General features: G+C 43.1%; 3 protein-coding genes, 4 long non-coding RNA genes and 1 other non-coding gene across 18 annotated transcripts; 2 read left to right on the top strand and 6 right to left on the bottom strand.

Moving 5' to 3' along the window:
- Positions 1-970: 970 nt before the first annotated feature.
- Positions 971-91044, bottom strand: LUZP1 (leucine zipper protein 1). Of its 8 annotated transcripts, none has more exons than XM_072750816.1 (5): positions 90954-91044; positions 33785-33890; positions 13623-13681; positions 6451-9632; positions 971-4881 (listed from the first exon to the last, which is right to left on the bottom strand). In XM_072750816.1, exons 4-5 carry the CDS (start codon positions 9511-9513, stop codon positions 4726-4728), a joined length of 3219 nt encoding a protein of 1072 aa, XP_072606917.1. In that variant the 5' UTR covers positions 9514-9632; positions 13623-13681; positions 33785-33890; positions 90954-91044; the 3' UTR covers positions 971-4725. The 8 variants fall into 8 exon arrangements, with proteins under 8 accessions (XP_072606917.1, XP_072606914.1, XP_072606913.1 ...); XM_072750813.1 differs by lacking the exon at positions 13623-13681 and adding an exon at positions 70971-71061 and having other exon boundaries at positions 90954-91010; XM_072750812.1 differs by lacking the exons at positions 13623-13681; positions 90954-91044 and adding exons at positions 70971-71061; positions 71264-71481.
- Positions 77997-78074, bottom strand: LOC112930213 (small Cajal body-specific RNA 20). Its single transcript, XR_003237069.2, has one exon.
- A 14128-nt stretch (positions 91045-105172) lies between the features above and the next one.
- On the top strand, positions 105173-122665 carry LOC140597991 (uncharacterized). 2 transcript variants are annotated; one of them, XR_012000111.1, is made up of 4 exons: positions 105173-105311; positions 105412-105527; positions 108189-108287; positions 122409-122665. It is a non-coding gene; the product is annotated as an uncharacterized lncRNA (long non-coding RNA). The 2 variants fall into 2 exon arrangements; XR_012000112.1 differs by having other exon boundaries at positions 105173-105321.
- HTR1D (5-hydroxytryptamine receptor 1D) lies at positions 112980-131966 on the bottom strand. Its single transcript, XM_072750809.1, has 2 exons — positions 131822-131966; positions 112980-115619 (listed from the first exon to the last, which is right to left on the bottom strand). Exon 2 carries the CDS (start codon positions 115026-115028, stop codon positions 113895-113897), a length of 1134 nt encoding a protein of 377 aa, XP_072606910.1. The 5' UTR covers positions 115029-115619; positions 131822-131966; the 3' UTR covers positions 112980-113894.
- LOC140597992 (uncharacterized) lies at positions 124470-131513 on the top strand. The gene is made up of 3 exons (XR_012000113.1): positions 124470-124983; positions 126433-126532; positions 127708-131513. It is a non-coding gene; the product is annotated as an uncharacterized lncRNA (long non-coding RNA).
- A 44327-nt stretch (positions 131967-176293) lies between the features above and the next one.
- On the bottom strand, positions 176294-182370 carry LOC140597990 (uncharacterized). The gene is made up of 2 exons (XR_012000110.1): positions 182308-182370; positions 176294-176455 (listed from the first exon to the last, which is right to left on the bottom strand). It is a non-coding gene; the product is annotated as an uncharacterized lncRNA (long non-coding RNA).
- Positions 182371-184008: 1638 nt separating this feature from the next.
- LOC112930138 (uncharacterized) lies at positions 184009-190454 on the bottom strand. The gene is made up of 2 exons (XR_003237058.2): positions 186725-190454; positions 184009-185765 (listed from the first exon to the last, which is right to left on the bottom strand). It is a non-coding gene; the product is annotated as an uncharacterized lncRNA (long non-coding RNA).
- A 17712-nt stretch (positions 190455-208166) lies between these two features.
- Positions 208167-240280, bottom strand: HNRNPR (heterogeneous nuclear ribonucleoprotein R). 3 transcript variants are annotated; one of them, XM_072750808.1, is made up of 11 exons: positions 239789-240280; positions 236289-236454; positions 233898-234016; positions 233152-233259; positions 230062-230175; positions 220835-221011; positions 219111-219246; positions 216422-216627; positions 212018-212167; positions 209591-209712; positions 208167-209450 (listed from the first exon to the last, which is right to left on the bottom strand). In XM_072750808.1, exons 2-11 carry the CDS (start codon positions 236443-236445, stop codon positions 208838-208840), a joined length of 1902 nt encoding a protein of 633 aa, XP_072606909.1. In that variant the 5' UTR covers positions 236446-236454; positions 239789-240280; the 3' UTR covers positions 208167-208837. The 3 variants fall into 3 exon arrangements, with proteins under 3 accessions (XP_072606909.1, XP_025868208.1, XP_025868210.1); XM_026012423.2 differs by having other exon boundaries at positions 236289-236457; positions 239789-240277; XM_026012425.2 differs by lacking the exon at positions 236289-236454 and having other exon boundaries at positions 239789-240271.
- Positions 240281-240881: the final 601 nt, after the last annotated feature.

Genomic DNA, 240881 nt, shown 5'->3' with positions numbered 1-240881 from the left:
GAAGTGTCACAAAAGGATAAGATCCAGGGTTTGGGTGACTTAGTTTCCTGTTGCTGCTATTAACAGATGACCACAGCAGGCTCTGAGGGAAGATTCCATTTCCTTGCCTTTTTAGCTTCTAGTGGCTGTATTTCTTGGCTTGGAGCCCTTCAGAGCACATTACTCCAATCTCTGCTTCTCTTGTTCTATACTCCTGTCTTCCTTGTACAAGGATACTTGTGATTTCATTTAAGGTCCACCCAGATCATCTTCCCATTTCAAAATCCTTACTCATGTCTGCAAAGTCCCTTTTGCCATATAAGGGAAAATGTTTTTATAAGAAGGGAACAGTAACTGTTCCTCAAGGGCTCCTAACAGACGTTACCATAAATGCATGTACATCATGTTTCTGAAAACTGGCTTTTACTGGTGTGTTAGTCAATTCTTCCCTATAATTAGTCTAAACGAGGTTTATACTTAGATTTGAAGGAACATTACATCGGTGGGCTAACAATTAGATGATGAAGATGGAGAAGGCTTTCCTTAGTACTGGACTAACAGCAATGGGGGGAATCTGCACACCAGGATCAGGGCAAGTGGTATAGAGCTAAGAATAGCACGCAGTGGAAAGTACATGGACTTTGGCCTGTGACCTGCATTTGAATCCCAGCTCTGCCATCAATATTGTTGCCTCAGGTGGGTTAGGTGCTTTAAAACCTTGTTTTTAAAATAAATGGCATGTTTTCGTGTGTGACAGCAGACAAGCCTAAAACCAAGAATCCTAGCAGCTGTTTCATTGCTGCATTTAAATCCAGTCATGTGGGTGCTAGGTGTATCCCTTCCCAAGCCCCAGCATGTTTCCAGTCCTTCCAGCGTCACTAATTAGCCAGTTATTTTAAATAAAACACAGTGAGCTATACTAGCTGCACCGGTGCACAGACAGCAGCTGTACTCAGATGACGACAACAAAATGGCATCACTGACTCACACAGCCCATGGAAACTAGGGAGCTTTATTGGTTACATATTGTGCTGCGGAGCCAACAGACAGCATTCGAGCCAGAGGATACATGCAGACAGGCAGCTTCCACTATACACATGCACCCAAGGAGCCCCGAGTCACTGCTCATGGCTTCGCCCTGGTTTCCAGCCACAGGGTCCGGCCTCCTCGGTCCCATGCTTGGAGTGGGAATGTAGAAGCTGCCACACCTGGACTCCAAGGGGGCAGGGGTGAGACCAGAGCACCTGCCTGAACAAGCAGATGTGGACTGACGGCTACTGACGCCCCCCCACAAAGGGGCCTGTAATGCATTAACAGTTTTTTGAGGGCTACTTCCCCAGCCCTCCCAATCTTTAAAATACAAAAAAATAGACTTTATTCTCTTAAAAATACATTCCATTCAATACATGTTCTGAGCTGTGAAGCAGCAGGAAAATAGGGCTCCTTTCCTATGATCTTGGTTGTGAGGCTTTGAGGAGAACCCTGAGCCCCACCCGGGGTAGTCAAAAGATAATCCCTAAAAGCAGCTCTTCCAAAGCAGTCCTGTCAGAGTGACCACAACAAACCCCACATCAACAGAGGCGGCTAGGGACCCCAAGGCTGGCCCCTGCACTTTTACTGGGAAGTGGTAGCACTTGGCACTAACCCACTAAATGTAAAGCACTAAAACTTCCCCAGGATGACAGGTCCAAGATCAACAGAGCCTCCCCACACCCCATGAGGGGCGCAGGATTTCTGTGCAGACTCGCCCGTGGCTGAGGTTGGAGTCGTTGGCTCTACTGCAGATCCCTTCAACCCAGGCTGTTTTGTTGCCACTCCAATGCAAAAACAGCCATGGCTTCTTTGCCTACCATCCCTGCAGCTTTCTCTCTAGTGGTTTTTCATACCAGAGTGGTGAGAGACCGGCCTCTGGCACTCAGCCACCTCAAACAATTACTCTAACCACGGGCTCATTGGGAAGCCCTCCCACAACTGTCCACCTGCAGGTGAAACCTGGAGTTAGAGCCACACTGCAGCAGAGGTTTGTCAGAAAAGTAGGTTTGTTGGCGGGGACAGTGGGAGTACTTGGTTGAGTGGACAGCTATTTGATTACCAGGTCTCCCCTTCATGTGGAAATTTCCACCAGGACCCCTGACAGTGAGGTCTAGATGGTCACACAGAGGTTGCTTTTCAGAAAGGTGCCTTCCAACTTTGGAATCTGAGAGCCAGCCTTGCCAGCCATTTGAAACCCAGAGGAACGAAGCCTCCAGCCTTCATTTGCTATTAAAATGGTATCTCCTGCAATGCTGAGGACATTTAAAAATAAAATCTATTTTACAATGGTTCTAGAAAGTATGCAGATTAAGGAAACATAATATTTATCCTGAAATAATTGTTACAATCAAACCCTATTGCACTCAGATTTTAAGATAGCAGCCCCTGACCAGAGGGTTCCACAACTGTCCCTCTTCCACAGAGCATTTTGGGTAGTGGCAGGTGTTGGTGCTGCTGCAACATAGAAAGATCCAGACTTTGGCACCAGGAGCTACAGCACCAGAATCCAGGGCTCCAATGCCCAAAGACAAGAATTATTGGCGAAATCTTTGTAGGCATGGCTTGGCACCCTTTTGTTTCCACCAGTAGAGAAGAGCCACAGACTTGGTTTCCTATAACCTCAGATGACCCCTGCAAAGGTCCATCTCCTTTGGACTCTCAAGATTGCCAACCAGTGAAGAATGGCAGGGGAGGCTACACGTGAGGTTGCAGCCTTAGGCAAGTGAGTTTCTGGCCAGTGATCCAGGAGAAGCAGCAAGAAGATATTTTGAAAACAGCGTCTTAAACTGAGCATCTGAGGCAGCATTGTGGAGGAAAGAACAGCTACATGGCAAGGCTCTTAGACTGGCAAAATTCCAGAAAATGGAAGTAGGCACAAAAACATTCCCATCCCTGAAAGGAAGCCAGGTGTGCCCTGGGCCTCCTCCAGGGTCCCAAGTCTGATGGCAGACACGGGCAGATGGCTCATGAAGCACAGCAACACGAGATGGCCAACTTGTGTCCTGAAAGCCAGGGGACACTGTGTGGCAAGTGGGCAAGGCTGGCGCCAAAAGGGCTACAGAAGCCATCTAATCTCTCATCTTACAGACTAGAAGAACAAGCCCAAGGGAGCTTCTCCTGGTTCATCCTCATGTTAAAACGTGGAAAAAATAAGGCCCAGGAAAATGGGGGGGGGGGGGGGGGGCACACCTTCCCCAAACCCATCTGGATGCTACCTTCTAAAAGAATCACCTCCCCACCCACAGGACAGTGTAAACAGAATAATCCCAGAATGCCAAATTTAGGACCCTCAGAGACCATTTCAAAGAATTTGTTTTATAGCTAAGGAAACTAAGGCCCCAAGGGGACAGCGACTTGCCCAGAGCCACACAGCCTTCCTGACTCCTAGTAATGCTCTTTCACTATGAAGGAACAGCATCTAGTCATTGGAGAGGGGTCCCTTCTTTGAACTGAGAGTGGTAGCCAAAAAGCAGTGCCAAGAATAAATGTTTCTTTTTAACCCCCCACCCCCACCCCGACCCCAACCCCTGCCGTGACTGGTATAAGGAAACGAATCAATTTTTGTTTATGTGGCTTCCTGAAAGGTTTGCTGCACTATGCACTGTATAAACCTGGGGCCCTCAGTAGGCATTTACTACCTTTCCACCAGTGAAGTCATCGTAATGACAGTTTGCAGAAACCAAGGCCCACTTCTGTAGGAATGCATCAGCTTGGTAAAGTGCGAGACCTCCTCCACAGGGGATGAAGGAAGAGAGACAAAGTCCATGCCTTTCATGGAAATATTGCTTTGTGGAGTGACGGGAAACACTTCTTCCTGCCCACTTTCCCCCTTGCTGGGCCCTTTCTAGAAGGCAGAGTACGCTGGGTCAGGCCCAGTTCAGTCCAGGAGTATTCTGACGGCGGAAATGACGGAGTTGGCCTGAAGTCTCCCGCCACAGGAGAGGAGCGGGGCAGTGCCAGCAGCATTATTGGTGCCCAGGAAAGGAGATGCGTGAGGCTTATGCGCTTCCAGGTGCCTTTGGAAGGTGAGCAGAGAGCCGGGGGCGGGGGGAATAGGACATCATTCTAATAGGTGGGTACCCGTGTGCTCTGCCCCCAGGAAAGAATCAGCCGGGGGGCTATGTCAGAGAAGCTTCAGCCTACAGCTTGGTCCTATAGTCTCTTAGAGGCAGCACAGACCTCTTCTGCTGTCCCAGGCTGAGGAACTCCAAAGGGGAAAGGAGTGGAAGCCTCCCAGGTGGAGCTGGTGGCTGCTAAGTCTCGCGGGTACTTGGGCCCCTAGAGCAAACAAGGAGTGAACCGATGCGGTGAGGAGACTAAGAAACTAACCACACTGAAGGGGCTGCCCTCCGACCCCCCGAGGAGCAGAGAGGAGCTTTCAGCTGCTGCTGGGTGGTTGAGGATACAAGGGGCTTCTGTATCTTTCCCCACCCGGGGGCCAGAGGGGCCCATCCGACTGGGGACAGGAACAAGGAGAGAGGACTCATGCATCAGGGAAGGCTGGGCCTGGGTGACTTTGTCCAGCTTGTAGTTTCTGATTCCCTCTGGCCAACTGGCAAGACGACCCGAGCCATAGCCTGGTCTGCCGTCGTCTCCCAGCCAAGGCCCGGCCTGGTCTAGCCTGGTTAACTGGGCTCGCATCCTTCATAGGGCAGGAAGGCAGGAGAGCAGAGAAGCAGGAGCACAGGAGACCGCAGACCTCACCCAGCTGGCTCAGTTGTCCTCAGCGCAGGGCCTGGCCGGCCGTAACCGTTCCTCGGCCCGGGCTCGCCCGGGCTCCAGCGGCCCCTGCTTCGCAGGCAGTTCAGATCGCTCCAGGGAGTTGTGCAGTCGCCTGTGGACGCCGAGTGTGCAGTCGTCCCCCTCCTCCTGTGCCAAAAAGGACAGAAGTGAGCTGTGGAGGATAGCAGCGGGTAACAAGACTGCTCGCTCCCTACCCCAGGGGTCCTCTCCAGCCTGGCAGGGAGGTACAGTGTAGGCTGACCATACCCTAACTACAAAGACTTGTTTTGGTCTGAGGACAGGCTGACTTATATGCTCCTTGGAAACTAGGGTAGACGACGCCCTGAAGCTGCTGGGGCTCGTAGGGTAGGACAGGGCATCGGCTGGCCCCATGACTCGGGGCCTGGCAGTCCCTGAGCTCTGCACGTGCAGGCTGCACGCTTCCTGGCGGGAGCCATCTCCCTGGTTGGGGAACAAGGAAGTATACTAAAAAGGAAGCAAGACCATGCTTTTCCTTCTTCCCAACTACCAAAAAGCCAGGTGCCTTCCCCTTCAGGTCCCATACCTAAGCCCTCCCCTTCGCTGACAGCCACAGCCTCAGAGACCTACACACTCCTCTGTCTTCACTCTTCTATCAGAACTCTGCCTTTCCACTGTCCTCTCTGGTCCTTTGAGCAAATGCAGATCAAGAATGTAGAACAGTATGAATGAGAGGGTCAGGGTGCAGGGTAGAAAGCACTGGATTCAGAACTAGGAGGAACCTTGGATTCAAATCTTAGTTCTTCCAGTAATTCACTTGGGCGGTGCTGGGTTCGGTACTTGGTGTCTCTGACCTTCGGTTTCCGTATCTAAGAAATGAGGCTAATACCTGCCTGCGGGGCTCTCGGGAGACTGAGCTGGTGGGCAAGTGCTTGGTCAGACCCTGAGCACCCTGTAAGGACTTACAGAATGGTTCAAGGTAATATACCATCACCTGCCTTTCAAAAAGAAGGAAACCACGTCTAAGTCCAAAACGTCTTACATCCTCATAGGCTCCATATCTAAGACCCTCCCAGAGGCTTCCCCTTCAGGTGCCGTTCTGACCCTCATATGAGGAGGTGGTGGTGGATTTTCTCTCCTGTCATGAGCCGTACTGTATCAGCCCTGCCCTCAGACTTGGACAAGTGTCTGGGGCAGAAGGTGACATGGGCACAAAGCATGTAAAATAGGCCCCGAATGAGCCCTCGCTCCCTGCATCCCCCGTGTCCAGCAGCTGGCAGCGCTCTGCTGTGGGAACCCCTTCCCTGGCTCTCAGCTCTACGCACCACAGAAAGGTCAAGGCTGCCCTCGCTCAGAGCTCCCCAGGGGCTGCAGCTTCCCTCAAGCTTCTAGGCGCTGCTCTGTGGGGCTTCAAGGGGAGGGAGTGCCTTTGGCTCCCCTGGCAAAGCCAGAGAACAGAGGCCAGACCTCCCTTTTTTTGTGTGGCCTTCACAGATGAAAGAGACAAACTGGGAGAGAGGGTTTTGGAAACTCCTGCTGCTTCTCTACCAAAATACCTTCTTCAGTGTACTTCATCCTTCAAGGCTAACCCCACCTTATTTTCCGCAGTTCTCCGAGCAGCCCAGCTCTACCCAGTATTTCCCAGCCCTGGGCCACAGTGGCCAGAGGAAGGGACAGCAGGAGGAGGGGAGGGAGAGAGGATGGGCCCAGGGAGAGAGGGGGAGCAGTGGGGCTCACCGCGCCTGCCGAGTGGTTCCAGGCTGCAGCCGTGGCGGCGTCTCCCACTCGATTCCGACGAGTGAGCACCTCAGACACGGTGAGACTACTCTGGGTCCTTCTGGAGGCGAGCTCGGGGGCATCCCCTGAATTTCCTGCCCTTTGAGTGCCCTGCTCACCAAGGTGCAACCTGGACTGTCCAAGGTCTGAACAGTCTGTGGCGGCCCTCTGGGTGTAAGCATTGGTAGCTTCCACATTTCTACCTATTCGAGTTGGGGGGTCTTCTAAAGAGTTCAAGTCTCGCCTACTCTTCCAGGTGTTCCGCACAGTAACATGTCTAGCATCTGAAGAGCCCACTTCTGAAGGGGCACTATGGCTTTTCCACCTGATTGTCTCCGCTGGGGGTGCATGGCTATTTCTCTCCACAGGATCTGATGGCTTGATGATAATGCTGCTCCGAGAGACCACTGTTTCTGGCCTGTTCTTCAGGGGCCCATCTCCCATTCTTTCAGCTTCTGTGAACTGTAGGGCGATGTCATGTTTGTGAATGGAGAGCTCAAAGGGGGAGCTGACGTGGTTGCTAACTGACGTGAGCTCTGCTGGCCCCACCTGGATGTTGCTGGTGGATGTGTGCCTCTCCCGCGGGGCCTCACTTGGGGTGGATCTAGGGTTGCTGCTGTCAGAGGGGTAGATAGTTATGCTGCTTGTCACCTTGTTTGGCCCTGGTTTGGAGGTGGATTTCTGCTTCTCCGTTGTGGCCTCAGTTCCAGATCCTCCCATGATTTTTTTCACATCCTTATCAATGATGACAGGTTTGATGATGGCTCTAGACCGCAAGGCCTCTCTGGGGCTGAAGGGCCGTTGGCTTTTTACCCCAGCACCATTGGCATCTGGGAACTCTGTGGCATTGGTGGAGGCTCTGACAGTTTTCACAGATTCATTTTCTGTCCCAACATCTTTATCATTCTCAAACAGGGAGGTTTTAAGTCCTCCTCGGGATTTGGCTTTTTCCCTAGAGTTGGGTTGGTGTTTGGGTTCTGGCTCCGGAGTAATGGTTGTGTTTACCAGCTTGGCAGTGACAAGAGATGTCACATCCACATCATCATCTGAGTCTGGCTTCTCTCTGCCACTGGACTTGATGACTCGGCACCGCAGGGCCTCATGCTGACTGCTGTCTTCCATCACAACTGCTACGGGTTGGTCTTCTTTATTTGGGGTTGAAAAGCCCTGAAGGATGTTCTCTTGGCTTCTGGAGCTATAAGGATACTTTGATAAAAGTGGAGGCTTGGCATTTGGGAAACTGGTATCAGCCTCTGGGCCACTAGCAGCCTTTTTGCCCTTGCAGAGCCCTTCTGAGGAAGATCTTCGAGATGAGGCCAGAGCTCCAACTGCCTTAGGACTGCCACAATCTGAGGCCTGAGTTAACGGACTTCCATTGCCAGGTACCTGCCCCCTCTTGCCAAAGGGGGCCTCAGTGGAGGTGTCAGAAGCCTTGTCAGCTCTACCCAGTATGTCATTGGGAACAGATCCCTGGGTGCTATGGTCACTAAATGTTCGTGTTGTCTTCTCCACTTTTCCCTTCAACCCACTGTCAGTACCTGGCTTGGGAGTACCCTTCCAAACTTTATTGTGCTCCTGAGCAGCTGGCGGGTAGCGGCTAAGCACTGATGGCTGTTCCCTGGACTTCTTCCCTTCACTCTGAGAAGAGCCAGGTGCAAATCGATCCTCAGTTCTCCTTGTCTCCTGAGTCCCACTGTCCGCTGCTGCCCCTATGTTGGAAGCTTTGGCTGCCCTCCTATTGGTGAAACTGGGAGAGGAAACCTGCCTGTTGCCCAGAGAATAGTTTTCATTGTTGAGAGCGAACTCCCTGTTGCGATGCCTCTCCCGCTTATGCAGAGGGGACAGTTCCCGGGGCGTGTGTTTGGATGCAGGTGCCTCACTCCCGTGGCCTCTCACCTTAGTCCTCTCGTGCCTGCCTTTGCTGGACAGGAAAGCCTCGTCTCCTTCTACCTCCCCATTCTCTAACTCTTTCTGCTTCTTGATTTGTAGCTTGATCTCCTCCAGCTGGCTGGCTAGAAGTTTGTTTTTATTTTGTTCACTTAGGTAATTATCCTGAAGATCATTATTTTTGGCCCTCATTTTCTTAAGCTCCTCTTCCAAAAATTCAAAATGTTTGATTTGTGTCTTAAGTTTCTCAATCTCTTGGTTAAGATCTTTAACTTTGTTGTCTTCCTGATTTCGGTTCTTTTCGTTTTCTGATTTGTTTCTTGTTTCATTCTCTACCTGCTTTAAATAGTCCAGCGTGCCCTTCCTTCTTGATTCTTTGCATGGCAGTGTGGAGGAGATCCCATCCTCAATCCGTAGGTCATTTCTTTCCAGAAGATTAGAAGCATTCCTTGTATAATCTCGGTTCATTTTTTTGTTCTGCTCCAGTTTCTGAGTGAGCTCTTTTATCAGTTTCTCATTTTCTTTCTCCTTTTCATTCAAGTATTTTCTCTCACTTACAAAGCTCAGAGTTAACGACTTCAGCTTTTCTAACTCTGACACTAAACTCTGTTCAGTTTTATCTAGGCGGTCCTCGGAAGATTCCAGTTCTTTCACTTTGACCCTGAGCATCTCCAGCTCAGAGGAGATCTTCTTTGTCAGGTTTCTCTCCTCATTCAGACTCAGACACAGTTGAGTACAGTCATTCTTACTCCTGCCAAAGGCCTCCTCCAGCTTCTCCAGTTCAGCCATTCGTTTCTGAAGCCGCTCGATCTCAGATTTCAGCTCCCGGGTGAGGTTTTCCTCCTCTTCCAGCTTCTCCTTCATCAGTTGACACAGGTCCTCTGCTCTCTTAATTTCCTCATCTTTGCCTTCAATTCTCAGCACTCGCTGGCGCAGCACTTCAATCTCTGCCAACATGCTGGAGTTGCTGCCTTCTGCCTGAATCACCTTGTCCTGGAGATCCAAGAGCTCATCCTCTGCTTTCTGGAGGTTTTTTGTGGCTTCCTCTAGCTCATCGAGGCGGCGGCTTAGACTCTGTAACTTAAACCGCAGGTGGCGGCTGGAGGCGGTCTCCTTGTAGCTTGTAAACTCAGCCATGTCTACTGCCAGCCGGCACGGGCTCCTAGAAGCATCCAGTTCCACTCGAGGGGATGAGAAATGGTTACCTTTCTCTTGGCATCCACAACCTTCTTGGGCAGCCGGAGACCATTATCAGTCTATAGAAGGAAAGCAGAAAGCATGTCAGGGGGCAAATCTCAAACCTGTACTTCAGCTCCCAGTTGTAGTAATTCTTGTGCCTGGAACACAGGCGCTCAAATTTGTTAAATGAATGAATTTCAGTAATCCCGCAGGAACACCCTGGTGCTTTAAGGTGGATACTTAGGTGATTACCTAGTTTTATCCTAATGAAGAATGTCACCAGAGGCCACATGGCAAAAAGGCGTAAAAGAATGCCTCATTTCTCATGGCAGGCTCTAAGAAAAATCACCTCTTGACATTAGGGAGATAATAGGACCTAGGCTCCATGAGAGGAGAAAGAAAGGGTTAGACCCCTAGAGAGTCTATAATTTTGGGTGTGCCTTCACCCGAGTTCTGAGTTCAAATTTACCCTGCCTTGAGTGATATGGTATCAACTTGTCCTCACTGAGAATCTAACCTAAAATGGTCTCAGCCTGGCAAAATCCCTGGGAAACCTAGCAGAGGTCAACAAAATACTCCTGAGAGACACTCTCTCTACTCAGGTCACACAAGAGTCCCACAGATAAAGTCCTGCTGAACCTTGGGTTTACTATTCTAAGTTACAAAACACATAAGGACCAATCTTTTACTATTTATATCAATAAGAACCAAGGTTTGTAAGATAGATTAAAGACCAGAAATTAAGCACATTCCAATGTTTAAAGTTGACAAACCAGGAGACAAGAAAAAGATGGTGTCAACAAAGATCAGAAGATTTTAAAATTAACCAAACTTCGGGATCCCTGGGTGGCGCAGCGGTTTGGCGCCTGCCTTTGGCCCAGGGCGCGATCCTGGAGACCCGGGATCGAATCCCACGTCGGGCTCCCGGTGCATGGAGCCTGCTTCTCCCTCTGCCTGTGTCTCTGCCTCTCTCTCTCTCTCTGTGACTATCATAAATAAATAAAAATTTAAAAAAAATTAAAAAAAAAATTAACCAAACTTCTTCACTAGAAATGGAAAGAAAAATGGCAAATTAGATGCAAGTGAAGAGTACAGTGGCTGAGAAGAGATATACGGAGATTACAAAGGGCAGCACAAACTTAAAAGATTTTGTGAAAGAAAAGCTAATTAGTGGCTCAGTCAGTTAACTGTTGATTTCAGCTCAGGTCTTGATCTCAGAGTCATGAGTTCAAGACCTACCCTGGGCCCCATAAAGGGCATTAGGCCTACTTTTTAAAAAGGGGCAAGGGGGACCTGGGTGACTCAGTTGGTTAAATAGCTGCCTTTGGCTCAGGTCATGATCTCAGGGTCGTGGGATCGAGCCCCACATGGGGCTCCCTGCTCAGTGGGGAAGGCTACTTCTCCCTCTTTCTCTGCTCATGCTCTCTTTCACCATCTCTCTCAAATAAATAAAATCTTCAAAAGAAAGAAAGGTTAATGGATGGGGAATAAAATTAACACATTTAACAAAAGGAAGGAATAGAGAGAATGGGGGGACGCAATATTTGAAGAGCTACTAGTATTTTCAAGAGTTGATGAAAGATAGGGAGCTTCATATTTAGGAAGCAAGGTCCCAATCAAGCAGGGACAAAGTTAAATCTGCACCTAGACACATAGTAAGGATACAGAAGAATACCACTAAGAGAAGCACCAAGAAGGAAAAATATATATGTACTCTATGAAGTAAAATGAAGTAGATTCTCAGAAACTTGTGTCAAATAAAAGACATGGTAAGACTTTTAAAGTTCTAAGAGAAAATAATAACCTAGAAGAAGATACCCTGTGAAACTATGAAAGAAGGTACAATTAGAAACTCTTTCAGAACAAAAAAAGAGAAATAAAAACCTAAGTATTCATTATTAACACACCTTCACTGAAAAAGCTATTTATGGATTTATGATAATTGAGAATATAGAAACTGGGGCACATGGGTGGACCAGTCGGTCGAGCATCGGACTCTTGATTTTGGCTCAGGACATGATCTCAGGGTTGTGGGATCGAGCCTCATTTTGGGCATCACGCTCAACAAGGAATCTGCTTTCCCTTTCCATCTACCCCTTTCCCTACTCATGCACACACACACTCTCAGAAAAATAAATCTTTCACTTAAGACAGGCATGATACGCAAGAAGGAATGGAAAGCAAAGAAATTAACCCAAACAAGCACTGGTTCAGTTAAACAATAAACAAAAGTTAATTGGGGACAGGAGGGGGTAGGGCAGGATAAAACCAAAGTGGAACTAAACCTAAATGCTGGGTAATAATATGTAAGTCATAAAGAAATCAGAATTCAAGTGTTCGTAAGAAGCTGTAGTTTGGGGGAAGAAGACAGTTAATTATAACTAACCTTAGACCTTATTAAGAGTAACTGCTAATTATATATCTAGTAAGACATTAATAAGCAGAATATATATAAAAGAACTCCTACAACTTAACAAATAACATGATTTAAAAATGGGCAAGTGGGGCAGCCTGGTGGCTCAGCGGTTTAGTGCCACCGTCAGCCCAGGGCATGACCCTGGGGACCTGGGATCGAGTCCCACATCGGGCTCCCTGTGAGGAGCCTGCTTCTCCCTCTGCCTGTGTCTCTGCCTTTCTCTCTGTGTATACACTCTCATGAATAAATAAATAAAATCTTTAAAAAAAAATAAAAATTAAAAAAATAAAAAAAGGGCAAGCGACTTGAACAGACATTGCTCCAAAGATAATATCCAAGTGGCCTAGAAGCATATGAAAAGATACCTGATATCATTAATCATTGGGGAAATGCAAATCAAAATCACAATGAGAGAGATCACTTCATACACATCAGGATGGCTACTATCAAAAAAACAAGTGTTGGTGAGAATATGGAGAAACTGGAATGCTCATGATTGTTGGTGGGAAAATAAAATGGAAAAGCTGCTATGGAAAACAGTATGGCAGCTCCTCAAAAAATTAAAGATAGAATTACCATATGACCCAGCAGTCTTCACTCCTGGGTATAAGCACAAAAATTCAAAACAATCTTGAAGAGATATTTGCATACCTATCTATATTCACAACAGCGCTATTTGCAACGACCAAGAAGTGGAAACAACCCAAGTGTCCATCAATGGATGAATGGAAACACAAAATGTAGTATATGTTAAAGTGAAATATTAGTCTTTAAAAAGGAGACTCTTACATGCAGTACAACCCGGGTGAAGCTTGAGGACACTGTGCTAATTGAAACAATCCAGTCACAAAAGACAAATACTTTATGATTTTACTCATATGAAGTACCTAGAATATTCAAATCCATAGAAACAGAGCGGAATGGTAAATGCCACAGGGTTGGGGAGGGGAAGTGGGAACTGTTGTTTAATGGGTATGGAATTTCAGTGATGCTAGATAAAAAATGTTCCAGAGATTGGTTTGTACAACAATGTGAATATATTTTAGGTTATGCATTTTTACCACAATAAAAAAAAATCTTAAGGCAGGAGAGAAGTAAAAAGCATACAGAAGGTAGGGCTGACTTCCAGTTTCTGGTCTAGTACGTTAGGAAGTCATCACTGTGTCTTAACATATAAAAAGCTGAACAGTTTGAAAATCCAGGAGAGAAATGAGGCCACAAAATCCACTTCTCGAAAAATTAGACAAGTGGATGCAGGGAATCATAATCTAACAGAACAGAAACTCACAAGTATCTGTGGAAATCGGCACCAGGGTAGGAAAACCTATAACTACAATTGACAAATTGCTAGAGGCCCAGTGTGGACAACTCTGCAAATTAAGAACATGAGGCAGTCTCAATCTTAGGGGGATGCACTGCATTTTGTGGACTTTACCTCCAGGAGCTGTACAAGGTTCTCACAGTGAAGATGAGAGAAAACTCCCTTGAGCACCCAGCAGGGGGAGGGTTAAAGCAAGCATTTTCAAACCAAGCCTGCAAGAAGGGAAATACCCAACTCCAGCTCCCTTTAGCCATCCTGTATCACCTAAGGGGCATGGGAGTTTGGGGGAGCATGAGAGTCTGAGAGAAGAAGGGGAGAAGGCCTACTTACCTCAGTTCTTTCTATCCAGGACATCATGTCCTGCTTTCATCAAAAAATTACCAGGCATACTAAAAGGCAAAAAAGGCAGTTTGAAGAAACAGAGCAAGCATCAGAACCAGACTCAGATATGGCAGAGATGCTGGAATTACCAAAAATTTAAAACTATGATTAATATGCTACGGGCTCTAATGGAAAAAGTAGACATCATACAAGAACAGAAATGGAAATTCTAGGAATCAAAAAAAAAAGTTAAAATCAGAAACATTGTAACAAATAAATAATGCCTTTAAATATCTCATTAATAGACTAACAGAGCTGGGTAAAAAAACCTCTGAGCTTGAGGGTATGTCATCAATAGAAACTTCCAAACCTCAAAAGTAAAGAGACTTTAAAAAAAAGAAAGACAACTACAAAAGGTTATAACATGTAACAGGAATCATGGAAGAAGAAAAAAATTTGAAGCGATGACTGAGAATTTCCAAAAATTAGTGTCAGATACCAAATAACACCAAGCAGGATAAATGCCAAAAAGATAAAAGAAAAAACAAAAACCCAACGCTAGACATATCAAATTCACACTGCAGAAAATCAAAGATATGGAAAAAACCTTGAAAGACCCACAGGGAAAAAACCACCTTACCAATAGAGGAACAAAGACAAGAATTACATCTGTCTTCTCAGAAGTTATGCAAGCCAGAAGTCAGTGGAGTGAAATATTTAAAATGTTGGGAGGGAGGTGGGGGGGAAGCCACCAATCTACAATTCTGTACCCTGCAAACACAAAAAAACTTACATACCACTTCAGAAATAAAGGAAAAATAAACACTTTCTCAGACAAATAAAAATTGAGATCCACTGCCAATAAACATAGCTTGCCAGAAATGTTAAAAGAGTTCATCAGTGAGCAGAAAAATAATATAGGCACCAGGGCAGCCCTGGTGGCGCAGCGGTTTAGCGCCGCCTGCAGCCCGGGGTGTGATCCTGGAGATCGGGGATCGAGTCCCACGTCGGACTCCCTGCATGGAGCCTGCTTCCCCCTCTGCCTGTGTCTCTGCCTCTCTCTCTCTCTCTCACTCTCTGTGTATCTCATGAATAAATAAATAAAATCTTTAATAAAAAAAAATTCAGACTACATAAAGGGAGAGCATTAAGATAAAAGTAAAATGGCATTTTTCATTTTTATTACTCTCAATTGATCTAACAGATAATAGTTTGTTCAAAATCATAACAATGAAAAAAAAATCATAACAATGTATTCAATGGCTGTAGCTTAAATATAAATAAAATTAATGACCGCAATGGTACAAGGGACACATGAGAACTAGAAACACTTTATTATAAGGTACATGTACTACCTATAAATCTACACTGCAACTCTAGGTCAAACACTAAAAAAAAAAAAAAAAAAAGTTTTAATCGATATGCTTAGGACAGAAACTGGATCCATATAAAATGCTCAGTTAAAACCACAAAAGGCAGAAAAAAAAGACAAAAAGGAACAAAAACGGGCAGCCCTGGTGGCGCAGTGGTTTAGTGCTGTCTGCAGCCTAGGGTGATCTTGGAGACCGGGGATCGAGTGCCACGTCAGACTCCCTGCATGGAGCCTGCTTCTCCCTCTGCCTGCGTCTCTGCCTCTCTATGTGTCTCTCATGAATTTAAAAAAAAATTAAGGGGATCCCTGGGTGGCGCAGCGGTTTGGCGCCTGCCTTTGGCCCAGGGCGCGATCCTGTAGACCAGGGATCGAGTCCCACGTCGGGCTCCCGGTGCATGGAGCCTGCTTCTCCCTCTGCCTGTGTCTCTGCCTCTCTCTCTCTCACTGTGTGCCTATCATAAATAAAATAAAATAAAATAAAATAAATTTATTTAAAAAAATAAATAAATAAATAAAAAATAAAAAAAAATTAAAAAATTTTTTAAAATCTTAAGAAAAACAAAAGTATAGATGTTTAAAAAAAAAAAAAGGAACAAAAACACAAGAGCATATAATCACTTTAAATATCAACTGTCTAGGGGATCCCTGGGTGGCTCAGCGATTTAGCACCTGCCTTTGGCCCAGAGTGCAATCCTGGAGTCCCGGGATCAAGTCCTGTATCGGGCTCCTGGCATGGAGCCTGCTTCTCCCTCCTCTCTCTCTTTCTATCATAAATGAATGAATGAATGAATGAATGAATGAATGAATGAATGAATGAATCTTTTAAGATAAATAAATAAATATCAACAGTCTAAATATACCAAGTGAGAGAGACTGGTCTGAGTAAATAAAAAATCAAGACCCAAATATACATTTACAAAAACCCACTTAAAATATATATATTTTTTTAAGATTTTAAGTAATCTCAACACCCAAGGTGGGGCTCTAACTCCCAACCCCAAGATCAATAGTCATGCATGCCCTCCACCAACTGAGCCACCCAGGGGACCCAACTTTAAATTTAATTCCAATATAATTAATGTACAACATTATATTAGTTTCAGACGTACAACATAGGGATTCAACAATACAATGTATTACTCAGTGCACCCACTCTAAAATTTTAATAAAGTACATAATGACTAGGGGCGCCTGGGTTGCTCAGTAGGTTAAGTGTCTGACTCTTGATTTCAGTTCAGGTCATGATCTCAGGGTCATGAAATCAAGCCCCATACTGGGTTCCATGCTCAGGAGGTAGTCTGCTTGAGATTCTCTCTCTCCCTCTGCCCCTCCCTTGCCCTTTCTCTAAAATTAATAAATCTTAAAAAAAAAAAAAGATTAAAAGTTAAGGGACAGAGAAAGATATGTCATGCTAACTAATCAAAAGGAAGTTGGAGGGGTGCCTGGGTGGCTCAGTTGGTTAAGTGTCTGCCTTTGGCTCAGATCATGATCCCAGGGTCTGGGATGGAGCCTGCTCAGTGGGGAGCCTGCTTGTGCTTCTCCTCCCCACTCATGCTCTCTCTTGCTATCTCTGTCTCTCTCTCTCTCTCTCAAAATCTTTAAGAAAAAAAAATACACATACACACAGCAAAAGGAAGTTGAAGTAGCTACGTTAATTTCAGACAGATTTCAGAGCAAGTGAAATGAGGGGAAAAGATAGACATTACATAATGATATAGGAGTCTCAATTTTCCAAGAAGATATAACAATCCTTAATATGTATATGTACCTAACAATGGAGCATCAAAATGTGTGAGGCAAAAAAAATGTGAGGCACAAACTTACAGAATTGCAAAGAGAAATAGATGAATCCACTATTATAGCTAGGAGACTTCAGCACCCCTGTCAGAAATGGACAGATCTAACAGGCAGAAAATCAGAACATAGTTGAAGTCAACAACACCATCAATCAAGTACTACATCCAACAACAGAATATGCATTCTTAAGTTCACATGGAACATTCACCAAGAGAGACCACATTCTGGGCCAGAAAACACAATTAACAATTTGAACAGAACAGAAACCATATACTATCTACTCTCAGGCCACAAAGGAATTACACTAGAAATCAATCCCAGAAAGCTGGAAAGTACTCAAATATCTGGAGATTAAACAACACACTTCTAAATAATACATAGATCAAAGAATAAGAAATCGAAATTTTTGCTTCCATCTTAGGAAACTAGAAAAACAAAAGCAAATTAAAACCAAAGTAAACTGAAGAAAAGAAAAACTGAAGGAGTAATCAACTTGTTCTTTGAAAAGATCGACAAGGGATGCCTGGGTATTCAGTGGTTGAGTACCTGCCTTCGGCCCAGGGCGTGAACCTGGAATCCCCGGATCGAGTCCCACATCAGGCTCCCTGCATGGAGCCTGCTTTTCCCTTTGCCTATATCTCTGCCTCTCTCTGTGTCTCTCATGGGTAAATAAATAAAATCTTAAAAAAAAAAAAAAAGATCGACAGAATCAATAAGCCTCTAGCCAGGCTAACAAAGAAAAAAGAAGACACACATTATTTTTTTTTTAATTTTATTTATTTATGATAGTCACACAGAAAGAGAGAGAGAGGCAGAGACACAGGCAGAGGGAGAAGCAGGCTCCATGCACCAGGAGCCCGACGTGGGATTCAATCCCGGGTCTCCAGGATCGCACCCTGGGCCAAAGGCAGGCGCTAAACCGCTGCGCCACCCAGGGATCCCAAGACACACATTATTAATACCAGCAGTTAAAGAGAGGATGGCACTACAGATCCCATGGACATTAAAAGCATAATAAAGGATTATCAAAAATTCTATACCTACAAATTTGATAACCTAGATGAAATGGACCAACTGCCTAAAAGATACAATCTGCCAAAATGCACACAAGAAGGAAATAGATCATCTGAATAGGACTGTATATATTTAAGAAATTAATAATTAATAACCTTCAAAAACAGGAAACACATCAGGCCTGGATGGTAATTATTAAAGATAGAATTACCATATGGTAATCACAGGTAATTGTAAAATACACTTAAGAATAACTATAATTATACCAATTATACAATTTTCTACAAACTTCCAGAAGTTAGAAGCAGAGGGAGTACTCCCCTCTAGAGCATTCTATGAGGCCTGCATTACCCTAACACCAAAACTAGACAAAGATCTTACAAGAAAAAGAAAACTACAGACTAATCACTCATGAACACAGATGAAAAATCTGCAACAAAATGTTAGCAGATCTAATCCAACAATGTATAAATAGAATTTTAGACCATGACTACATGGGATTTATCCCAAGTATATACAAAACTGGCTCAACATTCAAAAATAATTAATATAATCCAGAATATCAACAGACTAAAGAAGAAAAATCACATAATCTTATTAAAAACTACAAAGTATTGACAAAATCCAATACCCATTCATGATAAAACTCCCAGCAAACTAGGAATAGAGGGAACTTGCTCAATTTGATAAAAATCTACAGTTAGCATCATACTTAATCGGTGGAAAACTCAAAACTTTCCTGCTATGACCAAGAACAAGGCAAGATGTCCCCTCTTACCACAGCTTCTCAAAATTGTACTAGAAGTCCTAGCTAATGCAATAAGACAAGAAAATAAGAAAGGAAAAGAAGAAACAAAACTGTCTTTGTCTGCATACGACATGACTAGAAAATCGAAATGAATCAACGAAAAAAAATTCCGGGAACTAGTAAGCATTATAGTAAGGCTGCAAAATACAAAGTTAACCTACAAGTCAGTCACTTTCCCACATACCAGCAATGAACAAGTGGAATTTGATGTTAAAAACACAATATCATTTTAAAACACACACACACATTTACATTAGCACCTCCCAAGAAAGAATTACATTAAGTATAAATGTAACAAAATATATACACGATCTATATAAGGAAACTATAAAACTGATGCATCAAAGAAGTATTAAGTCAATGAAGAGATAGTCCATATTCATGAATAGGAAGACTCAATATTGTCCAAATGTTAATTCTTTCCAACTTGAGATATACGTTCAATGTAATCCCAATCAAAATCTCAGCAAGTTATTTTGTGGATATCAACACACTGATTGGGAAGATCCAAAGAGCCAAATCATACTGAAGAACAAAGCTGGAAGACTGACACTCCTTGACCTCACAACTTACTATAATACTCCAGTATTCGAGAGAGTGTGGTATTGGTAAAGAACACACAAAGCAACAGAACAAAAAACAGAGCCCACAAATAGATCCACATTAGCATAGTCAGTTGAACTTTGACCAAGAACCAAAGGCAATAACAATGAAGCAAAGACAGCCTTGTCTTTTCTGGTGCTGGAAAAATGAACATCCACATGCAAATCAATGAATCTAGACACAGATCTTACACTCTTCAAAAATATTAACTCAAAATGGAGCACAGACCTAAAAATAAAACATAAAACTTATAAAATGCCAAGAAGGTAACATAGGAGAAAACTTAGATGACCTCAGGTATGATATAATGATGACTTTTTAGATACAACACCAAAGGTGTGATCCATGAAAGAAATAACTGGTAAGCTACACTTCACTAAAATTTCATTCTTTAAAAGACAATGTCAAAAGAATGAAAGACAAACTACACACTGGGAAAAAAATATCTACAAAAGACCCATTTGATAAAGGAGTGTAAACATAAAATGCCAAGAACTCTTAAAACTCTGGATGCCTGGGTGGCTTAGTGGTTGAGCATCTGCCTTCAGCTAAGGGCGTGATCCCGGGGTCCTGGAATCAAGTCCCATTTCAGGTTCCCTGCAGGGAGCCTGCTTCTCCCCCTCTGCCTATGTCTCTGCCTCTGTGTGTGTGTCTCTCATAAATAAATAAACAAATAAATAAAATCTTTAAAAAAAAAAGTCAACAATAAGAAAACAGTCTGATTTAAAAATGGGCATTAACAAAGATTTCACCGGAGAATATGTATATTGGAATATACATATTCCAATAAGCATATGTAAAGATGTTGCACATCATATGTCATCAGAGGAACACAAAGCAATAAGAAGATACACTACACACCTATTAGAATGGCCAAAATCTGGAACACTGACACCACCAAATGCTAGTGAGGATGTGGAACAAAAGGAATGCCCACTGCTAGTGGACATACAAAATGAGACAGCTCACTTTGGAAAACAGTTCGGTGATCTCTTACAAGTAAATGCACTCTTGCCATACACAATGCAGCGACAGCATTCCTTGGTATTTACCCAAAGGAGTGAAACCTGCATGCGAAGATTTCTAGCAGCTCTATTCACAAATGCCAACACTTGAAAGCAACCAAGATGCCCTTCAGTAGGTGAATGGATAAACTGCGGTATATACAGATAATGGAATATTATTTAGCTAAAAAGAAATGAGCTGTCAAGCCATGAAAAGACAAGGAGGAAGCTTAAAAGTAAAATAACCCAATATGAAAAGGCTATGTGACCCCAACTATATGACTTTTTTTTTTTAAGATTTTATTTATTTATTCATGAGAGGCACAGAGAGAGAGAGGCAGAGACACAGGCAGAGGGAGAAGCAGGCTCCATGCAGGGAGCCCGACGTGGGACTGGATCCTCGGACCCCAGGATCAGGCCCTGGGCTGAAGGCAGAGCTAAACTGCTGAGCCATCCAGGCTGCCCTATGACGTTCTTTAAAGGGCAAAATTATGTAAACTATGGAGACAATAAAAAGATCAGGGGGTAGAAAGGAGGAAGGGATAAAGAGAGTGAATTTTTAGGGCAAGAAGGCTACTCTGCATAATACTATAATGGTGAATACATCTCATTATAAATTTGTGCAGATTCAGAAACTGTGTAACACCAAGAATGAACCATAATGTATACTGTGGACTCTGGTGATAATGACATGTCAATGTGGGTTCACCAGTTGTAACAAATGTTCCCCTCTGGTCAGGTATATAAATAATGAGGCAAGCTGTGCATGTGTGGAGGCAGGAGGTATATGGGAAATCTACCTTCTGCTCAATTTTGCTGTGAATCTAAAAGTGCTCTTTAAAAAAATTTAGTTTAACAGACAAACAAGCTGGCTAGGGGTGGGGGGAGATGCTGAGAGGAGGTTGCAATTTTAAACAGGGTAATCAGGGTAGGCCTCAAGGTAACACCTGAGTAGAGACTTGAAAGAAGCAAAGAATATCTAGAGAAGAACATTCTAGGCAAAGAGAAGACTGAAAACAAAGACTTAAAAAAGCATACTTTGGACAGCATGGCTGGACATGAGGGAACAAAAGGAGAGTAGTGAGAGATGGAATCAGAATAGGAAGTGGGAGCATCTTGGAGACCCCAGGGAAGACTCTGATTTCTTATCTAGACCCATCCAAAGGTTCTGAATAACACATTCTGACTTGATTTAAAGGGATCAATCTGGACTATATTGTTTCACTTAAACATAGTTGAGAAACAGGCAAAAATTCATCCGTGGTGATCATGGCTACCCTCTAGGGAGACCATGACCAGAAGGAGGCTCCTGGGGATGTTCTATGGATGGCAGATTCCTGCCATCAAGCTACATAACTTAAGGTTTGTACACTACATGTTATATAGCTAACAAAAAATAGAGACGGATGACCTATAAAATAAGATACAGATCAACATGACTGCTGTGCTCAAAACAGACCACAGAGGGTAAGGGTGAGAGCAGTAATCCGGGCAAAGGCACTTATGGTCCAGCCCAGGACACTGGCCACACATGGTAAGAAGTGGTCCAGCTCTGGCCACTTGAAAGTAGAATCACAGCATTTGCTCTTGGATTGCCTGTGAGGTGTGAGACAAAGGGATTAAGAATGGCTCCCGGGGGTTGGGTGGAGGCAGGGGGGTGGCACCTGGGTGGCCCAGTCAGCTGAACATCCAACTCTTGGTTTCGGCTCAGGTCATGATTTCAGGGTTGTGAGATCAAACCCCACATCAGGCTCTGTGCTCAGCAAGGAGTCTATTCCCTCTCCCTCTGCCCCTCCCACTGGTTTTCTAAAATAAATAAACAAATCTTAAAGAACTCTTTAAAAAAAATGACTCTGAGGGTTTTGCTCTGAATCTATAGAAGGATTGAGATGTTATCAATTTAAACAGGGATGACTGGATGGAGCAGTCTGAAAAGAAAGATCAGGAGTTGAGTTAGACACATATTATTTATGAAATATGAATCAGTCATCCAAATGGAGACATTCAAGAGGCTGCCTGAATACACAAAGCTGGACTTCAGGAGAGAATGGGCTGAATGTATAAATCTGTGCTATAATCAACAATGAATGGATGGCTTAGAAAGCCAGGATTCGGATGAGACTGTCCATGAACTGCGCGACTACAGAAAAATCAAGAAGTCAACGGTCTTAGCCCCAAGGTGGCCATATTTTTTACTAGTGGAAATGTAGAGTAAGCAGCAAAGGACACAAAGACAAAGTCAGCAAGGTAAAGGAAAACTGGGAGATTGTATCCTAGAAGCCCAGCCAAGAAAGCCTTTCAAGGAGAAAGGGTACTAAGTCCTGTCACAGGAAGCTGATGGCTCAAGTAAAATGAAGGCTAAGAACAGACCATTATATTTCACCACGTGGAAGTCACCCTGGGAAGAGCAGCACTGTTAAGTGATGGAAGTGAAAGTTTTATCAGGTGAGCTTAAGAGAGAAAATAAGGTGATGAATTGGGAGATAACAAATATTAAATGATTTTTCAATTCTGTTAAAAAGCAGAAAATACAAAATGTATAAAATTTAAGTAAAATACAAAAATAGAGTGGAATATAAATAAATAGAGCAAATGGGGGGCTTGACAGAAAAAGTGGAATCAAGCGGTTTCTTTTCTAAGATAGAAGAAAAAGTATGTTGGCATATTGATAAGAGTATGCTCCAGGAAAAACGGGAAAATTTGACAAGTTATGAAAGACAGGCAGAAACATTCTAGAGCAATGTTCTTGGATAAGAGAGAGAAAATGGGGCTCCAGGATAAAGTACAGCAGCTGCGCTGGAGAACAGGGGATGCACGGTGACGGGCAGGCAGGCAGAGGATGCAGGTGCATGGGCAGGTGGGAAGGCAGGTACGGTGGGAGGAGTTCTCTTCAGGCAGTTTCGTGTAGTCACTGAAATAGCAAGCAAGGTCACCATCTTAAAGTGGCAACAGGGGATCAAGGATTAAGTTTGAGATCTGGTGAGCGAGGCGAGGGCAAATAGGCAACATTAAGGGCCCACTTAAATTTCATGGTTACAGTGAAACCAGTCGGCAAGGTCGTATTTCTCTATCCAGTCTTGTTCAGCTGACCAGATGAAGGCACAGAGGAGACAGGGTCTGAATGACCCGGATGGAGCTCTAGGACTAGAACAAAGCAAGAGAGGCCACGGGAATCACAGGCACGGCCAAGGGAACTTAAGCTTGTCCAGTAAAGATGGACAAGAACATGTGAGAACAGTGAAAATGTAATAGGACCAAATGAACTGATGGGACCAACAAAGGACAGAAGGACCATTGGGGTCAGGGTACCAGCAAGAGTGAGCTTGCCAGACAGGAGATGGTAATTCCAGAGGGACCTATCTCCAGGAACTGGAGAATGTCAAAAACTAAGGTATGAATAGGTGGAGCACAGGATGTGTAGGGCAGTGAAACTACTCTATATGACACTGCAATGGCGGATGTATGTCATCATACATTTAGCCAAACCCACTGAATGTACACCAGCAAGAGTGACCCATGACATGAACACAGAGCCTGGGCGACTATAGCGTGTGAATGTAGGTTCGCCAGTATGTGCCCCTCTGGCGAGGGATGCTGACAATGGGGAAGGCAGGTGGGCAGGGAATATATGGGAAATCTCTTCCCCTCAATTCCATGAACTGAAAGATTCTCTCAAATATAGTCTTTTTCCTTTTTATTTTTTTTAAGATTTTATTTATTTATTCATGAGAGACACACAGAGAGGCAGAGACACAGGCAGAGGGAGAAGCAGGCTCCACGCAGGGAGCCCGAAGTGGGGCTCAACCCCGGGTCTCCAGGATCTCACTCTGGGCTGAAGGCTGCGCTAAGCTGAAGGCTGCCCATCTTTTTCCTTTTTAAAAATATTTTTTTAAGTAATCTCTACACGCACATGGGGCTCGAACTTGCAACCTCAAGATCAAGAATTGCATGTTCCTCCAAATGAGCCAGCCAGGTGACCCCAAGATGGTCCCATTAAAAAAAAAAAATCCTGAAGTTTTTCTACACAGATGATCATGTTCATGGGGCTGCTGGGAGCAGGGATGAAAGAGGAAGACCCCTGGTATAGAGAGAAATAATGGGAGGCAAAGGTGCTGCAAGGACCACAGAATCATACCTTGAAAGCACCACTTATTAACAGGATGAGAGATGACAAGAGTGACATTAGATAAGAAGCTAAAGTCACTGAGAACTTAGAGGCACTCTGGGGGGTTGGGGGCATGAGAGATGACAGCAGCACCAAGGGTGCAGGGTAATACAGTCTGATGTGATTAGATTTAAAATTGGGGGAAGGAGTGAGGAAACGTGGTCTGAGCCATAACAAAAAAATAGCCACCATTCGGAAGAGAAGAACTGATTCAATAATGATCCCAACAAGAAAACCCAGGGCAAAAAGATTTGAGGAAATGCCAGAAGCCACTGTCTCCAACCCGGAGATCCTTTCTCCAGGTCGCACTGGAAGCTTCCAGCCGGCAGATGGAGCCCACGCACCGGCCCTAAAACACCAAGGCCTTGGAGGTGCTGGAGCTACAGAGCCTGCCTGCCTGCCTCCCTCCCCCAGCCTCGAGGATCCTGCCTTCTACCAAGCTGGTTCTCCCTCTCCGCCTGCCCCTCTGCTTCCCTGGTCCATCTCTCTCTCTCTCTGTTCTCTTTGCTTCTTTTGGTCTCCCTTCTTTCTCTTTCCAGTTTATATGCTTCCTCATTCTCAAAAATGGAAGGGGAAAAAGAAACTGTACGTTTATATATATATATTTTTAAGATTTATTTATTTATTAATGGGGGGGGGGGGCAGAGACACAGGCAGAGGGAGAAGGAGGCTCCATGCAGGGAGCCTGACGTGGGACTCGATCCCTGGTCTCCAGGATCACGCCCTGGGTTGAAGGCGGCGCCAAACCGCTGAGCCACCCAGGCTGCCTGATTTATATATTTATATAAGAAAAAATCTTTTCTCTTATTCCCATCCACTCCTCCTACTTCGAGTGCCATCTGTTTTTGTCCTTTTGCCTAGTGGTACAGTAAAAACACAAAACACAACACCTGACCAGTTTATACACGGGGTGAAGGAAATGGGGAGCTGAACAGAATATGGGTCATAAAGTGATTTTAAAAGGATCAACATTGGAATAACAATTAGCAGAAAGCAAGTGATATATGATGTTTCTACAAAGTGCTTTGAACCAGCTTATCCTTATAAGTATGCTAGAAAGCCATTAGATTGTACACTTTAAAGAGATCAACTTTGATATATAAATTAGATCACAATAAAGCTGTTTTTTTTTTTTTTAACAACATGTTTATTATCCCAAACTAAAACATTCCCCTCAGCAACTCTCACACTACATTTTCATAAACAAATTCCTTTTTTGGAAGAGAGAAATGTTAAACTTCAGTATAGCCCCATCTACAAATTCTAATTCTGAATTAGTAGAACCCAGGAATCCCTTTGCTCATTTATTCATCTGGCTTTTAGTGCCAATTTTACATGTTCTGTTCAAAACTCTGACACGAACCAGCCAGTACAGCACGACTGAAAAAGCTGAGCCCAGTAACTATCCAGCATACACTTACTGGAGACGTGAAGAGAAGGAGCTCTTACACACCACTCTTCAAAATGCCTTCAAGGTCCTTGCTGCTCTCAGGATAAAGACCAAAGTCCCCAACGAGGCATGTGAAGCCCCAAAAGGCCTGGCCCTGCCGGTCTCGTCAGCCTCCTGTTCAAACCTCACACTCCTGCAGCCCACAAACCCTGCCCTCTCTCACCTCCGGGCCTTTACTGGCTTGGTTGGTAATCCTTCTCACTGCTCCAAATCCCACCTTAGCACCTCCTCCTGGAAGCTCCTGGAGCACCTCTCTCTCAAAATCGCAGGCCAGATGGGGCCTTTCCTTCTTGTTCTTACAGCGAGTGTGCGTACTGGTCCCATCACAGGAGACAACACACGTATTCCAGTGGTATCTACGCACTCTGTCTCTCCAGTTTGTTTTATTCACCACTGTATTCTCGGTACCCAGGTGGAAGCCTAGCACAGAATCAATGCTTAAAATTTGATCAATGAATGGCTGAATGAGCCCCCCAATTATTAAATGACCTATCAGCCCTTTGGCACTAACCATTAGCACAAAGTAATAAAAATGATGTCAACAAGCTACTCGTGGATTACAAAGGTAAAAACAATTGGCAGGAACAGATATGGCCAGCACAGATATATCAGGTCCTGCGGTGAGGCTCCGAATGACCTCATCCCAAGCCCAGTGCCACCTGCAGGGTCCCAGCCCCAGTACTTTTCCCTGTTTGAACTCTGCCCCTTCTGGCTTTCAGGTCAATGCATGGGGCATAAATACAAAAAAAACACATTATTCATAGGCTGTCTAGCTCTAGTAATTGGACCTCATGTTGGGAAAGAAGGGGAAAAAAGAAAATCTGGATCCTTTTCCACTCCTTAGAATGGGATTTCAGAGCCAAAATGTAGCTAAGAGATCACTTAGCCCGCTGGTTTTCAAACTGGGCTCAGCAAATCCCCTCAGGAGTCCCCAGGGCAAAACAGGGGAGAAGGTTGGGGCAGGCTGAGAGTTCAGGCTCCTTCATTCACTTCATCAACCAAAGCAACACCTATTAGCTTCTTAACACATTGGGTTTCCCCCATATGACTGTAAGGAGTTCCACCGATTTTATTTTAAAAATAAAACCACCTGTTTGGCCCAATCCCCTTATTTTACAAATTAAGGAATGGAGACTCAGAGGTAAACACTGTGGTTTCTCTAGCAACTCAGCAGTAAAGGTAAGGACCTTAGTCTCCTGTCTATCCAGGATTCTTCCCATTGTGTAGAACCCCCTTCCCGGAAACTCTGAAGCATTTTTACAAAGTGAGGAGTCCTGACTATACACAGACCAGTAAGAGGAAAGATGCAGAGGACACCCAGCAGTGGAGCACTACTGTGCTGCAGTCAAGATATAAAGTACTTACCATACACACCTTCCCCAGGAATCCCAGATCTACCACTTACTTTTTCTTAAATTACCTCTCAGAGGCTTTCTCATCCACAGAGTAGGGTAATCCCAGGGGATGTAAAGGGTTTAGCAGAAGTCACAGTAGCTACTACCAGTATTCCACTGAGCCTTCCCAGTAATGTCATGGGACAGGGACCTTTGAACTCTCAAGGTCACACAGCAAGGACGACAGCCAGGTGTCTAACGCAAGTCTACTTCCATAGTCCATATTCTTTTGAGAATGTTACCCTGTTGGCCAAATCAATGATCTTCTCTATGCCCCAGCACCTTCCTCTGAGCAAACAAAATACCAACCTGACTTACCTCACAGCCAAAAAAAAAAAAAAAAAAAAAACCAAACAAGCAAACAAAAAACAGTCAGCTAAAGAACTCTGCAAAGTCCCATGCAGACCTGAGGTAAGTTTCACCAGGCAAAATCCTCCTAGAAACAGCCTCCCACTAAAACCAGCCTTTCTACCATCAGGGAAAACAAGAAAACTGATAGAAAATGGGGTCAGAGTGTCACTTTTCTCTGATCTTTTGGCCCTAAGCATAACCAGGGTAGAAATGCTTTGCTACCTCCAAGGCCATCGGAAAAGGAAGGGGCACATGCCTCTCCTCCCAGTGCCCCCCACAGGCCCCAGTAAGTATGTTTATCCAGGGAATATTCATTTCTTTAGTAGACATCTATGAACCCCTATGATGCACCCAGCATTTTGCCAAGTGTCAGGCAAGTTATCAACACCCGTCCCTTGCCTTTAAAGCACAAGAGAACTAATCAGAAAACAATAACGAAGAGGCCTCCCTGACCGTCTTCTACAATACAGCGCCGATCCTTCTGCTTACCACGCTTTTTTCACTTAGCACATCTTACCACTTGATAGATGTTGCAATTAGAAGCTCAGAAGAAGTGACTAATCGTGCCTGAGGGTGGACTCTGGGAAGGAAATTATTGATATTAAACCTCAGGAATCGCAGGAAAGTGATGAGAGGGAAGGGTGGTCCTATACTTTAATGCCAACTTGTCCCCCCCACCAGTGTCTAGCTCGGTTCCATTTCACACTAGAGGGATACAGCACCAATTCTCTCTCATTCGGGGCTCCTTCCGGCCCAAGTTCTTGAACCCAGTTCCAAACAGCCTGATCCAGCACTTTGGAGGTTGGCTTCTTCTCATCCTTCAGACCAGGAAGGTCTGAAATAGAACATAATCAAACCTGCCCTGCCCTTTCCCCCTAACACAGCTACCATGATTCACACTTCCTCTTCCCAACAGTCACTGAAAGCAGGGGGTCGGCAAACTTTTTCTTTAGGGTTTAATAGTATCCATCGTGGAAAGCATGGAGTAAAAATGCTGAATCGATGTTGTATGCCTGAAACTAATACAACACTGTGTGTTAATTATACTTCAGTTTTGAAAAGTCTGAGAGCATACACAGATGTGTACAACTTAGTTTAATAGTAAATAGTCCAGGCTTTGTAAGACCTGAATTGGGGTCTGTCCTGGGTACTCAATTCTGGCCCCATCGCATGGACCAGCCATACACAATGTGTCCGTGAATGACATCGTTGTGTTTCCACCCAACTTTACAACTGCAGGCAGTAGGCCTGTGGACCACTGTCTGCCAACCCCTGTTTTTAAGCAGCTTCCTCCCAACCATTTCTAGGCACCTGTCTTCAACCCCTAGGCCGTCCACATCCCACCACCACTTCTTCCCAAGGGCTTCTCTGTCATTCCTGGGCTTCATATTTTTCCCAGAAGCACGAATTCACGTGTTTGATATACAAACCTCAAGAGTTAGTAGCCCAACAAGCACAGAAAGATTCCCCAGGTGGGAAAAGACTTAGAGACCTGTGACCCAACCTCCCACCCCATGCAGAAGGCACCTCGCAAGTAGCCACTCTACTGTTTAAACACTTCTAATAACCAGCAGGACTCTTCTTCCTTCCGAAGACAACTCATTCCATCTCTGGACAGCTCCTTTTTTTTTTTTTTTTTTTTCTTGTTTAAGCACTCTTAACCACTCGAATACTACCTAATTCTTTTTACTAGAATGTAAGATCCATGACGCCAGAGACAGGCTTTTTCTGTGTCTGTAGCTGTTTTTTTTACTGCTGTCTCTGTTATATAAAGGGTATAAAAGACCTGTTCATAAGAAGGAAAGACAGGAGGAAGGAGGGAGGAAAGAAGAGGGGAGTAGGGAAGGAGGGAGGGAAAATCCATGGCTGCACCTGGGCAACTTTCCTCCCTCAGGACTAAGCAGAGAAGAGTGAGGGGAAGGAGAGAGCAGGTAACTGGTGAGGCTGGAGCACAGACAGGGGTGCAGGGCAGAGACCGTTGCCATCCATCCGCAGGGGGCTGTGGTGGCCGTGGCTGAGGACCAAGCCAACGAGTGCGCTTTCCCCCTCTCCTCTTCCTTCGGGCCTCCTCTGTCCCTGCTCTGCTCCAGGAGACCATCTGTCACTGCAGCACCTGTCCCCTCTCCCCTCGCCTCTTCAAACAGTGCACACCCTGCAACACAAATGTACTGCCTTCCCCCGCTGTACCCACACTGCTTCCTCGCTAGTATTTGTGTTCCTCTCCTGGGCTCTGAGCTCATCGTTATTTTCCCTCCATGGGCGCTGAATACCACGATGGAGTAGGGCAAGAAAACTCACAAATGCTCGGAAAGTCAAGGAAGGTGTTAGTCTGTGTCCTGTAGCCCAGCCTACATCTTGAGGGGCTGTTTTCAGATCTGGGTGCCACCTTCAAGCAGAGATACTTAGCCTTTAGGCCAAAGGCTGCAAATGCAAATGCCAAAGAGATCAGGCCAATAGTGTCTGTGAGTCACAGGGGCCTGGGAGGACACAGGTGAAAAGGGGAGATCACGTTCTACTTTTACATCAATCTCGTGAATGTGGCCAACTCATTCAAAAGGGAAATAAAAAGAACACCAGTGTACAAATCCTCCACAACACATACTACATGTCTACAAGTGAGCATGGGAAGCAAAGGTGCAACCTGCTTTGGACAAAGAGAGTCACACAATCAGAACTACGTTTGTGAGGCATCTGGTGGCACGGTCCCTAAAGTGCCCAAGTCTCAGTTTCAGGTGAGGATTTCACGTACTCAGCAAAAAGTCCACTTGTTTCTCTGGCCCTCTGCCTCTGCCCTTCTCCATACCATGTGCTCATTGTCTCTCTCTCTAATTTTTTAAAAGATTCTACTTATTTATTCATGAGAGACACAGAGAGGGAGGCAGGGACAGAAGCAGAGGGAGAAGCAGGCTCCCTATGGGGAGCCCGATGCAGGATTCGATCCCAGGACCCCAGGATCACACCCTGAGCCAAAGGCAGACACTCAACCACTAAACCACCCAGGTGCCCCAATAAATCAATCTTTAAAAATAAAAAAAAAAAGCTGCATTTGTGAAGGACATTTTGACAGGATAAACTAGGGAGCTATTGTAATAATCAAGGCAAGAGACTGAATAGGACCTGAACTAAGACAGTAGCAATGGAGTAAAGGGGTGGGGGAGGATCTGAAAGATGACCTGGTTAATCCAGTTTTAATAATGAACCTAAGACTTGCAGGAGCTAATCTGGCAGCCGCATTACCAGTTTATAGGTTCATACTGATTTTTTTAAAAATAAACTGCTACTAATTAATTTTAATAACCTAAATATAGGGCTTATTTCTTATATCTTTTGTAGGGAGTATGGTACAAGGGTTAACACTGTCATTACAGACATTGGAGCTAAACAGCTTAAATCAAATCCTGATTTTGCCACTTGCTGGCTGTGTGATCTTGGCTACGTTACATGACTTCTCTATGCTTCAATACCTACTTTTGAGGGTTACTATTAGTGCAAATGAGTTAATACATGAAGTGCTTAGACCAGTACCGGTCCATCTTAAGTGCTACATAAATTTTAAATTATTTACTATTTTTCACATTTCAACAACATGAAAGTTAGTTTCAATAGATAGTTTCAATTGTCTAAATACTTCTACACATTCTGGCTTGCAAACACTCGCTGTAAACATGATAGGCACATCTTTTCTATACCGTCATTGATGCCTATGTTCAAACTGTTAAACAAAATATAACAAAGAACAGCCATCCAGAATGCCTCTGAAAACAGCCCCTCTTGGTAAACCCTGGTCCATTATTAATATTGGATATAATATTTACTATTAATATTATAATTAATATTTTATATTAAGTTATTAATATTAGTAATACAATAATGCTTGTAAGCCAGCCCAAAATCATCTTTGTCTTGAGATCACATGAGAAAATGTTAAATACCTAATTGTAACACACCACATTACCTTTGTAGCAGATTTCAGACCATCCAGCCAAGAATGTTTGCGAAAATGAACTGTCCTGATATACATCAAAATGTTATGTAATCATCAATGGATGGTGTTTCTCTTATCATTTATCTTTATTTTCTGTATTTCTATAATAAACTTGTGCTGATGCTTTAGGTTAAATAAAAGCAAGGCAGAGCTTAAAGAAAACAAAGAATTGTTGTCAGCACAACTCACTTGGTGAACACAAGTGGCTTCTAGGGAAAGCCAGTTTTAGAACTTCTCAGTCAGTTTTAGAATTACACCAGGGATCACTGTCAAGTTTCCAATGATACCCTCAAACCCATGTGACCTAAAGTCCAGAGAAATCAAACATTTCTACAGGGAGACTGAGAATTTGACCCTACCTTCAAAGTATGTCCAGAATCCATTACTTTGTGGCTATGCACCCTATAGGGTCTAGGCCATCATCCCTCCCCTAGACGGTACACTCATCACTGCAATCACTGCAAGAGCTTCCTAACTGGTCTCTCTGGTTCATTTCACACTGCCCACCTTGCCCCATCCTCCCCCACCCTCCAGTCTGGTCTCCCACAGCAACCAGATGAAACCTTTCAAAACATAATTCAGCTCATTCACTCCTCTGCTCTGATTCTCCAGTGCATCCCCTCCCCCATCTCACTTAGAATAAAATGCACTCCAAAGGTCATATGCCCTGGCTCTGAGCGGCTACTTGATCTGGATCGCACTGTCTCCCCCGCTCTTACTCCTACTACTCTTTCCCTACCACTCCACTCCAGCCACACTGGCCTCCTCATCAAGGACAAGTTACACTCATACCTCAGAGCTTTTTACACTTCTTGTTCCCTCTGCCTGGGATGCTTTTCTCCCAGATATCTGGATCCCTCACCTGTTTCAGATCTTGGCTGAAATTATCACCTCATCAGAGGCCTTCCTTGAACTCCTTACATAAAGGAGCAGTCCCCCAGGCTCCCTGTCACTTGACCACCTGACTCTTGTTTTTGTTCTTCTGAGCACAAATCCCCTAGTGGACATTACTGACCTAGTTACCTATTTGTTTATGTCTACTCCTTTTTTGTTTGTTTGTTTCTTTCTTTCTACCCTTTAGTATATAAACCCTGAGAACAAGAGCTTTTCCTGTTTTGTTCAGTGCTGTATTATTGTTTTTGTTTAAAGTTGTTTAGCATCAACAATTATGCTAGGCATGTAGTAAGCGGTCAGTTTGTGTCACCAGAACTTGACAAGTGTGAGCTTCTCTATTTCCTCAGCACAATCCACCTTGGTTAGCAATAACCAATAAAATAACTGGTGCACAGAATCCAGAAGGAGTTAGGAAAAGGAGCTGGCTGTTAACCAAAAGGCATTTATTTGTTCATTCCGCTTTGCTTTTTAAAGATTAAGTCAGTCACTGTCTCAACCAAAAAAAGTAACTTTCTCAAAAGAGAAACATTATGCTACAGTGAAAATGACCCAGAGTTGAAATCCAGTCCTCCCCTTCACTCCCTGTGTGAACTTGAAGTAGTTATTTAATGTCTCCAGGCTCATTTCCTCCAAAAGAAAATAACAGCACTTACCTCCTAGGGTCAGTGTGAAGACTAAGGGAGATAATGAATGTCAAACAGAACCTGCCTGGCAAAAAGTAAGTATTTAGCAAATGCTGGCTAGACCTATCCCTGAAAGTTAACTAAATGCAAGGATTTTCACCCTGGTGTGGTTGGCTGATTGGCTGATTACATTAGAAAACACATATATGGGCGCCTGGGTGGCTCAGTCGGTTAAGCGGCTACGTCCCGCTCGGGTCATGATCTAAGGGTCCCGGGATCGAGCCCCGCTTGAGGCTCCCTGCTCAGTGGGAAGTCTGCTTCTCCCTCTGCCCCTCCCCCTTCTCATGCTCTGTCTTTCTCAAATGAATAAATAAAAGCTTAAAAAAAGGGGGGGGGGGATCCCTGGGTGGCTCAGTGGTTTCGCGTCTGCCAGGGCGCGATCCTGGAGTCCCGGGATCGAGTCCCATGTCGGGCTCCCAGCATGGGCCTGCTTATCCCTCCTCCTGTGTCTCTGCCTCTCTCTCTCTCTATGTCTATCATGAATAAATAAATCTTTAAAAAAAAAAAAAAAAGTTAAGTACTTAGCACAGTGTTTGGTTCATCGATAAATACTAACTTTCCTCCCTCTCCTGCAATGGTGCAAAGATTGCAGACTTCAGAAACTACGCAATTCTATCAGTATGGCTAGGTTTCACTGTACAGCAGACTTACCATTTAGGTAATTTAAGCTTTCCTTTAACACCTCTGGTGGCTCCCCTGGTGCTCGCTGTCTTGGAAACAGGCACTCGCTATCTTTCAATGGCAGCTGCCTCTTGACCTGGACAGAATATAAACAGAAAGTAAGACAGGTAAGGCGGGAATTGCACCAAGACTGAGCTGAAGGGAGAGGAGACTGCCCTTTTCCTCTCAGATGATTTGGTCTCAAGGCAGAGGACACCGTCTTTCTTAAATTAACATGCCTCTGCATTCCCCAGTAGTCTAAAAACTCATGACATCTTACAGCTTGAGAGGGATCTCAGAAATCAACTGGTTAAATGCCCTCGATTTAAGGAAAGAAATTGAAACTTGGAAAGGGTGAGTCACATACATAACTGCTTCAGGCTAAAGCCAGGATTTTACCAAAATAAGATGTCCTAGAAGATGGGTAAGAAAAAAACCCAAACATCTGTGGAGCATCTACCACACCCCAGGCAATATGTTTTATATTTTATACAAGACAATGGTACAATAATATCACCCCCTAATAAAGAATCTAAATTCCGAGAGGTCAAATGATTTGATCAAGGTCTTGCAGTTTGCTAATACATGGCAGACAGGATTTAAACCCTCGCCTATCTGACGAGAGCCCCTTCACCAGGATGACTCTCATTGGGTTGCCTTATAGGTCCTCAAAAGGACCCTGAACCACCCAGTATCAATCAGAACCAAGTAGAGATTCTCTGTCTACATATTTCCCTCTGGTTTAAGGAGCATTTGACCAGAGACCCAAAGGTCTACTAACCCACTGAATGTTACCTTTAGAATTACTGGAGGTGGGAGATCTGAGGCAAACTTCCATCTACCCTCATCTCACCAAAGAATGGAAAGATACCTTCTACACTGGAAGGAAAGCTTCGATGCTTGGTCTTAAACTAACCCCCTTTCTCTCATCACAACTGCCCAACCCTTCCTTACACATCCCACAAACTACCCTGTGACCTCCTTCTGAGGCTATTGATCCCTTTAGTGTGATTTCCACCCCTCCACTACCAACCCCACAACATACACATGGCAGAGTCCACCCCTGCCTCTATGCTCCTAGAGAGTTAGAAGACTTAAAATGGAGAGATACTTGAATGATAGTTTTTTCAAATGGCTTTAAAAGAAAGATGAGGGGGCCGCCTGGGTGGCTCAGTTGGTTGAGCATCTATCTGACTCTTGGTTTAGGCTGAAGTCATGATCTCAGAGTTGTGAGATCAAGCCCCGCATCAGGCTCCACGCTGCACGCAGACTCTACTTGAGATTCTCTCTCTCTCTCTGCCCCTCCCCACCCCACTTGCACATGTGCACTCTAATAAATCAATCTTTAAGAGATTGATTTATTAATTAATCAAGCCAGTAAAACCAGAACAGAAAAGAATTAGTGACAAGTAATAAAAATAGAAAAGTAGGAAAAAGGATCTATACCAGGGTCAGCACCCGAAGGATGGCTTGAGTGCATGTGGGAAGGGTTTTAGCTCTCCCCACATCCCCACCCCCACCACACACTTTTTAAAAAGTCAGTCTAAGTAGCACATGTGTAATTGCTATTTAACCAGCTTCAGAACCAACCCACAGATCTTCTGCCCTTGTCTCTTTTTCCTTCTCTACCCACCTTACACATACCTTCCTCTGCACAGCCTAGAACCTCTCCTACATAAAAATTCTGAATCCCAAAAAATGGCCACATAAATCTGGTCTATCTCCACTCTGCCCTGACAATGACAGAAGCACCCCTGCTGAAAGCTACTGCCCCCACCACCTCCTGCCACATTTCCTGGCATATTACTAAGGCCCAGGGGGCTAGTCCCTTCAAAACAGGATAGAATGCACTGCCCAAAATCAAACAAACAGGAACTCCTGATAATCCGGATTTATTTTCAACTGTCTACATTCTCCTTATTTCTAAGGGATGGAAGCAAGCAACAAATGACTTCTTCCCTTTGCTTCTGAAGGTCACTGACTTCTTGCATCCTTGGCGTACTGGCCTTCTGTCCCCAAAACAAGAGGAAGACTGTAAACACCCACAGACTCTTTAGTGCCGCCCCTTCAAAGAGCTTTCCACCCTGGCAGATCCACACATACCGCTTCCCTCTGGCACCCCTTCTGCTGCTTCTCATTGTTAACTTTTTTGGTGGAGATAGTGGGGATAGTATATTAAGCATATGAGTAGTGTATGTCTGTCTGTCTGTCTAGAAGCAGAGATGAAAGGACGTTACAGATCATGGAGAGTCCAACTGCCTCATGTGCTGGAGGAGAAAGTGCAGCCCACGGAGAAGAGACTTGGGTACCCAAGGTTGCAAAGCAAGTTAAAATGAACATGGTTGAGCGCAGCTGAGGTAATAAGCCACGTAGGAAAAAATGCATCAGTTCATCCTCATTTGATTGCTGAAGATTGAAGCTCTCTTAAATATGCACCACTTTTGTTCCCAAAACACTTTGATAATAGATAAAAATGCTATTAAGTAATTCTGGTTCCAGTATGATCCTCCAACAGGTAACAGGAATAAGCTCTGGACAAAATGTAAAAAACTAACTACAGTGCACAAAGGCTGGCTGAATTTGGAAAGAAGTCAAAAACTGGTAGAAGGGGCTGGGATGGGACAAATTCCCCATTTCTGGAGCTTTCACCCGAGGGCTGTCCAGCTGCAGTGCCAATCATAAAACAAACCCCAGGCTTTCTCTCGGGAGGAACCATGGACAGAGTCCAGAGCAGCCACAAGCGATGAGGATAAGAAGAGGCCAGAGAAGCAAAGTCCCAGGCTCTGGGTGTGAAGTCCGCCCCAACCTCTAGCTGCGCCCTGGATGCGCACACGCAGGGCAGAACCCGAGCTCCTCGGCCAAGGCCAAAAGACTAAGTGTGAACTGCACACACCCCTCCCCACAGGGAAGACAGACTCTGCAATTCTGAGTCTGAGTTAACAGCCTGCTAACATAAAAACATCACCAGAAATCAGTGTCTCCACAGCCTAACATTCACGTGCATTCGTGTTCAGGCTACAATCTCAAATTACATGAAGAACTAGAAAATCTAAACTCGTTTGCAAGGGAAAAGATAATTAGCAGAGGGCAACGCCAAGATGACCCAAATATTGGATTTACCAGACAAGGACATTAAAGCAGTAATTATGGGTAAGCAGAGGAAGTGAAAAAACTTTTTTTTGAAAACTAGAAATTTCAGGCAGCCTGGGTGGCTCAGTGGTTTACCGCCGCCTTTGACCCAGGGTGTGATCCTGGAGACCCGGGATCGAGTCTCGCATCGGGCTCCCTGCATGGAGCCTGCTTCTCCCTCTGCCTGTGTCTCTGCCTCTCTCTGTCTCTCTCTCTCTCTGTGTGTCTCTCATGAATAAAATCTTTAAAAAAAAAGTTTAAAAAAAGAAAAGTGGAAATTTCAGAACAGAAACATAGTATCTGAACAACCACCACAAAATCCTCTGAATGGGCTTAAAAACAGAATGGAGAGGACAGAGAAAAGAGTCCATGAAATGTACAGATCAAGAGAAATTATTCAAACTGAAAAACTCTGGGTCATCTGCAGTCTCTAGAAGAACCACTCTCGGTCCTCCACCTGAGCGTACACAGTGATAACTTGACTTTCTGTTACCAGACAGAACCAGAATAATTAAGGATCATGGAGATACCAGGAACCTGTGATTCTGCTGGAGCAGGCCATATCTACTAATTAACTTTTTGAGACCTTCCAGATACAAGCAAAGAACCAAACTGAAGGTGGATAATGAGAGGGCAGGATAAAAATGTAAACCTGACATAACTGTAACAGGCAAAGTCCTAGGAGTCCAATCTGGTGCCCCGCTGTGTCTACTAGGAAGCGAGGCAACAATCATTCTATCCCCTAGAATTGCTGGGGGAGCATTCTCAGTAGTGTTCAGGAGAAAAGAGAGGAGGGATTTTACGTTTTTTTCTGCCCTTTGCCATCTCTTCACCAAAAAGCCAGCCTTTAAATAGGCTGATGGCAGGATGGAGTAGGAACAATCAATGGGTCTGGGGCTGAAGAGTGGCTGCAGCTTGGGGAGAGCCAACCTAGAACCACCGAGGTTGATAAAAACAGCTCACCTGAATGCCATGCTTGACCAGCCTCCCGCACTCCAGTTACTTCATGCCGGAGTTTAAGACAATCCGGGTAAATGTAGGGGGAAAACAAACCCCCATTTCAGGAGACATGTCTAAAAGCCCTGCTTTTTTTCCTCATCCTCCCTCCACCCCATCCCACCTGCCCACAAGGGAGGATAATCCAGAGCAAGTGGGAAACGGGAAAAGATACTCTCTTAGGGTGAGGAACCTTCGACAGGCAGTTCACAACCACTCTTCTATACTCTCTGGGTCTCCGTTTCATCAGCTAAACAAAAAATTCAGACAAAATGATGTTTAAGGTCCTTTCCAATAACAACATATATGAACCCTTAACATGCTGGCTCCATGTGCCCTTGAACTATAAATAAGGACACCTGGGTGGCTCAGTTAAGTGTCGCCTTAGGCTCATGTCATGATCCCAGTATCCTGGGTTGGGAGTCTGCTTCTCCTTCCCCGTCCGGTCTGCACTCATGCATGCTCTCTCTCTCAAATAAATATTAGATCTTTAAAAAAAAGGGGGGGGGGGGCAGCCCCGGTGGCACAGTGGTTTAGTGCCGCCTGCAGCCTAGGGCATGATCCTGGAGACCCGGGATCGAGTCCCGCGTCGGGCTCCCTGCATGGAGCCTGCTTCTCCCTCTGCCTGTGTCTCTGCCTCTTTCTCTCTCTCTCTCTCTGAATGAATAAATAAATCTTTAAAAAATAAATAAATAAAATAAAATAAAAAATAAAAAAACTATAAATAATAGGTAGGTTCCAAAAGGCAAAAATGGAGACATGCCAATTTATGTGATTTATTCGAATACCTCAGGGTTATGCAATTATTCAAGCTTTTAAAGAATAAACTAATAATCTTGTTATTAATTCTTGAGCTTTATGTTAATAACAGATTTCAATACCTATCTATGATGGGGGGCCGCTAAAACAATGTCCAATTCTGGGGCACCTGGGTGGTCCGGTCGGTTAAGTGCCCAACTCTTGGTTTCGGCTCAGGTCGGGACCTCGGGGCTGTGAGATCAAGCTCTGTGTCAGGTTCTACGCTCAACAGAGCCTGCTTGAGTTTCTCTCTCCATCCCTCTGCCCCTCTCCACCACTCATGCATTCTTTCATTCTCTCTCTCTCACTAAAGAAAAAAACCTTTAATAATAATAGTGTCTGAATCTCCCAGGATAACTCTTTTATCCATGCAGCTCTTGGGATGAGAAGGCAGTTACTCTTATCCCCCGTATGACAGATGAGCAAACAGATTAAGACTTGTGACTCTTTTAGGAAACTCATAACAGAGACAGGACTAGAATCCAGTAATCCCATCTCTGAGCTTCAGGGGTTTTTCCACCTAACCAAACAAACTTTACCTAACAAAGAACCAAGAGTATAAACGAGATTAGAATTAGAAAGGATTTAAGAACTTTCAAACACTTTGGAACCACTTATTAATAAACAATTGATAAGACTAGCTTGTGATTAGGGCATCTATTTAAAAGCAGGCCCTCAAGGACTGCCACCTGTCCGCCGTTTCCTTTTCTAACAAGTAGGCTATAATTGAGACAAGGCTTCCTTGCAATTAGCCCATGTTTGTGAGGTTTAGCAATAGAACCACATGTCTAAAATTGTTGGTTTTAGACCTGCTCTAGAAAGTTGGCTGAATCAGGGGAACATGCTGGCTCCCTTTAACCCCTAGGAGTCTTTAATTAGGATATCAAGGGGCCACCAGGATTAGGGCAGGTAATGGCAAAGGTAAACAGCAAGTCACAACAACCAGCCTAAGGAGAAAGAAACCAAAAGTGCTTTTATTAACCTAATTTAATCTTAACAGTAACCGCCTCCAGCAAATACCATCACGGGTTATTTTATAAATGAGGAAGAAACAAAGGGTCAAAGTCACACAGCTGTTAAGTGGAGTCTCACCCCAGGTATTTCTAACCCACAATCTGCTTTCTCTTCTGTATCATACTACCTCTCCGAGGAATTCCCTCAGCTCCAAACCTCAAGAAAGCCTGTCCTGATCCACATCCCGAATATCACAAATTGACAAGAGGCTGATGGGTAGGTAGCCCGTGCATCCGTCCATCCAATCACATATTCGTGCAAATACTGACTGGCTACCACGCATCAAGCTCTGAGGTAAGCACTGACCAAAGACAGAACGGTCTTCACTTACTGTACAAGCAACAGGGAAACACTGAATAAAGAACCACACTAGCGGATCAGTAGAAGCCGACCTATTCAGAGGTGTAAGCAGGCTGCCACGAGGGGTGAGGACGTTCTTGAGATGACGACGGGAGAACAAGCAGATGCGGACAGGACGTGACCATGGGGCGGTGTGAAGACAGCCACCGCACACACATTATGGATTGGGGCTCCTTATCCAAAGAGTTCCAGAAAGTCACGTAAGTGTTGAGCAGGGGTAAGGTGTGTACATTTCAAAACGACCGCTTCGGCCTCAGAATGGACCACAGACGGAGGGAGGGAGGAATGGTACCAAAGGATGGGGAGGGGGCCAGCTCCGGCCAGGAGGCAGGAGGCAGGACAGCAGGAAAAGCTAACCAGGCCGGCTGCATACACAGCCCCCGCCACGCCCCAGACACGTTCTGGGCGCTCTGTAGGAATTACCTGAATCCTTACAACAACTCTATGAAACATACCATTACGCCCGTCTTAGAAAAGAAAAGTTAAGTAATTTAATGGTAATACATGCCCCCTTCATTTGCTCACTTTCCTCATAATCAGTCCCTTGCAAACACCTTTAATTCACTCCTCACCCCCCACCCTCCATCCCCCACCCCATAGTCAAAGTCAACTAGTAAGACTTCAGTTCTCACTAAACCTATCTAACAACCTCTCCAGGCCTACACCAAAGCAGCTAAGTTCTCAAATAAGCTGTGTCTCTAGAGAAAATGCCACCTACTGCCTGGCATCGTTTTTTTGAAAAATTTTAAGTAAGCTCCGTGCCCAGCCTGGGGGCTTGAATCCACAACTCTGAGATCAAGAGCCACATGCTCTACTGACTGCGCCAGCCAGAAGCCCACATTTTAAATTCATCACCACAAATCTCAAACACATCCCTCACTGCTGCCAGCAATCCTACATTTCCCTTGCTAGACTCACTCTGCGACTCCCCAAAATGACTCCTACGCCTTTTCCTCAATAAACCTCCAGCCCCATCAGCTAAATGACTTTGTCCCCAAGAAGCAACACTCAAACCATCAACTCCTAACTCCAAATCTAACAATATGCCAGCATTCTGCTTTCCCTATTGTTACAATGAAGCTTTGCTGATTCATGAAGTACAACGTTTCATGTACTTCCTACTCCCTCTCACATGCACTTACCTCCGCTCTTACATCATCCTCCTCCCCTACAGACTCAATGAGCACGCAGGCCAGCGCGGGCTCACCAACTCGTACCAGTGTAAGCAAAGAACTGAGAAGAGGCACTCAGGTACCCGGGAAGCAAGCTGACATTGCTACAACATCCGAGCATGGGATCTGAGGAGGGCTTCTCAAACAGGGTCTAAACCAGGGAGGGTGCTGACCAACTCACACAGTGAGTCACGTGTGGAGGGAGTTACAGACAAAATGCACACAGTAGTACCACACGTAGGTCCTGGGCAGATTGGAAAAAATTAATTGGTCCCGCAGCATTGATAACTTGAGAAGCCACACTCTAGAATGGTGCAAATATGTGAATGTGCACACAAACAAGCTGGGGATTTCCCTGGAGTGCAGACACTGCCTCAGTAGATCTGGGGTGGGGCCTGAGAGTCTGTATTTCTAAAAGGTTCCCAGACTGATCCAGAGGCCACATCTGGAAAGCAAGATTCTAGAATTTCTCATCTTAAAAAAAAAACAAAACAAAACAAAAACCAGAAACAACTCGCCCTTGATCGTATCCCTCCTTCCAGCTGGTCCCGCCCCAGCATCTCTGCTGCTCCTCACAGCAAAACCCAGGGTGGCCTCTACTCTACACTTCCGTAGCCCTCGTTCTCAGTTTATGCCCATCACCTTCCATGCTCAACGCTCCACAGAAACTGTTCATCAGGGCCAAAGGCCTCAACACTGCTTATCCTCCAAATGGCATTTAACACAAACAACCATTCTTTCTCTACTGAAACCCTTTCTTCCTTGGGCCCAGGATATCACACTTTCCTGATCTTCCTAGCCACGGGTCATTCTCAGTCTGCTCTGCCTTCTCCTCTACTTGCCCAAAGACAGTCCTGGGACCTCTTTTCTTTATCTGAACCCTCCCATCTTTGGGCTATCTCAACCAGTCCCATGACTTTTAATATCAATGACCTTCAAATTTTTATCTCCAGCAATGACCTCCCTGAATTCCAGAAGCATATCCGACAGCCTACCTGACTTCTCTACCTGGATGTGCAATTATAAAATCTCATATTCGTGATGGTAGTATTTACCTCCTACCCTTCTTTCCCCAAATTCATTCCCCTTCACATCTTCTCCTAATTCACAATACCACCATTCGTCCACGGTGTCTCTTTCCCTCACACCCTACCTGCAAATCCATCAAGCAAGTCCTATCAACTCCATTCCCGAATTTTCTCGAACCTATCCTTCTGCTCTCTACATCTCCTATTAGGTACCCTAGTCCAAGCTACTAGACTCTCACCCTACCTACTACAACAACCTCCTTAAGTCTCCCCGCTACCAACTCTCCCATATATATACTGCTCTTCAGATAGTAGCAAATTAAGTTTCTACAAATTTAATTAGATCAAGACTCTATTCTGCTTAAAAATGACATAACAAAACACCTCTAACAGCTTTTCCTTTCACTTAGAATAATCTGAAGTCCTCATCAGAGTCTACTAGGCCCTGTGTGATCTGGCCCTTACCTACTCCTCTGACCTCATCTCCTACAAGTCCCCTCCCCACATCCCAAGTCTTACACACAGTGTTCATTCTGGCCTTGGGGCCTCTGCACTAGCTACTCCCTCTTTGCTCTGCACAGCTGGCTTCTTTTGGTCACTGAAGGGTCAGCTTAAATTTTACCACCTCTGTGATGACCTGACCAGACAATATAAGGTAGCTCTCAACCTCTAACATATCACCCTGGTTTATGCGTACCTGAGCACTGAACCCTATCTGGCATATTTTGTTTACTACTTTATTATTTGTCTCTTCCTCACCACCCCTACCCCCACCTCCGTCTACCTCATCACTATATCCCCAGGGTATTCTATATCCTAGAACGGGGCCTGGCTGACAATAAATAGATGGGTCTGTAGCACAGGGGAGCAATCCAGGCTGCATATATAAATTTATGAGTCATGTCCATAGAGGTGTGGTTACTAAAGCCAATGGGGTGGATGCATCACCAAGGGAGAATGTCTACTCTGAGCAGAGAGGAGGGCCTGGGAGAGTAGAACATTTAATAGCTGTAGAATGGAGGATAAGCCTGCAAAAACAGCAGAGAAATAGGAGGAAGAACAGGACGTGTTACATCACTGGAGCCAAGACAAGAGAATGTTTCTGGAAGGAAGGAGTGGTCAATAGTGTCAACTTCACTGAGAAAATGACCCAAAAAAATCAGTTTTTTTTTTTTTAAAGACTTTATTTATTCATGAGAGACAGAGAGAGAGAGGCAGAGACACAGGCAGAGGGAGAAGCAGGCTCCATGCAAGAAGCCCGACGTGGGACTCGATCCTGGGTCTCCAGGATCACGCCCTGGGCTGAAGGCAGGCGCTAAACTGCTGAGCCACCCAGGCTGCCCTGAATTCAGCTTCATGGAGGACATAAGTGACCTTTCTGAGAGTGTACGGTGAAATGAAAGGGCAGATGCCAGCCTGGGGCAGGCTAAGTGGAGGGAGGCAGTGAATACAGAGAGCTGTTCAGAAAAGTTTGCTATTTCAAAGTGAAGGTGATGGATTCAAGAGGATGCAGGGGGGAGGACAATCTGTTTCATCTGTTTCTGTTTAAAGGGGACACTATCCTAGCACAGCCTCATGTACGAGCAGCAAGTGTCTGAACCTTTTTCCTCAGACACTCCCCTTGGACTAATCCCCAAATGTCCAGAGTATCAATCTGGAAGTCTTTTTCCATACATACATCTCTTCTTCACTACAACAGAAGATAAAATGCCCTTCTCTACACTTTCCCTTGGTACGTCAGGAACAGAACACGTGGCTGTTTATACTAGAGGGCCTGGGTTTAGAAGGTCTGTCCTGCCATTTTAATTTCAAGGCACATATTGGGGGAGTCATCATTATTTCTACCGCCAGCAAGAAGCTTCTTTCCATTTTGTAGCCTCTAGAGAACTTCCCTTTGTCTCTATTCCACACTCCTCCTCCACCCTGACTGCTGCCCAAACAACATACTATAATGGAAGGAGCCCACATGGTCTCAGAAGCCAGGGAATCTCAGTTCCCCCTATAATCACAGCAGTGATTCCCCTTCACAATCTCAGGTTCTTCAAGTGCACACAGATATTATAATATCTAAACTTTATGGGGCTGATATCAGAATTATATGAAAATATACATTAAGTGTACACACGTAAGGCCTGGCATAAAGTGTATTCTATTAATGTTAATCCAATTTTCTTATCACCATTCTGATAAAGCATTACATCCCTTGCACATTTTTATTTGGCTTCTCTTTCCTTCTAAGTGTACCACAAAGCCCTTGGGAAAGAAAGGAACCTTGAGGAATTCACTTGCTGGGTTCCAGCAGAAATAATTGTAAAGTACTGAGAGAGGTGGGTGGGGCCAGAGGTGTCACCAGGCAATATCTGAAAGGGCAGGGAGGCCGCCCTAGTCAGAAGACCTCAACAGACTCCCTCCCTGGTCTTCTGCATCTCCCCACCACCACCCCTTGTCTAGTTTTTCTTATTGCAGCCCTGGATGGGTCTCTTTATCTCTTAGGAAATCATGCTTGCCAGCAAGTCTCAAATCAGTGTCTTCAGTATTACAAACCATGGAACAGACATGCACTGGGCAGGGCACAGGGCAATGAAATCCTGAGACCCAGTCCTGTCTCTCCAGCTTACTGGTTGTGTGACCCTTGTGAATTATTATAATTCTCTGAGTAGAAGTTTCTTCATCTGTAAAACGGAAATGATAAATATATATGGACTATAAGATCATAAGGACTGAATGAAATAATATATGTGAAAGTACTTTGGCCACTATAAAACATGGTTATTGTTATATTGTAGGTCAGAAGGCAGCTGCAGAGTCTACCTTTGCTCCGTTTAGGTGTGTTACTAAGAAAGTCCCCAGTCCTGGAGTAGTCTGTTCTAAGATCTACGGCTACCCGTTTTCATCTCAAGTCCTCTCATCCCTGGCAGCTGAAAAACTTATATTCTTTCTAATTTCACTTGATTCTCTTTTCTTAGCAAGGATTCTTCAACTTCTCTGAGTAAATGGCTCCATATCCCCAGAATGGTAAAGACCCTTGGCCCTGATACTCTCTAAGGACCCTCTGTGGCTCTAACATTCTAAGCCTCTCCATCCTTTGTTCCCAAAGTACTTGTCCGCATCTCCACTCGCACAATTTCCAATCTACTTTGCGTCGTACCTTTTATCATCTCCTATGGAGAGAGCAGAAGATTGTCTGAGTTTTATGTTCCCCACTGCACTTAAAATGGATCTTTGTACACAGAGCTTTGCGCTCCAAAAATATTGGCTGATGACTCAACGCTAATTTCTAATTTTTTTACACTTATTGTCCATATCACACAATAGTTAGAGACTACCCTCTTATTCTTTTATGCCTTTTTGGTACCTCTACAGGCTGGCACAGGCCTGAGTACTGTGTACTGCGAAACACAGTCAATATTGTTTTTTAAAGACTGCCGACTGATGGATTTCTTGGTCAAGGTGAAAAAGCCGTATCAACCTATCCAACCTATGATTTTTTAACAATTTGCTCCAGACAACTATAAATATGACATTTAGCAGAGTGTCACAGAAGGAAACTGAGTAACAATCATTACACATACAGAGCTCTGCACTGGGCAAATGAAATGCACAGGTTTTGAGGGGCCTTTTTCTCCCCAGTGGCATCAAAAATAAGGCAAAAAGGTAAATATATTGATCGCTGGCGGACCTGGACTCTAGAGTTTATCTCTAGAAGATGGGAAGTTTCCTAAAATAGCTCCCAATGAACACCTGCCAGTGTACATGTCCTACCTGTACTCCTCCCCTTGAGTTTATTCTGGGCCTCAAGACTTACTTCTAACAATGAGAATACAGCAAGAATTAGGAGATATCATTTTTTCAAGGTTTTATTTATTTATTCATGAGAGACACACAGAGAGAGAAGCAGAGACATAGGCAGAGGGAGAAGCAGGTTGCTAGAGGGGAGCCCGATGTGGCACTTGATCCTGGGACTTTGTGATCACACCCTGAGCCGAAGGCAGACGCTTAACTGCTAAACTACCCAGGTGTCCCTCTGAGATGTCATTTCTGAGATTAGGTTAGAAAAGACTGAATTCTTTCTTGCTGGCACTTTCTCTCTTTTGCCATCTCTCTGATGAAGTTAGCTGCCGTGCTGTAGAGGCCCAGATGGCAAGGAGCTGAAGGCGGCCTCCATCTACCAACAAACAAAAAATTAAGGCCCTCAGTCCAACTATTCATGAGGACCTGAATCCTATCAACAGCCTCTGAGTGAACTTGAAGCTGCCCCTTTCTCAGTCATACCTTGATGGTTGACATCTTGAGTATAGCCTGTGTGAGACCTAGAAGCAGGGGATCCAGCTAAAGCCATGCCCAGCTTCCTAACCCATAGAAACTATGATATAATAAAATGTGTATTGTTTTATGCTGCTAAATTTTGTTATGCGGCAATATATAACAAACCCTGTATATTAAAAAAAAAAAAAGTGGGGGGAGCACCTGGGTGGCTCAGTTGATTGAGCACCCAACTCTGGCTTCAGCTCAGGTCGTGATCTCAGGATCAAGTCTCACGATCCTGAGATCAAGTCCTGCATCGGGCTCTGCACTGGGCATGGAGTCTGTCTGAGATTCTTTCTCTTTCCCTCTGCCCCTCTTCCCACTTGCACTGTCTCTAAAATAACTAACTAAAATCTTTAAAAAGATTTTTTTTTTAAACAAAAAAGGGAGGGGACATGGAGAGAGAACCTATGGATTAAAAGATTCTTTAAAAAAGACATTTTGACCAATCACAGTGTATGGATCTTAAATGAGTCCAGATTCAGACTAACTGTAAAAAACAAAACAGAGTCACTGATGAGAAAACAAAAATTTGAATGACTGGATATCTGATGGTATTAAAGAATTCTTAAGTTTTTTATGTGATTATTAAAATTGTAGTGTTTTAATTTTAAGAAGCCCTTAACTTTTAAAGATAATGAAATGCTTACAGATGAGATGATATAATGTCTGGAACTTGCTTCAAATAACACATAATGGGGTTAAGTAGATAAGGATACAGATGAAACAAGATTGGCCATAAGTTCATAACTGTTGAAACTGGGTGTGGGCACATGGAGTCCCGTTATGAAATTTCCTTTGTATAAATTTAAAATTTTCTCTAACAAAAAAACCTATGAATGGGGAGATGGTTTAGGTAGAATCCAAGAGCCCAAGGGCCCTTCCAGTTCTGACAATGTAGGATAAGCTACTAATTCCATAGTACCTGAAAGCCTATATACTACAGCCACTCTGACATTCCATCGGTTTCCTATACTGGATACACCATTTCAGTCCGTGTCAGTAACCAACATTACCAACTTTCCCACAAAAACTCTGTTGAGCACCTAGATCTGATGAATTACTTAAAATAAGATTATCTGCACACTTTGGCCCATATAGGTAAAGAGGATGGAGTGATATGGCGGCTAATTGCTAGAAGATGCTTGGCACAAACCCAGGAATCACCCTGGGTCTTCCCAGTATGGGAAACCAACCTCTGTTGTGCTTTACTGGGGCTGCCTTGGGACACTCCACCATCCCACCTACATGGGTGTTTTAACATTTCCTCCCTGTGCTATATATAGCCTTACTTTTTTAATCCCTTAAAGTTTTCTTTCACTAAGCCTTGAGAATCTCAATTGCTGTGAATGACCTATTTTCCAATTTCCAATTGTGTTCAGCTAATTTAAAAAAAGAAAGAAAAAACCTCATGATCAACAGTTTTACAAGAAAAGAACTTCAACAGGGAAAAAAATGTATCCCCTTTTTCTTGTCAGAGTTTCTGATTCTTAGGTTAGAGAATTAATCTTTGAAGTTCCTACCAGACAAGAAGATTCACACAACAAAGTAAAACTGGGACAAATGAGAACTTCCTAACTATATTCTAGCCCCTACTCTTGACCTTCTCTTTAAAAAGAACAGTCCTGAGATTTCCAAAACCCAGTCCTGGGTTTTCCAATTATTAGAAAAATCTAGGAGCTTTCAAAAATATCATTACTATCTGGTAACTGACTCAATTTCTATAACGAGTCAATTATATGATAAAGGAGGAGCAGAGCTAGGAGGACTTTACGGACAAAGAAACTTAGGAAACATAACATTATACTTAATGTATTATGTGGACTGATCAGATACCCTAACTAACTACAAAGACATTTTTGAGACATTGATTATGATCTTATCTAGATACTACGGATCTGTTAATTTCATTAAATTTGATAATGGCATTATGGTTATGTGAGAAAATGTCCATACTTAAAGATGCATATAAAGTGTGTAGTGGTGGGGCACCTAGATGGCTCGCTCAATCGGTTAAGTATCCAACTCTTGACTTCAGCTCAAGTCATGATATGAGGATTGTTGTGAGATCAAATCCCATGTCTGGCTCCACACGGAGTCCATTTGTCCCTCTCCTTCCCCCTCTGCCCCTTCTAACACATTTATTCTCTCTCTCAAATAAATACATAAAATCTTTAAAAATGTGTATAGAAGTAAAATGACAGGATTTTTGGGATTTGCTTTAAAATTCTTCAACACATTAAAAAGAACAGAAATAGGGGATCCCTGGGTGGCTCAGTGGTGTGGCGCCCGCCTTTGGCCCAGGGCGCAATCCTGGAGTCCCGGGATCGAGTCCCGCGTCAGGCTCCTGGCATGGAGCCTGCTTCTCCCTCTGCCTCTCTATCATAAATAAATAAATAAATAAATAAATAAATAAATAAATAAATAAATAAATAAATAAATAAATAAATAAATAAATCTTTAAAAAATAATAAAATAAAAATAAATAAAAAGAACAGAAATGAACCAAATGTAGCACAATCTTAAAAATTATTAAATATAGATATATGTGGGTTCACTGTACTAGCCTCCCTCCTTTTGTGAACATTTGAAATATTTCATAATGAAAAAACATTTAAGGGTCACCTAACATGGCTCAGTCAATTAAGCATTCGACTCTTGATTTCAGCTCAGGTCTCTTTTTTTTTTTAAACTTTGTTTTGTTTTGTCTTTAAGATTTTACTTATTTGACACAGAGAGAGAGAGAGAGAGAGAGAGTACACAAGCAGGGGGAACAGGAGAGGGAGAAGCAGGCACCCCACTGAGCAAGGAGCCTGAAGTGGGGGGCTTGATCCCAGGACCCTGAGACCATGACCTGAACTGAAGGCAGATATTTAACCCACTGAGCCACTCAGCTGCCACTCGGCTCACAGCTTGACCTCAGGGTCGTGAGTTCAAGTCCTAAACTGTGCTCCATACCGAGCATGAAAGCTAATTAAAAAAAAGAAAAAAAAAGATTGAATGCTAACACCTAATACAACCAAACTCTTTAGCTATATCTACCAGAACTGACATATGACCCAGAATCATATTCCTAGATATACACCCAAGAAAAATGAGTGCATACATTCACCAAAAGACATGCACGGGGCAGCCCGGGTGGCTCAGCGGTTTAGCACTGCCTTCAGCCCGGGACATGATCCTGAAGACCCGGGATCGAGTCCCACATCGGGCTCCCTGCTTGGAGCCTGCTTCTCCCTCTGCCTGTGTCTTTGCCCCTCTCTCTCTGTTCTGTGTCTGTCATGAATAAATAAAATCTTTAAAAAAAAAAAAAAAAAAGACATGCACAGGACTACAAATATCCATGGCAGCTTTATCATTCAGCCCAAACTGATAAGATCCCAAATGTCCATCAACAGTAGAATAAATAATTGTGGTACATCCAGGGGATCCCTGGATGGCTCAGCAGTTTAGCGCCTGCCTTCCACCCAAGGCATGATCCTGGAGTCCCGAGATCGAGTCCCACATCGGGCTCCCTCCCTGGAGGCTGCTTCCCCCTCTGCCTGTGTCTCTGCCTCTCTCTCTCTCTGTCTCTCATGAATAAATAAATAAAATCTTTAAAAAAAAAATTGTGGTCCATCCAAACAATGAAACATTACATACTCCTACATATAACATGGATGAATGTCCAATATACAGACACAATGTTGAGCAAAACCAGCCAGACTCAAAAGAGTGCATACTGTCTGATTCTGTTTATATTCTATTACATGAAACTCAAGAATACAAAAAACTAATCAATGGAGATAGAAGTCAAAATAAACGGTTAGTTGGGCAGCCAGTACTGATGGTGAGGAAGAAGCACAGGGAGCTTTCTGGAGTTGTGGAAATGTTCTCTATCTTGACCTGATGCATACCTTGATGTGAATAGTCTTTACATGAGAACATAAAAATTGAGCACTGGGACACCTGGGTGGTTCAGTTGGTTAAGCAACAGACTCTTGCTTTTGGCTCAGATCATGATCTCAGGGTCTTGAGATCGAGCTGTGTCTAGCTCCATGGTGGGCGTGGAGCCTGCTTAAGATTCTCTCTTTCCTTCTGCCCCTTCCCCTATTCATGCACTCTCTCTCTAAATAAATAAAATCTTTAGAACAAAATTGTTTTACATCGGGCTGCTTCTGGAAGCTTAACAACAGAGATTTCGAACTTTTTCTAAGATAGGCTTGAGCTGACTGGGACAGGTTCAGTGACCTGAGAAATTACGAGAAGAAGAAAACAATCTTATGTCTTCTGAGAAAGAGACAATTTTCTACCTGATATCCTCCCTTTGTGGAATATTAAGCTAAAATAAGTTATCTCAGTAATGTGCAAACAAATATGGGAGTAAAAACCAGAATCCTAGGTATCGGTATTTTATAAAAGCTCTGTAAGCAATTCTAATGTGCAACCAATGCTAAGGATCTTTCTTCTACCTCAGCGAGCTCAAACTTAAGACTCCCAAGCCTTCCTACTTCCATTTCAATAGAATTGTGAGGCAAGGTAATAAGAACCAAAGCTTGAAAAGATGGTGGAGCAGAGAGGAGGGAGAGAGTTACAAGTCGGAATCTAGGGCAAGGGAGGAAAAGTTGAAGTCACTGCTAATGGAACTACGAACAAAGCCGTAAGAGAACGCATATCACAACTCTATTTTAGTTCCAGCTTCACTACCAACTAGCTATGGGTCTGACCTTCGGCAAACAGCTTCATGGCCTCCTTATGATCTCACACAGCTTTTAAACAATCTGGAGAGGAAGGTAGAGGAATCAAGTAGGAACAGGCCCCTTTGAAAGACCCTAGTTTCGCCTCTAACATAGATAGCACTTACCATCCTGTATTGTAATTATCTACTTGTTTATCTCCCCCACCAAACTGTGAGCTCTTCAAAGGCCAAGATTATAGTATTTCATCTTCTAATCCAAGCACATGCATAGAACCTAGCACATAGTAACAGTTCAATAAAGTTCAATAGCTAAATAGCTGAACACTATGAGGAGTGCCTATATATATGTTCTTAAAAATCTAGGTGTACTCACACAAAAAAGAACAATTCATCTCCCATGTGTAACACTGGGTAAGAACACCAAGTAATATTATTTTATTAACACCAACTAAAGGAACTCCAGATTCCAGGATGCCCACATTCATCAGAAAGGCTGCCCAGAGATGTCCTGCCAGAGCCCTCAAAAATCCATGCCATGATCAGTCAGTCCACTAGCTGTTTTGCTTTATTGAGGTAACTACCTCTCTTAAGTTTTCTTTATCCTCACGAGAAACAGTTATACAGATTACTTTTACTTTATTTTTTAAAGAGAGAGGGAGGGGCAAACGAGGGAGAGAGAGAATCTTAAACAGGCTCCACGCCCAGTGCAGAACCCTACACGAGGTTTGATCTCACGACCCTGAGATCATGACCTGAGCAGAAATCCAGAGTCTGATGCTTCACTGACTGAGTCACCCAGGCGCCTCTACAGATTACTTACATGTTTTAAGCAAAAAATAAGGCCAGCCCAGTGAGAAAAATCCCAAGACTACAAAGGGCCACACTGAAAAGCTGCTGGCTTAACTTCCCTGTGTATAAAGCTAAAGAAATAAGAGCAAAATTTGCTCCAACAGGAAGCTCTAAACCCTGCTGACCAGAGGGCCAGGGTATTTGTCAGTGGTGCACAGCCGATTCGATCTCTACTTGCTCCAGTATTTTCTTCACTAACTTGTATTGTTAGCATTTTCTCTGCACCACTCTGAATTCTCACGAGGACAAAGGTCCCACCTTCCAGTTAGGAAAGTCCAGCTCCTCTAAATAAGCATATAGTCCTCAAAATCAGACCACTAAACATGTTTTTCTGTCCTAATAACTGACATAAACTGTCTTTCCCAAAATTAAAAGTAAAAATTAACAGGTTGGCATTCTTCAACAGATTCCACTATGCTGGTGAAACTACTTTTTTTTTCTGCAAACTAAAAATAACTTATTTATCAAACAGGAGCATTCCTCAGGTGTTTTTGCCCTGTCAGCAACCCAAAGCTCCAATTCCTCAAATCCCTCACCTAGAGTGTTTTCTTGGATCCCAGTCTCCCTGCCTCTCCATCTTCCCCACTCCTCCCCCTAATCCCTTACACGTAACAAGAGACCTAAACTCCTTTCCCCTAACTCAAGCTTTATAATTTCTTTCCAGTTATAAACATTTATAAAGCTCAGAGGCTAGATGGGCTGAGCTGCAGCAAATAATGAAAAGCTAAGAAAAAAAAAAACGAAGGACAAGACAGGACATGATCAGGAAGTTAGCTAAATGCTTTTCATTCAGGCAGGAATGGAGGGAACTCCACCCACTGGGAAGAAGAAAACAGGAGGGTGAATGGTTTCCAGTACGGAGCCAGGCGGTATCTGGCCTTAGGTCCTGACAGCACAGACATCAAGCCTGCTCTAGGGACAGACTCACCCCCCCCCAAAAAAAAAAAACTCAAGTATCCACAAGAATCAGTAAACTGTCTCAGGTTGAAGTGACATTTTCAGGAGGGACAGACTCCCATAATTTAAGCCAAACAAGCCAAGCTTAAACTGCAAATTTTCTAGTTATACAGAGCTGAGGAGCTCAAATCATTCCACTAGGAAGTGGGAGTTCAGATGAAGCTAGAAATCCTGTCCCTCAGTGGCCCTCCCTCCCGCTGGGCCCTGTAAGCTGGCACGGATTATCCAAAGGTGGAAACTAACTGTGGACTTTGAACTTCCTTATAGCCCCCTGTTCTTTGCAACAGCATCAGGAGATGCCAAAATACTATGCCACCTATAGACTGAACAAAAAGCATCTGCTATTCTGGAACAGTTACTTGGGATATACTAATATACTCCCCACAGATGCAACTTTGAAGTCTTCTCACTTTTATTTTTAACCTTTTACATTCTCTTTAAAACACAAAACCAAAACTGGCTTATCTATAAAAACCACATTCTCAGAAACATTCCTACTGAAAAAATAATTAGCCTGAGACCACCCAGGGCACAACTGCAGAAGGTTCCCATACATAATCTATGCTGTCTGAGCACACTGCACGCAGTGGCCCTTCATCAAACAGCAAGAGAACCTTCAAAGAATATCAGAGCTAAAAAGGTCTTTGAGGATCAATCATCCAGCCTGCCATCGTAAAGACGGGGGAGATAAGGTCCTAAGAGAGGAGAAGGGAGGCCTGGACCTAAGAGCTGGGTCAAGAATCCCAACCCAAACCCCTGATACCACACCACACCTCCTCATAAGACTGAGTTTATGGGAGTCAAGTGGCTAAGGAAGGGAGCAGGAAGAAAGTCAGTGTATGGTTCCAAAGAGACTAAAACCCTGTGAACTCTCCTTTTCTGCTGCTTTGTGGTGTGACTCAGGTCCAGTGTCTGCTCCTTCATTCATCTTAATTTCAAGAGATTTTCTCTTAAACGTTGCACAATTTTTACTAAGAAGCACGAAATAGGGGCACCTGGGTGGCTCAGTTGGTTAAGTGCCTTCGGCTCAAGTTCTTAGGGTCCTGGGATCTTAGGGCCCAGGATCTTAGGGTCCTGGGATAGAGCCTCGCATAGTATTTGGGCTCCCTGCTCAGCAGAGAACCTGCTTCTCCCTCCCCTGCTGTGTTCACTTTCTCTCTCTCTCTGTCAAATAAGTAAATAAAATATTAAAAAAAAAAAGAGAAGCAAGATATAAATTCCTATCCACACCTCACCTGGGCCCCCCAATCACTGACAAGGCAAAGTCAAAAATAACCAAGTGCTAAATGTAATGACTACAAGAATCCTGAAGCAGAAACGGAACAGCCCTTGGGAAAATGGTCACATCTTAAAAAGACGATTCAACTGGATGACCCTATTGAAGGAAACTACATTACCAGACTTCATATTCTAATATCCAGTCATATTCTAGGCCTTGGAGAAAGATTCAATTCTCTGGATCTTGGTTTAACAGTAAAATAAGAAATACAGACTTTCATTCATTCGAAGGCCCTTTCAAGTTCTAAAAGACTCCACCGCTTTCTAAGAGGGCCCTGCCAAAGACAGTAACCACAATCGTACCCAAGAGGGAAGGCACAGAGTCTTAAGCTGGGCCACCAGCCTGGAGATGGGTGCTGGGAGATAGGCTTTGGAGCTACTGGCCTTCCCACAACCTGACAATGAGCATCAAGGGTACTACTGAAATTCAACATGGGGGAAACAGTGCATACTTTCTTCAACAGAGTGCCCCTAGAATGCTAGCTGGGACGCCTTAAGGATCTGGTTGGACCACCTAGAGATAGTTTAAATTTGCCACAGCTGATTGTTCCCAGCCTCTCCACTGAAATCAAACCAAGTATTTACTGTCTACCACTAAATATATTAAATACTTTCTCAATATCCTCATTCTCTATTTTCTCTTTGATTTAGCATTTTACATGTTAAAGACCCATGGAAAAAAAAGTAAAAATCTCAGTAAGTAACTAGAAGTTTCAAGTAACAGAAAACAAAACAAGACAAAACGACTGAGCATAAGCAAGCTTTTTTCTACAGCATCTAAATCCACACAAGGAATGTAGCATTCTCCTTTCAGAGACTGCTCCTTCCCAAGGGTGTGGCTGATGGTGAAAACACCAAATAATGTAAGCAAAAGAGGACCAGTTTGGTTTTCTGCTGGCTCATCAACAACACATCTTAATACAGAAGCTACAGTATATCAGAGATTAAAGCCAACAACTGAATCAATGCAAAAGGAAATGCAAGCTCTGATGTAAATTATGAAAAGTAATGAATCTTAAATAAGCAAATACTTGCCGGCCCACCCACTAAGCCTGGGATAAAGACAATTTCTATCAACAAGATTACAAACAGTAATTTTCAGGCCTCAGTATGGATATGGAATTACTTGTTAAAACTGCAGATTCCCAGGCACCAGTCTCAGATATTCTCATTAATTGGATCTGTTGTGGCACCCATAGATTTGCATTTGTAGGGCAGCCTGGGTGGCTCAGCGGTTTAACGCCGCCTTCAGCCCAGGGCCTGATCCTAAAGACCTGGGATCTAGTCCCGTGTCAGGCTCCCTGCATGGAGCCTGCTTCTCTCTCTACCTGTGTCTCTGCCACTGTGTGTGTGTCTCTCACGAATAAATAAATAAAATCTTAAAAAAAAAAGATTTGCACTTGTATTCTGATACACAAGGTCCAAAGGCTATGCTTTATATAATACTGGAGGAAAAAGGACAATACTAGCACTCCTGGACACCACAATGTACATTTTCCAGGTGGTGTAACCTCCATGATGTGTTCCAAAGATGCCTGGCTGATTTTCAACAGTACCAGACCTGCTCCCTCCCATACTGAGAATCAATATGGGCTGATTTTAAGCACTTTAAAAAGGAAATCCTCACTTCCATCTCCTAAAGCAACTTCCAAAGTCAGTCCACTCCTCATACCAAAGATCCTTCTAAAGGGTTACTGAAACAACCCATTTGGGGTCCTTTTCTTGGATGGTCACTCACTGGCTTCATGCTGGGCTGTGTGTGCGTTACTTCTCAGAGAGTCTTCCATTCTATCCTATCTGAAGTGAATGAGATGCTTTCTGAAAATAGCACCCCCTTCTCTTAACTTAGTCCTGCTTCTCCTGTTTGATTTCTTTTCATAGTACTTAGCATACCTGAAATTTGTTATATTTTACATATATTTACACTCTCCCTTGCTAGAACATAAGTTCTTGCAGAGGCTTTCCTACCACTACCACTGTACTCCTAGCACCCAGAACGGTATCCGACATATGGTAGATGCTCGATAAATGTTTACCAATGAAAAAAACACCATCGCAGAAAACAAACGAAGTTCTTGGTCTTTCATCCCATTCACTTTGCCTGCCACATGCACTGTCAGCAGCGTCATCCTTTAGATGGCTACATCACTCAGGAAGATGAATCTGGGTGCCAGCCCAGAAAGGCTCCCTGCCACATGACTTTCACTCCCCCTGGTAATGTGAGATTTTTCCCAACTGAACTGCAATAGAGGTTTAAAAGGTCCAGCCTACAAATGTTTCCAAATGACTTATATTCCATAGGAATGACTTGGCTTCTACTATGTGAGAAGTCAAATGCAATGTTGGCAACCACCAGGGTGAGAGCTGCAAGTTTCAACAAAAGCAGAACATAGTATGTTGGCAGCCAAGAGACTTCACTCGATTCTGCATTAGGTCAGCCAAACCCTTTCCGTCAAGACCTAGCTAACTCTCACCACACACATTTGCCTATTCATTTGCTTAGGGGCAATAACGACTTTATAAAAGGCAGATACCAAGTGCTTCATATACATCACCCTAATCCTCAAAACAATCCTACAAAAAAGGTATTATGTATCCCCATTTTATAGATTAGGAATTTGTAAATAATTTACAACTAATAAATAAGTAGCAGGCTGAATTCTAAATTCAAGTCTACTTGACTTTAAAACCTTGCTTTTTTCAGTTTTAACACTTTCATTTCTAAGGCTCTCCATCTCCTGTCTCCTGCAGTAAGGCTGGCACATGGAACACGTTTAATAAATGTTTGCTGAATTCATGAGAGTTAAATAGGATATTTTACCTCAAGCTCAGGAATCTACCTAAGATCAAATTCTTCAGGACAACTTTAGTTAAAAAAAATTAAAAAAAAAAAACAAACCATGTTCATTCAACTCCCTTTGTATAATAAGTCATGGAAAACACAGCTTTTTCAGTTTAAAAAAATACTGAGGTTATTCCAAAATGGAACCTATCACAACATAACTCATTACTATGGAAATCTGGATATAAGGCAAATTAAATCATGAAAGCAGTGTTGTTTAGTACATTAGGAGGCAGACATGAAATAAAATGGGAGGTCAAGTTTCAGCTAAGTTTCAGCTATAAAATAGTGATAAAATGCTCTTGCCTCCCCAACCAACAGTGGTGTCCTAAAATTTAAATGTGATAACGCTTATAAAAACACTTCATAAACTGTAAAGCATTATACAGAGATAATTATTAGTGTGTTTTGAACCTTGAAGGCAGAATAAAAATCTGATAGAAGACTCAACCTATAATAAGGCCGTTATTAAAAGTCCCACTACATTTGAGTGCACTTAAGAGGTAAATGTCCTATAAATTCCCAACTAGTCCTAAACTTTCCTTAAGAAAGGATGTGACCTCGAGAGAACTATGTAAGTGAAATAAGTCAAAGACAAATACCATGTGATTTCACTTATATACATACAGAATCTAAAAAACAAATGAACAGAGAAACAGACTCATAAATACAGGCAATAAAATAGTGGTTGCCAGAGGGGACAGAGGTGGAGAAATAAGTGAAATTATAAAATAAACAAACTTCCAGTTATAAAATAAATAAATCATGGGGATAAAAAGCGTAGCATAGGGAATACAGTAAAAAAAAAAAAAAAAAAGTGCCTTACCCTTTGTGTGTCTTAGGTCCTATTTCTCCAACCATTAGGTCTTTCAATGGCAGAGAAGTGAGATATAAACAATATATTATTTTGTCTTGAGAAGGACCATGAATGATCTCACCACAATGAATAGAGGGGAGGGGGAAGGAGAGCCTGGGTTCCTCTATATCCAGAAAATTCCTTCCTGTCATGCTAAGGCACTTATTCAGATAGATCTACAAACCAGGGTGATTAAAACAAGAGTCCAGAAGATTTCTTCCAGCTTATAAAAGCTATGACTCTTAGGGACAGCCAATAAACACTATCACAGCATAAGCCTATATACTGGTTTAGCCCTCCTTAAGCTAAAGAGAAAATAAGCAGAATACAGAAAAGATTCTCAATAATCTTAAATAAAAGACTATATAGCATTAGTCCTAATAAATGTCATAACATGTATTTATCAATGACATGGCTGAGATTGGTAAGAAATGATAAAATCCTTCTTAAGCCAAAGGGGTTTAGTTAGTTGAGACAGAGTGAGTTAGCTAATTAGTTAAGGAGCTATTGGGATTGTATGTGTAGGTGACTGTATATTTATTTATTTTAGAGGTGGGGGTGGGGGACAGGGAGAGTCTCAAGCAGACTCCACACCCAATGCAGAGCTCTATCTCACAACCCTGAGATCACCACCTGAGCCAAAACCAAGAATCTGAAGCTTGGTTTTAAGCAACTGCACCCACCCCCCTCCAGTGGTTGGATTTTAAGTAATAATCAAGATAAAAATCTCACCATCAGGCTCACATTCTCTTATTCAGCCCTCAAACGTAAGTGACCATTGCCTTACCAAAATCTAAATTATAAAGATGACAATGAGATTTGGAATCTTGCAACACGTTTTAACATCAGCATAGCCTTTCTTATAGTTTCAACATTTCCCCCAAACCATCTCTCAACAATAAAATCCTCCCAACTACTCAGCACTACTGGTGACACAAACCCCACCCCATCAAACTTTCCCAAGGAAGTAAGAATCACTTAATTTTTTTCTCCTGGTTCATTTGTTTTTTTGCATCTGTTTCTATATCTACATACAAACCCTGTGCCAGAATCACAATTTCACATCTGCAAGTGATCCAGGCCATCAGAATTTCAAAGAATACAATGCGCGGGCAGCCCCGGCAGCTCAGCGGTTTAGCGCCCCCTGCAGCCCAGGGCATGATCCTGGGGACCCCGGATAGAGTCCCACATTGGGCACCCTGCAAGGAGCCTGCTTCTCCCTCTGTGTCTCTGCCTCTCTCTCTCTGTGTCTCTCTCATGAATAAATAAAGTCGTTTAAAAAAATACAGTGCACGTCTTACCAATAAGTATTAGTTGATCAACTGGTTCAGAATACAAGATACTAATGCACAGACAGGATTTATTTACATTACAACTGCAAACTGAAGTCTAAATTCCTAGTCTGTCACTCGAGAGGCCCTGGCATGCTAGTCATTATCTTTCTCTTTCCCTGGACAGACTGATCTACTCATTATTTCCTAAGGACAAGTTCCTTCATCTTATACCCTTTGCCTGGACATCTCCCCTGCCCAGAATAGCCATCATGTCCTTCATCTCATCAAATCTATTCAAGAAACAATTCAATGCCATGTCCTCTTCAGTGGAACTCTTCCATACCCACTACTCATTAATTCTTCCCTTCTTGAGCACCTAATGCCATCTACACATAAGCATATACTACCATTGCGGAGCTATTATTCTCTTACACAGTACACTTATTTTTATGTGTTTATATCACATTACTCCAACTATTATGCAAAAGTCCTTAAGGTTAGTAGAGATTTGTCATTCCTTTATATTCCCACCAGTACAATGTTATGAATATAAGTTATTCAATAAAGATCTGTTTAAGGAATAAAAGAATATTTCCTCTCATCTAATACTGTAGTTCTCCACAAGAACATGAATAAAAAAAAAAAAGAGCATGAACACCGTTTTTCTACTTCTTTATCTCTGACAAACACCTAACAGAAACTAAATGCACTGAAATAAATGCTCAATTATAGTCCTCTGGCACATGCTTCCAATTACACCTTTAATTAAGTCAACAAATACTCATTAAATACCTACTCTGAGCCAGGCACTAGGCTAGACATCATTCTCATTTCTTATGTTTTCAATTTATCATGTTCATTGATATTCGGAAAGGTCCAACAGTTGATCATAATAAGCTAACGAAGCCCTGAACCTCATCCCCTGCAATAAGATGACCTCATTTTATTGACCAAAGAAATGCAACTAATTGCAGCTACCTGCAAGGCACCCTACAAACTTGTAGTTATTTTTCTGTCAGAGAACATAGAGCACTTCACTGCTCAATTATATGTCAATCTCTCATTAATTACTGTTCAATAGAATATTTTCTTTTTTTTATATTTTATTGATTTATTCATGAGAGACAGAGAGAGAGAGAGGCAGAGGGAGAAGCAGGCTCCCTGCGGGGAGCCCGATGTAGGACTCAATCCTGGAATCCCAGAATCATGCCCTGAGCCAAAGGCAGATGCTCAACTGCTGAGCCACCCAGGTGTCCCCAATAGAATATTTTCAAAAAAAAAAAAACAACTATGAAAGACAATCTTGAGAACTCTGGAAACATCTGAATATGAACTGATATATATTAGAAACATAATTTTGTCAGGTGTGATAACGGTATAATGGTTATGTTGTCGACTATCCTTATTCTACGAGGTTACACATCTGCAGGTTATCAAATAGTTAAGAAACGGTGGATACACATATACAAACATACTACATAAGTAGAATAAAGCAAACAGTTAATAAGTATTTAATCCAGCTAAAAGACCTAAGTATTTATTAGACTATTAGTTTTTTCTCTAAGTTCAAAATGTTTCGTAAGAAGGTAGTGGGGGGGAAATGTTCCTCTTAAAAATTTTTTTTTCTAAGTTTAACTACTTGGTTTTCAGCACAAGTTTTAACATATAATTAGACAAAAATTGATCAAAAAAGTACTATAGGATCCACAAACCGAACCATTAAAACACGTGAAATATTAACAGAAGGAAGAGGAAAAACTAGGGATGGCAAAGACAACTTCCAGTCCAGCCAAGGCCAGATCCTTCTTCAGCAGCTTTGGGTTTAGAAGATGATACCGGGGATCCCTGGGTGGCGCAGCGGTTTAGCGCCTGCCTTTGGCCCAGGGCGCAATCCTGGAGACCCGGGATAGAATCCCACGTGAGGCTCCCGGTGCATGGAGCCTGCTTCTCCCTCTGCCTATGTCTCTGCCTCTCTCTCTCTCTCTCTCTCTCTCTCTCACTGTGTGCCTATCATAAATAAATTTTTTTTAAAAATGAAAAAAAAAAAAAAAGAAGATGATACCGTATTTTAGAACCCTGCTTCTAGAAAGCAGCTGTTCAGTACAACACATGCAGACCCAATCCTTCAGCCTCACCCTCCCAGGGAGATAGTCTATGATGGGAAACTAAACCACAGTAACAATATATATTAATAGGGCTTTCTACCCTAAGCTCACAAGTACTATTCTGAAAATACAATTTGTTTTTTATTGCTGTTGTTACTTAAGCAGATGTTAAGAACTATAATCACAACTACCAAAGTAATAACTGATTCAGAAAAGTACCATCAGTGGAAGCTAAAGCCATTTGGTAGGAGAATAAGATATTCACAAAGTCCCAAAGTCACCCCATAGATTACAAAGGGGAGTAAGTACTTTCAATGAAGAGGTCAAATTTATCATCAACAATAATGCAGCTAACATTATGTGCCTCCCAATATGACACAAAAGGAACCTCACAGCACTGCCTACGTACTATCTCTTAGCAAAAAGTGTTTACCCTGCATCTCAGCATGAGAAAACAATCAGAAAAATCCAACTTATGGGACATTATAACTGGCCCGAACTCTTCAAAAGAGAAAGTGTTAAGATACACACACAAAAGTTAAGAGTGGAGATTTTTTAGATCACACATCTTCAAACTAAAGTTTTATTGGAGTTCAGACATGCCCATTCATTTACATACAGTCTATGGGTGCTTTTCTCTTCAAGAGATAGTATGGTCAAAATATTTACTATCTGTACTATCTGGTCCTTCACAGAAAAAGTGTGCCAATCCCTGCTCTAGATTAAAAAGGACATGGAGGGATGCCTGGGTGGCTCAGCGGTTGAGTGCCTGCCTTCAGCCCAGGGCGTGATTCTGGAATCCTGGATCGAGTCCCACATCGGGCTCCCTGCATGGAGCCTGTTTCTCTCTCTCTGCCTATGTCTCTGCCTCTCTCTCTCTCTCTCTCTCTCTCTCTCTCTGTGTGTGTGTGTCTCTCATGAATAAATAAATAAAATCTTTAAAAAATAAAAAATAAAAATAAATAAAAAAATAAAAAGGACATGGAGACCAAATGTAATCCTTGAAGTGGATTCTTTTTTTTTTTTTTTTTTTTCTTGAAGTGGATTCTAAAGTGGAGGGGAAATGATAAGATTTATGGAACACCTGGGATATCTGAATATGAACTAACATTACATAATGTTGTATCAATGTTGAATGCAGAATTTAGTGGTTATAGGTTATATGTATGCAACTTGCTTCCAAAGGTTTCAGGAAAAAAATTAGACAAACAGAAAAAGCAAATATGACTATTAACAATTGTGAATCTAGATCAGTAGTTCTCAAACCTTTTGATCTCAGAACTCCTTTGCACTCTTAAAAATTACTGAAGACGCCAATGAGCCTTTGTTTATATGAATCTAGAGTTCGCATATAAGAAATTAGAGAAAAATTTAAAACAAAAAAATTTTTAAAAATTTATTTATTCAGAGAGAGAGAGAGAGAGAGAGAGAGAGAGAAAGGGAGAAGGGGGCTCCATGCAGGAAGCCTGACCTGGGACTCGATCCCAGGTCTCCAGGATCACACCCCGGGCTGCAGGCGGCGCTAAACTGCTGTGCCACCGGGGCTGCCCAAAACAAAATTTTCAAATTACAATAAGCTTATTATATGTTACCAAAAGTAACATTTTTATGAAAAGTAATTTTCCGGGATCCCTGGGTGGCTCAGCGGTTTGGTGCCTGCCTTTGGTCCAGGGCGTGATCCTAGAGTCCCGGGATCGGGTCCCACATCGGGCTCCCCGCATGGAGCCTGCTTCTCCCTCTGCCTGTGTCTCTGCCTCTCTCTGTCTCTCATGAATAAATAAATAAAATCTTAAAAAAAAAAAAAAGTAATTTTCCAAAGCAAAAAAAATTTAATGAGAAGAGTGGCATTAGTTTTACACTTCTGCAAATCCCTTTGCAATATCATATCTGCTTCTGCATCATGCTTACAATATGGCATTTTGTTTGATATATCCAAAGAAAACAGAAACTTCACACATTATATACTTGAAAAGATCACCTTGATAGCCTTTTAAGATGATTAGAGATTCTTCTACGATACTACACCATAACTTGACAAGTAGTAGTTTTTCACAAGTTAGTTGAAACACAGAATCTGGGCACCTGCATGGCTCAGTGGTTGAGTGTCTGCCTTTGGCTCAGGTTGTGATCCCGGGGTGTCCCAGGATTGAGGTCCACATCAGGCTCCCCAGAAAGAGCCTGCTTCTCCCTGTGTCTCTGCCTCTGTCTCTCATGAATAAATAAGTAAAATCTTGAAAGAAAGAAAGAAAGAAAGAAAGAAAGAAAGAAAGAAAGAAAGAAAGAAAGAAAGAAAGAAAGAAAGAAGAAAAGAAGAAAAAAAGAAAAGAAAAGAAAAGAAAAAAGAAAGAAAAGAAAAGAAAAAAGAAAGAAAAGAAAAGAAAAGAAAAGAAAAGAAAAGAAAAGAAAAGAAAAGAAAAGAAAAGAAAAGAAAAGAAAGAGAAAGAAAGACACCTGGGTGGCTCAGGGGTTGAGCATCTGCCTTTGGCCCAGGGCATGATCCTGGAAACCCGGGATCAAGTCTTGCGTCGGGCTCCCTGCATGGAGTCTGCTGCTCCCTCTGCCTGTGTGTATCTCTCTCTCTCTCTGTCTCTGATGAATAAATAAAATGAAAAAAGAAAAGAAAAGAAAAGAAAAGAAAAGAAAAGAAAAGAAAAGAAAAGAAAAGAAAAGAAAAGAAAAGAAAAGAAAAGAAAAGAAAAGAAAAGAAAAGAAAAGAAATGGAATCTGAAGCCATATACGTAAGAACTTTTCATACTCTGTCACATTAAAATCCATTGGTCTATCCTGCACTTCAAATGGATCTTTTACCAAGTATGATTTAATAAAATCATGCTTTGACCATTTGGTAAATACTGGCTCACTAAGTTGACAGATATGCAGATCTCAAATGCTGACACATTGTACAGTATCAAAAAATCACTAGTGTTAACATACTACCAATCCTGTCAAAAAAAGACTGCCTGGGAAGCTAACAAGCTCATAGTAACAGAAAGAAGTTATACAAAATTCTAATCATTGCTTGAAAGTCTGAATTTTATAATTGGCAATAGAGGGGGATCCCTGGGTAGCTCAACAGTTTCACGCCTGCTTTTGGCCCAGGGCACAATCCTGGAGTCCCAGGATCGAGTCCCACATCGGGCTCCCGGCATGGAGCCTGCTTCTCCCTGTGCCTGTGTCTCTGCCTCTCTATGTCTATCATAAATAAATAAATCTTTAAAAAAAAATAATTGGCAATAGATAATTTCAGTTGTTTTCTTTAAAGTGACAAACTTCATTTCACTCATCTCCCAAAAAAGGATCCCAAATACCCAAATCTGAGTTACCAGTTTGTCACTCTTTTTTCTTTTTTTTTTTTTAAAGATTTTATTTATTTATTCATGAGAGACAGAGAGAGAGAGAGAGAGAGAGAGAGAGAGGCAGAGACACAGGCAGAGGGAGAGGGAGAAGCAGGCTCCACACAGGGAGCCCAACATGGGACTTGATCCCAGGTCTCCAGGATCAGGCCCTGGGCTGAAGGCGGTGCTAAACCCTGAGCCACCCGGGCTTCCCTATCACTCTTCTTTAAAGTAAAAATGACATTTCATGAAAGAAGAGGTTTAGCTTGCAACTCGAACCACCAACTCTTCAAATAAAGACTAGACCCTGATATGCAGAGGTATCTCACCCCATTTCAACACACGGAGTATTAAAAAGATGTATATGTGTACTAAAAAATAATTTAATAAAATTAATAATTTTTACTGCTTCATCAAGAACATTCTTAAAAAAATAAATAAATAAATAAAGATTACTTATTTGCCAGAGAGGTAGAGAGAACCAGAGAACACAATCAAGTGGAATGGCAAAGGGAGAGGGAGAAGCAGGCTTCCCAACACCTGAGCCGAATGGGCAGACACTTAACCAACTGAGCCACCCGGGCACCCCCAACAAAAACATTCTTTTTTTTTTTTTAATTTTTATTTATTTATGATAGTCACAGAGAGAGAGAGAGAGAGGCAGAGACACAGGAAGAGGGAGAAGCAGACTCCATGCACCGGGAGCCCGACGTGGGACCCGATCCAGGGTCTCCAGGATCGCGCCCTGGGCCAAAGGCAGGCGCCAAACCGCTGCGCCACCCAGGGATCCCTCAACAAAAACATTCTTAAATGAAACCGGCATTTGTTGTTTTACTCCAAGTATGTCACAAACAGAACTATTACTACTACAATTTGATACCACTATCTTGATTTGTGCTAAGGCACTAACAGCTTTATCCACCACTGATCACTTTTACATCGTCAGTACAAGTATCACCAAAGTGAAAAAGGCAAATGACGTCTTAGTATTATTATGAAAATAGTTCTGACCTTGCAGATTCCCTTAAAGGGTCTTGGGGACCCCCAGAGATATGTAAATAACCCTTGAGAACCACTGATATAGGGAAAGGTACATGAGTATTCATACTACTACTCACTCAGTTGTTTAGTAAGTTTAGAAATTTTCAAAAAAAATCATTGAGGAGATAAAAAAAAAAAGAAACCATAAAGAATTCTCAACTCTCTTTTAAAAAGAGAAAACTCCTTCCCCAATATTAATGAATATTCAGGTGGTACAGCAATGTTCTTTGGAAAAACAAAGAACAGTAGTGGAAATTAGCTGCCCAAGGAAGGCAACCCCTTGGGGTTTATTTCAAGAAGAATCCAGGTGACAAAGAAACTATCAACAACAAATACAGGGCAGCCCCGATGGCCCAGAGGTTTGGCGCCGCCTTCAGCCCAGGGTATGATCCTGGAGACCCAGGATCTCCCACACAGCAGACTCCTGCTTCTCCCCTCTGCCTGTGTCTCTGCCTCTCTCTGTGTGTGTCTCTCATTAATAAATAAAATATTTAAAACAACAACAACAACAAATACAGATCAAGAGTCCCTGTTTTGCCCTAAATATATTTTGGAATTCAGAATTTCTTAGATTTTGGAAAGATAATATAATAGAGATTAGGACAATACCCTGTAGGCAAACACATCAATATTTCCACAACTTAAATATATGAATAATCATGGGATGCCTGGCTGGCTCAGTCAGTAGAGCATAACACTCTTGATCTCAGAGTCATGAGTTTGAGCCCCCATATTGGGGGTAAAGCTTACTTAAATATATATAAAATATGAATACTCATACTAAGTAGAATAAATAATCATAAATAACCTCACTTCAGTTCAGATTTTGCAATGAAGTATACCATGTTTTTCATTTTTTAAAAAGATTTATGTATTCAGAAGAGACACAGAGAGAAAGAGGCAGAGACACAGGGAGAGGGAGAAGCAGGCTTCCCACAGGGAGCCCCATGTGGGACTCGATCCTGGATCCTGTGACCTGAAGGCAGATGCTCAACCGCTGAGCCACCCAGACGTCCCTATGTTTTTCATTTTTAAGTGCTTTTGCATTTTGAAATTACAGATAAACAACTGTGTACTCCTTGGGAATACACTACGCTCCTACTCAAAAAAATTCTAGCAGCCCATGCTAGTACCTATTTATGGGGCGAGATTAGGTTGAGATTTTCAAGAGAATTGTATTTGTGATTCTACTGAAGTTGCATATTCCACTGAAAAATTGGGAAAACCACATTAACAGGAAAAGGTGGTTAGGAATAGGCAGAGTGCCAATATAAATCATTTTCATCAGCAGTCAGTGACCAGAGAAACCATGGGCTGGGAGACTCTAACACCAATGGTGCTGGAATGGAATTATTATAATAAATCACAGGGAGTCGGTCAACTGGAGACCTTAGAGCTGCATATAACTCCCTAAGGCTGAAAACAGGCCATGAACAAGAGAAAGATTTAAAACTAAAACTAACCACCAACTTATACCTAAAATATGTAACAAATATATGTCAATCCCATTTAATACCATATATTAATTAAAAATCAGAATTTGGAGGCAAGTTATTGTATCCCTTAGCTGAAACACTGGCAAATTCCTGATACTACTTCTTAACTAGATTCTAATTTAATAATCCATGGCAAAGTGCTATACTAGAAATAGTGAACTCGAAGTCCAGGCAATCTCAGTTTTCATCAATTCTGCCACAAACTAGTTTATACGGCCTGAGTCAGACACCCAGCAAATGCAACATTAAATCAATAACCCTAACTTTTTTATGCCTCTAACTCCTCACTTGTAATAGAGAACATCAGATTAAAAGAATTATAAAGGTCTCTTTTACCTATAAGTTCTTTAATAAAAACCCAGATTTATTCATATGACTGGAGTTGGTCAGAATTTACTATGACTAGTTTTAAAGAAAGACAGGGTTCTTGATTGAAGACAAAAAAAAAAAGTTTTCTAGCAAAAGTAACAGCATGTACACAAGTTTTATATTAAGAACAAATGACACAGTATAATCTTAACCTATAACATGTGTCCCCAAAGACCTTATCAACTCAAACAGCGTTAGTGGTGACCTTAAAAACTACCTAGTCTAAACTGTTCACTTTATGGGGGAAAAAACTGAGAATTACATTATATGCCCAAGGTCATACTATCTGGTTGTGGCAATGCTAGGACTAAACCCAAATTTCCCTGGTTGACAGGTGAAAGTTCACTATCTTTCTTATAACCCAAGGCCTCAAGAACTGTATAACTTCAGTGCTACCTGTAACATGGCAATCCCTTTAATCAACATATGTTCTTTTAGGGCATTAGGTCTACAATATCATGCAGATTCTAGACTAAAAAAGATCCAAAAATTTGGAGAAAATATCTACAAATCGTATTATCTAACAAGAAACTAGTATCCAAAATATACAGAGAACTCTTATAATTTAACAACAAAAAGATAAACAATTTTAATAATGGCAAAGGAGGGCAGCCCCGGTGGCGCAGTGGTTTAGCGCCGCCTGCAGCCTAGGGTGTGATCTTGGGGACCCGGGATCGAGTCACATCAGGCTCCCTGCATGGAGCCTGCTTCTCCCTCTGCCTGTGACTCTGCCTCTCTCTATGAATGAATGAATGAATGAATGAATGAATGAATGAATGAATGAATGAATATATAAATAAATGCAAAGGATTTGCATAGGAATTTCTCCAAAGAAATATATACCAATGGCCAATAAGCACACGAAAAGATGCTCCATCATCATTAGTCATTGGGGCAGTGCAAATCAAAACCACCACGTGATACCACTTCATACCCACTAGTATAGCTATCATCAAAAAGGACAATACCAAAGGTTGTGAGGATGTGGAGAAATTGGAACCCACATACATTGCTGGTAGGAATGCAAAATGATGCAGACAGATGCTGTGAGAAAAATCTGGTAGTTACTCAAAAAGTTAAAGTTATCATATAACCCAGCAATTCTATTCTAGGAATATCTGAAAATATATCTGAAAGCAATGAAAACTTGACATAAACTTGTACAGCAATCTTTATTCATAATAGCCCCAAAGTGGAAACAACCCAAGTGTCTTTCAACCGATGAATAAGCAAAATGTGGTACATTCATACAATGGGATACTATTCAGCCCTAAAAATGAAGTACTGATACATGCTACAACACAGATGAACCTTGAAGACACTGTGGTAAGTGAAAGAAGCCAGACACAGCAGTCTACATATTGTATGATTTCCATTTACACAAAATGTCCAGAATAGGCAAGTCCACAGAGAGAGACAGAAAATGGATTATGGTTGCTAGGAACTAGAGGTAAAAGAGATTGGAGAATCACTGCTAATGGTATGGAGGTTTTGTTTGGGGTAAACAAACAAACAAAAAAAAGTCTGAAATTAAATAATGGTGATGCTTGTGAATTTTATGGTATGTAAATCATATCAATATATATTTTTGTTCATTTTATTTTAAATATTTATTTATTTATTTTAGAGGGAGAGTGCCAGAAAGCGGGGGGGAGGGGGAGAGGACAGAGGGAGAGAGAATCTGAAGCAGACTGCCACTGAGCACACAGTCCCACACAAGGCTCAATCTTACAACCCTGAGATCATGATCTGAGCTGAAATCAAGAGTTGGTGGCTTAACCGAGCCCCCCAGGTGCCCCTGCTGGTTTTATTTTAAAACACACACAGAGACACCAAAGTGAACTTCTCACTCATGCCTTTTTGGGTAGAAAAATACCAATAGAAAGTCAATGCATCAAAGTCTGGATTCATTACTTACCGAACCAGGCATGTGCTATAAAGAATACAGAGAAAATACTCTGTTCTTATGATATTCATATTATAAGCCGACAAAAGTAAGCAGATAATTACAACAATGTGATAAGGGCACAAGTGTTCCAGAAAATGTACTACAACAAGAACAGAAGCACAGAAGGAGCGGATTTTTAATGAGTTACGAAAAGTTTCATAGATCTACATGAGATCTTAAGAAGGAACAGAACAGCACCTCTCTCCCGGCAGAAAAACTACTATGTATTGGTCCATGCTAAGCAACATAATGGCTTTTAGAGATGGGACAAATCCTGTGATCCAGGGGTCCTGAAATTGAGTCCCACATCAGGCTCCCCAGAGGGAGCCTGCTTCTAACCTCTGCCTGTATCTCTGTCTCTCTCTCGGTCTCTAATCATAAAGAAAAAAAGAAATGGGACAAATCCTTTTTCTGAAGTGAAGCTTCATGGTAAAATTTAAGTTAATCTCAGAATGAGAAGAACATGATTATGTGTTTAAAAATAGGGGCAGTATTGAATCATGGGCAAAATACAATTGGAAACGCACATATTTAGCTCAGCACAGCAAGAGTAACACAGACTGCTGAAACAGCACTGACTGGCTGCAGGAGTTGGTACGACTTGGGTACTATTTTAATTTGTCTCTTCCATAGAAATACTGCCTCCAGCATTTCAGTTGCTCCAGTTCTCTTCTGCATATGTAACATCTATGTGCCAGCTATCTATCTCCTCTCATTTCATCTTTACAACAAACCTGAGCTCAGTACTAATATCCCAATTTTAGCAAGGAACTCAATCAACTGCAGGAAGGTTAGTAACATTTTACAGTACTGTATCATGCATTCTGTTCACTGTCATCAATTTATTCTCTCCATCAATCCTTAAAACAAGCCTAAGAACTAGGTATTATTAGTACTTCTCATCTATACAGGAGAAAACTGAAATTCATGAAAGTTAAATTTGCCCAGAGTCACACTGGGAATAAAAGGCAGAACTGGGAATTAAATCTAGGTCTGCATGATCTCGTCCCCTTGATATACCACTTCATCTATCATTAATCATCATTCAGTCTAGTTCAATATGCTTCAATTTTTATATTCTGCATTTCCAGTAACTAGTCTCTTGCACAGCAGGTACAATATACATTTGCTGAAGACATTGTTCCTATGTGTTAGAGCTAAGGGAAAGCCAACCGTTGTTAGCTGGAGAAATCCTAGCCAAGAGAAAAACCCAACACAAGGTCATTTCTGAAAAACTCTTTTTAGGTTTTTCCAAAGAGTAGGAAGAGCCTCCAGTGCTAAAGCAGACTAGCCCCAGGGAGACATGCAAAGAAATCTTTTCATCAGGAATGGAAAGGCAAGTCTTACCAAGATCTGGTTACAGCAATGCAGAGATTATGCAGTATATACTGCAGCAAAATCAAGTGCTGACAGCTGAGCTAGATCAAGCCGCATGAAGCTGTTTAAAAAAAAAAAAAAACAACAACTAGAAAACTAGAAGCACTTAAATCCTAAAAAATGCCTCTAAACATTAACTGCAGGAAACCAACACACGACTAAAGAGTGGGATTCAGCTGAAGCAGTTCAAGAGTTAAATACATAAAACAACTCACATGACAGCACAGCTCCTACTGGTAGATCACGCCTCCCACTCGGTTTACCTTTTTTTTCCACATAGAAAAGGTAAGCTGTTTTCTCAGTTCCCAGAGAATCCGATACCCTTCGAATGTTGTTTCTCAGCTCGCTAGATGGCTACAACAGGACACAGGAATGACACAGCAACATCCCCCTCTAACAGCAGGAAGGGAATCAGGGACTAGAAAAAAGAAATGAGTATCTGGGAATGATCTTCCCGTTCCAAACACCACAGGCTTGTCCTACTTATATACAAGAGGTGACTATTATATGACACTCATCCCAAACCATGTTTTTTTCCTCTTTCAAACTGGGGTTAGCTAACCTTTTCAATTTAATTCCATGTAACTTTGCTCTCCTGTCTTTAAGACAAGTTGCTTCATGGATGTCCTATTTGTAAAATGGGACTAAATATACTAGATTCTAGACCCTACCTCTTGCATAGGAATGCTATTTGAAGAAAATGGTGTTTAAGGTACTTGGAATAGTTAAAAGCATTACAATAGCCAGCATTTATTATATGTTTAGTTCGTGTTATTCTAAGTCCTTTGCATCAATTCATTTATTTCTCACCACACTAGGAGGCAGATACTAACCCCATTTTTCAGACAAGTAAACTGAGGCACAAAGAGGTAGAGTTCCTTTCCCAAGTTTACCCAAAAATCACATGGTAGAGCTGGAATTCAAACTCCAGACACATCAGTCAGCAAATGTAAGTGATGTTACTAAACTAACATAATTGTAATGTGTAACGAAAATTATGTTAGAATATTATAGCTCATGGCTTAAGGAAGCAAACACAATAACCTAGTTAAACATTCAATATCTGAATTCTACTTTGTCCTCACCACACCATATACCTTCATCTGTATGTACTCTGAAGTTAGCATGCAACAGATAAACATGGTGTGGGACAGACTTTGGAGTCACACAAGACCTAGTCATACATGTGACAATATGTTACTTAATAGCAGTATGGGCAAGTTACTTAACGATGTTTCAGTGTCCTCAAGTGTAGAACAGGGATAGCAGCCACGCAGAATGATTTAAGGAAGGATTAAATGTGTTATAAAATCATCTGAGGATCGTAGCTGGCATATAGAAGTGCTAACCAAATGTCATTAGCTACTAGTGTTAATATTTCACTCTGCCATTTTACCTATTTTCCATAAAAACGCACACTTAAAAATTTTGCTTCAAAGCTGTCACAACATTTGAAATAGGCATACGTATTGGATTTCACATTTCAGCATCTCCATTGTTCAATAATATTTTCTAGTAAATTTATTATCCATGTAACACTGCTGGGGATGTAAGCTTTTACCATTTTGATTTTTTTTAATTTGAGAGAAAAAGTGAGCGAGAGAGAGAGAGAGAGAGAGGGAGAGAGAGCAAGCGAGCACAAGCAGGGGGCAGGGGCAGAGGAAGCAGCAGACTCCCTGCTGAGCAAGGAGCCTAATGCGGGGCTCAATCCCGCATTAGGACCCCAGGATCATGACCCAAGCCAAAGGCAGATGCTTAAACAGACTGCGCCACCCAGGTGCCCTATTCTATATTTTGAAGATACAACTCCACTGTGTTACTTACATGTCAAACAACATACTACAGACTCTCATCTCTTAATATAAATTGTCACAAACTTGCCTCAATACAAATTATCACATTTCTGATTAATTGGTAAACTGAGAGTCACTGTGAATGGCTTTTTATCAAACACCTCAAATTAAAATGGTAGTATCGTCTCAGAAATTTACTTCACCTCATTTGACAAATCTGAAGGCCAAAGAATAAAGTGACTTGCACATGTAGCTAAATAATGACTAAAACTGAACCAGAACCTCCAGACTCACTTAGTCCAAAGCTCTTTATCACCTCTCTGGGCTGAATAATTCCATTTCCTGTACAGGAAGGTGATAAACATCTGAGAACAGAGAATGACTCAAATCTCTAAGGACAAAAAAGTTCTTGGGACATAAGGCTTCCATGACCATTTAACACAGCAAACAACAACAAAAATAGCATTACTCAATACTGTTTCCTTCTCAAAAAATCTTGTCATCTCAAAACTTTGCTCTACTACTATATCTGTATTAGCCTAACCCACATTTGCTCACGCCACTACTTCCCATCTATCTCAGCAACTTTCTGAAACTGTCTTGGCAAATTCAGGTCAAAATCCTAACAACAAACTCCAGGGAACTGTCACAGTACCGTGTTATTATGGCAAATACTCCTGAAAATAAGTGGGGCTTAGAAAATCTATTATACTGAGATTCTCAGTATAATTATTTTTGCTGTGATAGAATCTGATGTGGCTTTTTTTCCCTCCAGAAATAGACTTCCGTGAAAATACTAAAATAAAAGAGAAGACATGAAAATTTTCTTGTTAAGGACACTTAACTAACATTCATTAAACTTTCCCAAATTTTCTGGAACATTTCAAATCTTACATGCATTTACCCAAAGATTTAGTTCATATCACTCTTTCCAAAAGTCTGCTCTAAAAAAGAAAAGTCTGCTTTTATGTAGTATAGTATTTAACCAGAGTCAAGAGCAGAAGTGGGCAATCCAATTTTACAAACAAGCCATAGCAGGATTAGGGAGAGAGGAAGAGAGAGAGAGAACAGGAACACTAGCAAGTCAAATCAATTATTTACTTAAAAGTCCACAGGGTACAGAGCACTATGAGATGCACAGTGCCAACCTACTCCACCCCTTCTCTGCTAGTCAGTACAGGCCCCAAGACGAACACCAGAGTCCAACAACCAGCCAAGTTCCAGGTAAAATGGCCTTACTAGGCTCAATGGGGCCAAACACACATATTTTTAACTCCAAGCCAAAGAACAGAAGTTCAAGGAAGAAGATGATCAATAGTTTAAATACTGACAAGAGATTAAGGAAGACAAAGGCTTTGAAAATGACTGAATATATGGACACTAGGTCTTTTGAAAGGGCATTTACAGTCAAGTGTTAAGAGTCAGAAACAAGACAGGAAAGGGTGTTAAAGAATAAGGAGTATGAAAGGAAAGCCTGCATAGAGAATGCTGTTTTTAGATGTCTGAATAAAAGAAAAATATAGGGCAATAACTCTGATAGAAAGGCAGAGGGATTTCATTTATTTAGGATAGAAAAGACCTCAGTGTATTCCTAATCTCAAAGGAAGGACTCAATAAAGAGTGCATGGGATACAATCTACAGATGCAGGACAGACAGGAATAAGTGTGAGGTACTAGACAAAGTGCATACTAGGGAATGGGATGGTGAAGAAAAGTGATCCATGAGGATCCTGAAAGTCACCAAACACAATGAAAACAGAGAAGCAGGGGATCCCTGGGTGGCGCAGCGGTTTGGCGCCTGCCTTTGGCCCAGGGCACGATCCTGGAGACCCGGGATCAAATCCCACGTCGGGCTCCCGGTGCATGGAGCCTGCTTCTCCCTCTGCCTGTGTCTCTGCCTCTCTCTCTCTCTGTGTGTGACTATCATAAATAAATTAATTAATTAAAAAAAAGAAAAGAAAAAGAAAACAGAGAAGCAAATGGTAGGGGCTCCGAAAAATCAGAAGCCATGCAAAAATGGCAAAAAAATGGTCTAAAAGGGACAGTGTAGGCCTAGAATATATTAACTGCTCCCCTGTCCAAAGAGTAACAAAGTACTCAACCATCAAAAATACAAATATAACAACATTCATTAGAGGAAAAAAACTTGTTTTCAGTTGTGTATTAGGAGATGGAAGAAATGTTGGGAGAAAAAAATGAAGAACCTAGGACTTTGCTCACATTTGTGCACAGGTACTACCAGACCCAATATAAGCAGCTGGTAAAGGAACAAGAGCAATGAGGCTGAGAGCGGTAGGGCTGAGGTGTATAATACTGAAAGAAAACTGAAGAAATTATCAACAGCACACGTGAAGAAAAGCTAAGAACTTTTAAAGTTGTGAATGATGAGGAGAAGAAAGGCACATGCCCAAAAATAAGTGACAGTTACCAACGTCAGCTAGCGTCCAGCACCAACTACATCTTCAAGCAGAATGACCTTCACTCCCACTTTCCCAGAAGCTAGTCCCTAAAATTTCCTTAGATGTCATTTGCCAGACTAGCAATTTGTTGAGCTGCGTGTCACCAGTGTGTTTGTTTTATGAATTGGACATTTATTTTTATGAAGGATATGTTGAGAGCTCTACAAAAAGATGTGAGGGACATTATCCAAAAGATAAGTGTCCTGACTAGACACTAGGACTATCTGTCCCTGACTAGAACTAGGACTAGATCATATTTGGTCTTTGAAGCCCTCCGCCCCACTCCTGCACACAACAGACAGGATGGAAAAGGCTAGATACCAGTTAATACATGGGTAGCACTTTACTGATCTGAATTACCACTTAAGCAATTATCTCTTCCCCTCTCTTTATTCCTATTCTTATAACCTCTAATCCAAGAATAGAGTAGGAGAAAGAACATGGACTTTGTATCATGGTGATAGAGAACCCTAATTCTACTGCTCCCCCTCCCCAGGGACATTTCTTGAACCCTCCTCATGAGCTTCAGTCTCCCCATTACTCCTACTCCCTAAAGTAGGAGTAACAATACCTTTTTCATGAGCCAGTTTTAAATATTAAAGAGTTAGGAGACATCAGGTACCTGCTACATGGTAAACGCTAATGGAATGATAGATAATATGTTCTACCATACATGCTGCAATGACAAAAACTGGGAGACTATTTTAACTCTATCATGATAAATCAAACCATCCAAGGTGAACCAGCATATTACCACACGGTGTTGTTAATGTATACAGGACAAATTCCACTAAATGAAAAAATTCTAAAGTAACCAAAGCATTCCAAAAATTCCTCCACACTTGATAGTTCATCTAACCAACAATATTAATTACGGTAACATTTCTAGAACTAATAATTTATTCAATGTATATATAATGGTTTGAAATGTACTATATGTATATTTTTTCCAAACTAGTGTTTCCAAAATAAAAGAAATCTTCTAACTTCCACTTCAATCCCAAGGCAATTTTAGAGACTCTCAACATATCTCAAGTAAATGGTGTTTTGGGGTGCCTGGGTGGCTCAGTTAAGCACCCAATTCTTGGTTTTGGCTCAGGCCACGATCTCAGGGTCATGAGATAGGGCCCCACATCTGGTTCCAAGCTCAGCTTAGAGTCTGCTTGAGATTCTCTCCCTCTCTCTGCTCGCACTCTCTAAAATAAAATCTTTAATAAATTAGTAAATGGTATCAAAAGTATGTGGATATGGAATATTTAGCAGAGAATTGAGGCAAAAAGGCTATCTCCTCTATCCCCTTCTCCAACTACCATTAATTAGTATCACAAATAGAGGGATCCCTGGGTGGCACAGCAGTTTGGCGCCTGCCTTTGGCCCAGGGCACGATCCTGGAGACCCGGGATCAAATCCCACATCGGGCTCCCGGTGCATGGAGCCTGCTTCTCCCTCTGCCTGTGTCTCTGCCTCTCTCTCTCTGTGACTATCATAAATAAATTAAAAAAAAAAAAAAAAAAGTATCACAAATAGCCCCGTTTTACCAATCTCATAATCTTAGTTACCTTTCTTTCTCCACATCAACTCCTATCTCTTCCTTCTTCAAAACTTCTAATATATTCCTTTTTTTTTTAACTCCCTAAATTCAGATCCTAATAGTATGCACACCTGAGCTTCTACAAAAACCCTTCACTGGCCTGCTTTCCAGTAATCTATATAACACCTCCTGATTAATCAGTCTACAATACTACAGTTAGCCATGACTTACCTCTATAAACCTTCAGTGGTTCCTAAATGGTAGAAAGATCAAGTCCAAATTCCTTAGCATAATGTTCAAGACTGTTCATAATCCAAGCATTACCTCACTAATCTTATCTCCTCCTAGTCCATAATCTAAACTCTATTATTGGAGCAGACGAGCATTCCTCCCCCCCCCCCCACCCCACCCGCCAGTTCCACAGAAAGTGGTTTATTGTTTTTAGAACAAAATAAGATGCTTTCAGAACTCGTTTGTAAAAAACTGTTAGAACTTGAAAATTTTTCTAAACATTATTTTGTCAGTTGACGAAGTAGGCACTTCAACACAGAAAACTTCCCACCTGCAACCGTGTGGAGCATAAGCTGTCCAATTAGATATAGCTAGCGAATTGCTCAGAAGCAGGGCTTGGACTTGGGGCTGGAGTACTAAGTATCAGGTCTAATCTCCTTACCCTGATGCCTGCAGCGCTCCTTCTTCACCACCCACTCATGGCTCCTCACCACCCCATGCTTCACAATCCTGCATGGGACCCTATGCAGGAGACACAGCTCTCAGTGGATGGATAGAGCTGCTAAGCTAATTGAGGCAGGGAAAAATGGTGATCCTCCTTGAGTTAAGTGGCCTCGAACACCCCTTCTACAACAGAAGTCCCCATTTTTGGATACCCTCTCTGCTCCTCAGTGATATCCCCTGGGACCAGAGTAGTTGTTTAGTAGGAGAGTAGGAGGTGAGAGGCCCCACTCACTCACAGGCATCTTTGTGGTAGATGACTACCTGTTTAGGTGTGTTTATTTGTTAGGTGTTGCCTATGGGGCAGGCAGGGGGCCAAGCCACTTTTGAGGCAACACAGGCCAGGATCAGCTCATGAGAGCCTGACACTATCCAAGGAGAGCCAGAGGCCCCACGCACGGTGCTACCACTTCAGATCCTAGTCTGGCTGTGGGGTCGGCATGCCTGGTATCTAGACCAAGTGGAGGCTCCCATCAACTACAGATGTCTGAGGCAGGAAGACAAGGCTGCCAACTCGGGGAAGCCCCAACAATGATCCTCAAGGGTGGAGCAGACAAGTATTCTTAAGCCCAATCAATAATACAAGTTTATTCGAATCTCAGTATCTTTGTTCTTTTGCTGCTCTGGCCTGGAAAACCATCCCTTCCTTCCTGTCTATTCACATCCTATCCATTCATCATTGTAAAACTCTAGTCTACCTGCCTCCATGAAGATCTCACAGATCACTTTAGCCCACACTAACATCAGTATCTGACATAATTTAGTAGCATAACAGACCTCCTAGAGTAACTACCACTGTACCACAGATTCAGTGGCATTTTCCATAAGGCTAAATTATTCAATATAAAGATCTTCATCTAAGATGATACCCTTTCATATTTGTTTTTAAATGTTCCATCTTTTCTGAAACAGTGGTATTAGATGAAAAGTTTTTTTTTCATTTTTGTGTCCTTACTTGAGAAAAAAAAAGTTATTTTGAAATATGAATAGTTTATCAAATCCAAGATATCAAATCCAAGCCCCAGAAATCACCAGTCATATCACCCCTTTTGGCATTTACATATTGTCCAATACTGCCATGGAACCATTTCAAAAACCAGGTACATCAGAATGTTAAATTCCTTGGAACAAGGGCTAAATATGGCACTTCTCTTGTCTTTTTGCTTTGTCTACATTAATTAACCCTGGATTAAATATATAACAGATAGTATAAATTGAATAGAATTGACTAAATTATTGGCTTTCAAATTTGATGCGAAACTGACCAAATACGCAAATGAAGCCAGTGTTCCTTGTTCCTCTCCACCTCTCCTCCCTAAAGATTCTCTGCTCTCTCCTTGACTGTACCCAATTAATGAACAGCCACCTACTTCTATTTCTGCCTTAATCCCACTCCTCTTGCCTTTTATTATCTGAAATTTTATCCCTCCATTGCTTTATTATTTCTCCCTGCTCCATTAACTGCCTCACTACCAAGCCATCTGTTTTTTTATCATACTTCTTTATGATCCTGATAAGTCTCTTTCAAATCACCATGGGATCTAGTTTTAAAACAAGTCTAACATAATCACCAGTCCTCGAGTTCCTACCAAAAAAAAAAAAAAAAATTTAAGCATATGTTGGAATGTATCTAATTTTATCAAATTATATTAAGAATATCTCATACTGTACACCAGCACAGCTGTAGCAGAAAACATAAAAACTGGTATTCCTGGGGTGTCTGGGTGGCTCAGTCAGTTGAGAGCCAACTCTTGGTTTCAGTTCAGATCAAGGTCTCAGGAATCCTGGGATCAAGCCCTGCCTCAGGTTCCGTGCACTCCAAGAGGAGTCCGCTTAAAGATACCCTCCCTCTGCCTCCCGCCCCCTCCCAAATAAATCAAATAAATAACTAAATCTTAAAAAAAAAAAAAAAGCCAACTGGTATTCCTGATAAAAGCCTACTAGCCACCACTACATGTTACACAAACAGCCTAAACCACCTCTGTAGTATGTATCATATTCAATCAGCTTTTGTATTTCTGGAACATGTTGTCTTCCATTTTAAAGATCTTTAATACATATTAAATCTATCAATATTCAAAAATGACATTCTTCCTACCCTAGGGAACATAAGCCAGTGTTGACCTCCCTTACTCAGGGAAGAATGATCTTAAATGCACACAGTTCATAAAGTCATCATGTACTCATCGTAATGTTCAGTAGCAAGCTCTAGAGTCAAATCCTAGCTTGGCATTCACTGGCGGGGTTGACTTTAGGCATACTGATCTCCTATCTTAAGGATTTTTCTTCTATTAATGGGGATAATAATAGTATCTACTCCAAGGGATTGCTGAGAGGAAGATTAAATAAAGATATAAAAAGAACTGAAATACAGCAGCTGGCACATAGTCAATAACATTAGGTTTTATTATTTGTCCTCAATGACTAAGAATCTGTAGAAAATTTTCAATTCTAATTCTGCTTATTCACTGATACTATATACAAATCACCAAGATAGCCTAAATAAGATAAACACCCCCAGGTAATTATGAAGACACACATTTGTGATAAAGCTGTTGCAGGGTTTTAAAGAGCCAAAAATTAACTACATTTATCTTGCTTAGCATTTAACTTAACCAGTTAACTTGAAACTGGATAAAACCAGGGATTTCTTTACTTTTAGAAACAGGATATACTGTCAGACCCAGGTGGATGGTACCATTTTCCTATCTGAACTCTTCGGCCTCCACAGAAAGCCCACACGCATAATGCCTGGGTAAGTGGGTCAGGAAAATACATTTCACCTTTTAATTATAATGAGTTCAAATCTGTTCCTATATATATTTGCCTCTCCAGATTAAAAATGCTCTTTTCCTTTTTAAAAAACTGTCTCTTAAAGGCTATAAATAAGATTGATATTAATACAAAATAATACTTCCATGACAGAGAATTTCAACTCCATCAAGAATACAAGTTAAACAAGTTATATTCAAGCAATGATTTTTATTTATAGAAGCTCAAAATAAGTGTTGTTATTCGAGTCAAGAAGCAAGACTCTCTTCTAGCAATGCCACCAAGGCTCAAAACCTTTTGGGTTTTGTGTGTGTGTGTGTGTGTGTGTGTGTGTGTGTGTGTGTGTTTTTAAGATTTTTATTTATTTATTTATTCGTGAAAGACACAGAGAGAGAGAGAGGCAGAGACACAGGCAGAGGGAGAAGCAGGCTCCATGCAGGGAGCCTGATGTGGGACTCGATCCCGGGACTCCAGGATCATGCCCTGGGCCAAAGGCAGGCGCTAAACTGCTGAGCCACCCAGGGATTCCCTCAAAAACTTTTTGAAACTCTATTTGTAGGTTCCCAAAGACGAGCCTTACACACAAAATTCCTAGTCTCCACCTTAGAATTATCTCATTTGTGACCAAAAACCATACTGATTACTCAATTCATTCACCAGATTTATCTCCAAAAGTTAAATATAACTCCCCCAAAATGAAGACTTACCAGGATTAAGAATGTGCAATATGCTCTAAAGGCAAATTCAAAAGAAGTACGGCAAACATTCTACAGTTTGGAAATCTCATTAAAATAAATATATAATTATTTCCCATTTAGGAAACTTCTGATACTTGTTATTAAAAAGCAGTCACGGGGCACATGGGTGGCTCAGCCGATTAAACATCTGCCTTTGGCTGGGGTCGTGATCTCACAGTCCTGGGGTGGAGCACCATGTCAGGCTCTCTGCTCAGTGGGGAGTCTGCTTCTCCCTCTTTCTCCTTCTGTTCTCTCTCTCTCAAATAAATAAATAATATCTTTATTTAAAAAAAAAAAAAAAGGCAGTCACATTATCCTACGGATACTCCTCAGAGATGACCATAAAACCACAGTTAAGCAAAAGTGGAAGTCTGAAATATCATACCAGATCTATGTAAAAGCAGCAAAATGATACTGTGGATAATAACCGAAGTTGTTTAATTTGAACAATTAAACTAACGTACTTCCATAACATTGGCTCCCCGCGTGCCTCTGAAGGAACAGTGTTTAATACAGTTATTTATATCCATTCTTCTTGAAAATTTACATTTGGTTCACACTGGTTTGGGTAAACTGGAATTCTTCAAAAGAAGGAACTTTCAAGTTGTCTTTTGTTCTTTTGTTGGTTGCTTAAAGAGATGGATTTAGGCTAAGACAGGAAATTATCCCAGCTTAGCTCACCTAAACCTAACACATCCTGCTCCAAGTACCTGCACTGTAACCTATTTAGCACATACTTCAAAATTTGTTAACATCCTTCTCCTAAAGGAAAAAAAAAAATCTGGCACAGAAGTAATTTATGCCAAGATTTCAGCAGCTGTTATTCAAAATTTTTTTTAAATTCCAAATCTAACCCTTGACAGCTTTGTGGCACTGGACAAGATACACAGCTTGTCTATACCCCAGTTCTTAATCTGTGAAATGGGACTAAAATAATAAACAATGTATCTATTTCATGGGTGTGGTGACAATTAAATGAGATTATGTGCTTGACACATGGCAGGCACTCAATAAATATTTGTTAAATGAGCGAGTAAATGAAATAATGAACACAAAATGCTTAAAATAGTACCTGACAAATATTATAACAAATGTTGTAAAATTACTTGAGGTCTTTACCTAGAATAAGCAAAAGTAAATGGCTAACAATATTAATATCACTATCCCAAAATTCTATAACCAGATTTAATATTTTTCAATGATTTTCATATAAATTTCAAAAATTTTAATGGTTTGAAGTATTCTCACATATTACCTTACCAATAGTCTCAATTTCCAGTTGTAGGGTCTCTCTTTAAGTGATGAAGAGCTGGCTAGAACATCCAAAAATTCTCTCTCCCTTGTACCAATTACAACCACATAGCCAACATATGAGCTAAGGATGAGTCATTCAAGAAAAGGAAATTAATAGGGGCCTGTGGGTGTCTCAGTGGTTGAGCGTCTGCCTTTGGCTCAGGTCATGATTCTGGGGTCCTGGGATCGAGTCCCACATTGGGCTCCCTGCAGAGAGCCTGCTTCTCCCTCTGCCTGTGTCTCTGCCTCTCTCTCTGTATCTCTCATGAATAAATAAATAAAATATTTTTAAAAAGAAAAGGAAATTAGTCAATGACTAATTGACTTAGCTTCATCAGAAATCATTAAATTAAAATTAAGCTTTTAAAAATTCTTGAGTTTCTTCCAGTCTGCCCATTATACAAAGACGTTATCTGATTTTAGACTAAATCGCATGAATTTTAAAATAAAAACAGTTGCTCACTTCGGCAGCACATAAAATAAAAACAGGAAATTTTTCTTCTATTCTTTGGGTAAACAAAAATGTAAAACTGAAATAATGACTGAATTTACTATGTACCAGGTATTATGACCTAAATGTTTCTGTACAGTAAATCATTTAATCCTCACAATCACTCTTCCATCAATAAGATGGAAAAATTGAAGCTACAGAACTGGAACTGTATAGTTTTAACCAACCTTATAAGGTAAAGTGATATTTAACCAAGTTAGCCAAAAAATGAGAATATGACACAAATAAACAATTGTCAAAGAATCAGAATAAATCACATTTAATAAAAGTTTACTTGAATAAAACTGAGTGATTCAGAAACATACTCTCAAGATCTCCCAATGCCTAGAAGCCCATGTTATGAACAATTCTTTTGTGAATGTGTAACGTGTAGGAGACTGGGATGAGGACATATTAATAACTTTGTAATCCATTCTGAAAGTCACTTTTTATAATGAATTCCCCATAGTTTATCATTTGTCTCACATTTTAAAAGAAAATTTCATTATTGAAGTCCAGTGCTCGCCTGAAATATAAATGCATTCTATTTATACTTTTTATTTTGACCTAGTTGAGATAAAAAGGGCAAAAAGCTAATAGGCTACTTTCATAAAGTTGTTAAAAGGAAAAATAAAGGAGCAATTATGAACAAAATTACTCCAATGTCTCTCGGAAACTTCCTTAAGTATAATTCCTTTATTTCCATAAAAGCAATTACTAAATCACCCAACAATCTTCTAATATAATCCCGTCAGAAAAGTAAAAATGGGGCACCTGGCTGACTCAGTCATGCAAGAGCATGCAACTCTTTTTTTTTTTTTTTTTTGAAGATTTTATTTATTTATTCACGACAGACATAGAAAGAAAGGCAGACACAGGCAGAGGGAGAAGCAGGCTCCATGCAGGGAGCCCGACATAGGACTCGATCCCGGGACTCCAGGATCACGCCCTGGGCCAAAAGCAGGTATTAAACTGCTGAGCCACCCAGGGATCCCCCAACAGCATGCAATTCTTGATGCCCTGGTCATGAGTTTGAGGCCCATGTTAGGTGCAGTTTACTTAAAAAAACTATTTTTAATTTAAAAAAAGTCAAAATTATCATTGTTTTAAAATACATATTAGGCACCTCTTAAAAAAGGTTTTACATTTATCACTCAATTGTGCCATTTGTATATTAAGTTAAATCATCCCAGCTACAACGAATTTAAATCTGCATTTAAATTGGCTTAAATATATACATTAAAGTAAATATATACGACACTAGTACATATGTTCTTCTGCCTTTAATAAAAAAGGAAGAATCAATACTGAGAGAGCTCACTGGCAAGTCAGAGAAAGTAGTGTTAATTGGCTTGGAATTTTCATTGTTGACATCAAAATAAAATGTTATTCAACAAAATAGTTCAAATGAGGTATCACCTAGTCTCTCATTTCAGTTAATAACTCCAATCTGAGACCATTAGACAAGCACTGAATAAGCACCTAAGAAAGAACTGTGCATAGTTAGTTCTTTGCCAGTAACAAATTCCAAAGGAGTATCTGTTTTGTGGTACCAGGACTGGACTCCTGTACCTTCACACCCTGATAATTGTTGTATCACCTGAAGCAGCTGGGGCACTCCCAACCTTTGGATCAGAGAAAACACCAAGCAGAATTCTAATAAAAAGAGTCCATGTTAATAAGCCTAAGAAATTAAAATTGCGGGGATCCCTGGGTGGCTCAGCGGTTTGGCGCCTGCCTTTGGCACAGGGCGCGATCCTGGAGTCCCGAGATCGAGTCCCACATCGGACTCCCGGCATGCAGCCTGCTTCTCCCTCTGCCTGTGTCTCTGCCTCTCTCTCTCTCTCCCTCTCTCTGTGTCTATCATAAATAAATAAATAAATCTTTAAAAAAAAAAAGAAATTAAAATTGCTACCTATACATAAGTAGCATTATGATTAAGCATCAAAAATTCTACTAACGGCCTACTATGTGCAAAGCTCAGTGAAAGGGATTGAGGGGAGTTATCAGCTAAAACAACTTAGCTTCTGATGAAGAGGCTTCTGATCAAATTAGGTAAAGATATAAACTAGTGTAATTAACCAAGAATATAAGGGGTGCTGGCAAAAAAAAAAAAAAAAAAAGCTTTTGATCCAATGAGGTAGATAAGATACATGCTAGTGTGACTTGCCAAGAACATGAGGAGTATCAGCAATAAATGTCAAAATTTTAGAGAAGAAAGATTTACTACTGCAAAGTCAGCACAGACTTCATAGAGGGGAACTGAGCTGAGCCTTGGAAGACGGAAAAGTTTAAACAGTGTAAGAGAAGAAAAAGACAAAAGATACCAGGAACAAAGGTGCTGAATTGGGAATGTGGTCATTAAATATTTATTAAATACCTACTACATGTCAGTCATTGTGTCAGATACTAGGTAAACAAAACAATGAGTTCCCCACTCTTGTAAAGTCTAGTGGGGAAGGCAGATAATAATCATGCAAGCAGATATATCATTACAAGTTGTAATAGGTGCTATGCAGGGAGGCAACAGATGCCAGAAACAGGGAATAACGGAAAAGGATCAGCAATATAAGATGAGGAGGGAAAGTATCTCTGATACACATGCTGAGGCTTGAAGGAGGCAGCCAGGCAAAGAACAGGGGAAAGCGCATTCAAGGAAGAGAGCCACACGTGAAAAGGCCCTGTGGTAGGAAACAGCTTCTTAAGGATAAATAAGAAGCTGGTATGACTGAAGCATAATGGACAACAAGCTTGGTATAAGGTGAAGCTGGAAAGTAGGTGGGGCCAAGCTTTAGAAGACATCATAGGCCATGATAAAGAGTTTGAATTTGGATTTTATTCCAAGCCCTAAACAAAATCTTTTAAAGTTTTTGCATACTCACAAACATACTGTTGAATAAACAGAACCAGACCCAAAAGAATATCTGCTGTATGATTCCATTTTTACAAAAAAAAAACAAAACAAGAAAAATTAACACCTGCTTTTAGAAATCATCCCAGGGAGGTGGGGAAGGGAGGCAGGAACTGGAAAGTAACTCGGTGGGGGGCTTCTGAGTATGAGTAATATTGTTTCTTGATCTAGTACTGGTTCCACAGATATATTCAGTTTGTGAAAAAAAAAATGATCAAACTACTCTTAATATATTATATATATAATACTTCAATAAAAAGATGTAATTTTTAAAAATTCAATTTTTAATAACATTTTTAAAAGATTACTCTGTACAGATAAAATGGAAATAGAACAGCACACCCAAACGTGTCCTAATTGACAGATTAACTTAATGGAAACTTTTAGATACATGGACAATAGGGGAAGGGGTAAGTCAAAAAGCCAGTGAATATACCATGTACCATGTTCCTAAAGAATGCAAAATCTAGGAAGGGAGTTTTGCAATAAAGAATGAACTATAAATGAATCTCTAGAAATTAAGAAGTCTAAAAGATTTGTAATGCTTTATTAGGTTTTGGCTTATATTTTAATATGGTATTTCCAAGCTCTTCCCTTGCTCCCCCAACCCTAATACACAGAGTGTGATGAAACTGATCCCAAACTTGAGCACCAATCACATCTGAGCTCAAATCAACCGTCTCTGCCCCTCACTGGCTCTGGGAGTAACTGCTCTGAGCTCAGCTTCCTCAAGTATAAAGAGGATAATAACTACTGCACAGAGTTATTATTTTTCTCCCTATCATCACCCAAAATGTTGAGTTGGTAGACCAGTATTTTAATTTAATTATTATTTCCTAATGATATATGAAAGGCCCATGGCTGATGAGTTTCCATTCTCAAGACTGACAGGTGGGAGAGAAGACATATAAAACAGTCAACATGTAGAAACAGAATGTATAATGAGAAATGAAGAGTAAGAGATACAAATGGGGCTGCTTCCAGGGGCATTTGGGTGGCTCAGTGGTTTTAGGCATCCAACTCTTCATTTAGGCTCAGGTCATGACCTCAGGGGTCCTGAGATTAAGCCATACGACTAGCAGAGGAGCCGCCTGAGACTTTCTCTCCCCCTTTCCCTCTGCCCTCTCACCCCCACTCACACTCACTCGCTCTCTAAATAAAATCTTTAAAAAAATAACACAAGACTGGTCTAGAAGTGGCAACAGAGCTTTCAAACTTTTTCAAAGACAGACTTGAGCTATAGCAGATTGGGACAGGTTCAGTGACCTAAGAAATTATAAGAAGGAGGGGCACCTGGGTGGCTCAGTTGGTTAAGCATCTGACTCTATTTTGGCTCAGGTCATGATCTCGGGGTGGTGAGATTTACTCCCATGTAGGGCTCAGCACAGAGTCTTACTTTTCTCCCTTTACCCACCCCCAATCTCTCTCTCTCCCCCTCTCAAATGAATAAATAATTCTAAATAAATAAATAGATAAATAGATAAATAAATAATTCTTTAAAAGAAATTATGAGAAGGAAACAATAATCTTACGTCTTCTGAGAAAGAGACAATTTCTACCTGATGTATTGCCTTTGTAGGATATTAGCTAAAACAAGTTAGAGATAAGCATTAAGGATATTCTGTCCCAGGTGGAAGGGCAAGGCCTTTAGTTATTTTACAGCATCCCCACCCTTAAGCATTATTTGAACTACACTGGGTAAAGCACTTCCCAGGGATAGCCAAAGATGCTGAAGTTTAGTATTTCAGGAGATACCATTTCAAAAAGGAAACAAAAATAAAAGTTCAACTCCTTAATAAATCTTTGGGTAATTCCACCACCACCACCCCCGCAACCCCCCCCCACCCTCCGCCAAAGACAGCCCTGTCCTAAAATGAAAACCTGGTTCCTCATGAATTTCTTTCCCCTGATCTGCCAAGTATATCCCTATCTCTACCTATCTTATTCTTCTCATGCACCTCATCAATAAATACCTAAGGTTTCCCTATTTCCTACAGAGTTAGCGTACTAACTCACTCTGATCTCAACAGTTTGAATTAGGGAACACAGAAACTTCGTAACATTGCCAGGAATTACTTTGCTAACCAATACCTTAAGAAAAAAAAAAAAGTTTAAACAAAAGGTGGCAGTCGTGATTACACAACTGTGTACATCTGTCAAAGCTCATCAAACTGCACACTTAAAATGGATGAATTTTACTGCATGTAAATTATACCTTAATAAAGCTGATTTTTAAAAAAGAGGGCAGCCCGGGTGGCTCAGAGGTTTAGCACTGCCTTCGGCTCAGGGCATAATCCTGGAGACCCAGGATCAAGTCCAGCATCGGACTCCCTGCATGGGGCCTGCTTTTCCCTCTGCCTGTGTCTCTCATGGATAAATAAAATCTTTAAAAAAAACAATAATAAGAAATAATAAAAAAGAGTGTATTTCTTCAGCAAGTATTTACTGAGCATCTATTATGTGCTTCAAAGTTTATACCAAATCTTTCAGCTTGACTGTGTCCTACCTGTAACTAATGTGCTTTACTTATAAACTGACACTATCCCAAAAAGCCAGTATTACATGAAAAATGGTTCAGCTTCTGATTATGAATGTCACCCTAATTATGGCCTCTACAGTGGAAGGACCATTAGCTATCCAAATCTTCCATTATATAAGTGAAATCTATGATCACCCAAGTACTCTGCATTTCAACACAAATGCTTCCATGGGGGGGGGGGGGATATATAGATAAATAAATATATATACACACACACACAATATACACATCTACAGTATATAGGACACACCACTAGCACAAAAACATCTCAATAGCATACTGACAGCATTGCTGGAAGAAAAAGAAGGCAATACTCCTGGGGAAAGGACCTAATTGGCTTATTCTATGGTCCAAGGTGAGCCAGTGGCTGAGTTAAAGGCCTAGAAATTAATGCAGTGTGCATAATGGGAGATAACCAAGGACCTCACAGACTGGGTTTGAATTCCAGCTCCACCTCTTACCATCCTGTATGTGTAAACCTGGGGCAGTCACTTTACCTTCTGACCTTCAGTTTGCCCATATGCGAAGCAGGGATGCCAATTACGACCTCACAGCATTGTTGTGAAAACTCTATGAGATATATACCACCGAGCACAACTACTGGGCACAGAGTAGGCAACTCACCAAAATTAAGCTCCCCTTCTTAGTCTTAAATTATTCAGGAGTGAGAAAATGCCTATTAATCGAGGCTAATTCATAATCCCTGTTAGTAATCACAGTACAACAATGAACCTGTACTTGCTGCCTTGTTCATACTCTACTCAACTCCCTTCCCCAGCCCACTATTTCCAGTTTTTCAAACTTTAGTTACTATGTTTAGAAAAGGGATTTAATTTTAGAAACCTGGAAAATTCTTCTGAGTAAATTGAGCAAAACCTTAATCTGCCCCAAGGGGAATCCTGAGCAAAAATAATTATTTCTGACAGAAGAATTTTTCTATGGGAGTTACTTAATTTAACCACACGAATGCTACCAAAGCTGCACACAAGGTGACAAAACAATCTGGAACATACCGTACAGATTCTCCAAAGGGAGATACCCTCCTAAAATCCAAACCTCTCCCTCCCTTCCTAATCTAATAAAATCTTACTAGGTGATCTGAGTTCCCCCAACACGAGTCCAGCTCCTTATAGGCCAGAACTGCAGCAGTCCTTAAAATGCCCTGAACAAAAAAAAAAAAAAAAAAAAAACCACCTCTGCAAACGTCCCCAAAAGGCAGGGAGGTCCAGAGAATATTTTCTCCCCAATCAACAGATAAGGCAAACCAGGAGCTCCGAAGCACACAATTCTTTTCCCCAAGGTCATTCGAGTCAGCGAAGGGAGGTGTGACTGGAGAATCTGCAAGCAATCCCTGGCTTTCTGGAGATTACACTGCAGGGTTGGTTTTCTGTTGGGCTGTGGATGGGGGGGCTGGAGGGGGGCAGGATGGAAGAGGAGCGGGGGGGGGGGGGGGGGCGCCCGGTCTCTTCCCTTCTTCCCTTCTCCCACCCTCAAGTGTGAGCACTGGTCTCGGCATTTCCGAAACAAGCCACAACAAGCTCTGCAGGGTTAGGAAAGGGGCTGACGCGACGGAGAAACAGATGCTCCAAAGCAAGACGGTCTTTCTGGGCTCGCAGAGCCTCCTCTCCAAGGTCATTAAGAGAAACCGCAGGCACGTCTGCGGGCTCCCCCGCGGGCTCCGAACCCGCAGCCCGGCCGCCCCGGGAGGCCGGCTCCCCCGCAGCAGGCAGCCTCCGCAGCCCGAGGCCACGGCCCCCGCGGCCGCGCTTCACTCCTGCGCTCCGGGCAGCCATGGCTCCTTCCCGGCGCGGGGGGGCGCGGGGAGGGCGCGGGGCGGCGGGCGGCGGGCGGCGGAAAGTTCACCGCGGCGGGGCGGGGGCGGGGGGCGGCCCGGCCCGGCTCGCGCGCGTCCCCCTGCAGATTCCACCATTAATTAGTCCTAAGGACTGTCTACTGGCAACTTAAACAAAGCGAATGCCTCGAATTCCTTCCCGGCCCAGCGGTCTGGCTGCGAGGCCAGCATCGGCCGGGACGCGGGCCGGCGCGGCGGGCCGACAGCTGCGGCGGCGGCGGCGGCGGCGGCGGCGGGACCCCTCCCCCTCCCCCTCCCCCGGCCCGCGCCCCCGCAGCCCGCTCCCGCAGCCCGGCCGACCCTCCCTCCCCCCCCCCCTCCTCCTCCTCCTCCTCCTCCTCGGGAGCTCCCGGGCTCTTCCTGTAAGATCACTTCCTTCCTCCCCGGGTGCCCGCGGGCCCCGCGCAGCCCCCTCCCCGCCCCCCCCCACGCCGGACCCCAAACTCGACCCGAAACTCCCCCCCGCCCTCCCCCTCCCGAAAACGTCCCCTCGGCTCCCTGCCCCGGAGCCTCACTCCCACCAGAACTCTCGCAGAACCTTCCCTCCCCCTCCAAAAGAAGAATTTCCAACTCCAAAAAATTTCTCAAGGTCTCGCCCCAGAAGGTCTCCCCTTCCGAGCCCTTTCCCCGAAATTCCTCTCCAAGGCCGCCCCCCTCCCCCGCCTCAACTCCATACCCGCCCCCCCCAGCCCTCCCCGGGGTGCGCCCGCCGGTCCTGCCCTGGCGCCCCTGGGTGCCCCGACCCCTTGCCCGGGCAGGCTGCCCCTCCGGCCGCCCCTCCGGCCGCCCCAGCCCCCCCAGCCCCCCGCGCCGCGCGCCCGCCGCCTCCCCGCCGACCCCTCACCTCGGCGGCTCCGGCCCGCGCTCCCGCCCGCGGAGGGGTCCAGCGCTCCGCTCCCGGCGGCCGGCGCCTCCTCGGGCTCCCCGGGACTGACAATGAGGGGCGGGGCCAGATGGTGACGTCAGGCCCCGGGGGCGGGGCCTGTCGTGGGGGCGGGGCTGCCGATCAGCCCCGCCCCCTCCGTTCTTTTCCTCCTTCCCTGGACTTGGATTTTGCCAAGTTTTTACTGCTTGCCGAAGTGCCCGGGTCCTGTGCTAGGCGCGGTGTGAAATCGAAATGACAGATAAGAAAGATGTCCTGCTTTCAAAAGGGGCACTCCTGGCGGGGGGCGGGGTAACGGGGTGGGGGGGAGGATTAAATGAGATAATCCACGTAAAGGTGTTTAGCCCAGAGCCTGGTATTGAGTAATCACTCAACGAATACTATTTATAATACTCAGCAATTGTGGAAAAGGCCTTCAATGTGGAGGCATGGGTTCCAGTCCCCAGCTCTGCTATTCATTCATGGTGTGACCTTAGACAAGTCTTTTCCCCTTTATGTTTCTCGCTTTTACCTTCTTTAAGATGGGAAGGAGTGATGACCAGATGATCTCAAAAGTCCCTCCAATAATTCTATGACACAGTTCCCGAGGTACCAACGGCCCAGAGAAGTGGGGAGGGGGGCCTTTGAAGGGACCCCAAAACCCACAGCCAGTATGGTACAGGACACAGCCACAGACACACTCCCCACGGATGCCCTCCCACGTCCTGGCACAGAGCTGCATTCACAAGCCAGGACACAGATGCGCTGAGAGTGGCTACCCCTCAGACTATAGCAGCATAGCTGGTCTCTTGAGACATCTCTTGTGTAAACTCCTTATTGCCTATGGAATAAGGGCCAAAACCCTGGCCTGGTCTGGTCTCTCCCTACCTTTATACACACACACAGACATACACACACTGTAAAGTTTATCCAGACTTCCACCTGCACACCCACTGCTTTCCCACATCTGCCCCATGGCTCATGCTCTTCCTCTGCTGTCTCATCTCAACTTACAACTCCTCCTAGATTCCCCCAACCTGGAGCCGACTCTCCCTGTTCTCAATAATCCAATACCTGTGTGTTGTATTTAACTCTCATGTGCGCATGAACACATTTTAACTAGTATCGCATTGACCTCGTTTGTTTCTTAGCACTTCCTCACTTCCTTGAGGTCAGAAACCATGAATGTTTAGTAGTGCCAGAAAACCCAGGGATTATACACCCATGTCCTGGCCCATGCTAGCTCTCATTCTTCTCATGTGTAAAATGGGGATATTCATATAGTCCCTGCAGTGTTTGTTCTGAAATTACATAGAACACTGTGCGGAAAGCACCGGGCACAGTGCTCCAGAAATGATGTAGTTGTCATTCTTATTTTCATCATTACCATCAGTATTATCTCCAGCTCCTAATACCACATACCACCCCTCGTGATAATTCACCCAATCATTTCATAGAGTTAGACTCTGAGGTCCCGAGAGAGGAAGAGGCCCACTAAAAGTGGCCCTGCAGAACACTGCCCTTGGAAGTGAACCAACACTACAGTTTCTAGACCCCAGGGAGATTCTGTGGAGTCACTTCTGACGCCTCAGGGTGTCTCTGTCGCTCAGCACCTGTCCAAGTGGGGGACAGCTTCGAGTTCTCTCGGCAAGTTATTTGCGGCAGAGCTGACCCATTTCTCCCTCATGCCTTTCTGCTCTCACTTCCCTTACAAAGAGATAGATCTGTGTTAAACTGCCCTTGGCATCTCTGCAGTCCCTGAGGAGAGCTGCAGCAAGGCACTGGGCGTTTCCAGAGTGCTGGCCTGTGGGAAGAGGGAAAGGGCTTTGGGGTTCTGATTAATTTCCTGAGCTGCAGACAGGCAAATGGTTGTCCTGAAATGCCTGGGCTGGTTCTCAAGGGCCCCTAACAAATTGCAGCTTATTTTTAGAAGAGGAGATTCAAAAATGCCACTTCCCATGAAAAGTAGGCATGGCCACAGGATTGCTCCAGGCAAAGAATGGGCCTGTACTGAGTTCCTCCTATGTGGGGACGCCAATTCCAAGCATTGCAAACCATTGGCAGAGAGAACCCAGGATGCACAGCGGAGGTTCTGAAGGCAGAGCATTCTCTCCAAGATCCATGAGCCCATCCATCACATCTTCGTTCATTCACAGCAAAAGGTTTGGCACAGAAAAGCTCAGAATGCAAATCTCAGCTCCATCACTTGCCACTTATGTGACCTTGGGCTTTCAAGTCTCTGCCCCTTAGCCTCTCATCTGAAAAAGTGAAAATAATAATAGTACCTATCTCACACAGTGGCTGTGAGGATTGAATGAAATAACATATGGAATAGCTTTGTTCAGAGCCTAACACTTTTTTCACACCCTGATACAGTCGCTGCTGCTACTACTTCAACACATCCTCCCAATAAGGCCTGTCCTATGCTGGCCTCTGGGCCAGAAGTAGGGCAAACAGGGAGTCCTCACATCAAGAATCTCATCAGTAAAAGGAATGGGGTAGATTTTCGGTTCTTGGTGCTTTCACTGCAAAGCATTTCTGTTGCAAATATTTTTGCCACATAACCCATTGGCCCTCAGGCAACTTTGCCATTAAAGATCAAAATAACTGGTTGACAGTTTGATAGTTTGATAGTTTGGTTTCATCCAACTGGTTTGGTTTCATTTCTCCACTTCTCCATTTCTCCACTTAGTACTCCTATTTTTGTATTATATAGATCATAGTCCTCATAATGGTCTATACAGTGGCACAGAGTTTTGAACCCACATTTCCCAGAGAACATTGGAACAGCTATCAAGGGACATGTGACAAAACCAGACAACAGAGTAGAAGGCTTCCACAGAGCAACAGAAAACTCAGTTACAAACATGCATCCTAGTGTTTGGAGACTGACACCCCTTTTAAGGAAGGAAGAAATTTTAGTGAAAAAAGAAAAAGTCTGGGGGACCTGGCTGGCTCAGTAGGAGGAGCATGTGACTCTTGAGTTTAAGCCCCACATTGGAGGTAGAGATTACTTACATAAATAAACTTTAAAAAATGAAAAAGAGTAAGGTATGGAACTATAGGTATAGTGGGACCTCGTGGTTATAACTTATATGCTCAGTACAAGCATAAAAGTGGAGAATATAGAGAATGAAATAGGATGCTTTCCCCTTTTTTCTTTCTGATTTGCTTTTCTCTGTGGGTGTGTGCATATAGCAAGAACTTCCAAAAAGACTCTACTAGATTCTAATAGAGAAAAGAGGGGATGAAAACACAGGTCATGGTAATCAGCAGTGGGCATCTGAACCAGCTGTGCATACTGCCATAGAAAGTTCCACAGTTTCCATCTCATTCCAGGAGAAGCCCCTGCCCAGACAAGTCTTATCCTCTCCCCATTCTCCAGCCCTTAGCTACACTCAGACTTCAATGCTACAGCCAAAGGCAAGACTCCTAACAAAACTTCCAGAAGCCAAGGCAAGGACAGGAGGAAAGACTTTAAAGTAGGAAGAATTTTTTTTTTTTTTTTTTTTTGCTGCCGGTTCTGTGCCCCTCCCAAAGAATAACAATATGTCAGCATCTTTTGTCTACTGTGCCTAAACTTGCACTTTTGTTTTTCCTCATATCTTTCTGCAATTTAAATTTTTTACAAGGAGCATACATTACATGGTCATCACAAAAAATGCAATAAAGATAGGCATAAAAGGAAAGCTAACCAAGCTGAGGTTGGTCCACTTTTGTTGGTCACAAACAATAAAGCAGACGAATGTGGTTGAGGCCAGTGCTAGGTTTCAGAGGAATCATAGAAAGTGAGAGTAGGAAGGGATAAAATCACCCTCAGTTTCTCCTGCCGTTCCCCGCAATGGCATGATTTCTAGTCCCTTCCCATCACAGGCCACCCACCAATCCGTGTATTTCATTCATTCATTCAACAAACATTTATGGATCCTTTACTGTAAACCAAGCATCATACTAGTCACTTTACAGATACTATCTCACGTGGATTAGAGAGGTCATTATTCCCACCTTGCAGATGAGGAAAACAAGGCTCAAGGGAGGTGAATGACTTGCCCAAAGTCTCACATCTAGTGGGATCTAAACCAAGACCTTCACAACTTCAAAGCCCATTTCCTAAAGGATGTGGGCTGAATTCCAAAGCAAATGACTTATGTCCTTGGGCAGCCATTATTGCATGGGTGGCCTTGGCCGAGTCACTGAACTCTTCTCAGCGGCAGTATCGCCATCGCTGAAAGATAAGGGTTTACCCAGATATTTATCTAAGTTACGTGCTTTGTAAGTTATAACACATACTACAAAGGGAAGTGGTTCTCCATCAACTCTTGAGGGACTGCTCACATCTTTAGATCTCTTGGTGCTCTCCCCATTAGCGTTTATCCCCCATTAGTGCGTTTAGGACAGTGATCCTTGCAGGAACTCCATCATTACCCTCACTAGCCTGGGACCTCCTCCAGGACAGAAATGACACTTAGTCATTTATGATCCCTTTCTGCCCCCAGTGCAGCATCTGGCATTGCAGCCCTCCATTCCCTCCCTCTTTTATTTATTTCACAACAAATGGCCAAGAGCCTAACATGTGCCAGACACGGCACAGACTGTAAGACAGCAAAGGGCTCTGCCTTCTTGGAGCATGGCTGATGGGGTAGAGAGACAAAATAACGTTAAACACAATTAGTTCCTTAAAAACAATCACATTAAGCACCACGGAGCATCAGGCTTGGGGAATGTGGAGTGGGAACTAACTAAATCCAGGACACAGGGAAGGCTTCCTAGAGGAGGTGGCCTTGAGGCTCAGAGAGGCTAAGAAATTTGCTCAAGACCACAAAGCTGCTAAGCACAAAAGCTGAGATTTTAACCTAGGAACACCTGACTCCAAAGCTCAAGCTGTGGCCTTCTAGAGAACACTGCCTTTCAATTCCTTCATCTTATTCTTCCCTGGTTCTTATTGGTGAGAAGGGAGTAAGGTCTGGTTAGCACTGGGTGCTCTAAAGCAATGCCCGTCCCCGCTTTGGGGATATGACTCTCCTTTGAGAATCTGGTGATATCTATGAAACCTCTCCCAGGAATTACATGGATATGACACGCCCACAATACCTTGCCTACAATTTCAAGGTATCCGGAAGCCCACGTTTTGAACTCACGCCACGATAGGACCATAGAGTGAATCTCAGAACCTCTGAAAAGAGACTCCAAGATTTCACAGGGACCTCAAACCCCAGACAGACCTCAGAAACTCTATGGGAAGATTCCCAAGATCCAGGAGAAAGATCCTGCAGAGATATTCTCAAGGTCCTACAGGCTGTTAAGGAATGTCAAATCCCCATAAGGCCGGAGTCTGCACTGAGGAACCCATCAGCCTTGGAAAGCTACGGTTCTTAACCCTTTTGGGGTCACTGACACCTTTAAACCTCTGAGCAAAAATGCAATACGGGGTACACGTAGAATCAAGAGGTGCACAGACTTCTGGGGGCCCCCGCATTCAGACCTCCTGTTCTTGAGCTGAACCTCCTGAACCCCTCAAGGACCCGGACCAGGTCAGCAGACTCAAGGTGCGCGCTGCGGAGGCAAACGGACCCCGCGGGGTCGAATCCGGACCGCGCACTCACCTGCGACACCCTCCGACCTTTCCTCCCCAGCCCAGCCCCAGCGGCGGCGGCTCCTAGTGGGGCGGGGAGGCGGGACTCAGCGTCAGTGCAGCGGCGCCCAGGGGGGAAAGGGAGTCTGCGGGCTGCGGGGCGGGGTGCGGGGCGTGCGGGGTGCGGGCTGCGGGGCGGGCTGCGGGAGGACTGCGGGGCGGGCTGCGGGCTGCGGGGAGGACTGCGGGAGGACTGCGGGGCGGGCTGCGGGAGGACTGCGGGGCGGGCTGCGGGCTGCGGGGCGGGCTGCGGGAGGACTGCGGGGCGGGCTGCGGGCTGCGGGGAGGACTGCGGGAGGACTGCGGGGCGGGCTGCGGGAGGACTGCGGGGCGGGCTGCGGGCTGCGGGGCGGGCTGCGGGAGGACTGCGGGGCGGGCTGCGGGCTGCGGGGAGGACTGCGGGGCGGACTGCGGGAGGACTGCGGGGCGGGCTGCGGGCTGCGGAGAGGACTGCGAGGGACTGCGGGGCGGGCTGCGGGCTGCGGGGAGGACTGCGAGGGACTGCGGTGCGGGCTGCGGGCTGCGGGCTGCGGGCTGCGGGGAGGACTGCGGGGAGGACTGCGGGGCGGGCTGCGGGGTCGGGAGCGGGAGCGGGGAGGCGGCGCGCCCGGGAAGCCTGCGGGGGGGCAGTGCGGGGCGCGCTCGCGCGGTCCCCCCCCCCCCCCCCCCCCCGCCAGGGCGTGCCCGCCACCGGCTTCCTGCGGTGGGGCCGGGAGGAGGGAAGGCGCTGAGGGCGCGGGGCCTGGCAGGCGGGTTCCTGGCTTTCTCTCCGCGTTTCCTGAGCAGGAGCGCGGGGGCTGGGACCCGGCACAGACCTCCTTCCCGGGGAGCGCAGCCAGGAAATCGCGTCCTTGTGAACTCGGGTTCCTCCTCGGGCCGGAAGGTGCCGACTGCCGTCCACGGTCGTCCAGCCCTGCCCCACGGCGTGTGGTGTGACCCACTTACCCGGGGGCGGAAGAAGCCCAGAGCCGAAACGGCAGACGTGGACCCTGCGGTGCGAGTGCGCTGGCTCCATCCCACGGACGAGAAAGCTGAGGCTTGCAAGGTCCCAATGGCCTGCCCAAGGTCATCGTTAACACATTACTAGGAATGAGAGCGCGGTCTACATTTCACTCTCCCGCAAATGCTCTAAGTATAATTGTGCCATCAGGTCCTCAGGAGTTAGGAAGATAACATGGGCCCTATTCTAGAAATGAGAAAACTGAGAATCAGAGAGGTCAAGTGGCTTCTCCAATGTCACACAGCCAAATGCAACCGAGTTAGAAACTAAACTCCAGTCTCCTGTTTCTGGAGCTCAGAATGGTCATTCCACTGTCCTGCTCCCCAGATGTCCTGCTTTAATGCATTACAGCCTAGTAACCTGAGGGCTAGAACCTTATTTGTTTTGGGTCCCCCAAAAACCCCACCTAGACTTGGCCCAACGTAGATGCTCAGGGATGACTATGGAGCCCAGCACAGAAGCTCAAAGTCAGAACGACTGGTAGGAGGCACCTACCTTGACTCCTAAGAAGAACAAACCTTCAACCAAGTGAAAATTCAGCCTCTGCTTGAATACTTCTATCATGGTGAATTCTCTCTCTCCCATAGTAGCCCATTCTCCTGTTGAACAAATATGTTTGGTCCAAATTATAAACACTGCATTTTGCTCCTGGCTCTCCCTATAAATAAAGGAAGACCGTTTCCTTTCTCGTGGCCACAATCTATGTGGCATGGTATTCTTAGCCATTTTGTAAGGATTGATGGTTCAAAAATGTTCAGTTGCCTGTGAACTAGCACAATGTCAGCTGTTCACCAAAGATGTTCACCCTCCGTGAATAGAGTTGTTTCAGAAAAAAGCAGCCCAGACTACATTTTCCACACCCCTTACGTAATTAAGTATGCAACTAGTTTTCACCAACGGGATGTGGGCAGAGACGATGCGGGCCATACCCAGGCCAAATCCGAGTCAAGAAATATGTATGCTTTCTCAGAGCTCTACTTTTCCTCTATCATCTGGATAGAGATATCCAGATGTCATCTGGATGCCAATACTAGAGTGACCTTGGAAGACACACATACCAAATGTTGTCAGCCTGGGTCTCACTCAGCCTGGTCTCACTTGACTGAATGGAGCACACAGTGAACTAACCTCCAACGTGTTTAAGCACTGAAATTTCAGGATTTCTCTATTACAGCAGTTAACATAATTTAACACTGGGACTAACTTGGGTTCATTGGTCTATACATCACGGAGCACCGTGTTGGTCACACAGAAGATGCTCAAAACATAACCATCTAGCACTGACTGTGTCCAGTTGGCTCAGCCGGTCAGAAATTGTGTCTGTTCATATAATTGATGCATATGTCCTGCCTATTCCCCCAAAGGGTTTTGAGGTGGTTTCCATTGCAGCTTCAAGCCTACTTGATGAATAATTAAAGAGCAAGAATCAATGAGTCATGAAAGCCTGGACCAAAGGCCAGAGGGGAAGAAGGGAAAAAGATGAAAAATTGACTAACTAGAGCAGAAATACTAGGCTAAGATTCCTGAGGATAGCATTGTGGCAGAGCAAAAAAATGAAACAAAACAAAACACAAACCACTGCTCTGAGTTTCCTGGCAGTCCGAGCAAAGAGGGAAACAAGATGAGTTACAAATTGTATGGGAAGTAGCAAACATGTGATCAAGCATACAAAACCTGGGGCCAGACTGTTATTTTGAAGTCCACGTCTACCATACCCTAGTCATGTGAACTTAGGCGTTATTTAACTTCTCATGCTTGTGACTCTTCATCTGAAAAATGGGGATGATATAATGAAACCTCTCTCTTTGGGGTCATTGGGAGAATTAAATGAGTTAAAGCATTTTCAGTTCTTATAACAGGTCTGTCGTGTACTAAATTCTATGTAGGAATCAGCTATTACTATAGTCTGATGGGAAGAATTAGTTCAGTGACTTGGGAGAGACGAATCTTTCTCGGGGAATGTATTAAACAAGGGACACCCTCCCCCCAGCTAATAAGGTGGGCTGTTTTTATGACATCCGCTGGGCCATGGGTCACATGGCTATTTCTCTTATTGGCTTTTGGACCAGACAAGCTTTGGCATCCTACTCACTGGGGAACTCGGGGGACAGGTTGCTTGGGGGTAACCTAGGGCCCTGGTCTCTTTCTGCTGACCTCTCCACAGGACAGGTAAGTGTCACAGCAAAAGCAAAGGGTTTGGTGTTAAACAGACCCAGGTAAGGTAAGTGTCACAGCAAAAGCAAAGGGTTTGGTGTTAAACAGACCCAGGTACATTTGTTAACCTCTCTAGGCCAGTTTCTTCATTCACACAGCAGACACAATAGAAACAGGACCTACCTCAGAGAGTTGCCATAAAGATTACATGAAAGAATTCTACAAAGCACTTTGCCCTAATATGTGTGTATATATATATATACATATATATGTATATTATAATATATAATATATAAATATAATATATATTTAAATACAGTTTATTTGGCAGGTGAATTGTTACACACTCCACACTCCTTAGCAGATTCCGACTTCCATGGGCACCATCCTGCTGCCATATTAACTGGTACTATAGGAAGACTGTAGTGCGTGAGCACTCACAAAATAAGGAAGACCCCAAGAAAATAAAACAAGGAATCTTGCCTGAGACCAAGAGAGTCAAGACAGTAACTTTTTTTTAAGGTAATTTCTTTTTATTTTTTAAGACTTTATTTATTTCAGAGAGAGTAAGAGAGAGCACAAGTAGGGGGAGGGGCAGATGGAAAAGGAGAAGCAGGCTCCCTCCTGAGCAGGGAACCCAATGCGGGACACGATCCCAGAACCCCTGGGATCATGACCTGAGCCAACGCTTAACTGACTAAGCTACCCAGGTGCCCCAGGAGAATAACTTTTAGTGCTTCAAAAATTAGAACAGAAATGGTACATTTCTCCCAGAATGTGGCCCCGGCTGATCAAATTATCATTTCTCTGCGTCTGGCTGGAATTCCCTTGGCTCAATGCAGTGTGGTGTGCAGCCCAGGCTGACCCATTTTTGGAGCCACGCTGGCCTGGAAAGGTGCCACAGCACCAGAATGACCACCGTGTCACAGCAACAGACCCTGTTTTTGAGGGGAATTGAGGACTTGAACTTCCCCCTAGGCTTCCCCGTGACGGGTGGCGAGCACTGTGCTGAGCTTCACACACATTACCTTGTCCAGCCCCCATGACAGCTTGATGGGGGGAGCCCTATTCAGAATCACACTTGACATATAAGAAACCTGAGGATCAGAGAAGCAAAATGACCTGCTTATGGTCACACAGCTAAGAAGTGGCAGAGATGTGTCTGACACTATTATGTGTTCTTAACCACTCGTCCACACTGCATCTCCCCTCTAGGAAATACTGCTGGATCTAGGAATCCAGATCCTAGATCTAGGATCTAGGATCTACTGAGGATCTAGGAAATACTGCTGCTAGGACCACCTACTCCTCCTGCCTGGCCTCAGGGCAGCCCCTTACCCTGGGTGAACTAGCTCACGGGCAAGACAGACAAAATTCACTGGGGTGACTCAAGCTGATCAGAAGCTCCGAGTGGACGGAAAATCAGCCCCCACTGTTCCCTGAGTTCAGCCTGCAGCTCTTACTTGCTCAGCCTCATGGTTGGTCCCTCTGCCTCCAGGCTTCCCCACCTCCATTCCTCCCTTCATCCATAGCCAGAGCGATTGCTCTCCACACTTATCTACCCAAGTCATTCCCCTGATGAATAATCTCCAATATTTCCTGCTGTCCCCAGTTTAAGGTTCAAAGTCAATAGCTTGGGTGAGCTCCCAAGGCCCGGCCTACTCTTCCAACCCTCTTTCCTCTCAGGCATCCTTGCCCTGCGCCGCCCCCCCCCCCCCCCCCCCCCCCCCCCCGTGGTTCCAAACATTCATGATTGGCAGCCTCAGAGCCTTCACACATAGTTTCCTATGTGATCGGAGATGAACAAATGTGTGGATGAGCTGCCTGCCAGGCCTAAGCTGGGCTGCAAGGCTGTCAGGTGACTTTAGCCTCACCTCTCCAGGTGGCTTCAAAGGCTTCCTGCCATTTGATGGAGGCTTCCTTACTGAGTTTTGGGGTGGGGTGGGGAGAGTTTACACACCATCCACCTGGGAAAGGACCCCTCAGGAAGAGACCACCAGCACCTTCAGCTCAGTGCAGAGGCTTGGAAATGAGGACCTTATCATGCACCCACTCTATGGTCAGAGGCTAAGGTGTCAGGGAGGTGACATGATAAAGCAGCAAAGAGGATCTAGATTTCCCACCATTCTGTGTGATACCTGTGTCCAAGCTTTTAACAGCTGCCCTAAGCTTGAGACAGAATTCACTTCTGTATGTTTATAATGTATACAATGGCCAGAGTGCCCTCCCAGAGCCAGCACAGGCTTTTCCCACTGCCCACCAGCAAAGGAAAATTTGTTCTGAAAGAGGAAGATACCCACCCACGTTGGATTCCGCGCCTCTCTCTGGGGCCCCTCCGCCACCTGGTGGTCATCTCTGGAATAGACCAGGGTCTCTGAACGCCCCTCTGAGGAAGGAGGTCTCCTGTGGGTCCGCTTAACAGCAGCAACATCCCAAAGGGTGGTATTTTCATCCCAGGCTACATCCTCCTCCGCAGAGCTCACCTGCGCCTCAGGCTCTGAGAAAGGCAGAAGTCGATTCTGTCTCACTGTGGAATCTTGAGTATCATTGCCCCTCTCTGGGCTCAGTTTTCTCATCACTACAAAAGGGACAGGAGGGGCTTGGGCCCTACCAGCTCTGTTATTTTAGGATCTATGCCTAAGGTTCACCAAGCTGGGGCGCCTTGGCTCAGTTGGTTAAGCATCCGACTCTTGGTTTCGTCTATGGTCTTGATCTCAGGGTCATGAGATCAAGCCCCACATATGGCTGGACACTCAGTACAGAATTTGCCTGCCTCTCTCCCTCACCCTCTGCCCTTCCCCCGCCCCCCAAAAAATAAATAAACAAAATCTTTATAAAGTTCACCAGGTGACACATGACTCTGGCTCCTGCCTTAGCTCAGTGGGCAGATATAAATTTCTGGAGATCTGGGAAGTCACTGACTTGTTCACTCTCTATACCAAGTGCTTTGTACATGGAAGATGCTGCATTGGATTTGGAGCTATATTAATAGAAGCACTACATGTTCAGTGAAGGAGGTGATAGTCCTTCTGTCCATGTCGGGAGTCCTGTGTTCCCCCCTCCTTAATCCCTCTAATTGGGATTAGAACTTTGAACCGGACATAGAGAAAATGTAATTTGTCCCTAGGAGAATGAACAAAATAATGGCTGAGGGAGGACCACAAAACCACATTTTATGGGGGACAGTGGAAGAAGTCAGAATATTGACTCTGTTATATAAAAAAAAAAAACACTTAAGGCACCCAAGTGTCTGCCCTCAAACATCTGAAGAGGGCATCAAGGGAAAAGGAGTAGGTGAACTAGGAATCAGGGGCTACTACTTTAAGGGACAAAATTTTCTTCCCCAAAACCAAGAGAGGCTTTCAGTCTGAGATAAGGAACAGAGCTGCATTTGAATCTCAATCTGTCCTTAAGTAATTTTGTAACCTTGGACAAGTTACTTCATCACATTAAAACTGGGTTTTCTCCTATGTAAAATGGGTATTATATGGAGCATGCAGGATCAATGAGAATGGAATGATATAAAACATTTTTTAAAATGCCGAGTGCAGGGGTGCCTGGCTGGTTCAGTTGGTGAAGCATCTGACTCTTGGTTTCAGCTCAGGTCATGATCTCAGGGTCCTGAGACCGAGCCTTGAGTCAGCGGGGAGTCTGCTTCAGATTCTCTTCCTCTCCCTTGGCCCCTCCCCTGCTCACTCTCTCTCTGTCTCTGCCTCTCAAATAAATAAATAAATAAATCTACAAAGATCATTTAAGGGATCCCTGGATGGCTCAGCGGGTTAGAGCCTGCCTTTGGCCCAGGGCGTGATCCTGGAGTCCCGGGATTGAGTCCCACATCAGGCTCCCTGCATGGAGCCTGCTTCTGCACTCTCTCTCTCTCTCTCTGTCTCTCTCTGTGTCTCTCATGAATAAATAAATAAAGTCTTTAAAATAAAATAAAATAATTAAAATAATAAAAAAGAAAAAATAAAAAGCTCATTTAAAAATGCCTAGAGGGATCCCTGGGTGGCGCAGCGGTTTGGCGCCTGCCTTTGGCCCAGGGCGCGATCCTGGAGACCCGGGATCGAATCCCACATCGGGCTCCTGGTGCATGGAGCCTGCTTCTCCCTCTGCCTGTGTCTCTGCCTCTCTCTCTCTCTCTCTCTCTGTGTGTGTGTGACTATCATAAATAAATAAATAATTAATTAAAAAAAATAAAAATAAAAATGCCTAGAGCAGGGTGAGTGAGCTACGGTTAATAAAATAGGAAGGTAGTGAGCCCCCTGTCACTGGACAGGTGAGCAGAGGCTTGAGGATGGTTGGTAGGAGTGGTGAGGATTCAAGCAACTGGTACAATGTGGCTCAGGACGGCAGCGCGGGCTGATAGCTAGCAGTTTTGGCCTTTGGGTCGGTCTCATTGACTAGATGTGAATCTTGACTTTGCTATTTACTTGCTGTGATACCTCGGGACGGCTAATTACTTAGCCCTTCCAAGCCTCCATCTCCCCATCTGCAGAATGAGCATCATAGTAGCTTACACTTTACCTAGCTGTTTGGCCGGGGGGGGGGGGGGGGGTGATGTCAAAGAGGTAAAGCAATCAAAAGGTGTGAGCTACTGCTCTGACATTAGCCGTCTGATTGGGGTTGTCCTGGATGAACTTGAAGGTCCTCTTCCATCTGATAGTCTCCCGGTCTGGAATCCCTGGGGTGCCCTGGAGAAGCAGGTAAATCCATTGTTCTAAGACTCCCAGATGCAAAGGACTACTTGCATCTGCTCCCTGCTGGGCATGGTCCCTTCCCTTGCCCCACAAGCCAGCCCTGCCTGGGACGGAGGTGACTGGAATGGCACCTGAGGAAGCTGTGGGGGCGGGGCACAGGATGGGGCACGGGACAGGCGCAGGGGAGGACAGGCAATCTGGCTTTCTAATCTGCTCGTGCACTTTGGTCTCCAGATAAACTATGAGCTCTGTGAGGGAAGCAACTGCCATATAGGGCATAGAAATTAGCCAATAGTGTGGGAGAGGATCAGAGGTTGCCAACTGGTGGCCCAGGGGCCAAATCCAGCTCACAGGTTTGTTTTCTGGTTGGCATAGTAGCACAGTGGTTTGTTTGTTGGTTAATTAGTTGTCAGCCTTCAAAATGAGGAGACTGCACAGAAAATCCAGATTCCTCACTCTGTTAAAACAGCACTAGCACGTTTCTGCACAACACGAGTCAGTTGGAGATGAGTAGTGGCTCACGTTAAGATAGAGCATGTGAGTTCTGGGTCGCCGGAGTCCCCACATCTCCCTATTGTGTCACAGCCAGTCTGCTTTACTCACTTATGAACAACCCCCACAGTCCCCTGGGTTTATGACTCCTGGGAAAGAGCCAAGAGCACCGGCTTTGCAATGTTTCGGGACAATGGGTTGTCCCAGCCGAGTTATGTGACTCATTAGTGCTCCAAACTTCCCTTGCCCATCTGTAAAAGGGGCATAAGGACCCAGACTCCCCACAGGGCTGATCTGAATATTAAATAAGGCTATGTCTGTAAAGTACCCGGAACGTAGTAGGTGCTCAGCAAAATTCTTCCTGAGTAAGCAGTGGTCCGTCTCACTCAAGAACATCCCCTGGTTTTGTTTTGTTTTGTTTTTAATTTTTTTAAAGATTTATTTATTTATTTTTATTTATGATAGACACACACAGAGAGAGAAAGAGGCAGAGACACAGGAGGAGGGAGAAGCAGGCTCCATGCCGGGAGCCCGACGTGGGACTCGATCCCGGGACTCCAGGATCACGCCCCGGGCCAAAGGTAGGCGCCAAACCACTGAGCCACCCAGGGATCCCCCATCCCCTGGTTTTGAATGCTACAGGGCTGGGCACAGTGCCAAGCTACAACCACCCTGGGAGGCTGACATTACTGTTACCCAAATTGTAGAGAGCACAGAGACAGAAAGGAATTAAATGGAAGAGCTGAGATAGGTAGCCCAGGCTGTCTGATTCCCAAACCTTTCTTTTGTTTACTACCTTATGCTGCCCCTCATAGCCACGTGGTGTTTTAACCCTGGCCTCATCCACCAGTGGATTCTAGGGTATAACTATATGGGAATTTTGGCTCCACTGCTTTCTAGAAGCATGACACTAGGCACGTTATTTACTTTCTTCGGACTTCTGGTTCTTTATCTGGAGGATAATAAAAGTACCAACTTTATGTGAGTTAAATGAGTTAATATTCATAAAATGCTTAGGGCAGGATCTGGGACACAGTAGAAACTCAATAAACGCTAGCTCTTATTATTAATTGAGCACTGGTTGTGTGCCCGGTACTAAAAATACAGAGATCAAGGAGAGTCCCTGTGGAGCTGAGTCTGATAAGAGATCATGGGCCAGAGTGACATGTGCTGGAAGGAGCCTGGCTGTGAGAGCAAGAGAAAGGTGATGGTTAATTTTATGTGACAACTTGTCTGCACCACAATGTCCAGATATTTGGTCAAACATGATTCTGGATGTTTCTGTGAGAGGGTTTTTGGATGAATGTACATTTAAGTCAATGGACTTTGAATAAAGCAGATTGCTCTCCATAACGTGGGTGGGCCTTGTCCAATCAGTTGAAAGCTTGACTAGAACAAAAGGCTGACCTTCCCTAAGCAACAGGAAATTCTCCAGAAGATGGTCTTCGGACTTCATCTGCAATATTGGCTCTTTCTGGTTCGATAGCAGCCTGCCTTTGGATGAGAAGTGCAACTTATTTTCTGAATCTCCCACCTATTGGCTTCTGCAATTATATGAGCCAATTCTTTGAAATAAATATTTTTCTGTACATATGCACATCATATTGGTTCTGTTGCTCTGAAGAACTCTACTACATGGTTGACGGTAGTATCAGTACCTCTGCCAGAGCAGGCATCCTTATCAGGTTTGGTGCTGCTAGCTCAGAGGAGGTGCCAAGGGCTTTGCCCCTGTCCTCAGTGGATGTAACAGTTCTTCAATGATTGGGATGTATTTACTATTAGGATCCCACAAAGCTGGGAGAGACAGCACTTATAGAGGCTTACAGAATCAGGATTCAAAAACTGCCTAATCTGAGGCGCCTGGGTGGCTCAGTCAGTTAGGTGTCTGCCTTCGGCTCAGGTCATGATCTCGGGGTCCTGAGACGGAGCCCCATGTTAGACTTCCATGCTCAGCGGGGAGCCTGCTTCTCCCTCTGCCACTCTCCCTCTCTTGCTCTCATGTTCTCTCTCTGTTGAATAAAAAAAAAAATCATCTTTTAAAAACTGCTTAACCTGCAGAATATGTAGGAACCTATAAGGAGAAATGTAGCATGGATCATTGAAAATTCCTGCCCTTGGTTTCAATTTCACAGGTATAGAAGCAGGGGTCAGGGGCAGAAGAGTGAAGCCAGCTTAAAAGCACTGGGTGGGTACAAAATTTAATGCTTTTAGGGGTGCCTGGCTGGCTCAGTCGGTAGAGCATGGGACATTTTTTTTTTTTAAGATTTTATTTATTTATTTGAGAGAGAGAGAGAGCATGAGCGGGGTGAGGAGCAGAGGAAAAACCAGGTTCCCTGCTCAGCAGGGAGCCTGATGTGGGGCTCCATCCCAGGACTCCAGGATCATGACCTGAGTGGAAGGCAAACATTTAACCAACTGAGGCACCCAGGCTCCCTGAGCATGGGACTCTTGATCTTAGGGGTCTTGAGTTCAAGCCCCAAATTGGGCAAGGAGCTTATAAAAAAAAAAAAAAAAGATTTAGTGCTTTTAGTTTGACCACAAGTACAATATGGGCCAATTCCTTCCTCAGTTATGTTAAAAGAAGAAAGGTTGAGGTGAGGCTGATCGGCCTGGGGAAGCACAGTCCTGGCATCCAGGTTTCAGAAAACAGGATCAAGGGCAGCCGGATGGCTCAGTGGTTTAGCACCACCTTCAGCCTGGGGCCTGATCCTGGAGACCCCGATCAAGTTCCAAGTTAGGCTTCCTGGATGGAGCCTGCTTCTCCCGCTGCCTGTGTCTCTGCCCCCCCCCCCCCCCCGTCTGCCTCTGTCTCTCATTAATAAATAAATAAAAAGTCTTAGAAAAAATAAAACAGGATCAAGCCATATACATAGAAGTTACTAGAAATCAGATTTTGGGGGCGCCTTGGTGGCTGAGTTAGTTAAGCATCCGACTCTTGATTTAGGCTCAGATCATGATCTCAGGGTCTTGAGATGGAGCCTCCCCCCCCAAAAAAATCAGGCTCTGTGTTCAGCAGGGGGTCTGCTTGAGATTGTCTCTCCTTCTCCCTCTGCCCCTCCTTTGCTCCAGTCCATGCAGGCTCTCTCTCTAAAATAAATAAATAAATCTTTAAAAAAAAAAAAAGAAAAGAAAAGAAAGAAGAAAGAATCAATCAATCAGAGTTGGCCCCATTGGGAAGAACAGTCAAGGCTGACCAATGATGGGGCTAGGTGTCTCATGGAAACTGATCTCCCCATTACCAGGAACGTTCCAGAAAGTATCCCTTGTTGGTGGTGTAACCAAGATAGAGCTGGGAAGAGAAAGAGCATGCACTTCGGATGGGACAGAGTGAGATTCAAATGGTGAGTCACCCTCTCTGAGCCTTCATTTCCTCTGCTGCCACATGGTCCCGCAGACCTCACGGAGTGCTTGCACCACACTGGAAATCCCTGGGTCACTACGTCTCACAGCAGCCAACGAACACAAGCTGTTTATCACACTTGCTGGCCCATCCCCCTGCCCAAGGCCCCAGGCCTGCGCCAACCCCAGAGTGCTTCATGCGGCGGCCCAGCCTACGGAAGGGCAAGGTAGCAGGAGAGAGGTGTGCCTTCCCGTGTCTGTCGGGATGTGTTCAGCAGCAGGAAACAGAGAACTCAGCCAACGGGGCTTAAACCATAGGACTGTCACTGTTCGGTTACCAAGAAATCTGAGACGGGTGGTCCCCAGGATGCTCCAGTCCTCAGTGATGCGGTCAAGGAACTGGGGGACTTGCTCTTTCCCCTCCACCATCCTCGGGGCATCCGGGAGGTTTTCCTGCAGAATCACAGTATGGTTACCCAAGCATCCCCTCCTCTGGGGACTTCTCCCAACCAGGAGGATTTTTTTTTTTCCTTCTCTGTCTCTCTTTCCCTGAAGAAGTATCTTTCTTTTTCTTTTTTTTTTTTTTTTTTTTTTTTTTTTTTTATTTATTTATGATAGGCACACAGTGAGAGAGAGAGGCAGAGACACAGGCAGAGGGAGAAGCAGGCTCCATGCACCGGGAGCCCGACGTGGGACTCGATCCCGGGTCTCCAGGATCGCGCCCTGGGCCAAAGGCAGGCGCCAAACCGCTGCGCCACCCAGGGATCCCAGTATCTTTCTTTTTCAAGCTCCCTGCCGGCTTCTCCTAACATCTTGCACGACCCGACTTGGTCTGGTTTGCTTGGTACTTTTTGTGGGTTGTCCTGATGTTTGCAGGTCCTGGGAACCCCCTCAGTCCTGGGCACATCTGTCCAGTTCAGCTCCCTGCTTGCATCCCATTGGCCAGTGCTGGCTCACATGTCTATCTCTTGACCAATCCCCAGCAAGGGGTATGGAAATACCCCAACTGACCTAAATCAATGAGGATCCACCTCCTGGCGGGGGCAGGGTGCTCTGTCCTTGGAACTGATCTGGGGTTCTGTGGGCAAGAAAGCAGGATTGGCTGGTAGGTGGGCACCCTGCCGTGTTTGCCACACTTGCTTCAATCAGAAAGGAGCAGAGCTGTCTCCTAGCCAAGGCTCTGCTCCCTCTCCTTCACCCTGCCCACTATCATGCTGTGTGTGTGTGTGTGTGTGTGTGTGTGTGACTAAGTGTGAAAGAATTAGGAGCATGACAAGGATGTTGGGGGAGAGGGCGTGGAGGAGAAAGACTTCAAATACAGGCTTCCTCTGCGGTCGTGGGAAACAAGTTTATTTTTAATTTCACCTTCATGTGGCCTAATTAGTGTGCGGTTCTCCAGGCATGATACCCCAAAAGGCAGTTTTCAGGTAATAATGACAAAGATCAGAAAACAGCTGATCTTTCTCCTAAGCTGGCCTCTCCTTGGACTGTCAGTGTGTAGAGACTAGGGAGGAGGGAGTCATCTGAACAAAAGGACAGAGGGGCGGGGCTGAGTGCAGGCTGGGAGGTCAGTCCCAGCCCTGGCTCCTTGGAGACCCTGGGGTCACCCAGTGTCCTCACTCACCTCTTGCATCAGCTACACTCAGGACAGAACTGTTCCAAGTCTGACCTAGGTCTATCTGACACTAAATCTCATGATTTGTGAGGTGCCAGCCCCAGGGCCAGTCACGTTCTCTCAAAATTCTAAAGATGAAGACACTGAGAACCAGTCATTTGTAAACCTGGAAATGGTGTTCGATGCATTCATTCAAACAAATATTTATTGAGTAGGTACTATGTGCCAGGCACTATGGTGTACTGGGTATCAAACAGTGAACATGACACTTAAGATCTCCACCCCGAAAAAAAAAAAAAAAGATCACCCCGAAGAAGCTAACATTCTAGAGATGGCAGGCAGACAATAAGCAAAACTAACACATACACATTGTTATTAGCAATAAGTATAATAAAAAAAAATAAAGTCAAGAGAAGGGGATAGAAAATGACTAGGTACATGTGGGCAGAGGTGTTTGCTTTTTTTTTTTTTTAGATCCAGGGTCTACAAACTATAGCCTGTGAGCTGGCACCTATTTCAGTAAATAAAATTTTATTGGAATATAGCCAAGCTTGTTTACTTACATAGTGTCTATGGCTGCCTTCACGCCACAATGGCAGAGATGAGCAATCGGAACAGAGATGATATGATCTACAAAGATGAAAATACTATCTGGCCCTTGAAAAAAGTTTGCCTTCCCAATGAGATACCACCTCACACCCACTAGAGTGGCTATCATCAAAAACCAAATACCCAGTACCAGTGAGGATGTGGACAAACTGGAGCCCTTATGCACTGCTAATAGGAATGTAAAATGGAGCTGCCACTTTGGAGGACAGCCTGGCAGTTCCTTAAAGGATAACCATAGAGGGCAGCCCTGGTGGCTCAGTGGTTTAGCACTGCCTTCAGCCCAGGGTGTGATCCCGGAGACCCAGGATCGAGTCCCACGTCAGGGTCCCTGCATGGAGCTTGCTTCTCCCTCTGCCTGTGTCTCTGTCTCCCTCTCTCTGTGTGTCTCTCATGAATAAATAAGTAAAATCTTTTTTTTTTTTTTTTTAAGGATAACCATAGAGTTACCATATGACCCAGCAATTCCATCCCTGGGTGTGTGCCCAAGAGAAATAAAAACATGTGTCTATGCAAAAATTTGTACAAGAACATGCACAGCAGCATTATTTATCATGGGAAAAAGCGGAAACAACCCCTATGTCCATCAATGGATGAATAAGTAAAATGTGGTATAGCCATACAGTTGAATATGAGCTGGCAATAAAAAGAAATAGTGTACATGCTCTGATATGGATGAGCTGTGAAAACACTATGCTAAACAAAAGAAGCCAGTTACAAAAGAGCACAGATTGTATGATTCCATTTGTGTGAAGTGTCCAGAAGAGGCAATCTATAGAGACACACAATAGATTAATGATTGTCTAGGAGCAGGGAGGCTGAAGAGTGTTGGGTAAGGGTTCAGGGATTTCTTTGCGGTGATGAATTGTTGTGATGGTTTTACAGCTCTGAAATACTAAAAGCCATTGACTTGTAAACTTTCAGTGGGTGAATTGTTTGGTGTATGACTTATGTCTCAATAAAGCCATGTTTTAGAAGGTTTATTAATTTTGTTCTAGATGGTCAAGGAAGGCCTCTGAGGAAGTGGCCTTTGAGCTTCTTCTATAATTGGCTCCAAATTCTCAAACAGTAAAAGATGACATCTTACTGACTACTTATGTACCAGACACTTGCAAAGCATTTTATATTTAATACCTCATTAAATCCCCACAAAAATCCTATGGCTTAGATACTGTCAATCTCATTTAACAGATGAAGAAATTGGAGCACAGAGAGGATAGGCGACTTTTCCTAGGTCACATAGCTGATAAATGGCAGAACAAAGATTCAATTCTGGCTGTTTCTGACCTCAAAGCCTATGTCCACTGAGCTAACCACTGAGCTATGCATCCTTGTCCAATTTCTGAACTCCTAATGCTTCCCAGACCAGGAAGATGGCTCAAAGTAAGAGCAGATGGTAAAGAGAGCACAGCCTTAAAAGAAGGTAAGGAAGGACAAGCCAGGTGCAAAGGAGAGACATGAACAACTGAGAGGTGTCTCTGGGCTCAGAGAGGGAACTCACAGGGGGAGTAAGACACTAACATAGAGGTTCCCAAACTTTAGAGAGCTAGAAATCTGCTACAAGAAGTCAGAGAGAGGCTTATTTAAAATTCAGATTCCTGGGCCTCACTGCCAGAGGTCTGATTTAATGGGTCTGAGTTAGGGACCAGGAATCCAGTGTTAACAAGCTCCCTGGTCCCTGTCTAATGCAGATGGTCCAGGAAGTACACTGTGAGATGTCCAGCAGGAACTTCAAGGTCAACATAAGACTTCTCTGTGTGCCCCTCCCCACCTCCCATTTTGGCATCCCTCTTTTGCCTCCCTTCCTGATATCCCATAGTCCTGGCTCTCATTCTTCTTTCTGTGTCCAGAGACCCACTGAGCATGACAGACCTCCCAGTATTTATTCCTGCGAGGACCACCTGGTGTGTCCTTGCCTACCTTCTTTTGCTCCGCTCCATCTCCCCCAAGAGGCCTCATCCCATCTCCCCCCTTCTCTAGCCTCCCATCCCACAAAGGCTCAGCTTTTGGGAGGCTACTGAAGTGTCTCCTTTTTATGAAATCTTTCCTAACAATCGGAACATTTCATTGCATCTATAAAATGGGGATGAAGAGCAAACAAGAAAACGTGCACGAGGAACATTGTAGGCACTCCACAAATAGTGGCTATTGTTTTTATACAGTAACATACCTACTACTATCCCAATTTTACAGGTGAGGAGAGCGAGGCAAAGAAGCCTTCAAAAAAACTTGCCCAAGGCCCCTAGCCAGAATTCGGTAGTACTTGAATTTGAACTGAGGCATCAGGTGCTCAGCTTTAACCATCATGAGACCAGCTTTCATTGTTATGAGGCTCCAGTGAGAGAAGAGATGCCAGGACTCTAGCACGGGGCCGGGCCTGTGGTGGGTGCTCAGTAAATGCTGGAGACTGAAGTGGATTGAGAGGTTCATCCAGGGAGAGGGGGGGGATATTACTCGAAGACCTCACTGACCATGACGTCTCATGCTTTTTATTTGACAAGACTCAACATCTTAATACCTCTGATGAAAAAAAAAAATCTCTGATGAGAGGGGATTCCCTGGGTGGTTCAGCAGTTTAGTGCCTGCCTTCAGCCCAGGGTGTGATCCTGGAGTCCTGGAATCGGGTCCTGCATTGGGCTCCCTACATGGAGCCTGCTTCTCCCTCTGCCTATGTCTCTGCCTCTCTCTCTATGTCTCTCATGAATAAATAAACAAAATGTTTAAAAAAAAGATCTCTGATGAGAACAGGATATAAAAAAAATAATTCATGAAACAAAATTCAGAACAGCTTGGTGGGTCTAAAGCCTGTCAATCTATATCATTGAGGGTGATTGTAGGTGTTAACTCAGAGCATTAAGGTGATGCGGAGACACTGTGGAAGGAGCAAGGGTACGGGGTAGTTGATCTGCGTGCTATTTTCTAATCAAGGTGCCACATGGAACGGAGAGCCCTCCATCCTGACTGCAAATTCTCTTTCAGCTCAATTCATTAACCTCATAGACCCTCCTCCTCTGAGCTCCATACAAAACCTGGGTAGACCAGAAAGCCTCCCATTTGAACCTAGGGTCTCTGCAGAGTCAGTTTCCCGTCTGAACCAAATCAATGGGGAATCCCATGGATCACGTTTCTCCCAACAGGGATGAGCCGTGAAAATAGTATGCAAAGGGAAATCTTCGATCTTGTTCCCCTTCACAAAGTTGCCCCACTTGGAGGGGGGGGCCCCAGAAGTCAAGAAGACAACAGGAAGAACACTCACTGAACAATTCTATTGATGGAACCAAAACCCAAGACATCATCAGGATTGACCCAAATCTCAGGAAAACGAAACAAGACAATTCCAGCTGGGTTACAGGACACACCGGATGACAAGAGTCACCAGCAACTCAGACTAGGAGGCTTTCCGGACGTGGACAACTCTCTGAAACGCTTGCCGAAACTCTTCGTTAAACACAGTGTATATTATTGGATTGATGAGAGAGTTGAGATAGCCTAGCCAGGTGAAGAAGTCAAAGAGGGCTGGGTGGAGCCAGCAGGAGGCCCGGCAGATGGGGAGGACCAGAGATGCAACAAAGAAGGGCAGCCAGCAGACGATAAAGGCCCCCAGGATGATCCCCAGGGTTTTGGTGGCTTTTCTTTCTCGGGCCGCGGAAATCCTCTTGCGCTCCAGGACACCCTCGGCCAGCTTGACTTGCACGTGGTTGAAAAAGAGAGGGGGGCCGGCCGCATGCGAGCGCCCCTCTTGGAGGCTGGGGCTCAGGGAGCAGAGCGAGGACCCCGCGGAGCCCGTGATGAGCTGTGCTGTGGTGAAGCGCTTCCCGTACAGCGAAGGCGGATTCAGGATGCGGTTCCGGGCAGCCGCGTAGATGCGGCCATAGAGGATGATGAGCAGCACGGACGGGATGTAGAAGGCCCCGCATGTGGAGTAGATGGTGTAGGAGATCTGAGATGTGTTCACCAGGCAGTCCGACATCTCCTCCTGAGCTTTGGCCTGCCGCCAGAAGAGCGGAGGGATGGAGATGCAGATGGAGATGACCCAGACGGTGGCGATCATGACAGCTGCCCGGCCCGCTGTGCGGCGCTTACTATACTCCAGGGCATCGGTGATGGCCCAGTACCTGTCCAGAGCGATGACACAGAGATGCAGGATGGAGGCCGTGCAGCATGTGATGTCAGAAGACAGCCAGATGTCACACAGGATTTGGCCAAAGCTCCAGGTGCGGGTGGTGGTATAGGCGATGCTGATGGGCATGACCAAGATGGACACTAAGAGGTCAGTCATGGCCAGGGAGCCAATGAGATAGTTAGCCGGGGTGTGGAGCTTCCTGGTGAGGAAGATGGTGGTGAGCACAAAGGCATTCGAGAGGGCTGTGGCCATCGTGATGATGGAGAGGAGCAGAGTGAGAGAGATCTTGAGGGCCTGGAGTGTCTCTGGATCCCAGGCCTCTGGGGTTTCCGTAGCATTCAGGGATCTGTTGGAGGCCTCCTGGAGAAGGCCTTCCAGTGACTGGTTCGGTGGGGACATTCTAGGTGGCTCTCTCTTCCCACAGACTTGGACACACGCAGCTCTCTTCGCAGTTGTCCTGCCTACGGGACGAGGTCATCCTTCTGCTTCATGCTGGTGGGGGGCCCTCCCTCAGAACAGCCCACACTGAGAAGACCTCAAGACTTGACTATTTGAAGAACAGTGAGGTGACAGCTGGTAGTTAAAAGTCTTTCCTAAACCAGATGAATCCCAAGATGTCTCACTATTCTGGACCTTTGCCCAGCAAATGTTCAAGCCCAGGGGACACATGCTGAATTTGTTAGACATCTACCAGGATATCACACCAGTGTGGGCAGTGCTTTGGGATTCTCGCTTTTGGCATTTTTTGGCTCTTTCCAAAGCTTGAGGGATAAATGTGTTTAATGAGAACTTTAGAATTCCCCCCCATCCTATTCTGAGAAGAGTCTGGGTTTCAGATTTCCTCTGGGGAACTTTTAAAACTAGGGACAAAAAGAAGTACCGGCAGATTCAGAGAAGCAGTCCAGTCAACAGTTCACCATTTTCCTAGGTTCATCTTGACACATCATGAGGCACTTAATTTTGGTTCCTGTCCCACTGATCATTTCGAGCCTAAACAGACAAAACATTCTGGTTACCAAGACCTGAAGTATGCATGAGCTAGGAGAAGGCAAAACAAACCGATCACTGTGGGTTCATCCAGAAGGGTACATGTTCAGAGCTCTGGGGCTTAAAAAAGAAAAAAGGAAAGAGTTAGGTTCTAGAAGGACAATTTAGATACTCAAGACAAACCGTGAGTTTAAAAGCATACTGCTTAGTGCTGGCAGTGGCGCAGTGAAGCTGGCATGGTCCAAAGTGTCAGGAGAATACAGGGGAGGGCAATGTGTCCCACCCCCACAATTCCCAGAGAGGGCAGAGCTGCTGGAAGCATCACAGGCTTATTATAAATACATGAAATCAGCTTTGTTAATTATGAATCAGAAACCATCATTCTATTTGTTCAGCAACAATGAAAACAAAATAACTCCATGCACAGAAAAAAAGAAAAAAAAAGGGTCACCAGGAAAGATACCAATTTTTTTACAATATATTTCTCTAGGAATTGGGGAGGGGGAGGTGACTTTTCTTTTATTCCTAAAAATTTTCCAGATTTCCTAGAATGAGCATGCATGATTCTTAAACACAAAAGCAAAACCAAAAACACCTTTTGGTTGGCAGAGAAGTTAATTGCAAAAATCAAAACCCCAGACATTTTTCATGATGAAAGTTCAAATCCAGAAAAATATATTCGGTTTTCTAAATGGAAACTGGTAATTTCATCACACACACAAAAAAACCCAAACCCTTGAAGGCTCATTTTCTCCTCTGTATGCCCCTGACCTTGAATCTGGGTTTTAGTATTTGAGACATGGGCAAGCCAAGGGGTTCTTGGAGCTTGGGGCCCCTGGTACAGATGATTGGGGTAAGGTAAACCAGAGGGCACTCTGTGTCAGGCCCATCTCTGGAAGACCCGATGAAGTCTCTGGGGCTCAAAGGCAGCTCCTGGAGTATGGGGTTGACAAGAAGAGTACCAAGACCCCTAGCCCCATCCACACCCCTACCAATTCTTCCCCTGGCTCGTATGGAATACTACAACTCCACCAGGAATCCCTATGATTCATTTGATTTCTTCCAGGTTCCACCATGAGAGCATTCAAAGCCTGACAGGGAAAATAGACATAGCTTCAAGGACCCTGGGACGGAACTGGCCAGGCAGATTTATATATACACACTTTTAAAATGTGATTATGTATGAATTTGTTTCATAGTTTGTACGTTTTCCAACTCAATATATTTTGAACTTTGTCCCATCAGTCATTCCCATAACATCATTCTTAAGGGCCGCATTTTGCCTCAATGGGTGGCTACATTAAGAAGAATGGTTTCAGGGATGCCTGGATGGCTCAGCAGTTGAGCATCTGCCTTCGGCTCAGGGCATGATCCCAGGATCCAGGATCAAGTCCCACATCAGGCTCCCTGCGGGGAGTCTGCTTCTCCCTTTGCCTATGTCTTTGCCTCCCTCTCTCTGTCTCTCATGAATGAATAAATAAATATTAAAAAAAAAAAAGGAGGGGTTTCAATAGTCAAGGTCAAGGAGGTCTATAGTCAAGGAGGGACTCCTGATGGCTCTCCTGATGGCTGGAAAGGCAAGAGCAAAGGTCCAGAGAGCCAGGGTTGGGTAGCAGAGAAGGCTCAAGAGGTGGCTGGCACCAGAGGTGGGAGGCAGGTGGGTACAGGGGAGGCTTGGATGAACAATCTGGGTTCCAATCCCTATTCTCTCCCCACCCTCCTGTATGACCTCCTGTATGACCTTGGACAAGTCCCTTACCCCTTTCTGAGTCTCAGATTTTGTCATCAAAACAGTGGCCCCCTACCTATCTCCCAGGGCTGCGGTGGAGCTTCCATTGCTCCTGGCAAGGCCAGCCTTTGAAACCCAGTAAACACTGAGCGATGTCAAGACTCATTACCATCTGACTCCCTGTCCCTACAGCTTGACACTTGACTCAGATTTGTCAGAAAAGTTCAGTCTGTGTTTGTTGATTGACTGATTTTTTTTAAATCACTAAGAACCTAAACTACTGCAATGCAATAGTTTCTCTTCCACTCCTCAAACCGTGGGGACTTCATCTTCAAAAAACATCTTCTAGGGCATCTGGGTGGCTCTTGAGCATCTGCCTTTGGCTCAGGTTGTGATCCCAGGGTCCTGGGATCAAGTCTTACACTGGGCTCCCTGCATGGAGCCTGCTTCTCCCTCTGCCTATGTTTCTGCTTCTCTCTCTGTCTCTCATGAATAATAATAATAATTTAAAAATCTTCAAAAAATTTAAATAAATAAAAAAAAATCTTCCTAGGGGAGGAGAGGCAGTCTCAGTTTAAGAAAAACAATCTGTTTTTTTAAAATATTTTTATTTATTTATTCATGAGAGACACAGAGAGAGAGAGAGAGGCAGAGACACAGGCAGAGGGAGAAGCAGGCTCCATGCAGGGGGGCTGACATGGGACTTGATCCCGGGTCTCCAGAATCACCTCCTGGACTGAAGGCGGCACTAAACCACTGAGTCACCAAGGCTGCCCTGTTTTGTTTTTTTAATGTAGGCCCTACTCCAGCATGGAGCCCAGTGTGGGGCTTGAGCTCACAACCCTGAAATTGAGATCTGAGCTGAGATCGAAAGTCAGACGCCTAACCCACTGAGCCACCCAGGTGCCCCAAGAAAACCAATCTTAATCTGCACAAAAAGACATTGCCAAAGTTTAAAGGATATTATTATTATGTATTTCACAGAGCTCTTGCTGTGTTCACAGGGCCTACAAGTCCTGGGGCCAAGTCACCCACTGTGACGTGGGCAATCTGGCCCCTACCTTACATATGAGCAGAGAGGGGACATCACCTGCCCAAAGTCACCCAGCTGGAAGTGGAAAAACTGGGTCCAGAGCCACTTCTGAAATCTCTGTTCTCCTCCACACTGCATTGAACAGGGAGAAGAGCCTCAAGGCACATGTGAAGGAGTGAAACTGGTTTGGGGCCTCACAGTGATCTGTGAAAATGAGGCCCTCTCCGACCCTCTCACTCCACCTCAAAGGCCTCTGGCTGAAGTTCTCCTATCACTTGAGTTCACATTGGAAATGTGAAGTTGGGTTGGACTGTGTGGAGCTTTCTTCCTTCTAGACAGACTAGGTGCAGTCATTTCTCATGCAGGGCTTATGCTTGCCTCATAGACCCATACGGCTGCCCCCTTGGGTTCCAGGCATTCCAATGACCTCACTCAGTGAAAGGCGTGGGCTCGGAAAGGCCTGGGAGGTTGGTGGGTGACATCTTGGGAAGGACAGGGTGGCTTGCCTTGGTCAGGAATGCGGGGCTGGAATTTTGAGGGAAGCCACATGATTCTGAAGCCATCCCCCTCCTCTCCTGCCTGCTGTCCTTCCCCTCCCTCAACGAAGTTGGGGGGATTTCCCATAATCCAGCTACCTTTGGAGACAAAGACTAGAGCTCTATAAGCAACTCCCTCCCCTATCACCCTTCAAACAATAAAACAAAAATAGAAATGAACACAACAGTGAGATACCATATTCACCCAGCAGACAGTAAAACATCTTAAATCTGACCATTGTCACGTCATCCAGTAGGGTGTGGACCAGCAGGAATTGTCGCCTACCACTAGCAGAGCGTAAATCGGAGGAATCTCCTTAGCAAACAATCTGATGTTATCTCTTAAAGCTAAAGATGCAATGATTACCTCATAGCCCAGTCATTTTGCTCCCCGGTATACATCACAGGGAAACTCTACTCTGTGTTCATCAGCAGAGAGGAACGAGCACGGTCACGGTGGCATTGTCAGAAACAAACAACTAGAAACCACCCAAATGTCCAAACACAACACAGTTGAAGCAAACCTGAGTAAGCCAAAGCTGCTTGCATCAAAGTGGGTACTTCTCACAAACAACACTTACTATCAGAGTCAGAAGCACGTAGGAAGAAATAAAATATTTATTTAAAAAAATTTTTTTAAATAAAATGTTTAGAGATATAAATATATATTGGCAAACCCATAAGGAAAAGCAAGGAAACATTAAGTATAAAATCCAGGATTGTAGTCACCTCCGGAGGGGAAAGAACACAGGAATTAGATTGTGGAGGGGTTTTAACCGTATCAGTGATGATGTATTTTTTAAGGTGGTGAGAGGTACATGGATGTTTATTATTCTTTGAACTGTGCGTATATTACATATACACTATTTTGTAGGGTATGGTATATTTGCAATTATTTTTGCTTAAAAAATCAATTTTGTACATTAAAAAAAAAAAAAAAAGAGGGTAGCCCCAGTGGTGCAGCAGTTTAGCACCGCCTGCAGCCCAGGGCATGATCCTGGAGACCCCGGATCAAGTCCCACGTCGGGCTCCCTGCATGGAGCCTGCTTCTCCCTCTCCCTGTGCCTCTGCCTCTCTCTCTCTATCTCTCATGAATAAATAAATAAAATCTTTAAAAAAAAAAAACCATACTGCCAGCAATAACACTGATACGTTTGGATACAGCAATACTTGTTGATACATTTGAATCCAGAAGATTTGGGTTCTGGTCCCAGATCTGTCACGGACCAGCAGATAACTGAGGACAAGTCATAACTTCTCTTTGACCTTCAGTTTCTTCTCTGATAAAATGGGAATATAACTTGCTGCCCCCAAAGGATGTTTAGTCCTTCCAATAAGATCATGTATGTGATGTGCACTAATTGTAGAGACCTGGACAAATGTAATGAGGATATAGAGATGGCAGGCCGTGGCTAAAAGCATACAATTAAAAAAAAAAAGATGTGGGACGCCTGGGTGGCTCAGCGGTTTGGCACCTGCATTCTGCCCAGGGCATGATCCTGGGGTCCTGGGATCGAGTCCCACATCCGGCTCCCTGCTTCTCCCTCTGCCTGTGTCTCTGCCTTTCTCTGTGTGTCTCTCATGAATAAATAAATAATATCTTTAAAAATAAATAAAAAATTTTAAACAGGATTTATTTATTTGAGAGAGAGAGGGAGATAAAGACAGCAAGTATGAGCAAGGGGAGGGGCAGAGGGAGAGGGAGATAGAATATTCAAGCAGACTCCCTGCTGAGCATGGAGCCCAATGCCAGGACCCTGAGATCATGGCCTGAGCCAAAATCAAGAGCCAGACACTTAACTGAATGAGCCTCCCAGGCACCCCCAAAAACATACATTTTAAGTCAGGGAGGATCAAGTTCCAATTCCTGTTGCTCTACTTTCTTGCTGTGGCCACTGGGCAAGTCATTTAAGCTCTCTGGACCTACACAGCCTCAGTGATGGACATGATAATCCATACCCTACAGAAGCTTGGGGAGAACTGGTAAGAATATGGATCTAAATACCTGACATAGTAAATGATGACTTTTCTGGTTTCTCTATGATGTGTCCAATCAAATTCAAGTCTGTAGGCAACAAAGTCTCTTCTGTCCGCTGTCTAACCCCCATCACTGTCCATTTTATTATTTTATTTTTTTAAAGATTTATTTATTTATTCATTCAGAGAGAGCGAGAGAGGCAGAGACACAGGGAGAGGGAGAAGCAGGCTCCATGCAGGAAGCCCGATGTGGGACTCGATCCCGGGTCTCCAGGATCACACCCCGGGCTGCAGGCGGCGCTAAACCGCTGCGCCACCGGGGCTGCCCCACTGTCCATTTTAGTGAGTGATGTCTGCCACTGTAAGAACTACCAGCCATGCCCACCATACTCCCAGGAGCCATCGAGGCAGGAGCAAGGACTCCCCTCAGCCTAGTAGTGTCTCCCCTAGAGTCTAGACCACATAGACCCGAGCCACACCATACACCCCCAGCTTTAGCATCTCTGCAGCAAGATGGAGGGGAAAAAGCAGATTCTCGATCTCAATTCTGAGCATAGCTAATTGGACCAGGGTGGATGCATGACCCCAAAGGAGCCAACCAGATTCTCTCTTGGGAATTTAGCAAGGTGGCTGTGAGCAGCTGGGTAGATTGACGATGGAGGAGGAGCAACCTGCAAGCCAAGGATTCTGAGGCTGAAGTCTCGCCATGGCCATGACCAAAGCCAGGGCAAGTTTGGGGGCAGCCAAAAAGCCAATTGGTAAATAAGAAAACAGGTCTGCAGAGAGAGGCAGGAGAAGGGAGCAGACAGAGAAAAGAGCAGAGACAGGGGAGCCACCTACTCAAGAGAGGAGTAAGGAACCTTCTAGACCACATGGCACTCCTTCCTATTTTGGGATGTCCATGAGCAACCTCTGTACCCAGGAAAACGAATTTATACCAGCTCCTCCTTTTTTCCTAGTGGAGCCAGTTCAAATGGACTGAGAAACAGTCTAACAGGTCCTGAAGAGTGGTAATAAGACAGGATTTCCAGTTCTTTTCCCCCAAACAATCCCCACTGTGGGGTGGAGGCCAGTCATTTCACCTCCTGGGTTTTTCTTCTTCATCTGTAAATTGGGGTAATAGCACCTTTCTCCCAGAACTGCTCTGTGTATTCAGTGGGAAGGATCCATCCCTGGACAGTGGCTGGTCCACAGTAGGGGCTCTTTGCAGCCCTCTTAACAGGTGCTTCCTACACAGGGCTCATTTGGTTTACAGAAAGGTCAGTCACCTCCTCTTCCTGAGGGATCTTTTTTAACAGAGTCATAAAACATTGCCAGAAACCAAGAGGATATATGGGTTTAATGTATCCTCAGAAGCCAATCTCATCCTTTTAGAAGAAGAAGAAAAAAAAAAAAAAAAAACCCCAAGGCCCTGTGATAAAGATTTGCTGCAGTAGGATTAAAACAAACAAACAAACAAAACAAAACAAAAACAAACAAACAAATAACAGAGAAATTCCTGTCTGTTCTTTCTCTAGAAGCTGTTTGGTTCGGCTGAGTGAGCCCTGGATGGGGAAATCATTCTCTACAAATCTGAAGAGTGCTTTGTATTTTACAAAGTACATCCACAGCTGTTATCCATCTCCTCTCTAAGGCAGGGGACCTCCCTCAGCCTCAGTTTCCTCCTCTGTAGAATCAGGGTATCAAGTTTATCTTTTGGGGGTGTCATGAACATGAAATAATATATGTGGAAAAAACTAGAAAAGTGTTAACGTGTGTGTGTGTGTGTGTGTGTGTGTGTATCTGAGTGCAAGGCTTGACCTATAATTAATATCTTAAGCGAATCCATCTTTCACCTGTTTCTCTAATTATAAAATCTGAGAGGGGATCCCTGGGTGGCTCAGTGGTCGAGCATCTGCCTTCAGCCCAGGGCTCACGCTAGAGTCCGGGGATCGAGTCCCACGTCGGGCTCCCCGCAGGGAGCCTGCTTCTCCCTCTGACTGTGTCTCTGCCTCTCTCTGTGTGTCTCTCATGAATAAATAAGATCTTAAAAAATAAAAGAGAGAATACCAAAAAAAAAAAAAAAAATCTGGGAAATACAGAAAATAAAAAATAGACCTCTGACCAAAACCTCCTACTCCCAGCTCTATAACCAACAAACACCTGCATGTATGTCCACCAAAACACTTGTGCAACAATTGTTCATACAGGCATTGTTTAACCACCACAAACTGAAAACTATCCAGACATCACAGTAGAATGTGTAAATGAATTGTGGCATGTTCCTAAGTAGAATATTATACATCGGTGAGAAGGAACACCAGCTCCCGCTACACATGACCACATGGAAGAGGCAGTCATATGACACACCATGTGTGACTCAAATGTCATAAAGTTCAAGAACAGTCAATACTGACCTATACTGATGGAAGTCATACTAGGGTGTTGCCCTTGAGGGGAGGGGGGTACAGTGACTGGAAGGGAGCTTGACAGCAGCTTCTGGGTGAAGGTCATGTTCTATTTCTTGAGCTGGGCGTGTTCGCCTTGTGAGAGTTCATCAGGCTGTATGCTTGTGTTTGGGGCACTTTTGTTCTTGTGAACAGTCTACCCAAAGGAGGAGTGGTTAAGTGCCTCAGGGCCTAAGAACCTTTATCACCAGTTCTACTGGTCAAAGGGAAACCCTGGGCTTGTCACTTGACCTCAGAGCTGTTTCCTCATGTGGGAAATGGGGAGGAGGGGCGCGCCCGGCTGGCTCAGTCGGTGGAGTGTGCGACTCTTCATCTTGGGGTCGTGAGTTCGAGCCCCGCACTGGGTGTAGAGATTGCTTAAAAATAAGATCTGGGGTGCCTGGGTGGCTGAGTCAGGGGAGCATGCGACTCTTGGTCTTGGGGTGTGAGCTTGAGCCCCACAGTGAATGTAGAAATTACTTAAAAATAAAATTTGGGGGGAAAAAAAGAAAGAAAATGTGGACAGTAACAGCACCGACCTCAAGCTGCTGTCATGTTTAAGTGAGCTGCACAGAAAGCCCAGCCGCAGTCAACAATCCATCGGTTACAGTTAGTTATAATTAACAGTCCCTGCCTGGCAAACGTGATTTAGAAGGAACACGTTAAACGACGCGGTCCGATCCAATCGGCTGAGATTGTCGATACCCAGCGGGGTGGGTGTCTCGTCTGAGACCACACCGCAGGTTCAGCACCCGTGCCCAGCTCAGGTGCTTTGACTACCCCGTGCTGCCTCCACTTACCCCTGTCAAAAGGAGGGGTGTATTTCCTTGTCCTCTGAGTCTGGGCTCAGCATGAACTAGCTATGGTCAACAGCACGAGACAGAAGCGACAGGGAGCCACTTCCAGATTTAGTCCTCAAGGGCCTGTGCAGGTTGCTTGCGCTCCGCCACTGCCACTGCCACATGCATGGGCGAGCCCGCTGGTCTCTAGGGGGGCGAAGACACAGGGAGCAGAGCCCTCACTCCAGCCGACTGCCCCGGCCAAAGCCATGTCACTCCCTTATAATCCTCCAGTGGCTCCCACGGCACCTGGGATCCAGTCCCAGCTTGGTCTAAGGGAGCCTCGTGAACTGGTCTTTATTTACATTTCCAGCATCGTCTCCTGACCCCACTGGCTGCGACCTTCGCACTCCAGCAACAGATCTGCCAGTTTCCCTGCCAGCACCCTGCTGCCATGAGCTCCAATGCTGCTTTCTGCTCTGAACCTCTGTCCCTGTTTGTGTCCTCTGCCTGGAAAGAATCCCCCACTCGGCCCTCCGGTTGGTTGCCTAATCCAAGTCACACTTCAGCACTAAGCTCTGGCACGTCCCCAGGAAGCCTTCCCTAACCTTCCCCCAGCTCCACTTCGATTAGATACCCTGCTTCTGGATGCCTACCACCACAGCTCTTACCACGCTGGACTATCTCTATCACTGGACCTTGAGTGCAGGGACCACGTCTTATTTAACCCCGAGAGCCCTGACACTTGGCCCAGAGCAAGAGATCAGCACCTGGTTATGAAAGTCTCCCCGAACTGCTGAGGATGGGCTCTGAGAACAAAGCCTGGCCTGAGAAGCGGGAGCTTTGATCTTTTGCTTGGTTCTGCCATGAACTCTCCGTGGCCTCAGGTAAGTCAGTTCCTGCTCTGGGCCTCGGTTTCTCCATCCTGAAACTGCAAAGTTTGGACCAGATCAGAGATTTTCTGTCTGTGAGAATCTCCTGGGGGAGCTTTAAAAACATACAAATATTGTTTAAAAAATACAAATGTCCAGACCTCAGCCCCCAAGGGGTAGAGCTCAGGCACCGTAAATTTTCAAAGCTCCCTACATGCTTCCAGGGGAATGAGAACCCCTGGCCTGGCTGATCCCTGGTTATCTTTATCACTGACAATCTGATTATCTTTAAACAAAAATCCAAGACAGGTGGAGCCTGTTTTCCAGACCTTTGCAACAGCTAGGGAAGTCTGAGAATGCAACCCCTTCCTTCTTACAGCTTTGCACTGAGTTATTATCAGCCTTCAGTAGGGAAGGGACCACCTTGAATGACCAAATAAACGTGTTGCATAAAGGCTCTTGCCATTGTGGTTGACAACTCCCTGGATTTTCTCCCATGCTTGTGGGAAAGAGGGCAGAGGGGTTTTAAACTCTCCCCATGTGGGGCACCTGGGCGTCTACCTTTGGCTCAGGTCGTGATCCCAGGGTCCTGGGATCGAGTCCCACAACAGGCTTCCTGCAGGGAGCCTACTCCCCCTTTGCCTATGTCTCTGCCTCTGTGTGTCTCTCATGAATAAATAAATAAAATCTTTTTTAAAAATTTTAAAAAAACCTCTCACCATGTACTTCTAATACCACTGCCTGGGGGCAGAGTTAGTATTCCCATTTTACAGATGATAAAACTGAGATCCAGAGAGGTGAAATGACTAGCCCAAGGCCACACAGGTAATACGTGACACAGTTGGGATTGAGAGCCAGTGCTGAGAAACCCTGGCATAGCCACTCCATGGCCACATATGGCCATTGAGGGCTTTAAATGTGGCCACAGAGATGTGCTGGAGTGTAAAACACACTGTTTCAAAGAGTTTTAAAAAGAATGTAAAATATCTAATAATTTTTTATATCAGTTACTTGATAATATTTTGGGTATCCTGTAAATAAAATATAAGTAAAATTTACTTCACTTTTTTTTCTTTTCTTTTTTTTATTTTTATTTTTTTACATAGCTACCTCTAAATTTTCTAAATCTGAAATTACCTTTGTGGCTTGCTTTCTATTTCTATTGGATGACAATGCTCTGGAACCAGTGGTTCTCAACAGGGGTGAGGTCGCCCCCTACGGGTCACTTTGGGGACTCTGTCCTCGGGGAACTCCGGCCATCCAGGGGCAGGCTTGGGACACAGTGCAGGGCGCTATATGCACACAGGGGCTGGAACGGCAGTGGTAGCAAAGCAACAGGAGGTGCTATTATGAACTTACTATGTGTGCCAGGCACTATTTTAAACATTTCTCCTTTATCAACTCATTTTAAGGCTGATCCCACCCTCTGAAGTCAATTCTACTGGCATTATTCCCATTTCCCAGGGCAGAGAACTGCAGCTCAGAGACGCGGCTTGTCTAAGGCCCTGCAGACCTAGGAGAGGAGCCCGCTTGCTCGCCTCCCCTGCCACACCGCTCCGGAAAGGTGAGTCAGTTCCTTTCCTCACTGCACAAATACCCCACACGAGCCTGCACACACTCACAAATTCTTTGCTGGGGACCTGTTCTGTGCCAGGCTCCATCACTCCCACCTGAAGGGGCCTCTGCCCCCCTCCAGCCCCCCACCCCGGGAGCATGCAGGAGCTCTCCCTCCAGCCGACACAGCATGCAATCCTCCACCTGCCTTCTCCGCACAGCCCAGAGGGAGGGCAGGGCAGCCGCTCACCGTAGCACACCTCACACTGGGATGAGCACACGGGCTACCTACGGATCTTATGAACGTGCAGGTTCTGATTCCGTGGGACCAGAAGGGGACCTGAGATTCAGCATTCTTCCCAGATGATGTGGCTGCTCCATGCACCACAATGAGCTGTGCAAGGGACAGTAGTAATGTCAGCTCTAGGACTTAAGAAGGACCTGAGTGTGGGACACCTGGGTGGCTCACTGGTTGGGCGTCTGCCTTCAGCTCAGGGCATGATCCTGGAGTCCCAGGATTGAGTCCCACATCGGGCTCCCTGCATGGAGCCTGCTTCTCCCTCTGCCTGTGTCTCTGCCTCTCTCCCTGTGTCTCTCATGAATAAATAAATAAAATCTTAAAAAAAAAAAAAAAAAAAGGAAGGTCAGAGCGGGAAAGACTCAGGAATCCTTTAGTCCAACTCAGATGGTGATGATGGGGAGAGAGGCCCAGAGAGGACAAGACACTTGCCCAAGGGCACACAGTGAGTTACAGGCAGAGACCAAGTCTTCAGACTCCCATCAATGCTCCCCCTGCTGCCTCTCGTTTGCAGCAGGAACTTGAGACTAGGGACGGAAGTACCAGGGGCTCTCGTGCCTGTTCCACACCAAATGTTTTGGCATCAAACGTCCCTGTCACCTCAGCCTCAGTTGCCCTACCAGGGGAGTAATTGTCGGAGCAGGCTGGCGGGGCAGACCTCACTCTGCCAGAAGCCTTTAGGGCTGCATCCCCAGGTCCTGGAGCTCACCCTGCTGCCCTCACACCCTCCACTCCCCCGTGCTGCACATCTGGGTCCCCAGAGGGCACTTGAGCTGATGGAATGAAACCACTTTCAGGGCAAGCGAGAGGCGCCTTCTCCAGGCTGGATAAACAAGGTAGGAACAACAGGAATTCATTTCCTAAAAACGAAACACTGGGTTTTTCAGTGCTTACAGGAGCTAAACCTGCTGTTCGCCATCTGCTCGCCGTGCTGGGAGGCACAATCCAGCTGTGTGACAAGCATAAGCTTTCGAGTCAGGTAGGCTGAATTTGCTTCTCAGCTCTGCCACTTACCGGCTCGGTGACTTGGGGCAAGTTTCTCAACCTCTCTGAGCCCGTTTCTTCATCTATTCGATAGCGGCTCACTTAAAGCCTTACCACGTGTTGGTGTAAGCAACACGCGTATAGACCCTGCCCCTGGGAAGACTTCCGGCGCCCCCAGGGGAAGCCCTCCTGGCACCTGGACCCACACAATGAGGAGGATGACATCGGAGCATGAAGGGGGCAGTGGGAACGTAGGAGAGACAGATAATCTGCTGCGACCCTGAGACCCCTTCTGAAAGTGGCCCTGAAGCAGAATGCTGGAGGACAAATGCCATCAGCCAGTGCAGAGGAGTTGGGGCCGATGACACCGATTCCACAGACTGAAGACTCCTTGGAGAACTTTTCCTTCCCTGCGCCCCGACTCCTCTTTCTTCTCTTCCTGTTGCTTACACCCTCCAGAGAATGCCAGGTCCAGCCCTTTCCCCGCCTCGTCCTCACTCAGCACAAGACCCCACCCCCAGCGTGGCTGAGGCTCCTCCTGCAAGAACACTGTAGTTCTCTCACTGCTCGGAGCCTGTGCACAGGCCAGTCCCCCTATCTGAAACACCCTTCCTCTCACCTCCTCCACCTTCTCTGGAGGTTTCTCTGGACCCCCGAGATGGAACTGATCACTCCCTCCTCCCCACCCACTCGGCTCACTTACTGATTGCTTGTCTCCCCGGTGGGCTGGATTTTTGGAAGAGGAGGGAGTAGTATACACATGTCATAAAGCCCAGCACCCTCTGTGTGGGGTACCCCTCATCCACCCCATCCACCCATCCAACTGCAACTTCACTCCCAGGATCCAATTCAACTGTCCCCTCTTTGCTGAAATCTGTCCACTCCTTCCTGCACTCATGGCAGTTGGGGAGGTCCCAAACTCAATACGACCACCATCTTCCTCATCCACTCCAGCCCTCCCTGTTTTCTTCTTGGCAGGCATGATCCTGTTCCCAGTCACCCCTTCCCCAGCATTTGGCATCCTCCCTCTCCCCTCTCTTCCCCAGCATTTAACCACTAACTTCTCTTTTTATGCAAGAGCAGCTGAGGCTCAGAACGGGAATGCAACCTGCTCAAGGTCACACAGCACATACATGGCCAGACCCAGGGTCTTGCTCTGAACAGCCCAGACTTCCTCCCTAGACTGCCCTCTTCTTGTTCCCTACAGGTCCTGTCTCCTCTCCTCTGACTTCCCTACACACATTTGGGGCATTTCCAACTTGGTTCAGGCTGACTTCCCTCTGCCTGGAAGAGGGATCTTTCCCCTTCACACACTCTGTTCTCTGAGGCCCTTCTCAAAAGCCACCTCCTCCGGGAAGTCCTTTCCGGCCAACCAGATGCAGAACCTCCCTCCTTTAATCTCTCTCCTGACTCCAGGCTCATCTGTGCCTCTCACTGTCTGTGCCTGGAAGCTCTTTGAAGAGCTGTTTCCCCCGCACTCAGTGACCATGGCACAGCAGGCTTGCAACCAGTACAGACAAACTCCTTTCTAAGGCTCCGATGAGCCCTGGAGAAATAACAGCATTTGCTCTCTCCAGTTTGAAACTCTCCAGTGGCTCCCATATCAGAACACAATCTGAAGTCCTCACCATAGCCTACAAAGCCCTACACCGTCTGTCCCCCAAGCCACCTTTCTGACTCCTACCAGCTGCCCACCCCACGCTTAACTATCACCTCCTTGGCAGAGCTTTGACCAGCCTATATAATAAAGCAAGCTCTCATTCTCTATCCTATCACCCTGCTTTATGCTCATTTTAGCACTTAACTCTATCTGATATTTTCTGCTCATCTACTGCTTGTCTCTCCCTACCCGGTCCCAAAACACACCTTCCGTCTAGCTCATCGTTATATCCCCAGTGTCCGGAACAATGCAGGGCTGACAATACCTAGATGGATCTACAGGCTGGAGAGGGATCTGAGCTGGAGACAAACCTTTATGAGTCACATGCACAGAGGTGGTAACTAAAGCCAACGGGGTGGATGAGATCACCCAGGGAGAGTGTCTAATACGAGCAGAGCAGAGGGCCTGGGGCAGCAGAGCAGCGAATGGCTGCAGAAAGGAGGATAAAGGGCAGCCGGGGTGGCACAGCGGTTTAGCGCCGCCTGCAGCCCGGGGTGTGATCCTGGAGACCCGGGATCGAGTCCCACATTGGGCTTCCTACATGGAGCCTGCTTCTCCCTCTGCTCCCCTCCCCGCCCCCAACTCTGAATTAAAAAAAAAAAAAAAGGATAAACCTGCAAAAAACAAGAGATAAGGAGGGAAAATATGACAGTGTTAAATTGCAAGAGCCAGAAGAGAGAGTGTCCAGAGGACAGGAGTGGTCAGCAGTGTCATCTGCTGCTGAGAAAGTTAAAGACTGAAGCATGTCCGCAGAATTCAGCTTGCTGGAGGACACTGGTGACCTTGGCAGACCCTGTGCCAGCTGCAATGAGAGGAACCACTCTGGTCTCAGAACTCCCAGCTCTGGGAATGTATTTCTGGTCACAGCCCCCTCACTTCGCCGAGAACTGTCATCCATCTGCGGCCTAGGAGAGAAGGGATGACCCGGTACGCTCACTCTCATGATCCGTCATGTACCTGACAAACTCTGAGAAGGCACCTTTGTATTTCTGGGCCTGTACTAGGCACCATGGGGAGGAGAGGCCCTCCCAGTCATGTCCTGCTGGCCAGCCCCTCCCTTCTAGGCCACCCTCTAGGTCCTGGCTTCCAGGATGCCTCCACGATAAAGACCACCCATTTCTCCCCACTCGCTGGACAGGACCAAAGGCTGGAGAAGCCTCAGCTGCCCCAGTGACCCTGCTCGCTGCTGTCGGTAAAGGATCCCTCCATGTCTCTGTGAGGAAGGCTAAGACCCTGGCCGGTGGCTGTGCAGTCCAGAGATGCGCACAGACCCATGGCGTGTGCTCAATTAGAAAACACTGGGCGCCAATTCCAAGAAAGAGATTGAGAGGTGACTCCAACTAACCAGAACGATGATTACCACTAATGACAGCTGTTGCTTGTGGCCAGGTGCTGTGCTGAGCAATGACCACCTTGGATTTGTACCGCAAGCCTGCAAGGCTGCATTCTTAACCCACTTCACATAGGAGAAAACCACGGCTGGAGGGGTTAGGGCTTTCCCAAGGTCAGTCAGGAGCTGGTAAGTAGCCAAGCCCGGCTTTGCTCTGCAGCGATCTGATGGAGAGCACCTGCTCTCAGTGTTTGAACTTGCCCAGAGCTGGTGAGGCAGGGGGCTTTAGTCTTACATTCCCTTACAAGCAATGCGACTTTGGGCAGGATCTTTTCTCCACTCGCCCCATCTGCGCCAAAGCAGATTTCCTAGCGCCCTTCCAGTTCTGACATTACCTGATCAGCTGGGATTTGCACAGAACTTTACAGTTGTTTTTTTTTTTTTTTTAAAGGCATCCTTACAGCATCTTACTTATTCCCACGGATCTTGTAGGGTGGGAGAAGTATCCCCTCCACTTGGTAGATGAGCCAACCCAAGTTCGAAGAGACGCAGTGACCTGCCCAAGGTCACAAAGCAAGTCCGGGCCGCAGGCTTCGGGTCTGGAAACCCGAGCTCCACCTCCACCCTGGCGGCTCTCTCAGCCCCCCTCGGGATGGGGCCCGCCCCGCGCTGCGCGCGCCCCGACCGGGCCGGCAGGGGGCAGCGCCCCGCTTCGCTCCGCCGCCCGGGGCCACGCGGGGGCGTCGCAGCCCCCCGCCCTCCGGAGGTCGCCCCGGGGCGCGACCCCCGCCCTCCGGAGGGGGGCGCCCGGGACCCCGCCGCCGTCTGCAGGCGCCGCCTGGGCTGCCGCTCCGAGCTCCGCGGTGGGCTGGTCCTCCGGGGCCCCCTTCCCAGGCGCGCGCGCCTCCCGTCCGAGGGCGCCGAGGGGGCCGCCCCGGGTCACCGAGGCCCCGAGGCGCGGCGCCCCCTCCCCGCCCCAGCGCCCTCGGGCCCGTCGCCGCGGCCGCACTGGGCCCCGAAGGCTTACCTGCTCCGGGCCGCGAGGTGCGCAGCCGGGCCCGCCCCCGGGGTCCTGCTTCCTCGCGCGGCGCCGCGTGTCTCCGCCGCCCCGGGGGCTCGGCCCGGCCCGCGCCCTGCGGCTCCCGCTCGGCGCTCCCCTTCCCGCGCGCGCCGCTCCTCCTCGCCGCCCTCCCGCAGCTCCTCCCCCGCGAGCCTCGCTCCCCACTCGGCCCCCCCAGTCCCGGCCGCGCGGGGGACTCCGAGCCCAGCCCCGGGCTCCCCGCGCGCGCACCTGCAGGAGAGCAGGTGCGCTGGGTCCGCAGCGAGGGCGGGGGGGGGGGGGGGAGGGGGCCACGCCCAGCCCAGCCCGAGACCCGGGGCGGAAGCCCGGCCTCCTGCGTCCGTCTGTCCGTCCGTCCTGCTCTCGAGTATTCATCCCTAGTTGGATTTTTTTTTTCGTTTAACAAATATCTGTTGATCTGTGTATCAGGCGCGTTCTAGGCCCTGGGGACATGGTGCACAGAAGGGATGTGGACCCAAGGGAGCTTACGTGGATGCAATAAGTAAAACATATAAAATACTTGCAGAAGTAAACGGTGTGGGAGAAAATAGAGCACGGAAAGGGAAGAGAGGAGGCGGCCCCGCTGGGAAAGCGGCCTCTGAGCAGAGTGTGGGGAACCCGCGATCCCAGCGAGGGACCCCCAGGCCTGCTGGTCCCAGAGAACCAGGGCTGCGAGAAGACCCGAGCACGAAGCAACTTGGAGAACCGTGCACGGCCGCGGCCCCGCGCTGGGCATGGCCTGTGCGCAGGCTCCACACCGCTCAGGCGGAGCGGGCCTTCCAGGTGCTTACGGGCTTTTCGTCCACTTGTGCTTTATGTATTTTGAAGCCTTGTTATTAGGTCCATCCAGCATCATTAGGATTGTCACGTCTTCTTGACGAATGGGCCCTTTTATCCTTATGAATGAAGTGTCTCTCTGTCCCTGACGGCAGTTTCATGGTGAAGTCCCCTTAGCTGGGTGACGGAGAGGCCAGCAGTACTCTCCCTGGTTTCTTTACAGCCCACAGGACTGACAGCTGGCCCACCAACCCTCAGCAGCGACTCCAGACTTTCTTTTTTAGTGTCCTTCTGTGTCCTTCTGTGTCCACAAATTCCCTACCCACCTGGCCCTCCCCTCTCTTCTCCACACCTCACCCTCCTGGTTTACCATTTGATCATTGGCCAGGGGCCTCCATCTCTCTCCATCTCTCTCTCTTTTTTGGAAGGCTGTGATCAATGACCATTAATAATGCAAAGGTTCTTTTCGTCGTTGTGCAAATCCCAGGCCAGTAAATCACGGGCAGATAGATAGGAGCTATGGGCAGCCACACCTCCTCATCCTCAGTCTACTCAGGTCCTGGGCTCTTTTCCCCGAATAGGAAATAGGAAGATGGAACAATGCCATATGTAGGCATTTCCCAAAATAGGTGCTGCTGCTGCTGCCGCTGCTGCCACCCCGGGTCGAATAGTCCTAGAGGAGGAAGGGGACCTGTCTACACAACAGCACAACAGAAGCAGTTGCACTGCCTGCAGGGTCCCGGCCTGTGGTCCTACTGTTGGGAAACCCACACGGAGTAAATGCACCTGGTGGGTATCCTCAATGAAAAGACCTGGACAGCCCCAAAAGCTGCCCTGACCAGGGATGAGAAACAGAGAAGAGAGAGCAGCAAACCGTGTGTGACATCTCGCCATGCTCCAACGAACTGATGGCATTTAACCACAAAAGCGGCCCACGATGGTAAATGCCTTTGCAAAGTTGGTCTAAGAAAAAGTTGGGTCTACTGGAGAGGGTCACTTCAGCCTCTCAGCCCTCACCCTGGGCCAGAGGATGTGTTAGGTAAGCACATTCTCCACTTTCGGGAAGCTTACAGTCCAGGAGAGAGAAAGGAGCCGCAGGCAGTTAAGCCCAGCACGGTGTGGGGGAGGGGAGGGCGCTTGGAGGGGGAAGGGCGCCCTGCACTGCACGCACTGAGCCGGCAAGGGTGCGAGCAGGCATCCGAGCAAAGAAGGGGGAAGGAGAGCAAAGAATTTCCCGGTAGAAAGAACAGCATAGGCCAAGGCATAGACGCTAAGGGAAGAACTTGTCGGTGGATTTCGCTGGAGTAGAGAGAAGGGGTCAGGATGCGGCTGGAGGTCAGGAAGGAGCCAGCTGGTGAAGAGCCTTGAATGGCAAGTGAAGGGCCACCCCCACCCCCCACCCCCCAGCTTTATCCTGAGAGCCATGGGAGCCCAGGAAGGGCTCTGAGTGAGGAAGTGGCGTGATCAGCCAGTGGCAGGTTGGCGGTCTCTGTACCCTGAACTCTGCTACCGGGATGGGCATCATCGACCACTCTGTCACAGTCCCCATCAGTCCCCATCTGTCGCTGCTCCCATCCTCCGTGCTTCACTGGAGCAGGCTTCCTGAAACACGCCGATTCCTTTCCTGACGTCTCCAGCGCCTGCCACCCCTCCCAAAGAGGTCCCAACCCCTGCACCCCATCCTGCCATTCCCCGCTCTTCCCCGGCTGTTCCCCCCTGTATGTCCTACCTTCTGTGACCTGGCTCTTGCTTTTCCTTCTGTTTGTAAAGTTCTGATCCCCATTTCCGTGAGTCAGAATCCCTCTCATTTCCAGAATCTTTCATACCTCCTTGACTTACCATGACTCATCCTCTCAAGGCCCAGCTCTGAGACCCCCTTCTGCGCAGGGCTTCTCCTGGACAAAAGTGGCGGTCGCCTCCTTGCAGGTCTGATGGCAGAGTGGGGGTTAAAAGTGTCTCAGTGACCGGACTGAGTTTAAATCCTGATTTTACAGCTCAGTAGCCGTGCAACCCCGGACCAGTGACCTTAATTCCATGAGCCTCAGTTGGCCCATGTGTAAAATGATCACAATAATAGTACTCACGTCATGGGGTTATGATGAGGACTGACCTACATACAGCACATACTGTAGTGCACGGCACACGGTAAACCCTCCACCGGTGGTCCCTATCACTATAATTGTAGTTGGGGTGCCATACCTTTCAGAGTTACTTTGTGCCCATTTCCCCCCAACATGATAAGTTTGGGAAGGGGGGGAGTTATTCACCTAAGTATGCCCCGTGCCTTGCACTGGGTCTGGAACACCCTAGGCGTTCAACCAAAGATGGATGGAGGGATGGATGGATGGATGGAAGGATGGATGGATGGATGGATGGATGGATAAATTAATGAACGAAGCCACCCAGCTCCCATAGAGTGTCCTCTGGTTGAGAGGTGGGAGCCAGGCTTGCCCTTTTCTGAACAGGGTTGAATGAATCGTGTGTCAGAGGACTAGTGTCTGGGGCAAGCTTTGTCATCAGACAGTCCGTGGTTTGCAATTTCTTCAGGAGACAGCTGTCTAGACAGAGGGGACATCTACACCGGGGAGGATCAGGGACTGCATGGGAATCAGAATCCAGGCGAGGGCTTTTCAGGGAACCTGGAGCCCAGCCTTCTCCCTGCTTTCTTCCTTCCTCGCCTGCTGCTGCTCCCAGCAGTGGAAATTAGTTCACAGCTTTGGCCCGGGGACAATAGAACGGGCTCCTGGCCAGGTAGAGTGACAAGAGCAAAGGGAAGGATGGACAATCCATCAAGGAGAGGAACCAATATTTAGTGAGTAGTTTTTATGTGCCAAGAACTATGCTAAGTACTTCACGTGCATTATTCTCTCCATAACCCTGTGAGGAAAGGACTACGGGATCGCCACTAGCTGAAGGAAAAGACACAGAAGTTAAGTGACTTTCTCTTGCAAGCGTAGTGACAGGATGGGACTTCAGTTATATCCGACTCCGCAAACCCATGCTTCTCACCATGAATCACGTGTTTAGTGAACAAATATTTTGAGCACCGGCTCTTTGCACAGCGCCATGGTAAGTGGTGCTGGGACAGCAAGGATAATCCAGATGCGATTTCTACTCTCAAGGAGTTTATAACCTGAGGACAGAGGCGAAGCCTTCCTCCTCTTTTTATTCCCAGTATATCCCAGTGCCTGGCAGTGTAGTGAATTTGGATACAGCAGGGATTGTCGGAGCTGGAAGGGCCTTTGGAGTTCAAGTATATTGATCCTGTCAATTTACAGCTGAGACCTCCAAGGAGCAACTAACTGGAGAGTACGGTTCGGAGCTTTGGGCTCTGGAGGCAGGCCGCTCGGTGTGAAGCTCAGCTCTACCGCTTACTGGCTGTGTGACTTTGGGTTGGTCACTTCACTTCTCTGTGCTTTAGTTTCTTTGAGAAAGGGGGGATAATATTGCAAGAATTAAGCAGGATCATTCATATGTGGGGTTTCGCATAACACTTAACATGTAACCCCACAACACATTTTGGTCTGATTGTGATTTTTTTTTTAAGATTTTATTTATTTATTCATGAGAGACACACACACACAGAGGCAGAAACACAGGCAGTGGGAGAAGCAGGCTCCACTCAGGGAGCCCGATGTGGGACTCGATCCCAGGACTCCAGGATCACGCCCTGGGCTGAAGGCAGGGGTCAAACCGTTGAGCCACCCAGGGATCCCCTGGTCTGATTGTGATTAACTAGTCACACAGTGAGTTAGTAACAGATCTGGACTAGACCTTGCTCTCCCTGATTATTTCCTGACTCATAGTTCAGTGCTCTTTCCAGCGTCCCATGGTCCCTGTGTCCATCAGAGTGTGGTCAAGGAAGAATGGGAGTCACCTAGGAAGGGGGGGTACACGTAACCAGGTGCCTGTCCTTGGGGACAAGTGCCCAGATGTCCCTGAGCCCGTATCTCAGTGCCTCCCACCACTCCTCCTCCCTGTCTTTGCTGCTTCCCTCACCCCCCTGTCCCCCCTCACTCTTAACTGGAACACAGCACCGAGACTCCTGATAACATCCCCGGACCTCCCATGGCAATTTCCTCTGGAAGCAGCCAACAGGAAATTCCCTGGAGCAGTGAGGAATGGATGTCCCGAGGGCGGCAGTGATACCATCTCCAGCAGGGAGAAGACAGGTCCCACAGGAGAGGCTGCTCTGTTTGTTTTCCTCGGGCTTGACTTCTAACCAGAGAATTTAATTAAGAGCTCGATGGCTTCACCCAGGGAATAGAAATCCAAGGGGACAGCAGGGCTGAGGCTGGTGGCCACCAGGAAGGGAGGGAGGCACCTCCCTTGACTCAGATCTCTGAAGGCTTTAAGCTGCAGCACCGAAGTTCAACTCACAGAGGATTTGGGTCTGACCCCAAGGCGAGAATCTTTCCCTCTGGGAACCTGAGAAGTTTTAGATTCTGCGGTACAAATGGAAAGATGTTGAAACCAGCCGAGGAATTAGGCAAAGTTTGATGTTCCGGATTCTTGGTGCTGCTGGGGATTAGTGGCAAGCCTGTGGGCCTGAGTTCAAATTCTGACACTTTACCTCCCTGAGCTTCAGAATCCTCATCTGGGGCAACTTGGGTGGCTCAGTGGTTTAGTGCCTGCCTTCAGCCCAGAGTGTGACCCTGGAGACCCGGGATCAAATCCCGCATTGGGCTCCCTGCGTGGAGCCTGCTTCTCCCTCTGCCTGTGTCTCTGCCTCTCAATCTCTGTATCTCTCATGAATAAATAAATAAAATATTAAAAAAAAAAAAGAATCCTCATCTGGAAAACAGGGACAACTCCACCGACTCATTCACACAGTTCACCTATAATGAGAATATCTTTCTTGCAGAGTTGGGGGCAGGAATAAAAGAGACGGGACGTGGAAAATAGAAGGGAGACAACATGTTGGGGAGAAGAGAGTGTGGCCTTGGGGTTGGGCCTAGGAGAACATTCTAGTTCTGCCCCTCCCTGGGTGGTGAACCTGGGCAGGTGGGGTTCTCCTCTGAGCCACAGTTTTTCTTGTCTGTGGAATGGGGGTGTTAGTGCCTGACGGCATCGTGGTGAGGATGCAATGAATCAAGACATGGAAATGCCTCGCACTGTGCTGGCCCCCTGGGTGCCCATTAAACATTCACTGAGTGTGAACACCCCTCACCCCCTTGGTCACCACCAGCTCCCTGGGATCTTTCATGGGTGGAAGGGGTTTCTGAGGGGAGATTGTCTGGCCTAACTTCCTACCCCCTGCTCTCTGAGGCATGGAGGGGCAGCGCAGGAGAGTTAGTCATCTGTGAAGGGGAGGACGCATTTTCCTCCGCCAGGCAGACCTAGACTGGGGTTGGGGCCAGATTAGTCATCTTCGTAAAATCCACTTATCAGTTCTGTTTAAAAAAAAAAAAAAGGCAGTGCGGGGGTGCGCCTGGCTGGCTCAGTCGGGGGGAGCACGCGACTCTTGATGTCCGGGTCATGAGCTCGAGCCCCATGCTTGGTGTAGAGGTGACCTTTTAAAAAGAAATAAACTGGGATCCCTGGGTGGCGCAGCGGTTTGGCGCCTGCCTTTGGCCCAGGGCGCGATCCTGGAGACCCGGGATCGAATCCCACGTCGGGCTCCCGTTGTATGGAGCCTGCTTCTCCCTCTGCCTGTGTCTCTGCCTCTCTCTCTCTCTCTGTGTGTGACTATCATAAATAAATAAAAAAAAAAATTAAAAAAAATTAAATAAAAAGAAATAAACTAAAAAATAAAGCGCAATATTCCACTTAGTCAACTCTGATCGATCATTTCAGCTGAAAGGGTTTGTGACTTGTGAGTGGGGGTACGTGCCCCCTCCGCAGAGGCATTGAATTTCTGGAATCTCGGTTTAAGCCCAGTCAAAGCCATGGAGAAAGGTCTTGTTTCTGCCCCCCATGGCCGGGAGGAAGCCTCTAACCCAATATCCGGGCCCCGGGCAGTCTTAGGAAACTCCTGGGGTAAACGGAGTCAGGGAAAAACACAGCAACATGAAGCTGGGTGTAAGTTCTGTGCACCTGGCTTTTAGTTCTTGCCAGGCACCTGAGGCTGGGACCCATCATCTCTCTGGCTGTTTCCTGTCGCCCTCAGGTCACTCAGCTCTCCTCTGGCTGCCTCCTCCTCCAGAGAGCCTACCCCCAGCTCCCCCCGCCCTTGGTCATGCTTCAGCCCCTGCCCCGTTGTACTCGATGTTTTTTCAACACTTACCTGACACTTTTATTTCCCATCCATCTCCTGCACTGTCCTCTATCCTGGTTGCCACTCTACCCCAGGACCTAGATAGATGCCGACACATGCTAGACGCACGGTAGAGATTCCTTGAATGAATAAAATGATGTAAAACGAGGAATACCCTTGAGGGTATTCCTTACCCTCAAGGACTGTGGTGAGGATTTCAAGGTGTCTACATTCCACCGGTCTGCTTTGCAGCTCCGTGACCTTAGGCAGGTTACTTCCTCGCTCATCTGTAAAATGGGCACAGTGAAAGTATCTGCCTGTGTTGTGAGGAGCACACGAAGGGAGGACTATCTTTAGCAAGTGCATAGAGATGGGTGTGTAGCAAGTGCTCAGCAAAAATCAAGTATTTGAGCAGATAGTAGTTGATTGAACGGTTTACTCCATATTTGGTTTGTATGGGAAGAAAACTCCAGCACTGGTGTATAGGGTGGATGAAGACAAGGGTCTGCAGTGGGCTGTGGGGTGGATAAGGGGAGGAAAATTTGGACTATTTCTCAGAGGCACATTAGGTTCTCAGTGGACCCGTCCCAGACTCAGGGAGAGACACAGAGAGCATCTCAGGCAACCCTGCTGCCCTCCTCGGAGCTCACAGAGCGCTCCAGGACGGCACTCCTCTGAACATTTCAACCAACACGAGAAGGGGCTGAGGCCAGAGAAGCAGAGGAGGCCAGGGTGATGACAAGGCACCCAGCGCAGTGCTTAAATAATTCCTTAACTTTGAGGAGGGAATTATCATCCCCATTTTATAGATGGACAACAGGAGGCTCAGAGGGCTGAGAACGCCCCTTCCGGAGGAAGAAAAAAGCCACCTGCTAAGAGCCCTGGCACTGCGAGGACCACTTTCCATATGTGACTCCCAAGGTAATCCTGAGTTCTTTACTTATTATTCCTATTTTTTCAGGCAAGGAGACAGCACAGAGATGGCAGTCACTTGCCCAGGGTCTCACAGTTACTAGATGACAGAGCAAGGCTTCCACAGGAGGCAGCAGGTGGGGCCCACCTCGCTGGACTCGGCCACAGTGTTTCTCCAGCTACAGAGTAGGACTCCGAACATCTCTTACAGACTGGAGGGGACAGATGAGGTCATAATTCACAGGCAAGACTTGTGAAAAGTAGGAAATGAGGGATTGCCTCCCTGTCTTTCTTCCCACTGTGTCCCTAAAGCCCGCCAGCCCCTTGGTCCTCAAGGGTCTTTCCCCTCTGTGTGTGTGTGTGTGTGTGTGTGTGTGTGTAATTCTTGTTGCAGAGAGGAGTCTGGTAATTCGGGGTTCTTTCTCAATATGAATGGAACCAAGAGAAGTAGGGTTGATGCTGTAAACCTACACATACACCAATCTCATGATTACTGGCCCCTCATGCTACTGGGCCCACTGGGACCCAACTAAGTTGAAAGGTAGGATTTAATTCTAAAATGTGGTTTCCAAATAATGGTAATAATTCATAGATGCTGCTTCAATTCAACCTTCAGGTACCGTGGAAAGAGCAGCTTTCATCTCTCCAAAGACAAGGCAGTTTGACAGTCTCTGAAATTCAAGGGAACTTTCTAGCATGGATAATTAATTGACAGGCCCATCTGAGATTCCTAAGCATCCTTTTAAAATCCCAAGTGTTCCCTTGGGACACCCAGCTGGCTCAGTCCCTGGGGCGTGTGACTCTTGATCTTGGGGTTGTGAGTTCGAGCTCCACGCTGGGTGTAGAGATGACGTACAAATAAAATATCAGGTGTTGGGATCCCTGGGTGGCGCAGCGGTTTAGCACCTGCCCTTGGCCCAGGGCGCGATCCTGGAGACCTGGGATCGAATCCCACATCGGGCTCCCAGTGCATGGAGCCTGCTTCTCCCTCTGCCTGTGTCTCTGCCTCTCTCTCTCTCTCTCTCTCTGTGACTATCATACATTAAAAAAAAAAAAAAAACAGGTGTTCCCTTCAAAACGTAACCTCCAAATTCCATGTAGAAATAAACTTAAGGGGATCCCTGGGTGGCTCAGCGGTTTGGCGCCTGCCTTTGGCCCAGGGCATGATCCTGGAGTCCCAGGATCAAGTCCCGCATCGGGCTCCCGGCATGGAGCCTGCTTCTCCCTCCTCCTGTGTCTCTGCCTCTCTCTCTCTCTCATTCTATGTCTACCATAAATAAATAAATCTTTAAAAAAAAAAAAAGAAATAAACTTAAAAAAAGAAATAAACTTTAATTCTCGAAAGACAATGTTGGGAAATTAGAGCTGATTTTCACTGACTGGAGAAATTGGAGCAGATTGATCATATCCAGGGTGTGGGGAGAATGGGGCCCCTGGAAGAAGCGCTTCCTGGGATAGTCTTATTTGGAACAACTTGACAGAAGCTATCCAAAGCTTAAGTGAGGATGCCTTTTCCCAATGCCATTGCTAAATATCATCTTACAAAAATATTCTCCCACATGCACACAGATGTGTGTTTATCACAGTGGGAAAAATGCAGATGACCCAAATGCCTTTGCAATTCCTTGTGGTTAAATCAATGATATTATGTCTACATTATGAGCTTCTCTAAAGCAGTTAAAAATAACTTGGTAGATTTCTGCGTATTGACATCATAAACTCTCTGGGCGAGAAAAGCTTCCGTGAAAAAAAGCAAGTTATAGAAGAGCCTGTGCGGTACGATCCCATTCCTATACCCCAAACTACATTTGTGTACATTTACAACTCTAAAAATGCACATAAATGCTAGAAAAGTAGCTGTGAAGGAATCACAGCAAGCTGTTCACAGTGGCCGACGAGGGAGGGAGGAGGATGGCGTGAGCACAAACGACTTTCATCTTTTACTCTCTTACAGGTATTGTTGGCATTCGTAACCATGTGCTTTTATTTACGTAAAATATACTTACATGAACGTATGAAAATAAAAGAAAAAATTAACTATTAGGCTTTTGAGCAAGCTACTTCTTTACATCAGCAAACTTCATGCCCCACATTTTATAAGAGAGGTTACTAAGGTAACTTCCAATCCTAAAATTCTCCCCCCCCAAAAAAATTATTTTTCCGATAAAAACAAATAATACTTCTAAACAAAAGGTTTTCCAGCCTGGCTTGAGTCAGGAGCATCTGTGAATCTTGTCAAGCATCTCCAGGGATTCTGACTCTGTAAGGCTCCTCTCAAACCGCTGCAGTTATTTTATTTTTACTTAATTAATTAATTAACATGATACCTATGATACCCAAAGGATCAGGAAGGGAAAGAGATCTTCTCAAAGTCACAAGCAGGTCCTCCCCCATTCCTGGCGATTGCTGTCCTCTGCCCCAGGACCTGGGCAAAAGAATGTTTTCCCTTTCTTACCCCTCAGCACCCGGCCCTTACCCACCCCCCCCCCACCCCCGTTGGACCAGCTGTGAATGCCACATAATTCAACCTCGGATATTCTAAAGCAGCTCCAAAGACATTTCCTCCATGTGGAGGAAGAGTGTCCTTTGAGGAAGATGCTAAATTGCCTTAATTATGATTCTTTCGAAAGCACAATGTGCCCATCTGCTTTCATGGTGGGGGGTGTCGACACATGCTGAGCACAAATACAAATCAACCCCAATGCAAACACAATTAGCAGGTCCGAGCAGCCCTGTAATCCAGAGAAAGGGGGAGAGCAGTGCCCTTGGGTGGGCAGCAGACTGGCTCAGCTCCAGGGCTGCTCTAGCATCAGGGTTCCAGGTGGAGCAGGGGACAAGCCGGTATGGACTCTGGACAGTGGGAGGGGAATGGGGGTGGAGGGCACAGTGCAGCTCCCCGGAGAGGCCGGAGGCGTGGGGAGCCCTGACTGGGGCAGTGCGGACCCTGTGCAACTGAATAAACATGAGAAGCAGAAGGGACTCCGGGATGTCATCATGGCAAGAGCATATCTGCTGCATCAGAAGGCTCTGGATTCAAAGCTTGAACCTGCCACTTACTGGCTATGTGACCTTGGACGAGATAGATAGCCCTCTCTGGGACTTCTTCTGTAAGATGAGGACAGTAATACCTACTTCATAGGTTGAAGTGAGGAGGAGTGGGGTGATCTGTGCAGCTCATAAGGCCAGGCATGAGTAATTGCTGGAGAGTTGGTTCTCATTTCTTTTTTCTTTTTTTTTAATTTTTATTTATTTATGATAGTCACAGAGAGAGAGAGAGAGAGGGGGGCAGAGACACAGGCAGATGGAGAAGCAGGCTCCATGCACTGGGAGCCCGACGTGGGATTCAATCCCGGGTCTCCAGGATCGCGCCCTGGGCCAAAGGCAGGCGCCAAACCGCTGCACCACCCAGGGATCCCGGTTCTCATTTCTTTTCTCATTATTATTCACTCACCCTTTCCTGAAAGTCTGACCCCCTCATTCTTTCCCAGGCAGGAAGGATGCAGAGAGAGGATGAAACAATGTCTAGAAAGAACAGCGACTTCACCTGTGTCACTGAAGGAAATCTGCACCACCTTGGAGGCAGTCCCTTCACCCCCTGGGACTCAGCTTTCCTGGTTAGAACACAAGGTCTTTTTTTTTTCTTTTTTCTTTTTGTTTTCTTTCTTTTTTTTTTTTTTTTAAATAAACTCTACCCTCAATGTGGGGCTCAAACTCACAACCCCAAGTTCAAGAGTCACATGTTCTACTGACTGAGCCAGACAGGTGACCTTATAACACAAGGTCTTAAGGACATTTCCTCCCTGGCCACCTAGTATTTGGTGCATGATGATGGTACCAGGCTGCTTACAGAGCTTTTCCTGATGGGATGGCTGCAGGGGAGTAGAAATCTCCAGACACTTGCTCATCACTGGAAGAGTCTGACTGGGGCTATTAGGGAGTAGGCTGATGATGAGAATAGTTCTCTGGCAAAGAAAGGACAACTTGTCTAGCTTTTTCCCATATAGAAATTGATGGGACTGTCGATGATAACAGCAGCTTCTGGTTTGTTTAAGATTTTATTCATTTATTTGAGAGTGACAGCAGGCACACATGCACAAGTCGGGGGTGGGGCAGAGGCAGAGGGAGAAGCAGGCTCCCCGCTGGGCAGGGAGCCCTATGTGGGACTTGATCCCAGAACCCCAGGGTCAGGACCTGAGCCAAAGGCAGACACTTAACTGACTGAGCCACCCAGTTTCTGTTTTTTGACTATTCTGGGCCAGGCACTATGTGGGGCATTATACATTTATACAATCTTTCACTCTTGTAACACTGCTAGAAAGAAATGACCCCATTTCAAAGATGAGCAAACAGATTTAGAGAGCTGAGATCAAGGCAGAGATGGGATTTGAACCCAGGAAGCTTTGGCCTCAGATCTCTATGCTTCATGCTGCACTACCAGTTGGGAACTGTTTGAAATGAGAAATAAGGTGCAGATTTCCCTCTATGTGTTAAGCAACAGGCTGGACCTATGGTTATTTCATTTAAAAATTACAATAGTCTTGTAACATAGCCATTAATGTTCCTGTTTTATAGACAGATAGACTGAGGTTTATTGAGGCTAAAAATGGGATTCAACACAGAAGGGCTAGCTTAGGGGCTCCTAGCCAGTTTTTGTGCTATGGCCCCTTTGGCAATCTGATGAAACGTATGGACTCCTCTTCAGAACATGATTTTAATGCATAAAAGAAAAAATATAGGATTGCAAAAGGAAACAAGTTATAATGAAATACAGTTGTCACAATATCTTTTTTTAAAACCATGATATAATAAAAGTGTGTCTTTATTAACACACTAAATAACAAGACCTGGCAGCTGGTCTAATAACCATCCTAATTTCAAAGTCATAATGATCATAAGCAATATTTCAAGATATCTGCAATAACCGTAATGTAATACCAAAATATCTATGATTTTTATTGGAAATGAAGCCACAGGAATTGCTGGTAATATATGGTTTACTGCCTTCATTCATAACTAAAATGATTCTAATTTTCAGACAGAAGATAGTGAAAACGGGCAGCCCGGGGAGGCTCAAGTGGTTTAGCACTACCTTCAGCCCAAGGTGTGATTCTGGAGCCCAGGGATCGAGTCCCACGTCAGGCTCCCTGCATGGAGCCTGCTCCTCCCTCTGCCTGTGTCTCTGCCTCTCTCTCTCTCTCTTTCTCTCATGAATTAAAAAAAAATCTTAAAAAAAAAGATAGTGAAACACAGATATAATTTTCCCCTATTTGAGTCCCTGTCCTGCCTGAATTCTGTCCATGGAGCTCATGGGGGGCCCCAAGTTAACACCCCCTGCCTAGACTGTAGCTGTGCCCACTAGATTGAGCTGTACCAGAAATCAGACATTGTTGTGCTTTGGTAACTTACCAATGACTTGTTTCACTGGAGACCAAAAGTTCAACCAAGTGTGTGATGCTCTCCAACTCCATTATGCACACTTAGGGGAAAATACCTTTTGTTTGAATGACCCCCCCAAGGGAACAGGACAACTAAGAGACACATGATCCTGAGGCATGGTGGTCCCACCCACGCAGACCAGTCCTTTCTGGTTCTTGGTGGCTTCCGTGGGTGGCTTGAGTGCATGAAAACATGCAACCCCAGATTTTTCACACCATCTTAGGTTTTTTTTTAATATTTTATTTATTTATTCATGAGAGACACACACAGAGAGAGGCAGAGACACAGGCAGAGGGAGAAGCAGGCTCCATGCAGGGAGTCCGAGGTGGGACTCGATCCCAGGTCTCCAGGATCACGCCCTGGACCGAAGGCGGCGCTAAACTGCTGAGCCACCCGGGCTAGCCCCATATTAGGTTTTTTTTATCTTAGTCTTGGCTCTGTTTTCAATAGATAAGATTTCTTCTTTCTTAAAAAGAAGACTTCGTTCAATTAAGATTAAAGCCTACCATGTGCCAAGGAGTGTCGCAAGCACTGAGAATGCATTTATTCATTCAATTTATATTTGTTGAGTATATTGTGAGTCTAGACTCTTTTGAGCTAAGCAAAAAAACAAAACAAAGCAAAACGAAAATGAGGTCTGTTGGTTCATGTAGCTGAAAAAGTCTAAGATTAGCACCACTTCAGGTATAGCTGGATCCAGACTCTATTTTCCACTATATCAGGTTCATCTCTGACAGGCTCTCCATAAAGCAGCCACTAGCAACTTCAGATGATTGTCTCACCTGCTTAGCTACGGCAGGTAGTAGAAAAAAGAAAAAAGTGCCTCCTTCTCAAGAGTTTCAGAAACAGGGCAGCCCTTTAGCGCTGCCTGCAGCCAAGGTGTGATCCTGGAGACCTGGGATCGAGTCCCAGGTCAGGCTCCCTGCATAGGGCCTGCTTATCCTCTGCCTGTGTCTCTGCATCTCTCTCTCTCTGTGTCTCTCATGAATAAATAAATAAAATCTTAAAAAAAAAAAAAAAAGAGTTTCAGAAACAGTCCTGAAAGTGGCCTCTGTGATCAAGGTGGGTCACGTATTTGTCTCTGAACCAATTCCTAAGGCAAAATGGATGGAACATGCCTGAATTATGGCTGGAGCCAGTCCTACCTGAACCACAAGGCTTGGGGCGTGGACCCCCCTAGGGAAGATCAGGTCACTGACACGGATGCTGGGGAAAGGGCAACAGATGCCCTCTGTTTCGATAGCCTCTTATTCAGGCTTGGTGGGGGAGGTCCCTGCCCTAAATAGTACGAGATGTCTGAACACATGACCCTGACACAGGACAGATATACTTAAATAGAAAGTTATTACTTGGACATACTCTCGTAGCCCTAGGGGGAGACACAGCCCCCCCGGGCCACACAGGGGTTGCACTCAGGAACAGGCCAAACCAGCAGGGGCTGTGGGAGGTGGGCTTTGTCGTAAACCAGAAAGCGAGGTGACCCCTGGTTCCCTCGGCAGGATGTGATCGGCTTGTTTGAATAATTTCTCAGGCTGGTGGGGACTTGCAATCCGGTTGAGGACAGTTAGGACAGCTGTTCTGGCTAATAGGGGAGCTAGCAGGGTGGGGGGCCTATTGTGCTGGGTGGGGGGCTCTGGAGCAGGGGAACAGGTGTCTGAAGCACTGTGAGGCTCAAAGATGTCGGGGCAGACGTTAGACCTTGTAACACTTTAGACCTCGTAACACACTCTCTACAGGGCCTACTACACGCCAGGTGTGCTCTTCAGCGTGGGAGCCCCTGGGACGACGGGAGGTGTCTCAGACATCTGCTGCTCCTGACTTTGAACTGGGCTGGAGTCTCTGGCTTCATTAGGGGTTTCTTTTTGGGATTAAAAATGTTCTGGATTTAAGGGATCCCTGGGTGGCTCAGCAGTTTAGCGCCTGCCTTTGGCCCAGGGCGAGATCCTGGAGTCCTGGGATCGAGTCCTGCGTCGGGTTCCTGGCACGGAGCCTGCTTCTTCCTCCTCCTGTCTCTGCCTCTCTCTCTGTGTGTGTCTCTCTATATATGTCTATCATGAATAAATAAATAAATAAATAAATCTTAAAAAAAAAAGTTCGGATTTAAAGGCACCTGGGTGGCTCAGTCAGTTAGGCATCTGCCCTTGTCTTGGGTCATGATCCCAGGGTCCTGGGATCGTGCCCTGTGTTGGGCTCGCTGCTCTGTGGGGAGTCTGCTTCTCCCTCTCCCTCTTATCCTGCTTGTGTCCTCTCTCTCAAATAAATAAATTCTTTTTTTAAAGAAAGCATCTTATTCTTGATTTCAGCTCAGGTCAGCATCTCAGGGTGGTGAGATCAAGCCTTGCATTGGGCTCTGCGCTCAGTGTGAAGTCTGAGATTCTCTCTCTCTCCCTCTGCCTCTGTCCCTCCCCTCGCCTCCCTCTCTTAAAAAAAAAAAATTCTGGATTTAGATAGTGGCAATGGTTAACCACCTTTGTGAATATACTTTTAAAAAAAGCACTGAACTATATACTTTTAAAGAGTAAATTTTATGATCTGCGAATTATATTTCTTTTTATTAAAATATTTTATTTATTTATTCATGAAAGACACAGAGAGAGAGGCAGAGACACAGGCAGAGGGAGAAGCAGGCACCCACCCCGCGGGGAGCCTGACATGGGACTAAATCCCAGATCCCGGGATCACGCCCTGAGCCAAAGGCAGATGCTCAACCGCTGAGCCACCCAGGGAGGCATCCCTGCAAACTGTATTTCAATAAAAAAGAAAAAAACTGACTTCCAAAAGATGTCATACAAATTAAATGAGATAATGTAGAACAAAGCATAACCAAGAGAAGAGTATAGCACCTAATACAGAGTAGGTGATTTTACCACCAGCACCACCACCACCAGCTGGGTGTGGGGAGCATTTGAGACAAAGCAGCCTAAAAAGATTTCATGTATCGATTGACCTCTGTAATTCTCTCTTCCACAATACCTAGAATAGTAAAGCATCTGGCAGGCAAGCAAAATCAGCATTCACGCTGAAATTATACTGTCCAAATTTAAAACATTTATCTTTTAAGATAAAAATAAATTTCTTTTCCTTAAAATATTATTATACTTGGCAGATTTGACTGCACAAAAAATAAACTATTCTCCAAGGCGTGTGACACTATGCACAAAGTCAAAATAACAAATTAGGGGGAACTATTTCTACACTAAACAAAGGATTGATACCCAAGAAGTAGCTAGAGGGAAGACAAAGAGCTCACTAGAAAAATGGGCTCAGGACACAGACGAGTCATAGACGGTGACGGCAAATGGCCAAAATGCCTTGTGAAAAGACCCCCAGCCTCACAGAGCAGTCAAGGAAATGCACATTCAGAACCAGAAGTGATATTTTCCCTCATTAGACTGGGGGTAAAAAATGTAAGCAATTAATAAGATAATAAAATAAAAATAAGCGTGAACCCACAAATTGCTACAACTTTTGGAAAAATAATCTGAGACTATTTATTAAAATTTAAAGCATATCCTCTTCTTGAAATTTTTATTTATTTGCGAAGGACAGAGAGGGAGAATAAGTGGTGGGGAGGGGCAGAGGGAGAGGGAGAGGAAGAAACAGACTCCCCGCTGAGCAGAGAGCAGGACTTGGGACTCGGTTCCAGGACCCTGAGATCATGACCCCAGCCAAAGGCGGAAGCACAACCGCCTGAGCCTCCCAGTCACCTCGCATATCCACCTTTTTTGACGCAGCAATTCTGCTTCTAGGAATCGGTCTGATGGAAATAAAGCATAAAGGTGGGTGTTTCACAGAAGCACTCTTCATACCAGCAGAAGCAACCAGCTGGAAGCAACCTAAAGGCCCATCGGAGAGAGAAGGGCTGAATAAATCAGTCCACATCCCACAGGATGTTATTAACCTGGACTGTTACTAACCACTGCAAAGAGTGAAAATGTTGCATATGGATAGGAGTGACCTCTAGACGTGCTATTAAGTAAAAAAGGCAGGATGCGGAACAGTATATGCGGTATGGTTTGTACATATACTCATATACTGTTACGTAAAATGCGTATACACCTTTGCTTAGCTGTGCTTCGCGGAGCTCCGGAGGATACACAAGAAAGGCAACGCTGGCCGCTTCGGGGGAGCTGACCGGGTGCCTGGAGGAGAGGGGTGGGAGGGAAATCATCTTCGAATGCTCCTGTGTACCGTTGGAATTTTGGCCCATGCGAATGCATTATTTATTAACATTTATTTTTTAAATTTTTATTTATTTATTTGAGGGAGAGAGTGAGCTAGAGAGAGACCACAAAGCAGGGGGAGAGGCAGAGGGAGAGAGAGAAGTAGACTGCTGAGCCCGGAGCCTGACATGGGGCTCGATCCCAGGACCCCCGGCTCATGACCCGAGCTGAAGGCAGGTGCTTAACCAACTGAGCTACCCAGGTGCCCCATTTATTAAGATTTTAGATCAATTAAAAGAGTACACAGATCTAAATATATTTGAAGTGTCCACAATATATTGTGTTTTGGGTTGGTTTTTTTTTTTAAGATCTTCTTTATTTATTTGACAGGAAATGAGAGAGCACAAGCAGGGGGAGCAGCAGACGGAGAGGGAGAAACAGTCTCTCCCCGGTGCATGGAGCCGGATGTGGGGCTCCACGTAGGGCTCAATGCAGGGCTCAATCCCAGGACCCTGGGATCAGGACCCGAGCTGAAGGCAGACACCCAACTGACTAAGCCACCCAGGCAGCCCCACAATGTACTGCTGAATGAAAAAATATGTTCAGAACAATAAAGAATGACTTTTTTGTAGAAAAAGAATAAGGAAGGAAGGAAGGGAGGGAGGAAGGGAGGGAAAGAAGGGGAAAAGGAAGGTCTCTAACTATACACACATACATACATGCACATGTATTTATTTAGGCATTAAGAAATTTTTTCTTTGCACATGACCATGCATAGCTTCCCTAATTAAAAAATAAATTGCCATTGCTTTTTTTTTTTTTTTGGTCACAATGCTTCATTCATTTTGAGCTGAGGACTCTGATCTGGAACTGGAAGATTTCCACATAAACTCTTGGTGTCTGAGCCACGGTGGGAAAAGCTTCTCCCGCCGGGTTGAGTGTGTCCCTGCAGGACAGGCTTTGCTTTCCTTGTCCTCAGGAGTTGCAGGTTCTGCATTTTTAACACCCCCCCCCCCCCCCCCCGGGCTCGGCCCTCCCCTCTGCCCCGTGGAGGAAACACGCGTGGGGGCGGGGACCCAAGCAGGCTGAGAGCAGAGGCTTCGGGGGCCTGAGCCACCCTGCGTCCTCCCGTCCTCCCGGCGCCTGGCCACGCAGAGGCGGTTCCAGCGGCCCAGGGCTGACAGCAGCCCCGGGTCCTAACACTCGCATTTTCATGATCGCTGCAGGAGTGAGGTGGTGACTTTATTCTCCGGTGACATCCCTATCACACTTTTTTTTCAGTAACTGAGTTTCAATATAATTGCTTTCCTTTGTAAACATATGCACTTATCACATGCATTAAAACAATTTCCTTTTTTTTAATTTTTTAATTCAATCAATTAACATATACTGTATTATTGGTTTCAGAGGTGGGGGGTCAGTGATTCATCGGTCTTACACAACACCCAGTGCTCATCCATCAGTGCCCTCCTGAATGGCCATCCCCCAGTTACCCTGTCCCCCACCTCCCCTCCAGCCACCCTCTATTTCCTATGATTAAGAGTCTCCTGGGACGCCTGGTGGCTCAGCGGTTGAGCATCTGCCTTCGGCTCAGGGCGTGATCCTGGAGTCCTGGGATCGAGTCCTACATGGCGCTCCGCTCAGGGAGCCTGCCTCTCCCTCTGCCTGTGTCTCTACCTCTCTCTATGTCTCTCATGAATAAATAAAATCTTAAAAAAAAAAAAAAAAAGAGTCTCATGGTTTGTCTCCCTCTCTGATTTCGTCTTGTTTTATTTTCTCCTTCCCTCCCCCATGATCCTCTTTTTAATTTCTTAAACCTATGACACTACTCTCTCCTAGTGTGAAGGGCTGGGCCAAATCGCAAATGGTTCATCCCAGTGGGATTTCCGGGTTTTTCCTGGTTTCCACCCACCTGCTGGCTCTCCCAGCAGGTTAATTTACTAGTTAAGAGCTCCAGGGTTGGGGCCCCTGGTGACTCAGTCGGTTGAGTGTCTGCCTTCGGATCAGGTTGTGATCCTGGGGTCCTGGGATTGACCTCCCAGTTCAGCAGGGAGTCTGCTTCTCCTGCTCCCTCTGCTGTTCCCTCAGCTTGTGCTTGCATGCTCTCACTCTGTCAAATAAATAAACAAACAAATAAATATATATATATATATTTTTATGATACACAGAGAGAGAGAGAAAGGCAGAAACACAGGCAGAGGGAGAAGCAGGCTCCATGCACCAGGAGCCCGACGTGGGATTCGATCCCGGGTCTCAAGGATCGTGCCCTGGGCCAAAGGCAGGCGCCAAACCGCTGCGCGACCCAGGGATCCCTAAATAAATATCTTAAAAAAAAAAAAAAAGAACTCCAGGGTCTAGCAGACCTGGTCTTCAAATTCACCTCCTCCACACTCTACCTGTGGGGTTCTGGACAGGTGACTCATCCTTTTCAACCTCAGTGTCCCCATCTGCAAATAGGGATGAGGGTGATAAAGCTCCTCTCCATGAAGAGGCTGTGAGAGGAAGTGATGCTGACATGTGGGAGATATAACAGCAAAGCCACTGGCCTTAGGCACACTGGGGTTACAGGAAGGGGGTGACACTGTGGGGTTACAACAAAGGGGGGTGACAGTGTGGGGTTATAGCAAGGGCGTGACACTGTGGAGTTACAGCAAGGGGGGTGACACCGTGGGAGGGGATACAGCTTGCCTCTGGCTTTAATTGTGCTGTGACCAGTGGTGTGACCTCACGGTGTGGCTGGCCAAGGACAGTGCACAGCTGCTTCGTGGGGGGACTTTGTGGGCACAAGGAAAAGGGTGTGCAGAGTGGTCTCTTTGGCGGGTAACCCCACGGGCCACTTCAGCCAGAACCGCAGGCGGACTGTCCCCACCTCGAAGCCCTCACGGGTGGGAGGGAGGGGCTGTCTCAGCAATGGCTGGGAGGCTCAGTTTACAAAAATAACCCTCCCAGCCCCTCATGGGGCAGAGGCAGCACCCCACCCCCGGCTGGCTCCTGCTCCTCACACCTCAAGTGTGATTAGACAGGCACAGTCATTAATTATTTCAGAAATAACCAAGGCAGCACTTGTCACCCCCGCAGCTGAGGCTGCAAATGCCCAGTTGGGTTTAATTACGTTTCGGGGAAAAAGTTGCATCCATCCCTCCCAGACCCATTCGGCTGAGGGCTCAGTGGTGGGTCGGGCGGGTGAGGGGACAGTGCCTCGTTGTGGCCTCTGCTCCAGGACACCGAGCCCTGGGAAGGGCTGTGATGGCTGGGGACAGCAGCCAGGCCCCTCACATCGTGGCCATGTGACCTTGAGCAAGGTCATCCAAGTTGACTCTATTTCCTCATCATAGGCTATTGGTCAGGAATTTGGAAGCGTCATTCTGTGGAAACAGCGAGAATATCTGCAAGAAGGCCCAGGGGAGTCCAATGGCTGCTTGGGGCCACACAGTGGTCACTGGCAAATGGGCCTCTCAAGGGTCCCAACCCAGCTTTGTCACCTCCATGCCCTCCTTCACAGAGCCTCCCATGGTTCTGTCCTTTTTTTCCAGGCCCATTTCGAGAGGCCACGTATGCTTGGTGGCTGCTCTCTTCCTGCCAGCATGGAAACTGGCCCATGCCCAGCTGATGGGGTCCCCTGAGCCTTTCCCCTCCAGCACTTTAGGCCTTCTTGTCAGAGCAGGCCCGATGGTGGTGCAGCCGAGCAATGAGCAGATGCACCAGATGAACCCTAACCCTGGGGAAGGGAAGGATCCTCTTTTTACCCTGGAGCCCCTCAGAATCCTGGGAATTTCTACTCTGAATTCTGACCATTCCCAGCACTCCCATAGTATGATGTTTTCCAAATTCCTGACCAATATGCTTGTCCACAGCAGGTTTGAATAGAGCCTTCCACATCCTGATTGACAGCCAACAGTGGCCTGATAGCTAGGATCTAGAACCTTCCTGCCTGGGTTCAGATCCCCACTCTATCACTTACAAGTTGTGTGACCTTGAGTAAGTTACTTGCCCGACCTGTGACTCGGTTTGTCTGTATGAAAAATGGGGATACTGACATACCAATGTAATGGGGTTGTTGTAAGTTTAATTGAGATCATGTATGTCAGTGGTTAGCTTCGTGCAGGCCCATAATAAGTGCTCGATGTTGGTTGGGCTTCCAATTCTTGGTTTTGACTCAGGTCTTGATCTTGGGGTCATGGGGTCAAGCTCCAAGTTGGGCTCCACAATTACTGGAATCTGCTTTTCTCTTTCTCTCTCTGCTCCTCCCCATGCACGCACTCTGTCTCTCAAATGAATAGATAAATCTTCAAAAAAATAAAAAAATTTTTTTACTTCCTTCAGTCATTTCTAAAACCAACATGAGGCTCAGACTCATGACCCTGAAGTCAAAGGTCACATGCTCTAATCACTGAAACAGCCAGACACCTCAGGATTCTAATTCTTTTTTTTTTTTTTTTTTTAAGATTTATTTATTTGAGAGAGAGGGCATGCATGCACAAGGGGAGAGGGGCAGAAGGAGTGGGAGAGGGAGACAATCTCAAGCAGACTCCCCACTGAGTGCAGAGTCCAAGGCGGGACCGGATCCCAGGACCCGGAGATCCTGCCCTGAGCCAAAATCCAGAATTGGTCACTTAACCAACTGAGCCATCAGGCGCCCTCCCAGGATTCTAATTCTTGATCTTCATGCTTTGGAGTTTTGGGATTTGTGTTCTGAATGATATTTTAGTACTTGATTTTAGCCTCATACTTCTCATATTCTGAACACAGAATCACACATTGCTAGACTTGTCCTTTTTAGCACTTAATTATGTAATTTTTCATTGAATGTTTGCCTCCCTCACTAGGCTATAAAATCCACAAGGGAAGGGACTCTGTTTTCTTTGATTATCTCCAACTACCCACTACCAAGCATGGGGCCTGGTGCCCATTAGTGAATATCTGTCAACTGACAGATGATTTGAAAGCTTAGCAGAAGGTGTGGTCAGTGAATAGAGAAGTTTTGCTTTTTCATTTTTTTTAAGATTTTATTTTTAAGTAATCTCCACGTCCTGTGTGGGGCTCGAACTCACCACCCTGAGGCCAAGAGTCCCCATGCTCCACTGACTGAGCCAGCCAGATGCCCCGAGGAGCCTTGCTTTTTAACAAGATCAGTGAAACGCTAGCAAAATGTTAATGTTCTGTATAACAGTATCTTAAAATATACGCCATTAGAGGAAGAATTAGATTAATGCAAGTAGCCAGGTATCACTAACCCTTCACTGTTATTTATTACTGCTAGATTTGGGGCTCTGGCTAGAAGAGAAAAATATCTTCAACTCACTCTTCATCTCTTAACCATCTAAAGCTTCCTGGGGTGTGCGTTTATTTCCCTCTGTGGGGCTCACAAACACTGTAAGTAGCTCAGACAGGTGGTTTTTCTTACTGGTCCGTGGTCCTCATCGCGTGAACATTCCATACTTTCAGGTGGGTGTGCAAATTAGCGTTACTCTTTCCCTTTCTCTCTTTACACCTATCCACCCCGCTCCCACCATCTCAATCCACACACAGAAGACAAAACGAGACAAGAAAGCTCCAAGTTATGCAGTCTCTGCGCTCACCAGCAGGATGACCTTTCTGATTTATCTGTTTTCCTGAGCAGGAAAAGACTCCTCTTCATTCTGTTAGCCTTTCCTTAGTTGTTTTTCCTCTTCTATTCAGAGAAAAACTGCTTCTAGCATCTCCCCTTCCCTCCTGACCAATTACTTAGCTGGGCAGACCATAAAATAAAGTTTACATTAAACTGTTCCCATGGCAACCTCACGCACCGGATCTCTGGTTCTAAAGCAATCATATCCCTTTTCCAGTGACAAATCAGAGCTTGCCAAGAAAGTAACTTTTTCTTTAAAGGACACACACAGGGGATCCCTGGGTGGCTCAGCGGTTTGGCCCCTGCCTTCCGCCCAGGATGTGATCCTGGGGTCCCGGGATCGAGTCCCACATCGCGCTCCCTGCATGGAGCCTGCTTCTCCCTCTGCCTCAGTCTCTGCCTTGCTCTCTTTCTCTCTCTCTCTGTGTCTCTCATGAATAAATAAATACAATTTTAAAAAAATAAATAAAGGATACACACAGAACTTAACGCTGTTTGTAAAGAGAGATAAAGTGGTTGTACAAGATAGAGGTCCCTGGATAGAGCATGAGGTGATTTTCTGGAAAAAAAAATCCTCCGTAAGTCATGGTTATTTACATTGTGCTAAAGTACATTTTAAGTCTGCATAAGAAAACTTGTTGAGGGGCGCCTGGGTGGCTCAGTGGTTGAGCATCTGCCTTTGGCTCAGACTGTGATCCCTGGGTCACGGGATCGAGACCCACATCAGGCTTCCCACATGGAGCCTGCTTCTCCCTCTGCCTGTATCTCTGCCTCTCTCTGTGTCTTTTATAAACAAATAAACAAATAAATAAATAAATCTTAAATAAAAAAAGAAAGAAAGCTTGTTGAATTATAAATATCAAGGAGAGAGCTCATGTTTGGAGATCCCCTACGTGCTAGACATCGGACTAAGTGCTTTGCATACCTGAATTGCCTCCTTCAGTTCTATCCTCATTACATCCTGCTGAGATTTTTGCCCACAGATTGTCATTGGATCCATCAGGTATCTGCTGCCATGGAAAATGTTTCGGCCCCCAAATTAACTAGTGGGAATTGAAGCTTTCATACACATACTTCCTAATGAGAACAACAGCTGCCGTTTACTGTGCCATGCTCATTGCTAGGAGATTTGGCCACATCCTCTCAGTTCATCATTAGAACAAGCTTAGCAGGTGGTGTTATCCCTCTATTATAGATGGAGAAACTGAGGCTCAGGAAGGGAAAGCAACTTGTCCACACAGCTAGGATATTACAAAGCTGGGATTTTAAACATATATATATATATATATATATATATATATATATATTTTTTTTTTTTTATTTGAGAGAGAGAGTATGAGCAGAGAGAAGGAGAAGCAGACTCCCTGATGGGGAGGGAGCCCGACGTGGGGACTCGATCCCAGGACCCTGGGATCATGACCTGAGCCAAAGGCAGATGCTTAACCAATTGACCCACCCAGGCGCCCCCAAAGTTGAAATTTGAACCCAGATGGGTTTAGTTCCAAAGCATGTGCTCTTATCACATGGCCTCCCAGAAATGCTTCCAGCCAGAGAGAATAACATCACTCTTGAGAAGACACAGGCTTCCAGGTTGGTATGAATATCCTGGGTAGATTCTGTACCAGGGTGGGGAATCCTAGGGCATGGGCTTTGGGAGGGAGGAAGAGGAAGCAGTCACTCCTCCCCATTCCTTGAAATTGCTGAGCTTTAGTTGATTCCTACCAACTGGAATGTGGTCTTCTTCCCCTACCCCCTTAACTTCTCCCCCTGGCCATCTCCCGACTCACCCTCCAACTCTCAATGTAAAAGCCTCCTCCTCTGTGAAGCCTCCCTGATTTCACAGACAGATTTTAGTCTGACAAATCTGGCTCAGAGCTGTGGAACCTTGCAGATTGCTTTACCTCTCTAAGCCTCAATTTGCTCATCTGAAAAAGGGGGGCCTCACAGGGTCATTGCGAGGTTTCGATGTGATAACATATAATAAAGCACATAGCAGCGTTCTTGACCATAGTAAATGCTCAGTAAAGGTCAGCTCCAAATATTGACCTCTCATAGTATTTTATTTCCATTTCCAATATTGCAATGATGTTGCTTATAATTTGCATGTCTCCCCAGGAGTTGATTAGGCCTTAAGGTCAAGACTCTCATTTTGTCCTCTGCCTCCCTGGCACCAGTGAATATTTGTTCACTGAATGTATGAAAGGTTACCTGGGACCATCTTCCAGAGCACTGGGCTCCTGGGAGCCATACCCTGCAAGAACTAGGGTGCTTCCTTGCATTTGCTTTTCATTTTTTAAAAAAGATTTTATTTATTCATCCATGAGAGACAGAGAAAGAGAGAGAGGCAGAGACAGAGGCAGAGGGAGAAGCAGGCTCTATCCAGGGAGCCTGATGTGGGACTCAATCCTGGGACTTCGGGATCACGACCTGAGCCAAAGGCAGATGCTCAACCCTGAGCCATCCAGGCGTCCCTACATTTGCTTTTCAAATGTAAACACCTTTGAGAAAGGCCACTGACGAGTCAGCCCAGAACTGGGCTTAGGTGACATGCAGCTGAGAAGCGCCACAATCAAGGGGTCTGGGGAGGGAACATGTATGTCCTGGGGGTAGGAAGATGGAAACACAATTTTGCCAAGTGCCAGGCTAGACTGGGTCACTGTGAACAACCTCATGGTTCTTCAAATCTATTTTTGGAAGAAAGAGTATATAAAAATAAATAAAATAATAGAAACCTTATAGGCCACACAAGTCATGTGTGTTTCTGGTTCTCTATTCACTGATACAAGTTCCAAGACTGGTCATTAGGGCAGAAAGAAAAAAAAGGACTTCAGGCTGTGGGCAAATGTGTGTGTAGGGGGGAGGTGGGTAGGGATGGGGGAATTAGGGAACTCTTCTGTGACAGCAGACAAGGCCACCCTGAAAGGCTGTAGGTCCTTTTGGCCCAGCCTCCCTCCTCCTGTGTTATTCACCACTGTGACCACCCAAGGAAATTGAAGAAAGAGCCTCTTCCAGCCTCTGACCTGCCCAGGCTCATGACAGCTTTCAGGCAGTGGCTCTTCGGGGAGCATCCAAGGGGTAGCTGAGTCTGAAAAGAGAAACAGAAGAAGCGGAATCATTTCTGGGAAGAAGAACTGGGATCACAGGTAAAATGCTCAGCTGTGCTCCCTGCCAGACTCCGAGTCTGGATGTACACAAATCACAGTCTGTCACTGTAGCTCCTGCCTGGCTTCAATGGGTCATTGACACAAAATTGGAAAATATGGGGAACCAGCAAGAATGTGGAAATCACCTGGTTCTGATCAACATTTCTGCCAGCGCCCACTGTGCGCCCAACCCGGGGGGATACAAAGGAGAATGATGATCATTGGTACTAAATGTGTGCTTACTTTGGGACGCCTGGGTGGCTCAGCGGTTGAGCGCCTGTCTGCCTTTGGCCCAGGGCATGATCCCAGGGTCAGGGGATCGAGTCCTGCGCCGGGCTCCCAGCAAGGAGCCTGCTTCTCTCTCTGCCTCTGTCTCTGCCTCTCTGATGAATAAATAAATAAAATATTTTAAAAATAAAAATAAAATAAATGCGTGCTTACCTTATGTCAGGTGCCGTTCTAAGCACTTTACAGATAGTAGGTAACTGTCACAATCACGCTAGATACATGCTATTATTACTGCCATTTTACAGGTGAGGAAACTGAGGCAGGCAAGTCATGGTAAGTAACTTGCCCAAGGCCACACAGATAGTGGACGGCAGAGCCTGGATTTAATGCCATCATGCTGGTCACCATGGCTGTCCTTTGGGTGTCCACAGTTTGATGCATTTGTGTGGATGACAGACAAGAAAACAGGCCATTTCAAGGATACAGGAGAGGGGCCGCTAGCCTCACCGTGAGAGCTAAGAAAAGGCTTTCTGGAAGAGATGGGTAAGCTGAGATTTGAGATTAGAGGAGAGAGGCTGGAAAGGAGATCCAAGTAGAGGGAACAGCATGCAGGGAGGAGCGGTCTCTTGTTCACGGTCCTGCAGGAAGCCGGTAGCACAGGCAGGCCTAGAACCCGGGTCCCAGGCCCTATACCTATGCCGCCCTGCCCATTAGGATGCTCAGCGACAGCAAGCCCAATCCGAGAGAACTGTAGCACTGCTGTCATGGCCTGTAGACCTCAGAAGAACAGAATGGGGACACTTCAGCTGGGAGTGTCATGGAGATTTGCACAGACTCACTGTGGATGCAGACAAGGTGGTAGAGGGCAATGATTAGGCATCCTGGCACAGATGAAGGGCCCTACCATCAGCCCCCATAGCACCGCACTCCACCCCCAGCCCCCACTGACTCCCCTTTCTCGCTCCTCCTACCCTGTGGCAGGTTGAAAAGCTGCCAAAGGCATGTCCGTATCCTAATTCCCAGAACCTCTGCATGTAACCTTGCTTTGAAAAAGGGTATTTGCAAATGTAATTAAGTTTAGGATTTTGAGACTGACGAGATTATCCGGGATTATCCCAGTGGGCGCTAAGTGCAATCACAAGTGACCTTATAAGAGACAGAGGCAGAAGAGCAGTGTTCTACTCAGTAACTGAAACATGGAAAAAACCCAAGTGTCCACAGATGGAGGAGTGGACGAGCAGAATGCGAGGTATACATACAGTGATTCAGCCTTAAAACGCTGAGAAATTCTGACACCTGCTGCAACAGGGAAGCAAGCTGAGGACATCATGCTAAGTGAATTAAGCCAATCACCAAAAGATAAATCCTGCGTGGCTGGCTCCACTTCTATGAGGTACTTCGAGCTGTCAACATCATAGAGACAGAAGGTAGAATGGGGGGTGCCGGGGGCAAAAGGGAGTTATTATTTAATCGGTATGGTTTTGGTTTGAGAAGATGAGGAGGCATGGAGATGGCTGGTGATGTTGGCTGCACAACTTTATGAACATAGTTCACCACACACTTACACGTGGTTAAAGTTTCTTTTATGTGTATTTTTCCCCAATTAAAAGATTGGGGGGAAAGGGATCCATAAGCAAGATATAAAGCAACAGAATTAACAACAAAGTCATAAGGGGCACCTGGCTGGCTCAGTCTGCAGAGTGTGTGACTTGTGATCTCAGGGTTGTGAGTTCGAGCCCCATGTTGGGCACACAGCCTACTTTAAAAAACAAACAAATGAAAAATCAATAAAGTCATAAGTCACCAGTACCAACGTAAATAGAGAGGCTGAGGGAGATTAACGGAGCAGAAAGGAAGCTGGAGGCCAGGAGCCTTCTCCCCTGGCGCCTCCTGAGGGCACTGGGCCTGCTGACACCTTCCAGCCTCTAGGACTGTGAGGGATTGAGCTCACTTGTAGCCCATCAAGTCTGTTGGATCTTGACGTGCCTGCAGTCACACAGGCACACAGGTAAGTCACCTCACCTCTGTGAGCCTGTTTCATCATCCATTAAGTGGAAATAATAAAAGCACTTCCTTCAGAACAATCCTGAAAGACCACAGAGCACAGAAGCTGAGAACATGGGCTCAGGAGCCAGACGACTTGGTTAAGAGCCCAGCTCCCCTATGCATGAACTGTTTGACTCTGACAACCCTGCCTCCACTTCTCCATCTGGAATATGGGGATAATATCATGCCCGCCACATAGAGTTGGAAGGATTGAAAGAGATAGTTTACATCAAATGTCTAGGATCGAGCCCGACACACAGGAAGTTCTCTATAAATGATATTCATCATTAGATATTACTATAGGGCTGTTGGGAGCGCTACATGAGATAATGCACAAAAGCAATCAATCAATACCAAACAAACAAAAAGCAATCAGTACCACGTTGGGGTGCAGTAAGTGTCCTTTAAATGGCATATGTTGGGATGCCTGGGTGGCTCACTTGATTAAGTGTCTGCCTTCAGGTCACGTTGTGATCCCAGGGTCCTGGGATCAAGCCCCGCATTGAACTCCCTGCTTAGCAGGGAGTCTGCTTCTCCCTCTCCCTCTGCCCCTCCCTCCCACTTGTGCTCTGTCTCTCGAATAAATAAATAAATTAAAATTTTTTAAATAAATAAATAAGTGGCATGTGTTGTTCTTGTTGTCACTTCTCACTGAGGGGCTGCAGAGGACGGGGCTGCCATTCCTGGGCTGCACAGGTTCCCTGGCCAGGCTGACATTCTCCCCAGCACCTGTAGGCCTCTCACTTAACTCCCTGAGAGCTCAACTTTCTAGAGCAGCGTCTGATGCCCATTATAGATCGACTTCTCCTAAGCCACCCAAATGCATTTACCAGTTGTCAGCCACTTATCAGCAATTAAGCTTCCATTTTAGATGTCAAGACAGAAATACATTTCGCTGCTGAGTGGGGAGGCGTTCAGACGGCCTGTCAGGCACAAGTTCTTAATGTTCTTTTCAGTTTGGCAAAGACTTTCATAGACTTATACACTGTTAAAACCAGAAGGACCCTAGAGAGGTCCATTTTATGTAGTGGAAACTGAGGCCCAGGAGATTATGGTGAACCAGTGGTAGAGACTGAGGGAGAACCATGCTGCATTTTTGGGGGGTAAGGATTCAGCATTTGAGAGAGAGAGAGAGATTGAGCACAAGCACGGGGAAGGGCAGAGGGAGAGAATCCTTGAGCAGACTCCCCACTGAGCAAAGAGCCCAGGTCTCAGGTCTCCAGGTGGGGCTCGATCGTATGACCTTGAGGATCATGATCTGAGCAGAAACCAAGAGTCCAATGCTTAACTGACTGAGCCACCCAGGTGCTCCTGCATATTTGTTTTTCAGGGTTAAAAAAATAACAAAGTTGGGATCCCTGGGTGGCGCAGCGGTTTGGCGCCTGCCTTCAGCCCAGGGCGCGATCCTGGAGACCCGGGATCGAATCCCACGTCGGGCTCCCTGCATGGAGCCTGCTTCTCCCTCTGCCTGTGTCTCTGCCTCTCTCTCTCTCTGTGACTATCATAAATAAATAAAAATTAAAAAAAAATAACAAAGTCCACCATACACACAAAGGAAGTGTATATAATGTATCTTACTGCTTATTTTTTAAAGATTTTATTTTTAAGTATCTCTATACCCAATGTGGGGCTTGAACTCACAACCCCAAGATCAAGTGTCACACTCTCTACTGAACCAGCCAGTCCCTGAACCTACCATCTAGTTTCAGAAATACAGTATCTGTGAAGCCCCTACTGCTCATCTATTTAAATGGGGAGTCTGCAAGGGGTGCCTGGGTGGCTCAGTTGGTTGAGCCCTTGACTCTTGATTTTGGCTCAGGTGATGATCTCAGGGTCCTGGGATGGAGCTCCGCACCCAGCTCCCCATTCTACATGAGTCTGTTTGTCTCACTCTCCCTCTGCCCCTTCCCTAACCTGCTCTCTCTCTCTCTCTCTAAAATCAATCAATCAATCAATGTGGGTCTGGAGAGGAGTCAACTGCCCATAGAACACAGAGGGGATCCATCAAAATAAGGGTGATTCCTAGTAAGACACTCGTGAAAGTAATTCTGGGTCCTCTGCTCTACGGGACCCCAGACACTAAGCTTGAACACGCCATCATCGTCTTCAGAAAGAGACATTTTCCCTGGTGGCACTTTTAGCAAACGATTTAGCCCCTCAATATCATCCACATTTCCCATTTTGGGGGAGCTGGTAGTGGTTCCCCCAACTCAAGAGGCCACCACATTTGATTCCCACCAGTAGGAAGAGCGAACAGGACCACCTCCATGACAGGTACTGTTCCCTGCGGGCGGGGTGGGGGGGGGTGTCTCCGTTGTTCTGGGCAAGGGAGCTAAGTGGTTCACATGGATTTCCTCAGTGTTCACAGGGATTTTAAGAGGAATCACCATTAATGAGCTTTTCAAATGAGGAAACTGAGGCTCAAAGAGATTAAAAAGTCTTGAATGAACGAGGCTGGGGTTAGAGTTGGGATTTGAACCAGGGTTGGCCAACTCCAGAAGGGTCTGAGTTTTGCAGAGCCTGATGGCTTAGGTTGTCCTGGGGGTGAAGGAAGTAAAAAGTTTTCCTCGATCGTCTTAGAGTCCCTGGTGGGATCTGACAAAGATTAATGGAAGAGCATGCAAGCTTATTTAATACAAGTCTTAGATGACATGGGAGCCTTCACAGGGAAAGACCAGAAGGAACAGCCAGGGCCGAGCCTGTGTGTGACAGGTTGGATGAAGAGTGGGCAGTCTTGCAGAAATATGACAGGTTAAGGGGTATGAGGTGACAATATGTAACTGCAGGGCCAGCTCAAAATAATCATGTCAAAATGCTATATTTGGGGTAGCCTGTCCTGAGCCCCATCAGGGGATCATCTTTCAGGACCAAAAAACCATTTTTTTTAAAGATTTATCTATTCATGAAAGACACAGAGAGAGACAGGCAGAGACATAGGCAGAGGGAGTAGCAGGCTCCCCGCCGGACACCCAATGTGGGACTTAATCCCGGATCCAGGGATCATGCTGAGCCACCCAGTCGTCCCCAAGGACCAAAAAATTAAAAACAAATTTGGGGAGGAAAGCCTTAAAGGAGACAGTAAGTGGTCTGTCTGAACTAATCTCAGTTAAAATATCTCATTTCTGCAAATTTTACAAAATGCTCACTCTGTGAACACCTTCTGAGAGCCTCTCCCTGGCCCTTGGAAGGAGCTAGAACAAATGAGGGGCTCTGAGGCCTCGGGTTCGTTAGCCGCTGGGTAAATCCACTGGGGCCTTCCCTGGGGGCAGTGTTCTTGAGGACTCATCAAGCCCCAAATGTCAAGAGTGCCCCAGCTGAGAACAGCTGTGCCAGAGTAAGGGCACCTAGAGGAAGATAGCAAACTCCTCCAGCCCTGGGGAAGGTGGGAGGGGAAGCAGGGACTGGAATCAGCTCTGAGGAATCCGCTCTGAGCATTACCAGTGTGACCCGAGTGGCCAGAGAGGGCGTCCTGCACCCACACTCCTGGGCTCCCCAACCTGGCCCTTCTCTCTCTGGGCCATCCCTGCCCAGTGCAGAGGCTGAGCCCTGGCCCCGGGCCTGGGGAGGGGGCTGCAGGTGCTTCTGCTGCAGCTGAGGGTCCAGGGTGGCAGAGAAGCTGAAAGCAAGCTCCCCTCACCCATGGAATAGGGGTCCCCCTGCGGATCACGCCTCTCTCGTCTCCCCAAGAGATTGGCACTCTCCTATCACCCTGGTGTTCATCCGATGCGCTGTGAAACAGTAGCTCTGTTCTCGGTCTTATAATGCCAAAGGTGCCTTTATCCCTCCTTGCCTTGAATTGCATTGCTCGGTGTCCTGAACTTAGGAAACAGGAAAAGGTGCCCTGTCCAAGCTTCCCCCCTCACCTGGAGCAGGGAGAGGAAGATGTTCCACGGTGCCTTCCTCTGTGCATCGTCTCCCACGCACTTCTTCTGCAATGAAGCTTTCTATTCAGTCTCTGCTGCACTTGGGATGAATGAAGCATGGAACCCCCAAACTCTTAGCCCTTCCCTTGTGTCCTTCTGCAGGAGGTGGCTGAGGGATGTCAGAAACATTGAAAGCCACGGCTCCTCTCCCTTGAGGGAAGCTTACAGTGACTTAGGGAAGGAGAACATGTGAAAGATCCAGTACACCTCTGACTTCTATCAACGGGTGCAAATTAATCTAATTCCCAAGTCACTGCCAAAGCCACAATCAAGATGGCAATGACGTACTTGGCCATCCATTAAGTGGTAAAGATGATACCTCCTTGATCTGCACATTTGGAATTGCCCGGATGGGGAATTATCCAGATAATTTTTTCCCCTCCAGTTGAAAAAATTGTGCTAAAATACACATAACAAAATTTATCACACTAAGTGTACAGCTCAGAGGAATTAAATACATTTATAATGTTGTGCAACCACCACCACCGTCCAGCTCCATAACTTTTCATCTTGTAAAACTGAAACTCTGCCCCATTAAATAATAATCCCCTTGTCTCCCCTTCCCCCCAGCCCCTGGCAACCTCATTCTACTTTCTGTCTCTTTGAATCCAACTACTCTACCTCTTGTAAGTGGAATCATACAATATTTATCTTTGGGCTTGCCTTATTTCACCTAGTATAACATGCCCAGCTTCCCACCATGTTGTAGCAGGTGTTATAATGTCCTGCTTTTTAACTGAATAGTAGTCAACTGTATGGATACACCACATTTTGCTTACCCATTTATCCGTTGATGGACACTTGACCTGTTTCCATACAGATAACTTTAAATTCTTTTTTTTAAGATGTTATTTATTTATTCACAAATTCTTTATTTTTTTAAAGATGTTATTTATTTATTCATGAGGGACATAGAGAGAGAGGCAGAGACATAGGCAGAGGGAGACAGGCTCCCCGTGGGGGGCCTGACATGGGACTTGATCTTGGGACTCTGGGATCATGCCCTAAGCCAAAGCAGACACTCAACTGCTGAGCCACCCAGGCTTCCCTAAATTCTTTAAAACAATTTCAGTTTTATTTTTTTAAATTTTATTTATTTGAAAGAGAGAGAGAGAATGGGGAGGGGCAAAAGGAGAGGGAGAGGGAGAAGCAGACTCCCTGCTGAGCAGGGAGCTCGATGTGGGGCTGGATCCCAGGACCCAGAGATCAGGACCTGAGCTGAAGGTAGACACTTAACCAACTGAGCCACCCAGGTGCCCCTATTATAATTTTTGAGTTTTTATTTTTTAAGTAAGCTCTAGGCCCAACGTGGGGCTTGAACTCTTGACCCCAAGATCAAGAGTGGAGGATGGAACTGCAGATCACCACAGTGCTTTGGGAGAGGATCATCGTAATGTGAATTAGACTTCAGACACATTAATGCCACTGTTTATTCAGTTAGTGTGCCAAAGGGTAAGCCCATGGAAGAGAACTCTTTGTTGCAAGCAACCCAATTAGCTGAAGCTCAGAATGGAGATGCTGGGGTCATTGGACCCAGCTGTGGAAAGAGCAGGCCTAGTGGGCTGGCTCTGAGCCTCAAATGCCAGCAAGGCTCTTGCATTTCTGCCTATTTTTGTTGCTAACATTTTGGCTTTCTTCTATCCTACCCATAGCCACTTTCCCCCCGTGTTAGGGAATATGGCCACAAACAACTCCAACTCTGCCTTCTACTTTAGTAACCAGAAGAAAGACAAAGTTCTCTTCCAAGCTCCAGTTCAAAAAAAATCTGGGGAGGGATACTGATGGACCCGGCTTACCCCCGTGGCCACGGGTGCAGGCATGAGTGGCCCAGCTTGGGTCACAAGCTCACCCTTGTGGAGGGGAGGAGACCTGTTTTGGAAAAAGGAGGTGTTGCAGGCAAGGCTTCCAGGGACATGTGAAGTGGGGGTGCCTATGCTCCAGTTTGTGTCTATTATAAGACACAACAGAATGAACACGAAACTGGGACACTTTTTAAAGGCCACATGGAATAGAAGGCTTCTGAGCGGTAAAGAAGGTTCCAGGTTCTAGAGCAAAGCATAGGGGCTGAAGGGAATCAATGACAAAGCAGGAAAGAAAGTGGCCCAGAATTTGAGTGGAAAAGAATCTTGGAGCTCATCTGGCCCAAACTCTAAGCTTTGTACAACACGTAAACCCCACCTTCAGGGTTCTCCAGAGCGTGTACGGTCCCTGCTTGAACACGGCGTGTGACAGGAACTCATTACTTCACATTCATCCCTGCTGTTGTGCAACAGCATTGAGGTTAAAGCCCTTCCCTGAACCTACCCCTGGTGTCTGTGCAACTTCCACCAACTAGGGTTGGTGTGAGCTTTTGGAGGCACTCAGATAAGGCCAGGCCCTTCCTCCCTGCGGCAGTACTTCATCAACCAACCATGTTCTACAGCAGCAGGGCATGTTTCCAGGGGCGCCATGAGGACTAGGTGAGCACCTGCCTCGTAGCAAGGACTCAGTAAACGTCACCCAATGATTACTGCCATTTGAAAGCAGCATTCCTGTGTCCCATCAACCTTAGCTACTTGTTAGCTCCCCTAGTGATAACATTTATTGATCGATATTTATTTTTTGCTGTGTGAGAGCCCTGGGAGCTGGTGCAGTCTCCTTTCCGTACGTTCTCAAATAGCAGTGTAAGTCATTTGTAGTGTGCCCATCTTCCACAAGGTACAGCGTCAGGGGAAGTTAATGCACTCGTCTAAGATCACATGGTGGCAGACGCAAGGCTGTCGGGACTCCCAAGGCCATCTGCTTTGCTGCCATGCAAAAACGCTTCCTTATATTGCCTCATCTTTTGGGCACTTGGGTCCCCAGACCGTTGCTCACTTCTGGATAGGTTCTGGTCTGTAAATCCTTCTTTGTGTGACTCCTTTACACACGTATTGGATATATCACTACCTGGTAAGTCCCAAAGCAGAAGCTCTGGAAACTTCAAAACTAATGCAGGTGCCAGGCATAGCCTGGCTTTGGAGGGGCTGAGCCTGGGCCTCATTCGTCTTTGCATCCCTCACTGAATAGCCCATGTTAAAGGACCACTTTCAAAAATGGGTAAAATCATGATCTTCACTCAGGTATAAAATGAACACACGTTATAGCTTTTCTTTAACTCATTATTAATGAGGCAACGGGTAGGATATTAAAATCAGTTTGAAGGAGAATCCAAAGAATAGGAATATTAATTGATCAGAAATACCGATAAGAGCATGCAAAAAGCAAGCAGAACTGGCTTCTCCCGCAGTTGGGGAGTAAAGTCACTGGAACCTCTGCTAGGCATAATTTGCATGTCGACAGACAAGCACTATTTTACTTTTCTTTCTTTTTTTTTAATTTTTTTTTATTATTTATTCATGATAGTCAGAGGAGAGAGAGAGAGAGAGAGAGAGAGGCAGAGACACAGGCAGAGGGAGAAGCAGGCTCCATACACCGGGAGCCCGACGTGGGACTCAATCCCGGGTCTCTAGGATCGCGCCCTGGGCCAAAGGCAGGCGCCAAACCACTGCGCTACCCAGGGATCCCCTATTTTACTTTTCTATCAGTTTTCTACAATTTACAGAGTTGTAGAATAGCTCAAAGCAAGGAAAAGCTAGATTCAGACAATCTGGAAGAGCAAACTGCCCAGGAAGGGCCAGGTCATGGGCCATGTGGTCTTTATTCCAATTATTCAGCTCTGTCCTTTGGCTGTGTAAGTAGCCCTAGGTAATACATAAATGAGCATGGCTACATCCAAAAAGGCTTTATTTATAGGTACAAAAAATTAGAATTTTATGTAATTTTCATGTCACAAGATATTCTTGATTCTTGTCAACCCTTTGAAAATATAAAATCCACTCTTAGGAAGACAAAAACAGGTGGCTGCCGGACTTGCTCCAGATGCAGTAGTCTGCCAACTTCTACTCCAGACAATGCAGTTGCTTTTTTTTTTTTAAGACTTTTATTTATTCATTTCAGAGAGAGAGAGCATGAATAGGGGGGAAGGGCAGGAGAGGGGGAAGCAGGCTCCCAGCTGAGCAAGGAGACCTGATGTGGGGGCTCGATCCCAGGCACCCCCCCCCCCCCGAGATTGTGATCTGAGCCGAAGGCAGATGTTTAACTGACTGAGCCATCCAGGGGCCCCAGATAAATGCAGTTTTTTACTGCAGCACAAAGTTTTCCTATGGCCTCTCCCAATGGTAGGCAAAAGAATGATCCCTCAAATATGTCCACGCCCTAATCTCTGGAACATGTGAATAAATATGTCATGTTATATGGGGAGGGGGGGATTAAGGATCCTAATCAGATGACCTTGAGATGGAAAATCTCTCTGGATGAGATGGGTGGGCCTCAGGTGATCCCAAGAATTCTTAAATGGGGAAGTGCTAGACAGGAGTCAGAACAGAGAGGGGCCATCATTGGTAAGACTCAACAGCCATTTCTGGCTTTGACGATGGAAAGGGGGTCACGAACCAAGGAATACGGTGGCCTCTAGAAGCTGGTAAAGGCAAGGAAATGCCTTCTCCTTTAGAGTCTCCAGAAGGAACACAGCCCTGCTGACACCTTGATTTTAGCCCAGCAAGACCCAGTTTGGACATCAGCTCTCCAGAATTCTAAGATAAAACATTTATGCTGTTTTACATTGCCAAGTGTCTAATCATTTGTTATAGCAGCAATAGGAAACTAATACACTCTCTTTTATCAAGAAAAAAAAAAAAAAAAAAAAAAAACCTTGCATATGGTACCTGGGTGGCTCAGTTGGTTAAGATCTGCTTTCAGCTTGGGTTGTGATCTCAGGGTCCTGGGATCAAGCCCAAGTCTCTCTTTCTTCTTCTGTTCTTCCCCCTGCCTACGCACGCTCTTTCTCATGAAGAGATACAATCTTAAAAAAAAAAAAACAACCCACAAACTTCAAAGAAAGTTTATTCTTGTTCACAAAAGAAGAGTGGTCTCATAAGATTTAGTCTGATTATATACACAGGTATGGCAAGAATGTTAATTTCCCACACAGACATTATAAATTTGTTTTAAGTTTTCATAAGGGATCTCAGGTTGAACTTTAAGTGAGGGACACCTGGTGGCTCAGTGGTTGAGCATCTGCTTTCAGCTCAAGGCATGATCCCAGGTCCTGGGATCGAGTTCCACATTGGGCTCCTTCTGAGGAGCTTGCTTCTCCCTCTGCCTGTGTCTCTGCATCTCTCTATGTCTCTCATGAATAAATAAATAATCTTTAAAAAATTATAAATTTAAGTGAATTCTTCTCTTCTTGAGTCCTGCAAATATTAAAGATTTTGGGACCTGCCAGGAAATTACCTTCTACCTTCCTTATTCATCTATAAAGTTGGGAACTCTGTAAACTGTGTGTCAGGGAGGGCAGTGAAAGTATTGGTTTATATTTCTTCAAGAGTATGGACACACCTGATTACATAAGCATCATTCTCAAATATGACAAACCAATGTTTCCAATCATAGAATGGTAAAAGGGAGGATATATTCTTTAAAAACCCATGCCAAAAAAAAAAAAAAAAAGCCATGCAAATAATACATTGCTATGAAAAATAAGGAGACTCAACAGGAGTTTCTGGGGAGAGGGAGAAGTAGTCCAGTGAGATTAGATATATTTTTAAAAGGATTTTATTTGATACATAGAGAGAGCGTACGTGCATGCACAAGCCAGGGGAGTGGCAGGCAGAGGAAGAGGGAGAAGCAGGCTCCCACTGAGCAAGGAGCCTGATGTGGGGCTTGATCCCAGGACCCCAGGATCCTGACCTGAGCCAAAGGCAGATGGTTAACGATCTGAGCCACCCAGGTGCCCCTAAGATACCATTTCTAGGAGTTTCATTTCAGGGGCACCTGGATGGCTCAGTTGGTTAAGCATCTGACTCTTGTTTCAGCATAGGTCATGGTCTTGCAGGGGTCAAATGGAGCCCCACACTGAACAGAGCCTGCTTTGGATTCTTCCTCCCTCCCCTCCCCTGCTGCTCCTTCCTCCGCTTGCACTCTCTAAAATAAATAAATAAAATCTTAAAAAAAAAAGTTTCATTTCAGTTTGCAAGAGCAGAGTCTGCTAAATTGTTATGTGGTACACATAGCTTATGAAGAGAGAGAAAAGGCTTCCTCAGATTTCCAGGAAATGGAACATTAAAAAAACATCAATAATATTTCAAACTATAATCATCTTCCAGCAGTTCATTCAGTCCTATGTAATCTAGATCTTAGGTTAGCAATCTCATGAAGCCATCTGCTTCTCATCTAAAGAGTTCTGGAAATCCCAAATTGGCCCACTGGTATTATCTGCATGGTGTTTAAGTGATGACACCAGAAGCCTGTACTGAAGAGACTATTCTTTAAAGTGTCAACAGTTTGAAGTACCTAGTGCAGTTCTTTTCCACTGGGTGGAAAGAGGAGACTCTGAGACATATGGTCCTTCTTTGCTGAAGACATAAACTCTTGGCTGGTCCTGGTCCTGATTGTTGCACTTTCAGAGAAGCATCAGAGTAAAATAAAATCTACATGTAGATGACCTCATGGTGAAACAGATACTTCTATTTCAGACTGTGAAAGTCACTCTCTTCTTTAATTACAAGGTTATGGGGAAAAAAATGAAGTTAATTGATTGGGCCTCAGATCTATGGATTTCTGAACACTTCGAATTTGTACTATGGTTTATGTAAAATTGTCTTCAAGGCAAATGGCTGACCAGAAATCTGGGACCATGTGAGCAATGAAATGATGAATGACAGTAAGGGATTATAAACCATCAAATAAAGAATCCGTGAGTCCACACGGACATAAATGAACAGAGGAAAAGGGAAAGTTCTTCTATATAGTAGATTAACAAGTAATAAACACAAAAGGAATATGCTAAAACCAGTGGATGAAAGTTTAATGAGTAACATAGTCTCAAAGGATATTCCCACAAATTACTTATTAATTTCAAATGGAGAAATAGTAAGTCCACAATGGAGAGATCTGAAGATATCATCTTAACTAAATGATTAAAGCTAACATCAGCAATATTGGGACAAACCAACAAATGTGCTTCCTGATATGATGCCCTGAGGATATGAGATCACTCCTGTGGTATTTCTGCTAAATATGCTCGGAGAACCTAAATCTAATCATTAAGGAAACACCAAGACCTCCCAAATCGAGGGGTAATCTACAGAATTACTGGCTTGGACACTTCAAAAACCTTGTCCAAAAAAAGGTTAAAGGACATTTTCAAATTAAAGGAGACTTACTGACTAAATATAACGTGTGATCCTGGCTCAGATCCAAGACTGGGGGAAAATAGCTATAATGGCATTATTGGGATTGTTGATGAAATTTCAAAATGCACTCTGTAGGTTAGATAGTATTCTATCAATGTTCAATTTCCTGATTTTAGTAACTGTGCTGTGGTTAAGCAAGAAAACATCTTTGCTCTTGAAAGGTACACGTGAAATATTTATGGGTTTAGGGACACAGTGTCTCCAATGAACTCTCAAGTTGCAGAAAGACGCGCGCGCACACACACACGGAATGGTAAAGCAAATAGGGCAAAAACAATTGATGAATGTGGATGGATGTTATGGGGAGTTCCATGTACTATTTTTACAACCTTTCAGGTAAGTTAGAAATTATATAAAAAGTAAATAACAAAAATAGTCGGCCCCAAATCTTTTATTTCCCCCCACAGGACTAAAAATATCCCTAAAACAGGAGTGTACTTTCATGGTGTGTAAACACCTTTAAAGAACATAACTGAATCTTGCTGAAATAATTCAGAGGTTCTTCACTGTCCTACATGTTCAATCACCATTTATTCATTGTTGAGGGGAAAAAAACACTAATTAAAAAAATTTAGCTGAATTTCCCATGTAATCAAAGCTTACTCTTTTACGTCTTTCTTTCCAGCAAGTATGTGGGAGCCTCCTATGCGCTGGACACATTCTAGGTGTTTGGTGAACCAGAGACAAAACTCCCTGCCCTTGAGTTTGTGTTCCAGCAGGAGGACACAATGAACAGTGGACATAACTAATAAGTGAATCATGTATTATGGATTAAACGGTGATAAAATGCTGGAGAGCAAGAATAAAGCAGGGTAAGGGGGATCAGAAATGCAAGCGCAGGGGAAGTTAGGCCAGCCCACTGTTTTGTTTTGTTTTTTTTAAGATTTATTTATTTATGATAGACAGAGAGAGAGAGAGAGAGGCAGAGACACAGGAGGAGGGAGAAGCAGGCTCCATAGCGGGAGCCCGATGCGGGACTCAATCCCAGGACTCCCGGATCGTGCCCTCGGCCAAAGGCAGGCGCTAAACCGCTAAGCCACCCAGGGATCCCCCAGCCCACTGTTTTAAGTGGAGCAGTCAGGAAAGGCTTATTGTGGAAAAGCACAAACTTGAAAGAAGGAATGAACTTTCCAGGGATCTATGGAGAGCAATCCAGACAGAAGAAAGAGCCACTGTGGCTGCTACAGCCTGAAGAAGTCTTATTTCTGCTCAAAATCCTCTACTGGCTTCCCATTTCTCTCAAAGAGTCTTGCAGCATCCTTGAAGGTCCTATAGATCTTTTCCCTATTAGCTTCTTGATTTCATCTCCTACCTGTTCCTTAACGTTTATGAATGTTTCTAACTACATCGGGTTAAAAATATCTTCTGAAAAATGAACTATCTTCTCAAATGCAAGCATCACGTTTTTCAGACTGCAGCTTACTAACCACCCCATGGTGTAATGGCAGTAGTCACAGGCTCTCCTGAGTACAGCATATAGATTAAAATGCTAAGGACCGCCGAAGTGTAATGTAGCAATGCGTGAGTTGTATGAAAGGAAGGCACAGTAAAGTCCAGGACTGTGTGTACAGGCTTGCTTCCTCATTGCTGAGTTCTCATTTACACAGGTTTTTCCAACAAAATGTGCAGGCATCATCTGTTTCAGAGAATCACACATCAGATTATCTCCAAGGTCTCTTTCAACTCTAGACTGCCCATTTTCCAGAACAGACCATCGCTGCTCAGTAAGAATAAATGACTTGTCTAAGGGACACAATCCAGGGATACCTAGGTATCTATCTTAGCCACCAGAAGCCACCTTCTCCCAACCCCCAGCTTTCTCAGCAGCTCATCACTGTCTCCCAAAAGCTCCCCAGAGGACAAAAGCACAGAAGTTCCCTCATCTAAGAATAAAACATTTTACCCTATTATTCTCCAGGGACAATTATGGAGTGTTTCAGGTTGTGTCACTGATTACTCGCTATCATTTTGCAACTCCAAATAACTTTAGGTTCCCATAGCAACACACTGTTCTGGAAACAGACATTGTTCCCTAATCCATGTGGGAAGGAATAAGAACTTCTTCCAGAAAACTCACAGCAGGTGGGAGAAGACACATCCTGAAGTGTTAAGAGTGGGGATGGTTATTAAGTACTTTGTTCTGCCAAAGACAATGAACCTTAAGTGGTCACCACTGAATGATTAACCAGTCCCCCGACCATCCTGAATAAGCTCCAAGGAGGGATCTCTGCTAAGAAAGAGTCTTAGTATTGCATGAAGCATTATGATGGCTGGCCAAACCAAGGCAAGAAATTAAGACCTTAAGCTCCATCAAGTGAAAGAAACTTCCACTAAACTTCACTAAAAGTATACAGTACATTGCAAACCCATAAAATTTACGTTGGCAGACAGACCAGAAGGCCTATCATATGCTTAATTATTTGGGAGCTTGTGTATGGACGTCTGCAACTTACTTTGAAAGGGGTCACAGAAATAAGATGGATTGATGTAAGGATGCGTAGATATATACAAAGCAAGCATACAGTCAAATAATTGCAGAATCCAGGTAGTTGGTTTAAGGATAGTCACTGTAAATTCCACTTTACCCAAAGCTTGAAATTTTCATAAGACATTATTAGAAGTAAACATATAGGCATATCGCATGAAGAGAACAGGGAAAAAAGAAAACAATTGAGAAAAGGGTGGTAGAGAAAGGGATAAAAAGGGAAAAGAAGAGAGAAAAGATTTTTAGTGTTGTCCCGAAGTTGATTCCTTTTCTCTCACCTTTGTACTTGAGAGCTTCGTAAAGCAGATGATTTTGACTGAACTGGATTGAAATTACTGAACTATATCGTGGAGTCAAAAGGAACCCAAAGGAACTTTTTTTGAAACACCAAATTACTAATGCCACTTGATGTTCTGGAATTGGTTATGGTTGTCCTAACAGGTGCTTGTGTAAAATAAGCATCTATAAAGGGCAGGGTAGAATGAAACCAGGGTCTTTTGCTATGAAGTCCAAAACGGAAGCTAGAGTGGGGCGCTTTTAATGTTGGAGCCTCTCATCCAAGTCTTGTGACTAGTTAATACATAGTTGGAAAACTTAGAGGCTGATGCTCATTCTTTTACACACAAAGTTCAAAACAGTGAGTGTCAAGGTGAAAACAAAACACAAATCTTTGAAATTTGAAGAAAGGAACTTTCTGTGAGCTGACATTTCCATAAGCATATAGTACACACGTGGAAGTAGCTCTTATCTAGAAAGCAACCAAAACCTGGCAAAAGAGTGAAAATAGTGCCACCTGGTGGTCAGAGCTGGGACTAGTCTGGCAATGCCTTCAAAGATTGCTAGCCTTTTATAATTTTCCACTGTTTTTAGTTTTTCAACAAACATGTAAAAGGAACCTCTGGAATACTAGAGAGAAGACAGAAGAACTACTTTTTTTTATAGCACTGGTGTTCCTAGTATCATTTCTGAACATAAGTTTTCATAGGGACTTGCTCATTTCAGAAGGCCCAAAAATGTTAATCATGGGATAGAATGTGATGGAAGGTGTTAGCTAAACCTATAATGGAAACTACTCTGCAATATATATGTGTATCAAATCAACACATTGTATACCTTGAACCTATACAAAGTTATACATTAATTATATCTCAATAAAGCTATTGATGGGGGTGAGAAAAAAAGAGGCTTACTACCTTCCTTCATATGACTGTAGTTAGTTGACCATTGAACATGGGTTTGAACTGCATGGGTCCACATCTATGTGGATTTTTTCCTGATAAAGAACAGGGCTGCCTAGTTGACCCTGTCAGTAGAGCATGTGATTCTTGATCTCAAGGTCATGAGTTCCAGCCTCACAATGGGCCGAGCTTACTCAAAAAATAAATAAGGGTATTTAAAAGATAAATACTATAAATGTATTTTCTCTTATGGTTTTAATAACTTTTTTCTCTAGCTTACTTTATGGTAAGAATATATAGTATATAATATACAAAATATGTGGTTTATATTCTTGTCAACATAAGTCTATTAGTAGTTAAGTTTTGGGGGCCAAAAGTTGTACACAGATTTTAAACTGTGCCAGGGTCGGCATCCCTAGCTCCCCATGTTGTTCAAGTATCAACTGTAGTTTTCTTGGTTAGGTCATGGGAAATCCCACCTTTAAACAATCCCATTCTTAGGGTCTGTAAGATTCTACATTCTAACAGTTTTCTTATTAAAATAGGAATGCCCAAAGGGGAGAGGAAATGCGAAGACCTGGGTTCTGAAATGCCAGTTTACTAATTGAGTGATTTTGGGAAATGACTCTTTGAGTTGGCCCACCCGACTTCATAGAGTTGTTGGATCCTAAATCTTTATGTCTTCTAGTTAACACCCATCTGTGGGATCAGCAGCCTTGGCCTAGCTTAACTCTCTTCCCTTCTTCCCAGGGCAGAGGACTCTGCTCCAGTTCCCTTCGGGGTAGAGCAGCAGCTGGAACAGCAGGGAGTTAGGGAAGAAACACACAGAACATGCCTTCAAAAGCTGGTTAAAGTTAAAAATGAAGGTGAGCCAAGTAAAACTGGTCAGTTATTAAAATTATTGAATTCAAGCGACTTACTATAAATTTTATAAAGAAAAGTTTGGGAAAAAAAGTAAATTTGGTGAGCTGGCCACTAAGTGAATAGGCCTGTTTGCTGAAAACCTCTCTGGGCCTTTGATTTCTTTATTTAAAAAAAATTAATAATAATCTCACAGAGATGTATTATAAGGATTAAGTTAGATCATTTATTTAAAGTGCTTAGCACAGGGACACTTGAGTGGCTCAGCTGGTTAAGCATCTGCCTGAGGCACAGGTCATGCTCCCAGGCTCAGCGGGGAGCCCGCATCTCCTTCTCCCTCTGCTTGCTGCTCCCTTGCTTGTACTTTCTTCCTGTTGGATAAATAAAATCTTAAAAAGTGCTTAGCACAATGTCTGGTACATGAAAAGATGCTGCTATTCTATTATTATTAGCACCATTATGCAATAGGAAAGGTTGGCTTAATCCTTACAGTACTGCAAGGACTTTGATTTGCTCAAGATCACATAGTAAGTTTAGACACAGATCTGGCTCTAAGACTCAAAGATATATTTTAAAATCCATACATTTTTTGAAAAACAAAAACCAACTTTGGATTGTGAAACATTAACACCAGTACAAACAAGTGCATTAAAAACAGAGATTAATGAATAATTATAAAGCAAGCAACCACAAAGCACCACACACCAAGGCAGAATCTTATGTCTTTCATAATATTGTTGCACATGTATTCTGACACATGTGCACGAGCTCCTCTAGGCTATAACTGTAAGGAGTGGCAATATTGGAAAATAGGGTATATGTGTGTTCGAATTTACATTAAAGACCAACTTTTTAAAAAATTCAATTAACATAGTGTATTATTAGTTTCAGAGGTATAATTTAGTGATTCATCAGTAAGAAATAACACCCAGTGCTCATTCCATCAAGTGCCCTCCTTCATGCCCACACCCAGTTACCCCATCCCCCTAACCCACGTCCCCTCTAGCCACCCTATTTGTTCCCTAGACTTAAGAGTCCCTTACAGTTTGTCTCCCTGATTTCGAAAGATAAACTTTTATAACAGGGTTGTTCTAATTTACTCTGCCACCAGGAGTGTGAGTTCATGTTGCTCCATCATCAATACTCGCCATCATTAGACTTCTCGCGACCACTCATCAGGGTGGCATTTCATTGTGATTTTGGTATGTATTTCCCTGATTACAAATGAAGTTAAGCACTTTCCTTATGTTCAGTAATCACTGGAACATCTTTTACAATGTGCTGACTCATGATTCAAGTCTCTTTTGCCCAGTCTTCTATTGAGTTATCCCCTGTTCTTCTACTCTGCACCTCCCGAATAGCACAGAGCAGAGGGAGGACAGGTACTAATAAGGCTTATTCTTTGTTGGGAATACCCACAGTACTAGACAGAGCTGTCCACAGAGTAGGGCTTAATAAACATGCTGATTGATTGGCACAGGTTCATCATCCTTATGTGCAATCCCCAAACACAAAAAGGTTAGGAAAAACAAGAATTTAAAAAATTAAGTTGGTACAAAATTCACTTGGAGGCAAAACCTGAACTGACATGAAGCTGTTTAATAGTTATCATGTTTCCCTGCAGAAACATTAAATGTAATTGACTATGGAACACTATGGTTTAGGACTATGGTCTGAGAAGCTGCCCAAACCCAGAGAGATAATATCATATACAATTTAAAGTACCTATGCCCCATGGTAGTTTCCTAAAATCAAAAAATTTCTGAACTGTTGAACACATCTGGCCACAAAGATACTGAATATGGGATTCTGGACCTATCATTTATTGAATTCTTATAGTGTTCTTGGCTTTAGGATAAATGTTTTACATATACAATAGATCTGTGGTCAAGATTAAGTAAGATAGGTATCAGCCTTTTCACATTTTATATAGGAGACACCAGAGGCTCAGATAAATTCAATAATTTGCCTAGTCACACAGCACCGCTGAGATTCAGGTTTCTAGAAATGAGTTTATCTTGTAAAATGTGACACTACAGAGTAATTGAAAGGTATCACTGAAACATACATAAGAGCAGTTAGTGAGGGCAGCCCCGGTGGCGCAGCGGTTTAGCGCTGCCTGCAGCCCGGGGTGTGATCCTGGAGACCCGGGATCGAGTCCCATGTCAGGCTCCCTGCATGGAGCCTGCTTCTCCCTCTGCCTGTGTCGCCTCTCTCTCTGAATAAATAAAAAATCTTAAAAAAAAAAAAAAAAAAAAGAGCAGTTAGTGAGCCAAACTGGGTGCCTGCACCATATTCACAGAGAAAGGCAATCAAGCTGGATTAGTCAGAGTAAGGAGGAGCACACCTGTTTCTAGTGATGAGAACGCGGAGGTCCAGAGAGGGCATGGGGAATGCCCGAGGCCTCACAGCTAATCAGTCTGATGAGCTTGAAGATATTAATTTTAACTGTAACAGGGCTGTCACAAGACACCAACAATACTGCATTCCTCTCATAAAGACAGTGGAACTGGGGGATCCCTGAGTGGCGCAGCGGTTTGGCGCCTGCCTTTGGCCCAGGGCGCGATCCTGGAAGACCCGGGATCGGATCCCACATCGGGCTCCCGGTGCATGGAGCCTGCTTCTCCCTCTGTGTCTCTGCCTCTCTCTCTCTCTCTCTCTCTCTCTCTCTGTGACTATCATAAATAAATAAAAATTAAAAAAAAATAAATAAAATATTAAAGACAGTGGAACTGTTATTTCTGAAAATTTCATTATTTAAAGCAAACAAGTTTCAAATTAAGGGCAATGCTCAAATTGCCCTTTATCTTGCAGACTTACATATTCTTGCCTCCAGTGTCAGAGGATGTACTTTTTGTCCAAGATCCACTGCTTCACCAGAGCCTCCCACTCCATGCATTCTCTTCTCTGGGGCCCTGGTGCAGTAGTGGCCACCTCCTCCCATGCTTTTAACCCTTTCTGTTCTCAGGAGGCCCTTCTAATCTTAAAGCACCCCCCCCACCTCATCCCTCTATTCCCTTCTAGCTATCCTGTTCCCTCATTTAGCCAGCCGAAGAATACTCCTCACTACTCCACTTTCTCACCTCCCAGCTAAGCCACTCTCGGATTCTTGACCTGGCGTAACTATATGAGATAGTAAATGTTTGTTCTGAACTAAGTTTGGCACTTTATATAAGGAATGGAGAAAACCCTAAAGCACAAGCATTCTCATTACTGAGTAAACGATGGTAACACTCTTAGGTGGGAAAGCCTTGAATTTTTTTTTTTTTTTTTTTAAGATTTTTACTTATCCATGAAAGAGAGAGGGAGAAGCCATGCAGGGCAGAAGTAGACTCCCCCCTGAGCAGGGACCCTGATGCAGGCCTCGATCCTACAACCCTGAGATCACGACCCGAGCTGAATGCAGACACTTAACTAAGTCACCAAGGTGCCCCTCTCTCATTTTTTAAGAAACATGACAATTCATTCTGGAGAGCAAGTCCTACTGAATGTCATCAGCTTAGAAAGTCTTCCATTTTCCCACATTCCTTAGGAAACTTGGGAGAACTCCCACTGCAAGTTAACTTATGAATATAAAGAATGAAGGAAAGCTTTTTTTTTTTAAGATTTTATTTATTTATTCATAGACAGAGAGAGAGGCAGAGACACAGGCAGAGGGAGAAGCAGGCTCCACGCAGGGAGCCCGACTTGGGACTCGATCCCAGGTCTCCAGGATCACTCCCCAGGCTGCAGCCGGCGCCAAGCCGCTGCGCCACCGGGGCTGCCCTGAAGGAAAGCTTTTAATGGTGTCTGTTACATTAAGAGAACCCTCCTTGAATGCAAAACCTACGAGGGTATTATCAACTCTGAAAAATCTGTCAGTGATTACTGTCTTTACTGACATGCAAGAATTCATACTGGAGGGAAATCCCAGGAATGTAATAAATACAAGGATGCCTCAGCTTCAAGCCTGCACTGAGTGGCCACAAGATCATTTATACTGGCATCAAAAAGTATAAATGTTATGAATATGGGATTACCTTTATCAATACCTCCTCCTTAGACTGGACCACTAGCGCATTAATTTTTTAGGTTTTTTTGAAGTATAAACATCGAGGTCTATAGCTATAATTAACCTTAAATTACATTCTAATAAACAAACAAGCCACTCAATTTCGGGGTGGTCTGCAGTGCAGCAATACACAAAGAAACCCCACGACACATGAAAACCTACTCAATACAACTCATGATCTTTAACGGAGAGAGGTTGTGAATAGCCAAGAGGTTGAAATATCTGTCAAAGGAAGTTATTTTTAAAAAGTACTCCATCAATCAATCTTTGTGGGACAGCTAACAATCTCAACTCTGGGGTATAGAAGCTGGGCCCTAGAATATATTAGGTAATTCATTTTTTAAAAAAGATTGAGGACCAGACCAAATGTCCTGTATCTCCACGAAAGCCATCACTTTATGATCATAGTTGAGAGCCACACAGGCACTAATGAACCCCAAACCCAGACTGCTCATCTCTCCCCTTACTACCAGCCACATGCTCAGACTTCCAGACCACACATTCAAAGCAGAAGGCAGTAAATAACATGTTTTTTTTTTTTTTTTTTACATCCATTATTTCCTATTCTTTCCTTTGCAGGCACCACTAAGTCAAGCTAAACAGAACTAATAGCCAATTCCAAGAATCATACAGATCACATTGTATTACTCTTGACATCTCCTACTTGATCCCTAATTACAAGAGCAGAGGTCCTGTTTTGTTCCTTTATAGTCTACGCAAGGCTTAGCACAGCACATGGTTGGGCATATGGCAGCTACTCAGTAAGATAGCTGGTATACAGGCTACCATTTATGACCTCAATATTTTAGTTCTTTCTGCTGCAGCAGCTAGAATACACCTAGCTCCTTCACCTCTATTTCCAAAATCCTGGCTTACTTCAAGCATCATCTCCAAGAAATCTTTTCTAATTTCTACCACCTCTTATCTCCAGCATCAACCTACCTCCTCTGAATTCCCACAGATCTTTTTTTTTTTTTTTTTTTTTTTTTTTTTTTAAATTTTTTATTTATTTATGATAGTCACAGAGAGAGAGAGGCAGAGACACAGGCGGAGGGAGAAGCAGGCTCCATGCACCGGGAGCCTGATGTGGGATTCGATCCCGGGTCTCCAGGATCACGCCCTGGGCCAAAGGCAGGCGCCAAACTGCTGCGCCACCCAGGGATCCCCCACAGATCTTTTTTTTAAAGATTATTTATTTATTCAGAGAGAGAGAGAGAGAGAGAGAGAGAGAGAGAGGCAGAGACACAGGCAGAGGGAGAAGCAGGCTCCACGCAGAGAGCCCGACGTGGGATTCGATCCAGGGTCCCCAGGATCACACCCTAGGCTGCAGGCAGCGCTAAACCGCTGCGCCACGGGGGCTGCCCTCCCACAGATCTTTAGGCCAGACTCGGCTCCCTTTCTGGCATCGTACTTGCTTTTTGCCCACCTGGTTTTCCCTATCAAACTGCAAACCAAAGCCCAGAATCCAAATCTCTCAATATAGGTCAAATCTTAGTTCTGTGAATACAGGGACTGAACTTAGGGAACTCAACTAGAAGGGAATGTACACACCCTCTCATTCTTTTCATTCATCTATTTTCCCCCAAATACTGTCATTAACACATTGAAGAGCCACCCAGAAATTTTGTAGAACGCTATCAAAGATCTTTAAAAGTATTCTCCCAATTATTTGGGCATTCTCAACTTAGAGCTGCCTTTATTTTTTTTTTTTTAATTATTTATTTATTTACTTATGATAGTCATAGAGAGAGAGATAGAGAGGCAGAGACATAGACAGACGGAGAAGCAGGCTCCATGCACCGGGAGCCCGACGTGGGATTCGATCCTGGGTCTCCAGGATCGCGCCCTGGGCCAAAGGCAGGCGCCAAACCGCTGCGCCACCCAGGGATCCCTAGAGCTGCCTTTAAACTAAAAATGAATATTCTCTTCCCTCTTCAAGATCAGATGTGTATCAATTTACATCAAGAGTTCAAAGGCTAGAGGAATAAGCTCAGGTGCTCATTGCCTGATGTTAGAAGAAACGAGGCAGTGAGTCACGTTTTGGCTTTCGCCAAACACCTTGCTGCTGATGAGACACTGCCAGTAGAACTAAGTTCATGTCCCCAATTGTTTACTTGATAGATGCCCAAATGTGACCTAGAGCCAGCAATTCAGCATCACCTGGAAGCTTACCAGAAATGCCGACTCTCCAATGGTACAGCCACCTTAGAAAACAGTTCAGCAGTTCCTGAAAATTTTAAAGTTAACATATGACTGAGATTTGCTATACAACACTGTGTTGAAATTAACAATACTGCAGTCTGCACTTAAAAATTAAGACAGTTGGAGCACCCAGCTGGCTCGGTCAGTAAAGCACACAAATCTTGATCTCGGAGTCATGAGTTCAATCCCCACACTGGGTGTAGAGATTACTTTTTTTTTTTTTAAGATTTTATTTATTTATTTATGAGAAACACAGGGAGAGAAGTAGAGACACAGGCAGAGGGAGAAACAGGCTCCCTGCGAGGAGCCTGATGCAGGACTGGATCCCAGGACCCCAGGATCATATCCTGAGTCAAAAGCAGATGCTCAACCACTGAGCCACCAGGTACCCTGTAGAAATTACTTTAAAAATAAAATAAAATCTTAAAAAAATTTAAGAGGGTAAACCTCACATTAAGTGTCCTTACCACAATTATTTTTTTTTTTTTAAGATTTTATTTACTTATTCATAGAGACACACAGAGAGATGCAGAGACACAGGAAGAGGGAGAAGGAGGCTCCATGCAGGGAGCCCGACGTGGGACTTGATCCGGGGTCTCCAGGATCACACCCTGGGCTGCAGGCGGTGTTAAACTGCTGCGCCATCAGGGCTGCCCACCACAATTATTTTTTTTTAAGTCACCATATGACCCAACAATTCCACTCCTAAAAATCCAGTCCTTACAAAAACAAAAATGCATGTCCACACAAAATCTTGTACATAAGTGTTCACAGCAGCAGGGTTCATGATAGCCAAAAGGTAGGAATGACCCAAATGCCCATCAACTCATGAATACAAAAAAATGTGGTTATGTCCACATAATGGAATATTATTCAGCCATAAAAGATAAAAGGATCTGATACAAGTAACTGGGATGAACCCTCAATACATACTAAATGAAAGAAACCAGTTACAGAAGTCCATGAAACATATGATTCCATTTATATGAAATGTAAATAGAGACAAAGTAGATTAGTGGTTGCCAGAGATTTTGCAGCAGATTTGGTGAATGGGGGTAGCTGCTAATGGATACAAGGTTTCTATTTTGGCATGATAAAAACGTCCTGAAATTAAGACAGTAGTGATAGTTGCTAACAGCATGCTTGAAAATAAAAGCCCATGAAACTGCATTTTTAAGGAGTGAATCTTACATGAATTTTATTTCAATAAACCTTATTTGAGAAAAGAAATGCAGATTCTTGGGTTGACCCCAGACCTACTAAATAAAAATCTGTTTTAATAACATCTGCAGGTGATTCACATACGCATTGGTTCAGAAGCACTGATCTAGAATAGGATCAAATTTGTTTCTCCAGTAAATCATGGAATAATTACCTTGATTTCACGAGGATAGGTTTTTCCTGTCAAAACCGCTTCAGATATTCAACCACTGTTCACATTCATTTTATAATATCTGGTTTCTCCTCTATAAATCTGCCATGTTTTAGTACTGGGTGGCACTTGCATTGGGCCAAGAGCAAAACCCTAGCATATAGATTTTATAACTCTCAACAGTAGCAGTATATAGTAGCTCTTACTTTAAACCAGCATTTTGAAAGGGGTGGCAACGACATACAGCAGGTGACCAAAGGAGATACACAGCCAAATAGGAAATGAGACCAAAAGAACACTCACTTCAGAAAACACTTTATTAAAGGTCAAATCAGATTTACAGGAGTATAAAACAAAAGGGGTAGAGGTGCAGAAGCTTCAAATAAACTGTGCATACAACAGGATGTAAATTACCTACCTGGGGTTCTCAGAGCACTTTTCTACATCTGCACTGAAGCCTAATCTATTTTTTAAAGAATCCTACGAAAAGTCTCAGCAGTCATATTTTCCCATGATTTAGCAACTAAAGAAAATGTACACATTCCAAAAAGGGGTAAACCCGAGGGACAATAGGTATTGAATATAAAACATAACTGAAAAAAAAAATAAAACATAACTAAGATCCTCTTCTCGGTTTCTACTCTTTCAATTTTGTGTGTGTGCATACTCTGGGGGGGGGAGGGGCTATTTGAACTTTCCTTTCCAAATTTTTCATTAACAATTTGGATTGTTTTAGGGCATCTGGCTAAGTTGGTAGAGTGAGTGACTCTTGATCTCAGGGTCACGAGAGTTTGAGTGCCATGTTGGACACAGAGATTACTTATACATATATAAAAAAAATGGCATCTTCTGTGGGTACTCACAGCCAGGTACTCCATATAAATATTACACCCCAATTAAGAGTGCAAGATTTGTAATCTGCATGTTTGGGTTCGAATACTGGTCCTAGATCACAGGTGTACAAACTTAGGCAAGTTAATTATTTCTCTGCCTTAAATAGCATTCATCTCATAGGATAGCTCTGAGGATCTAAAAAAATAAATGTATAGAAGAGTACTTAATACATATGAAGTGTTTTGCAAATCTCACACACACACAAGTGCACACATGCACAGGATCTTTCAAATACAACCTGTCATATCCAGATTCACAAGCTAGAGTGGACTGTTGATGGGGAAATGAAATTAGCTTTATTTTGTTAGACTTTTATTTCCTAGAAATAGGAAATTCCTATTCACTAGGAAATTCTATTTCACTAGAATTCCATCTGTATCATATCGGTAAAAATGAGCTTCTAAAAGACATGTACTGTGTGCTAGTCCATCTTTGTATTCAGGGTCTGGCACAATGCCACACCATTGATGTGTAATGAATGTGAAACAAATTTAGTCCTAGGAATTTGAAAATTATCTACAAAACCAATAGAGGTGAATGTTAATGGAGACCTATAAAAGCCCAAAATTGGGCACTCTTATTTCACAGCATATAATGTAAATGTAGTTCTGGTAGTAACTCTGAAAACTTGACAAGTTTTCTATAGATACAGCAAGGGATAAAATTAAAACTACAATAAAACAATTCAAGAAAGAATTTGAGCACAAAACAACAAAAATCAGCACTCTGTACATTTCAACCCAAGTTCCAGCTTCACTGCTGAGAAACAGAAAAGCTCCACGTTGGCTGGAACAAGCCTCACCCCCACAATACTGAGAACCAAACCAAATGGGAACAAGACATTTTGAAGCTCAGAATAAGGAAACTATCTTTACTAATATGGAACAATTAGTTTAAAAATACCGCATTAAGAGTCTTTCTTCAAAAGAGACATCTCACTTACCTTTTCAGAATATTTCCTAAAAACATTAAAGAAGATGTAAGGCTTAGCTGGTAATTTCCATGAACTCAGTTCTTTTCCTCTGACTGCAGTGGAGTTCACACGACAAAGCAGGTTTGGGAATGCTAGAAATGAATTCCTACTTCCCTTTGCATTCTTCAGGTTCATTTTCCCCCAAATTTCTGCACTGGTTGGCTTCCATTTCAGCATCAGTCACGAAATCTTGAAGGTCAGACACAGTAAACAGGGAAGGACATAAATTAAGTGATTCCGGTGTAGTTTTGAGTCTCATAACTTCAAAAGGGATGAGTCATACCTTAAAGTATGTGGAAGTGAATTAAATGTTCTATTCCTTAATGAAATTTAGCTCAGTCAAGCTAAAGGGAATTAGTTCACTACTACAGCCTAAAATTTTGTTTATTCCTTTAGTAAATGTTGAGTGAAAAAACGCATAACTCCCATGAAGGAGCACCTGGCTGGCTCAGTGAGTGGAGCATGTGACTCGATCTCAGGGTTATGGTTTCAAGCTCCACATTGGCCAGAGGGCTTATAATCAATCGATCAATCATAATTCCCATGAAGACCAAATACAAGGTGATCATTTTAGTATGAGTCTGTATCCTTGATTTATTTTGCAGTATAAATGTAAAGCAAAACAGTTCTAACAATGGGAATAAAAAATAATGCCAAATTGTTCTAAATGATTTTCTAATTTGTCAAATTTGAAATTGATATTTATATACCACTTAAATCAGAAAAAAGGTGAACTTTCTCTGTCATTAGTACAAGCTTTAAATTCAAAGGCTTATTCCTCAATTGCTTTCTCAGTTATAGAAAAATAGTATTAACTAGATAAGAGGGAAAAAGTATTAAATAATTCATGTGGAATTAATTAACCAAGAAATGTCTTTATTCTTTGCAGAATCATAAACTGAAAATCAAAACTTTCTACACTTCAAGTAGTTTACAATCAATTTTTTTATTTGCTTCCTGTAAATCATTAAATATGTTTGTTTTACTCACAAACGGACACTTCAACCCCAAAATGACAGAACTAGGTCACTACTTTGGAAATGGAAATAGAAATAGCTAGATTAGGAGAATTCAGGCCAATAAAACTTGCTTTTAGGGGGATGGGAGAGAAAGCCATCAATATGCCGTAAGAGTTTGAGTATTCTGACCATATATCAGAAGTTATTCTTGCTGAATGGTCCTGGATTCCAAATGACACATTCTTCCTCAATGTACTCATTCCATCACTGGCTCAGCAGTCGGCACTGGAGACCATTTAAAAACGTGCACTTTGCAATAATCATTATCTATCTTAGCAGCTAGAAAGGCAAAACAAAGGTTAGCATATAAAACTACCTTTAGGACTAGGGCAGAATAACTAATTCACAAATGATAAACATAATAATTAAAAAAAAAAAGAATAATGAACACACCTGGTCCTGAAGAGTTAGGTTTGTTTTTAAGGAAAACAAAACCAACAAACCTCAAAATGTTTACCAAATTATGACCAAAGTGCCCTCTTTCCTGCCCACAACTTCTATTTTTGGACCAGCATTCCAGAAGCATAAGGAATATAAGATGGTTAGGTGTTCGCCAGACACAAAGGAAAGCCAGTGAATTTGTTCACGCTACCCTATTAAACATTAGATTTGAATGAGCTTTCCATCCCGGAAAAAATCCATGGATGAAAATCAGACGTGGCAATAACTGCTCCTGATGTTAGATTCTAGTAGCAAAGCATGAGAGGGATGTTTTCACTTTATAGAGAGAAACAAAAAGCAAAATTCAGTTTCAGAGGCAGGGGCGGGAGGGAAGGGGGCAAATCACCATTTCAAATAACCAGAGAAAATAAGTAAAATAATTTGAGAACAAGCTATGTGAATGTTGGGCTTAACACTTCTTAGTTTGCAGTTAAAAAACATTCAAAGGGAAGACAAAATGTGCATGTTAGGTTTCTGAAGCAAGACGCTGTTCAAAGCTAACCAACAACTGGCAAAACACCAGTATTAAACTTCTATCTGGAAATAAGGCAAAATAAAATACTGCTGAGGGGTAAGACACATCCCAGACTCGATCTGCTAAACCAAGAGATGGCAGTTAAACCAGACCTCTGCTCTTAATCTGGTTTCTAGTATTTTGTTATTGGTGTAGTAGCAAAGATTTCTCAAATTCCAAGGTTTGTATTTTATCTTACCTTCTAGGTCAGTTCTAAGTCCTATCCTACTAAACAGTTCTGTATTTAAAATCTTGTAATGTAACTTAATATGCTTAATCAGAGCCTGACTGACCTCTCGACTGTCCCTATAGACTCAAAGGGTAAGTGGCAGGGGGGTTAGGAAGGAAGATTCTAAGAAATGTAATTATACCTGTTCCATCATACTCGTTTTACAGAATGAACTTTGTGATCTGCAGAATTAATTATTTGTTTCTCTTCATGCCTGGTTTATATGAAGTTGATCACTGGACATGAGAAAATGTATTAAGTCCTCTCATAAGTTTTCACAGGTATTTTCATCATTCATTGGAAGTAAATTCCAAGGTTATCAGCTAGCCCACATAAAAAAGGTGCATATAATCTCACAGCTTTATTTCTCTGGCCTGCAACAAATCTAGTTCCAACTTTCTAAGTGTCTGCATGGTTCTTCAAATATTAACTTCAAAATATAAAATGAGTAACATTATTTATTTAAACCCAATATTCAGTGTCCCTAACTGAGGTGGGCTCAATAACTCGTCTTTCAAACGACACAAAACAGAACAAAATACTTGACTTGTATTTTGAGATTGCTGCTGGCTTTGTCCCAACACTTCCACTTATTTCTTGACTCGATTCTCAATTCAGGCTCAAGACCAAAGGGAAAAATCTGTAGGCTAGGTTTTGTTGACACTGAGGCAAACAGCCACCAAGTCTAAGAGAGACAATCTCCCCAGTTTGGGGATGCTCTGGACATAAGAATTTAACGAACTGTCACGTGTAAATTGTGCCCACAAAATGGGAGATCACTGCAGCCTCAGCTCATGAATATGCATTTTAAAAGATTATGTTAAAGTGTTAAGATTATTTTAGTTGTGAAGTGTTCACTATATTAGGAGAATAAGAAGCCAGAAATAAAGAAATCTTGAGTGTAACTTCTTTTTCCATACATACTTTCCTACAGTCTAAAAGCCATCAAGAATACCCTTCATTAGACACCTGGGTGGCTCAGGGGTTTAGCACTTGCCTTCGGCCCAGGGCATAATCCTGGACTTCCAGGATTGATTCCCACATAGGGCTCCCTGCATGGGGCCTGCTTCTCCATCTCTGTCTCTCTGTGCCTCTCATGAATAAATAAATAAAATCTTAAAAAAAAAAAAAAAAAAAAGAATACCCTTCATGAAGTCTTATCCAATCTGTTAGGTGATGGTGAAGGTGATCAGACTCGTGATTATTTATAGGTTTTCTCTTTTGAAGAGGCTGTTGCTTTTGAACTGAATGCATTAGAAGCATTTTTGCTACCTGGATTCAGATTATCTGCTGCAAATTTGTGCCTCCAGGCTGGCTTCCCATTCTTCCCCAACTGCATGCTTAGGAAATGAAACACTCATTTCATGTTAGTTGTTAAGTAAACCATATAGAAAACAAAACCAGACTATAGATTTAATATTTATTTGTATCATTTCCTACCTACCTAATGCTAACCTTACTCCTTTCCCTCTAACCTCTTTATTATTTTTTTTTAGAAAAATATTTTCCTTGCATAATTCTCTTCTAACATTTAAGGGCTTTTCACCTCCATTTTCTTCGAAAGACCTTAAGCTAAGCTCTTGGAAATTTCAGGGAAAAAAAAATCAGTGTTGAAACTAGAGGCAGATCTATTGTAAAAAACATTACTTTTCATGTACATCACCCAAAGGGTTAAATTCAGAGGCTGCAAAGTTTATGGGATTAGCACTCTCTTCCCTTATTTCTTTCCTTTGGTTCTAAGAGGGAACCTTAGAACTCAAGGTCACTGGCAGATTATAAAGGACAAGGTGAATGGAGGCTATTTTTGAGTGACCCTTTCCCTTAGGTAGAGATGTAGGGGTAGGTACAGAAGCTGCTATTTCATGAGCCAAAGGCTATAAACTTCTAGCCCAAACTTCAAAGGAAAAGAAATTTTAAATGTATAACTATCTTTTAATCCTTGGCAAGTCAGTTACTGCACTCTCTCATGAAAACACTACCATACCAACACACAGCTCCATTTTTCAAGCCGTTTTTCAATTAAATTGAATCTTCAGGAAACTTTAAAAAACAGTGCTAAAGCAAAGAAGTTAGAAAATCTAGATTCAAATGAATTCTGCCAGCAACTGTTACATAAATCGGAATGTCATTTTTAGAAATAAATGGACACAGTATTTCCAAATGTCAATAGACACACTTGAATTAACAGTTTTCTCCCTGCTTTATGAAATCGGTTAATTCCTAAAAATCCACTGAACATACAAAATGTTTATATACCAGATGGATTCCCAAATGATGACAAAATACTTTCAAAGATGCCTTAACAATCTTTGATTCCTTTCTACTAGTTTTTGTTTTGTTTTAAATTAAATTCTTCAATGGACTAATGGGTGAATTTCTCAATCTGACCTTCTTTATAGGTTACTATAAATGAGATGCAGAACACCACGTTTTTTACAGTTTTGTTCCAAATTTTTCTAGATTGCCATCAGCCTTGTTCCTAAAAGACTTGATTATCAAGACAAAGTAGGAAAAGAGATAGTATATATTATGCACATGCAGAAACTCATGTTCTCTCTGACTTTGCAGAAGAACCTAGTCCTTCTAAATCATTCACTACAAAGTTCTACTACAAATAAATGGAGTATAACCAAACTTCAGGTAACTTCAAGTAAAAAAAAAAAAAAAAAAAAAAACTAAAACACTGCAGGTATCTAGCTTTCAAAGAACACTTGATGAAAATTAATGTGTTAACATTTTTGGTGTCATCAAATTAACTTAAAAACCCAATGAAGGTTCTGGGGGTGGCAGGAAGTATTTGGGACAAAGCAGCAGTAAGGCCTGATTCTGATAAATCTAAAATGTGTTTTACTGTGTGCTATTCATTCTGTAAGTAATTGAAGTCCTGTATAAAATTTCACACAAAGGTGAAATACTTCAAAGTTGTTAAACGATTTCTAACATGAGATCGCCTTTACTGACCTTAAGGATTAAGAAAATTGATGCTATGTTTATAAAATAAAAGAGAATCAAAATACCCATAATCATTCTGGCAAAAACTATACCATTTAAATTGTTTTATAAATAATTTTAATGTTGAATATGCCAAGTATGCAACTGAAGATTTCATAACCCTAATTTTTAGAAAATGTTCCATTATACTTTTTACCTATGTCCTTCTCCAAGTCTGAGTGCTCCAATACATGCTAGTGAAAAAAAAGACCAAAATTAGCATTAGCACAAGGATTTTCAGTTAATACTACAAATAGAATCACCAGAGGGGAAAAGGCCAAGTAAAGGAAACTCAATTATGTGACTAAATGAGAATCCTTGAGACATACAAAATCAAACTGTATTACTTACCAAACCTCTACACCATCGCCTGATAAATATCCAGGAAAAAATGTGGGAAATCTAAAATATATCATACATGGGCAGAGAAATACTTTAATAGCCCTCCCACTAAATAACGTAACTCAAAATGAAAAAATTTAAGACACAAGTTAATTAAATATAATTATTTAAGTCTTTTATAAAATCTTTAAACTTAAGAGCAAATTCCTAGTTTTCCACTTCTGAAGATGCTAAAATCCTTTGAAAAAGTATAAAAGCAAAACAAAACAAACAAAAATCACTTAGAGAAAATCCAACACAGACCATGGGGGTAGAGGGAAGCTGAGGTGGAGAGAGAAACACCAAACTTAAAACAGAAACAAAGTGAAACAGGGACTCTCTATAATATTACCACACTGCAGTCTCAACAACCCATTACTGGGTATCTGAATCATGGTTCTACTACAAAACGTTCTGCATCTTGGTGTCCTCATCTGTGAAGTTGTAATATTACAGAAGACTGCCCTAAAATGCTTGGCACAAGTACCTGACATGCAGTAGGCACTTAAAAATGCTGTTAGCACTAAGCACAAAGCATACAGTCATCTGTTATTTTTTTAAATTGGCTATTATTTTTAATTTTGCAAGACCAAAAGCAGGGCTCTCCCTGACTGGCTGGAATTTGAGTCCAGATTTTAAGAAGGTATTTAATGATACCTAACTTTCAGGACTGCTTTTTAGGTAAATTCTTTAAAATGCTGTCTTTACACAGAAGCAGCAGACCTACATAGAAGGTGTCACTCCTCTTCTTGCCTGGCACCAATGACTGACATTGGTATCAGGAGATGGTAGGCACTGTGCCCTTCCATATGCAGTGTGTCTGCATGTAAATGAATGAACAGAATGTTCAAGATTGCTCTAGGGATAATCAAAGTGACCAGGTTATATCTGCAAGTACAAAGTTAACTTCTTTCCTCTGAAGTTTCTATATATGTGCAGAAGCAAACATGAATCACAAAACGTGGAAAAGGAAATCTTTTATGGTGCTGAGGGCAGGGCAAAAGACGCACACAATAGCAAATTTGTTTCTACAAATTTAAACCTTATATGCTAGAATAAACCTTTTGTTCTTTTAAACTTGTTATTTAAAACTCCCCCACAATAAATCTAACATAAGATTGTCTCTAGCTCTAAAAAGCTAAATACACACTTGTAGAGAAAGATGAAAATGAAGTCTAATTCTACTTCTTGCTTTATCACAAACTAGCTGCACAACCCTGGCTAAGCCTGTTTTCCCACTGATAAAATAGGGATACTACTGATATTAGTTATGTAACTCAGGAGTTACTAATACTAATGTTAAGGGGTATTAGATCAGGTATCAAGTCAAAGCTCAAAATATCGAGGTTTTCTTTTGCGCTTCCCCCAGGAAGAGACAGCTGGAACACAGATGTCATACACAGGCAAGTCTAACTGACTTCATCTAAAGTAGTTTATCACCATGGCTAGAGTAAAAATCTCTTCAAACAATTTCACCTGTAGTATGATACTACTGCAGTAACATCACAGTACCTTTCAGAAAACACAAGAACATATGAAAATCTATGTACTCACCTGTGCAATTTTTAGGCCAGGAGTGGCCAACTAGGATGTTTTTCTACTGTCTGGTTTACATGTCCTTTACAAGAGCAAGGAAACCCTTTGAGTCACTAGGTTCACCTCAAAACCTGACAGCAAACTCTCCTACCCAAATGATTAAAGCGGACTCCTCTGCATTTTCTACTTACATATCGTTACCCACAGTACCTAGGTAACAAGGTTCAATACAATCTTGTCAAACTGCCATTTAAGTAATTCTAAATGCTCCTTGGAGTTGTGGTTGGAGTCTAGAAATCATTTAGTATGTGCCAATTTTGATAGTTCCACCATGTATTCCAAGTCTCCTAAGAGAAAATGGAATAATCCAAAATAATTTAATTAATTAATTAATTAAAAGTGAGGTGGACAAAGGCAGTATAACCTTCCTCAAGCTAACAGTAAAGGTTTATGTAGAATCACAGATTAGGAAAGAAATCAAAGGTCCGAAATGGAAGCCAAGTATATGAAAGGCCTCAAATTTCAAGAATTTAGATTTGTTCCCATGGCCTAATGGGATTGTTGGTGTTTGTGTGATTAATTATGGCAATTGTACAGGACAAAGAGAGTAATAGGAGAGATTGAGGAAAATTAATAAGGGGTGACACAATCTAAGGAACTGACTTGTAAATCACAGAGCTATGCTTCCTTACCGTTAAGTCTTGGACTTGGGGGTTGGTCAAGCAGACTAAATGTGTATTTCTTCCCTTAATAGAACATTTGCTCCAAAAGGGGAGAAGACTCTCTTATACCCACTGCTCTATTTTTAGTACCCAGAATATTATCTAACATAAAAGTGGCCCTCCAAAATTACCATCTAGATCTGAACGTAAAGGCTGTTGTAATTAGTAAAATACAATTCATTTATGAAGTATTGCTGAATTCCCAGAATCTTTTAATAGAAGTATTCCAGTTAACTGAAATATTACAGTACAACTCTTAGTTGTTATGACTGGTCTGGTATCTTTTCCCACATTGGTTCCAAGTCATTCTCTTAGAAGATTAAGAACTGCCACCCTAGAGTAGATAGATTAATGAGTAGAGAAATTAAAGAAAAAACATCATGGAAGAATAAGCATGACTTGATTAACAGAAAATCTAATAGAAGAACCATTAAGATTGCAACTTGTAAGATCAAGAGGTGCTGTCCAAAGACATTAACTCTAAGGCTTTGTTCCCTATGCTGGATGTCCATCTTATATCCCCCATGCCAGTACAGGGCAGGAACATATGTACTTACTAAGCGGCTATTAAATGAACACAAACTGGCAACTATTTTTCAATATTATCAAGTTTCTTGTGATCTGGAGGTACACATGACAGTGAAAGACTGGGGTCAGAGATATAAAATACTGTAGTCCTAACAGTGGTTGAAGTTCCTAAAGAGGGACAAAAGACACAGCAAGGGGACATTACAAGGGGACAAGGAAATTTACACAAGTGTGGATCAAACCAAGCCAGCAAAAGCCAGAGAAGGTTTGAGGTCTGCCTCAAAAACAAGATCAAGAGCGGTAAGGAAAAAAGGCAACTAAAATGACAGAAAGGTCACTGCTGCCATTAGCACACTGGTTTGGACTAAAAAGCAATGAAAATGATCTGTGATTATGAATCTTCTGGGCAGAGCATACCTGGATGGAGCCCCAAAGCAATCACAAGCACTTTAGTTCTTCAGCCATCTATCTGGAACAGAAGTTGGGTCCTGGTGCTAAGTTTAACTAGAGCCAGCCTGACTGTGACAGATACTTTCCAAGTCATTAAGTAAATCCCACTTCTGATACTGCTGAATTGTTTATCTACCAGCGTGTGAGTGTACATATGTATTACACACACATACATACATAGGCTGTTACTAGTAGAGAACACATTTTTCCAAAGTTAACAGGCAATCAGGATGCCACTGAACTTTGCTTAAGGATACTCACACGCTTCTTTCTCCAGGAATCAAAGTGAGAGGAAAACTATCAGGACCTAAATTCTGGTTCTGCTCTAGCTTTATCTATAACCCTAGCCTAGGCCAATCATGTGAGCTATGAAGTGAAATGGAAACAGTAATGCCTCACTTCTAAAACGCACGCACACACACACACACACAAATGGAAAGAGAACTGCAAGTAATCAGAAAGGTGTTAAAAAAAAAAAAGGGAGAGGGATAATCAACACTACACAAAGCCATGGTTATGTATGCACCCAGCATACCTCATGACCTTCAGGTAGCCACTTCCAAGACATAAAAGAAAGCCAGGGAAGGCACAAAAACAGGGCAACTAAGAAGTGTTTACAAAAATAAAGTGGCTTTTACCTTCAAAGAGTAAGAACTCCAATCTGGAAAGAAAGTTAAGACAATAAAATTGAATTCCATGTAAAATCATAATGATTGCAGATAAAAATACCAACAAGCCTGGCTCCATTTTATTAAAAGTAATTTAAGACAAATCCTGAAACACTCTACTAGGAGATGTTTTAAAACCGGTAAAAGGAAATCTCAAATCACTAGATGTTTGCGGGTTGTGTCACAAGGACAAAAGAGTAGTTTGAAAAAACATACACAAGTTTTAGAAGCATTGTTTGATTAATGGAGACTATACTGTTAGCACGTATTTCCAAAGGGAAGTTTCACAGCTACTCAGTGGCTATCAGTAGTTTTACTATCACAATACAAAATAGTTCTTGTGCTCTTATTCCTAAAACTAGTTTTTGGCCCCATCTACAGTTCTGAGCTGGGGGAACTACCAGTTTAACCAACTAGTTAACAGTATCCCATTTAGTCTGTATTTCAAAGACGCCTAATGACATTTACCTAGTAAGACAGCAAAGAGCAGGTAAAATCCAGAAGGTAGTATAGGCTGTGGCTAAAAGCTCTACCATCAGCCTGACCTGGGTCCAGTACCAGATCGGCTACTTCTGGTTAGGTCTTAGACCAAAGTATCTCGGCACCTCCATTCCCACACTTATTTATACTTTAATTTCAAATAACTTAAAACAAGGACAGCCCATTGGAGATATTCAATATTCAGTATTAGCTCTTCTGTCAAGTTTATTTTTGACTAAGATTATAACCAGGCCAACATGTTAACTTCAGTTCTCGCTTGCTGACTGAAGTTCCAGCTGGCAGTTATAGGCCTTAGAGAACTTTTTAGAAAAGAAAATGTTCATGAGTGAAAAATAAGAGGCTGCATGCTGTAAAGGTTGGTAAGCCGGTGAGTTAAACCATATAGTTTTATGAGACATGTAGTCCAGAGTCTTTTTTTTGAAAAGAAGCCATCATCTCTTTCTTTCTCAAGCACCTCAGCAGTCACTCCTGTCAAGTGCATTAAAATCCTGTGACAAATAAAATCTTAAAAAAAAAAAAAAAATCCTGTGACCAAAAAAATGTATTATCAGACACTAGATTAACCAATTTCAAAAGACATAATGAAGTATGAAAACAGCCTGCCCTCATAAGGAACCTTATGAGTTATAGGGAATGGAGAAAAAGTTATTTTTAGTAAATCTATCCCATTTGCATGAAGCAGTATTGTCTGTTTATTTTTAGGGAGGGAAGAGATGTTTCAAGAATTTTATTTGTTCAACTATGAGCAGACATTTCTCATTTAAAGGCTTAAAGTTTTCAGCAATGGAAAAATAAAAATATAAAGAAATCTACCTTCACATTTGTTCTTTCACATTCAGTCACCTCACCGATCTATTTTTATATTTTAATTAAAAATTGAGCTGTAGGGGATCCCTGGTGGCTCAGCGGTTTAGCTCCTGCCTTTGGCCCAGGACGCGATCCTGGAGTCCAGGGATCGAGTCCCGCGTTGGGGTTCCCGGCATGGAGCCTGCTTCTCCCTCTGCTTGTGTCTCTGCCTCTCTTTTTCTCTGTCTCTAGGTTGATCACGAATAAATAAATAAATAAATACTTTTTTTAAAAAATTGGGCTGTATAGGTTAAAATTCTTAAAAATCAAGTTACTTTGATCATATCGTCGACACTAAACTTATTTTTAATTAGCTAAACAAAAAAAAAAATCATGACACAATTTACAAATTTTTCTGCTTTCCAGGAGTAACTGAAATCATACGCATTATTCATGTATTCAAATTATGACCTGAAATAGGAACACAAAATAGCTTTTAAATTTCCAATGGTGCTTCTAGAAGATTTGGTTTGATGACTGTCACTATTATTTATAGATTATTGGCTCCAGGAATCTAAACTGAATTCTTTGAGGATAATAATCATGGATTACTAATATTATATTCCTAACTCCTAGCACAAAAACACTCAATGGTTGTGAAATGAAAAGATCACACAGGAATCAACTATCAACGTTAGGTATAAACTAAACTTAATCTTTTTAATAAATATCTGACTTTTAGCCAACAATCTAGATCTGGTCAAGGATGTACAAAATCAATCCATTTAATATCCCTTCTTAAGCATTAACAACTTGATGGAGATGTTACTGTACTTTCTGGTGGAAAAAAAAAAAAAACACCCAAGTTAATTACTTTTATAATACCTTTCAAGGGCAAAATCCAGAATGGGAATTTTTGGTAGTTCTTACTATAATTGAGAGTTTACACTATGGAGAAATAACTAGCAACTGTTGTACATATTTTTGCAATCTTCTTTTTAAGGTTAAAAAACATATTACGTCAATAAAATAAGATGAAAGTTAAGAATTTTCAACACCAGAACCCATCTTAATTTGGGTTTGCTATCTTATATGAATTAGACATTTTTTCAAATGTTTATTGATGAAACAAGATCACATAAATTATATACTGAGAATTTACATTCAGTGTTCAGCTGGTAGACTAGTTCTCAAACTTCTTTCTTCAGGCTACTATATCCATCTATAGACACTTAAATATATTCTGCCCTAGACAAAAATCTTTGGATAAATTTTAAGAAGAACTTATTGTTGCTTTAACATACTGTTCAGATTAAAATAAAAGCAACACTAAAATACATAAATGTTATCTTTTAGAAAGCAATGGACATTGGCCAGATTATTAACATACTATTTCACATTATTAATAATCTCCCTTTGGCAGACATTTAGTCTACACCAAACAAAACTAATCTTGCAAAAACTGATCAGTTATAAACTCAAAGAAATGACTTGAGAAGTCAGGCACGGTAAATAAGCCTTAGGCTCCTCCCTAATATATAGTGTCACATTATTGTCATGGTGACCGTCCTTAAATTCAGGACTGATGAAGAGAATCCCTAATTCTAACCTGAAATACCCATTACTTTAAGCAATGGATCAAATTACACAGAAGTCTACAAGCAAGATATTAACAGTTAAGAATTAACAGGCTTTTAACAAAACTACCGGTACCTACTGACATACATTTCCTATATGGTTCAAATTTTCATGAAATAGAACAGCAGAAAAGAAAATACCTGGAATAATCGAAAACCATTATTAATTTATCTAGAAAAATGTTCTAAGGCCACCTTTCTTTCCATATCAGGGGAGAAAAGAGTGCTTAAGTTTAAACTTAAGAGTGCTTAAGTTTAAAAAAAAAAAAAAGTGCTTAAGTTAGGACACCTGGGTGGCTGAGTTGGTTAAGCATCTGCCTTTGGCTCCAGTCAATATCCTGAAGTCCAGGGATGGAGCACTGAATAGGGCCCCACATTGAGCTCTCTGCTCAGTGAGGAGTCTGCTTCTCCCTCTGTCCCTCATCCTGCTCGTGCTCTCTCAAATAAGTAAAATCTTTAAAAAAAAAAAAAAAAAAAAAGGCATAAGTGAAGTAGGTTCTTCACACCACCATAAAAAGTAACCATACTGGTTATTTTTATGAGTAATTTTGTATTCTTGTGCATGCAGGCTCACACACAGGTCAGGTAAGTCAAGTTAACAAACTCTTTCACCAAGTCCTTGAAAAATGGAGAAGGGCTGAAATCAATTAGATGATGGAAATGGCTTAATATGCCAATACTTTAAAAATGCTTAAATGCTAGTACAGATATGGGGGCATCTGGTTGGCTCAGTCATTAGAGCACGTGACTCTTGATCTCAGGTCCTGAGTTCAAGCTCTACCTTGGGGGTGGAGCCTACTTGAAAGAAAGGAAAGAAAAAAAGAAAGAAATACTAGTACAGATAGAACTCAAGAATAAAAATAAATTTGGATTTTGTGAATAAAATATGTTAAGGTGAAATTTAAAAATTTTAATTTGGACAGTGGCACCTCTTTCTAAAACAAGTATTATATTAAAACAAGTATTATATTAAATTATAACATTAAAATGTTATATTAAAATATAACATTAAAAATTATATTGCCTAAGTCAAAACTAGCTTTTCTCAGCAAAGTTCAATGACATTTTAGCCTAAATTTTTATGGATGATGGATGAAAAAGCAAATGATAATTGAACTACCAACGTAACACATACATAAAAACACACTTTAACAATCCACTTTAATTCAGGACAAATTATTTTAAATCATCTTAAATTCAAACGAGGTTGGCCTTATTTTAGGCTTAAAGGGCTTTTAACAAATTTTTTTGAAAAGTAAAAATTTTAAAGTAAACATAAAATTTAACACTGAATTCTGACTTCACATTATTAGTCCTGTTTTTAACCCAATAGTTAAGAGTGTACACTTAGGAAGAAAAGGTTTTGAATCCTGGCTTTGCCACTTCGTAAGACAGATGAACCACTAGCCCCATATAACAAATTAAATAATCTCAATCTCTGAATTCCTCACGTGTAAAGCAGGGACAATACCACCTACCTTAAAGGGCTGTTGAAAAAAAAAAAAAATAAGGGCTGTTGATTACATAACACACAACGTAAGGCAATTCTTTAGCACAGTACCTGGTACGTCATACACTACGGTATTAATAACCTACCATGAAAAAAAGCTTAGCTAAGGAAAGGAAACAGTAGACTGTTTGTTTTCTATACCTTATCTATTTTTATTTCTCAAAACCAAGTTTTAGAGTTGAAAATCAGGTATTTTGCTACATCAGAGACTATCTACCTTCTAGCCCTTCTATATAAAGAATGGATACATCTGCCATTTCTGTTCTCCACGAGCATTTCCCATCTGTCGATCTTAATCCATATAAATTGTTTTTAAAGTCACCTTTAATGATTTTCTTGCTTAATCTGCTTTAGCTTTTCACCATCCACCACCAGATTACTTTGATCTAATTACTAAATGTTAACCATATTTTTTCTCTCAGAATTCGAGATTTCAGGAAAAATAAAACCACATAAGTATTTTTTAGTAATCTATCAACTTTCCCTTCTAAGCTTTCAGAAGTTATTTTATCTTCCATGACTCTTGTAACCTGCTTTCTGATCTAATTCCTAAATAAACATGCCATGCCATTTCCTCGGCAACCTAATTTTTGGTTTTTCCTTCCCGGAGCTATTTTCCACCAACTCCCTAATGCTTTATTAAAGCCTGTTTTTCTACACTCACTTCATTTTCTTGAGGACGATGCTCCTAAACTCCTCTGGATCCTTAACACTATTCATATTTGTGGTGGCCTTTGCAAAAGTTTTTATCTCCCAACTAGATCCAACTAGACCAACCAGATCCTGCAAACATCTATTGCTGATACCTCTTATATTAAGGTCTACTCTGAATCCTGCAGGGAGTGTGAAATAATCTATTACTCAAAGTGTAGTTAGGACACTGGCATCACCTAAAAGCCTGTTAGAACTGCAAATTCTTGCCCCATCTCAAATCTACTGAATTATAATCTGGATTAAAAAAATAAATCCCCGGGGCACCTGGGTTGAGCGTCTGCCTTCGGGCTCAGGGCGTGATCCTGGAGTCCTGGGATTGAGTCCCATATCAGGCTCCCCAAAGGGAGCCTGTATCTCCCTCTGCCCGTGTCTCTGCCTCTTCCATGAATAAATAAAATCAATTTATTGATTTCCATCCACAATGAAGTTTGAGAAATAATGTTGAATGATAAATTGTGACCTAAACAGTTTTTAACTAGAAAATTAAAATCATCAAAAGTTCTTTCAAAATTATTTTGACAAACACAACAAATGGTCTCATTTACTTTTTTTTTTTCACATTTTGGAAAGTCAAACAGAAACAACATTACAACTAACAAACTTATATTACTCATTATTTTAAAAGTTTTAATAACAATATTAATTATTGGTTTTATCTAGACAGATCAAATTTTTCCACATCAAACTCTACATAAATAGGACTAATCAGGTAAGGTTCTGCTCCATAACAGGAAGCATGGAATGTTTCAATATGACCAGCCAATGCTTAAACATGTATCATCTAACCAAAAGTATTTAGTTATATCATAACTTGAAGTATACACAAGTTGCTTTGACCAAACCTGAATTCGTTCAGCAAAATATATAAAACCCCTTTTTATAAGCAATAGGTTCAAATGAAAACAATTTGTTTTGATATTTTGATCAATGTAAAAATACAAAAATTTCAAAAATAGTGATTTAGCTGATAAAAAATAGTAGTGGCTTTTAAAAACATATGAACTGCTTTTGAGCTACTTAAAAACCTGGACAACTGAAATGTACAGTTTTAAAGGATTACTGGCTCAAGTACTGAAAAAATATAGGCACATCTTTGTCTCCAAATTCTATTAAAAAGTGCTTGATACAGTATGAGATCTTCAATAATGCAGTATTTTCATATTTAAGGAAATATTTTCCCTCTTACATATTGAAAACTGCGGGTGAGTTCTTCCCCCCATTCCCAGTGTTACTGTCCTTGACAATACTGATCCTCACCCTTTACCCCTGTGGAAGAGAATTTTAAAGTGATCTAACCTCATGTTATTTTAAAGGCATGACGTGAGTTGCACAATTTTATGACTTATTTAACCTCCTGCTCTCTTAATAAATGGATAGCTGGGCCTAAAAATCACACCCTCTGGGAATTTTAAATAAATAGTTGAACAACACACTATGCTTATTAGTTTTTTTTCTTCTTGTTAGTTTTTGAGGAAATGCCTATACATGGATCATGAGTTGAGTCACAAATTTCAAGTCTCAGTTAACAGAAATGTGATTATTTTTCATAGCTATAGGCAGAAAATATTCCACTATGTGAATATAATACACACCACTGACAATACATACTAAAATCTATTTCTAAAAATAAACTAATAAATTCAGGGCTTCAGGTAGAGCCAAAAGACGCCAATAGCTTAAAATATAAAATACTAAGCTTAAAATGATCGTCAAATGCAACTTGCTCTTATTTTTGGAAAAAACACACCATACATCAGGTAAGCTGTCCCCATCTCCAGCTCTGTCAATACCTAAAGGGGACCATATTTAGATATTTTTTTTCTGTTAAAATACTCCTTCCTGTCTCTGTGAATGATCTGTTGATTTCAGACAAAAGGAAAACAACAAATAAAATCTTTCTGGAAAATGCTAACCTAGAAGTATTTTGTATGCTCTCTTATCTTAAAACAGAAGGGGGAAAAACAGTAGGGTAACCACTTTTTCCTCCCTATGAGCTCACATTTATTTAACAGTCTTCATTCAAAAGAGACAGAACAGAATATACTGCTATTCTTTCTGAAGAGTTTATTAATTTGTTTATAAATCATTAGGTCCCTATCACATTTCTCCTAGGTCTTTTTTGCTATTAATGGTACAGTCTGCAGAAAAATGAGCACATTTCTTCAAGTAAATTTCCACTGAGTTGCAGAACTTCTACCTCTTTGATAAAGAACTAAGTACAGCCTCAAAAGAGAACTCACAAAGAATAAGGATTGTATTAGGGCTCTCCTCCAGAGAATGGGATCAGTATGAAAACAGAAACCCTTATAACATTTTAAGAAATCATCCTCAATACGGTACTTCTTGTATACTGGAGACTTTTCCCAATGATGCATCTAAATTCTCCAACAAAACCGTCCTCAAATATTCCCTCGTCATGTCTTCAATTGCTGGCATGTTATGTCAAGGGGTCAAGAACACCAGGGTTATGAGTAAGACGGCTACTGAAAGCACTGTTTAAGTGTTTTCCCTTTTCCCACCTCTGTATGTTTTCTAGGATCATTCCCAAATGGATATGCCACAATTTCATCAGAAAAACTTGACTGGCAACCTTTTATGCCAAAAGCCAACATTCTCATCTTACACCTGTAGGCCCAGGGCTAATCCCCAGTAAAGCTACTTCCTGACACTTTAAGAGGCCCCCTCAAGTTCAGCCCTTTTATTTTTACTCCTTCCCACTCCTTCACTGCCTTCCTTCAAACCAGTACCCAATACCTAGTACTGAATTTGAAGACAGGAACTCCATTTGACCACAAAAGTCTCAGTTACAGAACTACTGAATCTGTTTTGCACAATTGAAACCATCACGCCCCACCCAAAATCACCAACACAACATTTTGAGCATGTTAGATTTTATTAAAAATATTTAACATTGTACAAATATTCCAATACAGTTATGGTACCTGAACACTGTACCAAAAGCATGATTTTTATTAAACTGCTGATTAAGTGGTCTTGCAAATGTTCCTATTTTAATATTATCATATTACTGTATGCATATAGCAATGTAATGTTCGCAGGAGCTTTCAGCTCAATTATAGAAATAGCCTTATAACATAGTACTAAATATCTTAATAGATTTGTTAAAGTACAATTCTACCTATGTTACTGAACAGGCTAGAGATGTCCCTTTTGTCCATTCTAAATGAAAAATCAAGAAAAGCAATGTTCATGGGATCCTGACAAAGTTACTACATAAAATGAAAGCCCTTGTATACATTTGAGGAAATTTAAGCTTTCCCCCCACCCCACAATGTCTCCCTTTGCTGATCCCATGAAACCCATTTTGTTGTTAGTATATAAAACCCAGCAACTAGACTCTGTGCTGCATTTTCCTTAACTTAGATGAACCCCTCAGAACTACTTGAGTGTTCCTACTGCTTACTATCAAGCTTTCCAAAGAGCACATTATTAGTGCAATCTTTATAATCTTTTCTATAACTGGTACACACATAAAATGTGTCAGAAGAGAAACAAGTACCTCAACCAAATGATGCAATCACTGCAATTCTTAAAGTATAATTACATTTGTAGCAAAGTAGTCTACAGCAAGCTTACAGAAAAGATTTCAGGATACTGACTAGTACGTGTAACACCTAAGAGATTCTCCCTAGACTGATACATTCAACAAAGGAGGTGTAAGAATATTAAAGAAGTTCTTCAGGCATTATTCATAATTACTTTTAATCATTGATTATGTCATAATACTTTTTTTATATGTTATGGCCAGAAATGCTTAGTTATTAAATTTAATATCTTTGATTTATTCTTTACTAACATGGAATCTTCTACTATGAGAGATTTTAGTTTTTAGTAATCATCTAAAAATTGACTCCTAATTGGACCAATACCTACTAATCCCAACAGCTATCTTGGGTTTCAGACAAAACACAAGTTGTTAACAGATCTGTGGTTTTGCGATTTCAAGGTTCTAATATTTAGTTTTGTTAATGTCCTCTTGACCCAAAGTCATTATATCAAATGTATTTTTAAAACAAGCCTTCTGTTTGTGAAATTGCTAGAACTTTAAAGTTTAATTTTACAATGTTAAATTTTGGGGGAAGATTTAAAAAATAATTTCTCCTAGTGTTTAAATCCTCCATTCTTATCAACACCTTTCTACTTTTACTAGTATCATCTTGCAATAAACATCTCTTATGATGCATTGTGTTAATCTACCCAATAAAAATGCAAATATAATAAAGATATTAAAGGGACTGAAATCATAGTAAAATGAAACAAATTTATTGTATAAGAGACTTTAGAATCTATCTTGTAAAGTGTCTATTGATCACCTAAAATATACCCTGAGTATTTTTATTACTTCATACTTGCAGACCTTTCCTGCTAAACTGTAATTTGAGAATAAAAAGTATGAAGTACTTATTATATGTTCCTAATTAAGAACAAAATTATTTAATATTAAAGTCTTAGTTGTCTACAAGGCCAACATAAATGCCCACTTATAAAATATGGGCATTCTCCCACACTTAATGCCCCACTACTGATAAAAAAAAAAATAGGAAAAAAAAAATTTCTTACCAACAATTCCACTGGTTATCGTCCCCAGCGAACCCCACCTAGCAAGTCGACATCATGACATGTCAGGTCAGGGCAGCCTCAACCTCGCTTCCCTGATAGTCAGGTGATAAAAGGAAGGAGTTAAAACAGGAAAAGTACACTTGCAGATTTCTGGATAACATCTGAAAATGGTTAAAAAACAAAAACAAAACAAAACAAAAAAACCTAGAGCTTCTGGTAACCTCTAAATAAAAAATACATATGCATATATATTTAAAAAGAAAAAAATCTATGCTAGAAAGATTAACAGTAACTACTTCAAATTAAATATTTTTATTAATCACTGAACAATACATTAAATATGAGAGTATTTTTAAGGCTTGATGCTTTTGTTTCAAAAATCAGAACTAATTCACAAACTTCTAGTGCAAAAGTAAACACATTTGGTTAGTGGATTTGTCATTCTGAATTCTCTAGTCAGTCACCCAATCCACCGGCTTACTCAGAACTAAGTTAACAGAAGCTCCCATTCTTAGAGAAACATAAACACACTTATAAATCCAGTGCACTCTTTCTATAAGGCTTTTTCTTAGCTGCTCACTTAAGAGATGCTGCATAATAAGGGACAACACTAATATTAACATTTCTTCCACACACTTTGGTTTTGTTTAAGAATACTGGATAGCTCAGTATTAATAAAATTCTCTTTGGAAAATCAAAACTGCAAATTTTAACATATGTAGAAGTCTTTATAATTGACAAATAATAGCCTTATAGCAAGTATTTACTGGAGGGGTTTTGGTTTTTACAAATAATACACAATTAATAAAACGTAGGTATGATTATCCAAATGGGCAGGAGGCAAATGATGTAATGAGTTTCCAGAATATTATGTGGCTTTATGCTAGGAATGGAATTTTATGTCCCTTCTCTTTTGGAATTTAAAATAGAATTTATTTTGATGCATGCTGATCTTTTTTAAAAAAGGGTTCACCTCCTAAGTCGGATTTCAAATGAGAGAAAAATTGTCTATTAAAAGAAAGCATTGGGCTTTCTTATGCAGAATAACCCCAGCAACTAAGAAAACTGAAAAACAATTATGCTGAACTCTTTTGCTTAAAAAAACTAACTACAGAACCATAGTAGCTCAATTTCCATATCAATTGATCAAATAAACTTGGATTTATTAGAAATCTGGCAACTTATTAGAACTTTTTTGCTTTTAAAAAATTAAAACACCGTCATATAAATACATACATTTAAGCAACTGCTATAAATGAGTGATCAAATAAAAATTAGCATTTCATTATGGGGAAGGGGTATATTTAGGTCAGTCTTAGGGTACCTACAAAGAAAAGGTTGGCCTCAATATGAAGTAAATAAATTTCCTAACACATGTTACTGTAGCAGGCTCATAAGTAAAAGAAAATGAATTAGGTTGGGGAACAAAATAGATGGGATAAGAGCAGGAAATAAAATTTCCCAAAACTCATTAAAAAAATCCACTAAGATAAAACACCTAATGAAAATCTAAAATAAAGATTTCTTACATGGACATTTCTCAGATTTATGTATTAGATTGTTAGATTTATTTCTGTGAAAAGTTAAGTTTTGAATCTGTTTTCTCTGAATGCTGCTACAGCAATAGTTTACAAGATCTCAACAAGGGAAAAGGCACTAAACTGAGACTTAATGTTCAAAAAGTTGTGTTTTTCTAGGAAATAAAATAGCTACAAAAAAAACGATAAAGCAATATTAGAGGGATATCTCTTAGACATATTTTCATCAGTCAGAGTATAATATTATTTGCAATTAAAGGAAAGGATTTTGGCATGGAACCCAAGTTTTAGTCTTATGTTTTTGCTAGGCTTTATATTTTAAGATGGGTAGGGGAAGCACAATCAATTACTTTTTCAGAATCACTTTTTTTCCCATTCCTAATTTTCTTCCTGATAACTCTGTAGCTGGTAACATCTAATTTTAAAGAAATACAAATAAATCAAATTTTACTTATAGATGCTTTCTTCTTTCCAAGAAAACTCAAGATTTTATTTAAATCCAATTTAGGCTTATACTTCTAACCACAAACTGTATTTTCAAAGTTCAAAAGCAGCATTTAAAAAATGTTTGGTGTCTTTACTTGCATACATGGGCAGAAGAAAAACAAGTGCATGTAAGTTTTACCAAGTTAAGATACCCATGTTAATTTGGAACTACCATACAACAGACTACATAATTCCTTTGTGAGTTTCCAAAAACACAGAAGGAATATTAATAGGGCCTGTTAACTTACCGAACTATGTAATAAATGTACTTTTTAAAAAAGAGAAATGAGATACAGATTTTCATCAGTAAATACTAATTTTCTTACTTGAAATCAAAAGAGAAGCCATGGAACCCAAAATATAATCTAAGCATGCTCATAAGGAATTATGATTTTGAAATCTACTGCTGTCATAAAAGACACCAAACAGGAACAAAACACAAAATAAAGGTGTGCCTATTTTAATTATTCCCTAAGGGGCTTATTTTTATAATTTAAAAACATTTTAGCCCCACCTAGGAGTAAAACGGAAGGGAAAATTTTATGGTAATTTGAAAATGATCCAGACTTTTTGTGCACTGTAAAGTATGGATTCTTTTGTTCCTCTTATTCTCAAGTAAAACTGTCATTACAATAATTCCAAATTTCTAAAGAAAACAGGGAAATAGATGCTATAACTCGGCCAACAAAAACTTTAGCCAGGAGAGTAGTAAAAAAAATAAAATAAAAGAGATATTAACAGAAAAGTCAGAAGTATGACTAGTGGATATTTTTAAGCCTTTCTTATAAGGCATATAAGTGCTTCTCAGAGCAAATTTATGTAGCAGTAAGAAATTATATTCCTAATCCAAGACTGAAATGGTAGTCACAATCACGTATACTAAAACTGAAGTTTAATCCGCAGTGCAATTGACGCCACAGTTCTAACATTTTTTTTCCTGTTATACATTCATTTATCCAGCAAATAAGGTCTTCAGGCAACAAATTATCCTTTATAGAAAGAATGTGGGTCAAAATAAATTGCAGTCTGCTTCCCCAACCCCATTTTATTTAACGCAAATTATCCAATGCCTGCAAGAATGTTCAAAGCCTTTGAACCTGTTTTATAAAAATAAAGGATAAAATTTCAAAATTAGAAGAGACTATGAGAGAACACCAATCAATAAAGTGCTATTTGTAATAAATACTAGAATTTAGACTAATCCTCAGTTTGATAGCCACGATGCATATTGGAATAGACAAGAAATTTTGCATGAATTTGATCACTCACATAGGCAGTTATAATTTGAAAACAATATTCCTTGCAAGGATTACGAATAAAATAATGTTTTAGGACACAATTGAATTTGAAATAGGTAATGTTTTGAATAGATTTTTTAGTTTTATTGAAATCTTACATGAACAAGAAATTGGAAATACAATCACATCAAAGAACAAATTGTCACGGCTTTGACGTTTAAGCCAAACAAATTTTGTAGGGCAGATTTCAAAAAGGTGTGAAGTTATAACAATTTAAAAACACAGTTAACCTACTTCTAGGAATGCAAAACATACAATCATAGGTTATTTTCAATACAAGAAAACTTAAATTTGTTTGCTTTAATTTCTTAAAACTACTAAGACAAAGCACTAGCTTGTATTTTTATTTACAGCATACTCCATACTCCTATGTAGTCTATCCCAAATCCAAAAAAATGAAACTGTCCAAAACCAAAGGTTCTGCAAAATCATGATTTTAACAGTGTGCTCAGCTTGTTTTTGAAGCTAAAATGAAGCCTGAAACGATAAAAGCATTGTAACCCCCAGAATAAGGGAACTCTGCAAGCCCAATAATGTCCAAGAGCATTTATGAAAAGAGGAAAAAAATAAAAAGACTTGAGTATATATACAATAGTGATTTCTTCAGCCCAATACAAATGGCAGCAAACTGCTACTGAAAGATGAAACAGTTAAGCCAATTTTTTTTTTTGAAGAATGTAGATCTAGAGCCAATCGGATCTTGCCAATATCATTTTCAAACCCTCACTTGTCTATTTCCACTGTTGCCCATAAGTATCCTGATAAAATTCCTGGTTGTCATTATTGTAACCATAGTTACCAGAATAGTCACCACCTTGCTGAAGCGGCTGCTGAGCGATGGGTTGGGAACCCCAGTTCTGTTGGTTGTTGGTCTGGCGGCGCTTGGAATCAGGTTGGTTGTACCCATCTGCCTTTCTCTTGCCTCCTACATTGCCCCCACGATTGCCCCGAGATCCACGGGAACCACGGCCTCTCTGCTGTTGTGCAGGACCCCCTCTGCCACCCCTAGAGCCTCTTGGTGGTCCCAAAGGTGCCCCCCTCTGTGAATAGCCAGCTCTACCTCTTGGAGGTGGTGCTCCCCGCCCCCTTGGTGGTGGTGGAGCACCTCGCCCTCCCCTTCCTCCTCCTCTTCCTCTTACTGCATAGCCATCATCATAGCCGTAGTAGGGATCTTCATAGCCTCCACGATAGTCGTGATAATCATAACCATAGTAATCATCATAGTAATCTTCATAGCCATAGTAATCTGGAGGGTAGCCATATCCACCTCTCCCCCCACCACGACCCCGACCTCTAATTGGAGGTGGCATACGAGGAGGAGGGTGATAGTAATAATCTTCATACCTAGCAATGGAGGAAAGGGAGAAAAGAGAAAAAAACAAATTAGCTTACTTCAAGACTATTCCTGAATTTTTTTATTAACTTGATCTCTATTACCAAGTTATTCTTTGTTCAGAGATGTAGTTATTAAAATGTAGACTCACGCAGTGCTTCTGGAAGCCTGTCTAGCAGCTTGACGCTCTTTCCTTTTCTTGTCTGGTGGCTTGGCTAAGACTATTTCAATTTCTTCCCCTTCTATTTCTTTGCCATTCATTTCATCCATGGCCTATATAAAATTGTAAAAATAAATTTATTTTGCAAGTAAGACAGTGCTTTAAAACATAATTACATAAACATATCTGTGGCATTTAATACAATTAATAAACAATTTATTTCACAACTATTTTAACTGGCAAAAGAAATCTAGCCATGAAGAAAAAAATACAAAATACTTATTTTCCTCCATCTTACTTATGTGTAAATTATATTCAAAACAGAACTCATGTCCCACTATTTAGAAAGATAAAAGGGCTTCTAGAGTTACCTATCACTGTTCCTTAATTCCAAATAACTAACCCTGCAAAGCTGAACCAAACCAAAGAAGCAAATCCACATCTGGGAAAAGTGCTTAAGTAACACAAACTTTTCAGGACTCAAATTTTTAAATAAAAATATGGCATTCAACATGTAAATATGAAACTGCTCTTTCACAAAAATCTTAAAAGATTTGAAAGACAAATGAGGTCACTGAGATTATCAGTGAAACTGAACAAGACACGGACCAAAAAATGCCTAGGTTTCCCCCACAACACTTCACCTAGAGCATACTTAACCTGAACAGTTAAGAGCAGAGCCCAGAACAGACATGGACTAAGGAAGACTGGAGTGCTCCCTGGAAAGTAATCATTAAAAGCATTCTATGCTCTACTCCTTTATATATGTTGTTCCACCTAACAGCCTCTGCCATACTTCCAAGTTCAAGTAACTCAGTAACAAAATATCACACCTCCTCCCCACAGCCTTTCTTTCTATTTCCCTACACTACCTTTTCCTCTCTGGACAAACAGAATAAAATGTTCTATCCATAGAGCATTCACTTATCTACCAGCATCTAGACAAAGATTGTATCAGTTCTCCTCTACATGCTAATTGCTCCCCTTTACCACATTTAGCTTTTGGCTACTTTACCTAAAGCAATGAAATAAGTCCACAGAAGCTTCTCAGTTGCTGAGACATTTTGTAATTTCAGACTTCACTACCCTACCAGTTTTTATACTTCTTTCCAATTAGAGGCAACCGGTTATTTAGTAACAACGGAATGAATAGGAATACTTAGAAGGTATAAATTAGTTATCTGTGTTTCATACCACTGGCAATTTCAGAAACTAACATTAAATTCAGCACTACACTGTGAATTTTGTAAGCAATGCTGTCTCACTAATTAGCTTTCATCAAAAGACAAACCAATAAATTCTAACTAGCCAAAGATTCTATAAAGCAAATACCCTGGGCAGAAAACAGAAACTGCTCAAATTAAAGGGGGCAACACTCCACAAGACCATGAAGAAAAAGGACAAGGCCTGACTGAGACACTGAGGATTTTGAACCTACCTCCCCAAATACATAAAACAGCTCTTATTAATGTTTTGCCTTCTCTCCCCTCACCAAGAAAGGTGAGAGGAACAAGAAACTAGAAATTTAATCCACTGGAGATTATACTGATCATTATTGGCAGAAAACAGCACATATATTCAGGTTTTATACTCTAGCCACCACATGAAAATACTTTTCCACAATTTTCATTTCTATCATCAAATGGACTACTATATGCAACAAATATCTCTCACCAACTACTGAAACCAGCAACACATTTAATACTATTAGAATTCTGGGGGCGCCTGGGTGGCTCGGTCAGTTAAGTGCCTTCAGCTCAGATCATGATCTCCAGGTCCTGGGATATCAAGCCCCGAATCAGGCTTCCTACTCAAAAGGGAATCTACTTCTCTCTCTCTCTCTCTCTCTCTCCCCCTTTACCCCTCCCTACTGCTCATTCTCTCTCGCTCTCTCAAATAAATAAAATCTTAAAAAAAAAAAAAAAAAAAGAATTCTGAAATGACTGAAGAAAGACAAATTTATAAAGAACTAACCACTGTCTCAGAACACATCTGCTGAATTCTATAGGCTGTGCTGTGTGTTATGTACACTGCTCTGGATCTTTCCAGGTCCACAAACTATGGTAAACAAAGTAGTTATAGTATGATTTGTTACCTATTTATCATTTACAGCACCTAATTACTGTATCTTGTAGTATTTCCAGGGCATCATGCTATCAAATCTTAAGCTTACAAAAACAATACAGAGATTAAAAATAACTTGCCTGAAATCACAAACCTAGTTAGTAAGAATCAGGCTTTGAAATACAAAGTCTTACCTGTTACATTACTATCACTTCACAGATTATTAAAACAAAGTTCCAGAGTTCGGCAAAAGCTGAAAACCAATTTTATTTCAGTTTTTAAAGTCATTTTATGTGTTTGCAAGTTTCAACAACAAAATTCAAATACCAAGAAGCAAAATTTCAAAATCTCTACCTTAACAGCTGCTCCTCTGTCTTCAAAATGAACAAATGCATAATCTTTCAACTTCTTCACTCGTTCGAGTTTTCCAAATTCAGAAAATGACTTTTCCAGTATTTCTTCTGTCACTGTAGTAGCCAAGTTTCTCACAAATAAAACTTTCACCTAATACAACAAATACACAAATTGGCATTGGCTACTTAATTTTAGCTGAAGTCTTACATTAAAGTATTTCTTCTTATCCTCACTGCAGGCCTTCCTTCTCAAAAACATTAAATAGGGGCGCTTGGGTGGCTTATTTGATTAAGAGTCTGCCTTTGGCCCAGGTCATGATCCCAGAGTCCTGGGATCGAGCTCCACATCAGGCTCTCTACTGAGAGCCTGCTTTGGAGAGCCTGCTTTTCCCTCTCCCTCTGCCTGCTAGTCTGCCTATTCATGCTCTGTCAAATAAATAAATAAAATCTTTTTAAAAAATTAATAATAAATGTGCATCACAGAAAATATAAAAATTTCCAAGAAAATTACTCTGTCAGTTACCAATTTACATAGATTTCTGGTTCCTTCTCCTGCTGTCATTAAAGTACCTAACCCTGTAAACAGAACCTTCAAGGAACCGACACATAATCCACAAACTTAAGAGGTCCCTAAGTATCAACTAAAACAACATGTTTTGCAGTTCTGCTCCCCTAGAACCGAGTAAGCTAATTCTAAAGTTCATATGAAAAAATAAATAGGAAAAAAAAATAACAAAATTGAGAGACCAGCCCTACCAGATATAACAAACTATAATGTTCACCTGGATAAAAATAAAAGTTGGGGGGGGGGGGGGGTGCCTGGCTGGCTCAGTCAGAGGGGCATGTGACTCTTGATCTCAGGGTTATGAGTTTGAGCCTCACACCGGGTATAAAGATTACTTAAAAATAAAATCTTAGAGACGCCTGGGTGGCTCAGCGGTTGAGCATCTGCATTTGGCTCAGGGTGTGAACCCGGAGTTCTGTAATTGAGTCCCCCATTGGGCTCCCTATGGGGAGGCTGCTTCTCCCTCTGCCGGTGTCTCTTCCTCATGAATAAATAAAATCTTTTAAAAAGATTGAAAATTAAAATCTAAACAAAAAAAGCTGGATTCATATCTCAAAATACACCTGGATAAACTCCAAATACATCAAAAATTTTAAAGGGGTGGGCAGGGGTGGGGATGGGGAGAGAAAAATATTAGAAAAAAATAAAGGTAATTCCTTTACATAACTACTCCAAGGAAGGCTTTGTGACTTAGAATCTATTATATAGGGATCCATGGGTGGCTCAGCAGTTTAGCGCCTGCCTTTGGCCCAGGGCGTGATCTTGGAGACCCGAGATCGAGTCCCACATTGGGCTCCCTGCATGGAGCCTGCTTCTCCCTCTGCCTGTGTCTCTGCTTCTCTTTCTCTGTGTATCTCTCATAAATAAATAAAAAATCTTTTTAAAAAATCTATTATATAAAGGAGCAATAAAATTCAACTACTAGAAATAAATGGCTTTCACATGCCAAAAACATTCCAGAAGTAGAGCCAAAGACAAATTACTTCTATCACAAAGAGTTAATCTCTGTTTTTTTGTTGTTGTTGTTGTTTTTTATCAGAGCTCCAGAAAATAAGAAACAGCTCAATGGAAAACTGAATAGAAAGACAGACAAAATTCATGAATACAAGGTTCACACAAGGAAACACAAATGACCCTTCAACATATTAAAAACTTAAACCCATGCACAGTAAGAGAAGCAAATTATGATGGTTTACCAGACTGGCAAAATCCAAAAATATCATCACAAACTATTTTGATAAGGATGAGGAAGAAAGTGGGCCTCTTATATTTTGCTGGTGAGAGGGTAAAATGGTACAGGGGAATATGGCAATATCTTAATAATTACAGATGCATGTACTCTGTGGCCTGCAATTCTATCTCTGAGAATCTATCCTACAGGTATATCTGCATTTTTAGTAACTTGACAGGACACAAGCTCATTCATTACAGTATTGTAATAATAAAAGATTAAAAACAAACCAATGCTCAGCCAGCTGAATACAGTATAGTACATCCACACAGTGGAATCTTATGTAGCCATAAAAAAATGAGGAAGAGCTCTAAGAGTGGATATGAAGAGGCTGCCAACATACACTGTTACTAAGACATTTTTTCCCTTTTTTACTTCTCTGAAATAGGGATCCAACTTCCAGCCAATGTGACATGCAAGCAGTGTCATAATTTAATTGGAAACACTTCTTAGTGGTACACATAATAATGGTATACTTCCTCAGAGCTAATGATCCAGGATAACGAATAAAATATAGATCAGTGAATGCAGATTACCTGTAACCATCATTTAAAGTCAGAAAGTAAGAATATATACTCATATTTGCCTGTATCTGCCTAAGTAAGGAAGGAAGCACTAAAAGAATAAAGCAGAGGCTACTAAATCTGGGTGTGTATTGGAGATAAGGGAATACAGTAGACGGAGTGAGGTAGAAGTGAGACTTCTCTGTCTATACCTTTCTACATAATTTTGATTTCTAAACTAAGGAACTATTCAAAGAAAAAAATTAACATACCACTGAACTGTTGCCTCAGATAAAGGAGTATATGAATAAAAATTACTTGGAGGAAGGTATTAATTCAACGGCGGGAAAAATCTAACACTGTCCACCTCCACCTCTACCCCCTTTATTTTTACAGTGTTGTCATAGGGGTCAAACTCTATGTTTCACATGCTTCGGTTGGTTTATTTACTTTTTCCAAAAAATTCAATACAAATCTTTTATTCTTTTTTTTTTTTTTTTTTTTTCAGAGAAGAAACAAAAACATACTATTTATAAAGGCCCCTTTTCATTCTGAAACTTACAATCTAGGAAGACTAGTTCCTGGAATAAAATGCTGACGTTTTCTAACCCTATAGAAGTTTAGGATGCATTTAATCTGAAAGGTTTTAAGAGGTACGTGGATAGTGTTGATGAACAAACCACCAGCTACACTGGTTTTCTGGAAATTTTATTCATCTAACGTGTAATATACCTATGCTTTTTTAAACATGTTTTTACAGAAAAAGCAATACAAACTCTACTCAGTTTCTATAAGGCAGGTCAAAATTGTAAGGGTTAAGAGATTTATCCAACTCCAATAAAATAGAGGACATCCAAATTCAATAGGTTTGTCCAAAGTCGAATTATATTAGAAGAAACAAATGAATTAAAATCAAGTTATAAATAAATACATACATACATACATACTATTTAAATTCCCAGTCCCTTTCCTTAACACAAATCTAATCAAGGAATACAAGAAAAAAGACAAGGAGCAGCACATCTAAGCCCTTCTCTGGTTCCTTCTCAGTGGATCTTGTCTCAACCCAAAGATGTCTTTACCTATAAAAAGATCACACTAGCATAAACTGCGGCTCTCCTTCAAACTAATTAGAGTGAAGATTACCTGCTCAGAACCTGGAATAAAAAGCTTTAGAGAAAGACTTCTCAGATTAGGAGAATTCAACCATTAACTTATGGTCATCAGAGAGTTGCTACCTCATCAAGGGAAGAGACACACCAAATACTAAAAATCTCACTAAAACAGCAGATGCAACTCTGATGAATCTCTTCACTCTGAGGAGTCACTCAGAGGTAAGCCTAACAATCAGGACTCATAGCACCATTATTTACCAAAGATTGTAGCAATGCAAATATAAGGCTTGCCACAGGACCTGCTGTGTATGTTTTGCCACTATCACATAATAGCAAGCATGATAACCCTTTGTCTTTGTTCATGGAGACAATAGTCTAAGGGAACATGATAATTAAATTTAAAAAAAGAAAGAAAAAAAAATCAGCCATAAATTTAAATAAAATATAATCAATGGCCATGTAATAAAAGGATGGTCGATGAGGATTACAATTTCATAACCCCCAAAAAACATTACTTCTGTCTTGACTTTTTTAAACTTCTGTAGCCCTCCTAGTACCTAGCACTAAACACATTCTCAGTGTATATGGAAATACTTAAAGGAATTTCATTTCAGTTCCTTTTGTACATTTAATCTCTGGAAAAAGGGATGATTTGGAAATTTCTAGATACCAACAGACTGTTAAGTTGGTATTAAAGCAGATCCTAGGGATGCCGGGATGGCTCAGTGGTTGAGCGTCTGCCTTCGGCTCAGGGCGTGATCCCGGGATCAAGTCCCACATCAGGCTCCCTGCGGGGAGCCTGCTTCTCCCTCTGCCTGTGTCTCTGCCTCTCTCTCTGTGCATCTCTCATGAACAAAAAAAAAAAAAAAAGTACATCCTAGAATTAACATCAAGAACTATATTTAACATGAAACTTCTAAAAGTTGAGCTTTACCATGAAGCACAAAATTTAAATAACCATCTCACCCCCAGCCCAAACAACTGCATTTACCTTAGCCATGACTTCTGGATCTGGTTCTTCCACAGGGTCAGCCCATTCAACTGTAACTACATTTCCCCATACTTTTACTTTTCCACTCATCAGTCGGCGTCTGGCTTGTGCTGCTGACTTGTGATCCTCATATTCAAGGAAGCAGAACCCCCGATTCTTCTTTTTGTCATCGGGTTGATGATAGAGAATAACGTCCACCAAACCCTCTGTTAAACCAACAGCCAGATATATAAGCCAAAAGCATCCACCACACATCTAGCGATTAGGCAGACCTAAATCCATTTGCCGAAGAGCAAAAAATACTGAAGAAGCCTCAAAATGATTCCCTAATTACCTAGTAGACAATTAAATCAGCATTGTTAGATATAAGTTGTGAAACAGTATTTTATGTTCTTTTTTAATTTTTCAGGGTCCTGAGGATACAGCCCTAAACAGGTCCAGTTACTGTATTCTGACATGTAACATATTACCATGTTTTAGAGTGTTTGATATAACATGACCTTATAAATTTATGAAAATACTACCAAGGAATTTAAAAACCAAGTTATAAATATAAATTCAAGAGAACTTACATTCAACCAAGTAATCATGATCAAAAATTATCCTTGGACTAACTTAAAAGTTACTGTTTTTACCAAGAATGAAAACGATTGCTAAATAATGGTGTCCCTCTGGTCTTAGTCTTGTGTTCTCATCTTTCCACATATGTTCTTTCTTGGTAGTATCAGCTAGTTTGTACTTTTAAAAAGCAAAAAAAAAAAAAAAAAAAAAAAAAGCTATCTATATCCTTAAGAATGCTTACATTTTATTTCAAGCCCAGACTCAAAGACATTTCAAATTTAACATGTCCAAAACTGCAGTCACCACTCCCCAAATCTGTCTTCTCTACTTTCCTATCTAATAATAAGAACCACCCCCTGGCTCTTAAGCAAGAAACTGAGTACTCATTCTTGATTCTTCCTTTACTCCCCTACCCAATTTCAAGCCCATCTATTTCTTTCCACCTTCACGGCTACTACCCTAGTCCAATCTTCTGTCCGAACTACTGTGATACTAAGTGATTAGCTTGATTAGCTCCTACACTTAAACCCCTCTAAACCATTATCCATATAGCAGTGGGGATAATATTCTAAAAACATCAAACAGATGTTACTCCCTGCTTGAGATCTTTAAATACCTTCTTGTTCTACAAAGAGTAAAATCTAAACTCCTTAAAAGGTCCACAAAAGCCTTGCCTACTTCATCTAATTCTACCTTTAATTCTACAGTAATTTTAACAACACTGGCCTTCTCTCAGTTGCTTTAATACATCAAGTTCTTTCTTGCCTCAGAGATTTGGCACATCTTGCTCTCTTAGAATGCATATCCCTCTGCTCTTTATATGCTACATCCTCCTCATTCTTCAGGGCTTGCTGGAAATGTCATCTTATCAGAAAAGCCTTCCATAACCATCAAAACAGGGATAGTAGGTATTCTCCAGCTAAGTATCCTTTATTTCCCTCTTCTCAGTGCTTACCACAATGTGTAAATATTTAATTTTTGGTCTTATCTCCTTTCCCAGAATGTAAGCTCTATAAGGGCAGAAAATAGATCTTATTCACCACTGCATCCCAGCACACAGCACAATGCCACCACTTTAATAGGCACTGGATAAATACCTGCTGAAGGAATGAATAAATGGATAAGAAGCCAATAAGAAGCTGACAGATAATAAAGTGATGAGGTCAAAGAACTGCACTATTACAGGCATGTGCCCAACACAACTGCGATGGATGGTGGCAGTGGTTACAAAGGAGAACACTAGAAATCAAGATTTTGGAGTGGATAGAATCTCTGGCAGCAAGCTCCAGAATGTTCTCTGGATGTGGGGGAGCTGAAGTAAAGAACTGGAGATGAGGTAGTCTTAGAACTAGGAGGCTAGGGGACTGGACAGTCCATCCACTTACATCTCAAAGGTACTACTAAGTCAATTTAGGGCAGAAGAGAAAGACTATGAGCCAAAAGCAATCTTCGATTAATGGGAGATGAATCCAGAAGAGCAATAGGTGACAGCATCAAAGAAAGAGAATGGACAGTATATGGATGACAAAATCGTGTTTTTTATGAGGGCAAGTAATGGTCTAAATCAGTATTTCGTTTTTTTTTTTAAACCACAGCTAGCATCAGAGAATCTCTATCCACGATTAAAAAAAAAAAAAAAAAAAAAAAAAAAAATGAAACGGAATAGGAAAAATTACGCCAGATCGTGAAAGTACAGTTTTGATAAATTTTGTTTCAGTTATAAATGTATATGGACCTGTGATGTAAAATGCACTTCTCAATCAATTCCATGGATTTAGAACTGGAGATTTTGAAAAATCTGATCTAGACAAGGTAACAGAAAGGAGGATAAAAATTTATCCTCTTGGCCCTAAAGCACAATGGATGTCAGGAAGCCTTCATTGGAGGGCTACAGGACAAAGACTCTGGCAAAACCTAAAGATTAATGAAGGTACAGACAGGGACATTCCAATAAATTAGGGATATAATGGAACATGCTTAGACCAAAACCACTGTAAAGCAGAAAGGAGGCAACTTAGACACTGAAGATTTGAATTTTTAGATTAATATATACCTCCTTTTTCTGTACTTGTAAATAGTACCACAGATCTCCCAAAACTAACTTCTACTAAATACATTTTTGTTTTACCTGTGACTTTACTGAATTCTTCCAGAATGTTTTCCTTAGTCTTATTCTTCGGAATTGATCCAACAAAAAGCCTGTTGTTTGCCACAGAAATGCACACTCCAAGGTGTTTACCAGGGCGAATTTCATAGCTGTCACACTGCAGGGAAGAAAAGAACCAGATACCCCACAACCATCCCAAACTCAGGACAACTGATCTCAATCTAAAAAATTTAACAATTTAAGGTCAAACACTTCTTGCTTCACAAACTCACCGAGTTCCCTCATGCTTACCATTATATAAATGTGTATTTTAAAACTTGTTATGGTCTCTCATCTTAGTTTGGTTAACTTTTACTGTTCTTCTGAACATAAATGACTCAGTTATTCATTTTATTTTTAAAAATATCTTATTGTCATATTTCAATGCTATCTATCTGAAAAATTTTCCAGAGAATTTCAGAAAAAGTACTCAAGACTGATCATTCAAGGTCCTTAGAGATAAAATTACAGATAAGCCAAAAGCAAAATAACAATGAAGAGTTAATAACTATGTATAATCAATAAAGAGAAATTCAGAAAAATTTCACATTCTACACAAAACACAGTGTTCTGAATGTAAACATGAAAAGTTTTAAACTGCATATCAAACACAATACCTTCAAAATCATATGAAATGACAGGAAAGAAAAAAGGCTTTCTTTAAATCACTATGGTGGTGGTGGTAGTTTCCTTAGCTTCTTAGGCTTTAACATCACTTACCCATTAGCTTACTAAAAGATACATGATTATTAAAAAATAAAAATCATCCATGTGTTGCCAAAAATTAGGAAATAAAGCTTTGAAAACTTCTCAACAAAAACAAGTTGGAAGCAAAAGCTCTTAATAAAAACTAAAATCTGGGTTAAGCTAGAAGTGGAACTAATTGAGAAGTGATTAATGAAACCAAAAGCCCTGGTGAAAGAGGTACCCATTTTAGAAGGACTGGAACTAGACAAAGTGAGGCTTTTAGATGTATGCAGAGTATGCAAAAACAATGACAGTCATTTTAAGTTACTGAGATGGTAGTACCAATACAGGTGTGAAGAAATTTACACAACTCTGTTACAACGTACTACTACTACTAATACTATTATACTATTAAGTACAAAGGGTAAAAGGAAATTACTAGATTACAGAAGATGGGCCTCTCAAATAGTAAAAAAGGAGAGAAAGAGTGAAGACAGAGAAGACTGAAGGGCCTATAAACAAAAGATAGAAAGAACAGGCAAAAACTTAGAAAATAAACTATGATTATTAGGCTGTAACAAAAATAGTCTCAATCATTTCCTGAATTGTGTACTAAGAGTCACTGTCACCCAGTTATGTTCCCCAGAATCCATCCCAACCTTCATTACACTTTTCAGAATCTTGTCCTAAAGTTTAACAGTAATAATTCACATCTTTTTTGCCTGAAATCTAAAGAGGGAACAGCAGAAGCCAAATATTCAAAAGAAACTTTAGATATAACCAATCTAATAAATAACTTACTCAAATTATGGGAGATTTTCTCTAACACATTATTTCTTGGGTATTTTCATTCCTTTTTACTCTTATAATCAGGAAAAATAGAACAAAGATCACATATCAAATGTATCAACATCTAATCATTCAAAGCAAAAACTAAAGAAAATGAAACAATGTTAACTGCAAACATTTTTAATTGAGGTGATTTACCACTAGACAGTGGGTATTTGTTTATCACATACCAGTTTAACAGCTTCTTGGGCAGCTTCCTTTCCACAGAAGGTAATAAATGCATACCCTCTGTTCTGACCAGACAGTGGATCCATCATAAGACGTAGATCCCAAATGGGACCAGCCTTTTCAAAAAGGGGTACCAACTCATCCTCATATAAATCTCTTGGTATTTTACCTACAAACACCTGAAATAAAATCTCGGTATTAGAATCCCAAAGTAAGCATTTTGTAGCCATAAAGCCGAACTACCTTACTTCTAAGGGGCTAGGGGAACAAAGATAGCTAAGGAGGAATGCGGACAATTTATATCTTTAGGAGTTAACTCTAACATTTATTATAATGACCTCAGGATCATTAACATAGAACAATATTCCACACTGAAAAATGGAAACTAATGTGAGTGTGCAAAATCTGTACAACTAAATTTTTTATTTTTATAGTTTACCTTTTTTTCACAATAACACAGAATAAATGGCATGTCCGTATCTTTGGGAAATATATCTGCATTTTCATAAAAACAGTTATTTTTTTAAAGATTTATTTGAGAATGAGGGTGAGAGGGAGAGCAAGTGAGCATAAGTAGGGGGGAGGGGTAGAGAGAGAGAGAGAGAGAGAGAGAGAGAGAAGCAGGCTCCTCCCTGAGCAAGGAGCCCTATGTGGGGCTCAATCCCAGGATCATGACCTGAGCTAAAGGAGGCCGCTTGACTAACTGAGCTACCCAGGTGCCCCTATAAACAGTAACTGAATAAAGACTGAAGTGGTCTTCCTCAAGTTTTTTAAACTCTAGGGGCACCTGGGTGTCACAGTCAGAACATCTGACTCTTGATTTCAGCTAGATTGGGATCTCAGGGTCATGAGATCAAGTCCTGCAATGGGCTCTGCTTCAATATGGAATCTGCTTAAGTTTCTCTCTTCTTCTGCCTCTCCACCCTACATGCACACTCTCTCTCCCCCTCAAATAAATAAATCTTTAAAAAATTACTAAAAAAAGTGGGGATCCCTGGGTGGCACAGCGGTTTGGCGCCTGCCTTTGGCCCAGGGCGCGATCCTGGAGACCCGGGATTGAATCCCACGTCGGGCTCCCGGTGCATGGAGCCTGCTTCTCCCTCTGCCTATGTCTCTGCCTCTCTCTCTCTCTATCATAAATAAATAATAATAAAAAAAAAAAAAAAAAAAATTACTAAAAAAAGTATGTAATAAGGATTAAATTATAATATACAATGTTAGAATTAAACAATCAAAAACGTTCTCAGTATTTAATATCAGACCACAATTTTCTTCAAGTTTCCATCATGTCGGCAACATTAAAGATGATCTTTTATGTTAAAACATTTGCAATCTACACACAGTCTTTTTTTAAAGATTTATTTCTTGGGCAGCCCGGGTGGCTCAGTGGTTTTGCTCTGCCTTCAGCCCAGGGCGTGATCCTGGGGTCCTGGGATCAAGTCCCACATTGGGCTCCCTGCATGGAGCCTGCTTCTCCCTATGCCTGTGTCTCTACCTCTCTGTCTGCTTCTCATGAATAAATAAATAAAATCTTTTTAAAAATAAATAAATAAAGATTTATTTCTTTATTTGAGAGAGAGAGAAAGAGAGAGAGAGAGAGCAAGTGAGGGAGAGAATCTCAAGCAGACTTCATTGAGCAGGGAGTCTGCCAGACTCCACCTCACAACCCTTAGACCACGACCTGAGCAAAACCAAGAGTCACTTAACTGACAGAGCCACCTAGGTGCCCCCAAACACAGCCATAAAGATTAAGTCAGTGTCTACATTAGAGATGAATTTTATGGTGAAACTCCTCTACATCAACACTTCATATTCTGAAAAATGACCTAATGATTAATGACACAGCAATCCAAAAGATGCCCAAATATTACTGGATATTAAGTTTCTGATAACCATAACAGCTAAGCCCATTTCTTCTAACCACATTCTTCTGGAAATAATTGCCAACTTTTATTTCTTCACCTCCCCTATTTTGCTCAGTATATCCTTCCAAACATGCCAAATTTCCCATAACACAACAATATGCAAACAAGAAACCTTTACTTTGTTCATTTATCTGTTCTTTCACTTTCAAATGCTTTGAACACATGGTCATGTCTGTTTTATTTCACTCCTGTAGTTATCCAACACATCTATCATATCCTTAGCACTGTGTAGCTACAAAGAAGTAAAAGACATCTAAGGCATCATCTGTGCGGTATCCTTACAGAACTATCTTTCTAACAAAAACTCACTCTGGAGGGCCCTTGGCATCTACACTCACTTTTACTAGAACACTGGCTTCTTCCTCTAATGCTTAAGCTGTATGCCCAAATGTCACTAATGAACTTCAAATGACTAAATTCAAGTTTTTTCTTCCTCAGTCTCATCTTGTCTTCTCCATAAGTGTTAACAATGGTGATGCTGCCTCCTAAAGATTTTCTTCTCTTCAATTTTTAGAACCCCTGGTCTAGCCTGGTCTTTTCACCTTTAATTATTTCTCTATCCTTTCTACGGTGATTCTTTTATTTACCTAATAATAGTCTTCATGTTCCTCCTTATCTTCCATGTGTTTCCTTCATTTCCTTCACTTAAAAGGATCATATACATTCCTCAAATCTATATCTATACAGTCATCTCTCATACCTACAACATCCAAAGACCTGATTTTATACTTCCAACTGCCTTTGGTTGTCCTCATTTTACCTGAAATCATCAATAAGTAGCAATGCCAATTTTTGTTTAATATAGATATGTACATATAGATATGAATGTGTATCTGAATACTAATAAGGGGTTTATCAAAGCATGAAAAAATGAATTTTATTTTCTGTAATATTTCCTAAATATTCTACCATAGACATAATAGATCTATAACAAATGTTTCTTTTTTCTAAAAATCAAAATAAAGGGATCCCTGGGTGGCGCAGCGGTTTGGCGCCTGCCTTTGGCCCAGGGCGCGATCCTGGAGTCCCAGGATCGAATCCCACGTCGGGCTCCCGGTGCATGGGGCCTGCTTCTCCCTCTGCCTGTGTCTCTGCCCCTCTCTCTCTCTCTCTCTCTCTATCATAAAATAATAAAATAAAATAAAATAAAAATAAAAATAAGTAAAACCCACCCTTGTCAACCAGTTTCTCTGATTTCCTCATTTCTCTTGGGAGAACCTAATTTTCTGCTGCTCCCTCTATCCCTCATGATGATCAAGGAAATAATACTTTAAACAAAAATCTCTGATACTTTAAATCCCTCCCATTCCTATCCATACCCAATTAATCTTCTAAATATCAGCTTGAAGTTGTTCCAATAAATAATACCTAGCTTATACAGGAACTAACTTCCAAACTACTCATAGAACATGTCCAAACTTTTCATGAAACATGGAATTCCCTGTATGTGTTGAACACATATGCTATGTATTTTTCTAAGTTCTAGTGATAGAGTGAATATCACAAACAAGGTCTAAGCATTCATGAGGCTTATACATTATATATAGAGATAAAAGTTTTAAAAAATAAATATGATTTCAAGAGGTATTAAAGGCTAAGAAAAATAAAAGGAAAGGGAATAATGAAAAGAGGTTGTATTTTAATTAGGAGAATCTCCCTGAACAGGTAAATTTGAACTGAGACCTAGAGCAGAAAATTAAGTAAAAAATCTGAGGAAAGAGCATTCAAAGGTAAAGAACAACTACACAAAGATGGAAGTACACTTGATATATGGGATCAACAGCAAACAGGACAGTGACTGGGAAAAAACGGTCCACATGGGAGACAGTGTTGGGAAAGAGAACAGTGGCCAGATAAAAGTTACACCATGTTAGGAGTTTGCATTTTATTCCAAATGTGTTGGGAAGATATAGGAGAGTTCTAAACTGACCAGTGACTACGTATGACATGTTCTCAAAGGTTAGCAGCTAGGTAGAAAATAGATTTTATGGGGAACCAGTCAGATTCACAAGGCAATCCAGGCATGGGATGATGGCAGCATAGAGTAACAGGTTGATAACTATGAAAGTAGGAAGGATGTTGAGAAATAGTTGAGTTTTAAGTTACGTTGGGTTCAAATCTACACTTTAGGGGCAGCCTGGGTGGCTCAGCGGTTTAGCGCTGCCTTTGGCCTGGGGCCTGATCCTGGAGACCTGGGATCAAGTCCCACGTCGGGCTCACTGCATAGAGCCTGCTTCTCCCTCTGCCTGTGTCTCTGCCCCTCTCTCTCTCTCTCTGTCTCTCATGAATGAATAAATAAAATCTTAAAAAAAAAAAATGCATAAGAGCCAGCTCCTTGCACTCTATATATAAAGTATCATTTGAATGTTACAAGTCTAACTTACAGATTCCCTGTAAGAATACTGTTTTACTTAAGAAAAAAACCGACAAATCTGCGGTCAACAATATTATAATCAGTGGGGTCCAAGAAAAAACAGGTTAAAAATACTGGTTTACTGAGAAGCAGGATATGGCTTCATTTCAAGATCAGTTTAACACAGGACACTTAAGTAACTTAAAAAGGCTAAAAATAAACAGCATTCAAAACTAAGCATCATTCCTTCAAGTTTCTAAGCTCAATTTTTAATTAACTAAAACAAAATAGAAATGTTTTCCTTTTCTTAACTTGTTGATGCCTGAGCCATTTTGGCTCTGTATGAACTGTTCAGAGTAAGCACTCAGGCATATAGAGGTAAGTCTCCCCCTGCCTCTATTAGAACAGAATCTAATGAATACCATAACAACAGTTCTTTCTTTACTCACTAAGCATCAGAGCTTGAAAATAGTTTTGGTTGTCTACTATCAAATACTCTAATAGTAATAGAGAAAGCCCTCTGAGGCTCTGGAAGGAAAGAGGCAGCAGTTTAGTCTTTTGAGTATCTATCTACTAGGGCTCTTCCATTATCCAGCTCCTATTTGCTATTTTGCAAACACAGCAGCTCTTCCCTATACATAATTCAATTCAGGTACTACTAAGTCATATACTTCTACAACTCTGTTAAATACACTGGTTCTCTAAAACTTCCATTAGTTAAAATACCAAAGAATTAAATCTCAATCTATCATTTCCTTCGAATTCCTCTACAAAACATCAGTGATAGGCAGTTTAAAAAAATAATTTCTTGGGCAGCCCGGGTGGCACAACGGTTTAGTGCCGTCTTCAGCCCGGGGCGTGATCCCAGGAACCCGGGATGGAGTGCCACATCGGGCTCCCTGCAGGGAGCCTGCTTCCCCCTGTACCTGTGTCTCTACCTCTCTCTCCGTGTCTCTCATGAATAAATAAAGTCTTAAAAAATAAAAATTTCTTATTATAATGGAAACAAATAAAAGCAGAGGCTGCTAACCAAAATAGATTTATAGTGCCAGCTGAAGAATACAAAGATACCATAACCAAACTATATCTGAGGGCCCAGACATACAAAAATACCTTCAAAATTAATACCTATCTTTCTTATATATTTTTTTCTTCTTGTATGTTTCTTATCTCAGGACAATACTTAGAAACAATTTCTGTAAAGAAGTGCTCCTTTATAGGGTTAATTTACAGATTTTACTAAGATGAAACCTTGGTCTTCTCATAATTTGTCAGTCTCAAGCACTGACACTAATTTTAACTTCCTCAACTGAAGAGCTAAAATGTTTTAATGAGTATAGGGGCACCTGGGTGGCTCAGCCAGCTAAGTGTCTGTCTTTGGCTCAGGTCCTGATCCCAGAGTCCTGGGATCAAGCCCTGCATCAGGGAGCCTGCCTCTCCCTCTCCCCACCACCACTCATGCTCTCTCATACTCTCTCTCAAATAAATACATAAAATCGTTTAAAACATGACTAGTGAAACATATAAAGAACAAAAACTTAAACCTCAAAAAAAAAAACAAAACAAAACTTAAACCTCACTACATCAAAAATGACACCAACTAAAACCAACTTATTTATTAAATTAGCAACCCAGTATATGAAAAACCTGTTTTTCTGATTTCTTAAAACTTTAATTTTAGGGGCACCTGGGCAACTCAATCAGTTAAGTGTCTGACTCTTGGTTTCAGCTCAGGTCATGATCTCATGGGTCATGGAGTGGGCTTGAAGATTTCCCCCCTCTGCCTCTCCCCGACTTGCACACCTGCTCCCCTCTCTCTAAAATAAATAAATCTTTAAAAAACCAAAACTTTCAACAAAAAATTTCCAACAAGTATAGGCCAAATCTCCTAGAATTTAACTTAATGGGAAGAATCCAAACCTTTACACTAAGATTTGGTTGTAACAAACTGCTTGATAGGAGTGGTTTAGGCTCATATAGGATTTCACTGCAAAGTTATTTGCTGTATGCCACAATAATCAACATACAGGAAAAAGCATCTTTCTCCTAAAAAGACAATGCAACATAAGAAAATATGCATATTTTACAATTAGGATACCAACTTTGTTTCTAATTGGATACTCAAAATAGTTTGTTCTATTAAATTGTTCAAATGCTTTAAGTGAAATCTTAAAAGAGCACTAACAAACTCGTTTCTTATCTATATAAAACAAAGATAAATCTCCAGGGGTGGGTCACTCAGTTAAACATCTGCCTTTGGCTCAAGTCCTACTGGGATAGCACCACACGTGGGGTTACCTGCTCAGAGGAAAGTCTCCTTCTCCCTTTGCTTCTCTCCCCAGCTTGTGCTCTAATAAATAAAATCTTAATAAAAACTTAAAACTCTTAAAAAGTCTCCACTAATGAGCTCATTAATAAAACCAATCTAAAAGGGACACCTGAGTGGCTCAGTGGTTGGGCGTCTGCTTCCGGCTGAGGGAGTGATCCTAGAGTCCCAGGATCGAGTCCCACATCGGGCTCCCCCGAAGCATGAAGCCTGCTTCTCCCTCTGCCTATGTCTCTGTCTCTCTCTCATGAATAAAGAAATAATAAAAAATACAAAAAAAAAAAAAATCTAATGGACTAAAAAAGTTTATTTTTATAATTATGAAACAGATGCACCCAACTAATTTTATACCAGGCTATGCTGGACATTGGAAAGAACATTAACAATATCACACAGACTTATTTTTATTCCTAAGGATTTTATAACTAAAGAAATAAGACTATTCCATTTTTAATTTATTTTATAAGAGGGTTTAAGTAAGCAAACAATTTAAAACCATTTGAAAAAAATACATATGGCATAGTTTGAGTAAGAAAGTTGAACTATATATTGTTTAAAAGTAACTAAAATGTAAATGAAATCTGCAAGAGTTCAAAATCTAAGCAGAACATTAAAAAATGAAGGATGGGGGGATCCCTGGGTGGCGCAGCGGTTTAGCGCCTGCCTTTGGCCCGGGGCGCGATCCTGGAGACCCGGGATCGAGTCCCACGTTGGGCTCCCGGTGCATGGAGCCTGCTTCTCCCTCTGCCTGTGTCTCTGCCTCTCTCTCTCGCTCTCTCTGTGTGACTATCATAAATAAAAAAAAATAAAAAAATAAAAATAAAAAAATAAAAATAAAATAAAAAATAAAATATAAACGAAGGATGGCTTGAGGCATCTGGCTGGCTCAGTCAGTAGTGCAACTCCTGATCTCAGGGTTGTGAGTTTGAGCCCCACTTTGGTATAGATTACTTAAAAATAAAAAATAATATAAAAATAAAAAGAGAGAGAGAGAGAGAGACCAAAATACTATTTATTGTATACTATGTTTCAATGACATTTGCTCCTTTAACAAACTTAGATGGCTTGCCTTCCAATTCCAACTCTACCAATATACCAATAATTATGGAACATTAAGTAATTTAGAATATTTTTTAAGAGACTCGAAACAATAATATGTAGCTGATTTAAGTATCATGAAAAATAAAAATTCTGAGTCTCCTTTAATACTGATAAATATTGAGAATTGGAATATTAACTATAATAATGCTTAAAAGAATTTCAGGAAACAAAGACCAAGGAATGTAAACTCTATATAAAGAGAATACACTGGAATTATTTCTGATATAAATCTAAAAAGTGCTGTTAACTGGTGATGTCTTTACTCACAAACTACAAATAATAATAATAATCTCTGCTTTTGGCTACCTGAAAGACACCAGACCAGGAGTGCCTGCATGGTTCACAGATCCCAGGTCCTCCCTCTTTGCCCCACCCCCTGCTTGCACTCTCTCTCAATAAATAAAATCTTTAAATAAAAAGAAAAAAAAGAAAGACATGAGATCAGAAAAGACCCTGCCGTAAATTTATATTTTAGCACAGTTTTGACCATTTAAAGGATTAGAATTGGTGAGGCATTTGGGTGGTACAGTCAGTTAAGAGTCCAACTCTTGGTTTTGGCTCAGGTCATAATCTCAGGGTTGTGACATCAAGCCCTGCGTCAGGCTCTGCACTAGCATGAGTCTCTTGGGACTCTCTCTGCGCCCTCCCTGCCCCTGTGCATGTGCACACTCTCTTTCTCTAAAATAAATAAATCTTTAAAAAGTAGACTTGACAATCAGAGAAGGACAAACATTATATGGTCTCATTCATTTGGAGAATATAAAGGGGAAAGGAGAGAAAACGAGTGGGAAATACCAGAGAGGGAGACAGAACATGAGAGACTCCTAACTCTGGGAAACGAATAAGGGGTAGTGGAAAGGGAGTGGCGGGGGGTTGGGGTGACTGGGTGACAGGCACTGAGGGGGGCATTTGATGGGATGAGCACTGGGTGTTATGCTATATATTGGCAAATTGAACTCCAAAAAAAAAAAAAAAAAAAAAAAGACCAAAAAAAAGTAGACTTGACTAACAAAGTATGAAGAAACTTTCATAAAGGCATAGATGGAGGAGAAACTGCATCTTTGCTCAGACCAATGTGCTTGAACTTTTATCTGATTCTACATCCTTCCCTTGTGTAACCCAATTTCATCAATAAATCTCTCAGCAAATACTGAGTACCCTTTATGTGATGGGGGGAAGGCCAAGGAGGGAGGACAAGCACTGTTCAAAATTACTGATACAAAACAAAAACAGAATAAAGTAACTGCTTCTCCTTAGTAACCTCAACCCCAGCACCTAAAACAGGGTTGCTGTTTGCATGGTTTTAGCAACCCGTTCCAAGAACTCTACATTCCTTTACCAAGTGTTTGGGTATCTACTAGTCACATGGTTCTTGCTTATGACTACAGTAAAATACAAATGGATATCCAAAGAAAATAATTATAGCTAAATTTTGAAAAGAATCAAGTACTCTTCTCCATCACACAATAGACAGAATAATTTACAAACCAGAGAGATTTTGGCAAGCAGCTGAAGAACACTTACTTCTGTTCCAATTCCAGGTTGCACACCAGAGTATACACTGTCTGGTGGAGGACCCCCATACTTCCTCTGTCCTGTGGTTACATCCAGAGTATAGCCAGTCCTCTCAAGCAATGCCTAAAGATAATGATGCATCTGTTTATACTTGAACATTGTATCACACATCAGTATATTAATCTTTTCCAAAAGATACCCCAACATCTTAGGCTATGTATCTTAGTTACATAAAATAGTGTCAAAATTCATACTGGTACCACTCACACATTTTGCTCCCACTTCATTTCACTGCTCCTTTCCATATATTTAATGGAAACAACTGTAGACATATTAAATCTCTAAGCGCGCAACAGCTTTTTCATATGAATGAGAACAGAAAAATGGGGGAAGGATTATTAAATGTGACATAAGCTGGCCCCAGGCTACCCATTCATACTTATATACTCATTATTCCTCATTTTGCGTTCTTCTCTATTTCAATGAGAAAGCCTTCCTTCACTTGTTCCCATTACATACCATACTTGTGATTCTTTTCAAATAAAATGTTCTCTACCCTTAAAAAATCAAAAGTCCAGGCAGCCCCCGGTGGTGCAGCAGTTTAGCGCTGCCTGTACCTGTAGCCCAGGGCGTGATCCTAGAGACCCCGGATCAAGTCACACATCGGGCTTCCTGCATGGAGCCCGCTTCTCTCTCTGCCTGTCTCTCTCTCTCTCTGAATGAATAAATAAATAAATCTTTAAAAAAAAAAATCCAAAGTCCTACCTCCTTTATGCAGCTTCTCATTCACTATTGCTCACATCTTCCTATGACTTTATATTATAGTCAAGTAATTTAACCTTTATTTTGTTTAATCCTTTTGTTTCGTACTCCTTCTGCATCTATAGCTCTATAAGAACCAGACACATTTCTCACACGACACAGACTCAAAATATTTGCCAATTATCAAATGAGTATACTCAGGTTTCAAAAAACAAAACCTTAATGTTTCCGGATTACCAACCTTCTTCACATTATATTAGATATCAAGAGATATCTTGATAGAGATAGGAGAATGGAGAGAATGGAGAAAAGTTCTTCCCTAAGAAAAGCTCTTGCCCCTTGAGAGGCCCGCAGAGCAGACACAATGGGAAAAAAAATGAAATCTACTTAAAAAGGCAAGAATTTTATACTTCATGTTTTAAAAAATTAGATGGTCCCTAACCAGCTAGATGACTCAACTTATGATTTTTCGACTTCAGAATGGTATGAAAGTGATACACATTCAGTAGAAATCACACTTCAAATTTTGATTTTTGATCTTTTCCAGGGCTAGCAATATACAGGACAATACCCTCGTGACACTGGGGTATGGCAGGCAGGCTTAGCTCCCAATCAACCACAAGGGTAAACAGCCAATGCACTTACAACCATTCTCTATCCATACCTACCACTGTTTTTCACTGTCAGTACCGAACTTTATAAACTACAAGAGATATCCAACACTTCGTTATAAAATGTACTTTGCGTTAGGTTATTTCACTCAACTATAGGCTAATGTAAGTGTTTGAAGCACGTTTAAGGTAGTCTAGGCTAAAAAAACATAATAATAAGGTAGTCTAGGCTATAATGTTTGGCAGGTTAAGTGTTATTAGGTAGACTTTCAACTTAGGATATTTCATCAACCTCGGGTGGGTTTATCTGGACATAATACCATCCTAAGATGAGGAAGATTTATACACAATGTCAAAGCAACAAGAGATATTAGACGTCACCAAGTTTAGTGCCTTCAAAAGTATCTTTGGAGAAACCCTGAGATGCCAGAGTCACCTTAGGGTTCTCTATTTTTCTAACTTTGACACAAAAAGAGCTGCTCTAATTTTAAGCACAGAAATTACTCCTAATATAGAATATACACACAACATCTATGTATTACATTTCGACACATTACTTGTCTAAAATTTAATATACATGTATCATACATACAATATATACCTTACCAAAAGCAAAGATCCAGCTTTAGGGAAGTAACATAGGCCTATTCAATACATTAAGTTTTTTTTTTTAAAAAAAAAAAAACTATTATGTCAAACAGAATTTTCACATATTTATTTTAAAAATGGAAGAATGGGATAGCCCCGGTGGCGCAGCGGTTTAGTGCCACCTGCAGCCCAGGGTGTGATCCTGGAGACCCTGGATCGAGTCCCACGTCAGGTTCCCTGCATGGAGCCTGCTTCTCCCTCTGCCTGTGTCTCTGCCTCTCTTTGTCTCTCATGAATAAAATATTTTAAAAAATAAAAAATAAAAATGTAAGAATGGGTTATGCCATTTTACAGATGAGGGGAAAAGGTACAAAGGAGCTCTATGTAACTATTATATGACAGAAACTACAAGTTCTATTTCCTATCTAAAACAAAACAAAACAGTACAAACAACTTCATTAAATAGCTATTTAAATCTGAAAAGTCTATCACTGTGGCAAAACATCAATATCCACCTAAATAAGGAATTAGGTTCACTGGTCTTTCACCAAAAGCCCTACCTTTACCTTGCAGAACAGCTTATCTAAATAATAATAATAGAAATTGGTGCTAGTTACACAGTTCTTGCACATTCCAGGCATTACTCTAAGCATTTGAAATATCTTAATTGCTTTAATCCTCACAACTCTATGGGAATAGGTACCTGTTCCTATGTCCAGTTTACAAATAATGAAACTGAGGTAAATAAAAATTCAGAAGAAGAAAAATAGTTATAAAACACCTCTTTACCAAAAAGAGAAAAAAAGAGAGAGAGAGAAAGTGCTTAGAAACAACCAAACCAAGAGACATGACTAAGTTAATCTAAAAAGCTATTATCAGAATCATCAATAAACATGTATCATTCATTCATAGCCAGAACAAGTAATGAAGCCAGGGTCTGAATTAGGGTTTTCTGCCAAATATACAACTGAATGTTTGCTCCCCAAATTCTTGTGTAATTTTCCTTAAATTATCTCATTTCCATGCACTAGCTTAAAAAAAATGGAACTATAAAAACTGTATCTAAGAAACATGAAAAGAAACACTCAATCTCATCATTAAACTTATTATCATTACAACTACCCAAGCCAAGTTTTACCTTAATCTTTGCTTCATCAGGTCCTTTTGTGGACTCTTGCACCTTGCTCCCCTGTTTCTCCCTTTGCCTGTAGGTCTTCATAACTCCACATAAAAATGCACTTTTGTTCTAGAACAGGCAAGTAATTCAATGAAAAAGAATCACCAGGAGTCACTGAAGGGTCAAATATATAATTAATTTATAATTTCAAAAGACCAGTATTTTAACAAAATATTTACTCATTTATTCACTCGAGTATTTTGGTGGGTGGTTACTATGTGCCAGAAACTGGAGCAGACAGCAGTAAGGTAGCCAAGACCTCGGGAGCTTACCTTCCACACTGGCAAAACAGTCTTCCACTCGCAGATATTCAAATGCATCTGGCCTATATTTGCCAGGCATTCCAAAAACAATTCCTCCTACCCACATTATTTTCCTCCAAGATAGTAAACAAGATCAGATAACCCAAAAATGTTTAAAATCTGAATAATTTATATCCATAAAAACCTAGTAATAACAATCAGCAAACCGACTTCGATTTTAAGTTTTTAAAGTAACTTACTGCAAAAAAGTAAGGTGAGATTTTACTCTACAGTTGTGTTTCTGAGAACTCTGCCGTAAGTGGGTCTTTTTTTCTTTAAACTAATTTTTTTTTAACAGAAGCAGAGGTGGTCACAAACAAAAATCCCTTGTCTTCAGGGAAAAAAGTAATGGTAAAGTAATATCAGATCATTAGTGTTCAAAGGCATTTCTAGTAATAGCCTTACCTGAACATGTGATAAGTCACTTTCCTTGAACTGTTGTAGTACAGACAGAGCTCCTTCTTCATTAAATTCCCTGAGAGCATCAATTGCTCTTTCATCAAGATCGACATAAGCTACCAATCCTAAAAATTAAATTGAAAAGGAGTAATGTTATTGCAACAAAGGGGATAACCTAAACTGTGCTATCAACGCTTAACCAAGAATTGTTATATTCAGCACTATTACTAACAAACTAGGGTTTCATTTAATATGCATATAGGCAGCTATACAACTACTCTACAGAAACGTCAAGAGTACAAATATGAAAGTAAAAGATAAAATGTCAAACATGAATTTCAAGCCCTATAAACATGAACTTCAATCCCCACATCCCACAAAAAACCCACAAAAATCCTAGTCCCATTTCCCCTCCCCTCCTGAAAAACTGGAAGTTAAATCTGATGTACACAGTGTACTACAGATTAAGGATTAATATAACAAAATCTGATTTGTTAGAATGGTAAGCATACACTATATTCCCCAAGGATCAATCTTCAAATTATATGGACTGTTGTAGTTGTTGCTAACCACACAAGAGGTGGGAGAAAAAGAGAAACCACTTGTACTAAATAATTCTTTCCACTCTCCAAAAGGTATCAAAGGCTTTCCCTCCTTAGCACCAAAGAGAAAATGAAATGCATTTATCTAAGCATCTACTTTGCTGCAATCAGAATGTGGAAAGGCATAATTTTAAACTCTTCTACAAATGCAAGTGCAGCTTGATTAATCAATTCTGAAAGTCGTATTTTTAGGCATTTTTTTTTTTTTTTGTTCTTCTGATGTGTCAAGCTGAGGTTTAAAAGATGCTGTGGCATTCACAACACTGTCAATAATGACTTTTCTTCAAATGGCATTAAGAACTTTACTATGGACTTACAAGTAAACTATACAGAAAATATTTGCACTGCATTCTATTCATAATAGTATATTAACTGCACACAGAACATCTACTCAGTTTAAAATGTAATTTCTTAAGTCTGTTAAGTTTCTGTTGTATTTCTCTCTAAGGAATATATTTCAGAATTGATCCAATGTAAAATAGAAATATTTGGCAGATTAAAACCCCAACTCCATATGAACTAACATCAAAAGTGACTCCATTTTGATAAAGCCAAAAAGAACTTTATTCCATACAATAAATATTTTTTTTAAACTGTAATGCCATTTGTAAAGTTACTTTAAGAAAATGTTGCCATGATTCGTTTTAACAGCTCAAAATGAGCATGCCTAAATATTTGGAGTTTTCTTACTTCAAAATTCCATACCACCACCCAAAGCCACAACTCAGGACACCCATCAATCCATTCTGTCAATCCAACCCTACACCCAAACCATCAGCCTCTTATCAATAACAAAACACTCTACAAGAGAGCATCTCTGAGCAAATCACTGCCAATACTCTATGGCAGAATGTCACAGAAAGTTCCTGAGGACTGATTTTTCAAATGGAACCATCACCCAGGAGTCATTTTTAGAAAGTCATTTTAACGTCTAAAATTATCCTAAGCTTCTCAGATTTGAAAAAATTTAAGGACAAAAAAAAAAAAAGACATTTGTTACTACAGTACTTAAGACACATTTGTGAGACAATTCAATACTCTCTCCCAGAATCTGGATAGGCACACAAAACACAGAGGAAGAAAGTTTCCATCTCTGGCCCCAAAGGGGGAGGACACATTTATTTATGAACAACACTCCCTAAGGGTAAATATTTCTCTCCCTCTTTAAAACTTCAAACCACTTACAACCAACCATATTAAGATATTCAAATTTGCTTAAGCACTTATCCATAGGACTTCGAGATTTTTTTTAAAAAGCAGCTGTTACAAACCGAACACTTCCAGATTACTGAGAGATGTGGATTTCTGTCTATTAGGAACTAGACAGGCCACAAGCTCTCAAGGAGTCTGACATTTATTATCGTTTCAGACAATACGGTCTAACCAGTCCTCTTATTATGCCACCTAATCAGACCTAAGCGGATTTAACAATCACTTTAAGAAGCTAAAAGTAGAAAAGTAAAAGCAAAATGATGACTGATTTAGAATTAAGAAAACAACGTAAAATTTGGTATGTGGAAACATACATTTTAATTGGTGGTAAATCTAAGACAAATTGATGTACTGTTCTGAAAACAACTAAGACTGCATATTCAACACTAAGAAGGCTTCAAAATAATGAAATAAGAATATCAAAGTCAAACCCAATATGCCCTCCATGAAGGGAAAGTAACAAACATTCAGCTCTACATAGATCAGAAACAGTATTATTTAACCTTAAAAAAAAATCTATAAAATTCAAAGTGGTTTGCCCTCACTTTCATAACCAGTCAGAAACAAGAAATGCATATTATACCTGTCTGAAATATTTCATCAAGTCTTTCTGCCACCTTCTGTGGGAGGCCTGCCTCTATCAGTGTCTTGTAGTGTTCTGTGTGAGTTACACTGGAAGTATCCATTGGTTCTTCCTCTTCTTTTAACTGTACCGCATTACCATTCACCTGATTAGCCATTTTATTATGCTGCTGGAAAAAATTCAGGAGCTATATTACATTAAGCCAGAAATAACTACTTTGTAGGACAATGCATGATTTATCTAAACTAATTTGTATACATGCTGCTAATAAACTCTATCAAAATAATATTATATGCCTTTTGTGATGTATCTGACCTAAATTTGCATCTGTAAAACCATAGAAAATGTACATGGAAGCATTAGATCTTTAAGGAACTTCATGTACACAGGGTTAAAAAAAAAAAAAAAAAAAAAAAAGCTTGAATTCACTGAAGGTAGAATTGCTGATTAACAAAAGCAGCTGTTGTGTCCTGACAAGCATATCAACAAATCACCACAAAATCCTAAAAAGCCCATCAGCTCTCAATTCTTATACAGTTTTTAAAAGTTTGATTTAGAAACAGAATGAACGCCCACAGACCACTCAGTCAAAGTTTAAGGACTTTCAAATTTTCCTAGTTCTGCTTCAAATCTAGGGTAGGTGTGAGATAAATGCTCTGCTGTCTCTAGTTCAACATGCTGGTGGTTTGGGTTTTCTCCGCCTCACTTAAAAACAAACAAACAAAAAAAACACACAACTTGACATTAATTTTTGCTCTAAAATTAATTCACTATTCCCATTCACAGATTTAAAAGAAAAAATGACCAAGTTTAAAAGCTAAACGATTGTTTTAAGTCCACGTAAAATAAAAAGTGAGCTATAATCGAGGTTGCTTCTTTAAAAAAAAGTACATATTGAATTTTTCATATCAGTAAAATAAAGCTGCAAAAACATATTGAAGAATGGACAGCTAACTTTTTCCAAATAGTTTCAACAAACATTACCTAGTTAGGGTAAACTTAGGTCAGATGTCTCAGATCAACCTACCCAAATTATTTTGTATGTTCAACCTGTATACAATGCTGAAATGGACCAACTCCCTGAAGAGAGAGATTAGATTAAAAAGAAAAAAAAAAAAAAAAAAACCCATACAAGGCCAGTCTCCATACTGCCTCAAAAGACAGAGAATTAAAGTACACTTGTCTGTGGTGAATGTGATGAAGATAATAAGCAGAATAAAGACACTGCAACAAATATTGAAATAGAGGACATGAAGGTGGATCTCAAGAAGAAGCCGACTTTTCTTGATGAATCTCAAGGTACCTACTGAGCTATAAGGAAAATACAAGCTTCCTAAAAACACTAAAACTCGCAAGATAACCACACTTCCAGATTGCTTATAACCACTGTGCAAATGCACCAGGTGCAGTTTTCTGACCTAAAACAACTTTTCATTTCAAAGTCCACTGATACTTAGCTGAAGTTAATGAAAAAGGGAGGAAGACTGAGGGGAAGGAGGTAATAGAAGGAAGAGAGGAAAATGCAGAAAGGGTTATTCTGGAAATAAGATAAACATCATGACTTCTTATGATTACAAAACATTAAGATTGATAGCCCACTACTGTCTATACAGACGCAGACTCTGGTTAAACTTTGGGTGGAGAAATGTTTCTCAAGGCAAGCCTCAAATTCTGATGAACTGGCAAAAACGAAAACATTCGAAACTGGCACACTTTTCATCAAGAAACTACTTACAGTGTAAGATGAATACGTTTAACTGATTAACACAACCTACTTCTATAGAGATGCACCCTAAAGTCCAAAATCTCTTTGTGAACATATAGTTCTGCTTTCCCACGCTCCCCCACCCCCAAATACAACCGTAAGATCATCAGAAGTCAAAAGTTCTCAGTATCACAAGACCCTTACAGTATGGCACCTGAGAATACTATGAGTCACAGAAAGAAAGCAAATTTTTAACAGGAAAGTTCAATGAACACCTGCTAAGGTGGTATGTTTTGTTTTGTTTTGTTTTTAAAGTATGTGTAAAGCAAAAAGACAAGTTGTGTATTAAGCACAAGACAGAAATATTTATGACTGCCATTTCGTTGCAAAGGCTCTCCTACAAGTTGATTCTGAAATTGGGTTGAAATTGTCAAAAAGTTTGTAAACTTTAACAACAGCCAAAAAAATAAAATAAAATAAAATAAAATAATTAGATTCCAGAAAATAAAACCTTTCAGATTTCAGATCAAGGAAAACCTCTCTCTTCAAGCCAAATACAATGTGCTCATTTAAAAAATAATAATTTTTTTTTTTTTTTTTTTTTTTTTGGAGAACGTTTAAAACTCTTGTGTCAATCGAACACAATGCCACAACAGCCAAACCATATTTCTGGATGCAGCAAATATCCTGTGACTGGAGTCATTTGATCTAAGCATTTTTGCAAAAAAAAAAAAAAAAAAAAAGAGAGAGACGTTTTAAATGAGATTTTTAAAGGGCTGCTGGGAGATTTTTTTTGGGGGGGGGGGGAGTCGGCACTGGCCCCTCCCTGACTTCTTCTGAACACCTCTGTGCAAAATTCTCCGTATGAAGAGTCGGGCTTTAAAAGAACCAACGAGATGGAGGGTAACGGTCATCTCATGGGTCAGGAGCGTCAAGCCCTTATCCTACGACTGACTCCGGAGGCATAAACTCGGCCTCTGTCGAGGACAGCAGAAATCTCACAGCTCAGTGTGAAAGGGCTGAACCTTTCCAAGAACCCCTCGGCCTTAAGTTTCACGTTTTTGGCAACACGGTCAGAAGAAAAAGAATCGCCTCTCCAACGGAGTGCGCCTCTGACATCCTCGGAATCAGCGCATCTCAGGCGCCGCCTGAAGCCTAAGTTTCACGGCCTCTAATAGTCATTTTTTCCTTCAAATCTCGGCTCGCAGCATGCAGAGTGGGGGAGGGGAGGGAGGCTTCCTACACGAATCGGCCCTCGGGCTCCGGCTCGCACAAAAGTTTTCTGGCGGCTCAGGTAACCCCGGGGTGTGCATCCCGCCCTCGGCCCACCCCACCCCTCGGGCCCGTCCCGGTCGGCAGCACGTCCCCCTCGCGGCTGGGCCTGCGGGCAGCACGGCGAAGCGGCTCCGGGCCCGGAGCGGGGCAGCCCCGGGGCCGCGCGGGCTTCCGAGGCCGCCGGACGGGGCCGGCCGCGTGGAGCGGCGGGCGGAGGCGGGAAAAACGCGGCGGGCCCCGGCAGGCCGCGCGGAGGGCGCCCGGCGGGCCGGGCCGCGGGGACCGGGGGCCGGCGGGGCGGGGGCAGGATGAGCAAGGGCGAGGAGGCGCCTCGGCGGGGCTGGGCCCTCCGCTGCGCGGCCGGACGAGGCCGAGGCCGCCCCCAGCCCATCCCCACCCCCACCCTGGGGCCTCGGAGCGAAAACGAAACTGGGGCCGAGGCGCCGAGCCCGGGCTGGGCCCCCGTCGGGTCGGATCGGGGCTCCCGGCCCCTCCCCCCACGGGCCGGCGCGAGACTCACCAGGGCAGAGCTGGGGCCGCCGGCCGGGCCCGTGAGAATCAGCGCGAGGCGCTTTGAAAACGACTAGAAATGGCGCGCGCGCCACCCCCTCCCCCCCTCATGGACAGAGACGCGATCCCGGCAGCACGCGGGGTTTCCCGGAACTGCTTCCAGGGACTCCGAGCGGCCGGGCAATCACGTCGCGCGGCGGCCTGAGGGGCGGCTCGGCCGCCCAATCGGAACGAGAACAAGGGGCTCACGCAGGACGACGGGGGAGCCAATCGCCGAAGCCGTCGGCTGAGCCAATGAGGGAGCTCAGCGCCGCCGGCTGGGGCGCCTCCGGGGCGGGGGCAGGAACACAAAGGGGTCGGTGGTGGAGCCCCGGGGAGAGGCGAGGCGGCTGGGGCGCCGGGCCCTGAGCGGCCGGGGCTCTTCGCTTCTCGTCAGCCGCCGGGACGAGACCGAGACGCTAGGCCGCACGCCGCGTGGCCGCCTCGGAGCCCCGCCCCCGCCGCCGCCCGCCGGGGCCTCGCTGCGCCGCGGCCCTCCCGCCCCTCCGCCGGCGCCGCGGCGTCCCTAATCCCCCCCAGCGCCGCCGCCGGCGATCCCCCCCGGACACGCCCACCGCCACGCGGTCGGGCCTCCTCCCGGCGCATCTGGTGGCTCCGCTTGGAACGCGACTTGAGGACGGCGTGGCTGCCGTCCGGCTGGAGAGTCTCCCGTGGAAGAGCCTCCCTGGGAGCGACCGGGCGCCTGTCCGTGCCCCCCGCCACCCCCGACTCCCTCCACACGGCGTTGGGGCCGCTCAGGACGGGAGGGAACGTCGCTAATGGGGGCGCGACCCCGGAGCGCGGTGAACCCGCAGACGCCGGCGTGGGGAGCATTTCCCCCACACGCTTTGCGGCTCATTTTTATGAAGAAGTGAGGCGGATTCTGTGCGTCTGTGGAGCCAAAAGAGCGGCGCGGGGAGACGGATTCCTGTTATTCCTAAGGCCCGTTTTCACCCTCCAGCCTTACGGTTGGCTCTTGCTGGCCGCCTCCGTGCGAACCTCCCTCCTCACGCAAGCTCCGCAGCCCGCTGCTGTGGAGCCAGTGGTCCCTGCCCCTCGTAGGG

This window comes from Vulpes vulpes, chromosome 2 (assembly GCF_048418805.1).
Source record: "Vulpes vulpes isolate BD-2025 chromosome 2, VulVul3, whole genome shotgun sequence".
In the NCBI taxonomy this organism is placed as follows: domain Eukaryota; kingdom Metazoa; phylum Chordata; class Mammalia; order Carnivora; family Canidae; genus Vulpes; species Vulpes vulpes.
This window is presented reverse-complemented; position numbering and strand designations above follow the sequence as displayed.

Bases quoted from the DNA above. Each gene is read 5' to 3' on its own strand.
- LUZP1 (XM_072750816.1), bottom strand. From the start codon at position 9,513: ATGGCTGAGTTTACAAGCTACAAGGAGACCGCCTCCAGCCGCCACCTG. The intron at 4,882-6,450 runs GTGAGCCCCACT...TTTTTGGCACAG, and splicing joins GGAACCACTCGGCAGGCGCG to GAGGAGGGGGACGACTGCAC.
- HTR1D (XM_072750809.1), bottom strand. From the start codon at position 115,028: ATGTCCCCACCGAACCAGTCACTGGAAGGCCTTCTCCAGGAGGCCTCC.
- HNRNPR (XM_072750808.1), bottom strand. From the start codon at position 236,445: ATGGCTAATCAGGTGAATGGTAATGCGGTACAGTTAAAAGAAGAGGAA. The intron at 234,017-236,288 runs GTATAATATGCA...TTTAATTTTTAG, and splicing joins TGATGAAATATTTCAGACAG to GATTGGTAGCTTATGTCGAT. The intron at 230,176-233,151 runs GTAAAACTTGGC...CATTATCTTTAG, and splicing joins CTGATGAAGCAAAGATTAAG to GCATTGCTTGAGAGGACTGG.